This window comes from Tursiops truncatus, chromosome 4, assembly GCF_011762595.2.
Source record: "Tursiops truncatus isolate mTurTru1 chromosome 4, mTurTru1.mat.Y, whole genome shotgun sequence".
NCBI classification, from domain to species: Eukaryota; Metazoa; Chordata; class Mammalia; order Artiodactyla; family Delphinidae; genus Tursiops; species Tursiops truncatus.
In genome coordinates, this window is record NC_047037.1 from 142,787,702 (window position 1) to 143,069,768 (window position 282,067).

General features: G+C 54.4%; 3 protein-coding genes and 4 long non-coding RNA genes across 28 annotated transcripts in view; 3 read left to right on the plus strand and 4 right to left on the minus strand.

Moving 5' to 3' along the window:
* The first annotated feature begins 16,972 nt into the window (after nt 1-16,972).
* On the plus strand, nt 16,973-132,967 carry ADARB1 (adenosine deaminase RNA specific B1). Of its 17 annotated transcripts, XM_073804585.1 has the most exons (14): nt 16,975-17,161; nt 65,548-65,683; nt 66,975-67,184; nt 86,013-86,294; nt 91,823-91,897; nt 92,060-92,836; nt 95,402-96,336; nt 99,727-99,841; nt 101,819-101,987; nt 102,597-102,745; nt 103,790-103,958; nt 111,216-111,397; nt 128,368-128,546; nt 129,303-129,617. In XM_073804585.1, exons 7-14 carry the CDS (start codon nt 95,623-95,625, stop codon nt 129,480-129,482), a joined length of 1,857 nt encoding a protein of 618 aa, XP_073660686.1. In that variant the 5' UTR covers nt 16,975-17,161; nt 65,548-65,683; nt 66,975-67,184; nt 86,013-86,294; nt 91,823-91,897; nt 92,060-92,836; nt 95,402-95,622; the 3' UTR covers nt 129,483-129,617. The 17 variants fall into 17 exon arrangements, 13 of the variants coding, with proteins under 13 accessions (XP_073660681.1, XP_073660682.1, XP_033712130.1 ...); XM_073804580.1 differs by lacking the exon at nt 92,060-92,836 and having other exon boundaries at nt 16,973-17,161; XM_073804582.1 differs by lacking the exon at nt 86,013-86,294.
* LOC109547872 (uncharacterized) lies at nt 59,635-60,519 on the minus strand. The gene is made up of 2 exons (XR_002173825.3): nt 60,078-60,519; nt 59,635-59,764 (listed from the first exon to the last, which is right to left on the minus strand). It is a non-coding gene; the product is annotated as an uncharacterized lncRNA (long non-coding RNA).
* A 22,186-nt stretch (nt 132,968-155,153) lies between the features above and the next one.
* On the minus strand, nt 155,154-167,332 carry POFUT2 (protein O-fucosyltransferase 2). 2 transcript variants are annotated; one of them, XM_019923249.3, is made up of 9 exons: nt 167,070-167,332; nt 165,510-165,760; nt 163,396-163,540; nt 162,697-162,807; nt 160,094-160,293; nt 158,141-158,266; nt 157,676-157,856; nt 157,401-157,524; nt 155,154-156,397 (listed from the first exon to the last, which is right to left on the minus strand). In XM_019923249.3, the coding sequence occupies exons 1-9, from the start codon at nt 167,198-167,200 to the stop codon at nt 156,290-156,292; spliced, it is 1,377 nt and encodes a 458-aa protein (XP_019778808.1). In that variant the 5' UTR covers nt 167,201-167,332; the 3' UTR covers nt 155,154-156,289. The 2 variants fall into 2 exon arrangements, with proteins under 2 accessions (XP_019778808.1, XP_019778809.1); XM_019923250.3 differs by having other exon boundaries at nt 160,227-160,293; nt 167,070-167,326.
* Nucleotides 167,333-187,132: 19,800 nt separating this feature from the next.
* On the minus strand, nt 187,133-196,796 carry LOC117312200 (uncharacterized). 4 transcript variants are annotated; one of them, XR_004526471.2, is made up of 4 exons: nt 194,611-196,796; nt 192,438-192,771; nt 190,909-191,436; nt 187,133-187,679 (listed from the first exon to the last, which is right to left on the minus strand). It is a non-coding gene; the product is annotated as an uncharacterized lncRNA (long non-coding RNA). The 4 variants fall into 4 exon arrangements; XR_012331678.1 differs by having other exon boundaries at nt 192,438-192,563; nt 192,649-196,794; XR_012331679.1 differs by having other exon boundaries at nt 187,134-187,679; nt 190,909-191,260; nt 191,368-196,791.
* A 31,291-nt stretch (nt 196,797-228,087) lies between these two features.
* Nucleotides 228,088-234,763, minus strand: LOC141278633 (uncharacterized). The gene is made up of 3 exons (XR_012331680.1): nt 233,627-234,763; nt 229,550-233,384; nt 228,088-228,899 (listed from the first exon to the last, which is right to left on the minus strand). It is a non-coding gene; the product is annotated as an uncharacterized lncRNA (long non-coding RNA).
* Nucleotides 234,764-264,806: 30,043 nt separating this feature from the next.
* LOC117312201 (uncharacterized) lies at nt 264,807-271,259 on the plus strand. Its single transcript, XR_012331681.1, has 3 exons — nt 264,807-268,445; nt 269,309-269,958; nt 270,479-271,259. It is a non-coding gene; the product is annotated as an uncharacterized lncRNA (long non-coding RNA).
* Nucleotides 271,260-272,259: 1,000 nt separating this feature from the next.
* Nucleotides 272,260-282,067, plus strand: part of COL18A1 (collagen type XVIII alpha 1 chain) — a 98,327-nt gene continuing 88,519 nt past the window's right edge. The window contains exons 1-2 of one of the 2 annotated variants that reach the window (XM_033856244.2): nt 272,260-272,529; nt 273,016-273,110. In XM_033856244.2, the coding sequence (XP_033712135.1) occupies nt 272,285-272,529; nt 273,016-273,110 (340 nt within the window). In that variant the 5' untranslated portion in view covers nt 272,260-272,284. Of the gene's footprint in view, nt 272,530-272,760; nt 272,915-273,015; nt 273,111-282,067 lie in introns of those variants that run through there. The other variant, XM_033856249.2, reaches the window with a different exon arrangement.

The window sequence follows — 282,067 nt, forward strand, 5'->3', positions numbered from 1 at the left end:
GGTGTCAGACGGGCAAACCTTACGAGTGTGAGAACACATTCTGTGAGCACAGCTGTGGGACGCAGCCTCTCATACACTGCTGGTGGGAGTGCAACTTGCAGGCCCTTCCAGGGAAGTTTGGCGACACCGAGCTACACACACCCACTTGTGTTCAGACTCGCCTATTCCACTTCTAGGGAGCTGCCCTGAAGATGCCTCCAGCAAAACGAAAATACCTGTGCACGAGGTTGTTCTACCACAGCTCTGTTTGTAACTGCAAAACCCTGGAGAAAACCTGAATGTACACACACGGGAGAGGGTCAAAAGGACCATGGACGGTCACTGGTCTGCGTGACTCTAGGGCATGGCGATGGGACCAGAGCAAAGTGCAGAAGAGTGGTACGGTGCACTGCTCTCTGTGTGAGACGGCAGAGGGAGGGCAGGGGGCAAGGTAGCGGTGTGGGGAGCAGGGGGCACTGGGAGGGCAGAAGGGGGCAGAGGGGCAGCCAGTCCGTCGAGGCTGATTAGGGAGAGGGTGGGGGCATGGGGGGAGGAGATGGGGCTAGCCCAGACAGCTGTGTTCCAACTGCAGGGCTGTCCCCTCCCCGCCAGGTGTGTGATCAGGACACGTTACACGGGCCCCCTGGGGCTCTGTCTCACGAGCAGAACGGCTGGCCCATAGCAAGTGCTCAGCAGTGTGAGAGGCCAGGCCCTGGAGAGCAGGCGGGGTCTATATCCCTGAGCACACGCCTGGCCACGGTGGCCTGTGTCATCCGTGTGCGGGGGGTGGGTAGGTATTGGATTCATCTCTGTTGCCAGGGAAGTCCCTCATATGGTGTCCCTCGATGAATATTCCCCAAAATGAATTTCACAGCCCTAGATTCCTGCCACTGAAGAGGGAAACGCACTAGAAATTTAAAAAGGACCCCTTTACATGATGCCCAGAGCCCACCATCAAGTGGGTGAATCTCAAAGGGCTCTCAGTGCCTGACGTCGCGCAGCACCCAGCTCAGGGGCTCCGTGCTCGGTGCTCCATGCCGGGGGGCCGTGCTTGGGGTGTCCCACCAGGAGGACCCTGTTTGCAGTTTTAATGTTTTGTTGCTGCCATCTTGAATTTTGATAATTGTATTGTTGAATTTGTGTTTTGAAAATGAAGCATGTGCAGGGCTGGAGCCTGGGTTCACCTGAAGGCACCCCTCCCACCACCTGCCCGCCCCCACCCAGTGCCACTGCCACCTTTGCTCTGTTGGGGACCCGGGCGCTGGTGTGGGAAGGGGTGCAGATGGGCACATGTGCCCAGAGTACCGAGCTGTCAGGCGAGGCCCCTGGTGCCTGTGATGGTCTGTGTTTGTCCTGCAACTCTTCCCACGCCTGAGGGGGCGTGACATTCAGTAGCAAATAATGAACACCATGACCAGGAGAGCAACAGAGAGAGACAGAGACAGAGAGACAGACAGAGATAGAGAGAGACAGAGGAGAAGCAGAGAGAGGGGGAGGAGACGGAGAGCGACAGGCACAAAGAGACACAGACACAGACTTTGAAAGAAAGGAAAGCTCTCTCCCTGCTTCTTGAACAAGGGCCCCACATTCCCATTCTTCACTGGGCGCTGCAAGTTACATAGTCGGCCTGGCTATCAGGCATCAGAAAATATAAGCCGTCCTGCCAGGGTTTCCTCCTCTTGTGGTTTCCTGGGACCTGAGACGCCTGTGTCCCTCAGTAGCTCAGTTGTGGGCCCAGCGAGCGCTGCCAGCATCACGGCATCTCAGCTCTGTCCAGTGCAACAAGGCAAGAAAAAGAAATAGAGTAAATGTGTCTGCTTCTAGGCCACATTACTTAGATGTAGATGTAGAAAATCCTAAAGAACCTACTAAAAACCTTGGAATTAGTGAACACAGCAAGGCTGAAGGATACGAAGTAGCACAGCAAATCAGGTGCATTTCTATATGCTGGCAAGAGACAACAGGAAAGTTGGATTTTCTGTACCTTTTACAGAAGCAGCAAAAAACCGTAAAGAGCTTAGTAATGAATTTAACAAACAGATGTGTGGGACCTTTACCCTGAAAACTCCACAACAGTGCGCAGAGAGAGCAGCTAAATGAACAGGGTACTGAGCATGAGCACAGATGGAAGACGCAGCACTCAGGTCCACGCTCCCCGGAAGGCCCGGTCTACACCATCCTCACCAAACCCCAGCAGGCTTCTCTGTAGAAACTGACGAGCTAGTGAATCCCACCAGCGCGAGTGGAGGTGCCGAGGACCCGAGTGGCCCCACAGTCCTGATGGGGTCTGGGGGGCGGCGGATGCAGCTGCATCTGGGGCAAAGCTACAGGAATCATGGCAGCTGGTGGCGGTGACAACACTCAGATCGGCGGAATAGGACAGAGTCCAGAAACAGACCCGCTCAGGGTCAGAGAGGAAAGGACGGCTTGACTTGAAAGGGACTTTCCGGGGGACAGTTGCTCTGATGTGACTGGGGCTCCGTCGAAGGTCGTCCTGCTGTGAGGCTGACCCTTCCCGTGTGAACCGTGTCTCCGTTCGGGGCTCAGTGCTGGTGCCGGGGCAGGAGCCCTGCCAGGCATCGCTGGGAGGGGCAGAGGGGCTCGTTTTTTCTGGTAAACCCACTACAGGCTCTTTTTCGGGCGGGGTGGGGGTGGGGAGAGTGGAGTGATTGCTGTTTTAATGAATGTGTTAAGAAGTTTCTGTTACTTTCTAGAAATGTCTGATAATGACGCTGAAATCCTCCTGCCAATTAGCCGGTCGTGATGGAGGCTGACGGTGAGCGGGAGTGCGCCAAGCTGGGCACGTTCTCTTCACACCAGCACGACGGGGGCTGCGGGTTTCCTGAAGTAGCCGGTTCATAGCAAGAGCGCATCCTTGGGGCAGGGCAATGAGAGGGCAGACTGCCGCCCTCTCACTGCCCCCTTCTCCCTCCTCTTCCTCCCTTCCCTTCCCGGGGCAGGTGGGGGGCAGGCCTGGGACCCGAGGCCTGGAATCCCTGTGAAGGGGCTTCTCTGCAGTCCTCAGTTACAGAATGGTGGGCACGGCTAATGCCCTCATCCAAACCCACCTCCTGGGGTTCGTGTTAAAAACCGAAGCATAGGGCTTCCCTGGTGGCGCAGTGGTTGAGAGTCCGCCTGCCGATGCAGGGGACGCGGGTTCGTGCCCCGGTCCGGGAAGATCCCACGTGCCGCGGAGAGGCTGGGCCCGTGAGCCATGCCTGCTGAACCTGCGCGTCCGGAGCCTGTGCTCCGCAACGGGAGAGGCCACATCAGTGAGAGGCCCGCGTATCGCCAAAAAACCCCCAAAAAACAAAACCCCGAAGCATTAAAAACGGAGCTAAATAAAGTAAAGGCGGGGTGCACACAGCCGGCTCCGGCTCAGGGGATTGGGGGGCCGCCAAGCCCATCCAGACCGAAGGCACCTACTTACCAGCAACTGTGATCCGTAAGACAGTCAAGGAAAAAAAATGTGTTTTTCCACTTTGGGAAACAGTCAAAGCTTTTCTATTCCACCAAAAATAGAAGTGGAATTCTAGAAAGCAAAAATAGGTGGGCTTATCCATGTATGCGATTCTAACGAGTCTGCACAGCCGACCATGCTCTCATCTTTCTGGAATGTGTGCCTGCGTTTCCACCAGGCCGTGGACCAGCCGGAGGCGTCTGGGACCTGCTCTGGGGCTGTACCAGCTTGGCCACCCTGAACCCTCTCCAGGCCCTGGTTTCTTCGCCTCCCGTCCTCCCTGCTCTGAAGGCCTGGCCCGGGACCACGCGGGGCTGCAGGGGCCCTGCACTGCTCACAGGCCGGCGTTACCGGCTGGTCACGCCATCACAAGTGCCCGTGGTGGCGGGCGTTGGACAGGTAGCGACATTTTCCCATTAGGACTCTAGGTGATTTAAAGTGCTGAGAGCCACGTCCACCTGGTGGTGCTGGAGGGTCTCTGCATACAGCCCCCCGAAGGCAGAAACAGTGACTTACATCGAAATGTACGCGTTGCCTAATAGTTCTCATGTTCAGCTTACATTTCGTTTTTACAGACTCTGTTAGGATGTCGCCCACTTACCTTGATGATGGTTTAGAACAACCACTGAGGACAGTGCGGCCCAGAGAGGCAGACAGCCCGCTGGAGGGGCGACCTGTCCACCGGCAGGGGTGGCCCGTCCCCCACCGGCCAGGCTGCCTTCTCCCGAGGGCGTCCCCTCCTCCAGGCACAGTCCGGGGTTAGGACACAGCTACCGGGCAGGCAGGGCTTGGCAGGGCTGGCAGGAGGCCCGAGGCCCGAGCTTCCCCAGGCATCGTCCTTGAACAATGGTGCTTGCCCTGAGACTGGGGGTGAGGGGTAGGGCAGAGGGGCTCCTGGAGGGATGCTGGGGTGTCACAGGAACCCTGGAAGTGCTGGGCAAACACTCCTCAGAGGCACAGGGAGCAGGTGGCACCAGGCCTCAGGCAGCGGCTCGGGCGCCATTACCCTGGGGTGTCCTGCCATCATAAGCTGTGTCCCCGAGCTCCCCACCTGTTGTCAACGGGTCGTGGGCCGACCGGCAAACAACAGCCTCTCGGTGACACTCTACCCCCCGCCCCGCCCAACGGCTCCCACTGACTCGGGCTCCCAGGCCCGGATGCAGGGTGTGAGGGGCAGAGCAGCCCAGGTGACCGTAAGGTGGCCAGTCTGGAGGCCACACTTGGAGGCAAACTCACGCAACTCATCCAGTCACAATCAATCATCAAGCCAAAGTGTTCAGAGCTGCCCTCTTCCATCCCTGCCTGCTGGCTGTATTCCACTGCGACACGGGAACAGCAGGGAAATGAAGAGACGAGATGGGCTTAATGACTCGCAACGAAGGGGCAAGACAGAGACTCCCTGAAGAGAAAACCACAGAAGCCAAGGCGGCTGGGCAGGGGTGAGGTCTGGAGTTTAGGGGGAGCCGGGCTTCCCAGGGGAGACAGCCAAGAGGAAGGTCTGAGTAGGTTGCCCTGCGTGTGGGAATGTAACCCCTCCACCCTTCGGCACCCTCTGATTGGCTGACATACAGAGTAGTCACTTTTCAATTCTTTTCGCGTGTGAGACCAGCAGATCTTCCAAAGGCACCGTCACGCCAGGAAGGCGACCAGCTCAGCCGTCCCTCCCCCTCAGCCATCCGCTCCAGGGCAGTGGAGATTGGGTTTGGCAAGACCAGGATCTGACTCTTGTGCAAATGAGAAGAAATAGACTATCTCGATAGTCCTACGGCCAGAAAAGAAGTGGGATCCATCATTACAAACTATCTCACAAAGTAAGCTCCAGGCTTAGAAGGCTTCTGAATTCAACAGAGGTTAAGAAAGGCTTAGCATCCACCTTACATTAAACTCTTCCAGAGAAGAGCAAAAGAGGGAACACTTCTTAACGCATTTTATGAAGTCTGGTATAAACTTTGATACTAAAGCCTGGTCAGGACGTTATAAGAAAGAAAAATTATAGCCTATTTCCCTCAAAAGAATAGATACAAAAGTCCTAACCAATACATCAGAGAATCAAATCTACTAATATATAAAAGAGATAGCAAACACATTGTGACCAAATTGGGCTTATTCCAGAAATGCAAGATTGGTTTAACATTTGCGCTTCAATCAATTTAGTTCCTCATGTTAACAGAACAAATCAGAAAAATCATGCTATCATCTCAGTAGGCGCAGAAGAAAACATTTGATAAAACTCAACATGCGTTCATGAAAAGAAACCCTTAGCAAAGTAGGAATAGAAGGGAATTTCCTTAATCTGATAGAAGGCATCTATATAAACAATGTCCCTACAACGAATATCACACTCACAGGCGAAATACAGAATGTTTTCACTCTGAGGTCAGGAATAAGATAAGGATGTTCGCTACTGACACACCTAAAGTGGAGTGAGCAAGCAACAAGCAAAGAAGGAAGAAATTAAAAAGTCAGTGTTCGTGGACAAAATGATTGTGTGTGCAGAAAATCCAACAGGACCTACAGATAACTCTTAAAATTATTAAGTGAATCTGGTAAGATGGCTGGATGGAAGGTCAATATATAAAAATCAACTGTATTCTTTTAACCAGAAACCAGTGGCTACAAAATAAAAGTAAAGAACATTTAAAAATATCATCCAGGGCTTCCCTGGTGGCGCAGTGGTTGAGAATCTGCCTGCTAATGCAGGGGACACGGGTTCGAGCCCTGGTCTGGGAGGATCCCACATGCCGCGGAGCCACCAGGCCCGTGAGCCACAACTACCGAGCCTGCGCGTCTGGAGCCTGTGCTCCGCAACAAGAGAGGCCGCGATAATGAGAGGCCTGCGCACCGCGAAGAAGAGTGGCCCCCACTTGCCACAACTAGAGAAAGCCCTCGCACAGAAATGAAGACCCAACACGGCCATAAATAAATCAAATAAATTAATAAACTTCTATCCCCAACATCTTAAAAAAAAAAACAAAACATCCAAAGCACCAAATACCTAGGAATGAACCTAACAAAATATGTGTGAAATATCTACACAGAAGACTCTAAGTTAATGAGGGACATTGAAGAATCCTTAAATAGAGGGAGGGATGAACATTAATGGGCATCAATATTGTGGGAACATTCATTCTCACCAGAGTGATCTATAGCTTCACTGCAATTCTAATCATTTTGGCAGGATCTGGGGGGAAACTGAAAAGCCAATTCAAAAAGATATATGGAAGTATAAAGTAACAAGTATAGCCAGAAAATTCTGAGGAAGAACACAACTGAGAGAACACAACCAGATAACAAGACTGTGATCAACTCCAGCAATTAAGACAGTAAGTGTTGGTGTAAGGACAGGCATGTTAACCTAACGAAATATTGAGTTCCCTATAAACAGGACACATGCTCCTGTGGGTACTGGATTTATGACAAAGGCAGCACTAGAGAACAGCAGGGCAAAGGGCAATCTTCCCCATCAATAGTTCTGGGTCAACTGGATACCAAATACAAACAACAACAACAAAAATGAATCCAGACCCCTACCTCACACTGTACAGAAAAAACCAATTCCAGCTGGATTGTTGCTCTGAATTTGAAAATCAGAACAATAAACCTTAGAGCAGATAACAGGGGCATGTCTTCCTAAGCAGGGAGTAGTCACAGTTTTCTAGACAGGGCACAGAAAGCACTAACCATAGGAAAACGGTGATAAATTGGATCACATTGAAATTAAGAACAACTGTTTATTAAAGGACACCATTGAGCTTGTGGAAAGGCACGCTGCTGAGTGTGAGAAAATATCTGCAATACACACAAATGACCAAGGACTTTGTGTCCAGAACATACAAAGAATTTCTGTAAGTAAATAAGAAAACGCTTGAGTAGCTTCTTCACCAAAAGGACGTGCCCAGGGCTAACCGGCACACGCAGAGACGCTCAGCCCCACCTGCCACTGGTGAGAATCACACCCCCCCCAGAACGGCTGGAATGAAGAGGACCGCCAGCACCAAGTGTTGCTGAGGACCAGGGGTAGGTGGAGCTCTCACGGCTGCTGGTGGGAGCGGAAAGTGGTTCGACACTTTGGAAAACTGGTGTCACCTACTGAAGTGAGACATGTGCGTCCCCGATGATACGGTACACACCCAACAGAAACATGTACACGTGTGTACTGAAAGGCAGGTATGAGAATGTTCATTGGAATATTACGCATAGAGCAAAAAATAGGAAACAACCCCAAACTCCATCAACAGTTGAATGAATAAATATATCGTGGAATGGTAATACTCCAGACTGCTGTGCTCAGACCCAGCACGATGGCTCTCCCAAGTGTGGCATCCAGTGGAAGAAGCAAGACTCTTGCTGTATGGTTTCACTCATGCCAAGTAAACAACAGGCATAGCCAACCTATGGTGCTACATGTCAGGGCAGAGGTTACTTTGGGAGCTTGAAGGGGAGTCTGGGTGGTGGCCAGGTGTGTGACAGTTGGCTGGAGCCCCTAGCATTCAAGTTTAAAACTGTAAACTACAAGAACTGACTCTATGGTAGTTGAAATCCCCCGGAGAGAAGGCTTTGAATAACCACACGAGCCATCTAAGCTGTCATTAACGAAACCTTCCTCAGGCACAGGCTCCGCCTCCAGCCATCCCTAGAAGGGCCCCAGAGGAAGGGAGGAGGGAGCGTGGGTCCCTCCCACGGCCCCCTACCTCCTCACCCCCTTGCCCGGCTTCAGTTCTCAGTTGCCTTTCAGCTGAAATAATAATTAAGAGATAACTCAGCAAGAAAGCAAAAAAAGAAAATCTCCTTTTACTGGTACCAGTCCATTATTTTAGAATAGTATGTACCAGGAGTCATACTGTTTTTGCATCTGATTTCTAAACAACAACAACAACAAAAACCCCAAATAACCTACTACCATGCAAAAGAAGCGGGTGCAGGTGCTAATTTTGTTTGAATTATGTATTTGTTCCACAAAGAATTTGAGGTGTTTGGCCATACTAATCCCTAACGTTTATGGTCCCTTAGCATCTACAAAGTAGTTTGTCACATTTAGTCCTCACAATAACGTGTGGTGTTACTGCCCCGCTCTCACCATGGAGAACCACATCCTCCCACACGCCGTCCTAGGGGATTCTCACCCAACCCCAACCTTCGTGGAGAGCGCGTCACGTCTGCCACAGTTTTGATATTACAAACACTGCTGCGACATGTCTTCTGGGGAACAGGTACACGCTTCTTTAGAGAGTGTGCTTAGGAGAGGGACTGAAGATTCTTAGGGGAATTACATCTCTTTGCATGAAAATTCCAAGTTGTTTTCCAAAGTGTTTTATCACTCTGTTCTTCTTTTAAAATTTACAGTTTAAAATATTCTTAAATTTTTTTAAAAAAATTGAAGTAAAGTTGGTTTACAATGTTGTGTTAGTTTCATGCGTACAGCACAGTGATTCAGCTATATACACATATATATGTGTCTTTCTACATAGATTCTTTTTCAGACTCTTTTCCCTTATAGGTTATTACAAGATATTGAGTAGAATTCCCTGTGCTATACAGTAGGTCCTTGTCAGTTATCTATTTTATATATAATAGTGTGTATATGTTAATCCCAAATTCCTAGTTTATCCCTCCCACCCCTTCCCCTTTGGTGACCATAAATTTGTTTTCTATGTCTGTGGGTCTATTTCCATTTTGTAAATAAATTCATTTGTATCTTTTTCTTAGATTCCACACATAAGTGATATCATATATTTGCCTTTCTCCGTCTGACTTACTTCACTTAGTATGATAATCTCTAGGTTCACCCATGTTGCTGCAAATGGCATTATTTCATTCTTTTCTATGGCTAATATTCCATTGTATAAATAGACCACATCTTCTTTATCCATTCATCTGTCGATGGACATTTAGGTTGCTTCTACGTCTTAGAATATTCTTAATATGCTCTTTGATTTACCAAAAGGTTGTATGCAGCACATACATAAGTTACAAAGCATCGTATCTGACCTCTCATCCACCACGCGACCCAAGACCAAGCCTGCTTCCAGGAGCTCCCATCCACGTGCTCGTCCCCTGACCTATTCCCTGTCATCTTCCTGCTTGCTGGAGGCTCTGTGCATACCAATCCCTTGCCAGTAAATGTATCGAGTGTACACATGCACGTGTGTATGCATACACACACGTGTATGCATAAGTTATATATGTATACACACACGTTGCATGTGTTTGCATGTCTAAGTCCTCAGATGCTTAGTTTTCTCGTTTTTAGGCTCTCTAAAATGGCATGCTTTTCAGCCAGCGTTTAACTTCCACGATTCGCCCATGTTGGGTGCTGCTGTCACTGATCACTGAGCGGCTGTACGACCACTTCACCACGTGCGTTCCACATGTGGATCAACCCCGTGCGGCTCATCTTCCCCAAGAAATGGATGGCTGGCTATGGTGAACCCGGCCTGCTGCCTGTCTCCTGACCACGCGTGGAAGGATCCTTTCTGGGGCACACTTAGGAGTCAGGTCGTTGGCTAGTGGGGTACACAAATATTCAATTTTATGAGACAAGTGTTTTCCAAAATGGTTGCAAATTATCCTCCCACTAGCAATGGTCCAAAATTCTGGTGATCCACGTCCTTTCCAACACTTGATATTTGCTGTTAGCCTTTTAAATTTTTGTCAATATGGTGGCTCTAAACTTGTAGTATTTTGACTAGCACCTGCATTTCCGTGATGAGGCTGAGCATCTTTTCATGTGCTTTTTGGCCTCACATTTCCTCTTCTGTTCTTTCGTCCATTTTTAATTAGCTTGTGTGCCTTTGCCTATTGGACATTTGGTTCTTTATATGTCCTGGATACAAATCCTCCGATAGTTGCGAATATTTTCTCCCTACTTGCTGTATGTCTGTTTACTTCATTGCATCTTTTGACGAGCAGACGTTCTTTAGTACGATCAAATTGATCAATCTTACCTTTTATGGTTAGCCCTTTTCGTACCTTACAGAATTCTTCCTTCTTTGAGGTCATAAAGACATTTGCCTATATTTTGGAAGTTTAAAAGTTTTATTTTCCTTAATCTGTCTCGAACTGAGTTTTGGGTAAGGTGTAAGGTACATACCTAATTCCAATTATTACCCAAATGGACAAAAAAATGTCCAAGCGTCATTTATCCAAGTCACTGCCTTTCCCACTGATCTGCAATGCCTCTTCAGTCATATGTCAAAACACGTGTGGGTCTGTTTCTGGACTTTCTATTTTGCTTCAGTGGTCAATTCGTCCACCTGCGGGCCAACAACATGGCTTGACTTATTATAACGTATTAGTACGTCTTGATATTTGCTGGTGCAAATCCTTCGCCTTCTTCTTCAGGGTGTCTTGGCTATATTCTGGACCCTTTGCCCTCCTGTTACACACTTTAGAATCAGTCCAGGTGCATGAAGATCATGTTGGGATATTTACCAGAATTCCATTGACCCTATAGGTGATTTGGGGGAGAAGAGACATTTTTATGATACTGGGATCTCCTCATGTATTAAAATGTCTCTACATTCACTTGCTCCTCCAATCATTTTTTAAAACATTTTTTCTTCTGAAAGATCATATACTTCTTTTGTTAGATTTATTTGTAATTCATACTTTTGTTGCTATTACAAACAGGGTCATTTTTCTAAATTATAGGTTGCCCATTGCTGATGTACAGAAACTCTTTTGGGGTGTGTGGCGATTCTATATTCAATAATCTTGCTGGATTTTATTAAATATATTAATTTAGATTATTTTTACTTTTCTGCATATGCAGTCCTATTACCTGTGACTGTTTCCTTTCTTTATCCATCTCATTCCACGGCCATGTCTCGCTCTGTTGCTTATGCTCCATTGTAAGGCTGGACAGCGGTGGAAAGAACCATCATCCTCGCTTTGTCCCTGGTTTAGGGGGAATGCACCTCGCACTTCACTGCTTTGTTTCAGGGGTTTGTAGGTTCCTTTATCAGATTAAGGAAGTTCCCTTCTAGTCCTAGTTTTCAAAGAGTTTGTTTTTCTCAGCATGAGTGATGCTGGGTTTTATTAAGTGCCTTTTCTACACCTGTTGTGGGGATCATACGGGGTTCTCCTCTGTTGTCTTGATACAGTGACTTACAGTAATAGACGTTTAAGTGTTAAATCAGTTATATTCTTGGGTAAAGCCAAGCTGGTCATGATGTCGTTGCTCTTGTTTTACATATTACTGTATTTTGGTTTGCTAAGTGTCCTGTTTAGGATGCTATGGTAACTTACTTAGGCTTTGTTTATGAGTGAGGGTGGTTCATACATTTCCCCCCTCAGTCATCCTTTTCAGGTTTTGAGCTCAAGGTTAGGTGAGCCTCATACGGGAGGAGTGTTCCCTCTTTCTAGTCAGTTCTGTCCCCAACACTCCACTGAAGTTTTCAAAGTCACCAGGACCTTCCATCCTTGCTTTATTTGGTCTCATCATTTTGCCGACCTATCTTTTCTTCTCGAAGCACCGTCCCCTGTTGGGCGTCCCCTCTCTGGGTTCTCAGCCCCCCTGCTCCCCCCGTATCCCACGCTGACGGCTGAAGCTCTTCAGGTCTGGCCCAGGTTCTCTTCCCTCTCCTCTCTCCCTGGGCGACTGCTTCCACCTTCCAGGCTCCCGGCTGTGTGTTCCCAGCATAGTCCTCTTCTCTGGACCCTAATCTTTTATATCTTCTGAACACAGACATCCACCTGGACATCTTCTAGGCACTGCAAACCCAGCACAGCCAGGAGGACCTCTGGCTTTTCCCAGGCACTTCCTTCAGTCTCCCCATCTCAGCACAAACACCATCACCCAGGTGACCCACTCCGTTACACACAGGCCAGAATCCTGGGTGCGAGATGTGCTCCTTCCCTGCTCACACCCTTTACCCAACTTCCCACCAAGTCTGTTTGCGCCAAACATACCAAGTGCGTTTCCAAACGTGTCTGAACTCTTTCTGCTCCCACTGTTACCTGCTGACCTAAGCCGCCAGAATCCACCTGGGTACCTACACTGGCTTTAGAGCAGACGCCACTGGATGCCTCACGAGCCACTTCCCCTTCCTGACAGGGCCCTGATTTGGGCTCGCATCTCCTTTCTCCCCACGCGGTTTCTGTGCTCTGATGGAGCCGGTGTAGCTCCCAGACCGGGGGGAGTCCCTACTGGGCTTAATCCAGGGGTGGCACGCGTTTTCTTTAAAAAGCCAGATGGTAACTAGTTCAGGCTTTTTCGGGCCACATGTGTGTCTGTCGTCTATTCCTTTCCCCAGCGCTTTATGAACGTTCAGCCTGGCCTGGGCTGTGGACGGTACAGACACAGGCCCCGGGCCGCGTCTGCCCAGCTGGGGTTTGCAGCCTCTGCTTTGACCACTTGGCGCGTTCCATCGTGCTGGAGGTCTGGGGAGGACAGAGCGTCCACGGGGCCCGATCAGGATGACCCCCCTGACGCACGCTGAAAGAGCATCCCCCTTCGCCGGGGCACCCTCCCCGCCAAGACTTCCTCATCCTCGACAGCTCAGCCCAAAGGCCTGTCTTCACGGGAACCTTGCTGTGATTACTCCCGAGTGCGGTGAGCTGCAGGTCCTCGGACGCACACACCTCTGCACGCAGCGCCCACGCTCTTGACCCTGAGCCCTTCCACGCTGGGGCGTTGGGCGGGCCTGGGATGTGGGTGTCACGCTCTCCTTTTATGGATGAAGAAGAGGCTCCGAGCGTCCAGACGACGTCCCAGTCACACACTAACGAGGGGCAGAGCGGGTGTGAACCCCGTCCAACCCTAGCCTGTGCCCCCCACACCAGGCTGGCCCCCAGTCATCCACGCCCTGCCCCTCCCCCCCCACCGCCGGACTAGGAACAACTCCAAAGCGAGTTCATCGTCTTAACCGTGTGCTCGCCCATGCACAGGCCACACCGCCTGAGGCATTAAAAAGCCATCAGAAGGTTCTCAGTGTCCTGCCTCTGCCTGACGCGCCACCGTTCTCACTTCAGGCTGGCTTCCCTGAGACGTATACAAGGCCGGCGATGAAGACCATCCTGCCTGCCTCTGGGTTTACACACTTCAGGTCCAAGGCGCACAGAGGGGCTTCAGGCCCGGTCAGTGCCGGCCCCGGGTTCCCAGCGAAATCCCCCTGAGTCAGAACTCCCCCTCAGTCCTGGAGCTGGGCGTGGAGGTGGGTGCGTGTTCCCGGGCACAAATGGGGCTGCTCCGGGCCCATCTCCTGACTGGGGGCTTCACTGTGGGGTCTGGGAGACTCAGAGGAGGAGACTTGTCCCGAGCTGAGCAGAGCCCAAGCCAGAAGTCCGCTCCCAGGAGCAAATGACTGAAAGTTTAGTCGCATCTGGTTTCTATCACTCCGGTTTCATGTTTTTTAAAAATATGTGTCTCAGATAAATGTATCACAGTGTACTGGTTACCACTCACTAGCAGGTGTAGCTTCCTGGCTGTTTTAGAAACCAAGGAGTCAATAACCGACTTTTAGACGATAATCTAAAGGTTCCAGTCCCCTCTCAAGCGGACTGGGCGGAGTGAAAGAAAACAGAGCCCAACACATTGCTGCTTCAGACACACTTTTGGTTGTACACAGGGACTACAGTGAAAGGGACTCCAAAAGAACAAGAAAAAGGTAGTCCCTCCTCAGGATTAAATGACTGAAATCTACACTCCACGTGGTACCATCGCAGGCCTGAGTAAACCAGGACTGTGGCCTGGGAGCAGTCTCAGCAGGACCGGCCAGGACCGTGCCTGGCCGGCAGAGGAAGGGATGGGATCCCTTGGGTCGGGTCACCCCGTGTGGGCAGAAGGGGCAGCTCCCCAGGCCTGGAACGAGGGCCAGAAAGCCAGGCTGTGACGCCTGTCCCTGCTCGGGGCTGCACGGCTGCCACACTCCGCTGGGCTGTTGGATAAAAGAGTGGATCTGCACCTGCAAGCCTTGGGCACGTCCGTCCGTGTAAGGCCTTCCTGGGAGCCAGGGTGGGAATGTGCCCAGAGCAGCTCCTCAGCCGTCGGGCTGGGCACCTCACCCCTCCTTCCAGCCATTCCCGAACGGCCCGAGCTGCAGGCTGAAACCAGTTCACACCCCCGCTCCTGAGTGGGCGAGGTCTTCGTCCTCAGACCATTACAAGCCCTTCTGCACCATTCTGTCCCGGATGCAGTGCCTGTCGTGAGTCCTCCTGCCTGTGGGCTACAGTGACGTGGTCACGCCATCTGGTTCAGCTGGAGGAAGAAGGGGAGAGGTGGATCGGTGCTGTGCGGCCAGGGCTCCCGGCAGGTGGAGTTTCACGCACTCAGGTAGATTCTATCACCCCATCCCTGGGGCAGAGAGGGGACCAGCTAGATCCCTACAGCTGAGCTTTTGGGCATCATCTTCTCCTGGACACCGAAGTGCTATTTCATTTTCACAGTTTGCACGAGTGAGGTAAACAACAGAACGGGGTCTGCGGGGCGGGGCGGGGGCTCAGGCCTCGTGCTGCCCTTTGCACTGAAGACCGTGTGGTCGCAGCTGCCAGCACCTCTGTGGAGACCCGGCGCCCCTTCTGGGCGTCCACGGGTCTGACCCTGATGGTGAACAGGGGGAAGGACGGGCTTTCCTCAGCAGGCTGCAGGATCCCGCATCAGGGACCTTAAGCTCTCAGGTGCCTCCATGACCCTCCCTGTCTGGTACGTCCCATGTCTCGGCCCCGGGTGCCTGGAAATGGCTCGCACATCAGTACGAAGAGGCACGCTCTGTGAGCCGTTCCTGTGGCGCACAGGGGAATGGTCAGGGAGAAGAACGCCACGATAAACCTGTCCCTGGAGACGATGGCATCTGAGGAGGTGGAGTACAACAGCCAGGGGCAATCCCAGGCTCCTGGCCATCTCCAAAGGTGCCAAGAGGCCAGCCAGCCAGCTGGAGCAACGTGAAGGCCACGGTCACGGCGGCACCGCTCTCTCCACCGCTGCCAAGATGCACACAGCCCACTGCAACTGGAGGGCAGGCGTGTGTTTCCCTGCAGGTCACCGGGCTGGGCCAAGGCCGCTCCACCGACTCAGGGCTGGGCCCCCTGCCTTGCTTTGGCCAACAGGACATTAGTAAACACGGTTCAGAGGCTGAAAGAGCCCTGTGCGCCGAGCTTTGTGCCTTCCCTCTCGCTGCTGACCGAGCCACGGCAGCGCAAGCAGCAGCCCTGGCCACAGCCCGTGGGAGTGGCCCCTGCGAGTCCCAGCTAACATGGCCACACCCTGTTCACAGAGATGAGCCGTCCCAGCTGCTGGCCTTCTGGATCACGAGCAAAGAAACGATAACTTCAAGCCACTTAGTTCGGGGGTGGTTTGTTACACACAAATAAAGTTCTCAGGCGCTTCTTGTTTATTAACAAAAATAGGATGAATCCCTAGAAGGCATCCCAGGAGTCTTTGATTTTTCCGTGTTGTCAACAAGCCCTGCTTTGGACCCTGTACTGGCATTTAGCCCTCAGGGAGGGCACTGGGCTTGCCTGGTAGCTGGCAGGCCCCAAAGGCGGGTTTTTCCTTTCCATCAGATAGCAACCTGAAGCAGGTAACTGGCCGGCTGCAGCACTTTCCCCTGTGGTTTATTTATGCTCCAGGCCACTGGACTCTCAGGGATGCTCAATTCTGTCCGATGACTGTGGGAAGAACAGCAGTAGCTAACAATTAAGGAGTGCTGGGCTGGGGTCTTTCCCCTCTATTTGACTTTTCTTCCCCATTTTAAACTGGAGCAAACAGGCAGCGGTCCAGAGAGACGGCCTCAGGCCCCACAGCTGAGAAGGGCGGCAGCCTCACTTGACCTTGGAGAGCAGTCTTGGGGCCCCGGCGCTGAGCAGCTGGACCCCCGGGCCTGCCCGTCACCCCCATCTGCACCTGAGTCCGCCTGGTGGACCACCAGCGCCCCAAGTGCATTCAAGAACTAGTTTTCTCTACCCAACCATTTTCTGTTCTGAGTAGAACCGCAGCCTCGAGTTGCTTATTCTGGGCTTCGATGTTGCATTTCCACAGACGCTTCTCATGCTGTGTGTAGATGTTCTCGGTGCAACCGCTGAAGAGCCAGTGAACACAGACAGAGGAGTCTGCTTACTGCACGGCTCCCAGAGGCTCTGAATGCTTGCACCACCAAACCCACCGACCCACCACCACCACCGTAACCGGTCATCTGGACTCGCTTCTGCTCTCACCCAGGGCGCCCCTCGGGGCCTGGGGGCGTGACCCCACCCTCTCCTCCCAACACGCCCCGACCTGGCCCCGCACAGGCCGGACGCACCTTCGCGTCCCGCTCCCGGCGCGCCCTCCAGCGCGGGGGCTGTGCGGGCCCCAGGCGGCCGGCGGGGTCTCATGGGCGGTCCCCGCCGGGTACCCCCCCACCCCGCCCTATGGCTCTCTGCGCCCCGGCTCCCCGTCCCGGATCCACGTCCCCGCTCCCCGTCCCCAGCGGACCGCAGGAAGAGCCCGGCGCAGGGTGCGCGCGCGCGCCCGTGCTGCGTCGCGGCGCCGCTCCCCGGCGTGCGCGCGGCCGGCGGCGGGGGGCGAGGGGAGGGCGGAGCCGACACCGAGGGCGGAGGGTGGAGGCTGAGGCGGTGGCTGAGGCGGCGGCCGGTCTGGCCGCGCTCGGGGGCGCGCTCGGGGGCGCGCTCGGGGCCGCGCCAGGCCACGGGCAGCGCGCCGCAGCCCCGGGCGGCCGAGCGGAGCTCCGCGGACTCGCGGTCCGAGGCTCGGTGCGGCGCGGAGCGGAGCGGCCCGCAGCTGAGGTGAGGCGGGGCGACAGGGGCGGCGGGGGCGGCGGGGGCGGCGGGGGTGGCGGGGGTGGCGGGGGCGGCGAGGCTCTGGTACCGCGGCCCGACCACGCCGCCCAGCAGCGCGGGGCAGCGCCGGGCAGCGCCGTGGCCGCGTTTATGTAAGCGCCGCCGGGCAGGTGGTGAGGCCGCGCCGGGCGCGCGGCTCGAGCGGGACCAGTGCTGTCCGGAGGGGCTGTCCGGAGGGGCTGCGGGCCGCCTGGCGAGGGGAGGTTGCGCCCGGGACGGCCCCGCGTCTGCTCCCCGCGCATCTGCGCGGGATGCTCTGCGCCGCGGGAGAGCGAGGCTGCGCCCCGGGATGAAGCTGCGCCCCGGGGCGCGTATGGGGAGTCCGGGGATGAAGGGGAGGCTGCGCCCCGGGAGGGAACGCTGCACCTCGGGATGAGGCTGCGCCCCCGGGAAGGCAGCCTGCGCTGGGGACAGTACTGTCCTCTCCCCGGGAGTGCCGCTTCTGCTCCGGATGCGCTGCGCCCTAGGGAGGGAAGGCTGCGCCCCGGCACGAGGCAGCACCCAGGACGGCCCCCCCGCCCCCGTCCCCTTCGGGAGGGCACCGTGTCCGCGCGGGATGCCCTACTCTGCGGAGAGTGCACCCCCAGGATGAGGCTGCGCCCACTGTGAGGCTGCGCCAGGGACGGCCCCGCGTCCCTTCCCGAGGGCGCAGTGTCCGCGTGGGATGCTCTTCGCCGCGGGCGTCCCGGGGCGGGGAAGTTCCCGCGGGTGCCGGGCGTCTGGAGCGATCCGGAACAGTCTGGGGCGATTGGGGGCTCGAGGTGAATTCTGACGTGTTCAGATCTGCGGTAGGAAAATTACCGGGTAGTGAATGGGTCTGGAGGAAGGTGTCAGAGTGGGCTGTTGACGCTAAAACGGGTTGGAGTCCCAGTTGACATGCTGGGGAACCTAAAATGTGTTCTAATTCCTATTTATATGTCGGAGACCCGCGGCGCCGTGTTTGGTTCGCACTTCGTATTTTTAGCCCGCTGGTTTGCGTTGTTACTTCTGATAAGGTTACTTTCTAATAGTGGTTCGCTTTCAGCCCTCGAAGTATAAGGAAAAGTGGCTTGGTGTCAGACTTGCTTCTCTACTCTTAGTGCCCTGATCAGTTGATGATCAGTAAGTTTTGCGATTAGAAATAGTTAATTAATCCTCTTTGTTCTCTCTTAAATTTACCGTATGTTTTATTCCTTTGAAAGGTGTCACCTAGAGCCGCATTTTCCGAAACACTGGGTTGTGTTAAGAGCAGTCCTGGGCAGTGTCTGTTGATTGCCATCTTTTCTTTGAGGCTGGGATTCTTTTACCTTTTTGCTGAGGGATTCCCTGAGGGGAAAGGGAGAAGGAAAATGCAGAGGTTGGCTGGTACCCTTCCTCCTGGGTGTGGGAGTTAGCTGCCCTGCTTGCAGGGTCCCTCCAGGGACAGGGTCCCCTCCGCAGGGTCACCCACAGCAGGGCTCATAAGTATCGCTGAGACTCACTGAGCTGTCTGGCGATCCTGCCCTGCCCAGGTGACGGCAGGGACACACACTCGGGCTCTGCAAGGAAAGCATTGTCTGTGAGCAGTGCCCCGTTTGATGTCTGAAGGTTCCTGGGACTGAATATATCCAGCTACACCTTCAACAAAATTTGAAGCTGTAGTTGGAAGGGGAAAAAAAAAGAGGCCTTTCTGCAGGGGGCAGTGGTGGAAAGAAAATTGGTCCAGCTCTGAGAAATTGATGACACATGTATCTCGAGATGCAGCGTGCTCATGAGGTCAGTCCTGGGAGGTGAAGAAAGGATAATTAGCGAATAACGGCGTCCACAAAAAACTTCTTGGCTTGTAGGCTACTTGAGTCCTCTGTGAATTTACATGTCTTAAAAGCATTTCAACTGCTTTTAGATTGGAATAAGAACATTTTTTAAATTTATATTTGTCTGGTGAATGCACAAAGCAAACGAATTCATTTGGCAGAAGTACTTAATCCATGTCGTGCTGTGCTGGGCCCTCCCTGCTTTTGGCTCCTGGGATACAGTGCTGGACAAATTAGGCAGAGTTCAAAGAAGTTCAGAAGCTGGCAGTGTGTTTCATTAAACACTGTTACAGCATTACATTTTAAAAATAAAATTTAAAAACGTGTACCACTGAAATTTTTATTGATAGATTTGAAAGTATAAGCGTGCACCCTGTACACTCAAAAGGTACAAACGCATAAGAAAACCGCATGTCCCTCCATCCCTAGCTGATCAGTTCCCTGTAACTGCTGTGACCAGCTGACTGTGTATTGTCCCAGCAGTAGTCAAAATATATACACTGTTATATATATGTTTTAGTATAGTTTTAAATATTTGCTGTAAGAAACAGTGCTGCAGTGAATATTTTTTTCTACATGGGTACAAGCAAAACCCACTGATCATTTTTTATTACTCATCAGAATTCATTAGCTGTAAGCTTTATTTAAGTGCTGGGTTTTATTCTCTTGAATTCTCTGATGAGCTATGTAAGTACTTAGTACCAAGGAATTTATTTAAATAGGTGGGAGATAGTTAGAAAGTACATTTTGGAGATGAATAGGTGAAGTTATACATTTACCAGCCTATAAAAAACTTGTTTAAGAAGAATTGTCAGGGGAATTCCCTGGTGGTCCAGTGGTTGGGACTTGATGCTTTCACTACTGGGGCCCTGGGTTCGATCCCTGGTTCGGGAACTAAGATCCTATAAGCTGCGTGGTGCGCCAAAAAAAAAAAGAGTCAATCTTGGTATGAAACTGAAGAGCTTAGAGAGGTCCAGTTTTATTGGAAAACTTGATCTTTTTGTGTCAATTTTCTAAACCACAGATTTCCAAACCTACAATTTGGTGTGATAGAAATGCTGCTGTTTAAAAACAAAACAAAACAAAACAAAAATCAACTTTTAGAAAGTATGTTCATAATACGTGAGGTAGGAAAGGCAAACAGGGAGACTTTCGTTTAAAGATTGTACGTTAAAGTCATTTCGATGTCCTTGTCCCTCGAGTGCCTTTCTTTGGAGTTACGCTTCGTTTGGAGTGTGGACCGAGGTATTCACCTGGCCTTGCTGCCGTGCTTGACAACAGTTGGTCCCAGGCCATTAGGACCAAATTATCACAGTGTTTTGGTGGTCTCATTAGTACTGCCGGCTGCTCCCCTCCTGTATGTGTGTACAGCGTTCTAGGAGTGCGCCAGAAAACGACTTTGTTTTTCAGTGTGTCTTTGTGGTGGATTTAAAATGTGAAGACGGGCAGAGACTGGGGTGGGGGGAAGCAGCTCGGAGGGGCCTGGTATTTTTATGGGAAGTGCAGTGACACTGCTCGCATCTAGGGCAGACTTGTTTCGCTCATGTGGTCGCCCCACAGGTATTGGTATTTGCCATGTGCCAGGTACTGTTCTAGGTGCTGGAGGCGGGAGTGAACACAGCCAGGGTAGTTCCTGCCCTCTGGGGGTTCACATTATGGGGGAGATGAGGATCATAAACCCCAGCTAAAGTCCTAAGTGCTGGCCAGAGAAAACCATAATTTGAAAAGATACATGTACCCCAGTGTCCATCGACAGATGAATGGATAAAGCAGATGTGGTACATATGCACAATGGGATACCACTCAGCCATGAAAAGAATGAAATCATGCCATTTGCAGCAACATGGACGGACCTAGAGGTTATCACACTAAGTGAAGTCCAAGAAAGACAAATATCATATGGTATTGCTTGTATGTGGAATCTAAAAAAAAAAAAAAAAAAGATACAAATGAGCTTATTTCCAAAACAGAAATAGACCCATAGACATAGAAAACAAACTTATGGATACCGAAGGGGAAAGGTGGGGGGGGGGGAGGGATAAATTAGGACTTGGGGATTAATGTATAGACACTACTATGGATAAAATAGATAAGCAACAAGGACCTACTGTAGAGCACAGGGAACTCTCCTCAATATTCTGCAATAACCTGTATGGGAAAAGAATATAAAACAGAATAGATATGTGTATATGTATGAATGAATCTCTTTGCTGTACTCAACTATACTCCAATATAAAAAAAAAAAAAGTCCTAAGTCCCAGCAGGGGCAAATCAATCTAGCAGGCCGGGAGGTCTGAGGGAGCTGGGCGCCACCTGACTTTATTAAAAGTCACAGCCTCAGGCCCAGGGTCCAAGCTTCCTGTCCTGGGCTGATAATAGCCCAGAGCCCAGTGTGGCCTAGGGGTGGGACGGAGGGTGGCAGGGAGTGAGCCCAGAGGCTGGAGGGCTGCCGCTTTTGGGAGCAGCCTGCTGGGGTATGGAACTTAGATGGTGATCTCAGCCTTACGAGGGCTGCCTACCTGCCTGCCTGCCTTCCTGGTTGACTTTAGAGTTTTGGACAACAGAATGACATGATCTGATTCCTCTTTGAAAAGAATCACTCCAGCTGTTACGCAGCTACTGTTTGTCGGGAGCTCGTGGTGTGCCAGGCCATTTAAGTGCTCCACATACATTAATTAAAATCTCATGATTGTCTATAAGGCAGGCATGACTCTTAGTCTCCTGCCTTATATGTGGGTAAAGCTAGGTGCAGAGAGGCCACAGATAAGTGGCAGAGGGAGTACTGCCCTGAGTGTCCGCGCCGCAGGGACTCTCCCCCTCCCCTGCCCTAGGCAGAAGGGGAGCATCAGGAGCCCACGGTGGCCCGCCGAGGCCTGGCACCAGGGCAGGCGTGGGGAGATCAGATCCCGCTTCGTCTGTAAGTTGCAGCATTAGTTTTTGTACTGTTAACAGGAAAATGTTGCCAGTTTGCCTGTGACACAATGCTTTCCGCTCACTTAGGTGTCATTTATGAAAGAGCGCTTAGACTTTAAGCATATAGACTTTTAAAATCATGCCAGCCTTGTGCTTTCATGAAAAAGGAAAATGTGAGTGAAATAAAGTAATGATAAAATGTCTTCACCTTTAGAATTTGGTTCCTCCAAATCAGCCCCATGGCATGGTCCGCTATGCTGTCACCCGCCCTTGCCGAGGTGGCATTTCTCACGACTGCGCCACTGCTGTCTCTGGGACGCGTCCAAGCTGTGGATACACGATCCGCGAGTTTGGACGCTTTCTCGATCTTACCGGCAGGTGTTAAGGAGAGGTTTCCGGTCCTTAAAGGATTTGTGGACTGACCTGTTGATGGGTCACATTGCCCTGTCAGTCACGCCTCCTAGAGGGACAGCTGAGTTTGACTACTCAGAGCTCCTGCCCGATTTCAGAGTCGTGAAGATGTGGGAAAACGCGGGTCTTAGAACTGAGGCACTGCGGTGTGTTTTGCAGGCGGCCCATCGGGATTGCCAGTAGTCTCTGCAAGATGGGACAGCCCAGAGCGACCCCCAGGTCGCTGGCTGAGGAGCAGGCTGGCGAGGCTGTGAGGTGGGGAGGCGGGCCCACGGGTGGGTCTCTGTCCTGTGCGCACCAGGCGTGTGAGCTTGCGCGCTTTGATCCTCCCGGGCTTCAGTTTTCTCTCCGGTAAATTGGGAGGAGGAGCAGGACCTGGTCTTCTGGGGTCGGTGGGTCGATAGCTGAGCTAATGTAAAGGGCCTAAAATAGTACTTCTCTAATGGTGCTTAAGAGGGCTTCCTTTGGCTCAAGAAGAGGTTGGGGCCAGATATGTAAATTTGGGGGTCATCTGTGTAACTGCTGACGTGTGAGACCGTAGGCTGGGCTGTGGGTGTCCACACAGAAGAGCAGGAGGGTGCAGCCTGAGCCCGGGGGCTTTGGGCAGGCGGTCCACAAGAGGGGGAGGGCCCTGGATTTGATAAGAGGCGGGTGGCCTTGCGGTGGGGAGGGCTGGGTGGAGGGAGGGGTGGAGAGCATCGAGCGTGGAGGATCCTCTGGAGGAGGACAGGGTAACGGGACAGAAGCCGGAGGGTTGTGGACTCAAGGGAGTTTTTATTTTTGATTTTTAAATGAGAGTGATTGTCATATGTTTTGGGCTGACAGGGATGATCCCGTGGAGAAGGACAGATTTCCAGTGCGCTGGGAAGGGACAGTTGCAGGGGCACAGTCCTTGGGACGGTGAGAGGGGTGGCCGGAGGCAGGAGCGAGGCAGGACTTCCGTGCACGGGGCCTCGATGCACTTCCAAAGTATTTCCAAGAGACATGCTGCCCCTCTGAAAGGAGGGCATAAAATAAAATATAATTTTGTGCTCAGTCCAGGAAACTTGGGAATTGTGCTGTAGGACTTAGGATCTAGTTTCTTATTAGCTTCTGGTGCTAAACACACCTTGGGGCAGCCTTACAGAAAGATGCGTGTGGAAATAGCGTTTTTCTTTATCTAAAAAAACCTCACTTGTCTCTAGACGTATCATCAGCTTCACTAGGAGTTGGCACCCTTATTCACCAAATTTAGTGCTACTCAGAGGACTAAGCAGACTTGGCTCCTGGTTAGTGCTTCCTTGTCTTAAAGCTCTGGAGGGAAATGCCAGTTTTGCATCCAGGACGGCTGCCCCCACCTCCTGGGAGGCGGGCGGTGTTGCTTTGGGCCCTGCAGGCTTAAGCCCCATGGGGACCGCGGCGCTGGCTTCTGGTTGCCTGGTAAAATGGTAAAGCATCTGCCCTGCATGCCAGTTCATACTGCTTGTGGTTATTTGTTTTTTTTTTTCGGGTTTGGAGTTCCGAACCATCAGCCTTCTCTGTAATGGAGCCAGCAGGATGAAGCGCACGGGGCCCCCGACCCCTTGCGCTCCAGCCGCGCGGTGGGCTGGGGGGAGCTGGTTCCCACTGCTCTGCCTGATCACGTGCCCCTGCCCCGCGTGGATGTGGACAGGTTTGGCTGAGGGCCTTCCCTGGCCGGATGCGGGAGGCGGGAGAGGTCTCTGCCCCGGGGAGCCAGCCTTCCCTCAGGGCGGCCCGGCCAGGCGGGGCGCCCACGTACTGAGCCAACGTGGAGGCCGCTTATTGGAGTGGCCTCTGTCGGGGCATCCGTGGGGATGCCAGCTGTGCGGGCTCTCCTGGGCCCAGGAAGGGCTGGCAGCGAGGGGATGAGGGGCCCCGGAGTGAGATGGGAGGCCCTGGCGGAGGACAGAGCCTGGTCGGAGCCGTGCCGGGCGGCCGGGAGGAGAGAGCAGAGGTGTGGGCTGACGGGTGGGGTCCAGGAGATGGGGGGCCTGGAGGGTTAAGAAGGGCTCTTCGAGCTGTGGCTGCTGAGACCAGAGGGGTCTGAGGTGGGGATCCTTATCCCCCGGCGTGTGGTGTGCAGGGTGTTTATTTTGCTATATGCTTAGGTGTGGTCTGTCAGATACATCATGTGTTGTTTGTGAAGCGCGGGCACACGTGTGCTTAGCTTCTGTTGGGCGGGATTCGCTTCCGTCCGGCATTCCTCGCCGTCCTCACGGCAGACGCTGCCTTGTGCCTGCTTTTCAGATCAGGACTGACAGAAGAGGTTCAGTACCCTCCTGGGAAAGTGGGATGATATCTAGCTGACCTTGGTCAAGACCTCGCTGCGTGCCAGCCGTGGTGGGATCCGCTTGGTCTAGTTCACGATGACAACCTTAGGGCTCCGCCTCGTGCAGCCATCCTCACCCCCTTCTTACCTGGCTCACCTGAGCGGCTGCCCACAGCCTCCCCCCGCTGCCGTCTGTCCAGGCCCAGGCCTTAACTGGAGGATCGATGAGAGCCCTGCACCTGCCCTCATCTCAGAGCTGTCCTCTGCCGCCGCCCCTCTGGCCGCGCCCCCCCCCAGCCCTGGGGCCTCACCTCCGGCTTTCTGGCGGGCTGCACTCCTCCGTACCCTCCCCTCCCCCCACCGGGTGCCCTGTTGTCCGTTCTGTTCATCTGCCCTCTGTACCTACCACTCCCTCCCTTTCGTCAGCCTGCCTGGCAGAGTGGAAGCCTCAGGAAGGCAGGCATCTTGTTCTGTCTTTATCCTCAGGGCCCAGAACAACGACTGGCAGGTAGAAGGCACTTACCACTGTTTGTTGAATGAATGAATAACTCTTTCTTACTTTTAATGTAGGCAGTAGAATCTGAACTGAGGCTGCTTGCCTCTGAAAATGCGTCTTTTCTGCCTGAGCTACTGCACCCCTCCCCCCACCCCTATTGTACTTGGTGAATCAGTCATAGATTTACGCCCCATATGTCTGCGATATCTCCAGATTTCTGTGCTTTTCTCTGTAGAACAGAAACATTTACAAAACATTCAGAATTGCTCTAAAACTATAAAGTGCAGTATAGCAAATTAATCTGTTGAAAACAGAGAGTCCTCAAGTTGAAAAAAAAAGACAGCTCTGTTCTGTTAACCGCTTTTAGGTGACATGTAATTGAAACGCGTTGTCTTAAGAAATAACAGTACCTGTTGCAGAGAAGTAATATTCATAACTACGTCTTGGGGAAAGTGAGAATACTTTGAATAATTCCAGAAGGCGTCAGAAAAGCAGCCAAATACAATAAAAGGATTTAAACATTGGAAGGAACGTAGCTTCACAGCTGTTTGGTAGGGGAGCCAACAGAAGAGTTGGCTGGAAATTGGGGCACTGGGCCCTTTGTCCCAGCCCAACTCTGACCTGGTGGGCTGTCCGCTGCAGGGTCCTCGAGTGTGAAGGGGGTGGTCTAGTTGGTGATGTCCAAGGTCACTCCATTTCTAGAGGACTGTTGTACATAGGAGTCGAAAAACAAATTCTCAGTGCTTCGAGGGTCATTCAGTCAGATGTCAACAAATATTTAACCTCCGAGCAGCCCTGTGTGAAAAGCACGCGGTGCCGGTCACGGCGGCGGCTTTGGGTGCACAAGAGGCTGGCCTCGGCGCAAGGTGTCCTGTCACCTCCCTCTGGACCCGCAGCTTTCCCGGAAGAGGGGAGCAAGGTGGGCCAGCAGGCGGGGCCAGGGGGTAGAGTAATGGGCTCTGGCTTAGTGAGAAAACACCAGACCCCGGGGAGCCCGACTGATCCCTTTCTCTGGTTTCTTACTCTTAGGGGACGAGCCTGTGTTAAATGTTGAATTAAATTGGGTTTGCAGGTCTTGAGCTTGTCAGAAACGAGTAAAGGTAACGCAGTAGTAGGTACTATTTCATCAGCCCTCTCGTGTCCGGGAAGCGTTAGAAACTGAGGGCGTTAACACACACGTTGGGCAGGTGGGAGAGTACGGTTCAAAGTTGCTTTGTGTTTGAGCCTCTTCTCACGGGCCGTGCTCACAAGTCCGGTTTCTTTTCTCGTTCTGGTTGCCAGCAGCCCAAGTTCCCTGCCGCTCCAAGTCTTCCCTCGCTTAGGGTGAGTGATCTCCCTGAGGAAGGAGTTTGCTCAAGGACGTAGGGCAGCTTCTCATCACCCGCGTGGGGCCGAGAGACGGCACGGTTCGCAGTTCCCGGTGGGCCGCCGTCGCCTCCCGGTGCCCAGCTCCCTTCTCTCAGCGCCGTCCTGGCACCTGCTCAGGCTCCTTTGCTTGGGGGTGAGGTTTTGTAGGTGTCAGGTGGGCACAGCCTGCCTTGTCCGCGTGCTGTGGCAGCGCGAGGACAGGGGACTGGATTTCTGGCTTCTGCCTTAGGAAGGGCAACTCACCCAGGGACATATGCCCAAGAAGGGGCGGGTGGCGGCTGGGCCTCCACAAATGCAACCCCTGAGCGCTCCGTGAAGGAGGCTGGAAAGCATAGTTCACGCAGACACTCGCCTGCTGTAGCCTGAGCACGAACAGCTTGACGTCCGTCTATGGAGGTGTAGGTCCAGAGGCTTAGGTGCTCGGGCCACAGTTTAAATAGCAGTGGTGTGGCCTGTCATGTCTGCTCTCTTCTAGGTGTGAATGAAATTAATTACATCAAATGCACATTTATTCGTCTTGATCATTTTGAAGTTGATTCCTTTTCAGAATAGGAATCTACCCAGAATAGTAGTTAAAAGGAGTCACTGTTCTGAGTTGGTCGTCTGTGTTAGGTCACGTGCCTGTCATGATACAGTGTTCTTCTGGCGGGATACCTTAGAGGATTATCCTTTCTTTCTTAATACATTAAAACTTCATTTTCATTAAAACGCTATCTGAACGTTTACAGATCCTCGTGTAGTGATTTTTTAAATGAACAGTTCCAGGGCAGTAGCAGCATAGGCAGTAAATAGTGAAGACTCACTCGCTGCAGGTAGAAGCTGGTACGGGGGTTGAGGCTGACACCCTAATCCAGGAAGATGCGGAGTTTGTAGGAATGACCTGTAGGATGTCAGAGCTGCGAGAATTTAGGGCCACAGGGTTCAACTTAGATTTGACCATCAATGAAATCCTATGGAAAAAAACCTTTTCCATCAAGTGTCAGCCGGTTTTTAGAAGTGGTAAGATGACCTCCTCTGTGTCAGGACCGCTGGCTTGTGGTCCTGAATGAGTGGTCCGGTGTCAGCCACGTGCAGACCAGGCTTAAATCCACATCTTGTGGCGCCTACTCTGGGGTTTTTCCTCTTTGTATTTTACTGGTGTCACGTAGGAGATGGTTTTCACCCACGTGCACATGAATGAGAGACGTATTTGATCATTGCACAGCGACGCTTTCTGTTCTTTAATTTTATCCTCTAATGAAACCGAGGGTATTGATGATGTTTCCAAAGGAAGGGCAGGTATTGTGTAAACCAGCCCAGCGCCCCTTACATTCTCCCTCAGCGATCTGCCCTGGGCGTGCGCGGCACGGGTAGGAAGGAGCCGGACTTGATGAATTTCAGCGTTTCTCACCGGAAGCCTTGCTATAGGAACGGGAGGGCTTTGCCTGTAGTTAGTCAAGACTTTGAGCCACGCCGCAGCCCGGGAAAGGTGTGCTGGATTTGGACTCGTGGGGCAGAGCTCTGCTGCGAGGGAGCCGTGCTACGTGCCCGCGGCCCTGTCCACGGCAGGCGTGTGCTTTTCACAGGGAGACCCCCCCCCCCCCCCCCCCCCCCCCGCCCAGGTGCCTGCCCAGCCTCACTGGTGGTGGAGGGAGACTATACAGATAGTGCGGACGGTCAGTCCGCGGTCCGAGCGCCCTCTTCGAGTGCCCGGGAAGATGTGGGCAGGAAGTGCAGCTGGGGCGGGCACTGGGGGAAGCTTTGTTTTCTCTTGCTCAAGAAGCTACCATGAGATTCACCCTCAGTAAGTAGAGAAGTCAGCGATTTTTGTGCATTTCTAAGCTGTGCAGCTGTTACCACAGTCCAGGTTTAAACGTTTCCATCACCCCAAAATGCTCCTTGTGTGTGCTTGTGGCAAATTCCCATTCCACCTCCAGCCACTGGCAGCCGCCGATCTGCTTTCTGTTTCTCTGGAGTTGCCTTTTCTAGGCACTTCATGTAAATGGAATCGTGCAGCATGCAGCCTGTTGAGTCAGGCTTCCTTCACCTCGCATGATGTTTTTGGGGTTCGCCCGTGCTGTACGGTGGATCCGTAGGTTTGAAACCGCTAGGTGGTGTTTTTGGGGGAGGCTCCGAGGAGCTTCAGTTCTTTATGTCTCAGCGCAGAGAGAATTCAGCGAGAGGCAAAGTGATAGATAAGAAGCGATTTATTAGAAGAGGACACTTGTGAGTCTCACAGGCGGGTGGGCGTGAGGGTGCCGTGGCCCGAGAACTTAGTGGGCTACAGTTTTATAATCAAAGGAAAAGTGGGAGGGGGAAAAGACCACCTTCTTCCTCATTCTTGAGTAAACGTCACGCTTCCATCATCAGCTCCTCCTCCAGGTGGCACTGGGGAGTTTTCTTGTCTCTACATGGTCGAGCCAGGACTGTCATGGTGCGATGGAAAAATTGTTTCAGGTCTCAGTACAATGCGGGTCTGAAATGTCACCTTTCCATAAATTACTGTTTTTTATGTGTGCAGAGAGCATGTCTTAGGGGTCATTAGCTTACTGGGGCCATTAACTTGCTGAGCTTGTTGGGCAGCATGTGGGTCTCATGCCACCATTGTTTTATTGTTTTGAGGCACGGCTCACGCTTCTGTTACATGGTTTTGTGGTTGAGCAAACCTGCTTTCTTGACTGATCGTTAACTTACTGTTGTCTCCCAAAGCCCCCTAAAGTTCCCTGTCTGTCTACAATCCCCCAATGGCATTTCTGAGCGATTTGATTATCCTCTTCCATCCCTATCAGTTTGTTCCTTTCAGTTGCTGACTAGGACTCTGTTGAGTGGGGGTCACACGCCTGTTTTAGCTCTTCGCCAGGGACGGGCGTTTGGATCGTTTCTGCTTTTTGCCTCTGTGACAAGTGCTGCTCTGAGTGTGAGCGAGCACATCTCTGTGGACAGGAGCTTGGAGTGGGGCTTAGAGTGACGGCATGTGTGACACTGACAGCACAGCTGCTCGTGGGACCCCTGGGCACGCTCTCAGGTCTGTCTCCGCGACGTGCCCTGCATGTCTTGAATAGTGTGGACCTGTTACTTGCGGGATGAAATACCGTGGACCTGAGGTCCAGCACAGGCGACCAGGGTTTCTAGTGGTGACGCCCTCTGTGCTCAGTATAGGACAGAGGAACTCTTCCCCAGTATTTGGTTTTTCCTTTCACTCATCAGAGGAAGTCAACGAAGAACTATTAGGCGTGTTAAAAACCACACTCAGCCTGCAAACTCCATGTGCTCAATGCTTTGCCCCTGCCGTTCCCTGCTAGGGATTCAGCCTGAGGACACGCCTCCAACAAGATGAAAACACAGATGGAAGTGACCTAAATGTCCAGTCAGGGGCGGGTGGATCGACTCTGGGTGACCACGTCACAACGAGCCGTGTGGAGGGGTGGGTCTCTGGCGATTTCCAGAACATGCGGGAAGGGAGCAGGGCTGAGTGCCAGAGGGTGTCGAGTGAGCTCCCTTCACATGAGAAAACACGCATATCTGTGCCTCCATGCAAAAGGAAAACAGGAAGGAAGATCAAGGACGAAAGGGATTGGGCCCTGCAGGGGCGGTGGTGGGGCGCTGGAAAGGAGAGGGGGGCACAGGTGGCTGGAGAGGTGGGCGTGGGGCTTCTCTGAGTGGACGTCTCAGTACAGCCCGACTCTGGGAACCGTGGACCCCAGAACAAAATCCATGAACCTCAACCAGGACTGGGGAGACCCAGAATGGGATAGAGACAGAACCAAAGCTCAGTATGGGACAGAACAATAACAGAGCTACAGCAGGGGTGGGGTGGGCAAGAGAAGAATCAGCTGGGTGTTGGAAAACAGTACTTTTCTAGATTCTGTAAAGCCACAGACAGAAAGGGCTGCACACAGTACTGCCCAGAAACTGTCTGTTTCTCCGGGGGGTAAGGTTGCGTTGCGGACGTGTTCATAAGGATGGAACAGTGAGTGTGTGGTGGGAAGAAGTTGCAGACGAGGGGAGGGGACAGAGGAGCCCGGGCACTGGACTGGAGCCAGGTGTCAGTGTGCACCGAAGTTTTGAGTATTTGTCCGTATGCCAGACGGTGCAGAGACACAGATGTTGGTGCTTAGGCCGCACAGCTCCTTACCCAGTCCCCCGAGGACACCCAAGTGCTTTCTCTGAGCAGAGAAGAAGGGGTCCTCCAAGAAGATGCGACTGGACCCCCTCATGGTACAGGGAAGAGCTCAGAAAGGACGGGGCCACGTGGGCGGGGAGAGGGTCAGAGCTGGTGGCTCTGAGCAAGGACTTGGGGGACGATGGTGTTGGCTTGTAATCCGTAGAATAAAGTAAACGTCCATCACTCTGCTGATATACATGAATAACGATCAGTAAGCAGGGAGAAGGGGAGCCAAAGAATCCCGGTTACTCAACGCGAAGGAAGGAGGAAATAGGCGATCACCGTGAGGCCGACCCCAGGGCGATAGTTACTTAGGCGGGACCCAGGACTGGCGCTAAGTTAGTGAATGAACGTTTGAGGAGAAACAGGATATTTTTCTAGTCTCAGAGTTATCTCTTCCCCAAGTCACTTATTTATTGAAAAGGGAAAAGTAGTAACTTTAGAGTGGAGAAAGCCAGCAGACACCACCTCACCCAGGAGATCGATGTGATAAGACAGGTCGCAGTCATAGCTTCATAGCTTCATAGCTTCTCCCCGACATGGGCATGGGCACAGCGTAGGCACGAGGAAGCGGCAGGCAGACCCCGGGAGAGGGTGTCCCAAAAACACCTGGCCAGGGCTCTTCGCCCTCCACGTCCCGAGAGACGGGCTTGGAGGGGCCTAAGGAGACACGCCAGCGAAATGCAGTATGGGCTTTCGAGGGGGTCCTGGGGCAGAGAGGATGTTAGTGGGAAAACAGGTGAGATTGCGGTAGTGGAGCTCATGGTATTGTCCTGACTTTGATCATTGTTCAGTGATGCCACAGGTAGATAGCTAGTGGGAAGCAGCCGCATAGCCCAGGGATGTCAGCTGGGTGCTTTGTGACCGCCTGGAGGGGTGGGATAGGGAGGGTGGGAGGGAGGGAGGCGCAAGAGGGAGGAGATATGGGGACATATGTATATGTATAACTGATTCACTCTGTTATAAAGCAGAAACTAACACACCATTGTAAAGCAATTATACCCCAATAAAGATGTTAAAAAAAAAAAAAGATGTGACCCTTAGGAGAAGCTGGGTGGGGGCTACGTGGGAATTCTGCGCCGCTGTCCACTGTCCCCACCCCGCCGCCGCCGTCTGAGCTCTCCTGGACTCTGCCTCGGAGGGAGGGTTCAGCGTTCCAGGGAGAAGCACTCTCTTGCCTTCTCACTGGAATTCTGGCCATCTCGAGCCCCGGTGTGGAGCATTCTGGAGACAGGCGTCCTGCACCCGTGGCGCGGAGGGCACGGTTCTTCCAAAGGGCATGAGAATCTCCTGGACCCGGTGGGAAGAGGCGCTGTGACCAGAGGCGCAGGACCTCGCACATGGCTACGGGGGCTTTCCTAGGTGTCCTTGGTCTTTTGATGTTATTATTTTTTTCCAGAGAGAAATTTAAAATTTTTATATATTCAGATTTATCAGTCTTTTCCTTTACGACTTGGGTTTTGAGTCCTGTCTAAGAACACTTTCCTATGTCGGGAGTCATTCCTCCTTAATTTCTTTCAGCAGTTTTATATTCTGTTTTCCACATTTAGCCTATTAATCTGTGTGAAGTCTGTTTCTATACAGTTTGAGGCCAGGATCTAATATTTTTTCCTGTTGGCTAGACAGTTGCCTCGGTCACTGCACGGTCTGGTCTGCCCTTTGCTCAGCGACCAGAAATGCCACTTGTATCCTTGCCTAAATTCCTCCTTCAGAAGGTGTCGTTTCCTCTTGCTTGTCATTGTCGGGTACCAGCTGTGGAGTTTTGCGTGTGGACTGTGTCCCCACCTCGTCCTGGGGAGAGGATCACGTCGTGCAAGCAATGCCTCTTCCTTTCTAATTTTTGCACCTTCCCCTTGTTCACTGGCTGGAACTCGTGGTGCCAGGCCGAGTGGGGTATTGGGACAGTGGTGGCGACCAGCAGTCGCTTCTCTGGTTCCAGCTTTACTGTGGACGCCTCCCATGCTTCCTCACTGAGGATGACGTTCACTGTAGTCGCTTTGTACATGCCCTTCATGTAGTTAAGCAAGTCGCTGTCCCACTTTGCTGAGAGTTTTATTAAAAATAAACTTCATCATTTCCAGCAGTAGAATTTTATTGCTTGCTTGCTCTGCATCTGTTGAGATGGTTGTATGGTGTCCCCTCCTATCTGTTAATATAGTAAATTTCATTCATAGATTTCCTGATGTTAAATATTCTTCATTTGCAGGAAAAACCTTACTTTACCTTTGACACTGACAATTAAATTTGCTCTTTATTTTCATGTTTTCTCTTTTTCAGAACGAGTCCCTCCTCTCCCCCTCCTCGCACGTGCTTTTTTTTGAGGCATAGTTTACGTGCTGTAAGTTACTGCAGCGGGGTGCTGACAAGTGCTTAACAAATGGCTTTTTTTGGTGGGGGGCTGTAAAAAGCCCTGATTTGTAGCATTTGCCAATTTCCGTGGCATAAATGTTCTCACCATTACCTATTTCAAGCTACTGATGAGCTGTTGGCCGGTGGTCCACAGAATTCCTGAGATGTAACAGTCCTCTCCTGAGGTGGTAGGAGCTGGCCCAGCTGCTGAGAGCCTGCTGGGCAGCCTGGTGATGGCCGTGCCTGTGACCATCTCAGATGTCCTCTGTGGCTTCCCGTGCCCACCTGCATCAACACCGCACCTCCCTGGGGTCTGACCTTGGTCCTGCTGCGTCCTCACCCCGTCTTGAGACCTAGCGTTCTGTCCTGTCCATTCATAGCACATAGTCCCCCCTGAGAACGGCCTCGGCCACCTTGTTTAAAGATAGTGAAATATCGAGCTCCCAGTGAGTTTTATTGAAAACTTGAGCATCTGACTCATGATTCCTGTTGTGGCACTAACTTTATTAGAAGACAGTGTGGCTTCTGTGATAGTAACTCTCCTTACATCTGAGGGGCTGCTAGCATCATTATAATCGTGTAACTTTTCATCTTCCTTAGTCTAGATTCAGGCTTTTTTCATTCACTGATCTGTGTCGTCATTCAGCAGGCAGCTTTTGAGCGTCTACTGTGTGTCAGGCATTTGGATTCCAAAGGTATAGCAGTGGGTAGAGAACCCAGTGTCTTCCCTCGTGGAGCACAGGTTCTGATATACCTTTAAGTTGTGTGTCTTTCTAATCTTACCATCCTTGCCCGTTTTCTCCTTGCTCAGACACCTACTTGTCTTTGCCCCTGGTGTTACCTTAAATCAACCCTGAATTAATCTGATTCCTTCCACTGCTTCAGTTTTGAAACTCCCTGCTTCGATGCTAGTTGACGTTTAGCTTAACTACTTATATAATTATTTCTGCTTTTACCAAATTTTCACAATGAAAAGGCCAAGGTGATTTTGACATTAGGAAAGGTCGGTGTTTTAAAAGGGTTGCGACAGTAGACTCACTGGAGAAGTTTAGTGAGGTGACGCTCTTTATGGTGTGTGGCCTGTCGTCGGAGGAGGAGCCGGGGACGAGCTGACATCTTCCGCTGCAGTTCTGGGGCGTCCGTCCGAGGGCTGCTGCCCACCAGCATGGTCTCTTCTAGCTCCCGATGGCGTTAGGGTGTGTGGGGCTGTGCTTCTGGTAGCTGGGCGCTCCGGGGGGGGGAGCCTGGTCACCGAGTGCTCTTCCGTGTCTGCTGCATGCCTTGGAACCATGTGGGGTGGAGGGGGGGACCCTGTGCCCCTGTGGGCTGCAGTCCAGGGAGAGTGGCAGGCCTCCCTGGGGAGGAAGAGCTCGAGGACCTCGATCCGGGGTAGCTGGCGTGGAGGGCAGGCTGGGGAATCGGGATGCAGGCCGGTGGGCCCGAGAAGTTCACCTGCCTGTAGTTCTGCCACACTGATTGGGAGTTCTGCCTTTTTAATCCTTTGCAAAATTAGTTTGTTTTTAATTTAAAAGTCAGTATTTTATTTTGATAAGAAAAAATAGTTCTAGTTTATTTATTCAAGCAACTTAGAACACCTCAGAGATCAACTTCCCTCCTTGCTCTGGAGATGCTGGGGGAGCAGTCAGGGTGTGAAAGCGCAGCTTGGGCGGGTCTTGCTCCTGGCCCCGGGCAGCCGTCTGCAGGGAAGAACCTTCCAGGGAAGGACGGGTCCCTGTGCTGCTGGGGCCGTTGGCGCAGAACGTGTGGCCTGGCCCTCGGTCGAGATCCAAAGCCAGCACCCGTTCTCGTTCCTCGCCCCATCCCGCTTGACACCTTCACCCTCTGGGGCCTCCGCTGAGGATGGACAGAAACTCTGGGGTGACTTGTGACCTCTCGGGAATGCTGACCGGGCTGGCCCTCCTTTCTCTTTTGACCATCTTGCAGCTGGCTTATGAGGCCGATTTAAAAATGGATGTCAAAGAAAACATTTTTCATGGGAATACCTATTCGGGGGGGTATAGTTATACCTTGGAATTTAGTCTTTGAAAGTAACAGTTATGGGGATCAAGTCTTAATGTGAAGGTTGAATCCTCATAGATTACCTTTCTTGTTTTTCTTTTTGTTTTGTGGTACGCGGGCCTCTCACTGCTATGGCCTCTCCCGTTGCGGAGCACAGGCTCTGGACGCGCAGGCTCAGCGGCCATGGCTCACGGACCCAGCCGCTCCGCGGCATGTGGGATCTTCCCGGACCGGGGCACGAACCCGTGTGCCCTGCATCGGCAGGCGGACTCCCAACCACTGTGCCACTGGGGAAGCCCCTCATAGATTACCTTTAAATCTTAGAATCAGAATTCAGGAACCCTTGTCAAAAGTAATTTTTCGTTGTTGTGCTCCTACTGGATTTTTAAAAATGGATACGTCTTATTTATTTGTACTTAAATGTATGTCAGACTAATACTAATAGTATCACAGAATAGGAAAAACAAAACATCTTTCTATAAATATTAAAGTAATGAGCAAATTAGGGATTGTACAAGAACACAGCAGATGATGTGGAGGAAATCAGTGAAGCTCTTAATGGCTTAAATCTAACTCTTGAGTAATTATTTAAAAACTTTTAGTAAGTAAAGCCTTTCAATCCTATAAAAATAGGAGTAATTCATCCTCACACGTTTGTATTTTTAGTTCTTTGTCTTGGAGATAGATCCTGGGTCCTAAAGATATCAAAACTAGTATCACATCTGGTTTTCTGAAGCCAAGGAAATCTTTAACCTGTTTTCTGGAGCCAGCAAGGTAATCTGTTACTAGGCCATTGAACCCCTTTTGGGGAGTCTCAGGTCATCCCCCCCCCCCCCCCCCCCCCCCCCCCCCACTTACACAGTCGGTACAATGAAAACCAGGAAACCCAGGCTCTGAGATAAGCAGAGTCTTGGGAGGACGGAAGCAGCTTGGCTACTGACACACTGTGGGGTCACACCCGCCTGCACGTGACTCCGGCCAGGAGGGGCCTGGCGGGACCCCGGCTGGCAGGCACTGGGCCCCGAGGTGCGGAGTAGCTGCCGGATGCTGGCTTCCTTCGCACTTCCCGGCCGGCTCCGGAACTGGATCCGGGCCATGGGGTCCCTCTCATGCCCTGGGCACCGCTGTCCCAGCCCAGCTTACACTCCCGTTGGCCGCTTTCCAGAAGCACCCGCGGCATCCCTGGAGATCATCGGTCATCCGAAGAGGGAAGCGGGGATGCTGTGGGCGCCGCCCTGGGAGCCGCCCTGCCGCTGTCCTCTGACTCCGCGGCCCTGGAACTACCTCGTCCCCCTCGGTGAGGCTCTGCTGTGCACGACTGGGGCTGCGGTCTGTCACTGTGGGTGCACAGCTGTGTCTGAGAGGAGCCTCTCCCGGGAGGAGGCCGCGGGGCCCAGGGCCTGGGGAGGCACAGGCCGCGCTGCGGGGCTGGGGGGCTGGGGGTGCGGGCGCTGCCGGCGGGCCTCCTGGATTTCTCAGTCATAGTCCAGAACCCCCTTCCTCCGCGTCCCTCCCCCCCCCCCCGCAAAGCACCTTGGGGCTGGGCTTCGTGTCCCCGCAAATGGGAAGCTCAGAAGAGGTTCAATAAAATCTAATCGAATAACCTGCTTCAGGCGTCCGGTTTGTTTAGTTGCCGTCTCCACTTGCGAGCCCTCTGATGATTTGTGTGGCTCTAGGTGATTGTAACCTTCTTATTCAAAGCGTTTTAAGAGGTGGTTTCTTGTTTTTAATGTTATGTATAATGTCCTCTTTGAAAAGATGGGTCTCTGGTGATTCTGTGTGTGAAAAGTGAGGCTCTTTTCAGATATGGAATAAATCAAATTATTTGTTCAGAAACGTCCAGAAGTAGGTTTCACAGCTCTGTGAACAGCTGGGTTTAAAGCACAGTCTTTAGTGTGTATGTCGAGTCTCATTGAAGACCCAGAAGATCAGCTAATGGCAGGTTGCTTGCCTGTCTTTTTGTCGAGGGCAGGGCTTCCCAAGGGCTGTGAGCCCACTTTGCACCTAATGCTATCGATAGTTTGTTGTCCGAAATTACCTTTACGTTGGGAAATCTTTAAGCAGCATTTGGAAAGTCTTGGATTCGTTCCCTAGGGTGCTTTTGATGTGGATCTGGTGGAAAATGTCCTTTGGATGTTTTGGCTACACCACCACCAGGTGCCCTCACTGCTGTCTGGGCTGGAGCGGTCGCCAGTCGGGACACCACCTCCGCCGGGTGAAGCAGCCCCGCTGCTCTGGGCAAACCCAGCCCCACCCCGGGGCCCGAGCGTCTGCTGTTCCTCCCGCGGCGACAGTCGTTCCCCAGGTGTTCACGGGGCTGCCGCTGCTCCCCGTTGAGCCGTCCCCTAGTCGCTCCCTGGCCTCCCCCGTGCCGTTCTTGTCTGTGCCCCGTGTGTGAGCACTCGACATGCCCTGTCTGTCTGTTTGCACGTGTGCTGTCTGTCTCCTGCCCTGGTGTGTGAGCTTCTGGAAGCCCGAGGCGCTCTGGCCACTGGTGTAGCAGGCCGTCGGGCCCGGGCCCGGGTTTGGCTCGTGGTTGCTTTGGCAGCAGGTAGCAGACCGCCTGGCTGCCGTGGCTTCCGACTCCTGGGCCTCCCGTTGGGGCTGGGACCCTCCGTCTCGCCACTCTGCGGTCCCATCGCCATGTGTGGCTGCTTGGCCTTGAGGCGGCTGTTCTGAGGGGAAGCAGGGGGACGGGGTCTCTTTCAGGGCAGCAGTTCAGGGGCCCTGCCGCCGCCTCGCCGGCACAGACCGCGCTCCCCAGAATCAGGCTCTGCGAGGAGGGGTGAGACGGTGCCGGGGAGGCCAGGGCCTGCCTGGCAGGGGCTTTAGAGTGTGAGCTCCTGTCGTCCGCACCCATCACTTCCCGGCACAGGTTCCGGCCAGGAGAGAGCCCCACACCCCATAGATGGGCCGACTTTATGGGAAATAGAGGATGGGGCACTCATCTTTCATCTCAGGTTCGACAGACTGACCCACCTGGTGACGAGCATGGTGGGGGCAAGTGCAGGTGCCCTCGGCAGGGACGAGCCCCTTCTGCACAGCAACCCGAGGGCACAGTCCCTGGGGTGGGCCGCCCTCCCTCCAGACCATTGTTGCCCACGCCTCGCTCTTCGGGGACGAGCTGGCTTCTCCTCACAGGGTGACGGGAGCAGGAATGTGGCCCCCTTGTCCCCTGTGGACTTTGCCGTCTCCCGTGGGGGAAGCCTGGATGCGGGGCAGCCTTGGGGACGGCGGCCCCGGCCCTGTCCTCGTGCAGCCCCTGAGGCAGCCCCCCTTGTACCTCTGCGAGCCCCCCCGGGGGACCTGCTGACCCTCGCCCCCTTCTTGCTGCCTCGCTCTCGGCTTCTGAGGAGAAACCCACCCAGGGTCGATTCCAGGACAGTCAAGAGAGCCGAGGGGAGCCTCTGGGGACACTCGTCTGGCATTTGGGAGGAGTCCCCCCCGCTGTGTTTCCTGCAGGGAAGGGGCTGGAGGACTGCAGCCCCCAGAGGTGGGCAAGAGCGGGGGGACAGGCCCCTTCAGTTCTTCAGAGAGAGTGTAGTTCACCGCCAGGTGGTCCCAGTACCTTCTCTTTGTTAGTCGATGGCGAAAGAGCATAGCGTTGCTGGAAAAGTGGAGGTGGGCGTGGGAGCTTTGCTGGAAGTCTGGGGTGCAGGAGTCCGGCGGAGGGTGTGTGGGCCACCGCGGGTAGTGGTGTCTGTTCTGAGAAGTGGGTGAGCCACTGTGGCGGGGGCCTGCGCCCAGCGTTGCGGTGTGGAAGTTTCGATGGTGCAGGCTGGAGAACCAGTGTGGGTGGGGCGGGGAGGTGGCCTGCCCGGAGCGGGGTGATGGATTAGGGCAGGTGGAGAGCTCGGGCACGTTTGCGGCTGCGCAGGGTGAGAGGGGGGTGCCTCTGCCTGGACAGAGCTTGCAGGGAGCCAGCTTTGGTGGCGGGAGGGCCGGAGCAGCAGGTCTGTTCTGGACACGCAGCTCGGATGCTCAGGCGGTTTTGCTTCTCCACCTCCAGCTCCCCCCGGTGCTCTGGGCCCCCGGCCTGACAGGCAGCATTTTGCACCTCCCTCTCCAGGTTGACGTTTCACAGGCGGCCCAAACTGAACATTTGGAACCAATCACTTTATTTTCCTAAATTTTCTACCCTTTTTCCTCCCAGTGAATGTCACAACACCCTCAGTTGCTAGAAACACTTAATTTACCTTTTTCCCCAAACCTTATGTTCAGGGTTTTAAAATATGTTAAAAAACTCACCTTTAAATTGTAAAAATTATTCAACATACAGAAATAAAGCAGCAGCATTTGAAGGTTCTATGAGATTATGTATGTCTGATCTCTGGGTCACTCGTGGGGTGTGTAGGAAAGCAGAGTGCACAAGCGGACTTACTCACTGGGCCTGGATTTGGGGATGATCTGCCGTCACTGTGTTGGCCCCTGTCACTTACTGTCCCCAAGTCAAATGTAGCCACCAGCTCCTAAGAGAACTTGCAAGTTACAAGAGCTCTGTTGGTGGGAGACCTGGCCACTGCCCATCACCCACAGTACAGAGAAAGGCTTTGCACGCCACCCAGTTGTTTTTTGACTTTATAATTTAATGAACCAAAGTGAAGGTAAAGTATCTTTTGATTCCCAGGTGCGCAGATTTCCTGAGCCACATCTTCAGTTTGCTGGGATTGTCCCATCCCCTCTCAGTCTGGTCCTGGAGTGGAGGGAGGTGTGACCATGGCGTCCATGTGCTGCACACCGTGGGGTTCTGCTTTATGAGTCCGTTTCTGTCCGTGAGGTCGAGGCGTGGAGGCCGGCGAGGCGCGGGTGCTGTGTCCACGCTGGGCAGGCCCTGACGTGGTGCCCCTACCCGAGGACCAGCCGCAGAGCGAGTGGTCCCAGCGGGGCCAGCAGTGTGAGCGGGCCGGGCGCAGGGCTCGGGCCGCGGGCTTTGAGCTTGACGCCGGGCAGGGCCCGGCTCTCCGAGGTGTTGCCCTCCGGGGTCGGGGTGGTTGCACTGTCCGTGGGCTCCGTGCAGGTCTGCGCGGGCAGGAGCAGGGCCACCAGCAGTAGCAGCACTGGCGCGGGCGGCGCTGCCATGGCCGTGCTCTTTGGCGCGTCCCCGGTCTGGTCCGGTGGGGCGGTCGCGGCCGGCGCTGGGTGAGTCTGCTCGGCTGCGACTTTTTGGGGGTCCTGTCGGGCGAGGTCTAGGCCGCTTCACCTGGCGAACTCGCGCTGCCTGCTGTTAACGGCCTGCCCCGCGGCGGCCGCGCGCCCTCGCCCTTGCACTCTAGAGCCGCTGTGCGCGCGCCGCACTGTGCCCCGCGCCCGGCCCTGGGTCAGGGGCTTAGCAAGCCGCCCGCGCCAGGCCCCCTCCCACCCGCACCGCCCCCGCCCGGTTCCTCAGAAACCCCGGTTCAGATATTTTTAGGGGATACCGGAAAACCTTACGTCCTAAAGTATACAGAGTTTTAGTTTTAGAAACCTTGAGATTATACTTTTTCTTAAGTATGCCTGTGCTATAACTAAGACATTCTTTGGCTAATGCTTTGGTTTTGCTAATGTATAACATTTACTTCCTGCCCTGGAGTTTAAGGGGTAACTCATTTCTCAAGTAAATCAGGGATCCTTTCGCCCTGGGGAGTGCCAGTGAGCCCCACCATCTTTCCAGCTGTGAACCTTCTCTCCCCAAGCTCCGCGTGTTGTGAAACCTTCCGAATGCCGTGCTTTCCACAGAGACATTTGGATGTTTGGATGCTCGTCAAGTTAGCAGACCAGAGTCTCTGCCGCTGGTTCAATGGGAAAAGAGCAACTTAAAGTTGTGGAAGAGAAACCGAGCAGACACGGTGGGATGTCCGTTGCCAGACTCGGTCCACTGCAGAGCAAGCATGCTTTGTGTTTATTTTTAGTTTAAATCAGAATTGTCAGTGTTCTTCTTCTTACTTAGATTTGGTCTCCACTTGTTGACAACGCAAGGGTTTAAATTTTTTTACATTTTTAAAAATTGTGGAAATAATACACATCCTTGGAAATAATTATGCAGGCAGTTTAAAATGAAAAGTTTAGGCTTCCTCCCCCATCTCGCTCCCTGCAGGCAGCCCTTGCCACAGGACCACCCAGTCAGTGTCCAGTGGGAGAAAGCCATTCCCCCAGAACAGAGTTGGGGTGCTGTTACCAGAAGGAGGAAGATGGATTCAAGGTAGGCTCAGCTAGCTGTCTGCCACAAGTGTATTTTTTTTTTTTTTTTGCGGTACGCAGGCCTCTCACTGTTGTGGCCTCTCCCGTTGCAGAGCACATGCTCCGGACGCGCAGGCTCAGCGGCCATGGGCTCACAGGCCCAGCCGCTCTGCGGCATGTGGGATCTTCCCGGACCGGGGCATGAACCCGCGTCCCCTGCATCGGCAGGCGGACTCTCAACCACTGCGCCACCAGGGAAGCCTCACAAGGGCTCTTTTTAATGTGTAACTGCATGCTCCATAAACGAGCATATAAAAAAATAGTGAGGTTTCCTTTCTAAGACTGTGCAGGAAATACCCAACATGATCCTGGAGCCCCTGATAGTGCCAGGAAGTATGGAAGTGCAAAAAAATACCAGCCCCCATGGATGGGTGTAGCAGGGGGACAGTGGAGCCAACTGAGGGAGCTCCCAGGGGCCAGAGCTGGAGCCAGTTCAGCAACAGAACAAAGTCGTATTGGTTCATGGCCCGAAGTATAAAATAAATACCCACGGGTCCAAAGGGACGTAAATGAGTGATTGATAAGGAAACGGGGGAAGAGGGAATCTGCTCTGTGGGAGAATCCACGTGGTTCTGCAGACACTCCGTCCTCGGGGAGGGGAGGGGAGCGTCCCGCCTCCTTGGGTGCGGGGTGTGCACGGCGACCTCCTTCCAGAGGACAGTGGGGAAGGGGGGAGCAGCTGCACAGCGGAGAGACCTGACAGACACACCTGTGCCAGGTGACCAAGGTCAGCGTCCACGGTGCAGGTTACGTGACAGCACGCACCCCGGAGGGGACGTGATGAGACGGGCCCTTCCCCTCTGTGGTCTTCACTGAGGGACGTCCTGAAAAATGCCTGACTGGTCCTCAAAACTGTCAAGGTCGTTAAAGGCAAGAGGTCTGAGGGACTGTCACAGCCCAGAGGAGCTCTGAGGGGACATGACGACTACACGTCACGTGGGGACCTGGATGGGGTCCTGGGACAGCAGAAGGACACCAAGGAAAACTGAGGAAGTCTGAATAAACTACGACTTATTAGTTTCATCAATAATAGTTTATTAATATTGGTTCATTAAATGTAACAAATACAGCATACTAATGTCAGATGTTAATAATAGGGGAAAACGCGGTGGGTATGTGGGAAATCACTGTGTTGTCTTCTTAGCTTTTCTTTAAAATTGTTCTCAAAATTAAGTCTTTAAAAAGTGTTTTTTAAAAAAGCTAATAATTCTGTAGAAACTCCTTTTGTGTCCTCACCTTCTGCCCTGAGTATCAGCCCAACCTTTTTTTCTTTTTCTTTGTGGCTGTACTGGGTCTTTGGTGCGGCACGGGGGCTTCTCTCTAGTTGAGGCCTGCGAGCTTAGTCGCCCCGCGGCATGTGGGATCTTAGCTCCCCGAGCAGGGCTCGAACCCGCATCCCCTGCGTTGGAAGGCGGATTCTTTACCACTGGACCACCAGGAAAGTCCCTCAGCCCGACTTCCGTGGCAACTGTCCGCTTGGTTTTCTCGTAGATTCATTACCTTTGTTTGTTGCCCTGGACAGTGTAACTTGCGGTTTTGCCAGTGCAAACTGCGCTCAGCAGGGAAGGGTCAGGTCGCCAGCGAGGACTCCTGGGCGAGGCCAGGGTCTTAGTGCCTGTGGGTTTCCAGGGACTTCCCTTGCAGGCGTCCCTCCGGCAGTGTTTTCACTAAGTCACACAGGTTTATACATTTTTCAAAAGTGAGACTGTTAGTCAGTTAGGACTGCGGCCAGCCCCTTCCACTGGCTCCCCCCTCCCCACTCCTGTGCTGGGAGGCCTTGGATGGCCTTGGGCATCTGTTGTGAGTCCGCCCAGAGGAAGCCACGCTGGGGGTGCGTGTGGTTGGATTTAATGGGACACAGGTATGTGGGGCTGGTGGCTTCTGTGAGAAGTTAGGGGCATCCATGGGCCGTCAGCTTGGATGTTGGAGTCGTTCTGTGCAGCTCAGGGTGTGAAGGACCAGGGCCAGTGGAAGGGGCAGGTGCCCACTGCACCCAGTGACCTCAGGACCCCAGAAAGGAGAGGACAGGTGGGGGCAGTGGAGGTCCAGCTGGGGTCTGGGCAGGCACCGCTTGACTGCGGCTTGGAGAGGACGGGAGCGTGGAGGCTGGGGCAGGAGGGGGAGGTGTTGGAGGACAGGGTTCCCGGAGCTGGGAGCTGAAACCCTGTCCTGCTTGCCGGCAGTGGTCTCCAGCAAAGGCGAGGTGTCCGTTTTGCCAAGTGGGACACTGTGAGGGTCTGGAAGCACAGGAGTGTCGGAGGGACAAGGAGGCTCTGCCTCGCCGGGCGGGAAGCCCGTGGGGCGCAGATGCCACACGCGGCCCTGGCGAGCATCCTGACAGCGGCCCAGGGGCTCTGCTCGGAGCTTCACCTCCACACACGCTCCCCCGAGAGGCTTTCTGGGGTGACTGCCAGTCTCGAGGGGTCTCGGGTTTGATGACCTTAACACGCAGGCTGCATTTCCCCCAGGGGGACATCCTCCCAAATGAAGGACACGAATTCTAAGTGTAGGGTCAGCGGGCAGGGTGGAGTGGAGGAAACTCGCCTCCCAGCTCAGGGTGAAGTGCCGGCGCGGGCGATGTCCGTGAGCTCGCCGGCTCGCCTCCTGTGTGGTTTTTCTGCTGCCTCAGATGCATCATTGAGCCTTCGATTTTCAACTTTTGACTGTCGTTTGTGTTTTTCGAGGAACGTTCGGTTTCATTTTGGCCCTTTAAAGTGTGATAACCTAAGGTGGAAGGCCAGCTCTCTCATGCTGGTCACCTCGAGGCTCTCAGAGGACAGTTAAGTGAATACATTCTAAACGAGGGAAGCCCTGAGAGTTAGCCCTAAGGAGACAGGGAAGCGTTTTGAACGTTGTGCAGAATCAAGCGCCCGAACGTTGTGTGGGTCCTGTGCTCTCTGGTGCACCAGCTTTACAGGAAGCTGCGTAAATGGGCGTAGTTCAGTAACTGGCCACCTCTATGAAGACCTCCTGGGGCCTGCGGGAGGATGCGGGACCGACGACGGTGGGATTCGCCTGCCTCGGAAGTGCTGAGACCCTTGCCCTGGCCGGGCTTTCTGGACCTGTCGGGTGCGTTCTCTCTTCACAGTAGGCCCTGTCTAGAAATGTGGCTGAAATCAGCTTCGTTGCTTTTTCAGTCTGTTTTGCTAGTGATACTGGTGCTTTTGTTCTGTAGAACAGCTGCGGGGGAATGTCAACAGTCTGGTGTCCATTCTTTCCTGAGGAGAAAGCTACGTGCCATTTCACGTTTTAAGATTCTTTACTTCTCAACTTGCTGACAAAGTTGTTCTTAGATTTTCAACCGTTGTCAATAGGGTTTCAAGCTTTCAAAGCTGGTTGCTTTTTTTTTTTTTCTTTTTCACAGCAGTATTAATTCCTTTCTTTGTCTTAATTGCAATTGTATCCTGTGAAAACAGGCTTATTAAATTCCTTGGGAGGTTTTTTTTTTATAGGTCCCTTTCTCCACTTGCCTATGATGCCTGCTGAGTTTAAAGCCCTTTTCTGGGGTTTAACAAAGCTCTCTGTGTTCAGGGCGGGTTTTGGGCCTGTTTCATGTTGCAGCCTAGACTAGTATATTAAGTACACATGTAGTCTGTCAGTTAACTCATCATTCTAAGTGTTTTCACGATCATTTCTCTACAGCCATCCTGATGCGTGATCTTGCATAGACCAGACCGATGCGGTGCCTAGATTAAGCTTCCTGGGTGTGGTCTCCATGGTAACCCTCGGAGAGCACCCGGGAGGCCATGGACCTTTGGCGTGTTTGCTGACCCCTTTTCTCTTATTCTTCTAATAATGAGTGACTTGGCAATTAGAACAACAAATTAATAAAAAACGAATTTTCCCAGCAACATCAAAAAGTTCAGCCCACTTCACTTTTGCAGACTGGGTTACTGTGTCTGCGGTGGACTCGGGTGCTCCCAGTGGAAGGCGTCCCGAGCCGGGGAGCAGCAGGAGGAAGGAATCCCACGTCCCCCGAGCGTGAGAGTGACGCCGCGGCTAAGTGTGGGATTGGCGAGGTGTAGGATTACTGGAATACTGCAGTCGTGGAATGGGAGTCGGAAATGTGTTTTCTGTTTATTTCGAATTCTAATAAAAGTAACATTTAGAAATCTAAAAAAATCTCTTTTTCAGGGTCCACAAATATCATTCAGTTTGTCCCACGTGGCAGTTTTGTTTTTCTCTATGAAAAAGTCTTAGCAAAGGTTTAAATAAAAGCCAGAAAAGTAAAGAAGGTTTTATTGAAAATAAATTTTAGGTGCTCGTTGGCCCTCCCACCTCCACTTGTGCTCCCCACAGAGGAGTGGGGCTGGCGGTGGACCACAGGGAGGGCGGGAGGCAGAAGCTGCAGGAAACACGGGTGTGCAGTGTGACTACTAATCACAGTGTTCCTACCGGCCAGGCTGAGAAAAGAACAAGAGGACACAAAGGCGTGGGGTTTGGCCTAGAGGACGTAAGCCGTCCCTGTTTGCAGCTCCCCCAGCAAACCCGGGCGGTACTGTCCAGCAGGACCTTCTGCAGCGCTGGGGCGGGCTCGGTCCTCACCCCTGCACTGTTTGTGCAGAGGCCGCCACGCGGAGAGAATGGCCCAGAGGATCAGTGAGGAGAGCGAGTCACATAACAAAGGAATCTGCCCGGGTAGCAGGAACACAGAGCTACTGCGCGGACGTGAGCGGTGCCTTTCACACACACAGAGCTAACCACTTAGAAGTTATTGGGGAGGAGACAGCCCCTGTACCACAGCAGAATACAATGTTCTGCTGAATACACAGCAGCAATGTTCGAAACCTGAGTGGAGAACATTCCACAGATCCTCAAAGTCACAAAAGTAGCCTTGAGCAGACGGAAGGACGTACCTTATTCTTGCTTTGGTCGTCGCAGTGTCACTGAGGTGGCGGTGCTAAGTAAGTTTACGAATTTAATGTGATTCCAATAAAAATACAAACTCCAGAGTCCTTTTTTTTCCCTTGGGCTAGACACGTTGATTCTAAAATTGACAGAAAAAGAAGCATGCATGAATACCTGGAAAACCCAGAAGAGAAAGGGCTGAGGAAAGGACATTAACGTGTCCCGTAAAGCCTCTCTAAGTGCGGTAATGTGGTGATGGCGCAGGACAGACACAAACAGAACAGACAGACCAGTGGACCAGACGCCCAAGTACGGATGGAGACCTAGTGTGTGAGTAAGAGTGCTGGGTCGGGATGAACTTTTGAAAAAGTGATTTGGGGACAATTGGACACCATTTTGTAAAAGACAACATTAGATTTATGCCTTAGACCATGGACCAGTGGATCCGAGAGCTGAACGTGAAGAGGAAACCATTCGAGTGTTAGACACATTCGTCAGTATAACCTAAGTGTGGGAAAGGCTGTTAAAAGTATAGCTCAGAGTTCAGGGTCCACAAAAGAAACGATGGCGAAACCGATGACATTAAAGTACTAGAGCGATGAGGAGCCTATGCGTGACCAAAACCAAAACAACAGCGACACTGTCGGCAAGGTCAGGTGACAAAAGGTCATTTGTGAGAGAAATCTACACGGCGTGCCATTCATATGTTAAAATCCTGTAGGAAAATAGGCAAAAGGCGTGAACAGACAAGACACGCACACACACGCACACGCACGCACACGCACGCACACGCACACACACACACGCACACACGCACACACACGCACACACACACACACACGCACACACGCGCGCGCACGCACACGCACACACGCGCACACACGCGCACACGCACACACACACACGCACACACACGCACACACGCACACACACGCACACACACACGCACACACGCACACGCACACGCACGCACACGCACACACGCGCACACACGCGCACACACACGCACACACACGTGTAAAAATGGCCCTTCAGCTTCACTGAGGTCCCGTTTCTCACACATCAGATTAGCAGAAATTCCAAAGCCCTTTTGAAAGCTGTCACAACGTTCTTGCTTAGTGGTGGTGAAGGGGCCTCTTCGGCTCACAGAGAGCGTTGAAGTTCACGGTGGTTGATTCTGAGCTAACCCGCTGTTGGCTTTGAAATGGACTTTATGATGAAAGTGACAACTCGGCCCCTAGATTTCATCGTTACAGGGTGGGCTTTTGGGAAGCTGTGTGCACGAGCTGCTGGGCCCCCCGGGCCCCCTCACAGGCGCTGTCGGTTGCTCCAGGCCACTGTCCTCCCTCATCCCCACACTCAGGAGTCCTGAAGCTTAGGAGCTGCGCTCTGCTGCCCTTTGCCTTGGGGTGGCGCTGTGCTCGTTGTGGATCTCACACTCTGCTTGGCGGGGGGCATCCGCGATGGGTGCGTGGATTCAGCGGAAGGGCGGTGCCCTGTCTGTGCGGTGCAGCCTCCCCGCCGTCCACGAGCCGGGTCAGCCTAGGGGGCCTGCCTTCTCAGATGGCCAGTGAAGAGAGCATTGGTCTGTCTCAGGAACTTGACCTGAAGAAGTCAGACGGAGAGGAGGAGAGGCCCGTCTGCAGGTCAGAACCTCGTCTCGGGCTGGGCTGGAACCTTGCGTCCTGAACCACAGGCCCGGCCCTCCAGCCGCCGTCTCACCACAGACACCCGCTGCTGACAGTGGACTGCCTTCTCTGCTCCTGGGTTTTGGTTAAAGGCCGAATTGTTTTGATTTTAAAACTGATTTTGTGTTCCAGTTGTGGACCTGAGAACATATGGCCTTTTCACACAGGGAAGACAGTCTGGCAGGTCCAATGATGCTGAGCTGCGCTGGCGCTGCTTCCAGTCCTGTGCCCGGTGCGCGCTGGCGGTGGGGAGAGAAGGTCCCGGGCCAAGGTCCCTTCCAGGCCGGGAGCCGCGCCCCTCTCCGTACGGGGGACGTGGGGGGCGGTGTCCGTCCTGCCAGCCGCCCATGGGGCTGAGGCCTGCTTCTCACTGGGGGTCCAGCTTGGCCCTGGGCAGCTTCCAGCAGTGGGACAGCAGCCTCCCTGCCCCACGCGGTGAGGCCATACCAGGGGTCAGCAATGGGAGAGGGCGACAGGGCCCACCCCGTGGTGGCACTGCGAGGACAGCTGCTGGACGTTTGCTCCCTTCCCGCCCCCCCGGCACCGGGCAGTCTCAGCCCTCCCCTGTTGGCCAGAGCCCAGCCCGGACCCCGGACGATGCATTTGCAGGGGAGAAAGCAGTGATTTGGGTGGATGAGGGGCCTGGCAGGTGTGCACGTGCCCCCTCCGTCCCCCTCGTCCTCCCTGCTGCAGTGCGGGGCAGCCTGCCGTCCTTCACAGGCTGTGTGGCACCGCCCGTCGGAAGCTCCCATCCCTGGTGTCTTCCAGCCTCCTGCTGAAGAGCGGGGAGGTGGCCATAGTATTTGAACCCAATCGTGCGCCTTTTGCTCGTTTCCAGGTTTGCTGTTCAGACCAATGTTTTGCTGTAGCTCTTAGTGTACTTTCAGCTGTAAGGATAGAAAAGCCGACTCAATCTAAGTTTCAGCAAAAATAGTCAATTTACTCCCGAGGTTTCCTTGAGAGTCCTATAGCAGATCATTCCAGAGCTGCTCGCCAGCCACACAGTGAGGAGTTTCTCCTTCGAGCTGCGCGGTGGAAACGCAAGGCTCACGACCCAGCCCGGAGTCAGATGTGAGCGTGTATTTATATCCTCAGCCTTTCTCCAAAAAGCGTTGAAAGACGCTTTTCTTTCAAACTCTAGCTTTCTGCTCTATTAGCTAGTGCAGGGAGAAGAGAAGCTCAAATGAGTCAGTTTGCTTTGTATTTATTTTTACTTGGCCTTTTCACTTCCAGATTTTGAGAAGAAAATGTGAGATTCTTTTCTCTGCATAATTTTCTTCCTTGACGAGAAGCCACTTTCAGCAGTAGAGTCTCTGAAAGTGGTGGAATTAACCTCAGGGTGACGTGTGCATTTTCCGTTCAGGAAACAAACTTTAAAATGTTGATCTGTTTACTTTTTGAAGTAATTATTAATTCTTTTTTCAGTAAATTGGAAAACAGCACACTTGCATCCCGAGTAGCGCTTGTGTTTTCCACACAGTCCGGCAGGTTTCCAAGACAGAGGGACGTGGGGTGGCTGCCCGTGAGGACCATTTTGTCAAAGAGCCAGATGAGGCGAGAGTGCGCGGGATTTGTTTACTATTTGGCTTTTATTTATTTGTTCTTCAGGAATTGAACTACATACTTGTCACTGGCAAGAATCTATTTTGATTCAAGTCCTCGCCCGTAGCACTTTGAGGGCTCATCCTAATCTACTTAAGCACTCAGCCATCCCTTCGGAAATTCTAACAGTCAAGGAAGGAGTTGCTAGCATTTATTGCACCTTTGATATTTCTACTTACAGTTGCCGTCAGGATTCATTTTATTTTGCACAGGTGACAAATTTTGGACCATTGTTAAAAAAAGGTAATAAACAAACACGTTGAATCTCGTGGTACGTGTTATGGAAACAGATTCCTGTCCTGCTTCCCGGAAGCAATGCAGCGTCTCTCCCCATTTCTGTCCTGGAGGACACCCATGGCGCCCTGCTGGGACCTCAGTTCCTCCCCCTGCTGTCCGCACTCTCTTGTGAGATGAGGGTGCTCATGTCTCTCAGGAGCCTTTGTGCTCTTACCCTCCTTCCTCTTCCACCTCATCAGCAGTGACTTTTTAAATGGTTTGTGTTTGAACTGTTGTTGAGAAGCATCACACACGGGAACGTGCACAGACCACGGATACGCAGCTCAGGCTGTTATTACCGAGCAGAATTCCACCCAGGCCAAGACCCTGAGCGCTGGAAACGGAGCCCTGACACCCGCAGCACCCCCCGGCCCCCGTGGGTGCATCTGCCGCGGCTCTGGGCTGCAGGTCTGCTTGCTTGCTTGCTTGTTTTATACAGATGCGATCAAAGCATGCATTTTTGTGTCTCTTTCCTTCTGTTCAGCGTTACATGTGAGCCTCCCTGTGCTGTTGGAGTTTATTGCCACGTGCAACGTTCCACCGTTTGACCACCATTCTACTGACGATGGAGAGTCAGGCATTTGGGGGCAATTATGAGTAAAACTGCTGTGGCTGTTCTGAGGGCGGCGGACGTGCTGACCCGCGGCCCCGGGCGGCTCTCCTGTCCCCGCGCGCTCCCCGGGCCTGGCTTCTCTCCTGTTCCCGCCTCGTTACATTTTCCCGCTCCGCTAGGTGTGTGGCGGGGTCGGACTCCTCCGGAAGTGCCCGGGGAGGTGGTGGAGAGGGGCAGTGCTCCGACACCGCTCATGGCACACCTTCCCCTTTGCTCTAAAAAACACTTTTTTTTCCTGTGTAAGGTGTAGTAATTGGCTCATCATTTTCCAGTTCTGTCTTGGGTGTCTTTTCTGGAGTTGCCTGTTCTATTTAGTTTTTCAAAGGCATAAGCTGGTCATCACTTTACCGTAAGTGAGGCAGGTGCCCAGGAGCCACATGGAGGCTTTGGGCAGCCCGGGACCCGCCGGGCCGCCTGCGGGGAGGGGAGCCGCTCTCCCTGGTCATCGTGTGGAGCTGCGCAGCGAGACACGGCCCCCTCGTGGCCCGTGTCTCTGGGCGCGGTGGGAACGAGGGGCAGCCGGCAGGTGTCTGCAGACCCCCCTCACCTCCCGGCCGGGGACGGGGGCTTGCGTCAAGAGTGCTGACCGGGCAGTGACTGCCAGAACGGGGACACCTGCGGTCGGTAACTCCTGGAAGATGGCATGGGGACTGGGCGTCCTGGGCAGATGGGGTCAGATCCCAGAGCAAGGCCGAGGGGGTTGCCGGAGGATGAAGGGTGAGCTGGAGTCGTGGGGGCCAGAGGGGCCGTGGGAAGGTCACCGGGGCTGGAGGCCAGGGTGTCTGAGTGCCGCACGCCCTTGGACTCTGTAGTTTACATCCGTGAAGAGGGAAATCTGCTCCCCTCGCTTGAACGCTTCCCAGGGCTATTTGGGGGGACAAGACGTGCAAATAAAATTTAAAAATATTTTATGGGATGTTAATTGTTCACCTTGCCCTCAGCTCCTCTTGTTTACTTTTGATGGGCACTGAAAGGAAGTGCTTGGAGAACTTCCTCTCTTAAAACTACCAGGAAATGGCCTGGGACAGTGGAATTTATCTAACAGAGCGTCTGAAACGTGATCCGTGGGTGACACCTCAGAGGGTCCTGCCTGGAGGTGCCTCTGAACTACTGAGAGTTCTTTGATATTAGCCACTGTGGAAACAACTCCTTCCCACTGACGCAGCTATATCCCAGTCAGCCCTTCCTTGACAAGTGCAAAGGTCAGTTTAGCTTAGCCACTTTATAACTTTCTCAAAGATTTCAAGTTGGAAGTCACAATTGACTTTTACTTTTGTGAGCTTAATCTTTACTGCTAAGATTAGTCATATATACATATCACATGTATGAAGATTAATATTTAGTTAAAAATACCTTTAAACACCTGTTAAGGCACCAGAATTCTTTTATAAATTGAGGATAACCATGTGATCTAACACGGTTAGTGGCGTGAAGTTTTCTTTCAATGAATCCCAGGATTAGTAGACATCGCCTGTGTATCAGTCAGAGGTTACCACACTCAGTAAGAAATACTGAGCACGTTCTTACTAGGCAGTGGCTTGGGCCTGAGAATACCTGGAGGTTTTCTTGGTTCCTGCCCTCAAAGGCTCCGGCCTGTTAGATGACACACAGGAGGCAGGCAGGGTTCACCAGGTGCGGCAGGTGTTGGAGATGCATGTGGCATGCTTTCCCTGGAGACCACAGATCACCCCAGGATGCGTCTCAGGGGCTTGGAGCGGGGAGGCCTTCCACCCTCGTGGGGCAGAGGGGCCTCTGGGCGGCGGGAGGGCTTTGCAGTTGCCAGGTTTTCACGGAGGAGGTAGTACTTGAGCTGAACATCCTTTTTGGGTTTGATTGTACTGAATCAAATATTAAAACTACTCAACATCACTTAATTCTTGTAGATTACGAGCATATCGGGGTTGCTTAACAGGTAGTTTCTGTCCTCACCTGGGCATCCTCGTCCCCCACTCCGTCCGCAGTGCGTGAACCCTGAGGAGTCCTCTGCCTGGATTGTCGTATTCACTCCCTGTGCAGCCCCGGGAGGTGGGCGTCCAGGAGCGAAAGCCTGGAGCCTCTAGGGCTGGGCAGCTAGATTTTCCAGCAGGCACGATGCCAGCTCTGTTTCTAACCTGGCACGCGGGTCACACTGATCTGCACAGAGGCCCTGTGCTGGCTCGCTGGGGAGAGGGTCCAGCCACAGCAAAGCAGGATCTTTGGGAGGTTTGCTTCTTCCAGCTCCCGGGTCGCTTACCCAGCTGTGCAGGCTCAGGAGAAAAGTAAAGTGACCGGCCATCTGGTGACAAACAACATTTTGAACTGAGTTCTATTTCTTCATCCCAGAAATGCGAAAATACATGTTTTTGGATATTCGATCTCATGTGTTGGTGCTCAGGGGGAGGTGGTCCGCTCTCGTCCTCTGGCTGGTCACAGCGTGAGTGACAGCTGGGCCCGTTCTCGAGTGTGAAAACTGGGTAGCAGCGGTGCCGTGGCTGGAGCTCACGGTCGGGCGGTGGGCGTTGCCATGTGTGCGTTTCCTGAGTCCCGTTGTTACGAGCGTGCTGGCTTGCTGTGCCTGCGCGCCTTGGACTGCAGCACGATCCCCCTTCTCCCGAAGCCTGGGGTTTTGAGCTTCACGTGGTTAAGGGTTGAGACATCGGTTTTTATTTGTGTCAGTTAAACCCGAGGATTCCTGCAGAAGTCATCAGCTTTGGAAGGTGAGGACGATTCATTCGCTCTGAAACTCCAGTGTTGGTCTGCAGTGCTGTTGTGTAACACGTATGTCTTGGGGCTGAGCCCAGAGCCGTGGCCTTGTCCGGGGTGTCTAGTGCCTCACCTGAACTCCAGGGCAAGGGCATCCCCTGACCTAAGTATTAGGGACGCAGACTTATCCATTAAGGGAATTTATTTTGTCATTGTCTGCAAAGCCAAAAGCTGAGGAGATATGCATCTGTCAACTAAATGACTTCTCCATCGTCACCTCTTTACGCGAGGACCCGTGCTCTGCATTTTTACTGTGGAGACTCAGCCCTTTTGCGTGAGGGTGGATACTGGCGGGAGAGGTGCTGGTGAGGGTGTCCCCAGGACGAGGCTTCTCCCAGTTCAGCACAGGAACAGCTGCTTGTTTGAGCCAGTTTTGTCGTATAAACAGGATCAGACTGAGACTTGGCCTTGTCCGAGGCTGGAGGCTGGCGGGACCGGTGTCTGTGCCCTCAGGCAGCCACTGTCCCTTTGCCTCCACTGCTGTCTTTGAAGAACACTTCTTGCATTTCTGAGTTTCTTTTACGTAAGATTTTATATTTTATTCAAAAACAAAATATGCTCATTGTGGACTCTGTGTACTTTGCAGAGATGCAAAACTAGGAAGAAGGAGGCGCATTAATCCCATCGCCTAACAGCAGCTGTTGCTACTAACATTTGTCTGTGTCCTTTGAGCCGCTTTTGTGTGTGTTTTATTTTTTCCCTAAACACAGTTCATAGGCTGTCGCTCCTCTGCGTATCTCTGCGGGCCTCTTAGATCACTGGAGCAAGATGTGGTGCAAATTAACAGCAACAACTGGAGAAATGGCTTATATTTTCGTTTTCAGTGTATAACAACATTTAGTAGGGACTTTACTGAAGATGTTTTCCGTGCCTGCTCTTATGATCCCATGTGGAATGGACAGCATCACGCTTCCGGGGTTTCTTCCTCTAAGGACGGGGGCACAGCAGAGAGGACGCGGCCTCAGTGCAGCGCTGCTCCTGGCCGCGTACTTCTCCCAGGACGGTCTGCCCGCGGCCCTCTTGAGTTTCCAGGGAGCTCGTCTCCAAGCGCCGTGGTGTCTTCCCGCAACAACTGCTTACCCTCCGGGCCGGCGTGTCAGGCGTGTGAAAGTGTGTGTGGCGGGGACACGCAGGAGAAATGTGGAAGGAGGCAACTAAACAGCGCTCGTCAGCACCGACTTCTGTGCTGTGTGTGACTCTTCCATCGTAGACGTGGGGGATTTTTGTTATGTATGTGGCGTTTCCGTCGTGTGCACGGGACTTCTGTTGCACACGTGGGATTTCTGAGATCTGTGTACATACTTACCGTATACGTGTGATGCACATGTGGACGTTCTCTGTGAAATCCTGGTTTAGTCTCTGCACCATTCTGTCATATACCTTCGTCATTACACCATGGACGTGTTAGTACAGAGGTACCTTCCTCTTCTGAGGACTGACACATTTTATCTTTTTGCTTTCACGGTAAAAAATAGTTGTAAACGCATTCAATTTCATGTAACTAATATAGTGCTCATAACTGCTCTACTTGTTACGAGGAGGGCTTATTATTCTGTCCTACAGATGCACTGCAGTTGTTTAATACACCCTGGTGGATAAAGGTGTCCTTTCAGTTTAACTGTTTAAAAAGAAACCTGAAGTGATATCTGCACGTGGTATAAAAGTGTACTCAATTTATAAAAGAACTAGTGCTTTAACAGGTGTTTAAAGGTATTCTTAACTAAATGTTAACCTTCTTACATGCGGCCCTCCTTTGAGCGAGAATGCAGTTACACGTTCCCTCTTCCTCTCTGCTCTCCCCAGAGGTGAACAGGTGATGGTGTACGTCTTCTCCCTTTGCTTTCACAGCCTTCTTATCTTTACCCCGTCGCTTTGCCTCACTCCTGTTCACGTGGGGAACCAGCAAGCAGTGCCTCTCTAGTTCCTGGCTTTTGTGGGTTATATTTTTAGATTTCTATTGGCAAAACTTAAAACATTTGTAGCCTGTTTCTCATCTATCATTAGGCTTTCTGTGCTTTTTCCACAGCTTTAGTCCAGAAATGTTAACGTAAGGAAAGCAAAGTGTAAAGTATTATGATGGTATAAATATATTCTACTGCAGAGCCTAATAGCTTGAGTGGAGAAGGCAGAAAACGTAATTCTGCGTCCCAGAGCTCCTGCCCGGGAAGGAGGAGGTGCAGGCGTAGCCCCTGACTTCCTTTCGGGCTTCGGCGCTGCCTCTGGCTGCTCCAGCTGCTCTGCTTTCTCACGTCCCATGATGTTTGTTTCTTAAATTCCGTTGTAGTTCTGCTGGAGCACCTCCTTAATCCACTTTTTTTTTTTTTTTAAATAGATCTTTGTTGGAGTATAATTGCTTCACAATACTGTGTTAGTTTCTGTTGCACAACAAAGTGAATCAGCCATATGCATACACGTGTCCCCATATCCCCTCCCTCTTGAGCCTCCCTCCCACCCTCCCTACCCCACCCCTCTAGGTGGTCACAAAGCACGGAGCCGATCTCCCTGTGCTGTGCTGCTGTTTCCCACCAGCCAACTGTTTTACGTTTGGTAGTGTATGTATGTCAATGCTGCTCTCACTTCGCCCCAGCTTAATCCACTTCTTTATGGAATGCACGGCTCAGAGACTTCTTGGGTTACTGCGTGCCGTGTTCAAACATGTGGTTTATTTGTTCGCATACTTGATTGGTAATTTGGCTAGGTCTAGAATTCTCGGTTCTTACAGTTTTCCCTTGGAGCTCAGAAAGTATGCTCTGGTGTTTTCCGGAGTCTGGTGTTGCCAGTGAGAAATCAGATGGCAGCTCGATCCTCGTTCTTTTGCAGGTAGATCTCTCCTGCTCTCTCCTTGTCTCCCTGCCGTGGCCTCCAGTGCTGATTATTTGACTTACAATTACTCTTCGCCCTGATACGCTTCTCTTCCAGGTCCAAGTGACCATACTTGGACACCCCCCCCCACCCCACCCCGCCTTGGAAACCTCAGACTGTCTTTGCAGAGTATTCTCAAGTTGCGGCCGGGGAGTCATAGCCCTGCCCTTGGCTCCTGGCTCTTGGGAAGCCGCACCCCGCTGTCTTGCACACGGCTCCTTCCACTCCACGAGTCAGCCTGGGTCCGCCTGCTTTCTGCCATGACCGCCCATCCCAGCTTCCGGGGCTGCAAGCCCCCTTTGTAATTTTTCAGCACTGTTACGACTCCTTCATGGCCAGGAAGTACCTCTTCTGACCTTTCAACAGGGCCTTGGGAAGAAAGGAAGGAAGATGTGAACTTTGCCACTATTTACAATTAAAAGTCTTTAGATCACTGTTAGTGGCAAGGTTCTGTACCTTTGAACATCTTGAACGGGGGGGCGGGGGTTTCTTTCCCCTGGAAAAATTGCTCAACATTATCAAAGGATTGGGAAGAAATTAAATGAGGCAGTTCCAGTAAATTTGTCAGCAGCATATATAAATCTTTTAAGAAACGGTTTGTACTTTTACTTGTCATTTTGTATTATGTAACAGTGCCCCATAAACTGAAAAATAGCTGGGTAATTTTGTTACGCTTACCTTGATAGTGTGTTGCAAGTTAGTTAAATTTCATATACTGGGAGTCAGCACATTGCCAATAAATGAGACATCTTTACCTCATTGTACCCCTACGATTCGGAGGGGTTCTGTGCCTGTGTTTTGCAGTAAAGTCGGAGATGATTTATGATGCTGGTAAGTTTAGTTTTTGGAAAATTATCGTTCCAGAAAGCTGACAAAATTTTCATCCCTGTGTATACAAACAACCCACATTAAACTAATGAGAAATGATAAAACAAAGCTAAAGTTATAACGATAAAAATAACAATAGCAGCCATTGAAATCCATGGTAAATTAAAGGTGTCGTCGAAAATGAAGTGTTCTTCCTGAACGTGGGACGCGTGGCCGTCTGCGGGCGCCTGTGCTGGGTGTGGGGACCACACTTCTGTCTGCAAACTCGGGACACCCCAGCTGTGGGTTAGGAATTACAGATTTGCGTGCTCCTTAATAACACTTCATAGGTTACCACCAACTAGTATTGGAAAAGGAAAGGCCCTCATGTTTTGTTGGTTAAGTGCCAAAGAGAGGACTGGGTTTGGGGTCAGTCACAGCCAGTGGTTAGATCCTCGCCTGAAACAGGTTGCAGGCCAGGGGCTCTTTGGGCATCTGACTGAAGCCCTGTCCGTTTTCACTGGGAAGATGCGCCTGGACACACAGACACACCATTTTGTGTCTAATTTCACTCTTTCCACGGACTTGGGGAACCCTCCGCACCCCTGCTCTAGGAACAGTGTGGAGCAGCCCTCTGCCCGGCGCCCACCGGGAGGCCGTCCCACGTGCGGAGAACAGAGGACAGAGGCTACATGGCTGGCTGGCTGTCCCCCCTGCCTCACCCTGTGGCTCTTCTTGCTACTTCCTGACGGACACGGAGCCCTGTCGCCCTTCCTCCTCCCCAGGGAAGGAAGCGGGGGGCGGGGGCTTTTATGTGCTTGGTCTTTATTTTCATGATTGGCAGAAATGCTGTTTTTCATCCTCTCAGCTTCTGTATTTCTTCTCTCCTTGTTTTCAGTTCTCTTCCACAGTGGGGTGTGGTTTTTGAGCAGAGTACCGGGTTCATCACACCAGTGGACATTGAGGGAGATGCCAGTTGGGGTTACTGAGGAGTCCGAGTGAAAGCGTCTTGAGTAGAAATGTCACTGGCGACGTGGAGTGTTGATTTATTTTCAGACTTCAGCCAGCCACCGCTTCTTGGTGTGGACACGTCGCACTTGGTTGTGACGTGCTCTTTTCCAGACGTGCGTGGGTTTGAATTTGCTCGTACTTTGGTTACGGTTTTTGTGTCTCTGTTTGTAACAGAAGTTGGCAGTAGTTTTTAATTCCTGCAACGTCCTTGATGGGTTTCCAGCCAAGGTCACAGCGGCTGTGAGGAGAGTCAGGAAGCATGGCCCCCTTTCCCTCCTCTGAGGGCCTGTGAGGTTCACAGCCGCCTGTTCCCACCTTGCTTCTTTCCCGCTACTCTCTCTCCGCGACCCCCCCCCCCCCTTCTGAGATGGACCCTCGTGTGGCGCTGCTGGCAGAGGCCCGAGGTGCCGTTCGAGATGTCTTGGCTTTTCTCACCGTGGAAGGGGATCTGCCCCCTCCCCTCCCACTGGCGGGGGTCTTACCATCCCTCCCGGGCCCCGGCCTCCTGGTCTCTGGGGTCTAAGTTTATAATAGTTACTTTCATTTATTTACCCAGGGAGGCTGGTCTCCCCACCACGGGAGGTTCCTTCCTTCTAAGGACCTGCCCTTTTCTCCTCTCTGTTCCCTAACCAAAGGGCATTTTCTGGTTAAAAACTTATATTTAGTTCATCTTATGTAAGAGCAAGGAGACAGATTTGAGAACTTTCTATCAAAAATGATTAAAGGCTTTTTCCTATTTAGACAGCTCATCTCCTTGCAGCGGATTATAGAATATATTAATTGTCAGTATTTGATAAATAACCTTACCGAATACTTTTAAAGTTATAACATTACTTGAGAAATACAGAGCTATCACATTTGGTTGGATTTTAGTTAAGAGCTAATGAGAACGCGTTAGTTTGACATGAATCTGATCGAGTGTGGCTGGTGGATGTCCCAAGTTTATGTAACGCAGGATGTGACGGTAGAAGCTGGCGCTGTGTCACCCAGGGACACACGTCCCTAGGGAAGTGTCCACGTTATTGCTGTTTTTAGACCTTGAAGTGTATGGTCGGTCTCAGCGCTCCCCCGCCCGGGGCCGCTGCCCCTAACATCTCGCCTCACCTGCTCTGGCCTGTGCGGGTCTCGGGTCCCTGTTCTCTCGGTTACAGGAAGCCTCCTGAGTGTTCCTTTGCATTTAATTCTTCCTTTCACTCTCCTTTGTGTACTTGGCTCGTGCATTTCAGTCTGGAGGGCTTTTCGTTTTCTCCGGCTGTTCTCTTCATGATCCAGTCCAGGTTTCTGGGGGGGAGGTGGGCGGGGCCGTCGTGGTGGGCTTCCCGGCATCTGTGGGCAGCGGCTGTGGCCCTAGGGCGGGCGGGCATCCTCTGGGCCAGGCCCCCCTCGCCTGCTGCCCTGGGTCCTCCTCACGTTTCTCTTGGTCCTGTGCTTTGTCGGCTGGGATGGGGGAGTCTAGGCCGCATGCCTCTGGGCTCCCCTGCAAAGACCCCTCTTTCGCTCACCCGCTGGCCTTGCTGGTTTGTCCTGAAGGGAACAGGAGCTGAGGACAGGGAGGCCCCGAGCGCCTGTCCCTCCGCACCTGCTGCACCTGCCGTCCTGGAGACTCAGGCCGTCCCCGCTGAGCCCGGGACTGAGTCGCCCCTTTTCTGTGCTGGGTGCAGCCGGTGCTGCCTTCGTTGTGTGTCAGCATCGTCCTGGGCCTGAGTGCAGGAGAGGCAGGGGGAGGCTGTGCTCTGGGCGCTGCGGTGACAGCGCCCTGCTCGCCCGCTCTGTTCCCGCCTCTGTCTCTGTTCCTCGCTCCCCTTCTCTCTGTGACTCTCTGTCCCTCTCTCTCTCTGTGTCTCTCTGTGTTTCTCCCTCTCTCTTTGTCTGTCTCTGTCTCTGTCTCCCCCACTCCATCCCTGCTTTCTTCCTGTGGAGACGCAGGGCTCATTCCTACTGGTGGGAACATTGGGTTTCTCTAAAAAACATCATAAAACAATAAAATATAGAGAGATAGGGAGAAGTCTCCCACCTATTTAATGAATTGTTTTAATGTTTGCAACACGCGTTAATTTCCCATGAAGTATTTGATTGTTGAAAGTTTGAAAAAATAACATTTCCTTCAGGTCATAAAAATATTTCCAGTAATGTTACCAATTCACTGCAAAAAATAGGAAGAGGGGTTTTAAAATTCAGAACAAAGTAGTCTTTTAAATTTTATTTATTTATTTTAGCATCTTTATTGGAGTATAATTGCTTTACAATGGTGTGTTAGTTTCTGCTGTATAACAAAGTGAATCAGCTATACATGTACATATATCCCCATATCTCCTCCCTTTTGCGTCTCCCTCCCTCCCACCCTCCCCATCCCACCCCTCTAGGTGGTCACAAAGCACCCAGCTGATCTCCCAAAGTAGTCTCTTTTAAAAACAGCTTTTTTTGAGGTGCGGTTGACACGTGCCCAGACCCTGTACCTTGTGACGTATACAACTGGATGAGTCTCGAGACCCCGTGGGAGCGCCGCCCTGTGAAGGTCATGAACACGACCCCACTTGCCCACTTCCTGCCACAGTGAATCCTTTGCACCTTCTGGAATTGACGCGGATGGGTCAGGCAGCACGTCCCTTTTTGGTCTGGCTTGCTTCACTCGGCATGATGACTCAGAGACCCAGCCACGTTGTTGCAGTGCTTCATCCCAAAGGAATCTTGCTTATGAGGGAAAGTACGTTATGCGTGTTTGCTCAGAACCTGGAATGTATTTAACTCACTAAGTAGAGCGAATGACAAAGTCCATTTTGGTTGGTCTGTTAAGCCCCAAATGCAGCGGAAATGAAAGGTTGGTAAACTGAGGCACTGTTGGGCGGTACCAAGGTCATGTGAGAAGCGTGTTTGGTTGAGCCTTCAGGACGAGGTGGATCCAGTGTTCTCGACCTGGACCCAGTCCCCTTGACTCAGACCAAAGTGGGCCCTGCGCGGGAGCAGTGACAAGTGTGGTTCTCGGACGTCACGGAACAAAATGTGCCCAAATGGACTCTATTTATTTAGGCTGCGCCGCGCGGCTTGCGGCATCTTGGTTCCCCAACCGGGGTTTGAACCCGGGCCCTGGCAGTGAACGCACCAAGTCCTAATCACTGGCCTGCCAGGGAATTCCAAATGGAGTTTAAATCGTACAAAAAAGATGAAATCAGGGGCTTCCCTGGTGGCGCCGTGGTTAAGAATCCGCCTGCCAATGCAGGCAACGCGGGTTCGAGCCCTGGTCCGGAAAGATCCCACATGCCGCGGAGCACCTAAGCCCATGTGCCACAACTACTGAGCCTGCGAACCACAGCTACTGAAGCCCGCACGCCCAGAGCCCGTGCTCCGCAGCAAGAGAAGCCACCGCAGTGAGAAGCCCACGCACCGCAACGAAGACCCAACACAGCCAAAAATAAATAAATAAATTTTAAAAAAAAGATTAAATCAAACCAAGACCTCTGGACTAGACTACCATCTCCTTGGGCATTTCTTTCTTCATAGAAGTATCAGAGGAACTGAGGGCCAGTGCCCCCCTCCCTGCCCCGTTTATCAAGCCCTGACTGCGTGATATTGTCTAATGGCGGTCCCCCTTCCTTGGGATTTGTACTGATTAGTTGAACGTTCTTGTAGTTAAGTGTTCATTGCAGTTTTACCACGTGAAGCTTTCACTTCTCTCCATAGTAGTTCACATACTAGAATTGACTTTATTCTTATGGAATCTCAGCCAGGAAAGGTTTTGTCCTTGTTGAAGCTGAAATATCAACGAGCCCAGTTAATGTACTGCAGAGGTTTTCATAGTTCAGAACAGTTGAAAAACACCCACCTTCTAAAATTTCCTGTTTTCTTTTGATTTTCTCACACTGGTTATTGAAAAGCCTCTCTGCCCCTTTGAAGGAACCAGCATCCTTGGAGACACTCCGGCTTCGTTTCATTCCTCCCCCTGCAGGCCTCATTCCCAAGGCCTGTCCATTGCACCTCTGAGATACCTCTGACGTTTTCCGTCTCTCTAATCCCTCTGTCCCCTAACTGTCCCAGCCTCACCCTCTGGCCTTTGCCCACAGAGCTGTCAGCGTGATCTTTCTGAAAACACAGCCTGGATTCCTCTTTCTCATGCCAGCTTCTCCTGAGAGGCCTCCCCTCTCCCTCTCACCAGAAGCATCCTGATGGACTCCTCCTGCTTTCTGTGTCAGCGGAGGGGCATCAGCGCCCTCCCTGCCCTGGCTCCGTGTCTCGGGCGCCACCTGCAGCCTCTCTTCCCGGTGCCCGTCCGCTCGCCATCCTTCTTTGGTGGGTACCTGTTCATAGGACTAGTTAATAAGCACTTAACGCAGTGGCCGCTGTCAGCGATGCGGAGAGGCCGCTGCTTGTCTCGGCGTCCCTCAGGTGATCGTTCACCTGTTCACTTGCCTTGAGCACACAAGCCTTGTATCTGGAACAGTCGGTGTCTCTGAACATCGGAGAATCCGCACGCTCATGTAACAGGTTTACACACCTCCAAGGTAGAAAATGAGAGCACTTGTTTTGTGGCAGAGTTAAGCCCTAATTTCCAGTCTCATTAAATTATACCGATAAATAGCACTTTAAAAGGAAATGCAATTGCTTCGTTTAATCAATGGGATTATCAGGGCACAGCAATCCTTCAAGTGCTAAGTGAGGCATTTATCTTAACACAACTAGTTCTGGACTTGCAGTTAGTACTAGGTGCACTAAATCTTACGTGACCCCTGTTTTATCATCATTGCTGTGGCATCTGAACTCTTGTCAGCAGAGAGGTGGCTGGAACCCGCTGTAGAAACCCCTCCAGCCCAACTAATTTGGAGTCACGCCGCTGTCAGAGGAGGGTGTCCCGAGCCAGGCGCAGTCGCCAGGAGGAGGCTCCAGAGGCGGTGGTGCCTGAACGTGTCAGGGCCGGAGGCCACGGAGCCACCAGCTGGCGGGGCTCCTCTGTGTGTCCCACCCCACCTCCACCCCGTTTGGGGGTTTAAGGGTGTCCCGTGCTCTGCCCGTTTCCCATGGTGCATCCAGGCGAACGAGACGGGGCAGGGTTCTGACTCAGCCCTGCTTCACCACTGGCCTCTTCCCCCCAGAGCCTGGCTCCCCAAGCTCCCCGCCTTTCCCCACAGGGTCTTCCTTCTTGTCTTCTGCAGGAAGTAGGAAACCTCTGGCTGACTCTCCTCGCTGTCTTGCCGCCACAGCCCTCTTGCTGCTGCAGGTGCTTGGCCGGTAGCTGCCTCTCCTGACTTTCCTCACGGTCTTGCCGCCACAGCCCTCTTGCTGCTGCAGGTGCTTGGCCGGCAGCCGCCGCCACGGGCTTCATCTGGTCCGTTGTGTGGCGGCTGCAGTTGGCCCTGGAACAACGTGGGTGTGACCCGCTCGGACTTCGACCAGCCGTCGGTTCTACAGTGCTGCGCGGCCTGCGGACGCAGAGGACCCGCGGCTGCTGAGGGGCCGCGTGTGGATGTGGCAGAGCAGCCCGACTGCGGGCGGTCAGTGCCCTCGCCCGCGTGGTTGCCGGGTTGGCCGTGCGGGGCTCCGTCACGATCGACGATGCTCCTGGACGCCGTGGGCACTGCAGGCGTGGATTGCTTTCCGTGCCTGGTTGCTGTCTCAAGCATCTGTGTTGTGAGCTGTGTGGTTCCTGCAGAAAAGTGCGGGTGTAAGAGAGTAGTTCTTTTTTTATTTTTTTTTTTTGCGGTACGCGGGCCTCTCACTGTTGTGGCCTCTCCGTTGCGGAGCACAAGCTCCGGACACACAGGCTCAGCGGCCATGGCTCACGGGCCCAGCCCCTCCGCAGCATGTGGGATCTTCCCGGACCGGGGCACGAACCCGTGTCCCCTGCATCGGCAGGCGGACTCCCAACCACTGCGCCACCAGGGAAGCCCAAGAGAGTAGTTCTGATGACATGTCCGTGCAGCCGCCCCCCGGGTTAAAAACAGACGCAGTGTCTCCGTCTCCTTGACCACTGCCCCTCCCTCCCTGTCCTTATGGCCGCTGTCCTGTGTTTCAGAGTCACCCTGTCCTTGCCGTTCTTTTTAGTTTACCATGGAGCGTGCACCCCTGAGAATCCAGCTTAGCTGTGCCTGTGATTGGGCTTCACGTACGGAGTCGTGGGTATATTCTCTTATGTCCCTCTTGACTTACTAACGTGGTGGATTACATCAGCTGATTTTCATGCACGCAGTCATTTTCGTGTTCCCAGCACAAATCCAACTTGATCATGCTGTATCAGCCTTTAAAAACATTGTTGGATTGCGTTTGCTGACGTTTTGTTGAGGATTTTTACATCCGTCTTCAGGAGTGAGTTTGGCCCATACGTTTTCTTCATGTGCTTCACAGATGTGTTCCTGCTGAATGCTGGGTGGGACTTTCTGGAGAAGCCATCTAGGCGTGGAGTGTCCTTTGTACATTGAGTTTTCTTTCTTGATTCTAATTCTTTAATGTTGGTAGTTTAGTCAGATTTTCTGTTTCTTCCTGAGTCGGCGCTGATGAGTTGCGTTTTTCTTGGAATTTGCTCATTCTGCCTCAGTTTACCAGAGTTTTGGAATAAGCTCCTAGTACCCTCTTACTCTCCGTTAGTGCTGTCGGGGTTTGCAGTGATAGCTCCATTTCGGTGGTCTCTTGCTGCCTGACTTACCCACCCCAAAACCTGGGGGCTGAGAACAGCCACCGTTTGGTTGTGCTCGTGATGTCGTGGGTCGGGTGTGAGGGAACGGCCTGCCTGTGCTCCACGGTGACTGGGACCGCAGCTGGGGTCACCCAAATGGCTGGAGGGGGCCGTGGGTCTGGAGCGTGTTGTCCCAGGAGCTGGAGAGGCCGAGTCACCGCTCGCAGAGCCAGAGTGTCCGCCCAGGGCCCTGCTCCAAAGCCCGCCCTTGCGGCCCTGCAGTCCCCCTGGGAGCATGGCAGCCTCCATCTCCCCGTTCCAGCACTTTGTATTTAAAGGTTTCGGTTTACAGCCTCCTCTGTGTGTCCGAGTGCAGCTCCGCACCTCTTGTCGTGACGCTCCTGCCGTGTTCTCCTCGCTGTGTTTTAGTCTGTGGACTTTCGCTTTGTGAAGCTCCTGCAATGACACTTCACCCCTAGTGGCTCGCACTTGGTCCTTCCTCTTTCTCCTTGGAGTGCGGGGGGTCGTGTCCCGGCTGCTGCGACCCACTCCCACCTGCCGCGGAAGTGGGCACCGAGGCAGCGACCCTTTACTGTCTCCCCCCGGGCGTGGAGGTGGGCCGCCGGGTGGTGATGGGGTGGGTGACGCTGTGGGTGGGTGACGGGAGGAGCCCAGCACAGACGTCATTTGGATATCAGTTTGTTTTTCAGAAAGAAAGTAGAGACGTCCCATGTTCAGGTTCTGTAGGTGTTTTAGCGTGTTGCGGTCGTGCTGCTGGTCGGCGGGGAGATAACATGGAGATGCAGACGCAGGGCTGGCCTCAGCTCCTGAGCCTGGGTGGGAAGGGGCAGGGAGGATGCCGAACGTGCAGCTCTGGGTCTGTCTGCACTCACGCACGTGCGCAGGCCCGTGCGTGTGACGTTCCCTTTTTCGGAAGATAGGTCCATACAGGACTTTGCCTGAGACCCCCCTCCTTAGCGCGTGGGTCGGTGCTCGTTTGCGTTGGCACGTCCGCCAGCAGAGATCCGGTGGCGCCTGTCACGTGCGCGTCTGTCTGCCTATCGTCGCGGGGGTGAAGGCGTGACTGATCATCGGGTATCTGCTTTAAAAATCGTAAGCGTACAGTAAAAGTAAGTGAAACATGTTTAGGAGAGGACTCCTTTTTTTTTTTTTTTTTTGCCTGTGCTGTGTGGCCTGCAGGATCATCTCCCAAGGAGAGGACTTTTAATTAACAATATTTATTATTAGAGTTAGCTCCTGCACTGGTGAAAAAGCTTTACTACTGAGTTAAATTAATGCAAAGTAATGGAATGCTTCTGTTACAGAGGGAAGGCTTTCAGGCTGGGCACAGAGAGCTGGAGAGGGGCCTGAAGGAAGCTCGCCAACCAGACGCCGCACTTAGGTCTTCTCCGCCCCACCTGCACCGAAGGGCCGAGGAAACAGAAACACGTTGAGTGCGAGGTAAGAGCAAACACGCGTACATCTCTGCTAACATTTGACTAACAAGAGTGCCTCTGGCTTGCCGTAGATGATTAGTTAAGCCTTTGGCTTGCCATTTAATATGCGTGTGATGGGCTCGCTTCCAGCAGAGACGGTTTGTTACGGTCCCTGCGGTCTCTCGGCCGGTGCTCTGCTGCCCCCCAGCGGCCGGCGCGGTCCCTGCAGAGGGGACGCCACGCTGGACTTGCTGGGAAGCCTTTGCCGCAAATTCTTTTCCTTGAGGTGATTAAAAGAACATTTCGTTAGCACTTATTTTTGTGACTGTTACATGATTCAGCGTCTGCTTTTGAGAGGAGTTGAGACAGGTGTTAAAATCGCGGTAGTGTGACGTCAGGTTAATTTGCAGCCTGCAGAAGGTCTAGCGTTGAACTTTCACGGAGGTTTTTTCACAGGGAAGAAGTGGACGGAAGTGGCCGCCAGAGGCTGCTGAGTGCAGGAGCGCGTTCTGTGTACGTTCGCTCCCTCGCTGGGGGCTGGGAAGTGTCTGCAGCATCACAGCACCCTCTAGGCCGGGGGACGTTGGACGGGGCAGACGTGGAGCCCACGGGGTCGGGTGGGGGAGGAGAGGTGCGCCTGGAAAGGCCCCCCCTGCCATTTCTGTGTCTGTCAACGTCAAGAATGTCAGGCACCTGGTTCCCAGGGAGGCCTTTAAAAGAGGTTTTGCTTACTCTTCGACTGATGCTTTTTTTTTTCCTTGCTTTTTTTTTTTGGCACATGGCGAGGGCAAAACCAAGGTTACTTTTACCGCTGCTTGTGCCAGAGGGGTGGAGTCTTACGCTCAACCACAGCTCATCTTTCAGCTCGATTAGTGATCTTGAATCAGTTTCTCTGTAGCTGGAGTTTGTTGAGAGACGGCGAGAATCCCAGAGTGAGACGTGCTTTAGTGCTGCAAGTGAAGTGTGATTTATGGCCACCTACGTCCAAGGTGCCATAGACGTAAACTGCCTCATTAATTATACTGTTTAAGTGAAATAGAAAGTGTTTTCTATGTAATGTAAGCATGTACCGGAGAAGCGAGTTATTTATGTTCCTTTGCACAAGTGAATTGTCCTTGAGGGCATAGAAGAAATAACCAAGCACAAAAGGTGGCATCTGAAGCAGGACGGAGGGCTGGGAATGATCAGATACCACAACGTCGTGAATCACGCCTCCTGCTGATTCTGTGCTGACAGATGTTAGTTGCAGAACAGACATTTTGTATTTGTTTCATAAAATGAGAGCTAATTCTGGCAACAATAATCTGATGTATTAGTCTTTTTTTCAGAGTGATTTGAAAAAGAAAAAAAAACCCATGGAAGTGGCCAGAAAAAGTCTCCACTGGTGGAAGCGCTCCTGTCAGTAGCCTCACTTGCCATCTGACGGTGACGCTGGAGGGAGCCTGTGTTTTTAGTTTCAGGCACAGTTGCTGCCTTTGCCTCTCTTGCTCCTTAAAAAGATTGAAGTTGCTTCTTGTGTCTTACAGGTGAGAACATCTTCCGAGGTTGGGGCGTCTCGGGGGTTGCGCTGTGGAACTCTGCAGCACTTACGCAGCTGCACACATCTGAGGGAGGCCCAGGGAAGCCCTGAGTCTGCTCAGACGCCGGGGCTTTTCCTCGGTGTGTCTCACTGCCGCCAACCCCAGCATTCTGCTTGTAACAAATATTGATTAACTCCCCTTTTTATTCTGAAATGAAATCATAGAAGGTACCACTTTATATAGTTACAACCGTATTCAAATGTAATAAAAGAGAAATTAAGAACGTACCACGAAATAGTTCTCGTGTTGACATGTGAACGCCAGGCACCGCCGCTCTCAGGAGGACCCTGTGCACGCACGCCTGTAAATGCAGAGACGCAGGCGCTGCAAGGGTGGCACAGACCGAGGGTGTAGATGAGTGGGATGGCATTCAGCTCGTGGATTCATTCTTGGAGAAGCGCGACGCAGCTCTCCCTGCTTTTCGCTTGGCAGTTACGATTCTGGATGGTTGGGTGTGTTGGAAGTTGATTATATATGAAACGGGGCTTGAGTAACCATGAACCTCTTCGTCACCTGCATGGTAGTGCTTCAGGCAGGACAGTTCTTTGTTTCTGGGACAGTCCTGCTGTCCCACACACTCCCTCTCCCTGCACGGTGCCAGAGTGCCCCAGACCTGCGACGACCAGACCACGTCCACACGTGGCCATCACCGCCACCCCCAGCGGTCACTGACAGAAGGCTTGGCCGAGAGGAGAGTGTGGCAGGGAGGGGCTGTCGGGGACAGGGTGGCGTCGAGGTCCTCACAGGCCTGCAGGGTGTCCTGAAGGCTGGAGCAGCTGTGGGCCGGGGAGGAGCCCCCCGTGGCGTGAGGCGTGGGCCCCCGCGAGTGCAGGCGACTCCAGGGCTCCTAGTGCCCGAGGTGGGGAGAGGCATCACTTCAGGGACACCCAGCGCTTATGAAGGGGGCGGACTCCTTACATGGGGGCAAATACTTGACATTTTTCCCCTTTAATGTGATTTACTGGCTAACATAACCTATTTAACACAGACGACACTTCAGTTTATAAACGTTCCTGAAGGTCAGTGAAATAAAACAACATTTGGCTGAGAGCGAAGAGTGATTCTCAGTGAGTTTCTGGCATGAGTCACTGCCACTGAGAAAGTGTCCTTGTGTCATCTGGACTGACTCATCAGCGTCAGCTCCACAAAGCGCGTCCAGGAAGATGCGCCCCGGTTGTGAGGTCACGGGTCTGCTGCAGTGTTCAAGAAAGATGTGTATTGCGTCCCCCACTCTTTCATTCACCCAGCAGATAGGTGCCTTGCATCTGTGGGCAGGCACTGACCGAGGCCCTCGGGACCAGGGTGGGACGGGCCGGACATCACCCGCTGATGCTGGTGGGAACGGAGAAGAGTCATTGTCGCTCCAGGCAGCGTCGGCCGTGAGGGAGACGCTCAGGGCAGGGGTAGGGACCTCTCCCAGGGGGTGGTGTCGCAGAGAGGACCCAGGAGGGACCCTGACACGCCTTCTCTCCACACCCCCGCCTGAGGGTGGCTGCAAGCAAAATGGTGCACAGTTAACCTCAAAAGTCTGACTCTAGTGAATAAAACTTCAGTTGCCTTTGCAGTGTTGGGTGCAGAGTGGTATCTGCTGCTCTTAGTAGCTGCTTGCTGACTTTCTTGTAGCTGTTTTGTGCTCTGGTCACGACTAAATGCCAAATAATGGCTCCAGATACTTAAGACTAACGTGTAAAAAGCAACAGATACAGGAAAAATCTGGTATGCTTTCCTTGTTTGCTCGTGGAGGGACTTGTAGAAATACAGCAGTGCCCTCTTGTGGACAGATTCGTTGTGTAGTCACCCCTCTGTAAAATTCGAAATGCTGAATTTATCAGAGAACCCCTGCCCCTCCTGTGCAGATGGAGAATTCTGGAAGGCCGTCTCCTGACCGCCTTATTACCAGGATGCTGCGGGCCCTTGCTGGTCTTACGGTCTACGGATGACGTTTTGGACGTGGGCTAGGGCATTCGATGTGGTCTCTCCATCACTCCCTCAAGTTTGTGGGGCAGCAGCTGGCAGCGGCGATGAGAGCTCCGTGCGGCCCGTTCTGGAAGAAAAAAGCCCAGAGCTGCTTAGAGGAAGGGGTGGGTCTCTTGGATCATGGTGGAACTCAGGCCTCTGCAGCGCTGCCCAGGCGGGCACTGGGGCGGGGACATGGCTGGGGGGAAGGGAAGTGAGCAGGTGACGACAGTGGTGTGTCTACTGCTGCTGTGACAGAAGTAGGGGCCAGAGGCAGGTGGCTTGTTCTCCCCCCTGCGGTAGGGGCCGCAGGCTTCGTGGAGGCGGGAGGAGTCTTGAAAGGTGTGTATTTTCCAGGCAGATGGCATGGGGAGGGGGGCAGGGGGCGGGGGGAAGGGGCAGGAGAGGACCTCAGCAGCCTGGTGGGCCCAAGAGGGGCTGCGACTGTGGTGGGTGGGGGCATGCAGGGGCAGAGCCGAGGCCGGCTGGGCGGAGGCACGTGGGGGTGCGGGAGAGGAGACCAGGCCTGCTTGGGTTCTGTTTTTCAGTTTTTACCAGCGATGTCTTCCGAAGTCAGACAAGTCACGTAATTTAAAAAGGCTTTTGGTGGAAAGCAGCGGTCCGCGGTCCTCGCCCTCCCCAGAGGCAGCCCTGATTGTTCTAAAGAGTTGTAGATACCTGTGTTTCTGGATTGGCCAGTGTGAGGACTGGCTGCGGGGACAGAGGCGCCGCGTGAGGAGCTTCACCAGGAGGAAGGTGAAGCAGCAGCGCCCGTCCAGGCCCAGACCGTCTGTCCTGGTGTCCGTCTGTCCTGGTGTTCGGTCTGCTGTGTGTGAGCCACCCATAGCTGGGGCAGGTGCTGGAGGGGGTGTGATATAGGGCACCTGTGTGCTGTCTCTTGGAGAGGTTCCCAGAAGCTGCCTCGTGATGCTTCTGTTTCCATCCCGGTGGGTAGAGCTGTCGTCACGTGGCCGTGACCAATGGCAGGAGGGCTGAAAAGATCGTTCTCCGGGGCTGGCTGGGCGGGTGCTCTGCTGTTGGTGCGATGGCAGTCACTGCCGTGCTTCCTGTTTCTTAATAATACACGTGCAGCTATTTGATTTGTTAATTTTGGACAGTATCTGTTGACTTTCAGTTTAGATACGGGAGGATTTAGCTCACTTACACTTCTGCCTTCCCTTCTTTTCCCGTGTCATTTAGGAGTGCTTTTGGCTGAAAGTAACAGAAAACATGACCTGTGGTATCTTAAACAACTGGGGGTTTATTCATTTACTTATTTCATAAGTAAAGCAAAGGTAGGTTTTTGCTAGAGCTGGCTCAGAGCACGACCACGTCAGGAGTCTGGTTCGGTGTCTCTGCAGTTCTCCTAACCATTCATGTCTGCAGTGTGGCTGCTGCAGCTCCGGCCATCACATCTGTGTTCAAGGCAATAACAACTGGGAAGGAAGGAGCAAGCAGTGCAGCCCATTTCTGTCGTTTTCATCAGGGGCATTCCAGAAGCCTCTGCATCTTTTCATTTATGTCTCGTTGGCCAGAACAATGTCGTGTGGCCAGCTGTAGTCACAAAGGAGACTGAGAAAGCGAGTATTTAACTCCTGTAACATCTCTGCGAGAGGGGGCAGGAGAAAGGGGGCTTGGGGAGGAGCACTGGGTCAGCCGCCAGGTTGGCAGCCACGTTCCCTGCTGGTTGTCTTAGGAACTGCGGATTCTTAGCCAGTTTCTTGGACCTCGGACGTCTCCTGGCTCCCCACGTGTCAGGTGGACCTGGCCACTTACGCTACCCTGCCCGTCACCTCCTCCTCACTCTCCGCTGTTCAGCTTCTGTCAGGTCTGGTGTTCTGGGTTTCTTAATGTTACCAAAGTAGAAAATTTTATTTTCTGTTTCGTAACCATGGTTCACTCAGTTTCAAATCCGTACATGGCATTTATGTTATTATGATTAGCAGACGGTGTTCACTACAGAGCCAGGTAAGATGCAGGTGGTAGTCCCTCCTCCATCACACTGTGCGTGCAGAGGAAGATTTTTAAGTGATTTCTCTTTTAGGACGCTACACTAACTGCCGAAAGTCGTGCCACGTTTGAACCTGCTTTATAGTTGGGTCGTGTCTTTTTTGCTCAGTGCCATCTTCTTCCTGCATTCTTGCATTGCCTGGGGTGGTAGGGCGGGGTGGTGAGAGGTGGCTGCAGCTGAGTGTGGGGCAGTTTGCTCGCTTCCCCGCTCCGGTCTCCTCAGGAGTCAGCCGGCGGCAGCAAGAGCGGCTGTAAGCCTTCCTCTGCAGTCCTGTTGAGAGACCCGTGTGTGTTCTAGTCTTTTCCAGCTGATTCATTCTGTGTTTGGAATCCATTCATTCCTTCTTCTTGAAATCTATGTATTTTCCATCTTATTTCAAATTGAGACTATGACTTTCTCCTACTATTTGTGGGGTTTTTTCTGCGATTTTTTAAAGTTGCTTTTATTGAGGTACAGTTTACATGCAGTAAAGATCGCCCTTTGTATGTGTTCAGTTAGATGTGCTCTGACAGTGTGCTCAGTTAGCACAGCACCACCCCCGTGTCCTTCGTCCCAAAGGTTCCCTCTTGCCCACTCAGGTGTCCTGATCCATCCTGACCACAGAGTGGCCCTGTCCGGTGTTGGCGTTCTGTGTCATTGCGTACTTTGGACAGGACACCAGGACGCAGCGGTGAGGGGTGAGGGCAGGCCACGGGGCGCCCACATGTCAAGCGTGCCGCGAGCCCCGGGCGGACGGGGGTAGGTCGCGCTGTGAGGTCACGCTGAGATGGCAAGAAAAAGCCTGTCTCACATCCTGAGCACGGTTGTCCTGCGTTCCTACCCTGAGCCCAGGTAGCAACTTCCTGCAGAAAAGTTTCTGTTCACTGGCTCTGCTTTAGCCATTTTCAAGGACCCGTGAGGCAGTGGTATGGAATACTTAGAGCTGGTTTAGTTCAGTGAGTGACCTGATTTGTAAATTAAATTTTATCAAATAATTTATAAACTTAATTCTAATAAGTTGAGCTCCTGGTATGGAATTGGAAAGCACAGTTTCATACATCTGTTCCAGTCTTTAAAAAAATTATTGCTTTGCTTATTTATGTGTAATATAATTTTACAGTTTCATTATTTTAGCTTAATATTTCAAATAGGTTTTATAATTAAAATAAAATACAAAAGCAACAAAACCCCAAATAGTCTATACTCTCAAGTTCTGAATGTGTGGTGACAGATGGCTAATTTTAATAAGACTAAATTCACCCGAAGTTGTATATGTGTGTTTGATCTTTAGTGAAGAGTTGCCAGCATAAAGTGGATAAATAATGTGAATGTTTAAGGTTTAAAATTTCTCTCCCGTGAGCCCTTGTCTTGCAGCTGCTCATCCCTACGGCCATGTTGGCCCACACGCCCACTCTAGTGTCCTGTCCCTGCCGCCACTTGCTGTCCCCAGGCTGACTGTGCAGCAGTGTGTGCTGGGACAGGGTCCCGGGGCAGGGGGTGGGTCTGGCCAGGCAGCGGCCGGGATCAGTGATGGAATCCAGGGGCTGACAGCCCTGGCTCAAACTCTGCCCACAGGGTCCCAGAGAGCTAGACTTCTAGAGTGAGGGTAGACTTTGGCCAGCGGCGTTCTCTGGGGCCCGGGTAGAGTGAGGGACCTGCCCCCACACGTCCCTCTGAGCATCTGCCCAGGGTAGCACCCACCTCTCCTGGGAGCCTCCCAGCAGTTTGGGGACACAGATCTGGGGTGGGGGTGTATCCTCCAGCCCCTGTGCCCTCGGGTCTGTGGAGGTGAGGCCTGGGGGCTGCCCTGCACCGGGACTCGGGATTTTGTGGGCCCCCCACCTTCATAGTTGACCAGCTTGATGGGACCCGAGCTGGGATCGTACTCCCCTCTCAGACTGGGGGATATCCCGTCACCGCCCTCCGGCCCGGCTTCATCGCCTCAGTAACCAGTTTGCTCTGGGCTAGACTTCCTTTGAATTCTCTAGTCATGAGTTTCAGTGATATTGCTGAGAAAAATGTGAGTTTTCGTTGCTTTTCATCACCTTCTCTGTGCACACGGTGTCCGTTTGGTGGCAGATTCAGACCTTCATTTCTGGGGAGTTCTCTTCTCTCGCAGCTCTGGTGTGTTCCCTGGTCGTGGGTCTGGTCCTTAGACGCACGAGTGCTGTGCCTTTGGCTCTCCACCCTGCAGATCCAGGCTGAGATGCCTCTGATCTCTTTTTAAGTTTTTTCTCTTCCATGCAGTCTTGTTTGAGTTTTTAGTCAGATCTGACCATTTTTGTCCTTTTGTACATTGCTTCTACATCGGCACGTTTATGTTGGTTCTTTCATGTACACATACCCGGTTTAAAAAAAAAACCAACCCTAGGATCAAGTATACGTAGGTTCCTGGGTCAGAGGTTTTTCTGCTCTAGACTGAGCAAAATCACTGTCTTCTTTGAAGGCCCAGCCAGATTTACCTGATACTTCAAAAAGTATATGTTCTCATTTGTTTTTAATAATCAGTAACAGAAAACATTGTTTTTAAAGTTTGGTTCAAAAATAGTCTTTAAAGAAATACCTGTCTAAACCATGGCTATCAATTGCACACCCAGTTCAGTTTCAAATTTACGTTCAGACTTGATGACACTGTTTGTTTCAAACTTTCCTTCGGTCTGTAACTAGGAATCCGAGCTCTCTGTGCGCAGCCCAGGCCTCTCAGATTTGAGATGGCCTCTGCTGCCGGCATTGCTCCATGGGCCGCCTAGGCCATCTGGGGCTATTTTGTCATCCGTGGCTCACCCCAGCCATTCGTGGGCCACCTTAGTCATACGTGGGCCACCTGAGCCATCTGTGGGTCACCTTAAGCCTCCGTGGGCCGCCTGAGCTGTCTGCGTGGCTCTCCTTGTTTTGGGTGACCTTAGGCTACTGGAACTAATTTTAGGGCCTTCAATTCAAGTGTCTCCCCCCCGCTTTTTTTCAAATCCAACACCTGCTGTACTTACCTGATCAATGTAAATTTTTATTTCAATCCAAAGTTCCTTGGTAAAGTCACTTCAAAAGAAAATGGAAAAAGCTTACTTTAGTTCGTGATCTTAATTGAGTGGAGGAAACTTGCAGGCGCCCTGCAAACTACACTCACCCTAATCTGCTCGGAACTGTCTTGCTGTAGAAAGTAGAAATGTGCTTAGTTGAGGAAATACGTGCATGTTACTTTGACCTGATATTGTGAGAAATCTTAACAGATTAAAAAAGTAAACTTGAGTGGCCGTGCTTTTGCTGCGATGGCGGCCTTGTGGAGGGTGAAGAGCTTGGGTCCCGAGCGGGGAGTGTCCTGGGTTCGGAACAGTGCCCTGCCGCCTGCCCAGTGTGACCTTGGGCAGATCACCTAGCCTCTGCAGCTGGCTGCTTCTCTTCAGAAGGTGGAGGTCCTGATGATACGGCAGCAGCTGAAGCCAAGGCGGCCCTACTGTGGCCTGCACTCTGTCCTCACTTGGTCCCCCCAGCAAGCCTGGGGGCAACCATCGCTGTCACCTCGGAGCCGAGAGGGTGAGAACTTGCCGTGGCCCCAGGCTAGAAGGAGGTAGAGCAGGGCTCCAGCAGGGAGACCCGCTCCGGGCTTTGTGCTGCTGGCCCCTGTGCTGGAACCATGGCCATGCTGTACGGCCGTGCAGGTGTCACACTGCACAAAAACGCTTGAATGGCATCCCTGCCGGTTGTGAAACAAGTGGGGGTTGTGTCCAGGCCGCCCCTCGTGCGGTCATTGCAGAGTCTCCTTTACTAAGATTTGGTGACATTTAACTGGAGTGACCAGCGGGCGATGGTCACTCAGTACACTCGTCCTGTGCATGCCGCCTCAGTGGCTGTTCCCTCCCCCAGCTGCCCAGCTGCAGTGCCTTTCCCAGCTCTGTCTACACTCAATACTCAGGACTCACCCACTCTAACCTCTGTGCAGGTGAGTCCCACACCTGAGTCTCCAGCCCAGACCTTTCTCCTGCTCTCTAGGCTCAGACCCCGGGTCCCCCAGCATCTTCTGGGGAATCACCTCATCTCCAACTTGGGACATCAGATTGACCTCCCGGTGCCCCCCCCCCCCCGCCTATCCACAGGCCTCCAATCTCAGCAGCTCTGTCCTTCCGGGCTCTCAGGCCAAAAGCCGGGGCTGTCCTTTCCCTTCTGCCCCAGATCCGAGCTATCAGGAGAACCTGCCTACTGTGCCACTAGGGCGCATCGAGTCTGGTTATGTCTTACCTTGTCCACGGCCATCAGGCTCTGACCATTGGATCTGTTTACAGTGGTCTCCTAACCTGTCTCCCCGCGTCAGCCCTGCCCCACACCTGTCCTTCCCCAGAGGCCAGAGGCCAGGCCCCATGAAAACTCCCGGGCAGAGTGAGCCGACCCTGCAGCACTTCTGGCCTCCTGGTGGTTCCTGGGCCGTGCTGGGCTCTGCCTCGGCATCTTCGCCCTCTGTCTCCTTGGGACGCTCTTCCCCGGGGCCTCACGTCAGCCTCCTCAGCGCCTTACGCTTGGCTTCGTTACCGTCTTCCTGGAGCCGTGCGCTGTCCTCTGCCACGCCAGTCCTTTAACGGCTGCGACGCTCACTGCTGACTGGGTTTCTTTTCCTGTTGGACGTGAGCCCCACGCGAGCCTGTGAACGTCCTCTGTTCACCGACAGAGCCCTGGCCCCGAGGATGGTCCCGGCCCATAGTAGGTGCTTGCTCCCAGTTGGATGAGTGAGTGAATGTTTGCTGTGTTTCTTATTAAGAGATCTTTCGGAGGCACCATGGTATTAAATCAAGTACCATTACAGTTTCCTGTGTGTGGATTATATGTGAATAACTAATGAAGAACTGACTCATTTAGAGACTGTAGAATTCTGATGGAATAAACTCCTTGTTTCCTTCTTGAAAGAGTAGAAAAACAGTTTTCAAGAGTCTTATCCTAAATTAATAGTCCAGGAACATTAAATGTTGGAGTCTTTACTCTAGGACATAGATAAATAAAATTAATTAGGTACCAGGAATGTCAGATGCTAAATGGTGTACAACTGTTTCTGACATTCTCCTGGAATTCAGTAGTTATTAACTTGCATAGATGTGACAGCTGAAGTCCGAAATCGGTGTACCTTTAAATAAAGTTTTCTTTTAGATTACTAACTGTCAATTTAGTGGTTCTAGAAACCATATCTGATGCAGCAAATCATTGTCATTCTGCTGTGAATTTCTTGATTCCCACGAATACAGGTATTCTATTTTTATGCTCCTCTTAAGTAATCCTAAAGGTAGCAGAAAGAAATGGGAAGAAAAAAGAAGAACACGATAGATGCAGAGAGAGGATGTTATTTCACGTGTGGGAACTTCTCGTGGAATGGCTGTAAGATAAGACGCGCTGAGAAAGGCGGTGCTCCGTTAGGCCCCTCCCATCCACGGCCACAGGCGCTGCACCAGGGCGCCACTTGCCTTGTCGTCCCGGTGGGTTCTGACTCACTACGACTGTCAAGAAAGCGGAAAACACGACATTTATTAGGTGAGGAAGATTAACTGTGCATTCGGTCGTGTCATCTGATGAGAAAAAACAAATGATCCCTTTATGAAGTGAAGGCTATATGCACGTAACTGCCACGTTTACCTGAGTCTTTATACGAATGTAGAGCGGATGTGAAATTGGGCTGTACGATGCGATAGTAGGAAGCCAGCTTGTCCTTGTGTTTCATAGACTGTTCGGTGCTCTTTAGTTAAAAGGAACCTAAACAGACTCGATGTTGTCAAACCAGGCGTCTTGAGAACCGTGCGGCTGTCCCTCCTGCACCCGCGGGGTAGTCGTGAGTGCGTGCCGCAGGTGCCGCGGAGACGCCGGGCCACGTGGCCCACCCCGCAGGACACGGACACCCGTTTGGGTCACAGGAGGGAGGAGGGAGTGAGGAGGCCTTTGGGGGTTTCCATGAGAACAGCAAGGCAGGGCAGAGTAAACCACTTAGGATTGGCCAGTTTGAGTGACCCTGGCAGGCTCTGGGCTATAGCGGTGGTTTCTGGTTGCCTGGTCCCTGCCCGAGTGATCTGGGGCAGGGGCGGGGCAGCAGGGGCCTGGCGGGAGGTTAGATCTCAGTGTGGGCTGTGGCTTGCGTTGCTCCTGGCCGAGCCCTCTGTTGTCTCTGCAGATCAGCTCATCCGGGAGGGGCAGTCTCTCCTTCCCAGGGTCTGCAAGGCCCCCAAATGCCAGAGCATCAACAAAGAGAAAATATAGTTAAACTAATTTGCAGTGTGATGTATGGATGCCACATAGACAGCTACTGTACAGAACCCAGGGAAGCAGAGTTAGAACGACTGCCGCTAGGAGCTGAGCTGCACCTGCAGCTGGGGACGGGGTCGGAGGGCGTGCTCTCAGGGTTGCACTCTGGCCCCTCCCCAGGGCGAGCGGTGGGCTCTGTCCCACCAGTGCCCACTGCCTGGAGCCCTGGGGAGGGGTTGTGCGGGGCCACGTCTTCTGTGGAGCACGTCGGACGGGCACACACAAATCTAAGAGTCATAGGAGCTGCTCGATGTGACAAAACGTGGCTCAGGCGCCACGTGCAGTCGTGGTGAAGCCGGCGTTAATTCGTGTGCACCCTTGGAATAATAAGTTGGAAAAGCGATGCTGGCATTACCAGGAAAGGAACGCTTTTTATGCAAGACACGGGCAGTTGTGTGGAGAGAAAGATTTTGACGCGTCGATTAACTTTTCTTTTGCTGAAGGGCTCTGCTACTCACATCCTCCCTGCACGCTGACTCCCCCGCAAGACACCCCCGACCTCAGGGCTCTCGGATGCAGTTGCCTTTTGTTCCAAGGACAGAGACCCCAAGATGTGGGAGAGCATCTACACAGTGTGTCTGGACGAGGGGGGCTGAGGGCTGTGGGCTGTGCTGGGCCAGTCCAAGTGTGGGTCCCGCGCCCTGAGATGTGTGTGCGTGCGTGTGTCTGTGTGCGTACGTGTGTCTGTGTGTGTGCGTGCATGGGTGCGTGCACGCGTGTGTGTGTGTGTATGCGTGTGTGTGTGTGCCCTGCTCTGCACCCCCCAGCGAGCCAGGCTGGGTGGGAAGGGGAGCGTCGTGCCTGCCTGGCACCAGGAGCCCACGTGCAGGTGGGGCCAGCGGCGTCCCCAAGCCGCGGGGTCCTGGGCCTGAGCAGTGCTGCGTGGGAGCGTTACTTTGGGGGGTGTTATTTTGTGAACTGGACTCTTGGTGGTTCTACTTCATTATTTGAGGAACTGTGTATATTCTGGAGACGTTGGGTTTTTTAGGCAGGACTCTGTCTGATGGGGAGATGGTGTCACACACACACACACCCCCCGCCCCCGGAGTCATGTCCCTGCCCCTTTGAAGGACTGAGGGCCCCTCCACCTGCGCTTTGAAGAGTGAGCCTGGGACGGGGGAGGAGCCGCCCTCCCACGTGTCCACGCGGGCCATCGCGGCCGCGCGCAGCTCGATGCCTGGCTGAGCGCCCACCCCAGTGGCCGGGGGCTGGGACGGGGCCGGGCTGGCCAGGGCTGGCCCCGCTCATCGCGGGGACGGTGGCCATGGGGACTGTCCTCAGCATCCACCGGTGTGAAAGGAGGCGCAAGAGACGCTCTGAGAGGAAAGGTAACTCCTTTGTCTTTCATCCTGAAGTGCAAATACTGGGCTTCCAACGCAGTGCGGCCTGGGAACGTGTTCTGACCTGCCTGTGAGTTTATCTTGTTGATGCCGGTTACTTCTTGTTTTTTTTTTTTTACATCTTTGTTGGAGTATAATTGCTTTACAGTGGTGTGTTAGTTTCTGCTTTATAACAAAGCGAATCAGTTATACATATACATGTGTTCCCATATCTCTTCCCTCTTGCGTCTCCCTCCCTCCCGCCCTCCCTGTCCCACCCCTCCAGGCGGTCACAAAGCACCGAGCTGATCTCCCTGTGCCATGCGGCTGCTTCCCACTAGCTATCTATTTTACGTTTGGTAGTGTATATATGTCCATGCCTCTCTCTCACTTCGTCCCAGCTCACCCTTCCCCCTCCCCATATCCTCACGTCCATTCTCTAGTAGGTCTGTGTCTTTATTCCTGTCTTACCCCTAGGTTCTTCATGACATTTTTTTTTCTTAAATTCCATATATATGTGTCAGCATACGGTATTTGTCTTTCTCTTTCTGACTTACTTCACTCTGTATGACAGACTCCAGGTCCATCCCCTTCATTACAAGTAGCTCAATTTCGTTTCTTTTTATGGCTGAGTAATATTCCATTGTATACATGTGCCACATCTCCTTTATCCATTCATCCGATGATGGGCACTTAGGTTGTTTGCTTCTGCTTTCCCTCTAGAGCGCCTCTCTTTTCTTCTGTTGGCATTTCGTAGAGTTTTAGCTAGGGACTCACAGAGGTAGATTTTACAAACATGTCTCTAAACATGTCTAGAAATCACGTTAGCGTCAAGGTTTAATGTATTTTTGAGGAAGACATTTATGAAATCTTTGAAGTGTGTAGCTTTGAGTCCCAGGAGACTTTCCCTCTAGAGACAGATGCTTTGTAATTTCTCCTTTGCTGCCACTCTTCCTTACTGACTGACTTTTCTAACGTCAAAACTACTCTTCATGCTGTGGTAAGACTGTGGCTGCCGCTGTTACGGTGTTTTCCTTTTAAAGACACGGAGAGCAAATTCCTTCCGTTCAACACTCCAGATGATTTCAGTCTTTAATTCAACCTGATGTGTTAAGATCAATATTTTTTTCTTAACACCAGATTTAAAAGTTGCCTGTGACTATAGAAATCACAAACTACTGGCTTTGGGGTGAATTGTCGCTTTAGGAGGTGTTGAGAGTTTGCTGTCTCCACGTACCATGCGTTAACCAACAGAAAATGTCTGAGGTGCAGAAATGCTCCTGCTGAGGCGATAGCCGGTTGCTTTCCGGGTGCCCCCTCGTTACCCAGCCGCTGACAGGGCTGGAACGGGGTCTTTCTCCAGCACCGCATCTTTGGGGTCTGCTGCGACAGGAGACAGTCATCTCTCCAGGAAAGAAAATGAGCCACGGTTCTCTAGTGTGGCTTCCCAAGAAGAGGAAGAAGAAATTCATTCTGGAGTCAGCAATCTGTGATAAGAGCACGTTGCTCACTGTAACACAGACGCTGGTCCTAATGGAGCTCTGTGTCTAGGAGCGGCGGGGCCTTGTGATGTGTGACCTCTGTGGGCCCCATGCCCACCGTGTGTGTCCAGGACAGAGGCACTGTCCCCAGGGCACGCGGGCGTAGCCTTCTCGGCGCGTCCCCGCTGCTCCCGACCTGCACCTGGTTACAGCGTCGGTGTGTTTGCTCTCCTCAGTCAGGCATGAAAGAGCAAGGTGGCATTAAGACAAGCGGTAGGAAATGAAGACAAAGGCAAAAGCCAAAACTGCAAGAAATTTTCATCCAAATACGCTGAATTTAGACTCGCCACTGTTTTTCCTCCATGGCTTCTCATCACTACACATAAGTTCAGGAAAATTTTGAGAAGTGAACGAACGATTCTGTCATCATTCTGTCGGAACTTATCGTAATGCACATGGTGTGTATTAGTCCCACTGTATACAAATTCTAAGTGTCTTCACATATTCTAGAATCTTATTCTTCAGTAGGAAAATCATTCCCAAGTATGTTGCGGTTTCAGACCAACATCTTGAGAAATTAGCTGTTACGAGATGTAGCAGTGCAGCCCCGTGTGTTAAGTGAGCCCTGTTCACGGGACGCTCCTGTGTCTGTAGATTCACTGTGAACGCTGTAAACAGCATTAGGTATGTGTTAATACACGTTCCTATTTATAACATGCCCTATATTTGAAACTAATAATAATGCCTTTAAAAATTATGAGTATTGTTAGAACTGGCCATCCCATCTATACCAAACTGGGACAGTTTTACAAGATGTGAAATGTAGTCTCTTAGTATTGTATAATTTTAAAGTGCTCCAAATCCTGTGTAAAGACTGGTATGACGTGTGCCTTTTGGAATGGAGTTATGTGTCAGTACAGTGTAGCGGCAGGTTCCTTGGTTTCGGTAGCAGTGCGATTGCAGTGATTCGTCGCTGCTCCTGTGGAAGGGTCACTCCCTCCCGCAAGGCAGGGTATTGGCTGTTTACTCTGGGTGAGAGGCACGTGGCTTAGCTTCGTCGTCAGAAAATTACGGTTAGAAGAGAGCAATGTGCAATTTTAATACTGACCGGGACCCCCAGACAGCAGACACTGCTGTCTTGGTAGGTGCTGCCCCCTGAGGCCCAAGGTGGGTCTGGAGCCCAGGTCACACTCCCGGGGACTGTTAGACCAGCCCTCCCCGGGCCCGACCAGTGCAGACGCTGTCGCCTTCTCTCCACTCACGGCACTGCTGCGGAGTTGCGGGACAGTGGGGGGGCGGGATGGGGAACCCAGAAGGCTCCTTCACCCCCCTGCCCCCCACTTTATGAATGTCCTCCTGTATTTTGCGATTAAGGGCTTTCTCAGTGAGTACTTTGTCCTGAGTGTGACAGCACCCTTGTCTGTGCCCAGTCATATGCACACCCTGTGACGGCCACTGTCACTGTGCATGTGCTGCAGTCCAGCTGGGCTGCCCCACGTTTCCAGGATGGAGAAGTGAATGGGGTGTGGGGACCTTTTACAGAAACGGAGGCCCGGACCTGTAGAGGTGAGCCACCTCCGATAGTGCTGGAGGACGGGGCACGGACACCCTGTGCCCTCGAGGAGATGCAGACACACCTGAGGGAGCAGGCAGCTGCCATGCCAGGCCTCCACCTCGCTGGGAGACGCCTCTTGGTGAGGGGCAGAGGGCTGTGGCGGCTGGGGGCCTAGGGCGGGGCGGCATTCGTCCACCCACCTAGCCATTCACCCACCCACCCATCCATCTGTTCATCCACCTGCCTACCTACCCACCCACCCATCCATCCCCCTATCCATTCACCCACCCACCCATTCATCTGTTCATCCACCCACCCACCCATCTACCCACCCATCCACCCATCCATCCATCCATCCATCCATCCACCTAGCCATTCACCCAGCTATGCATCCATCCCCGTAGCCATTTGCCCACCCACCCATTCATCTGTTCATCCACCCACCCACCCATCTGCTCACCCATCCATCCATCCATCCCCCTAGCCATTCACCCACCCATTCATCTGTTTATCCACCCACCCACCCATCTACCCACCCATCCATCCATCCATTCATTCACCCACCCATTCACTCATTCATCTAATCCACCCACCCACCCACCCACCCACCCATCCATCCCCCTAGCCATTCGCCCACCCACCCACCCATTCATCTGTTCATCCACCCACCCACCCATCTACCCACCCATCCACCCATCCACCCACCCATCCACCCATCCATCCCCCTAGCCATTTTCCCACCCACCATTCATCTGTTCATCCACCCACCCACCCATCTACCCACCCATCCACCCATCCATTCATTCACCCACCCCTTCACTCATTCATCCAATCCACCCACCCACCCATCCATCCATTCATGCAACAAGTAGCCATTAGAGCCTTCCGTGTGCCAGCACCAGGGATTTGGGCACCCGTGGGACAGGTGTGGGTGACAGGGTGGCAGTGGCAGAGGGGTAGCTTCAGCTTTCAGGCCTGGAGCTCACTCTGGAATGGGCCACCTGCAGCGCCATTTGGTGGGTGAGGAGGGGGCTTTCTGGGATGCACTGCTGCTGTGCTGTGTATACTAGGAAGGAAGGGATCTTAACCAATCTCTGGCAAGAGTGGGAGACACTGTGTCTGCCAGGAGAGGGCGCAAGTGAGGGAAGTTGCTGACCCCTGGTGGACAGCAGTTACGGATGGAAGGCCCAGGGCTCCCAGAATCTCTTGTGACAGATGTGTGGGTACGTTTCATTGCACTTGTACAGATGGGCTTCCCAGCACAAGTGGGGGCCATGCTCCCTGGGAAGGAGCTCCTTCAGCTGGGGGTGTGTTCCAGGGATGGGCAGGGTCACCCGAGTTTGACAGTTGAGATTCTTAAGAAAATGTGTGGAGTTAGGCTTGTGGAATGTGCTTGGAATACTGTGGGGATTGGCTCAGGTCTTAACGGCGCCTGTTCGTAGCGTGATTACTAGTGTTCATATTGAAAGTACAGCTCACAGTATTCTCTTTTTTCCCTTTCATCCCAGAAAATAAAGTATAATTTTCAGATAAACGGATTTTAATTAGGCCGTGATGAACAGAGCAAGCATGGACCGTATTTCAAATGTGTTGTTTCTCTTCATTCATCTCGAAGGACAGAGTGTGGTTATAAAAATAATGGGGTTTCTGTTTATTAATCTTCACAATAATGTCCTACTGCTCTAAACGACGTCTGCGCCCCACCTATGCATCCCTCCCCTCTTCCCACCCCCTGGCGGCCACTGATCTTTTTACTGTCTCCACAGTTGTGCCTTTTCCGGAACGTCATACGGCTGGAATCATGCAGCCTGTAGCCTTTTCGATTGGCTTCTTTCACTTAGGAACATGCATTCAAGTTTCCTGCATGGCTTTTCTTGACTTGATAGCTCTTTTCTCTTTAGCTCTGAACACCGTTCCGTTGTCTGGATGGGCCACAGTCTGTGTGTTCACCTACTGAAGGACAGCGTGGTTGCTTCCAGGTTTTGTCAGCTGTGGATAAAGCTGCTATAAATACCCACAGGCAGGTTTCTGTGTGGACGTAAGTCTTCAGCTCCTTTAGGTAAATACCAAGGAAAGCGATTGCTGGATCCTATGGTAAGAGTCTGTTTAGTTTTGTAAGAAACCGCCAGACTGTCTTCCCAAGTAGCCACGCCATCTGCGTTCCCACCAGCAGTGATGAGGGTCCCTGTTGCTCTGCAGTCTTGCCAGCGTTTGCTGTTGTCTGTGTTCTAGATTTTCACCGTTCTAATAGGTATGTAGGGGCATCTGACTGTTGTTTGAAGTTTCGTTTCCCTGATGACAGCTGAGGTGAAGCACCTTATCTGCCACGTGTGTATCTTCTTTGGTGTGGTGTCCGTTCAGGTCTTTGGCCTATTTTCTAATCAAGTTGTTGTCTTCTCATTGTTGAGTTTTAAGAGTTCTTTGTATGTTTTGGATAACAGTCCTTTATCAGCTATTTCTTTTGCAAACATTTTCTCCCTGTCTCTGGCTTGTCTTCTTGTTCTCTTGACCTTGTTTTTCACAGAACAGAAGTTTTTAATTTTACTAAAGTCCAGCTCAGCAATTCTTTTTTTCGTTGATCGTGCCTATGATGTTGTATCTAAAAAGTCATTGCCAAACCCAGGGTCATCTAGGTTTTCTCCTATGGTATCTTCTAGGAGTTTTACATTTTACATTTAGGTCTGTGATCCATTTTGAGTTAATTTTTGTGTAGTTTGTAAGATCTGTGTCTAGACTCACTTTTTTGCATGTGGGTGACCAGTTGTTCCAGCACCATTTGTTGAAGAGACTGTCTTTGCCCTGTTATATTGCCTTTGCTCCTTTGTCAAGGAACAGTTGACGGTATTCACGTGGCTGTGCTTCTGGTCCCTCTGTTCTGTCCCGCTGATCTATTTAGCTCTTCTTTCGCCAGTACCACACTGTCCTGATGACCACAGCCTTATAGTAAGTCTTGAAGTCAGGTACTGTCAGTCCTCCAAATTTGTTCTTCTCCTTCAATACTGTGTCGGCTGCTCTGGGTCTTGGCCTCTTCATATAAACACTGGAATCAGTTAGTTGATTTCCACAGAATACCTTGCTGGGATTTTGATTGGGATTGCATTGAATCTGTAGGTCGAGTTGGGAAGAGCCCAAATCAGCATTATGGAGTCTTTCTATCCATGTACATGGATTTTCTCTCCATTTATTTAGTTCTTTGATTTCTTTCGTCAGAGTTTTGCACTTTTCCTCATATAGATCTTGTACCTATTTTGTTAAATTTATACCTAAGTATTTCATTTGGGGGGGTACTAATGTAAATGGTGTTGTGTTTTTTATGTCAAATTCCAGTTCATTGCTTGCATGTAGGAAAGCAATTGACTTTTGTATATTAGCCTTGTATTCTGCAACCTTTCTATAATTGCTTATTAGTTCCAAGAGTTTTTTTGTCGATTACTATGGTTATTTTAATTATTCCATGTTGCATTTCACTAGAAAAAAACATGTGTTTTAAAAGTAATGTTTGAACCTTATTTGCTGTGCACAGTCTGCTGTATCTAGTTCAGTGTGTACAAAATCTCTAAAGGATAACTGAACATCCATTATTTGGATGGTTTCCTAGGAAGGAAACTATTTCTTTGTAAAATATTATAAATTGAATGTTTTGAATATTTTAATATTAGTTTGTTTAGAAAGCAAAATATTGGAAGCAAAATACAAATCATGAATGCATTCTCTAAACACGCACGATTAAGTTGTTGAATTTCAGGTTATTTTTCTTCAGATTATGTAAGAATTTTATACTTCAGTTACCTTTGTTAAATAAATAATAAAATCATCATTGAGTTTTTTGCTATAGCTGCGAAATTAGTCTCGCCTTTAGCAAGTTGCTTGATTTATAGTAGAGAATTAACATGAAGAATCTTCATTTTAACACTTCGCTCTTTAAAAATTTGTAGTGTATGGCTATTAAAACTGAAACCCTTAACAGTCATTAAGAATATGTAAAACTTTTCTCAAAACCATCCTGTTCGGAGAGTAACATGGATAAAACCCAGTAATAATAGCCAGGAATTTTTGTCAAGTTACTGCTTGTCTTAAACATTTTTTAATCTATAAATTTTTAGTGAATTCCTAAAGATAGCGTTTTTCACCAGCACAACAGAGAATTCATGTTCTGATGCATCCTGAATATTAATAAGTTATGTCCTCTGTATTTTATTCCAGAAAACCTTTTTTTCACCAAGGGAAGGGGAGGACCGTGTGCAGGTTGACGTTTTCACAGTGAGGATGAGGGTGCTGTCGGAAGCGGATAGGATGTTGTATTTTACATGTATATCTACACCTTGGCTTACGTCATGAACATCTACAGTGTGTAAGGAATCAAACAACAGATGACCATTTACCCACCACCACTTAGAAAATAAAGCATTGCCAATCGGGCCATGTCATTGGAAGTCAGACGGGAACCCGTGGGGAACCAAAGCAGACACTGACCGAGTGGCACTGGTGGGTCCAGCTTCCTCTTCCTCCGGGGTTTACCCCTTTCCAGGCCCACGTGTTAGAAAGCGCTTTGGTCAGTGGTGTGGGAAGCTGCTCTGTCCTGAGTCTGTCTCCCTGCTCCACAGTCCATGAGCCGCGGGCATGCTTTGCATGCTGGTGCCCCATTCTTTCCAGTTTGGGAGGACCAGCCCCACCTAACTGCTCCTTAGTTCAGAGTTTCTTGACTATTCAAACCTGATGATTTTTCCACATAAGATCAGCTTTTCTAGTTCTATTTTAAAAAAGAAAAGTTGAAATTATAACTGGAATCAAGTTAAACTTAAGTCCCAGGTCTTTCGATGCCAGGTTTAATGGTCTTTTCACGCCTCCCTGCCCCCCCAGTTCTGCTTACTTCTTAATGCTTACGGGACCCTGAAAAATGAAGACGGCATTCGAATACTGCTGTCAAGTAAAGCTTTCCTTTACCTGGCCGTTCCTGGAATTTTGTTCCATATGGGATTTTGGATGGGGTTTTCATTCTTATGTGTTTGTAGTCCAGGCCATATGAGGTACGTTTCAGAATGAAAGAAAAATGGTTACGTAAAATGCTCTGAAGTGCTTGCATTTGCTCTTTTGCTGTGTTTTATAACCTTCAGTACGAGAGTTGGCATTTGTAGGAGCTGAAAATACTGGCTTCTGCTCTGCAAGAGATTCCTGCCTTCCACTTTTCTTCTTTTTTTTTTTTAACATCTTTATTGGAGTATGATTGCTTTACAATGGTGTGTTATTTTCTGCTTTATAACAAAGTGAATCAGTTATACATATACATATGTTCCCATATCTCTTCCCTCTTGCGTCTCCCTCCCTCCCACCCTCCCTATCTCACCCCTCTAGGCGGTCACAAAGCAGCGAGCTGATCTCCCTGTGCTAAGCGGCTGCTTCCCACTAGCTATCTATTTTACGTTTGGTAGTGTATATATATGTCCGTGCCACTCTCTCTCGCTTTGTCACAGCTCACCCTTCCCCCTCCCCATATCCTCAAGTCCATTCTCTAGTAGGTCTGTGTCTTTATTCCTGTCTTACCCCTAGATTCTTCATGACATTTTTTTTCTTAAATTCCATATATATGTGTTAGCATACGGTATTTGTCTTTCTCTTTCTGACTTACCTCACTCTGTATGACAGACTCTAGGTCCATCCACCTCATTACAAATAGCTCAGTTTCGTTTCTTTTTATGGCTGAGTAATATTCCATTGTATATCTGTGTCTGGCTTCCACTTTTAATGTACACGAACCCACCCACACTGTGCACAGCCTGATTATTTTCTACCGTGAGACATTTTCCCTGTCCTTTTTTAGAACTTAAATATGAAAGAGCAGGAAAACGAGGCATGTCCTACAAACCAGGTGAGCTCTGGTGGCGCAGGGTTCTCCTGTGCCCAGACTCCTTGTCACTGTCACGGCAAGCATGGCCTGCTCGTCCCAGACCTTCAGGGAAGCCAGCCTCTCAGCGCACCAGCCACTATATTGTGTGCCTTCTGCCTGCTTTTAAATTGACCTTTTTATTTTGAGAGAACGTACATTCACGTGTAGCTGTAAGAAGCAACACGGGGAGAGCGGTGTTCCCTTTACACAGCTCACTGTCACAGCCGGGGTGCCTCCCCACCCGCAGCCGCTACTCTGCTCTCCATTTCTACAGTTTTCTCGTTTCAAGAATGTTACACAGTTGACCCTTGAACAGCAGGGGGGTTGGAGTGCCGACGCGAGGAGCAGTCGGAAACCCGTGTAACTGGTAGTCGGCCCACTGTATCCTCATCCTTGGACTCCGCCAACCTCAGGCCATGCAGTGGGGTAGGTCGTGCTGAGTGAAAAAAAATCTGTGTCTCAGTGACCCACGCAGTTCAAACCCGTTGCTCAAGGATCACCTTTGTATACATGGGCTGTAACGTATGTAACCTTTGGGCTTGGCTTTTTCACTCAGCCCGATTCTCTGGAGATCCATCCAGGTTACTGCGTGTGTCAATAGTTTGTTGCTTCTCATTGTCGCGTGGTGCTCCATGGTGTGGACGGTCCACAGTGTGTCACCTGCTGAAGGGCACTGGGTTGTCTCTGGTTTGGGGCTGTTGTGAATAAAGTTGCTATCAACGTTCCTGTATACGTTTTCTATGTGAACGTAAGTCTTCATTTCTCTGGAATAAATGCCCATGTTTAGTTTTAAGAAACCACCAGACTGGTTCCCAGAGTGGCTGCACCATTTTACGTCCCCACCAGCGGCGTGTGAGTGATCCAGTTTCTCCCCATCCTCGCTGGCCCTTGGGTTGTCATTATTTTAGCCATTCTCGTAGGTGTGTGGTGGAATCTCACGTGGCTTTAAGTCCCATTTCCCTAGTGGCTAATGAGGATGACCATCCTTTCCCGCGGGAACACCCATCTGTGTGCGTTCTTTGGTGAAATGTCTCTCTCTAACGGGAGCGTGTGTTTTATGGTTGAGTTTCTTGTATGTTTTGTTTGTGATGTGGTTTTCAGATATTTGCTCACAGTCCATAGCTTGTCTTCTCATCTTCGTAACAGGGTCTTCAGCAGAGCAAGAGGTTTCTAATTCCGATGGGCTCCAGTTCATCATTTTTCCCTTCTGTGGACTGTGCTTTTAGTGGCTAGTCCGCACACTCTTTGCCGAGTGCTGGTCCCACGGGTGTCCTCCTACGATCCTTGTAAACGCCTTGTAGTTTCATGCTTTACGTTAATAAGCCCATGGTCCATTCCAGGTGAATGTGTGTGTGGGGTGTGAGCTCTAGGTGCCCGGCTGCCCAGCACTGTCTGTTGACAAGGCTGTCCTTCCTTCATTGCGTTGCTTGTGCACCCTTGTCAGCAATGAGCGGGTGTTCTGTGGGGGCCTGTCTCTGGGTCCTCTGTTTCGTTCTGCGTGGTCTGCCTGTCTGTCTTGATGACTCGGACTTCATAGGCAGTGTTGAGATAAGTCACTGACTCCTCCCACTTCGTTTTTATGATGGCTGCTTTAAAATTTTCTCAGGTGATGCTGATGTCTCTGGGTCGGCGTCAGTTGTCTTTTTCCATTCGGTTTGAGATCTTCCTGGCTCTCAGTGTGATGAGTGATTTTTGATTGAAACCTGGACATATTATGTTACAAGAACCTGAGTCTTACTTGGACCTCTACTTCAGCTGGCTTTCTCTTACAGCCCTCTGTTGGGGAGGGGAGACGCTGCCTCATCGCTGCCGGACGGGGGTGCATGTCCAGGTTCCCTGGCCTCCACTGGCACTGCTGGGTGGTGGCCTCCTGTGACACCCGCAGTGGGGAGGGGGCAGGCGCCTGGGTACCGCCAGGTGGGGTGGAAGTCCAGGCTCTCCGCCTGTTCTCCCTGACTCTGCATTGCTGGGGGCGGGGAGGGGGTCGTCACAGCCCAGAGGGAATGAGACGCGAGGCTCCCCCACCCCCTGTCCTTGCTGGATGGGAGGCTGGGGTCTGGCTGAATAGGGCAGTTTGGTCTGTCAGGTTCCTGTCCTGCTGGGAGGTCCTCTCCTGGTCCCTTGGCCAGAGAGACAGTTCTCGTTGGGTGTTTTGGTCTGCCCATTGGTGTTTCCAGGCTGCCGGCTTCTTCAACTCCAAGCCTGGGATAATGATGCAAAAAGAAGGCGTAAGGGACTCACCGCCACACCGTCCCCGGGTCCCCTGCTGTTCTGCCGCCTCCCCTCCGCCCTCCCGAGCCTCCTCGTGCTTGCGTGTCTGTGCCACCCGGGGTTTTCAGTTGGGCTAAACGGGGGACGTTCCCTCTGTCTTCCCACCACACGAGCCCCTTCGCCTGCTCTGAAGCCAGCTCTCAGCCAGCAAGAACAGAGTGCTCTGGACAGCTTGAGTGGTTGCTTCCAGAACTGATAACTGAGCTTCTCAGAAGCGCCTTCCGAGTGCCTTTCTCACACAGCCTCTGTGCTTCCCGCGTGCTGTACCTGTGCATGGTCTTCACGGTGTGTCCCACCCCCTCTCCTCCAGGACCAGCTTAACCATCACACGCCCTGACCGTGACCGAGAGGACCCTTGGAGCACCTGCATCTCACTGAGGGCATGGGGCGGCCTGGCACTCGTGCCCATTCCAGACCTCAAGGAAATTACTTTCATTGAAACTATTCCCTAGTGGACATATTAAAACACACACCGATACAGAACAGTGTGGTGAGCCTGAGTGCCCATCAGGCAGCGCCAGGCTCACCAGCCGTGGCCCCTCAGTTTCATCCGTATCTACTTCTACCCACCACGTGGGATCATCTTATAATAATAAATCCCGGGTATCATTTCGTCTGTGAATATTTCAGTATACATCACTAAAAGTTAAGCACTGTTTCCACACCTAAAATGACTGAAAGCTATTCCTCAATACAATCAGCTATCCAGACAATATTTTAATTGAAATTTCTCAATTGCAGAGTCAGTCTGATTCATTTTAGGTTCTTGTAATATCCAGTACTGTGCTTTTCATATAATAAACTTTCAGAAATTTATGTTGAAGTAATTCATCAATATAAAATGTTAATGCTGTAAAAACTGTCTGGAACACTTTCTTAAATAAACGAGTCTAAATAAAAACTCATTTAACTTTTAACTCATTTAACTGTATGTTCACCAGATATACAGTGAGAGTTAATGTCATTAACAAATGATTGTCACGGAAACTATTTTGCATACATGTTATATGAGAGAGATGTGTAAGGTATAAGTACGAGTTAGCACATGTTAGTCACCATTTGCTTAAAAGCAATACATTGGCCTCTTAACTGATTTATAATATAAATTTAATTTCTATAAAAAAAGTGTGACTACAAAACTTGCAGATCTTTTTCCTCAGTGGCAGTTTGACAGGATCCTTTATTACAGATCATATGTTAGTACAGTCCTGCAAAGTACAGCCAAGGTATTTAGGAAGAGGAAACTCTTAAATTTGTTAATAATTATATAATTGCAATAATTGTTCTTTGAGGATTTCTTGTGGTTTCTCCTGACAACAGAATAATAAGTTATACGTGGCTAAGAAATTAGATCCGATTTGAACAATTATGTGCTTTTTAGTTTCGTCCATGTGACGCTGCTCAGGAAGGGGAGGAGTAGGGCGAAGGCTGTGGCGTGTTCTTCCACAGCTTTATTTTAGAACCCAAACCGAAGTCTCCCCAGAACAGAGATCAGGTGGCAGACGGGGGTTCTGTTTGGGGTCTGTCTTGACGAGAGATGGCTTTCTGAGATTAAGTGTGTCACCCTTCCCTTGGTTCGGAGCTCTCCATGGTCCTGACCCCTGGAATCCAGGCCGTCCTCCCGCAGCGTGGCCCGAAATCTTCCCTGCCATGGTACCCGCCGCCCGCCCCCCCCCCAACAGCAGAGTCCTGGCCGGGATCCTCGGGGGGACGCTGGGGGTCCTGTACCATGCTGAAGAGGTGGGAGAATGTTCTGTCCAGAGGGCAGACCTAACCGTCCTTGTTCTGCGATTTTTTCCACAGAGGCGACGTCCCTCGTATGACTGGTACACTCAGTGTCATTTTCTTGCTCTTTCAGACAGGAACAGTCTCCGCCGGTCAAGAAACCCTCACAAGTATTTTGCCATGGATGTAGAAGATGAAGAGAACATGAGTAAGACCTGGGCCTATCACGTAGTATCAAGCGGCTGATTTTCTATTAAAAGCTTAGTGCTGTAAATTTGTTGAATGGGACCCGCTTGGGGAGGGTGATTCTTTTCCTTCGATACAGACTGTTAACGGTGGCATGTGTTTAATTCTCATGTAATCTCTACAGTAGGTATCGGTGTCTGCTGTGGGCGTTTGTCCGGATTTTCATTCCTTGCTGTCGTCCTGGGGTCCTGATGCACATGCCCGGAAGGGGGGGCTTGCCTCCAGGCGCACGTGTCATAAGGCCGCATGGCTTCGTGCTCTGTCACCGCATGGTTCTCATGATCATGGTCCGATTTCCATCGTGTAAATCTGAGACAACCTTTGAGATTGGTCATCTGGGGTGACGGTGCATAAAATCTTCCCTTCAGATATGGTGGGTTGTCCGTGCGTTTTGAAGGAAGGGGACTCGCATGAGTCTGTTGATCTTGTTTCCAAAGACTTTGACGGGCCGTCGGGCCGGCGTGGCCTGAAACCCCTTTCCACACTGCCCTCTGGGATGGAGGGGCCGGAGGGGCAGAGAGCCTCAGCTTTCCCCCTCTCGACATTGTTCATAGATGTTCGTAGATGAAGAGTTCAGTGAATATACTTCTCTATTCTGTTTTGTCTTTAATCCCGGATAGCAGAGCATTTGCATAAGGTTAAATGCTCCCACAGAAGTTGGGAGCTTTCGGTAGGGAAATCACAACAGAGACATCAGTGTTCTGGTATGTGTGTAACGTGCATTGTTACTTGTCCGTGTTGAGAGGCCCCGGGAGGAACCCACAGGCGTGAGTGACGAACGGTCACCGAGGATGAGGATACAGTCCACCACTTTCCCTCGGCCTCACCCAGAACCCACACCCGAGGCCTCGGAGTTGGCTTGTCTGCACGCAGGAGCCAGGGGTTCTGCTCCACGAGTGTGGTGGGTGCCGTGGAGTTGCTGGGTCTTTGCTGGGTGACCCCGCAGTCGTGTGCCGTCAGGCTGGAGGCCATTCCTGGGACGCAAGTGTGAGAAGACGTGACCAGGCGTGGTTTCAGTCCATGTGGCAGCACCTCCTCCCGGGGCCTCTGGCTGCCCGTGGTGCCGCCCCCAGCACAGCTGCTCTTGGGGTCTTCGGAACCCAGCCTGTGTTCTCAGGGGTCAGCCCACTCCCCACTCCCGTTGTCACCCACGGCGCTGGTCATCAGGTATGGGAGGAAATGTCACAGTGTGTGTAGGGGTATAACTATCCCCAGACTGATCCGGTAGTCTCTTGCCGAGATAAAGAATCCTTCTGAATACATTTTCTGGAAAGATAAAGGTTGGTTCTAGTGCTGAAACTTTGAAATGCCAGTCCTGTATTTTCTATCATTTTGAAAGCGATGAAAAATTTTCATCATGGTTAATATTCACATTTATGAGATAAAGTAGCATGATATGGAAAGCGAAAGCATCTATTGAAGAAGAGTTATGGTAGTGGGAGGTCTTTCTCCAATTTTAGTGTTTTATTTTCCTTTACATAGTAGCATTTTTAGTAAAGTAGAACATGAACCGTATTTCCATGCTTCTGGAGCAAATAAGAACTTAGAGTCTATGTGAACTGTCTGATAGAAAGTGTATTTTTCTATAATCAATACGGATCATTTTTATTTTTTAAAAGAAAGCATTTGTTTGTTCCAGAGATTATAAACATTTGATTAAATGCATGTCAGGATATATTTATCATGATCTGACTTCTGTTCAGCGGTAACGTCAGAACTAAGCAGTCATGGAGCGTGTGATGTTCTTGCTTTGTTAATCTCAATTCTGTCCTGCCCCACCCTTTCTAACCTTTTGTTTCCCTTGAGCACCGAAAGGAGTAACCTATTGAGCTTTTGCTGGAGGATGTTATAAATGAAAATTTAGTGTCCATTCCGTCAGCTTTGTCAACTGGGAGAAGTGGTGTGTGTCAGGAGTACGTAGGAGGCATGAAGTCTGTAGGGAAAGTGTGGCCATCTCCCAACCTCTGCCACGGTGTGGTGGCAGTCTTCCCGTGGCCCGTGTTTAAACCAGGGCTGTTCTCACGTCTCAGCTGAGTGGTGACAGCCCTGGGAATCTGAGAGCTTGAACTGTGGGGACTGGCAGCCGGTGACCCAGACTTGCTGCCACGTTAAGCCCCTCCCATGGGTAGGACCGATGAGCGCTTTCACTGTTTTTCTCAGTTTCCTTAGCATAGTCAGAATCTACTTTCATCTTATGTAGTAGAAACGGACCGAGGGCCACCGTATTGGGGTACTTGTAAACTGGCTTACAATTGTGAAAAATATTTCCGTTGCTTAAAAGACTTACGTGGATCCTCAAAAATTAGTGGTAGGTCTTCAAGTACATTCATGTCAACAGTATTGTGAAGTCCTGTGATAGTTACCCCTGAGCTTCCTGCGGCCAACAGCGTGTGCAAACTAACCAGGAAAACAAGGAGTTACTTCTTTTTCTGTTTTTAAAAAAGCTTTATCTGATCAACTTAAAGGGGAGAATGAATGCGTTTTTATTCCCCTTTTTACAATTAAAATCATATTTACTTTGCCATGAACTTTTAGAGTTCTAAAATTATCTTTATTAATTGTAAAAATAAACTACCTTTAAATGGTAGGATTGCTAAATTATTCTGTAAATCCATCAAATATTTGTTTTTCTAAAAAAGACAAAGATGCCACCTTCAGTTGGGAAGTTAAGAGAGCGGTGGCCGTCTGCAGTGTCAGTCTTCCTGTCTTGCCTTGTATATTTTTTTTCTATCATGGGAGGTATTAAGGATTCAGAGGCAGATCAGTCCCCATACATAATGAGAAAATGTTAAATGAAACTAGAAGTGAAGCTGTATCCTTCAAAAGAATTTCTAAAAGGCCAGAATACTTCACACAGCAGTTTTCTAAGATCCACGAACCAGAACCAAATAACTGCACGTATTAATTGCATACTTTAAACCAGAAGAACTAAGTAACTTGTGGATGCGTGTTTTAAATAATGTCTTCTTTTCTGGGAAAGGCTGCAATTGAAAGCCCAACATGAGTCTAGTATGAGAGTAGATGGCATTGAAAAGGAAGAAAATGCCAAAATAAAGTGTCCATTGGTCGATACTGATATTAGATTTATTAATGTAAGGTCTTTCTGGGTTAGTTTATCATCCCACATTTTGATAAACTTGAATAAAATTCCTCTAGATGCTTCGGAATATTCTCGTAGAAAAAGATGACTTAAAAATTCACCTTTTAATGCAAAAGCAGTCCGTGATACTAAATAGAAACAAGATTAGTTATTATTTCTCAGAACGTCAAATTACTCCAGTTATGCCAGTTTAGGTGGGTAGCTCTGTGGCTAAACGCACAGCTCCACACGTATGCAGCCAGGAACAGACTGTATAAGCACACATCACTTAACCAGTTACAAAGGGCGATAAAGGAATCTATAAATTTTGCATTTACAAGATCCTGCAACGAAGGCGTTGTAAGTTACTCTTTCTGGGCACCGCAGGTTCGAGCAGCACAGATGTTAAGGAAAACTGCAGTCTGGACGGCGCGCCCCCCAAGGACGGCAGCGCCCCGGGGCCTGGCGAGGGCGCCCCGCTCTCCAACGGGGGTGGCGGGGGCGCCGGCAGGAAGCGGGCCCTGGACGAGAGCAGCAATGGCCACTCCAAGTTCCGCCTGAAGAAGCGGAGGAGGGCGCCGGGGCCCGCGCTGCCCAAGAACGCGCTGATGCAGCTCAACGAGATCAAGCCTGGCCTGCAGTACACGCTGCTGTCGCAGACGGGACCCGTGCACGCCCCCCTCTTCGTCATGTCTGTCGAGGTCAACGGGCAGGTCTTCGAGGGCTCCGGCCCCACGAAGAAGAAGGCCAAGCTGCACGCGGCCGAGAAGGCCTTGCGCTCCTTCGTCCAGTTTCCCAACGCCTCTGAGGCCCACCTGGCCATGGGCCGGAGCCTGTCCGCCAATGCAGACTTCACGTCCGACCAGGCCGACTTCCCCGACGCGCTCTTCAACGGCTTCGAGACCCCGGACAGGCCGGATGTGCCCTTCTACCTGGGCGCCAATGGCGACGACTCCTTCAGCTCGAGTGGGGACCTCAGCCTGGCTGCGTCTCCCGTGCCTGCCGGCCTGGCCCAGCCACCCCTCCCCGTGCCCCCGCCGTTCCCACCCCCGAGCGGGAAGAACCCCGTGATGATCTTGAACGAGCTGCGCCCGGGACTGAAGTACGACTTCCTCTCGGAGAGCGGGGAGAGCCACGCCAAAAACTTCGTCCTGTCTGTGGTCGTGGACGGGCAGTTCTTCGAGGGCTCGGGGAGGAGCAAAAAGCTCGCCAAGGCCCGGGCCGCGCAGTCCGCCCTGGCTACTGTCTTTAACTTGCGCCTGGACCAGACCCCGTCTCGCCAGCCTGTCCCCAGCGAGGGCCTCCAGCTGCACTCGCCACAGGTGAGGAAAGCCGCCCGAGCGCGGCTGCGTGTTGCTCACACTTTTAGACGGGGTGCGGTTGCCGTGGTCACTGGTGTCTTCTCGTCGCTCTGTCCTCAGCACGGGGAGGTCCTGGTAAGTCCGGCTGCCGGGCGGCCTTCCCGTGCCTGTGCCGGCTGTGTGGCCGCTGTGAAGCCCAGCCAGGGCCGTCAGGTGAAGCCCAGCCAGGGCCGTCAGGTGCGGTGTGGTCAGTGCCGCCCACGGCGGGTGGGCCGAGGTGCCCTCCCTTGCCGCCTGCCCCTGTGGCGACCACAGCCCACGGCGGCCTGTCGCGGAGGAGACGGGAGGGGAGGGGAGGGCCGGAGCCCTGGCATCTTGCCCCAGCTCAGTGGGGTCCCCCCTCCGTGTCTCACCTGGGACCCAGGTACAGGACAGGTGAGGCTGGCGGGTCAGCAGCTGAAACCCAAGTCTGGGTCAAGTACCAGCGCCTCGCGGATCCTGTCCAGGCAGAGGCCGAGCTGCAGCGGTGGCGAGCACACGTCAGAAGGGCCGGGGCGTCGGGGCCTCTGCAAGCGCTCCAGAGCCCGCCGGGTGCCTGGGGGTCTCGGCACCTGGAGTTCCCCAAGGGGTCCCTGTGGCTCCCCTGCTCAGCCGGAGGTGGGCACCCCTCCTAGTCTGGTCTTGGACAGGGCGAGAAGGGGGAATATCAGGGTGAAATTTCAGGGTGGGCTCTGAGGAGAAGGAAGGAGGAAATGATGTTTAGTTGTCATCTCAACACCCTAGAACTCTTCGGTTATTTATTGCTTCTTTTCCTGGAAATCCAAAATTATTCCGGTCTATTGTAAAAATGTTTCTTTCAGGGAGAAAGCCTGACCCTCTTCTCTATTTCTTTCTGTCAAAATATTATTCACTTTGAAGATAAACACTGATCTGAGGAGAAAAAATGAAGGACTCCGAATTGACAGGACAGCCCACATTCCCTCAGGAAGCTCGGCTTCCGTCTTGCCTTTCTGTGACCTTGTGCAGTTGTCACCCGAGAGGACCAGTAGTTCTCGGTTTTATAAAAAGGAAATTTCTTTCGCTTAAAGCAACCGAATACAGCATCAGTATAAAGTAACATATTCAAAGGATTTCGCTGATTTTTTCTACTCTTTGAGCCAAGTAACCGCTTCCCGTGTATTAACTTCTTGTTAATATTATTCATAAGAACCATTAGTCCATTTACCGTTTTACACATCGGTGGCACTAGTTCCCAAGGGATTTTTATTTTCAGGTTTACTGTTTGTTAGAGTATTTCAGCCCGAGCCACGGTGGCCCTGTCTTCCCTTACCATTGGCAGTCATGTGAAGAGACTGGACTCGTCAAATGCCGTGACCCCCGCTGCTTGGTTCTGCGTGGGTGACACCCCGGGGGGGGCGGGGAGGCGGGCGGAGGTCTGCGTGTGCGTGTGCGTGGGTGTGTGCGCGTGCGCTGGCAGCCTGCCTCTACCCGGGCTGTTATGTCAGTGGGGAGCAGTGACCAGAGCCCTGGCTGGTGGAGCCTTGCCCGGGAGGGGCCGTCTCCGCCCTGCCCAGGTGGCCTCTGTGGCCCAGGCCAGCCAGGTCTGGGAAGGTGGAGCCGTCTCTCCCCCCGCCCGAGCCCGCCCCGCTCACAGGGCCCCCAGGTGGCTGCCAGCCCCCGAGCGGTACCTCAGGAAGTAGTCGTGTCCTCGTCGCAGGACCTGTGCCGGCCTCCAGAGGGTCAGTCCTTACTCTTTCCCCTGGGAATTTCCAGACGTATGGTCTAGAGGGGGTGAAACGTCCTGCTGTCTTGCGGGTGGAATCCTTGAAGGGCGTGGGTTGGCCATCCCTGGTCTCAGGACTTTTTGCCTCCATGGCGTTCACGGCGGCATCAGAGGGTTTAAAATCAGACAGCGTTGCCCGCATGGTGTGTGCAGGGCGGTCTGTCAGTGAACTTGGTGGACGTGGCTGGGCCGAGCTGTCCCGCGGGGCCCAGCCTTGAGCTGACTTTGAGCGCATGTGCCTTGTTATCATATCTGCCCCGAATCTAGAGGGAGATGTCGGTGCAAGTGCCCGACTCCACGCTTTCCTGCTTTGCTCTGAGTTCGGAGCCCCGCCTCACCCTGCATGGAGCGGCCTCTGTTCCCTCTGCCTTCCCTTCCCCTCCTGCTGCTCTCTTCCCACCGGAGGGCATCGTCCCATCGTGTGATTGCACGTCCTGACTTTCTGTCCGTGGCCTCGCTGCCTCTCCTGCCTGCACACCTCCGCCCTCTGTGCCTCTGTCTAGGGTGCAGAGTGGGGCCCCATCCCTGCTCTTCTGGCCACACTCTGTGCCCTTGGCCTTGAGCACCGCCTCCGGGGGCTTGTTGCTGGTGCAGTGGCAGGTGAAAGCATCCTGATGACGCTTCTTCCCAGAGAGGCCACCGTTTAGGACAGGTGGCTTATCTGTTCATTTGGGAGTATTTAATTGAGGGCCCAGCTGGGGACTCCAGACCAGCGTGAGCTGGTGGGATGTGGGTCCCGCGTGGCTCCTGGCACACACCTCCCATCAGGCATCGTTTCCCAGAACACCGAGGGTCCGTTCTATCCAAGATGAATCATAAGCTGTGAAGTAGGACCGTGTCCAAAATCTCACCGATGTGCTCGCTTCTGAGAAGCACTCCCTTCGGTCCAGCGGCTCCCTGGCCTGGAAATGCACACGAGAAGTCTTCTAAAATCACATTACACTTGCCCTGTACGAGTGTAGCCTCGGTGCATTCTGGTGTCACTTGATCTAAGTGACAAATGCCCTTACGGGCTCTAAGCGGTGCTGGTTTCTGAGTGACTGGGCCACGGTAATTATTTTTAGATGTTGAAATCACTGAGACACACATGGACTGGGCGCCTTTGGGAGGGAGGTGCTGTGAGCTTAGTGATCCTGCAATGTGACCGCCCTTCAGACCTCCCCTTTCTCTTCCCACGTGTCCCCCATGGGGCCTCGCCAGCCCTGAGCTGACTGGGCCGCACCTCCTGTGATCTCACTTCTTCCCGAAGCCCTGCCCCTCGGGGGCTGTGGCCGCGGGACTCGGAGCCGCAGAGGGTGGGAGGGGGGTGACCAGGCGGGCGCTCTCGCCTTTGGGCCTGGGTCCCATCCCCGGGGCAGGACTGTTGTGAGGAGGCCTCAGCTGCTCAGGTGCTGGCTCCCATGCGGTCGGGCTCCAGACTGTCCTTCTGCAGAGACCCTCGCACGCCCCTTGGGCGTCTGTTTCCAAGGAATGTCTGGGAGGAAAAATTGTGTGCGCGTGCATACACACACACGCGCGTGCGCGCACACACACACACACTCGTTTGCCAGACTTACCTTTGTGGTTCCAGAGGAGAGGCCCCGGAACGTGGCCCCAAGGGGAGCACTAAACCCCTGCTTGGTCCGCAGGTCTTAGCCGATGCCGTGGCGCGCCTGGTTCTGGAGAAGTTTGGGGACCTGACGGACAACTTCGCCGCCCCCCACGCACGCAGGAAAGTTCTTGCTGGAATCGTCATGACAACAGGTAACCATGTTGGCGGTGTGTCCACCTGCCTGTTTTCATGCTTAATAAAGGTGAAATGCTTTCAGTCTAGAAAAATCTCTGTGACACCAGCAGGAGGTCACTTTTTCATTCTCCTTCAGAATGTTTACCATGTGCAAATAGAGGAACTGTGCTTATATTCTTCCCCTACAGGTTCATCTTTTTAACCTAAGGTTTTCATCTGGAGAAAGAGTCCTGTATTAATATTTAATCCCTGTAATCTTATGTGAATGGCCTTGATCGACCCTGGAAACCTGCAGGAGAGCTGTTAGTTCTTACTTCACTTGGAAGTAGGACTTAGTCCGATTTATCCGTTAATGTTAATGCTGCCAGATAAGTGTCTGTGCGACTTTTACGGGGGAGAGAGGAAGCCCTGGCAAGAATAGAAGATCTGTGGGGGTAAAGCACGCTTTGGGGTAGCAGAAGAAGCCCTATTAAATTTGTGTCTAAGTCCCCAGCAGCGAAAGGAACCCTCCCTGAGTTCTCTTGCCACATCCCAGGAGTGAGCCCGCCGGGCAGCGTCTCCGTGGATCCCTCCTGGGAACGGGAAAGCACGGCCTCGGCCAGTGCCTGCATCTTTGGGTGGCCGGAGGACCCTCTGCTCCTTGGGGCTGAGTCTGGGGCTGTCCCTTTCTTCTCGGGGCATCTGCTCAGCCCAGCTGGCCAAGCCTGGCCTGCCGTGTGTAGGAAGCCAGCCAGAGGCCAGAGAGGGGGGCGGCGGGGGGTAGTTATCTGTCTACACCCGGCGGGCAGGGGCAACCCCAGCTCCCATGGGGCGACTGCCCGTCCCTGTCTCCTGAGACGTGGTTCACCTCTGATCGTGGACAGGACCCGATTCTGTGACCCTCAGCGCTGACCACGCTCTGTGCCCTAGAGGACAGGATCTCATTTTCTTGCTGTGTCTTTACCTTGGCACGGCTGAGAGCTGTCTGACGGGTAGGATGAATGCTCTGAGCAGTAACTTGGGTTTCAGTGTTTGTTCCGATGTGAGCTGCCTGTATTTTGTCCCTCTGCTCCCTCCATCTCCTTGCTGTCATCCTGTACACACGTAGAGGTGAATGCGTGTGCCGCTGGATGACGTAGCTTCCTAAGCAAGGCGCTGCCCTTCCCGGTGACGGGAGCGAGCGAGCCTGTGGTTTTTCATCCAGGTGTTTTAACCGCCTCGGAAGGGGCACGTTACCTCGTGGGGGCATTTTGCCCCATAGTGTGTGTTGCACTTGGGACCCTCCGCTCGAAGCCACGGTTTACACCTGAAGGCAGCACCACACTGCGCGTGGCATGTGGTCCTGACGTCAGGGGACCTGGTTCAAATCCCCAGGCCGACTTTGATGGCCCTGTGCCTCAGTCCCCACACCTGCAAATGGAGACAATGGTGGGATGGGCCTCGGAGGACATGGGAGGGAAGTGAGGTACCTTCCCCGACAGGCCACGCGCAGGACCTGCACCCGTCGTACGTGGTCTGTCTGTCGACACCTGCACATCAGAGTGGTGGCTCCCGAGGTTCCCCAGTGCTGACGGCTGCACTCACTTCCCATGCAGTTAAACGGGGCCAGACCGCCAGACAGCCCCCTGCATGACTCCTGGGCCCCCGGGGTGAGTGTCAGGCAGTCCTCCCAGGCTCTGCAGTGCTTTGATGTTACTCCCAGGATTCATTACCAGGCCAGTCTGTCTACCTCTACACAGTGCTCCCCCGTGTCCACTGGGGAGTGTTGAAGAAGAGACTAGTGTGTTCCAGGTGAAGTGACTTTCCAAGTAGAATCTTTACACGCAAGAGTGGGGAGGGTTACCCTCCCAGAATGTGCAAAGCAAGGCTCGGGGGGCCCGTTAGCAGCGCCCAGGTGAGGGTCAGTGGCAGGGTGTGAAAACGAGCTGACGTCTCCCGGGTCAGTCCCTGGGAATGCGGGTCCAGCCCGGGCGTGGCAAGGAATAGCGAGGAACGATTTCTCTTCTGTTTTTCAGGCACAGATGTGAAGGATGCCAAGGTGATCAGTGTTTCCACAGGAACAAAGTGTATTAACGGCGAGTACATGAGTGATCGTGGCCTTGCGCTGAACGACTGCCACGCAGAAATCATATCTCGAAGATCCTTGCTTAGATTTCTTTACACACAACTTGAGCTTTACTTAAAGTAAGTTTAGCAAGTAAATAAGTAAAGGAAGCTGTTTTTTTTTTTTAATTGTCCTCTCATCAGAATATTTTGCAACACTTTCCACTGCTTCTGTAAGCACTGAAAAATTCTCAACCTAGTAACTTTCTGGGTAACAGTGAGGTTGGATCCCATTTCCCCGTGAAGCTGAATTATAACACACACGCTTGCATGTACATACACGCCTCACGTGTGGTCAGAGGGGCCATGTCTGTGTTTCAGACCCCGAGCTTTCATTTTATGCAGAAGTAAGTGCTGGGGAGGTGGGCAGTGCTGCCCCAGTCACTGTGCCCGGAACGGCTGACCGTGGACCTGACTGCTTCTCGCCACAGGTCGCATCGGACACGCTTCCTTTCTGTTCTGAGGTCATGAATGAGGAGGAGAGGTTACTTGCGTATTGATGGCCTGTCCCATTGGTGAGCAGACAGGAACTGTGCTAATTATCATTAACATATAAAATAAATACCCCAGTCCAAGCTTATCATACCCCGTTGAAAACACTGGCCTTTGCAAATCATCGTAAGCTATGACAGACTAAATTTTGATTGTATTCAGCTTTCAAGTTTATCTTTGCAACTTGTTTCCTTTCAGTAGCAAAGATGATCAGAAAAGATCCATCTTTGAGAAGTCCGAGCGGGGAGGATTTAAGCTGAAGGAGAAGGTCCGGTTCCATCTGTACATCAGCACCTCCCCCTGTGGAGATGCCAGGATCTTCTCGCCACACGAGCCCGTCCTGGAAGGTACGGCACCAGGCTCGTCCACGGCCACAGTGTCTCGAGAAAATTCATGACTGTGTAGAACAGAGAAAAGGATAAACCTACATTAATATCCTTTCTTCTTTAAAAACTTCAACCTTGGATGTGGACCTGGTAGGAACATATAGAAACACGAGGTTTTTCTTCTCAGTAAGTTGAAATTTTAATGAAGGAAAATGTGGATTCTAATGAGAAATTAGAATAGAGTGAGGATATTAGATCAAAATTGTTATCAGTTTTTAAATGTGGGTAATACCCGTCTCTGAATTGGAAGTGTACGTCATCAGCCATGTTTCTGGGGAGTCGTAGTGTAATGAGTGTGTAATCGAATTAGAAAAGCAGGTGCAGGCTGGTGGCCACCACGTGCCCCCATCCTCCCTCGTTCTCACGTTTGTTAGGGCTCTTGTTTCACAGGAGTTTGTACCCACATCCCTTCACAAGCGTAAGCATTATTTATTCCAAATAGAACATTTGATTATAAAAGCAACATATACCCACTGTAGAAAGTTGCTAAATATTTTTAAAACATAAAAAAGAAAATTTAAATCACTCCATATTCATATAACCTGGAGATAATCACTCTGGATGTGTGTGAATGCTTCCTATGAATGTATTTCTGCATCATTATAGATTCATTTTTGAAAATTTAAATACACAGCAAAGAAATACAGCAAATACCCAAATATCCATCACCTAGAATTAGCAAATGTTAGCATCCTGTCCTGTCTGCTCCAGCTCGTTTCTAATGATAGAAATAAATCATTTTGATTGAAATGGAAGCCCTCTTTTCTCCCAGCCACTAAGGAGACCACCTTCTTGAACTTGGTTTGTAGTATACCCTCCTGTCAGATTTTATGTACTTACATGGTACACACATATCTTATGTGTATGTAGCGTAAACATACGCACACATAAGTGTAAAGTGTGTTTTGAATCGATAGGGTGTTGTTAGACGTGCTTTTCAGTGAGTTAAGTATATGGTCAACTACCGGTGGACCCTCTCAGGAGGCTCTTATGTTTCTGTCCTAGAACCAGCAGACAGACATCCGAATCGTAAAGCCCGAGGACAGCTGCGGACGAAAATAGAGTCTGGTGAGGGGACGATCCCAGTCCGCTCGAATGCCAGCATCCAGACGTGGGACGGGGTGCTGCAAGGGGAGCGGCTGCTCACCATGTCCTGCAGTGACAAGATGGCGCGGTAAGCACCCCCCACCCCGCCGAGTACCTGGGGTGCGTGCTGCCGTTTCCAGAAACACCGGTGCTTCGCCCCCATTTCCCACCTCATGTGTTCCACAGATTCTCTGAAGGACTAAGGTTCCAAACAGGTGCTTCGGGGGTCACCTTGAGGGGGTAAAGGTGGGGTCTCTGTGGGCAGAGGCTCTTGAGCCCTGGGAGGCATCACTACAAAGGCACTGTGGATTAAAATCATGGGCAATTGGTATTTGAACTCAACCTCCAGCCCCCTCCCCTCCCAGGAGATCAGGGGGCAGGACTGAAAGTTCCCACCTTCTGTAATCACATAGTTGGCTCCACAGACAACCAGCCCCCATCCTTAGGTGGGTGACAGAATTCACCTCGTTAACATAAGACACCTTTATGGCTCTAATCACTTAGGAAATTCCAAGGGTTTGGGAGCTATGAGCCAGGAACCCCAGAAGAAGACCAAATACATATAAGAAAAAAATATTTTTGGTCATCTGAATGACCGAGTATACTCTTCTGATGAATCACAATATCACAATTACTGTAGCTTCATAGTAAGTCTTGAGGTCAGATAGTCTCAGTTCTCCAACTTTGTTCTCCAGTGTTGTATTGGCTGTTCTGGGTCTTTTGCTCCTTCATATAAACTTTAGAATCAGTTTGTCAACATCCACAAAATCCTGTGCTGGGATTTTGATTGGGTTTGTGTTGAATCTATAGATCAGGTTGGGAAGAACTGACATCTTGACAATATTGAGTCTTCCTATCCATGAACATGGAATATCTCTCCATTTACTTAGTTCTTTGATTCTTTTGTCAGTTTTATAGTTTTCCTCATATAGGTCTTGAATACGTTTTGTTAGATTTGTACCTAAATATTTGATTTTGGGAGGTGTTAATGTAAATGGTATTATGTTTTTAATTTCAAGTTCTACATGTTCATTGTCGGTCACAAATGATTTTTGACCAAGGTTCAAAGCCAATTCAGTAGAGAAAGAACAGTCTTTTTAACAAATGGTGCTGGGACAATTGGACATCCCTATGGAGAAACAAAAGAAATGAACCTGGTATTTTGCACCATATACAAACATTAACTGAAGATGTGTCACAGACCTAAATGTGTAAAAGTTCTAGAAGAAAACAGGAGAAAATCCTGGCAACTGGGATAGGCAGTTTCCTAGACCCGATACCAGAAGCACTGTCCATGAAAGGAAAAAGGGACAAGTTGGACCTCATCAAATTAAAAATTACTTCTTTGAAAGACACTGTTAAAAGAATGAGAAATAAAGTCACCGACTGGAAGAAAATATTTACAAATCATATATCTGATAAAGGGCCTGTATCCACAATATATAAAGACCCTCTAAACCCAACAAGGGGGAAAAACAATTTTTAAAATGGGCAAAATATTTTAATGGACACTTCACCAAAAAAGATGTCAAATTAGCACACGAGAAGACGCTCCACACCGTTAATCACGGGGCGTGCAGGAGGGCTGTGAAGGCACGTGTTGGCTCTAAGGCTAGACCCCTGCCCGGCGCGGCGGGGACCCCAGCAGCTGGAGCGCCATCCTCCCAGGCTGGGGACCGATGCTGCAGCCACTCTGAGGACAGCGTGGCAGCCGTGTTTCCCGAGGGAAAGGGAAGCAGTGTCCCCAGAGACTCACATAGGAGTGCTCACAGCAGCTTCCCTGTACAAGTCAAAAGCTGGAAGCAGCCCGAACTGCTGTCAGTCTATAAACAGGGGTAAGCAGGGGGTGTGTCTGTGCCACGGGGCACAGCTCAGGCAAGGGACAGAATAAACAGTGACGTACAGTCAGTGCAACATGGGCACATCACGAAATAGCTATGCAGAGTACGGGAAACCAGAGGAGTGCTTACTGTGTGATTCCCTGTCTGCCCCTCAGCAGCTCACAGAAGTTAGGAAATGGTTGTAAGTAAGTGACAGAAAGCCCCACAGCTACTGAGTCAGAAAGAGAACAGTAGAGCAAATCCAAATAAGTTGAAAAAGAAAACGATAAAGACCGGAAATTATTATTAGACGCAACAGAGATGAGCAGCGAGGAGCACCGAGACCAAGTGCTGCTTCTTTGAAAAAGGTAATGAAATCGGCAGAACTTGGGCAAGTCTGACCAAGATAGAAGGCCCAGCCAGGCCAGATGAGGGGAGGAAAAGCGGGTGGTCAGGGATTCAGAGGAACGGAAACGTGCTCAGGTAGTTACAGTGAGAATTACGGACACTGCGTTACCAATATCTTTTTAGACTGAGATGAAATAAAAACTTTTTAGAAAAGTGTACATTTGTGAAATTGACCCAAGCGTAGGTGGAAAATTTGAGTGGAATTCTAGCCATTAATTAAACCAGTCACCCCCCACTCCCAAGAAACAGATAAATTGAAGCAAGTCAAAGAGGTGGCTGTGGAGAAAGAGGACGCAGGTCTCCCAGGAGGCTTTTCTGTGAGAGGCTCTGCATTTGGGGGCCGGGGGGGCAGCAATTCCTGTTTATATAATCATTTCTACAGAATAGGAAAGTAGGGAAGGAACCGCAGCTCATTTTGTGGGCTGCCTGCCACCTTATCCCAAACCAGACCAGGAAGGAAAACAAAGTGACAAGCCATCCTCAATTATAAAAACGTTCACATTTACACTGAATCCAATCGTACTTTTTTTTTTGCTGTACGCGGGCCTCTCACTGTTGTGGCCTCTCCCGTTGCGGAGCACAGGCTCCAGACACGCAGGCTCAGCGGCCACGGCTCACGGGCCCAGCCACTACGCGGCATGTGGGATCTTCCTGGACCGGGGCACAAACCCGTGTCCCCTGCATTGGCAGGCGGACTCTCAACCACTGCGCCACCAGGGAAGCTCCAATCGTACTTTTAATAGCTTGATCGGTTTTTTCCAAATCTATAACTTCAATCAAAATCTCGTTTTTCATAGCACTTGACACTCAAGTGGAAAAGTAACCGCGTCAAGCTGAGTGGTAAAGGCAGCAGGGAGGTGTCATAGAGCACAGACCTGGAGAGGGACATCCGGGTACATGGTGCACCAGTTGTGAGCAGGTTCACCTACACTGAGGAGGAAACGTAACTGGATAGAAGTTTATTGATCTCTCATGGAAATCAAGTTTGGGAACAGGTCACCCGGAGCTGCTGTGGTCGGCTGGTCACCCTGAGGCCAGGTTCCATCCTCCTGCACTGCCACTGTGTCGCCTGTCCTCAGGGTCTCCCCAGTGCCCAGAGCTGGCCAAATCCCCAGCAGCAGGAGGGCCAGATGGGCAGGCCTCCAGCGGCTCGGGCTGGCAGGGCAGCTGCGTTTCACCACCGGGGACCTGGTGTGCGGCCGCATCTCGTTGCGGAGGAGCCTGGGTTAGCTGCCGTCTGGAGGGGGATGGAGGCCCTGTTGCTCAGAAGGGAAGGGACGCAGGGCTGCAGCTGCAGTCTGTGCCACGTGGGGGCCTCATGGACGAGGTGACCCTGCTGGCGTCCATCCTGAGCCAGGGCCATGTGCGCAGAGGCACCTGCCGACAGATGGAGACCCGGGGCTGCACCGAGGTGCCCGGCACTGCTGGCGGGCCTCCACCTCAGCAGGCTTCTTCAGCAGGGCACAGAAAGCCCAAATGAGAAAGAGAACCATGAATCAGTTTGACCATATTGAAAATTTAAAACTTATTTACCAAAACCCCCATAGATCTATTGGAAAGAAAAGCCACACGCTGGGAAAAGAGATCTGACTCACATAACCAGCAAAAGGTTTATAAAGATAATTCCCACAGCTCAGCAAGTCAGAGGCATGGACTGGAAGGGCCTTTGCTGGGGCGCTGGGAACACTCCATCTTCCTGAAGTGGGGCTCCACCCATGCACAGAAAAGTCAAAGCTCAGGGACGCAAACCCTTAAGATCTGTGCCTTTCACCGTGTACAATGGTCGTCATCTCAAATAAGCAGACGCAAGGCAGGAGGAAGGGGACAGCGTGGGGACAAGTGCCCTGGCCTGCCCCCTTCCCAGCCCTGTGGCTCCACCACCCAGGGCTAGCGCTCGGCCCGTGAAGCTGCCCCCACTCAGACACGGGGGCTGGGATTGGGGGTCAGGTTCCCACGCACCCCTGACTTGACTGCAAATCGAGGGTCCCAGGTCGACCATCCGTGGGTTCAGTAGGTCGCTAGGAAGGCTCACCGGTCGGCCAGATGGAAGGGGTACGTGGGAGGAGGGGCCCACCCCTCAGCCTGGGGCTCTTCCAGCCCTGTCCTCAGGGGTCTCTGTGCAGACGGATTGAATCCTTGGTCCTCCCAGAACCACCCTCTAATCTTGTGGTTGGTTCCCCTGGCCACCAGCCCCTTCCTCCCGAGTCACCTGGTCAGCATGAATCCGGCATGGTTGAAAGCGGCTAGTCGCTCCGTATCATACCAGCAAATGGCCGGATGGTGCCACGAGGCGACCAGCTCCTCACAAGCCCCTCCCGTCCCTGCCGTGGGGGAGTGAAGGTCCCCTGGGCCGTCCCGTCCCTACGGAAGGCCCACAGCAGGTACGGGGAGGGCTGACCTGGGTCTTAGAGAGAGGCAGGGCCACCTCCCACAGGTGGTTCCAGATGGGGACAAGGGCAGTGGGCCGGCTTTGGAGTGAGGCCACGGTGGGCTGGGGTGGGGGAGGTGAGCCCTGCTGCCGGGGTCCATCTGGAGGGCAGTCCCAGGAGCGGCGTGGGGCGCGGGGTGGGAGGGGCCCGCGGGGGGCTCCCCGCCTCTGGGTGAGTTCTGTTGGCTGGGCCGGGCGTGGGAGGGAGGGAGGGAGGGAGTTCTCGGCACTGCTGAGCCCGGAGGTGAGGGGAGCAGAGACCACCTGCCGGAGGGCAGCAGCTTGACTGTTCAGAGCGCTGGGGGGCCGCCACCTTCACTGTGTGGGCGCAGACTCAGAGGTGGGCCAGGAGGGCGAAGGGGGGTTTTGGCTGTGCCCCCTGGGATCGGGGGGAAGGCTGTAGGTCGGCACAGGGGAGCTGGGCTGGGGACGTGCGTGACAGCACGGCCACGCTCTGAAGCCCATCCTCTGAGAAGTGACAGAGCAGGAGGGACGCCTGTGTGCAGATGCCTGTGTGCTGGGGCGCCAGCACTGCAGCCCCTGTGAGGCGGGGTCGTGGGGTGGGGCCAGTTTCCAGTCTTCACAGAGGGCTGCCCTGGGGCGGCGGGCTGCAGCGCACACCCTAAGTGTGCACATCCTCGCTGTTCCCCGGAAGGCTCACTGGCGGGAGATGCAGCGGAGTGGCTGGTGTGCCAGACCATTGCCCACCAGGGCCTCCGCAGAGCAGTTGTGCCTAGAGTTCGCGAAGCATGTGTTCAGAGCTAACGGCTTGTAACGAGTATAGGTTTCTGCAGGATCGCTGTTTTCAAGTTTGCCCCAGGGGTCTGAATGCAGCTTAGTACGGCCTAAACCCACAAAGTAGCTTCTGATTTACATTAGAAAGGGTGCCCTGTGGTTTTCGTAAGCACCGAATGTTTCTTGCTTTTCCTCCCTAGATGGGAAAACGTGTGTTTTAATTTCCTCTTTAGAGCGGGGGAGGGATGGGATGTAGCAATTTGAGGATTTGTCCATTCAGCTCCTATCGATCTGTGTATGCCAGGCGTGTAGGTTAAGTGCTGGGGTATTTCCAGTGAACTAAACAGTCCAGTCCCCCTCCACGTGGCGTGTATGTACGGGAGGGCGGGTGGTGGCGCAGGGTAAGTGCTGCAGGAGGTGGGGGGGGGGGCGGGCGGGGGGCCCAGGCGGCTGAGGGAGGTCCGCCGCGAGAGGGGCTGTCTGCAGAGACCGAGGTGGGGGCACTAAGGCCGCGCAGCCCAGCACGGGGTGGGGTGGGGGCGGAGGTACCAGGCCAGACAGGCTGGCGGGCACCGGAAGGGTGGTGCTTCCTGGGGAAAAGATGGGGTGGGTGGGAGGGCTTGCGCTGAGGAGTGGCCTGGCCTGGGTTTCCACAGGGTCACGCGCGACTGTCCGGGAGGGGCCCCGGGGGTGGGGGCGTGTTTGCTGGGCTCCCCGTGGGAGGGGGCGGCGAGGGGGGCAGGGAGGTGACCTGACCCGGGTCCAGCAGAGGCCGTGGCGGCGGCCCCTGATCTATTCCGAGAGGAGGTCGCACAGGTTTGCTGGCCGCGGGCCGTTGACAGGGGTTTGGCCTGAGCCACGGAGCACGGGCTGGGCAGCTGAGGAGTTTGGGCCGCCCGCCCTGCTTACTGGCGCCGCGGTGCAGCTGGTGAGAGTGGAGCCGGGCAGGGCCGGGCCGGGGCTCTGAGGGCGGAGCCTGGGCCTTGCCTTCACGTCCCCAGTCCTCTCAGGGTCTGCCGGCCCCCAGGCCCCAGCCCTGTCCCCACGTGCTGTGCGGGGGCAGCTCCCCTGCGGCCTCCTACCCGCGCTCTGGGGTGCGGACCCGGTGGGTCCTGTGCTGGGCTCCCCGCCTGAGCTGGAAGAGCCCCCGCTGCCCCTCCCCCAGGACCGGCCGGCCTCCCCACCGCTTGCTCCCTGCCTGCCTGGCCGCGTCCCCTCCGGGACCCTCCCTGAGGTCGGCACCACCTTCTTCCTCGGGGACTCTGCCTTCCCTCAGGTTGATTTCCCTGAGTTTTTAATTCTTGGTTCACATGTTTGCCTTGTTGCCGCTTGCGCCCGTAGGACGGCCCGCTGGCTCCAGGGGCGCGTGGGCTGTGCCCCTCCGCTGCCCAGACTCAGCACCCGGCGGCGCGGGTGCCCGGAGAGCGGCCCCCCTGCTGTGTGTAGGGATCGGGCAGCGGCGCGTCTGGTGGTGTGGAGAGCGAAGCCCTGGAGGGTCGGTGGTGTGACGGGGTGGGGGACCCTCACACACGCCAGCCAAACGCAGGGTCAGGGCGGTCGGCCCCGCTGCCGGGGAGCAGGAAGGAATCCGTTCCCGGTCTCCGGGGGCTCGTCTACAGCTACCTCCGTATTTATTAGAAGTAATAAAATAAAGATTTATTTTTCCTTTTGATTTTTCTCACCAGAAACGTGGCTCGTTGATACCTTTTCCGAGCTAAATAATCTTCAGTAAATGTGTCATCGTGGGAAACATAAAGGCAAAGATCGTGCCTGCAGAAGATAATTTTTAAGCAGATTTTTTAAAGTTTCAAACTGCGAAGTGGGTTCTTTTTAACCGCTGCCCCCTTGCAGTTGGCTGACACTTGCACAGGGTGAGCGGTGCCGCATAAGCACACCGCTGTGGAGGGCGCGGGCCGGGGGGGCCGCACTGAGGAGCCTGTCCCTCTGCCTTCAGGTGGAACGTGGTGGGCATCCAGGGGTCCCTGCTCAGCGTCTTTGTGGAGCCGATCTACTTCTCCAGCATCATCCTGGGCAGCCTGTACCACGGGGACCACCTCTCCAGGGCCATGTACCAGCGCATCTCCAACATAGAGGACCTGCCTGCCCTGTACACCCTCAACAAGCCTCTGCTCAGCGGCAAGTATTTCGGGGGCGGCCTCCTTCCTCTGTCCCAGCACCTGAGTTTGCAGCCTGAGTCTTAGGAGGGAAGCACCAGAGGGAGGCTGCCCTGAGGCTATGGGGGAGCCCGGGCCAGAGCGGAAGGGATGGGTCATTTGAGTGAGTCCCTCAAGCTTACTCTCTCTAGCTGATTGAAATTGCCATTTATGGGGAAACTAGAGCCCAGGCTCGGCACCTGTGTGCTTTTCTTTCACCCGTACTGGTGTGTGCAAGTCCTGTGTCAGTAGCAGAGGCTCACAGATGTTGTGAAGATCCCGCAGGCAGCGGCCGCCCGCGATGCAGCTGGGCCGGGCCCGGCGGGTGACGTCAGCACAGTGATGAGCCCTGCAGGCGGCCGGCGCCACACTCCCAGGCCTGCTCGCAGAGATTGGCGATGGGGTGTGTGTGCCCATGACGAGCAGTGGTGTCTCTCAGTGGGGACTTGCCCCTACCCAGCGTGCCCTGTGCTACCAGTTGTTTGTTGTTTCTCTTTTAGAATGTCAGTGGCTAACAGTAAAGTGAACAAGAGCTTTTGAATTCAAGGGTCCTAACTGCTCAGGTCACCTTTATTTAAAAGGACACAGTTAAGGTATTTTTATGCGTTTGGAAATATCGCTTTACCTACTCTTTTAAGCTAGAACTAAAACCGTAACCCTGAAGTAGAATGCCTCTTGGTGTGCGAGTGTTTTGCCGTGGTCTGTGGTCTTGCTACTAGCCCATCTCTAACTAAGCAAAGCAACGTGGAACTTTATTTGAAAGCTTATCTCTTAGAGCACATGAATTACACAGGAACGAGAAAAACAAAAGTTGTTTTGGATCAAATTTTACAGCTCTCTAACTTTAACCGTTGTCTTTTAAGAAAAAAAAAAAACTGATAAAATTTGGTGGTTGAAATTGTAGCATCCACACCCATTGAACTTCCACTGGTACATACGACGTAAGTGTACTTTGGTGTGTGTTGGTGTGTAAATTTCTCACGAGTCAGAAAATAATTTTCCCTGCTTAGTCCGTGTTCTACATTTGAGGAGAGAGTGCTTTGTTTCATCACAGCCGTCGCTTGTCTCTTACGTTCATAGCCACCGAAAACATCGTGTGTGAAACACGCGGCATGCAGGAGGCGCTCAGCAGTCGTTGCTGACTAGTGCCCTGTTGCGTGGTGCTTACTAAGCGGGGTTGCTCCACCACTGCGACCTAAGAAGACAGGACCATTTCGCTAAAGGACTATTCCAAGGTGTTGAAAGGGTAGCTCACCTGTGAAAGTCAGATGTGTTTCACCACATCATAGGTATATGAAGTGCATCTGTATCTGTGAAAACGTGGAAAAATAGTGTTTCAGTTGGCGCTGCACCACATATGTTTGTTAAAAACGTGAAATTATAAATAAGGAAAGAATCTGCTCTTCCTTCTTCCTCCCCGGTATCATCTCTGACCCCAAAGCCTGGGGCCCACAGGTACCGCTGCGGGTGTCGTCACAGACGAAAGGATTCGAACAGCAGAAGTCTGGAGGTGGGGGGGTGTCAGTGTCTTAAGGTCTTGGGAGGTCACACTCCTTTGAAATGGGTCCCACAGCAAAGCCCTCAGAACTTTCTCACAGTGGGTCCCACAGTTAGTAAGTGCCCGGGACAGGGGAGCACCCAGCACATGTGAGTTGCCCCGTTCTCGTCCTCTGGCCGTGCACACGTGGTGCGCATCTGTGTGTTTAACAGTTCGCGTCGTGTTTGTCGTTCCTTTTTCACTTCACGGTTTATCACAGATCATTCCCACGTTGAAAAGAGAATGAAATGTGACAGCAGCGAGAGAACCATAGTGTTGGAAGGGAGCAAGGAAAACGGACCTGAACGCCGTGCAGAGAGAGGCTGACGTAACTAAACAAGGTTTCCTGGAAACCAGAGCAACTCTCGGTGGACTTAGCAGTGAGCTGTTTTTGAAGATGCTGTCGAGGTTAAAATGAGAATTTTATTTTAATTTCAGCATAAACAGCATGCGTTTACTTTCGGAAAGAATTTCCTGGTGGTGAGCCTTTGCCTTGGACGCTCACGTGATGCTCTTCCCCGGCCTCCTGAGCTCTCTCGTTTATCCTTTTCAGATTAGTTTCAAATCCAGCACCTGCACGTTTCAGGACAGCTCTGGCTTCTCCACTGGACCCCTGAGTCTGAGCTTCTCGACTGGCCCAGTTTGCTGTCCATGTGCACTGGGAGAACTCAAGAAGAAAGACCAAGGTGCTGGACTGGCCCAGTGCCCCAGCTCCAGGGGCCGTGGTCACAGCCAGGCTGCCTGGGGTCACGGGATGAGACTCCCCCCAGTGCTGGTTTTACTGCCAGCGATGCCACAAAACAGGAGCACGCAGAGGAAGAGGCCAAGATGGGGAAGCAAGGGTGTGAGCTCACCTCCCCGTGAGCTCCACAAAGATACCTCCACACGGAGCACTCCTCACTGAACACTAGCTGCAAACTGGCAGGAGGATGGCTGTACAACCAAGGCTGCAAGAACGAGACACACGTAATTGGGTGGGACGGGAAGCAGAGCGGCGGGTCACGACCTGTGCCCCCGGGAGGAGACTTAGAGGAAAAGGGAGATCGCAGGGCCGACACCAGCCCTGGGGAGTGAGTCGTGAGAGCCACAGACAGGGCATCCTAGTCCTGGGGTCCTACATGTAGGAGACAAGCCTCTTGTTCCTCGGAGAGCCGCTGGGACAGATGGAAGGGCTAGAGAAGCCTGGACTCCCCGCTGTTGAGGAGCATGGGTGCTGGCTGACCCCACGTAGGGAGGGGAGAGGTCTGCCTTAGTGATGCTTCTGTTCTGCTCTCCCCAGCCTGAGCGAAGTGACCACCCTGGCCCTGCCCACCCCACACCACACCTCGGCACTGGACCTAGGGCAGCCAGGACCTGGGAAAAGACTTGATCTGAGGATGCAGAGGTGACCCAGAGGCCTGGGGTGTGGTCTGGGTGGGGTGATGTCAGCCACTGTTGGTGCTTACTCAGGTGGCCACCTGAATTCCCATAACTGCCTCAGCACATGTCCCAGCCCAAGCTGAGTGAACACCCCAGCCCTGCCTACTCCACTCCACAGCACAGCACTAGACAGGGGAAAAGATGTGACCATGGGCTGCATCTGAGCAGAGCTGCAGACGCCTACACAGGCAGCATCAGACCTCTGTAAGCACACAAGCCCCTTTGGCTTCAGCACTCCCCTCCCTTGGGGCAAAGTACTCAGTGCAGGAGACGGAAAAACACACACTTCAAGGGCACAGAGCCAACTCGAGCCCAACCCTCAGGGCTTCCGCTCCAGCAGCTTGTTTGCTGACCTCACCCCTGACAGGGTGGCGATGGCCACTGAGCAGAGAGGAAGTCCCACCTCATACCCTGCCCCGCACAGGCTCTAGCCCCTCCATCTCCAGCCACATCCCCTCCCAAGGTGACAGTGGCCAGCATACCCTGAGGAAGGATGTGACTGGTGTCCACGTCAAATCCAGCCCTCACAGCAAAGACACTGGGCAAACAGTCTGCATAGTGATGCCCCCACATGGGATCATCCCTTGAGGACCCCATAGGTAACTGCTTCAGGCAAATGCACAGAGACAGGGAAAGTTAAATGAAATGAAAGGCAGAGGAACTACTCTCCATTGGAAAAAAGAGAAAACCCCAGAAAAAATAATGTAACAGAAATAAGCAATTTACCAAAGAATTCAAAACATTGGTAACAAAAATCCTAACTGAGTTAGGGAAGAGGATTGCTCTAAACACAGATCTTCTTAATAAGGAACTAGAAAATATAACAAAGACCCAGTCAAAAATAGATAATTCAATATCTGAGATTAAAAAGCATTCTAGAAGCCACGAGTAATAGGCTAAATGCCACAGAAGAACACGTAAGTGATCTGGAAGATAGAAGAATGGAAATCACCCAATCAGAACAGTAGACAGAAAGACAAATGAAAACAAAACCAAAAAATGAGGAACATACGAGATCTCTGGGATAACATCAAACATGCCAACACTCGCATTTTAGGGGTTCTAGAAGGAGGAGAGAGAGAGAAGGGTATCGAAATTATGGCTGAAACTTCCTAAACCTAAGGAAGGAAACAGATATCCAGGTACAGGAAGTACAGAGGGTCCCAAACAAAATGAACCCAATCAGACCCACACCAAGATATATAATTAAAATGGCAAAAGTTCAAGGTAATGAATTCTAAAGGCAGCAAGAGAAAAACAAGGAGTCAGTTACATGGGAACCCTGATAGGTCTGTCAGCTGATTTCTCTGCAGAAACTTTGCAGGCCAGAAGCGAGGGGCATGATATATTCAAAGTGCTGAAACCTGGGATACTCTAACCAAAAAGGTTATCATTTAGAATAGAAGAAGAGATAAAGGATTTCTTAGACAAGCCAAAACTAAAAGAATTTGACAATACTAAACTTACCCTAAAAGAAATGTTGAAGGGTCTTCTCTAAATGGAAAAGAAGTAAGAATATGTAGGAAAGAGAAGATCCCAATAGGAAAGGCAAATGTATAGTAAGGATCGAAGATCACTTAAATAATCCAGTATGTAATTAAAAGTCAAACGTAAAAGCAGCTGTGACTACAATATACAGTAAAGGGATAAATGTGAAGGTGTAAAATATATCAAAAATACAAAATGTGGGCGAGGACAGTAAAAAATGTAGCTCTTTTAGAATGCATTTGAACTTAAATGACTCAGTTTAAATGAAGTAGTTATGATCATGGGTCAACATATAGGAACCCCAAGGTAACCACAAATCTAAAACCTACAACAGGTACACAAAAACCAAAAAGAAAGGAACCCAAGCATACTACTAAAGAAAATCATCAAACCACACAAGGGAAATGAAAAGAAGAAATGAACAGAGAAGAACTACAAAAACAACTGGAAAACAATAAGATGGCAATAAGTACATACCTATCAATATTTATAGTTTAAATGTCAGTGGACTGAATGCTCTGATCAAAGGACATAGGGTGGCTGATTGGATACTAAACAAGACCCTTCAGTATGCTGCCAAGAAGAGACTCACTTCAGGGTAAAAGACACACACAGACTGGAAGTGAGGAGATGGAAAAAGATATTCCATGCAAACAGAAACGACAAGAAAGAGGAGATAGCAATACTCATATCAGACAAAATAGACTAGAACGAAGGCTATAACAAAGACAAAGAAGGGCATTATATAGTGATAAAGGGAATCAATACAAGAAAAGGATATACTGTTCCTTAACATATACACACCCAATACAGGAGCACCTAAATGGATAAAGGAAATACTAACAGACATAAAGGGACAAATTGACAGTAATACAATAACAGTAGGGGGCTTTAACACTCCCCTCACATCAATGGACAGATCAGACAGAAATCAGTAAGGCAGCAGTAGTCTTAAATGACACAATAGACCAGACTTGGTCTTGGACTTGATTGATATCTATAGGACACTACATCCAAAACCAGCAGACTACACATTCTTCTCAAGTGCACATAGAATGTTCTCCAGGATAGATTAATACTAGGTCACAAGAAAAGCCTTAGCAAATTTAAGAGGATAGAAATTATACCAAGAGTTGTTTCTGACCACAATGTTGTTTCTGAAATCAACTGTTGAAAGAAAAACAGGAAAAGAAGAAACACGTGGAGACTAAACAACATGCGACTAAAAAATAGTGGGTCAATGAGGAAATCAGAAAATACTTCAAGACAGATGAACATGGAAACACAACTTCCCAAAACCTATGGAATGCAGCAGAAGTGATTCGCGAGGGAAGTTCATGGCAATACAGGCCTTCCTCAGGTAACAAGAAAAATTTCAAGTAAACAACCTAGGCTACCATCTAAAAAAATTACAAAAAGAAGAACAAACAAAACCCAAAGTCAGCAGAAGAAAGGAAATAATAAAGATCAGAGAAGAAATAAATAAAAAAGAGATTTAAAAAAAAATTGAAAAGATAAATGAAACCAAGAGCTGGTTTATTTGTACAGATAAACAAAATTGATAAACTTTTAGCCAAGCTTATCAAGAATAAAAAAAGAGGATCCAAATAAACAAATTAAGAAATGAAAGAGGAGAAATACCAACCGATACCACAGAAATACAAAAAAAAATCATAAGAGAGTACTATGAATAGTTATATGCCAAAAAATTGGACAATCTAATGAGAGATGGTATGCCAACAAATTGGACAATCTAGTGAGAAATGGACAGATTTCTAGAAACATACAGCCTGGCAAGACGGAGTCAAGAAGAAACAGATAATTTGAGCAGAGCAATCACTAGAAGTGAAATTGAATTTGTAATTAAAAAAAAAAAAAAAGGGCTTCCTTGGTGGCGCAGTGGTTGAGAGTCCGCCTGCCGATGCAGGGGACGGGTTTGTGCCCCAGTCCAGGAAGATCCCACATGCCGCGGAGCGGCTGGGCCCGTGAGCCATGGCCGCTGAGCCTGCGTGTCCGGAGCCTGTGCTCCGCAATGGGAGAGGCCACAACAGTGAGAGGCCTGTGTACCACACACACAAAAAAAAAAAAAAAAAAAAAAAAAAAAAAAACCTCCCAGAAAACAAAAGTCTAAGACTGGACAGCTTCACAGGGGAATTCTACCAAACATACAAAGAACATACACTTATCCTTCTTAAACTATTCCTAAGAGTGGAAGAGGACAGAATGTTCCCAAATTCATTCTACGAGGCCACCATTACCTGATACCAAAACCAGACAAGACACCACAAGAAAAGAAAATTATGGGCCAATATCTTTGATGAATATAGATGCAAGTATCCCCAACAAAATATTAGCAAACCAAATCCAACGATGCATAAAAAGGATCATGTACCATGATCAAGTTGGATTTATTCCAGGGTCACAAGGATGGTTTAAAGGTCACAAGTCAATCAGTGTGATACACCACACACCACATCAACAAAATGAAGGATAAAAATCACATGATCATCTCAGTAGATGCAGGAAAAAGCATTTGACAAAATTCACCATCCATCATGACAAAAACTCTCATTAAAGTAGGTATAGAGGGAATATACCTCAACATAATAAACGCCATTTATGACAAGCCCACAGACAACATAATACTCAGTGGTGAAAAGCTAAAAACCTTCCTGCTAAATGCAGAAACAAGACAATGATGCCCACTCTTGCCATTTCTATTTAATATAGTATTGGAAGTCCTAGCCACAGCAATCAGACAAGAAAAAGGAATAAAAGGTATCCAGATTGGAAGGGAAGAGGTAAAACTGTCAGCATTTGCAGATGATGTGATAATTTTTATAGAGAACCCTAAAGTCTCCACCCAAATCCTATTAGAACTAATAAGTGAATTCAGTAAGGTTGCAGGATACAAGATTACTATACCGAAATCATTTGTGTTTCTGTACACTAATAATGAAATATCAGAAAGAGAACATTTTAAAAAATAATACCATTTAAAAATCATCTCAAAAAGAATAAAATACCTAGGAATATACTTAACCAAGGAGGTGAAAGACCTGAAAACTATAAAATATTGATGAAGGAAATTGAAGGTGATACAAAGAAATGGAACGATATCCCATGCTTTTGGATTGGAAGAATTAATATTGTTAAAATGGCCATTCTACCCAAAGAAATCTACAGATATAATGCAATCTCTATCAAAATACCCATGACATTTTTTCACAGAACTAGATCAAATAGTCCTAAAATTCTTATGGAACCACAAAAGACCCTGAATTGCCAAAGCAATCCTGAGAAAAAAGAACAAAGCTGGAGGAATCATCCTCCCTGACTTCAGACTATATTTCAAAGCTACAGCAATCAAAACAGTGTGGTATTGGTGCAAAAAACAGGTACATAGATCAGTGGAACAGAATAGAGAGCCCAGAAATTAACCCACACACCTACAGTTAATTAATCTTCAACAAAGGAGGCAAGAGTATACAATGGAGAAAAGACAGTCTCTACAGCAAGTGGTGTTGGAAAAGCTGGGCAGCCGCATGTAAATCAATGAAGTTAGAACACACCCTCACACCATACACAAGAATAAACTCAAAATGGTTTAAGGACCTAAATGTAAGGCCTGAAACCAAAAAACTCCTGGAAGAGAACATAGGTGGAACACTCTTTTTTTTTTTTAATAAATTTATTTATTTTATTTATTAGTGGCTGTGTTGGGTGTTCGTTGCTGTGCGTGGGCTTTCTCTAGTTGCGGCAAGCAGGGGCTACTCTTCGTTGCAGTGCGTGGGCTTCTCATGGCGGTGGCTTCTTTTGCTGTGGAGCACAGGCTCTAGGCGCGCAGGCTTCAGTAGTTGCAGCACATGGACTCAGTAGTTGTGGCTCGTGGGCTCTAGAGTGCAGGCTCAGTAGTTGTGGTGCACAGGCTTAGTTGCTCCGTGGCATGTGGGATCTTCCTGGGCCAGGGCTCGAACCTGTGTCCCCTGCATTGGCAGGCAGATTCTTAACCACCACGCCACCAGGGAAGCCCGGTGGAACACTCTTTGACATAAATTATATGGTATTTTCTTGGATCAGTCTCCTAAGGCAAAAGAAATAAATGCAAAAATACATAATGTTACCTAATTAAACTTAAAAGCTTTTGTATAGCAAAGGAAACCATCAACAAAGTGAAAAGACAACCTATGGACTGGGAGAAAGTATTTGCAAATGATATGACTGACAGGGGGCTAATAGCCAAAATATATAAACAGCTCATACAACTCAATATCAAAAAAACAAACAACCCAGTCAAAAAATGGCCAGAAGACCTGAATAGACATTTTCCCAAAGAAGACATACAGATGGCTAACAGGAAAAAATGCTCAGCATCACTAGGTTTTAGAGAAATGCAAATCAAAACCATAATGAGGTATCACGTCACACCTGTCAGAATGGCTGTTATCAAAGTCTACACATACCGAATGTTGGCAAGGATGTGGAGAAAAGGGAACCCTCCTACACTGCTGGTGGGAATGTAAATTGGTGCAGCCACTATGGAGAGCAGTATGGAGGTTCCTCAAAAAACTAAAAAAAATAGAACTACCATACGATTCAGCAATTCCACTCCTGGGTATATATTAAAAAAACCCAAAACACCAATTCAAAAAGATATATACACCCCAGTGTTCATAGCGGTACTATTTACAGTAGCCAAGACATGGAAGCAACCTAAATGTCCATTGACAGATGAATGAATAAACAAGATGTGCTGTATATACACATATATGTCTATACACACACACACACAATGGAATATTACTCAGCCATGAAAAAGAATGAAATAATGCCTTTTACAGCAACATGGATGGACCTGGAGATTATCACACTAAGTGAAGTAAGTCAAAGACAAATATTATATGATATCACTTATATGTGAACTCTAAAAAATAATACAAATGAATCTGTACACAAACAGAAATAGAGTCACAGACATAGCTAACAAACTTATGGTTACCAAAGGGGAAAGGGATGGGAGATAAATTAAGAGTATGGGATTAACAGATGCATACTACTACGTATTAAATAGATGAACAACAAGGATTTACTGCACAGCACAGGGAGTTATACCCAATATCTTGCAGTAACCTGTAATAGAGTATAATCTGCAAAAATACCAAATCACTATGCTGTACACCTGAAACTAACATAATATTGTAAATAAACTATGCTTCAATTTAATAAATAAAAGTAATCTATAAAAAACTTTTTAGAGTTAAAAATAAGAGCCGACATCTTTCTTAAATAAACCAAATACATATTTTTAAAAAAACAGTAACAAACAAGGCAGCGTCTGGGAGCGAATCCTGACGGATCTGGTCTGAGTTCCGAGGGTCTCTGGGGAGATGGTATGGGAGTCGGGTTGCGGGGCGTGGTGCTGTCAGACCAGGACAGAAAGCTGTACCGCCTGCCAGGGGAAAGCACATGACTGTTGATAATTGGTGAAAAGAGCTGCTTTTGTGTCAAGACAGTGAAGCCTTAAATGAGAGAGAGAATATAAATGTGAATAAGAATGAGTGTGTATGTGTTTTCCAGGCAGGAATAGGTGTGGGTGTTTTTCTCCTTGCCCCGGTGTCTAGAATAGGGGTCTCCATGCTCTGTACGCATCCTTCTAGGACAGAATGACCCCCGAGGAAGCAGGAGGGACCAGGTTTGGACCCAGGGTGTGAATTCTTCATTCTTCCTTTTGTCTCTTATACTTTCTGGCCATTATACCTTCTCACTATTATTTTCTTCCTCTTACTTTTGCTGAGTTGATTAAATTGTCTTTTTCTCTTTTTTTGTGCTTTGGAAGTTTTAAATCTTATTTTGTTTTCCCCAGTGATAACTCTTAAATTTTTATCTTTTTAAATTTTATTTTTTTATTTTTGGCTGCATTGGGTCTTTGTTGCTGCACGCGGGCTTTCTCTAGTTGCGGTGAGCGGGGGGCTACTCTTTGGTGCGGTGCTTCTCATTGCGGTGGCTTCTCCTGTTGCAGAGCATTGGCTCTAGGTGCGTGGGCTCAGTAGTTGTGGTGCACGGACTTAGTTGCTCTGCGGCATGTGGGATCTTCCCGGACCAGGGCTAGCTAGAGCCCGTGTCCCCTGCATTGGCAGGCGGATTCTTAACCACTGCGCCACCAGGGAAGCCCACCCTTAAATTTTTAAAAGTGGTTTAAATATATTTGATTAAAATTTAGCATGAAAAATTAATCAGTATTTGTAAAGGTCACAGCTGGAGAAGAACTACAACCTCAGTGTTGTTTTCAGTCCACATTCTTCTCACCCTCATCCTTCTAGATTCTGATGTCATCTTGAATTTTAGGAACTTTCAAAAAGCCCTTCCTAATAAGCCTTCCAGACCTATTATCAACAGTTGTTTGGACAGCAGGAGAAGCGGCACACGTCCTCCTCTAATCACTGTTTCCTGTACCCGTGGACTCCCCTCTCTTCAATTCCACACTCAGGTTTATTTTTCATTTTGCTGAAATATGTCCTTAATTTAGTGGACAGAGTAGAGTTGTTTGTTGATTGCTTCCTGTTTGATTTTTGGGAAAATGCCTGCGCGTGCGGTGCTCCGCATCGGAACGTGCCTTCAATCGCTTGTCTGAGGACCGCAGACACCTCGAGCCTGGCCCTGCCCTGAGAACCCCAGCCGTCCTCCTGTCTCCTGTGCCGCTGAGCCACCTCGATTTTCTTTCCGTCCTGGGACCCCCTTTTGTTTTACCCTTGGAGCATTAAATTTATCGCTTTCCCCTAAAATTCACAGGTTTCAACAGATAAAGCCTAGGTGTGCGGCCGGTTTTCCTTTTTCCTGCTGACGACTGTGAACACTTTGATCTGGGTAATGGAGTCTTCAGGTCAGAGAGATTTTCTTCCGTTTTATCCTTTGCCTTTTTCTCCATCCTCTCCTGGGGCAGAGCTCACAGGTCTCGTCCCGAGCCTCCTGCTTCACTGTGTCCTTTGGTCTGCCCTGCTAGAGACGCCCCGATTTGCTCGCTCACGGCCGTGCCAGGGGCCTCGCGCTCTGAGGGACCAGCCTTTGATGGGGGGAGCTGTCGAGACCGTGTGGAGGCCGGTGCCCCGGGACCCACCGGGCGTTGTCACAGCTGTTCACTCACAGTCGCCTTCTCCTGGCTCTGATCCCCATTCTGAGAGAAGGCGCCGCGTCTCCAATTAGGTTTTCAGTTGGTGGCCAAAGAGAGAAACCTTCTGGTAACTGAACTGTCTAGGGACGCTTCCTGAGAAGGACGAGGTGTCCCAGGTGGAGTGGATGGCCACTGCCTGTTGTGGATGCACGTGACCTCAAAGTGTGTTCTAAACACTTGAGCGCCTATGGGATGTGATTGGCCTGTTGCTTTTTAAAATTCTCTCTGTGGGTGTCTTTACCTATTTCACTGATGACACTTTTGAGGATTTTTCAAAAATAATTGCTAAGCTTCACTGAGCACCGTCTTCAAATCGTATCTCAGGGCAGGCACGTGCTCCTTCCTGTCATGGAACCCGACCCCTCACACCTGCCCTTGGATCCTCCCCACCCTGTGCGGTGTGTTCCCCGTCACCGCTGCCCACCCCCTTCCAGGTGCTGCTGCAACAGGGCCCCCGGAAGGTCACGCGCCGCTCAGAACATGAACCTGGCCCAAAGTGCCGCCCGCAGGGCGCAAGCGCCGCGTGTCCCTCCAGGCGTCTGCCGCCCCCATGCCGCCCAGGTGTCCCCCTTTCCCTGCGTCTGCGCCAGCAGGTGGAGTCCCCGTCTGGCCCCCCAGGCGCGTTGGTGGGGAAGGGACTTTCCCTTTCGCGCACCAGCCCTGTGCGGTGCCCCGGCTTGACCCCCTGTCCGTGCGATGGGCCCGCCTTCCGGCCGGCTCGCCAGCAGCACACACGTCACCTTCTGGACCAGAGCGCCTGGGCTCCTTCCCGGAGTGGGTGTTTTAGCCACCCCACCCTGGGCTCGTGTAAGAAGGGAGTCTGATTCGGCCCGAGGTCCTCTGCGCAGAGCCGTGGCCCCATCTGGGACTGGGGAGGACAGCAGGACAGGTGTGTGTGGCCACCTCGCCCTCACAGGCTCGTGCTGCCCGCTGGTTCCACCCCCGCTCCGTCAGCTCAGGGGGCCTTTTTGAACGAAAATCAGAATGGAAGTCTCGAAGGTGCTCTGCTCCAGGGGCTGCAGGCTTGGGGCTCACGGCCCCGGCTCCACGGCCCGTGTCACCATCACTGTCGGGTGCTGTGTACTCGGTTTCCTTCCGCTTCAGCTCGACTCAGGTCTTTGTGTATGTGCAGAGCAAAGACCACTTTCAGTCCAGACTGTAACTGCACATTTTCCTGACCGTGTAGCAGTTCCTGTAACGGGAACCCATAGTCGCCCTGGATGTCTGTTACTCTTCGTTCTGTGTGTAATGCATTTGATTACATGTTACTGTGTGAGGAATGTAGGAAGTATCTTTACAAGGGAAGTAAGAAAAAATATGAGTGCCCGCTGAGTTTCCTAAGTGTTTACTTGTATCAGTTATTAGGCCAATTCACAGTTTCTCTGTACTTCTGCTCGAAAAGTTCTGATTCAGCACACTTAATTTACAGCAACAGAGGGGCTCTCATTACCAAAGTTGTTCTTCTTTTAGTGTTTTCTGCACCATGGTCTGTGATTAACTTACTACCCTGGTTCTTGCTTTGCAGCCCCGGAAAGATAAGCTCTTCTTGGTGTCCGTACTACAGCAGTGTTGGCCCCGGAGGCTCATAGAGATAAGCTCTTGGGCCCATTTGGGGCTCTCTGCTCCAGGAAAAGTGTATGGTTAGTGTTGGAACCTTGGGCTAGCTGTTTTCTCTTTGCCTTATTTTCTCCATTCTTGTTAAAGATGGTAGTTTACTCAGCTTAAAATAAATTTTAAAAACTTGAACAATTAATTGACCATTTCTAGTTTTAATGCAAAATGTTGTAATTCCAAGGTCTAAGTATCATTCAACAGTAACCCTTGATTTTGACCCTGTTGTAGAAAAGTAATGGAATTGCAAAGGAAAATAATGTAATATGAGCATTATCCATTTATTCATGAAGATTCCCCCACCAGTTGTACCTAAACAGATTCCCCCCCTTCCCCCCACACCCCTCCCTGACTCCGTACTTGAAAGGCTGTGGCCTTGAATAAGCTCAGCGGCAGCTTGGTGACCTGCAGGAACCGACTGCACACCAGGCAGGTGGGCTAGTGACAGCCACCCACGACCCAGACACCTGACAGAACTGCCGGGGGGGAAAACCCCAGAGCTCAGAGCAGGCGTATCCTGGCAGCAGAGTGAAACGAGGAGATGCTGAAACCAGGACTGCATTGAACTCCTAACAGGCTGGCTGTCCCATGCCCTGGGGACATCTAGGAGGAGGCCGGAGCTTCCTCCACTGGAGTCCGGCCCGTGGTGAGGCCCCCAGGCAAGGGCCAGGCTGGGCTCTGGGCTCTCGGTCCAGAAGGGACTTGGGTCCTGGCTTTTCCTCCAGGCTCTCCCTGGAATTGGAGGCCCATCCCAGAAGGAGGCACAAGAGGCCATGCCGACTGCCTCTGTTCAGCCCCCAAGCTGTTTACTCACAAAACACGAATGAACAGCCGCTGTCAAGCTTTTGAGGAAAGTAAACACAAAGGAGGTGATCTATGTAAGAAAATAGAACAACTAAGAGGAAGTGATTCCGAAAACAGAAGAGGATAGAAAGAATAAACCTCACTAACTTGGGGAGAGTACTTAGCAAGTATAGAAATCAAATATTAATTTGAGGGTCTGAGAAATACTCATTTAATGAATATCGAGGGAGGCAGCACCGGTCAGTGCTGTGGGGGCGGGGGGGCGGCATGGTGGCTGCCACGGGGGAGGGGCAGTGACAAGGAGAGGGCGCGGGGGGCCCCTCTGGGGCCGGAGGCTCAGTTTACTGAGCAGATGCTGACTGCGGGTTGCTCGCTCTGTGAAAAGTTGCGCACTTTGTTATACTTCAGTTAAAACATTCACGGAAGGTGAAATCACTCAGCGCTCACGTCTTGGAATGAAAAAATGATTCAGCAGTTTAATGGAGAAGGCAGAAACCTGGAAGGAACCCTGAAGCTTTTCTCAGAACTGGGTCTGTCTCCCTAGGGGTAGTTTCTAAAGTCCCTGCGCTGAGCCCCGAGGCTGGCTGCTGGGGAAGGGGCAGGCCTGGGGCACGGATAGAGGGGCTGCCCCGGGTGCCGGCTTTGCTCTGAGGAGGATTCCCGTGGGCGGGCGTCGTGTACATCTGAGAGGGCAGGCGGATGGCCGGGCCTGGAGTCGGGAGCAGAGGTCAGCCAGAGGTCGGCACTGGCGGGGGGGACCTGCACTCCCTGCTCTGTCCACGGGGTGTGCTTTCCACCCAGCCTCACTGGGGGGCCTCCGACCCCTTCCACCTTCAGACTCTTCTCTGTCTTTCGGGGGATGGTGTGAAGCCAGTCGGTAGCTGGCTGCCAGCTGGACCGCCTCCGTGGGGCTCGGAAGAAGACCTCAGAGGAGGCCACTGTGGCCAGGAGGACTTAGGTGTCCGAACAAAAGATTATAGGGGCTAGGCAGTTCTGTGGTTGAACGAGTAGAAGGCAGGGCACCTCTTTTTCTTTTTTATACATTTAGTTTATTTTTATTTATTATTTTTGGCTGCGTTGGGTCTTCGTCGCTGCGCGCTTTCTCTAGTTGCGGCGAGCAGGGTGTCCTCTTCGTTGTGGTGCACGGGCTTCTTGTTGCAGTGGCTTCTCTTGTTGCGAGCATGGGCTCTAGAGCGTGTGGGCTTCAGTAGATGCAACGCGCAGGCTCAGTAGTTGTGGTGCACGGGCTTAGTTGCTCCATGGCACGTGGGATCTTCCTGGACCAGGGCTCGAACCCGTGTCCCCTGCATTGGCAGGTGGATTCTTAACCACCGCGACACCAGGGAAGAATGCATCTCTTAATCTGCACTCCTCCTGTGGACAAATCATCTTTTTTTTTTTTTTTTTTTTTTTTTTTTTTGCGGTACACGGGCCTCTCACTGTTGTGGCCTCTCCCGTTGCGGAGCACAGGCTCCGGACGCACAGGCTCAGCGGCCATGGCTCACGGGCCCAGCCGCTCCGCGGCATGTGGGATCCTCCCGGACCGGGGCACGAACCCGTGTCCCCTGCATTGGCAGGCGGACTCTCAACCACTGCGCCACCAGGGAAGCCCTAAATCATCATTTTTAAAGTGTCCATTTAGTGGCCCGAAGTCACCCTGTGATTCCCTTCAGGAGCTGTGTTAGAGCAGGTCATCCAGCGTGTGGTCCACCCGGCCCGAGCGAGCTCCGCTCGGTGCCTGAGGCTTGTCCCCTGCGTGGGGGCCCCCCCACCTCCGCCTGCCCCTGGAAGAAGCCCTGGGCGACCCTCCGCAGGTGCCCCCGTGGGGCAGCAGCTCCCCGCCGTGTCCGTGGGGGTGGGGTCTGTGTTGAATGTCAGGACCCTTTAAGAAGCCCCGGCCAGTGCTGCTAACAAGAAGCTTCTCCGTCATGTCCGGATGTTAGTTCAGAACCAACCACCCCCTCCTCCTGCGACCAGCCAGTGACGGGGTAAAGGGGAGGCCGGACAGAGCGGGTGCCCACTCCCTCCCCCGCACGCCCTAGGGGAGGGGAGCATGGACATCCCGTTAAGCGTGCGTCGTCCCTTTAAATGAATCTCCCCGAGGCTGGTGGCTGTAAACATGAATTTTCTTTATTGTCTCTTCCTGCCGCTTTCAGAGGAGCTGCTGTTCTGCCCTGAGGAAGTGAGGCTTCTGAGCGAGGCCTGGGCGCCAACTGGGGGCTGCCTGGACCTGCTGTCCTGGCTGTAACGTTCTGTGCGAGGGAGGAGTAGATGGCCACCAAGAGCGAAGGCCGGGCTGAAGCCCCCTGGAGGGTCCAGGTGCAGGCCAGCTGCTGTCGTAGGCGCTGTGGCCTTGTGTCTGCCGTCTGCGGGGTTGAATGACCGGGCTCTACACGCAGGGGGGGCGGGGAGTGTGCATTCAGTCCCCGGCGGCGACCTGAGCGTGTCCCACTTTCAGCCCCAGGACGTGAGCCTCGGTTGGTCAAGACAGGAGGGTTGAACCCTGCTGAGGAGGCACCGTCTCGCTCGTACACGCCCCTCGAGAGCCGGGTTTCCTGGATCGCTTGTGTCTTGCGTGTGAGGCGGGGGCTGAACTCGCCTGGCCCCGGCGGGCAGCATCTGAGCGCCAGGCGCGCTAACAACAGGAGCACAGCCGTGTGGGCCCCTGAGTCACTCCTGGAAGTGGGGCCCCCTCCACCCAGGTGTCTAGAGGTTTGGCCCCGAGTGAGCTCGGGAGCGCATGGAGTCTCGGGGTTGGGGGTTTCTACGGGCCCACCCGCCTCCCTGCACAGACAGGTGTGTTTCTGGGCGGCAGGGACTGGGGCGGGCTGCTGGGAGGGCAGGCGCGCCTGGCCAACCGCTGTCGGGCCGCGTCCCCGCAGCACGCACGCCGGGCCCCGCGTCACCCGCCCCCATCTCGTTCTAGGCATCAGCAACGCGGAGGCGCGGCAGCCGGGGAAGGCCCCCAACTTCAGTGTCAACTGGACGGTGGGCGACTCGGCCATCGAGGTCATCAACGCCACCACAGGGAAGGACGAGCTGGGCCGCGCCTCTCGCCTGTGTAAGCACGCGTTGTACTGTCGCTGGATGCGTGTGCACGGCAAGGTACTGAGGCGCCCTTCCCCACCAGCCTGCCCGGGCGGCCGCCCCACGCCTGGTCTCTTCTGGGTGCTCTTGGCTGACAGTCTGGCCCTGGCTCCTCAGATTCAAAGCAGGCTCAGCCCCCCCACCCCAGACTCCCACCCCAGCCCGCTGGAGCCTGGGGCTCGGCACTCCCGCGGAGTCCTCCTCGGGGCCCGCAGCTCGGGGCGCCCTGGGTCCCACCCGTGTGTTTGGAGGGCTTTGGTTGGGGGTTGGGGCTTTGCAGCAGCACGGCCCTTCTTCCCCACACAAACTCCCCTCTAGTGAGTCAGTACGTTACCAGCTTCCATTTACTTGTAAGTCGGGTCAGCAGCTTTTATTTGTGATGGGCAGAGGTTGCTGCGTCCCCGTGGCGGGACCCTCACCCGCGCAGGGGGCCTTGGGTAGCTGCCCTGCTGATTCTAAGATCTGCACAAAAAATTTGGAGGAGGTGGGGGGGGGGGGGCTCGAGTTCTCCCTGTGACCAAACGGCAGAGGTGTTGTTTGTTAAAGACATGCAGGTGTGCAACGCGACCTTGGGGTCACTTGGGGCTGAGGACGCAGACCCTCGGGGTGTCCAGCGTGGCTCGTGTGACACGGTCCCTGGGGATGGCACTGTCCCTTGGCTCCCCCAGAAGCAGCACTGTTTGAAACGCCGTTTTTTGAACATCATACTGAGTTTCAGTTTCTACCGTTATTGCTTAAACAGTTGCACTTGTTTTTTTTTAAATCTTTCTACAGGTTCCCTCCAACTTACTGCGGTCCAAGATCACTAAACCCAACGTGTACCACGAGTCCAAGCTGGTGGCCAAGGAGTACCAGGCCGCCAAGGCCTGTCTGTTCAGAGCCTTCATCAAGGCCGGGCTGGGCGCCTGGGTGGAGAAGCCCACGGAACAGGACCAGTTCTCACTCACACCCTGACGGGTGTGCAGCGCGGCCCCAAACCTCGCAGCTGAACCGGGGCAGGTGTGGGATGTGTGGGAGCTGGGCGCGCGGCACCGTCCCCGGGGCAGGCGCGCGGGGCGCGGGGTCTGGCGTCTGGGTCCCGTGTCATCACCTGGCATCTCTCTACAGCAGTGTTCCCCCTTTTGAATCATCCAGTGACTGCTTTCAACCTCAGTTTACATTTAGAAGTTGAGTTCTACTGAGTAGGGCTTCCTGAAGTTTAGGAAAAATAGGAATTACTTTGTGTGAAATTCTTGAATAATTAATTTATTCAGAACTAGGAATATGGTTTATAAATAAGAAGTAACTATGTCAGGTCACTCTTACGCCACATTACTTTGATTGCAAAGAAGCATTTATATACGGAGGGAGTGAGGAAATAGATAGGAGGCAGTAACCTAAAGAAACTGTACCCCTGTCCACATGTAGGTCCCTGTTCCCCGTAGGCGCCTCCCTGGGAGAGGACTCCCCGCACGGAGCCCACGTCCACAGCGCAGCGACCCGTGGTGGGGCGCATGGTGTCGCAGCCAGATCCCTGCAGCCTCCAGTGTCCTCTAGAAGTTTCTGTGCTCCTCGTAGGACCATATCATGGAAAATCGTCTCCCGGTTGACTTCTAAATAATCAGAGGTCAAACATGGTCAGTAGGCCTGGCCATTCATTTGGGTTTTTTAAGCAGTATTTAACTTTTAGGGACTAGAAGGGATCCACAGGGGCTACTGCACAGTAAATCACCTAGAATTCCCTCTGGTCCTTCCTCTGAACCTCCTGGATGTGAATGACTGTCCCAAGATCTTCACAGGATGGAAATAGAGCTAAGGAAGTAGGTATTCATTCTTGGAAAATGCCACTTAAGGCATATTTTCTAATCTTTCCAGCTTTATCAAGGACATGTTTGAAGTACAAGTGTTCAGGCTGAGAGCTGGCAAGACAAAGTGTTGCTGGTGGGGTCTCGACCAGGTTGGGATGTTGGTGTCACGGCAGGGAAGGGGGGTGGTCTGGAGTTGGGGGTGCCCGGGACACTGCTCGGCACCCCACAGCACACAGGCCAGTCCCAGGCGGGCCGAGCGAGCCGGGGGTCAGGGCAGGCGGGCAGGTGGGGACCCCGGGAGGCCGCCCCGCCCTGACGCAAAGGTCACAGCACGCTCCTCCCGCTTCCATGGAGGGTCGGAGAGGAGCTTGTGCCCTTTGCTGAGTCAGCACCAGTTCCTGGTTCTGGGGGGTCTTGGGGGTACCATAGGCAGAGAGGGCCCTCCAGCCAAGTCCAGGCGCCAAGCTGTGTGCCTGGGTGTCCCGTGTCCTTTATGGGCTCAGAAAACTCAGAGCAGGAACAGGACGGCCACTGGCACTTTGGCCCAGAGCCCGGGCGCTCAGAGTGGGAGACGTGGTCCCAGAAGGTCACGTCTCCAGGTGTCTCCGCGTCTGCATGGAGACTTGAGGTGCTGCGCCCCGTGGGCGCGTGCAGGGCAGGGGGGGAGGGGGCCACACTGCCGGGGCCTGGCCGGGTCAGAGGACGAGGGTTGCCCGTGCCGCCATCTCTGCAGGGCGTTTTCTTGTCCCGACCCCGTCGGCACAGGGCTCGGGCCCGCGTGGCCCGCGGGGCCTGCTGTGGTTTCACCCGAGAAAAGAAAGGTGTCTGGCGGCGCCCCCCGACCACAGCAGTCTCCTGCACACTCAGAAAAGACATCTGTGAGTCCCTGCATTTTTATTCTTCTCTCTATAAATGGTATTTTTTCTAATGGGGATTGGGAGATGGACTTAGTTTTTAAAAAATATGTGGATTTTGGTTACAAAGTCCAGAGGAATGATACTGCACGTGCACACAAGCAGGCCAGGACGCCCGGCTCCCCCTCTGTCAGCCGACTGTGGACCTGAGCACGATGCCCCCACCATGCCCCAGCCCAGGTAAACGAATGCCTTACTGTGTGGGTCCGTGCCGCGTGGCTGTGCCCCGCTGCCTCTCCCGGTTCACATCTGTGCGACCGTCCAGGACAGACCTGACGCGGGGCTCCTGCCCCGAGGGCACCCAGGCCCGGGGAGGAAGGTAGCCAAGGATTGCGGGCGAGGGGGTCGGGGACCGCTGGGCGGCAGGGCCAGGCGGGGCTGCGGGGAGTCGGGCTGGGGCAGGAGGCCTGCACAGCTCCTGGGACAGGGCAGCTGGCACACTCCTCTGTAAGCAGGAAAAAGGAGGAAATGCACACCCCCCAAAAGACAAATCAGGGCGCGCAGCCCGCCGTGCATCACCACGTAGGCATTTCCTTGAGGTGTCGTTTTGCATCCAGGGTCCTTAATCTGGGTTTTAGAAACTTTGGAAATCTGACACAACCAAGCCCTTGATCTTTTGAGAAAAATCTTAAACTTTGAGGACATTTTGGCCGGTGGGGTTTGGGAGGGTTTCTGTTCTGTCTCGGCGGCCAAGCCTGTAGTATGTATTCTGCAAAGACACTGGCCCTGCTGCGGTGCCTGGGGCCACTGGGCAGCTGTCCTGCTGGCGGGAAGGTCCGCCATAGAGAAGTCTCATTTTGTGACCCGAGCCAGGGCTTGTGGAGAGGGTGGCCGAGGTGGGGGCCGTGATCGCTGGTTCCTCAGCCCTCACCCCTGCTCGGGGTCGGGAGGCCTCGCCTCCTCCCTGCAGTTTGACTCTGAGTCTTAATGGGGCTTTTCGTCATCTTTTTCTATTTGGAGATTTTTATTATAATCAAAAACAGTTATTTTATTTTAAAATGTACAAGCCCACATTTCACAAGGTATTAACTTCTCTGGAATTTATTTTTTTTGAATAATTTTGTTGCTTTCCAGACTCTAGAATCCCTGCTTTCCTTGTAATTTCACGTGGCCGAGCCTCCCAGTCTCCTGGGGTAGCCAGGTCCCAGAATGGAATTGGTGGGTGCTGGGAGGGGGAGCACGCCCTGCCCCTTTTCTCCAGGAACAAATAAAGACAGATGGGATTTTTCCATTTCCAAAATATTTTACACCAAAATGTAAGGTCTGCCCCGACTATAAATTTGATCCAGCATGAGAAGTAAAATCCCATCTCTAAATTCTGTGAAATTAGTGAATCTCTCAGAAGGTTTTCTTTTTATCAAAACTATATGAATGGAAAGAGCAGAGTGTGAGTCCAGCTTCGCGTGTCCTTTTCCTCGGCGTGTCCTGTGACTGTCTCTCCCTGGCCAGAGGCCGGCCCAGGGCACTGGGGTTCTGTGTCCACATGGCTGGGAGGGGGAGGCTCTGGCGATCTGGACTCTGAGCTCCTGTTTCCGGCAGCGCGTGTGCGCTTCCTCGTTCAGTGTCTGGAGGTGCACGCCCCCAGCCCCGAGGACTCTCATCTTGGCCACGGCTTGGGCTGCTGTTGCATTGCGGACCCAGTCGTGAACAGTTAAAGGCGGTCTGTGGAATGTTCGTGGAATGAGCCCCGAAAGCTGTTTGCTTCTCCAACTTTGGGTTATATGCTGTTAATTTTATTCTAGAATTCGGACACTTCATATGAATGTAATCCCGCCGAGAGCGCTGTCACCCAGGCGCACTCCTCGGTGCCCCCTGTGTGTCCACTGATGTGCAGGCCACACGTGACCCCCTGCATGAGCTTCCTCCTGCACTGAGACCAGCCAGCACCGAGCATGAGACCCTGTGACTCAGACAGAGGACTTGAGACGTTCTCAATAAAACCATGTTTCACTACCACAGCCTCGCTGAGATTCTCTCTCCTCCCTGGTTATTTCCCTCCTTGGTCCAGAGTAGTGTTTGGGAAGGTGTGGGTGGGCGCCAGCCGAGGGCACTGGGCCGACGCTCCACTCCTGTCATCTGTGCGTGGCTCTGAGCGCCTCCCCTGGGGCTTGGGCCCTCTGATTTCCCCCCCACCCCCCGCACGTGGGTTCCTGGCACACGCCGGCCACTCCCCCCCCACGTGGGTTCCTGACACACGCCGGCCACTCCCCCCCCCACGTGGGTTCCTGGCACACGCCGGCCACTCCCCCCCCCACGTGGGTTCCTGGCACACGCCGGCCACTCCCCCCCCCACGTGGGTTCCTGGCACACGCCGGCCACTCCCACACGTTAGGCGGAGGAGTGGAACTTGCGTAGCTGGCCCTGCTCCTGCCCGGCTATAGAGAGGGAGAATGACGTGAGCCCACGTGGCGTGAGGCGTGTGGAGCACCGTGGACGGGACAGCAGAGGGGGAGCCCACACCAGCTCGTCGCTGGCCGGACTGTCTGGGTGTCGGCCACAGTGAGGCAGCTACCTGGTTACGGGGTAGAGCGGCAGTGTTCAGGGCTGGCGTTTTGGAGGGCCGTTCACGGTAAAGTGGAAACCTGGCTGCAAGGCAGTATTGAAGTTCGCGGTTGTAGAGAAGTTCGGATGCTTTATGTGAGAAGGGTACAAGCACACACGGAACAATCTGGAAGAGGCCGAGTCTGGTCACCGTGTGTGAATGATGGGATTGGGAGTCATTTTAATTTTAGTTTCCTTTTTAAAAATTTTATCTCTTTGTCCAACATTTCTATATCAACATGAAAAGCAAACAGGACAACCTTTAGAAAAGTCAAAAGTCCCATACAAACAAAAAGCAGCACAGTTATAGACAAGTAATTTACTGTCCTTTGCATCCATTTTGATTCCGTTTTCATTTTTTTCCCCACAATAAAAGCAACATTCAGATGAAAACATGTGTCATCAAAAAGGGCAGCTTAAGCTTCAGAGAAAAGGTTGGGGACAGTCTCCTCTTTACGAGTTCAGTCTGTAGAAGGGCTTTTCCTCGTGGGGTCTTCCTGTGGCTCCATGGAGGGGGCGGGCAAGACCCCGTGTTCTGCGACGGGGCTGACGTGACACGGAGCTCTTGTTCTCCTGCAGCAGAGACTACAGATCCATTCCTGGGATGGGAGGGGTGTTGGGGTGGGTGTCCTGGTGGAGAGAGGAGGAGGGAAGGGGGCAGGCGGGCTGCAGCCGGGGGGCGCAGGGAAGCAGCTACTTCGTAAATTGCCGTCATTCAGTTGTTAATATTAATTAACATTTAGTTAGTCATATTATTAATAATTTCTTTAGTAAAGGCAGAGGGACCGGCCGAGGGAACCTGGCGAGTCGGGGCACTGGCCCAGCCGTGAAGGTGCGGGAATTTGGGGAGAGGTCGAACCCAGCCGTTAGTTAAAATCACACCGTATGAGCTCACGGTCATCGAGATCAAGGTACTGGATCCCCAGAGCCCCTCACTCGCCGTGTGCGTTGTTCTGGGCCCGGGCGTCGGCCTGCGGGGGAGTTGTGCACGCTGGACGCCCCCGCTCCGGCCCCCTCTGCTGCCCTGCTGTCCCCAGGCCCGAGAAAGGGGCGCAGGCTGTGCGGATGGTACCTGAAACGCGCCTGCCAGGTTGTGAGGGCGCCGGAAGTTGAGAACGTGTTGGTGCAGCCTCTGAGAACTGTCACGCCCATGACGAGAGGCATCGCCATTGCTTCCCGCGCCAGACACATGGGCGATGGCGACCCCGCTCTGGACGGGCTGTGGGTGCGAGGGCGCAGCGATGGACCCACCGGGCGTCTGCAGGGGCAGTGGGCCCTGGGACTTGCCGGAGTATCATGTGTTTTATTGTTATCTATTGTATGCAGCGTGGGCTGCAGTCCTCACAGCCACAAAATTGACCGTCAGCTCATGGACACACATGCACACAGGACGGGGAGGGGGCGCGTGGCTAAGCATCGACCGGCACCACTGGCCTGGGTCTGTAGGGCAGCTCCGGGCGGGCAAAGGCCCTGTTCTCGGAGCGTCTGCCCACAGCCCAGAGCAGCAGGGCTGCAGGGGCCGGGGCTCCCCGCCTCTCCCCGCCCCTCAGCTCCCTGGGACTGAGGCCTCTGAGGCCAGCTGACCAAGTAGCGAACACCCCGCAGAAAATGACCTCCTGAGGAGAAAGAAGACGTCTGAAGAGTACAGCTATTTGACAGTTAGAATCTTGAATTAGAGATTCCGTCAGAATATATGCTAACATTTTAGAACAGAGAGCCCAAGAATTTAAAATTAGCTTAATGAACATTCTCAAAGAGACAAAATGAAACCAAGAGAGCCAAGCAGAATTTGAAACAGTGAACACAATAGACAAGCTAAACAACAGAATGAATTTACAATCAGAAAACCAGATGGAAAGAGGAAGAGACAAAGAAAAAGAAAACCTAAAATGCCTGGACGCTAGCAGTAAAGTGTCCCATCTGGCGAATGGGGCGTCTGTGCCACTTGTTACCTTGCAAGGGCGTCGTTAGGAGGCACCGTGAAGCCCTTGCAGATGAAATGGGAAGTCTGGGGCTTCCTTAAAAGAAAAAACGAAAACAGAAAAAGAGGGCTGTCAATGGAGAAAAGGTCTAGTTGGAACAGTATTGGCCGAGTGTAGGAGACTGTTGGCGCCAGCACGTAGGAATGCAGGATACTCTTCTCTCTACTTTTATGTCTTTAAAATTTTTCATAAGGAATTTTAAAAGTTCAAACATAGACTTTTAAAACTACCATTTGATGGTACTCTAAGTGCTCTGGGATTTTTTACACAAAAGCAGGTAACGCCTACACAAAAAACTTTACCACCGTAAAATGTGAACTTTCCAAGTTTTAAAAATGGAGGCGGGGCATAGAACAGTTTTTAAATCGCCATCATTTACTTCCTTGGAGAGCCGTTTTAAGGGTATCTTCATGGAAATAAGGACTTCCTGCATCTGCTGAATCTTCTGTCACCGCTCACCCTGCCTGATTTTCCTTCCTGACACATACTGCTCTGATGTAACTTGGGTTTGTTTATCTGTCCCCAGCGAAACGTTGACACTGTAGGTCAGAGGCATCAGTTCACGGCTGTTCCCCGTCACTTAGGACAGCCCTGCCCTGCTGCAGACGATAAATACCCACTGAATTAACAAAAGCAAATGATTAATTGTTAAAAATGGTGCCTCAGAGCTTTGACACAGAAAAATCGGCACTGAAAGCAGTTTTGATGAAGTGCTTAAATAGAGAAACAACATTTGAGAAATCTCGCAAGAGGCCTACAACGTAAAAATCATCAGTACGGTGGTAAGTCTATGGTGGTTGTTAAAGCTAAGCTGAAAGTAAGAGAACACATAGCCCTGAAAACCCAGAGTTTAAGGTCTGGTTTGTGCCAACGTGGCGAAGCCTGGAGTGATGGGAAGGGTAGAGGGTGTGAGAATACATTTAGGTCTTTGTCTTACTGGGCTGGAATACGAGAGTCCATTATCTTTATATGAACACATGTCAAAGACTTTAGTTAACTCTAGTTAGTGACAAGACTAATAAGACGTTAAACCCGATTCCACTGGGAGTTTGAGTTACGCTGCTGGATGCAATGTGTTTGGCCTTTTATCTGCTTGCCTTGGGCAGGAAATGCTGGGGCTGAACTGGAAGCCAGCTATGGGTGGGTAATGTCTGGCCTCTTGAAGACGAGTGTCTTATGAATACCGGTACCTCCCCACGTCTGGCTGACCTGTAAACGGTTTCACGAGTCAAATAGACCACTTGCTTCTCTACTCATTTCTTGTTTTATATGGAGGAATTGAATATTCTTAAATAATACTGCAAACACACATTGCAAAGTGTCAGCTATGAGACTGCTTTCGTTTTTTGCCTTTCTTTTCATTAAGCCTTCATACCTTTCCGACCTTTCTTTTTCATTAAACACAAAGGAGGCTTTGATCATGATGCTTGCCAGAATTAGTGAGGAAGAGCTTTTTCAAATGATTTTTATACTTAATTCTTTTTTTTTTTTTTTTTTTTTTTTTTTGCGGTACGCGGGCCTCTCACTGTTGTGGCCTCTCCCGTTGCGGAGCACAGGCTCCGGACGCGCAGGCTCAGTGGCCACGGCTTACAGGCCCAGCCACTCTGCGGCATGTGGGATCCTCCCGGACCGGGGCACGAACCCGCGTCCCCTGCATAGGCAGGCGGACTCTCAACCACTGCGCCACCAGGGAAGCCCCATACTTAATTCTTATTTAATCTTAGCTCCTGGGAATAGTGATCATCGCATGCATACGCACACGCTTTTTTATCATCATTCTCCGCACTCAGTATATAACCTGAACATTTGCCTACATACTTCATTAAACTGTTACAAATTAAGTTAGAAAAGCAGTGTATAGATGCATTTACTTTTACCGGCATATTATACAGTGGGTCAGTTAATTAAATCTATATGTTTTCAATCTTGACTTCAGCCATTTATCTTATAAGGTGTGTCCTATAATTTTATTTCTCACGATTTTCTTTCTGAAAATCCCTGGAAAATCATGTTAACACTTTTATTTCAATGGAAAAGTGGATCAGACCTTGTCTGACAGAAAATAAGTCTCATTTCTTCACTGGTTTGAGAAGGAGGGTCAGGTTGCGTGAAGGACACACTGGCCATAAGTGGAATGAACTGGACCTGCAGCTCCAAGCTTTGATGAAAATATATTTTAAAACACAGTATGACAAAAGCATTTTACTGAAAAAGACTGAAGGGGCTAAAAAGCAATGGAATGAACATTTCAACTTTCCCAACCCTCTCAGAATATATCAGGTTCAACAAGGTACCGCTAGGTGACGGAGAAGCGGGGGTAAATCATAGTCCCTTGATAAGTCGATGTGAGGCCTCTCCAGTAATGTCCCAGAAATTGCGAGTGACAGGATAACACGTCCTCCTCTAAGTACGTAGTTTCTAATCCTTTGCTTTCAGAAAAATTTGAATGAAAGTGTAATATTGTTGACAGTTGATAAAACATTTTAAAATTTTTATAATTTTTATTACAGATCACCTTCTGATTAAAGGGTATTATGTAGGAGTTCAATAAACAATTGAGGGACATTGCTACAATATACCTCCTTACCTATGTATTCTGCAAACAGTGTGTCCTGGATGTACCTCTATTTTAAAAAGACTAGAAACATAACTAAGATGAAGCTGGTCTCGTTGCAGCAGACTCTCCCTGATCCTTGCATGTGGGAACCATCTGGTTGCAAGAACAGGCTTCCTCATCTCCTTAGGAGAAGCATTTTCACTAAAATGTTGCTTTTGTGTGTAATAGTTACCTATCAATGTTGTTATATATTTATGTTGTTTGAATAATTGTGAACGGAGAGTATTTGAAAAAAATAACAATCCAGGAGATATTATTAACAAGTAAAGTCTGTTGGTCACAGAGGGAATGAAAAGGAAGGATAAGTGAAGGAGAATGAAAGATGCTGGATGGTGGAAAGTAGAAGGTGGCGGGTGGACGGTGGGTGGTGGATAGTTGGGGTGGAGGAGGGTGGATGGTGGAAGGTGGAAATGGATAATGGATGGTGACGGTGGCTGGTGAATGGTGGGAAGTAGATGGTGGATGGAATGTAAGAGGTACATGGTGGATGGTGGATGGTGTGTGGTAGGAAGTGGATGGTGGACGGTTGGGCTGGATGATGTAAGATAAATGGTGTTTGGTGGAAGGTGGCAGGAGGCAGGTGGAGGGTAGAACGTGGCGGGTGGATGGCGGGTTGTGGATAGTCGAGGAGGATGGGGGAAGGTGGATAATGAGTGATCACAGGTGGTTAGTGGAAGGTGGATTCTGATGCTTGAAAGGAAGGTGGTGTGTGGATGGTGAATGGTGACTGTTGTGTGATTGATGGTGAAAGATGGGTTTGAGAAGGTGGAACGTGAGCCATGGAAGGTGAAAAGTGGAAGGTGGCAGGTGGATGGTACCAGGTGGACAGAAGATGGGGAATGGTGTACACTGAGTGTCGGATGGTGACTGGGGGATGGGGCACAGTGGGCAGTGAGTTGTAAAATGTGGGTGGTGGGAGATGGAAGGTGGTTGGAGGATGGAGGACAGTGGACGGTAAAAAATGAATGGTGGGGCTTCCCTGGTGGCGCAGTGGTTGAGAGTCCGTCTGCCGATGCAGGGGACACGGGTTCGTGCCCCGGTCTGGGAAGATCCCATATGCCGTGGAGCGGCAGGGCCCGTGAGCCATAGCCACTGAGCCTGCGCGTCCGGAGCCTGTGCTCCACAACGGGAGGGGCCACAACAGTGAGAGGCCCACGTACTACCACCCCCTGCCAAAAAAAATGCAAAAAAAAAGAATGTGGATCATCTCAACCGAAAAAGTACTGTCCTCACGTTGGTTAAATTGGCAACGGTGAGGTGTGTCTTCCACTGTCCGAGGCTGCACTTACGATTCAATACCTCGTGTTTTCATTCTTGTTAGGAGCGTATATATATTTTTAATGCTGCATTTTCTCTGGGAATTGTGAACACAGGTGGCCCATTAATTTTGTGACCATATATTGCCCTAACTTGAACAATTTTTTGAGTGAAAAGGGACCATGAGTAACAGGCTCACACCAGGCACCACCAGAGTGTCCTGGGCCCACAGGGGCGATGCTAACTCTTGCTGTTGCTGACCCAGAGCCAGGACACCGTGGCCGAGGGCAGGGGCCAACTGACCTTCACCCCAAGCGTGCCCAGGCCCAGGTTTCCTTCTTGCCTTGGTTAGGTCGTGGGACACAGCGTCCTCTCTGGCTGCCAGGAGGAGATGGATGGGAGGAAGCCTGGTGAAGTGGGGTCAGTAGGAGGGTCGGTCACAGGGGGACAGGGACCCAGAGGACGGAGGGGATGGTCTGACCTGGAGGCTGGTGGCTGAGATGAGAGAAAATGGGGAGTTGGAAGGATAATCTATGGACTGGGTGATGGGTCAGATGGAGGGGGAGGGACAAGGACAGGTCAGGAGGGGTCCTGGGGGACTGGGCTGAGCGAGCCAGTGAACCTGGTCCATCTGCCGACCACGGGGATCCGGAGGGAAGTGGGCATCCATGGCCGGCTTCCCCAGGGATGACCAGGGGTCTGAGGTTCATTGAGCTGCTCTGAGACAGGCCGTGTCCTCAGGACCATGTTGGCCCAGGGTAGAGGGGAGCTCCTGGGAGGATGACTGGAGGGGCTGACCTGCACATGTTGTACACCTGGTCTGCCAGGCTACTGCTGCCTCGAGCCTGTGCCCGGGCCGCCCTTGGACAGAAATGTCCCAGCCCCTCCACTTCCCCCTTCTGGCCCGTCATCCCCTAAGATCCTTGTCATTCCTGCCTGGCACCAGCCTGGGTGTCAGCAGGGAGCAGTGCAGGGTCAGGCCCAGCCCAGAACCTGTGAATCAGGAGCTGCTTGGTAGCAGGTTCTCCAGGCGATCCCTGTGCCCCTAAGGGGTGAAAAGCACTGCAGAGAACTCCTGCTTCTCCTTCAGTGCTCAGCTCAGGGCTGCCTCCCCCAGGGAGCCCTTCCTGACCTCCTGCCTGGCCCAGCCTGCTGCAGGGACAGGTGGAGAGATGGGTAGGCCCAGCAGTGAGGGTACAGGCCCCGCTCGTGGGCACCTGTGGTCCCTGAGTCTGTCTCTCCCGTGGCTGTGCACGTGCTGGAGGACACCTGGCCCATCTTGTGTCCCCACGAGGAGCGTCACCCGCTACACTCGGGGGGCAAGGGCATCACCGCGGGGGTCCTCACCCTGCACTCCAGCCCCTCCTTCCTGCCCTGGGAGGCCCCTGTGGTGGAAGCTCCTGGGAGGGGAGACCCTTATGCTAGGGATGCAGGGCGGGAGGGACCACGTGGAGTCCAGACGGATGCGTCCTGCCCCACGCCTGCCCCGGGGAAGCGGCTCTCGCGGGGTCACACTCCTCCCTGGGCTTCCCCAGGCTCTCCTGCAGAGATGTCACCACAGGTTAGGGCCCGATGACGACAGGGTCATTGAGAGCTCTGAGTCATTTCCCCTCTTCTCTGACCCCACAGCCGCCCCAAACAGCCCACCCTTCCTCTTCCTCCATCCAGACAACCACCCCAGGGTTGCCCCAGAGCCCCCCGAAGACCCCTGAGCGGCCCCTCCCCCACACATTCCACTCTGCCCACAGCCAGGGGGACCTGCAAAGAACACCCATCACCCCGCCTCCCCCCACCCCCCTCCCTCCGGGTCTGCACCCTCCATGGTGTCGGTCACCGCAATAGAGGGACATCTGTGCAGAGGCCCTGCCCCGTCCCCTCCCTCCGGGTCATCTTTGCCCCATTTCCGCCCCTGACACTGGATCCCAGGAATTCCTACTGCCTGTGCTCTCTTGCCCGGCATACTGTGCCCCGACTTTCCAGGCAAACTCCTCCGACCTCAGCAGCACAAATGTCCCTCCTGGTGTGAGCCTGTCACCCCAGCCGTCACCCTGCTGGAATTGTCTGCAGAGCAGATATGACCGTCTTTAAGGCTTGTAAAGGTCCTATGACCTGACCTTGACCTTCACTGGGGCATGACCTCTGTGTCCCCAGGACTCTTCAGCTTAGATGACGCTTCCATCTCTGGATCCAAACATGCAGCCAGAGCAGTGCTGAGGACATCGTAGGGACCCATGGATGTCAACTAAACGAACGGAAACAAAGGCAAGAAACCGCACAGGCACGCGCGCACACACACTCACACACACACTCACACACACACTCACACACTTTGGATCCAAGAGAGTCAAGGGTGCTGGTCATTCCCCGCATCATGTAGGGGTCCTTTTCGGGCCAGCTCCGTCCCCAAGGCTCCCTCTGCCGGCAGTACCCCGACCTCAGGGGCTGCCCGCTGCTCCTGCGTCAATGCGGGGACAGCACCCAGGGTGGGGCACCTGCCCTGCTCCTGAGAAGTCCCTCTGTGGCTCAGAGGACACCTCTTCCCCTCCTCCCTCCAGGCCCAGGGAAGGGGGCAGCCGCCCTGTTGCTGGCAGCTGGGGCCCCGTCCTTGGTCCTTCCCTTCTTCCTGACACTGCTCGGGACAGGGCCTTCAGTTCAGTGTCTCCAACTGCACCATTTGGGGGGAAGTGTCTCCATTTGGTATCAGGTCACAGGGAACCCTCCCCCTCTACATATCAGAGAGGAGACGTATCTCTATAAAATTACATGCACACAATTGTTTCTTCCCATACACATATTTATTTTAAAATTTCTTTGAAACTTGCGACGCGTATTTTCCATTTTTCAGGTACACGAAACAACTTAAAGGGTCTCATATCTGCCGGTGGGTGTGTGTGTGTGTGTGTGTGTGTGTGTGTGTGTGTGTGTGTGTGTGTGTGTGTGTGTCATCAAAAGAAAACTTTATTTTTTTATTTTTTCTGTGGTACGCGGGCCTCTCACTGTCGTGGCCTCTCCCGTTGCGGAGCACAGGCTCCGGACGCGCAGGCTCAGCGGCCATGCCTCACGGGCCCAGCCGCTCCGCGGCATGTGGGATCTTCCCGGACCGGGGCACGAACTCTTGTCCCCTGCATCGGCAGACGGACTCTCAACCACTGCGCCACCAGGGAAGCCCAGAAAACTTTAATTTTGACTGCATATCTTCAGAAAAACAACAAAAACAGTATCTTAAACAACAAAAGTTAACAAAAAATTACAAACCATGAAATAGTGGTTGCAAAACCCTCACTTTCTCTAGTCTATAAATCTAGGACTAAACTATGAACTAAGGCTACACTAATGCAAATATTAAGTCGTTTCCATGGGGTTTGTTTTCCTTAAGTTTGGCTTTTTGTTTTTTGCTTTGGTTTTTAAACCCACCAAAATTTATTCAGGTCAATTTTAGTACCAGCCACAGTGCGCAGAAGAGTTCTCATCGTCTGAAACCCCTCTCTCTATTCAGGCCAAACTTAGAGAACTCTTAACTCATAGTGGACATCTCATTGAAACCAGAAAACAAGACTCTAGACTACATCTCTAAAGGCTTCAGTGGGAAGCTATGTCATCACGAGAACTCTACGAACGAATCCATACCTCAGTCCCACGACCCTCGAGTTATCACGCTACACGAGCCGGAGTCACTGAGGCGTCGACTCAGTCCCAGGAGCTCCGCAGAGAGCGCGATGCACATTTCCGTCACAGACCCACACGCGGGTGTTGTGTGTGGTGTGGGGGGTTGGGCCCGGCTGCTGGGAGCTGTGTCACCCCTGCAGGTCACCCGGGACCCCCGAGCCTCCTCCTTCCCGGCGGGGCCCGAGGAGCGGGGGGGGGGGGGGGGAGCTGTGGGCGGAGCGGCGGGGGCTCCGGGGTGGGGAGGGGCACAGCGCCGGGAGGGGGCCGGGTCACCGGCCAGCACCTGCCTGCGGACAGCGTTTTCTCTCCTGAGCTCCTGGAGCTTCCTTTCCATCAGCACGGCTGCCATCCAGCTCTCCCGGACCCTTGTCTCCTGGAAGAGGGTCTCCTTCCGACGGAAGGAGGCGTTGGCCTCCATCTCCTGGCCCAGCTGCTTCCAGGTGCTTGGCCATCTCCCGGTAGAGGCTGCGGGTGTGCTGCGCGGAGGCCGGGTCCCCGCATGCGGCGGGCAGCCTCCTCTCCAGCTCTAAGCAGTGCCTCTCCTCCTGCAGCATCTCCTGCGGCCGCGCCAAGTGACGCCCGTGCAGCCTCAGCAGCACCTGCAGCTTCTGCTTCAGCAGCCGGGAGGCCACGCCCTGCACAGCCGCCTCTTCCCTCTGCAGACGGGCTGTTGTCCCACACGATCCTTTGCTTCTCTTCCCGTGGTTGTCTGGCTGTTCCCTGAGGCTCCAGCTCGGGGCCCGGGAGGGACACGTTGAAGTCCGCGTCACCCCTCACCCCCTTCAGGTCACCTTCTGGCCCGTGGACAGGCGGATGGCAGGACAGATCGACGTCCCCGTCACCCCCACGGCCCCCAGGGAGGCCTGGGACCGGGCAAAACCTCAGCAGGTGCTCAGCCAGGGACTCCACATGGCCGACCTCGGCTTCCAGGTCCTGCTCCCTCGGGCGTTCGCCTCCCCCCACCTTGCTTTCTTCTCCTCCTTCTGCTTCCATCTCGCAATCTCCTGGGCCAGCAGCTCTGGACTTTCTGGAACAAGAGTGTTTCCATTCAAATCAGCCCCTGCTCTCTGCTGAGGCTGCTCCCCGCTGTTCTCTGATGCTTTGGGGATGGGTCTCTCATCGGTCACGTGGGGCAGTGGAGGGGGCCGGCTCTCCTGTGCCTTTTCCAGAAAGTCCACACTGTCTTGACACGATGAGCTTTCAGTGCCGACAGGCACAAGGTTTGGCGCGCTGGCAGACTGGCCTCCCTGCCGGGCGGCCCCAGACCTCCGGTGGCCTGTGTCGCTGGGGGCCAGTCATCTCACTACGTTTTCCACAGACCTCATCACGGGCAGGACACCTCTTGCCGGGCACCTTCCTACTCTGGACACTGTGCCCTCTGCTTACTACCAAAAGCAGCACCGCAGCACAAATGAGGACCCCCATTCGGGTCAAGCTTTCCGAGACCACAGCAGAGCGCCCCACAACCGTTCCAGGATCAGCTGGAACGTGGGCCCGGGGCAGGTGGCAGGCCCTCCGTGGCTGTGAGGGTGCCACACCTCTGCCTCCGAGCGCCAGTGTCCCGTGGCCATGACTGACTGCTCAGAACCCTGGGGAGTGTTCCCTCTCCAAGGTAAACAGGTGCCTGACGACCAGGGCTGGTCAGTTAGGGTGGGGGAGGGGAGGCCAGCCAGGTTCTAGGAAACAGTTCTGAACTTTGGTGTAGAAAGTGATCTCACATATACAGGCCCTGGGGGAGGTGGAAAGAGCTGATGGCAGCATGGACCTCGGCCACTCTGGGACCCTCCTGGGCTCACAGCAAACCCAAGGGGTCAGGGTGTAACAGCGGCAGGGCGACGGTGTGGCCATTAGCTAGTGGGCATTATAGGTCCCGCTCAGCCAGCCGTCAGTGTCAGTGGTCCTGGTGGCAGCAGTCTCCCTGGGTCCCACAAGCAGGGCCTGGGCAGCCACACCTGGACTGGGCACCTGGGCAGGGAGGGTGCTGGACCCAGGGGAACGCCTGAGGCCCCCACCCCAGGTGCCCAGGGCAGAGGGGGCAGCTTGTGTCCTGAGGACTCCTGCCCAAGTGTGTACGTGTGTGTGTGTGCATGTGTGTGTGTGTGTGTGTGCATGTGTGTGTGTGTGTGTGTGTGCATGTGCGTACGTGTGTGTGTGCATGTGCGTATGTGTGGCATTGGGGGGCATGAAAAGGGCTTCCCGGATTATCGCCCGGGACCATTTGCAGGACTAAGTGCCGAGTCCCGAGGTGCAGAGCCCACCTGCTCAGGTAGAGGGGGCTGGCCTCCCCTCCCCACTCCTAGCTGGGCTGGGAGGGGCTCCACCCACCTGTGGGGGCTGGGCTGACCCCCACACAGGTCATGTTTGGGGTCAGGTGTGACGGATGCTTGTGGGGCATCTAGAAGGTAACACTCTCACCCGCTGGAGGTGGAAATGGGACATGAGACGTTGTCCATCTCGTCACTGTGGTGGGGGCCCTGCGGAGACTGGGGTCACCAGTAGACAGCAGAAGGGGGAGCAGGAATGGACCAGAGCCCAGCGAGGCTGTTCAGGCCCCTGGATCCAGCTGTGCCTGAGGGCAGTCACCCCTGGCCTTTTGAGTGGTGGGCGTTTTACGTACTTTTAATACTTCTTATGTATTAAGAAGTCTGGCTGGGTTTCTGTTCTCCTGATTGATGCCCGGCCTTGAGAAGAGAATCCCATCTGGAGAGGGCCCAGCCACAGCTGTCTGCTACCCTCCCCTGGGACGTCTTCAGGGCCAAGAGACACACTCCTTCAGCAGAGATCTGTTCCCTCCGGGACAAGCTCAGCCCCTGGTTCTTTCTCCCAAATATGTCACCCAGGGTGGGATGCCTGGATGGGAGTTCCCTGTCTCCAGCTCTCGGTCCACACAGAGGGGCTCCTACTCTCCCCAAATCCACACCAGCACATCACCAGTGTTGACCTCCAGGACATCCACGGCCAGAAGGACGTACACGAGCTGAGACGGAAGATTTTCTGGAAGTCAGTCTTTTTTCTTTTCTTTAATTTATTATTATTTTTTATTTTTTTATACAGCAGTTATTAGTTATCTATCTTATTAGTTATCTATTTTATACATATTAATGTATACATGTCAATCCCAATCTCCCAATTCATCCCACCACCACACCACACCCCTGCCATTTCCCCCCCTTAGCGTCCATACGTTTGTTCTCTACATCTGTGTCTCTATTTCTGCCCTGCAAACCGGTTCATCTGCACCATTTTTCTAGGCTCCACATATATGTGTTAATATACGATATTTGTTTTTCTCCTTCTGACTTACTTCACTCTGTATGACAGTCTCTAGGTCCACCCACCTCTCTGCAAATAACTCAATTCCGTTTGTTTTTATGGCTGAGTAATATTCCATTGTATATATGGACCACATCTTCTTTATCCATTCTTCTGTCGATGGGCATTTAGGTTGCTTCCTGGCTATTGTAAATAGTGCTGCAATGAACATTGGGGTGCATGTGTCTTTTTGAATTATGGTTTTCTCTGGGTATAAGCCCAGTAGTGGGATCGCTGGGTCATATGGTAATTCTAGTTTTAGTTTTTTAAGGAACCTCCATACTGTTCTCCATAGTGGCTGTATCAATTTACATTCCCACCAACAGTGCAACAGGGTTCCCTTTTCTCCACACCGTCTCCAGCATTTGTTTTTTGTAGATTTTCTGATGATGCCCATTTTGACTGGTGTGAGGTGATACCATGTTGTAGTTTTGATTTGCATTTCTCTAATGATTAGTGATGTTGAGCAGCTTTTCATGTGCTTCTTGGCCATCTGTGTATCTTCTGTGGAGAAATGTCTATTTAGGTCTTCTGCCCATTTTTGGATTGGGTTGTTTGTTTTTTTAATATTGAGCTACATGAGCTGTTTATATATTTTGGAGATTAATCCTTTGTCTGTTGATTCGTTTGCAAATATTTTCTCCCAATCTGAGAGTTGTCTTTTCATCTTGTTTGTAGTTTCCTTTGCTGTGCAAAAGCTTTTAAGTTTCATTAGGTCCCATTTGTTTATTTTTGATTTTATTTCCATTACTCTAGGAGGTGTATCAAAAAAGATCTTGCTGTGATTTATGTCAAAGAGTGTTCTTCCTATGTTTTCCTCTAAGAGTTTTATAGTGTCCGGTCTTACATCTAGGTCTCTAATCCATTTTGAGTTTATTTTTGTGTAGGGTGTTAGGGAGTGTTCTAATTTCATTCTTTTACATGTAGCTGTCTAGTTTTCCCAGCACCACTTATTGAAGAGACTGTCTTTTCTCCATTGTATATCCTTGCCTCCTTTGTCATAGATTAGTTGACCATAGGTGCGTAGGTTTATCTCTGGGCTTTCTATCCTGTTCCATTGATCTATATTTCCGTTTTTGTGCTAGTACCGTATTGTCTTGATTACTGTAGCTTTGTAGTATAGTCTGAAGTCAGGGCGTCTGATTCCTCCAGCTCTGTTTTTTTCCCTCAAGACTGCTTTGGCTATTCGGGGTCTTTTGTGTCTCCATACAAATTTTAAGATTTTTGTTCTAGTTCCGTAAAAAAATGCCACTGGTAATTTGATAGGGATTGCATTGAATCTGTAGATTGCTTTGGGTAGTATAGTCATTTTCACAAGACTGACTTTTCCAATCCAAGAACATGACATATCTTCCCATCTGTTTGTATCATCTTTAATTTCTTTCATCAGTGTCTTATAGTTTTCAGCATACAGGTCTTTTGTCTCCCTAGGTAGGTTTATTCCTAGGTATTTTATTCTTTTTGTTGCAATGGTAAATGGGAGTGTTTCCTTAATTTCTCTTTCAGATTTTTCATCATTAGTCTATAGGAATGCAAGAGATTTCTGTGCATTAATTTTGTATCCTGCAACTTTACCAAATTCAGTGATTAGCTCTAGTTGCTTTCTGGTGGCATCTTTAGGATTTTCTATGTATAGTATCATGTCATCTGCAAACAGTGATAGTTTTACTTCTTCTTTTCCAATTTGTATTCCTTTTATTTCTTTTTCTTCTCTGATTGCTGTGGCTAGGGTTTCCAAAACTATGTTGAATAATAGTGGTGAGAGTGGACATCCTTGTCTTGTTCCTGATCTTAGAGGAAATGCTTTCAGCTTTTCACCATTGAGAATGATGTTTGCTGTGGGTTTGTCGTATACAGCCTTTATTGTGTTGAGGTAGGTTCCCTCTATGCCCACTTTCTGGAGAGTTTTTATCATAAATGGGTGTTGAATTTTTTCAAATACTTTTCCTGCATCTATTGAGATGATCATCTGGTTTTTCTGTCTCAATTTGTTAATATGGTGTATCACATTGACTGATTTGCATATATTGAAGAATCCTTGCATCCCTGGGATAAATCCCACTTGATCATGGTGTATCATCCTTTTAATGTGTTGTTAGATTCTGTTTGCTAGTATTTTGTCGAGGATTTTTGCATCTATATTCATCAGTGATATTGGTCTGTAATTTTCTTTTCTTGCAGTATCTTTGTCTGGTTTTGGTATCAGGGTGATGGTGGCCTCATAGAATGAGTTTGGGAGTGTTCCGATTTTTTGGAAGAGTTTGAGAATGATGCGTGTTAGCTCTTCTCTAAATGTTTGATAGAATTCACCTGTGAAACCATCTGGTCCTGGGCTTTTGTTTGTTGGAAGATTTTTAGTCACAGTTTCAATTTCATTTCTTGTGATTGGTCTGTTCATATTTTCTATTTCATCCTGGTTCAGTCTTGGGAGAATTTGTCCATTTCTTCCAGGTTGTCCATTTTATTGGCATAGAGTTGCTTGTAGTAGTCTCTTAGGATGTTTTGTATTTCTGCAGTGTCTGTTGTAACTTCTCCTTTTTCATTTCTAATTTTATTGATTTGAGTCCTCTCCTTCTTCTTCTTGATGAGTCTGGCTAATGGTTTATCAATTTTGTTTATCTTCTCAAAGAACCAGATTTTAGTTTTATCAATCTTTGCTATTGTTTTCTTTGTTTCTATTTCATTTATTTCTGCTCTGATCTTTATGATTTCTTTTCTTCTATTAACTTCAGGTTTTGTTTCTTCTTCTTTCTCTAGTTGCTTTAGGTGTAAGGTTAGATTGTTTGTTTGAGATGTTTGTTGTTTCTTGAGGTAGGATTGTATTGCTATAAACTTCCCTCTTAGAACTGCTTTTGCTGCATCCCATAGGTTGTGGATTGTCGTGTTTTCATTGTCATTTGTTTCTAGGTATTTTTTGATTTCCTCTTTGGTTTCTTCAGTGATCGTTTTGTTATTTGGTAACTTATTGTTTAGCCTCCATGTGTTTGTGTTTTTTTCCCTGTAACTGATTTCTAATCTCATAGTGTTGTGGTCAGAAAAGATGCTTGATATGATTTCAATTTTCTTAAATTTACTGAGGCTTGATTTGTGACCCAAGATGCTATCTATCCTGGAGAATGTTCCATGCGCACTTGAGAAAAAAGTGTAATCTGCTGTTTTGGGATGGAATGTCCTATAAATATCAATTAAATCTATCTGGTCTGTTGTGTCACTTAAAGCTTGTGTTTCCTTATTAATTTTCTGTTTGGATGATCTGTCCATTGGTGTTAGTGGGGTGTTAAAGTCCCCCATTATTATTGTGTTACTGTCGATTTCCTCTTTTAGAGATGTTAACAGTTGCCTTATGTATTGAGGTGCTCCTATGTTGGGTGCATATATATTTATAATTGTTATATCTTCTTCTTGGATTGATCCCTTGATCATTATGTAGTGTCCTTCCTTGTCTCTTGTAACGTTCTTTATTTTAAAGTCTATTTTATCTGATATGAGAATTGCTACTCCAGCTTTCTTTTGATTTCCATTTGCATGGAATATCTTTTTCCATCCCCTCACTTTCGGTCTGTATATATCCCTTGGTCTGAAGTGGGTCTCTTGTAGACAGCATATATATCAGTCTTGTTTTTTTATCCAATCAGCCAGTCTGTGTCTTTTGGTTGGAGCATTTAATCCATTCAGGTTTAAGGTAATTATCGATATGTATGTTCCTATTACCATTTCCTTAATTCTTTTGGGTTTGTTTTTGTAGGTCTTTTTCTTCTCTTGTGTTTTCCACTTAGAGAAGTTCCTTTAGCATTTGTTGTAGAGCTGGTTTAGTGGTGCTCAATTCTCTTAGCTTTTAGCTTGTCTGTAAAGCTTTTGATTTCTCCATCGAATCTGAATGAGATCCTTGCCGGGTATAGTAATCTTGGTTGTAGGTTCTTCCCTTTCATCACCTTAAATATGTCATGCCACTCCCTTCTGGCTTGTAGAGTTTCTGCCGAGAAATCAGCTGTTAACCTTATGGGAGTTCCGTTGTATGTTATTTGTTGTCTTTCCCTTGCTGTTTTCAATAATTTTTTTTTTTGTCTTTAATTTTGGCCAATTTGATTACTTTGTGTCTCAGCGTGTTTCTCCTTGGGTTTATCCTGTATGGGACTCTCTGCGCTTCATGGACTTGGGTGGCTGTTTCCTTTCCCATGTTAGGGAAGTTTTCAACTATAATATCTTCGAATATTTTCTCGGGTCCTTTCTCTCTCTTCTGGGACCCATATAATGTGAATGTTGTTGTGTTTAATGTTGTCCCAGAGGCCTCTTAGGCTGTCTTCATTTCTTTTCATCTTTTTTCTTTATTCTGTTCCGCAGCAGTGAATTCCACCATTCTGTCTTCCAGGTCACTTATCCGTTCTTCTGCCTCAATTCTTCTGCTATTGATTCCTTCTAGTGTAGTTTTCATTTCAGTTATTGTATTGTTCATCTCTGTTTGTTTGTTCTTTAATTCTTCTAGGTCTTTGTTAAACACTTCTTGCATCTTCTCGATCTTTGCCTGCATTCTTTTTCCGAGGTCCTGGATCATCTTCACTATCATTATTCTGAATCCTTTTTCTGGAAGGCTGCCTGTCTCCACTTCATTTAGTTGTTCTTCTGGGGTTTTATCTTGTTCCTTCATCTGGTACGTAGCCTTCTGCCTTTTCATCTTGTCTATCTTCCTGTGAACGTGGTTTTAGTTCCACAGGCTGCAGGATTGTAGTTCTTCTTGCTTCTGCTGTCTGCCCTCTGGTGGATGAGGCTATGTAAGAGGCTTGTGCCAGTTTCCTGATGGGAGGGACTGGTGGTGGGTAGAGCTGGCTGTTGCTCTGGTGGGCAGAGCTCAGTAAAACTTTAATCCGCTTGTCTGCTGATGGGTGGGACTGGGTTCCCTTCCTGTTGGTTGTTTGGCCTGAGGTGACCCAACACCAGAGCCTACCTGGGCTCTTTGGTGGGGCTAATGGACTCTGGGAGGGCTCACGCCAAGGAGTACTTCCCAGAACTTCTGCTGCCAGTGTCCTTGTCCTCATGGTGAGACACAGCCACCCCTGCCTCTGCAGGAGACCTTCCGACACTAGCAAGTAGGTCTGGTTCAGTCTCCTATGGGGTTACTCCTCCTTCCCCTGGGTCCCGATGCGCACACTACTTTGTGTGTGCCCTCCAAGAGTGGAGTCTCTGTTTCCCCCAGTCCTGTCGAAGTCCTGTAATCCAATCCCGCTAGCCTTCAACGTCTGATTCTCTGGGAATTCTTCCTCTCATTGCCGGACCCCCAGCTTGGGAAGCCTGACATGGGACTCAGAACCTTCCCTCCAGTGGGTGGACTTCTGTGGTGTAAGTGTTCTCCAGTTTGTGAGTCACCCACCCAGCAGCTATGGGATTTGATTTTGCTGTGATTGCGCCCCTCCTACTATCTCATTGTGGCTTCTCCTTGGTCTTTGGAGGTGGGGTCTCTTTTTTGGTGAGTTCCAGTGTCTTCCTGTGGGTGACTGTTCAGCAGTTGTGATTCTGGTGCTCTCGCAAGGGGGAGTGAGTGCACGTCCTTCTACTCCGCCATCTTGAGCCAATCTGCTCTGGAAGTCAGTCTTTAAATAAATAACATCTTTGAATTTTCCAGTCCCCTACCTTCCTTGCTTGGTTGGGAAGGACCAAGTGACTGTCCTGGGTTTCTCTGAGCACTGGTGACGGTGCTGCAAGAGTTCATTGGCTGTGTCATCGCCTCACTGAACAAGGACCTGGCTTAGTCACAGAGATGACAGGCAGGCGGGGAGGGACGTGAATATTTGTCTGGGGCCGGGCCTTGCTGCTTGGTTGAGCTGCCGCCTGCCTTCGAGGTCAGGGGAGCAATTTTAGAGCGTCAGCCGCTGTCTCCTGCCCACGCGCCTGCCTCCCTGACCTTCTCTGCAGATGAGGAGACGAGTCCCTGAAAGTTCAAACGTCCGGGTTCGACACTTCCCCTTTGTTTATAAAAGGTTAACGATGAGTTATGAGTGGGTTTGTCAGAGGTCAGCTGGAACAGGCCTGAGGGGTCCAGAGGAGAGCTGGGAGGGGTTTTGCTGAGGCCCCTCCCCACCGTGTGACAGCCCGCAAGTCCCGCCAGGAGAGGCGGCCGTGGGCTGGAGCAGCGCAGGGCAGCCGTCAGCCCTGGTCATCTCCCAGCTGCTCCTCCCCACGTTCTGACCAGGCACCTCTGGCATCTGGGTCTCCCTCGCCCTCCACCTGCGAAGGTCTGTCTTGGGGCACCCAGCCTGGCCCGGCCCGTGCGGGGGGTCCTTCCTGCCCCCACCCACACACAGCCGTCCGAGCCCACTCCACAGCAGGAATCTTTGCTGATGGCCTCGGGGCTCTGAGACCTTGGGAGCGGGCTGGGACCTGCCCCTGCTTCTCCAACAAGCTAGGCGGGTGCCCCTCCAAACTCCAGGCCTAGCACTGCCGCCCTCCTCCAAGGCTCTCCCACCAGGCCGGGCACTGGCTGGCCCTGTGCGCTGGACGCGCTCCCTGACCATCACCTAAGGCCCTGGTCTGCCCTCGAGCAGAGGCCTCCCCAGCGCCCACTCTCCCGACTCCATCAGGACACCCAGCCCTGGGGCGGGGGGTTGGGGGGTACTCAGTGCCCACGGGGTGAATGAGGGGTCCGCCTGCAGCCCAGAGGGCACCTCGGGATCACGTGGGTGGTCTTACATCAGTGACCCCTCTGTGAAGTAGAAAAGCAGGATGACAGCACCACCACCACCCAGAGAATCAGTCCCCAGGTGAAGCTGGCAATTTCTGTGACCGCTTTCCTAACCTAGACTGCATCGTGATGGCGCCCCCACCTGGACGGGTGAAGGGCCTCGTGCTGGAAGGCCAGGCCCCCAGGCTGCAGGCTGCCCGCGTCCACCCCACCCTCCGTCCTGGGAGGGCCCGGCCGAGACGCAGGGCCTGCGTGGGCCTTCTGACTCGAGGTCAGCCAGGCTTGCCTTTCCCCATCCATGTTCCCGTCCCTGTCCAGGCTGTCCTGCGAGCGGAGAACCACCGCCCTGACCCCCTGACTGCTGGACTTACAACAGACCCACCCGACGAGAGCCTGCTGCCCACAGGAAGCAAAAGACAATTTTAAGAATCATCGTTTCACAGAGGGATGATTTCCGTTCTCCTTCAGCTCACAGGGAGGGTTATCTGCTGAAATGGGGTCTCTGGAGGCCCCTGGGCTTTGAAAGCAGCAGACTGATCATCATAAGAAAACAATCTCCCACGACACACTCCTCGCCCAGGGATGGGGACAAAGGTGCCACCTCGCAGTGATTCCCCTCGGAGCCCGGAGCCTGGCCCGTGGTGCAGGGTAACCGGCCCCGCACAGCTGGGGTCCCCAGGGAGCCGCAATGGCAAGGCTCCCCCACTCTCTGCAGGACCTGATGCCCTGATCTAGCAGGACTGCCCAGCCCAGTAATGCAGGGACGCCCGCTGTGACCAGGCGGTTTACGTATAAGCCCTGGTGCAGCGCTGACCCTGTGACCTCAGAGTCAGGCACTAAATCAGGGTGCAGGGTGGGGGCGGCCCCAGATGTAGGGAGGTGGTCCCACGTCCGGGCCCCCCGGCCTGCAGAGGACGGCTGCTGTTCCTGGGGGCTGCCTCCGGAGCCCTCGGGGGACACTTATCACGCGTGCCCCCACTGAGGCGGACAGAGACCCCACCCCACACCCCCCGGCTCACCTTCCTTCACCCTCGATGTGTTTCTGAAATTCCAACGATGGCACGACACGCTCCAGACAGGCTCTGACGATGGCCCTCCTGTGGCCTGCCCGGCGCCCCGTCAGACACGGCAGAGCCGGGAGCGCGGGGAGGCCTGGGGCCAGGGAGGCCCACGAGGCCGCGGCTCCTCCCGTGTCTCCCCGTCAGGACAGGGGTGCGATGCCCGGCGATGCCCAGATGCCTCCTCCTCCTCCGGCCCTGCCCGCCGTCACGGTCCCCACCTGCGGCCCCTCCCCCTCAGCCCTTTCACGCGGCCAAGACCACAGGCCCCGGGCCACGTCCGTCCAGCAGCTGAGACACCACCTCCCGACCACCCGCCCCACGTCCGGCGGCCCTGACAGCGTCACCTGGAGCCCAGCTTCCAGGCTGTCCCCCGCTTCTCCGCAGACCCCCAGCGGCCCCTACCCTCACTGCCCCTTCAGGCTCACCGCGCCCCCTCCGCGGCGTGGCCCGCACCCCCTCCCGGAGCTCCCTGCCTTCCCGCCGCGCGCCCTGCCCTCTAGGGTGGGGTTTCGCTGGCTGGTCTTTCCCAGCAGGATGCAGCCCCCAGGGAGGCTCTACTGCTGCCCCCTCGGCACCCAGACGACAGCAGTTCTCAAACCTGCAGAACCGCGGGCTCTTTCCAACCAAGCCTGGCGGCCAACGTGCAAGGAACGAAGAGCCGGCGGGGCAGGCGGTGGCCGGCCGGTGCCTCCACGATGCTCACACCCGTACACACAGACGACGACAACGCAACTTTTCTTAAAGAGGAAGGTAACGGCCGAGTCCAGATGCTTGGACCAGCGCTCGGCCGAAAGAGAACGCAGGGTGGGAAAAAGCACCGTTTCTAGAAAATGTATTTTATTAATACTTGATGTACAAACAGACAAAGAATAAATATCTCGCGGTTTCACCCGGCACGGCGGTGACACCGCAGGACCCCGCCGTATGATCAGGGCCTCTCTAGAGCTCAGGAAGGAGACACGGGGCGGCTGCAGCCCAGACTCATGGGTTCTGCAGGGTCGCCAGTCACCCCAGGTGTCGTGGGAAGTTGGGCGCCTAGTTGGAGGGGACGGGGCAGGGCCCCAGCAGTGCCATCACAGCAGCTCCCTCGTGGCGGCCGTGAAGTCCCCACACAGGGCTCTGCAGCCCGGCCTCTGCCCCGCAGCAGCTGGTCCCCAAGGTGCCTTCCGAGGCTGGAGTGACCCCGCTCCTCTCAGCTGCACCCTGCTCTCGCGCGGGGACCACAGGGGCTCCGAGGACGAGCATCTGGCCACCCCTCGTACTGCTGTGGCCGTCACAGACCAGACAGCCTGGACAGCTGGACGGACCCTGCAGACCACCGGCGGGGGCCCCCTGTCCCCGTGAGCACACAAAGCACCGGGACTCGCCAAGGAACGTTCTGATGCTCTGACCCAGGCAGTGCGGGGCGGACGGGGCGAGGGCATCACAGGCCCCCAAAGGCCTCAGACCGGCCCTGTGATGTGGTGGTTCGCCCGCCGTCCAGCTGGCACGGGGTCCCACGTGGGGAGAAGGGCAGGACCAAGGGCCCTGCTCTGTGGCACAGGGAGCGTCAACACTGTGTCTGCCGCCCGGGACAGGAGCAGCCCAGGCGCCAGGCCTGCCCGGCGCTGTGGGAGACCCTCCAGACCAAGGTCAACAAGGACAAGCCGGCACCTCCGAGGCAGCACGGGGGCCTCGCTGGCCGCGGACACACGGTTCCGGATCTGGAGCCAACAGCCCGCACCCGGGGAAGCGGCGGCGCTGGGTCACGGCAGACAGGTGGGCCTGGGGAAGGCAGGACAGACGCAGCGCGGCTCCGCAGGGCTCCCGGGCCTGAGACCGGAGAGGGGACAGCCTGCTGCCCAGCCAGCTGCTGCTGTCCTGAGGGCGGCTGCGAGCCCGCGTCTGGGGCGCCCGTGGGCCGGCTCAGTACGCAATTCTCCAGTGCGTGGGCTGCTCGCACGCCTTCTCCTCATCCCCACAGAACCGGTTGTATGTCGTCTTGGGGTCCAACCCCAGGATCTCTCTCTCCTCGTGAATTCGAAAAGAGAACGTCGAGACCGAGGTGCCGATAAAAAACCTGCTGAGACACGTGAGGTCACCAGGGCTGCAGAGCAAACCCGCCAGCCACGCCCACCCGCGACCCCGGGCGCCCGCCTGGCCCCCCAGCCCAGTCTCCTCGGCCGGGGCTCCCCGTGGCCCACCGCCACCAAGCGGCCTGGGCTGCAGGAGCCCAGGGGCCAGGCTGTGGCCGCCGCAGGGGCTCGGGTGACAGGTCCCGCACCGGGGGCAGGCTCGGGCCACTGCTAGACCTCAGCTGCTCGGGGCAGGGGCTCAGGGCCAAGCTTAACCTGCCGCGCAGGCCTTCCCGCTGAGGGCGGAGCCGCAGCCGGAGGAGGAGGAAACTCCCCTCCAGGGATAGCATCTCGGAACACACGTGCCGGAGGTCTGCTTCCCATCACCACCGGGCCTGAGCCCAAGGCGGGCGGGGAAGAGCGAAGCCCCGAAACCCGTACCCCCGCCCCCCACCAGCAGAACCTCGGGGTCGAGGGGCAGGGCCCAGAGCACAGGGCGGGGCTGGGGCTGCTCCCTGCAGCCCTGGTGGGGCTGAGTCCGCCCTCAGCCCTCTGCTCAGCCTGGAGGAGGTGTCCCCTGGAACGGGACAGGGCACACCTCTACCTGGTAAACCACACACACCCCTGCACCCAGCACGTCTGAGGATTCTGGAAGGAGAGGGAAAATCACCTACTCTGCTCTGATTGTCCACTTTCCTCCAAGTGCCCGACTCAGCCCAGCCTTGCTCTCCCAGCGCCGGCGGGCAGATGAACCCAAGGAGCCCCGAGGCCCGGGCCCAGGTCCCTGTGGGCAGCTCGCCTCCCATGACAAGGACGGGACACTGGGCAGGGTGCCCCGCGGGCGCCCGAGAGGTACCTGGGGACCAGGACTCAGGGGTGGGCGGAGCGGGGACGGCCCTGCCCCCGAGACAAGACGCAGCAGAGGAGAGGCCCCGGGTGAGGCAAGGAGGGCCGAGCCGGTGGTCTGCACGTGAGGACTCAGCCTCGGACACGCGCTAGGCTGCTCACCGGGCGTGTGCGCAGACCCACTGGTCCACGATGGCGACACCCCCGTCCTTGTAGAGCTCCAGCTCCTCCCATGTGGGTTCGAACCGCACCATCTCGGGCAGCAGCCTCCGGAGCCCATCCAGCTCTGCAGGTGCATCACGGGAGGTGACGGGGCCGCAGGAGACATGCGTGTGCATGCGCTCACACGGCAGGACCGTGGGGGGAGGGGCGAGGAGGACAGGAGCGCAACCCCCTCCCATTAGCTGTGGGAGGGACAGGCGGCTGGAGCCATGTACCCTTCCTGGCGGCGTCCGTGGCCACGAACACCCTGTCCAGCTGGTGGGTCTTCATGAGGCTGCGGATCCTCCTCGCGGCCCCCTCCAGGCTGGGCACGTCCTCCCTGTGCCCCCAGGTGAAGTCCTTCCTCCTCAGGTGGACGCCCAGGTATGGGCCCCCCAGCGAAGAGCCCAGCTGGACCTGGTGGAGGAGGACCAGACAGGCTGGTGCCGATCGGGCGGGACGCGGGGGGCCTGATCGGGTCCATCTAGGGACCGATTACTGGCCAACGTCCCTACTTCTGCACCAGGACGGGGGCTCCCTGCTGACGAGCGGCATCTCTGGCACCTGGGGCAGTGCGGCCCAGGAGCCCTGCGACAGACAGGGTGTTCCCGTCCTGCCCTTTCCTAAAGGAGGGGATTAGTTGAGAGGCATCTAGAGACAAAATGCATCCCCCCGCCAAGGATTACAGAGGCGGAGTCCACCTTCATCTTGGTCCAGTCCTCCTCGAAGGGGATCCTGTCGGCCGCGTCCGTGGAATTGAGGTACCTGCTCCGGAACTCGTCCCCCACGGCCCGCAGGTGCTTGGCGAACACCATGCTGCGCCGGGTCTGCAGGTGCAACAGACCGTGAGCCCCTGCCCCGGGGTCCCCACCCGTCACCCCTCCCCTCTGCCCCGGGGTCCCCACCCGTCACCCCTCCCCCCTGCCCCGGGGTCCCCACCTGTCACCCCTCCCCCCCTGCCCCGGGGTCCCCGCCCATCACCCCATCCCCCCTGCCCCAGGGTCCCCGCCCATCACCCCTCGCCCCCCACCCCGGGGTCCCCGCCCGTCACCCCTCGCCCCCACCCAGAGTCCCCACCTGTCACCCCTCCCCCCACACCGGGGTCCCCACCCGTCACCCCTCCCCCCCGCCCCGGGGTCCCCGCCCATCACCCCTCACTCCCTGCCCCGGGGTCCCCGCCCATCACCCCTCGCCCCCCACCCCGGGGTCCCCACCCATCACCCCTCCCCCCCGCAGGTGCCGAGGGGGGTCACCACCCTTCAAGGCTGGTGGGGACCACAGTGCTATCATGAGGCACAGAACCACCGTGTCCACGTTTTGACGCTTCTGCAACAACCCGCATCACGGGGGCCTCGCTGGCCGCGGAGGGTGCCTAGGAGGCACCCAGGTCGCGAGTCCAGGGAGCAGGGTCCCACCTGGGGGCCTCTGCCTGCCCAGCCCGCCCACAGGAGGCATCCATGACCCCCAGACAGGGCAGACCCTGAGAGCTGGGGGTCAGGGGCTGCAGAGGGGGCATGACACCCATTTCCCCAGGTGGAGGAAGGACCAGACAGGCTGAGGCTGGTGACGACTGGGCGGGACTTGGGGGGCCTGACTGGGTCCATCTGGGGACTGATTACTGACCAACGCCCTGCAGGGACAGGACAGGACGCGGTCCAGGGATGGACCTCGCCACATGCGGGGCTGCCCTTCATCGTGAATTAGGTGCAGAGATTACAGAATACCAACTGCATTTTTCTGACAGCAAATACCACGTTCCATAAATAATAAACCTGCGCCTCAGTCAACAGGCCTGGGAGCCCCTGCGGCAGAAAACACCACGCCCACCATGCGGAAACGGGGTGGGGCATGGCCACGGGGCTCCGTCCACACGGTCGCAGAGCCAAGGTGCAGAGATCCAGGGAAACCGGCTCCCGCACAGGGGCCTCGGGAGAAGCGACACATCCACCGGGAGCCCCAGGTGAGACGGGCACAGATCCCCACGGGGAGGGGGAGAAACCAGGCTGCAAAGTATCTGCCTTGAGGGAGCTCAGTGCTCATTTTTAACTTAAGAAAGCTGTAATCTGCCTAAACGCTTCTACCTCGCTCCAACAACGCACAAATGGCCCTTCTAAGACCAGTTTCTGCACAGGTCCCAGGGCCCGGGGGAGCAGGCCCCGTGTCCCCTGCAGCCCACCCACCCTGATGCCCCTGGAGGCTCCTTCGCCGGCAGAGCCCCCGACAGGCCAGGCCGACGTCACCTGGGTCCCCACCTTGCAGCCAAAGGCTCTTCTCAGGGAACGTCTGACGCTTTTGCCAGACTGCTGCACCGGGCCCCCGTCGGCAGAACTGCGCCTCTTTTCCAAACCAGACGCCTGACGATTAAGCCGTCCCCACCCCCAGGACGACGGGAGAAGCCTCTCGCCCACCTGCCTCCCTGTCACTGTCTGTGCACCCAGAGCCAGCGCTTCCCCCTCAGGGCAGAGCCCGACTCCGCTATTAAGGACTCGGGGCACAGAACGCCCCACCTTTCAACGCTGGGGACACACGGCCGGAGCTCTAATTCCAGGTTCTGAACGCGTCAGCAGGAAAGGACAGCCGATGCGGTGCAGCAGGGGCCCGGGACGCCCCAGCCCGCTCCCTGGAGCACTCCTTGGGCAGGGGGCAATGCTCACCGGCGGACCCTCCCCCACGCCTGCTAAGAGCCTCATCAGGCCAGTCAGCAAGGTGGAAAACAAGAGCTGCTGAGGGTCTTGGGCTTTCCAAGACTAAACACATGTACAGAGGTGCTTGCCATGCGACACTCACGTCCCAGTACTCCTTCCCTCCATAGTGGTCGTGAAGGAGGTTTTCGGCTCGGTCTAACATCACGGACCTATTTTTAAACAACAAGAAAAGAAGGTCTTTATGTTCACACGCTCCAGAGAGCACTGTCATGTGGGAGGCCCTGGGCCAGGGAACAATCAGGGACGAACTCCGAGAGGGTGAAACCTTGCTGGGTCGCCTGGGTGCGTCTGGGCAAATCTCTGCTGAGCCTCTCACAGGCAGCTGCCTGCAGAAGCTTTCGATCCCTAAGTGGCTCTAAACATCGACGGACGCTCTCCTGTCCCAGCCGCTGAACTGGCTGAGCTACCAAGCTCGACTGACTCTCAACGCAAAAAACCCCACAAGTAAACAAAACGTGAAATCAGCAAACAGAACCCAGCAATACATTAAAAGGATGACACACGTGACAAATGGAGCTCACACCAGGGATGCAAAAACGTTCAGCAGTAGAACATCTATGGCTTAACTCATGTTACTGGATAAAGGGCAAAGCCATGTAACGACGGCTACCCCAAAGGAACACAACTCAGTATTTACTCTTATTTTTAAAAATCACCTTAATGAAACAGACTCCTTATCATGTTTGTATTTCTCCAGCCAAAGCCAGCCCCTTCTTAAAGGAAGGCTCAACTCCCTCCTCACAAAGTGAGGGGCAGGAAAGGTGGTCTGCCTGAGCTAATCAAGCAACCTGAAGAATCAGCACAGGTGGAGAGGACCCTCCAGAAACAGGCCACGTCTGGGAGGCGGCGGCCTGCGTCTCCCCTGGGGTCTAAGAGCAGCGTGTTCCTCGGCGGTACACCTGACAGCGTCTTCTGCTGAACTTGCTACAAGGCCGCCTGCCCTTTACTCACTAATCTTTACTTAGCAGCTCTGCCTGTATCTGACCCAGCCCTGTACTGACTGACATGCTACAAGCACCTCCCTCTCTGGTTTGTCTTTCCATTTTGTTAACGCTTTCTATCGATGGACAAGACTTTTTAATTGTAACGTAACTAAATGTATCAACCTTCTCTCTCTGGTTAGTGCTGTTCACATCTTGAGTTTTCTGCATGGTGGGGTTCCCCCCACCCCCGTCCAGCTTCGTGGGTCTCAGCGCCGCCATCTCCCCGCTGTCAAGCCCCCTGCGTCTCTCTTAAACAGTGGGGCCTCCGGGCACAAGTCTGTCCTGGGCTCAGCTCCCCTTACCCACAAATGCAACTCAGAAGAAACGGTCCCACAGCCCAAAGCTTCGGCCAGATCTGCTTTTGAAATGCGAACAGCTGTGAGATGAGTAACGCGGGGCCCCAGCAGGCAGTACCCTCATCTCTTATGAGGAGCTCGGACCCCCCGAGCAGAGAAGGCGGCTGCTGCCTCCGTGGACCTGCCTGCGTTTTGTTGACACAGGCCCCGGGGGAGCTGGCCTGGCGTTCTGGCACACTGGGGCCGTGCTGGGACAGTCTGCACCCTCCCGGGCCCCGGAGAGCACAGGAGGCCTGCCCTGTGCGTGCGCAGGCTCAGGGACACTGAAGGTGGCTAACAGGAGGGGCCCTCGCAGGGTCCCCATGTCCCCAGCAACTCACACCTGCAGCGAACTCCTAGGACACCTGCCTAGAAACCAAGCACGAGCCCCTCCTGAGGAGCTCGCCTGGCGCAGCAGACCCTGCCACTCGCCCGGAACCCCAGCCCTCCCTGCTGACCCTCTGGTGGCAGGGCGGGCGGGCGGGGCCTGTGCGGCTGGTTTTCTGCTTCCAGGCGGAACCGGCCATGCAGACACACTCCCAGCACGCGAGGCCAGGAGCAGCCGCCAGGGCGGTGTGTCCAGGAGAGGCCTGAGCTGGTCCTCTGACCACTCACAGCTCAGGCTTCGAGGAGGCCGGCGAGAGAGCTTGATTTCAGGGGTGGCCCCGAGGGGAAGCACGCCTCGCCCATGCGGAACCTCCAAGGCCAGCTCCGGGCTGCCGCCCCAGCCCCGGTCACTCAGTGGTCACTTCAAAACCCTCCTGGCCCCGCTGGTCCCGCTCTTATCCCGGCCCTCCCCCTGCTGCAGCCTCACGACCCCACGGCCCTCATCCCCACCCCTCTCTTACTGCCCGCCCCCTGCCCCTATGCCCATCCTCACGCCCTGCTGCGTCCAGCAGGCCCTGGCTCGCCCCCCCCCACCTCGACAGGACCCCAGGGCAGGATCCGGGTATAAATCCGACCCCACCGCCCACCAGGGGTGGGACCAGAGACCCCCGTCGTGAGGCTCAGAAGCACAGCCGCTCCAAGCAGCACCGGGAGGAGAACAGCCACGGCCGCCCCGCCTGGGGGCTCCTGCCGGCCCCCCGGCTCGAGAGGCAGCGGTGGGGGGCGGCTGAGGTCTGACCCTCCAACGACGCCCGCGGGCCAGCCGGCAGGACGGAGCACAGGCACACACGGACACGCTCACACACGTGCCCTCGCACCAGCCATCACCCAGAGACCACACACTCACCGTGCGGACGTGTTTCTCAGGAGCACAGGGGCGATGATGGAAGCCGACCCCTGAACAGACAGACAGGACACGTTTAAACCCCGCGTCTCTTCATAACCCCAAAACCATCCTCTGGAAAACAAGACCCACAGCACCCGGTTAGTGCGGCTCTTTTTCCGCGGCAGTAAGCGAAGTCGGGATGCACGGCCCGATCTGGATAAACTCAGCTAGTTCTCTTAGTTCACCAGTAAGTTTTCACAAGTTATTGGTCGTGATCACAGGTAGTGACCTTGTGGAAATCTTTAAAGAAACCACAAATTTCATCTGATCTGATGAGACCACGGAAGCTGTCTTCAGGAACCTGGACGGTACGATGACAGGAAAGCAGGGACGGCCTGGAAGCAGCCCGGCGGAACGAACGCTTACGGGCCAGGGCCAGTTTTGACAGTAACTGTCCTTAAAGCAGCTGTGCTCTCAGGAGCTCCGGAGCTGCTCCAGGTCTAGAACCGGATTACTCTGGTCCCCCGTGTGGGGGGCGCTTTGGGCGGGGCTGGGGAGGACACAGCAGCACTTCCACAGGCAGCTCTTCTGACGGCAGCTCAGCCTGGGGTGACAACACCGCCACGACCACGTTCAAGCGCGTTAAACAACGCGGGAAAAGGTAAGTGCGTCTCAGCCAGGTACTTCTAAACCAGCCCGAGTCCCCGAACGCGGTGGTACCTGTAATACTCGTGCTTGTCCTGCGAGTAAAGGGGCGGCTCGATGCAGGGCCGGCTGTCGATCTTCTCCTCCCAGGCCCCCTCCTTCCAGCCCTCTGCATAACCTTGCAGGACATAGACCTGGTCGATGAAGGGCCCGCCGGACTCTGCAGGAGACAAGGACCGACAGTAACGGTGACCACAGCACACACTGCGGCGATACGGAGAAGTACCACTGTATTTAATGCCACCCTCTTCCCAAACAGGACTGGAAGAAGCTCATAAAAGTAGAGATGATGGAACAAGTGACCTCGGGACATGGGGGTCCCTCAGGGGACGGGAGGGCTGCCTGGGGGGCGTGTCCAGGAGCCAGCATCTCCTCTGGGCCGCTCAGCGCCCCAACCTCTTACAGCATCCGGCCTTGCCTGGGCCCCCTTCTCTTTCCAGCCACACCCACACGTCGCCGTAGGCGGGGCCAGTTCCCACGACGGCCGCAGGCTGCCCTCGCTCTGCCCCTCTCCTCTCCTGCAGCTGCCCCCCCGTGATGCCTGGAGCCCATGGGGGTGTGCTCCTTCCCCGGGACCCCTGAATAGCTGACCCGCCTGGACCGTCCCCTCCGGGGCTCGTTCTTGACCTGTGAGGCCACTCAAACTGCATCTCCCCAAAAAGGATGCCTTCCCAGTCCACGGCCACCGCCCAGCACTCCGCACCCCTTCCTGCTTTCTCGTCCTGAGGCTCTGGTCACTGCCGCGAGCGCTGCGTGTCCCCGCCACTTACTTATGCTCCGCCCCCGCCCCCAACAGGACGCCCCGCAGAGCCGCGGCCTGTGTCCGTCTCACCCACTGCTCCTCCCACACCTGGAGCCTCCCAGCCACGACTCGGCGACACGTGAAGATGTGCTCACAGGTGCAACGACAGAGCGCACTGACGAGAGAGCCACGGCGAGTGAGCCAGCGTCTCGTCCACACTCTCTCTGGCTTGAGCACGAGGCCCGGGCTCTGGGCCTCCTATGGCGGGGCGGGGGGATGCAACACCAGGGCTGAGACGCCGGCCTGGAGGCCTTCCGGGTGTGACGCCCCATGCCTGTCCCCTCTGCAGTGGTAAACCTGGGCTGGTCAAGGCGGGTCTGTCACCTCCACACTGTCACCCGGGGGCTCGGTCCCCAACCCCACTGCCCGGCCCGAGGGACATGGCCTGCAGAGCGGCAGGGATGACGGCCGTCTGCAGTCACTAAGCACCCCTCGTGGCCGAGGCGCCACCGCGCTGGCAGGTCAGGGGCCGGTCCCCTGGGCGCCAGGGCCCGTGCAGACAAGGCCGAGCCTGCTTCCCGGGCTGAGTCGGGTCAGGAAGGTTGCTCCCCAGCCGCAGGGTTTGCCTCCCCAGCAGGAGTGCGGACGGCAGCAGGTCGTCCGGTGGCCCTGCAGCCACAGCGGAGCCCCACGCGGAGAACGTCCCCACGGGACAGGGTCTGCGGTGTGGTGAGAACAGAACCTGACAAGGAGGACGTGTGGGCCTGGCCTCGGGGGCAGCAGCGCCGCTCAGGCCGCCAGGCCCTCACACGGCAGAAGCGCGAAGACCACCACTCGGGAACTGTGACTCGCTCTCCCGGGCTGCTCCAGGGATCTGGGCAGAGGTGTCCCTGACTGTTTATGTCTTCTGAATAAAGCAACAGTGCTCTAAGTACCTTCATTCTAGGAAATCTTCAACCCTTTCCTCTTAAAAACATTAAAATGAGAAGGTTGTCCAGAACCACATGAGACAGGATGTGTGGTCACGTCTCCTCCAGCACCCAGCCAGCACCACGCACGCAGCGTGTTTTCCTTCAGGTAAGACCAGCCTGGCCTGCACAGGGGGAGGCCTGTGGTCCTGCCCCCCAACCACAGCTCCAGCTCACCAGGTGGCCGGGGTTTTCGGAGGCAAGGGGACACATGGCTCACATGCTTCAGATCTATTTCCCTAGAAAAACTATGGAAAGGTCAAAATCGCCGGTAGTGGGGGAAACGGAAGCAGGGCCCCTAGGCAGAGCAAAGGCCCAAGAGGAGACGGCCCCGCTGGCCGAGGGCTCGGCCGGGCCTGACGTTCACGCCCAGACCAATGCCCGCGCGGCCCCAGTTACAGGACCGCCGCCCGCCTCACCTGCAATGAACTGTTCGTACTCCATGACGGGGATGTTCCTACTGAGACTTGGAAGATCGAAAAAGTCGGACCAGGGAATCCGGACCTGGCGAATGTCGGGGCTCTTCCAGTGGTAGAGGCGGCCCCAGGGGGGCAGTACCAGCACCCACTCCTCAGTCTTCAGCAGAGTCTTCAGGAGGGAGGCGACCCGGATGTACACGTCCCTGCGGAGGTTGAAGCCCTCCGGGGGGTTGACGTCGTACAGAAGATACCTGGCAGGGAGGGCAGGGGAGTGCTTCTTCAGGGCCGGGGCTCCGCACAGAAAACCCAACACCCCACGTCCACGGCCTAGCGCGGTCAGTAGCTTCTGGTCTGTAGTGTGGAGGCAGCTGCCCACCCGCTTCCACAGGACCAGTCACTTAAAGAGCCCGCAAGTAGGAGCAGAAGACATCTCAGCATCCGTTTAGCCACCAGCAATAATTCACAGCTAAGACCAGCGGAGTCTCGCAGGCAGAATCTGGGCGCTCACCCTCCAGGGCTTCTCAAACCTCTTGGTCTACAGACCCCTGCACACTCTTAACAGTGACCGAGGACCCCAAAGGCTACTGTTAATGTGGGTTAAATCTACCGATGACTCCTGATTTAGAATTTAAAGCAAGAACTTTAGAAAAGTATTTATGAATTCCCTTAAAAATAACAAAAATAAACGTATCACCTTTATCATTAGTATTTCCAAATTTCCAAATGAAAAATAAGTATATTTTTCAAGACAAAAATCCTGAAGGACAAGAGCGGCACTGTTTAATTTCTGCAAATCTCCTTTTGGTCTGGTGATTGCTGGGTTCTCCCGTCTGCTCCTCATTCCCTGTGTTACGGCAGCACAGGCCAGGTGGTCCCTGGCAAATCTCCACAGTAAACTCGCGAGAGAGTGTGGGCAAAAGGCCTTTCTACGAAAATGGCCTGGCACGTCAGGGATCCCTGGACGCACTCTGAGAACGGCTGCCCTATGTAAAGCAAGACTTCTCTACACAAGCCGCAGGCAGGAGACCTCAGCTTCTGCTACGTCCTCACCGGCCCCTTCTCTGCATCTCCGTTACTGCAAACGAGGCCACGCTGTGACCCCCGGCTTGAGCCTCCAATCCCCCAAGCCTGCCAGGAAGAGGCCCATCTACCATCTTGACACCCCGCACCCAGCAGTCTGTTTTCGGTCAAGCCCTCAGTAACTGCTGAACGGCGCTGACGCTTGTCTCTTACCCCTGAGACTTATCTATGAAACAACCCACACCTGGATGGGCGGATATTCTCCTGCAGGGAAACAAAGCTGGGCTTTCTTAAGAACCGCCCCATTCGAACATCTGATTCGGGGGCTCCTCGAACTCCAGGCAAGGCCCGCATCGGGTAACAGGCGCCCCCGGCCTGCGCGGACCTGCAGCCTGCCCTTCCGGGGGGCTCGCGGCCCCAGGCCAGGGGTCCCGAGAGGCGAGGGGACAGCGAGGCTCCACCGCTCCGCCTCCCGGCCCTCCGAGCCCCGCCTCCCGGTTCGCCGGGTCCCTGCCCACCGGCCCAGCCGAGAACGTTTACCGTCTGCGGGACGCCGCCCCCGACAAGATGTCGGCTGCCGACTGGCCTGGCCAGAACTCCTCGCCCGAGGCCGAGGTCGGCGGCCAGGATACCGCCCCGAGGAGCAAGCAGAAGACGCCGAGCGCCGCCATGGCCCCGGGCGGTCACGTACTTCCGTTGGCCGTGCCCCGCCCCGGAAGTGCAGCCCGCCCTGGTGGAGAGCGTCGTCTGTACCAAGGCAACGCCACGGGGCCCACCTAGGGCATGAGTCCTGCTTGATCCCGAGTCGGGGCGTTGCTGCGGCAGAACGGGCGGAGCCGCTGGGGGCTGAGGCGGGGCCCGGCCGAGGGGCGGGGGCGGGACTGATGGGCTGGTGGACTGGGCCGGGATGTGGGCGGGGCCGAGACGGGGGCGGGGCTGCGCGGACGTCTCCTCCTGCGGGCCGCGCCGGGTACAGGCCGGGGCGGGGCTGGCGCCGAGGGCGGGGCCACGCGACGTGGGGCGCAGACAGCTTCACCTGCGGGCCGCGCGGGCCTCCGCCTGGGCTCCGCTGCTTCCCCTCGCGGCGGACGCGCACAGGGTCAGCGTGCGGGCTGCGGAAGGGCAAGCCAGAGGACTGACCCAGGCCCGCACGGCTGGCCAGGTGGGTTACTTGAGCCGCAGATCCGGCAGGCCCGCCCGACGGATGGATCCCAGTGACTCCAGCCTGTGCAGCCACCTTGCCTGTCAGGGCTTCACTCTCTGATGGGGGCACTGGGGGGCCGTATGCAGGACGAAACCAGCTTCCACTCCTGCTTGCTCGCCACAGACCAGACCAGACCAAGGCCCCTACAGCCCCCTGGCCCGGGAAAGATCACCACGGGGGCTCTGGGAAGTCCAGAAGCCTCCAGTGTGCAACCCCCCAGCACCCTGAGTTCCCCTCTCCAGGGACACAAACAAAACCCACATTCCATCCTTGGACAAGACTGAAGATACCCCCTTACAGACCTACATGTTCTCTCCAGGATGGGTGGCCTGTATGCAACCCCCCGGGAAAGGGAGGGCCTTTCCCTCACCCCTGAGAGCACAGAGGCCTGCAAGGTGGGAGTCCCTGCCCGGCCCTCCTCGCCGGGTGCCCACAGCGCTGCAGCCACACAGGGCCACAAGTGGCCAAAGGCAGCTGGCCCCTCTCCTCCATCGCTGCCCAGGAGTGCACTGCCCACACTGCTGGGCATTTGGGCCATGTCGGAAGAGCAACAGGTATTTTTGTGGGCAAATATTTGCTCTTTTGAAAAGATTTGAATGCAAAGGGATGAAGGATACACTTTTTCTGTTGCTCTGGACCCAAACTGAAGCCAAAGCAGGTTTTAGAGAGAGAGTCACAAAACACCCGGCAACCAAAGATCACGCTCCCCAGCAAGGGCCGCAAGACCAGGGCGGCCCCCGCCCCTCCCACTGGACGTTGGGAGCTGGAGCTCCAGCTGGGACGGAGCTGCCGGAAGACCTGTGTCCTCCAGTGCAGGTCCTGGCCCTGCTGCAGAACCCTGGGGCCAGCATGGTGACTGCCCCGCTGTTTATTCGCAGAGGTCTAGGGGTCCTCTTTGGCCCCGCCACCATTGTTTCTTCTGGAAACACCCTCTGGTGAAAGAGTCCTAGGGACAGGAGAGCCCCACGGGGCGCCTTGGGGCTCCGGGTGCCAGGCATCCGCTGCCCAGTTCGTTATCTGAGGGAGGGGCGCCTCCTCTCCATGGGCCCCCCTCCCTTCCCCTCCCCTCCCCTCCCCTCTCCTTCTCTCCCCTCCTCTCTCCTCCTGTATCTCCTGGTTGATCCCTGGATTATGGTCTTTACCAGGAATGACCCAGGAGAGGTTTTATGAGTCTTTAAGAGAAAAAAAAAGATCTTTATACAAATAATTGAAAGTAGGTTCCTTCTTCCGCCTGCACCATACTCTTTCGATTGGTTAAGGTTTGTTAACTGGGTGTCAAGTTTCCGAACCCGTCACCTCTGAGAAAGTGCTTCCTCTCACTCCATCCCCAGGTGCGTCCACCTTCCACCGGCAGCCTGAACACCCACAGCGTCTTGGCCACAAGAGGGCAAGAGAGTCCTTCCCCAAGGCCGTTGGAGGGCGTGGAGGCAGTTAGAGGAAGGGCCCCGCCCTGAGGCTCCTGGGAGCCTCCAGACACAGGAAGGAGCCGGTTTGGAGCTGGGCCCAGCAGGGGAGCCAGGTGAGTCCATCTGGCCCAAGTCTTCCCTGCTCAGAGAACCCAAGAGCTACTCCAGGCCCCATGGCCCAGTCAGCGGACCGCAAAGAGGAGGCCAGGATCCACACCTGAGGTGGGAGAAGGAAGGCCCTTGGTGTGGGGTCCAGGCAAGTGTGTCCTGTGAGTTCCGGGGCCACACCTGTTCAAGCCGGTGCTTCGACCCCTGCTGGGCCCCAGGGCCTCGTCTCCCCAGGTCTCAGAAGGGTCAGCCCTGGGCACCCTGGGTCCCGGCACTGGTGGGGAAGACACAAGAGCAACTCCAAGCTAGGAATCTCCAAAGGGGGTTGGAGAGATTCTTCTGGAAGCCAGATTCCAGGGCAAGTCCCTGCCCAGAGCTGGGGACCCTACTCCGAGCAGACGGCCGTGGTGGGGGGAGGTCCCTTTTCAGAGAAGGGAGCAGATGGTGCTTTGGGGGGAGCCCAGTGCCCTGCACCCCCCCCCCAGCTTTGTCTAGTCGTGTCCGCAGTTTGACCACGTTCACAAACACCCCCAGCCCACCTGGAGGCAGCCCAGGGGTGGGGGCAGAAGGTGACAGGGGAAGGGCAGCCTCAGGGCTGCCTGGCCCTGCACGGGGTAGGGGCGCCGAGGGTCAGTGGGAACAAGGCAGGGCCGGGCGCCAGGAGCAGGATGGGCAGCCAGTGATGAGAACACGCCAAGGTTGCAATCCCCCTGGACGCGGGACACGGGCAGCTTCCTCCCGCGGAGGACACTGGGTGTTTGGGCCCCGCCCCCGAGAAGCCTGAGGCTTGGTGGAGGGTCCCGGGATCCCGAGGAGCAGCTCTCCTGGGGTCGCAGACACCCCGATACACACATTTCTCACCGATGCTTTCCAGGGCACAGAGTGAGTTACCAGATCCACGTGTTACGAGCTTCGGGACTTAGTGTGGAATCCTGCCCCCCTCGCTCATCACGATTCCTGGAAACAGTCCTGGCGTTTGTCCCTGGACGGGCACAGGGCAGCTGACTGCTGTCGGAGTCAGTTCTGGGCAGGCAGCTTCTGGGTTGGGCTCTGTGGCCATAGGCCACGTGCCAGAAGCATTTCTTAACAGGAGCACCTGGGGGTCGCCTGCCAGGACCTCCCTAGTGGGACAGCCGAGGTGCCCAGGTGACCAAGTTGTGAGGCTGCCGGGGGTTTCCTGGGGGCGTGTGGGTTCCTGTGGTCAGCACGTGGGCCCAGCATCCCTGGGTGGCCTGCCCACAGAGGGACCTGCCCTCCAGGGTGGCGGCTCACGGCACGGGCAGGAAGGGTGCCCCGGGGCTTCCCGGGGGTCCACAGTGAGAGCGTGACGAGGTGCTGTCCCGCTGGCCGCTCTGCAGGGATGCTGCAGCCTCAGAAGCCCCCGGCGGGGGGCTAGAAAGAACCAGGTGCTGTGGAATAGCTGGTGTTATTGGCCAGTTGATCAGGAAATATCTTTTCCTGACATCAGCTCACATCTGCCCTGTTTGGCTCGTGCTCTCGGTCCGGCCTGGATTGCGTATTCTTCCAGCTGAGCTCCCCACCTGGCCTTTCCGTGGGATGGAAGGGCCTCTCCTTCCTGGGGTGCAGTCGGGGGAAGCTAGACCCAGCGTGAAAGTCAGCCTGTCACGTCCCCCCAAAACAGAGGCTGCGCCACGTCAGTTCATGGAGACAGAAATTGGGCACCCCCAGCACAGGTGACTCAGAAAGTTATTTAGTCACGTTCTGGGTCCCCAGCTCTGGCTCTGGATCCCTGTTCATGCCTCAGGAGTGGGTTTTCTGCTGGGGGGCAGGACCCCGAAAACATCTGTGTCTGCATGGGAGCCTCCCTTCCGGCCCAGCTGGGAGGTGGGCTGCAGCGGTGGGAAACCGTGTCTCCCCCAAGCAGAGGGCTACCAGGTGGTGGGGGACAGGGGACTGTGAGAATTTGTCCTACAGCCTTTCTGGGATAAAAACACCGGCAAATGTCAAAAAGTGCGTAATTTGTTTTATCTAACAGCCTGCTTATTTACGTTGGGAGGGCGGGGTCCTCTCAGATGATTGTGTCAACGGAAGCACAGGCAGAGCCAGGAGGGAGGTCTGGGGCTCCTCCTTGGAATGAGGCAGAGCGGGGATCTTCGAGGAGGCCTACCGCAGAGCACGGGGTGACAGCTCCACGTGACCCCTGCCCTGTGTGGCTTGGGCTCTGGGTCTGGCCTGGATTGCATATTCTTCCAGCTGAGTTCCAGAAACTCAGAGGGTGGACTTTGGGGGGCGGCTTTTAGACCAGCCCTTGAGAACTTGGACAGGGGGTGGAGGGGCCTTTGTCCCGAGACCCCCTGGCCTAATCATTGCAGCTGAGACACAATCCCCCCCAGACCCCCCAGGTGACCCCCACTATGGTCCCCATTCCTTCCCTCTGTTCCCTCCTCACCCCAGATGGAGTGGCTGTCACTGTCTGGTGTCGTGGTAACCCGCCATCGCATCCCCGTGTCCCCCCATCAACCTCCCTTCTCCATCAGGTCGTGTCCCCACCCCCGCTCAGCCTTGTCTCTATAGGTGCTGGAGGTCCAGGCTCACCTTAGGTTCCAAGCTTGGGCGAGAAGTAGAGAAGCTGCCGGGGGCTGTGAGGAAGGGCGCCTTCGGCATGGGCCCTGTGTGCTGCTGGGGTTTATAATTTTCTTTTTTCAGACGCACTGACAATTGTCACATCGTCATTCACTGAAAAAGGTATCCTTTCTTCACCGACGTGAACCGCTACCTTCGTCATGAGCTAACTTCCCACAAACGTGGTTCAATCTCTGGTCTTTCAGTGCTGACCAATGTGTCCATTTCTGCACAACGACAGTGCGTGAATTACGATGGTTTTTACAGCAAGTTCCTTCTCATGTCGTTTTAAAAATATGTCTCGATGGACCTTGCACATTTTCTCTTCCACGTGAAGTTTAGAATTAGCTGTTTCAAACCAACCCTGTTGGCAGTTCTATTGGGATCACGCTGAGTGTGGGGGCACAATTTAGAAAACTGACATTGGTGTGACAGGGAGCCCTGCTTAGGAAGGGGTCTGGCTGGCCACTGGTTTAGAACTTCAGCAACGTTTCTAGTTTTCTTTTAAGTCAGAATCGCTCATTTCTTGGTTTATTCTTGGGTTTTGTTGCTATTACAAATGGGACCCTTTTTCTCATGAAAGGTTATAATTATATACTGCCGTTTTAAAAAATGCTATTGTTCTTGTAAGTTGACCTTAAAATTGGCCACTTTTGATTCTGATGGTTTGCCAGTTGATTGTTTTGCATTTTCTAGACAAATAGTCGTATCATTATGCAAATAATTATATTTGTGTCTCTGCCTTTCTAGTATTTGTACTCCACACATATATTCTGGTATTATTATATTCACTGGGACTCTAACATGAAATCCAGTATCTTTCTTTTGTTTCTGACTGTAACGTGAATGGCTCTAATGTAAACTATGGCCAAAAGGCCAAATCCAGCCCACGGTTGGTAGTTTCTCTTTCTAAATAAAGTTTTATTGGCACAGAGCCACGTGCACTCATTTGCATATTGTCTAATGCTTTGTGCTGTAACAGTGATGTCACATAGTTGGGACAGTGACCATGTGGCCCCCTAAACCTAAAATGTTTGCTATCTGACCCTTTATAGAAGTTTTCTGGCCCCTGTTCTAACGTGTTAAGCACAATGTTTGTTAGAGGTCGAGGGATCTTCCTCCCATTCTTGGCTTCCTGAAGATCTTGCAGTTGTGTATGCTTGAAATTCAGTAAAGAATGGTAACTGGTGCCAAATGCTTTTGGGGGGACTGACTCTCTTTTGAGGTGATGGAGGATTTTCTTCTTTTTCATCTCTTAGTGTAGCAAATTGAACTAACAGATTTTATAATGTCGACTCATCCTTGCAATCCTGAGATAAGCTTTACTTGCTCCTGTATTGGATTCTGTCGATGCTTTTATTTAGAGTAATTCCGTCCCTTTATAAATCTTGTGTCCCCATTGACATGTGTGTGTCTGTGTGTGTGTGATCCCCACCATTGTTTTTGCAGGGTTTTGACTGGCTATATAGAATAAACTGTGACGCTTTTGGCTTTTCTGTGCCTGGGAATAACGTTAACTCTTCATAACAATTCATCTGCATAGCGCTCCTACTCTGCAATAGGGGCATTTGTATGTATTTTACATGAGTTAATAACCTTCAGGTCAACACTATGAATTAGGCACTATTTTCACGTCCAGTTGACAGATGGGGAAACTGAGGGACAGAGCGTTCCAGTGGCCATCCCAAGGTCACCTTGCTGGTAGGAGGTGGAGATGGTATTAGAACTCGGCAGCTGGTCTCCAGGGCTTACATTCCTAAATTCTGTCCCTCCTTTGCAGAGAGATTATACCTTAAAGGTTTTGGAAACACATAAAACTGCCTGTGCCTGGTGCCTTTTTAAGGACAAAATTGTGGCTACTTTTTTTTCTGTGCGCCCCCACCATTGGAATGACCAGATCTCCTATTTCTGCTTGAGTCAATTTTGTGCTTTATATTTTCCAAGAAAATTATTCACTTAGTCTAGATTTTAAAATTTATCACTACAAACTGGAACATGATAGTTTCATAGTTTTTAAATGCCCCATTCTCTTTTCTCCTTTCTCCCTTCATTCTGGGGATAGTTTGTGGGTCCCAGGTGTGGCCCCCCGAGGTCTCCTGAGTGAGATTTGGTAACAGGGACAGTGGTTGATTGTGAACTGCAGCCAGTGGGCTCTGCGGGTGCTCTCACATTAATGCCTGTTCCGCCCAGCAGAACTTGAAAGGAAAATTGCTATAATTACCGAGTCGCTTTGGTTTTCAGCACTTATCCAAGTTACTTTATTCCAGAGTTTAGCTTATACATCCAGCAGAGAATGTGTCTGATGGCACAGAGGAAAAAAATTGTCAACGTGAGGTTACTGAACATTTTAAAAAGATGACACAGATGTTCTTAATAATAACCTGTCTAAAATTACTTGAAAAGTTCCCTTCTCTGAATTTTGTTAATTGATGGAAATGTGCTGAGAATGGTGCTTTTAAGAAGGATATAATAGGTTATGTCTACCAAAACCAGTTCAAAATCTGGGCAGCATCTCGGTAACTGAGTGATGTTAACACCCTGCAAAACCATGATACAAACAAGGTCTCAGAAGATGAAACAGATAGCAGTGTGAGCGCGCAGTTAGCTGTGGTCAGTGCCTGGGGTGAGGCAGGTCTGCAGACCACGTGGCCTGAGCTGTTTCCTTTGGGGAAGATAGCGTGCTTCTGGCAGGAGCCGCTGGAGCAGAGCCAGAGCTGGAGAAAGCAGGCCAGGCTCTTATCACAGTCCTTGTCTGTGGGAACCTTCTGGACCAGAGAGTCACATCTGAGCCAATATCTCCAAAGGGGCTTAGAGCCAGAGCCCCAGACAGGCCCAGGGGACACGGGGTGCTGGGGCGACTTCACAATCAAATAGAATTTGTATCAAATATTAGAATACAGTAATTAAAGCCAACACGCGCTAAACGCTTGTCAAATGCCTGGCGGGGCTGGTGTTCAAGGCAATGGCTCTTTGAGCCTCCACGTATTAGTGAGGCCTCTTGGCTGCAAAGACAGACCTGAACTCCCAGGAACTCGAGGTTAAGGAAGAATGTCCTGCCTAATCAAACTTAAAAGCTTTTGCACAGCAAAGGAAACCCTCAACAAAACAAAAAGACAACCTAGAGAATGGGAGAAAATATTTGCAAACGATGTGACTGACAGGGGGTTAATTTCCAAAATATACAAACAACTCCTACAACGCAATATCAATTAGAAGATCTAAATAGACATTTCTCCAAAGAAGACATACAAATGGCCAAGAGGAACATGGAAAGATGCTCAACATTGCTAATCGTTAGAGAAATGCAAACCGGAATCGCAATGAGGTACAACCTCACACATGTCACAATGGCCATCATTAAAAAGTCTACAAATGATAAGTGCTGGAGAAAAGGGGACCCTCCTACAGTGTTGGTGGGAGTGTTAACTTGGCAAGCCACTGTGGAGAAACAGTACGGAGCTTCCTTAAAAAACTAAAAATAGAGCTACCGTTTGGTCCAGCAATCCCACTCCTGGCTATATATCCAGACAAAACTATAATTCAGAAATATATATGTACCCCTATGTTCATAGCAGCATTATTCACAGTAGCCAAGACATGGAAACAACCTAAATGTCCATCGACAGATGAATGGATAAAGAAGATGTGGTACAGATATACAATGGAACACTACTCAGCCATAAAAAAGAACGAACTAATGCCATTTGCAGCAACATGGATGGACCTAGAAATTATCAATATCATACTAAGTGAAGTAAGTCAGAAAGAATAAGACAAATACAAATGATACAAATGAATCTATATACAAAACAGAAAGAGACTCACAGAAAACAAATTTATGGTTACCAAAGCGTGGGGGGAGGGATAAATTAGGAACTTGGGGTTAACAGATACACACTACTATATATAACAACAAGGATTTACTATATAACGCAGGGAACAATATTCAATATCATATAATAACCTATAATGGAAAATAATCTGGAAAATTATATTTATATACATAACTGAATCACTTTGCTGTACACCTGAAACTAACACAATATTGTAAATCAACTCTACTTCAATTTTAAAAAGAGAAGAATGTCCTGGGGTCTAGAGCAAACAGGCAGAGTGGGAGAGAGGAGCGAAGTCTGGGGGCCCCTCTGACACCCCCAGTCCCCTGTGTGTCTGTCTCCCCGTCTCCCTCCCCTTGCCCCGTTCCCCTGTCTTCTCCCCCAGCCCCGCCTCACTTTCTCTCTCTCTCTCCATCTCGCCATGTCTCTCTCCTCTCCCCGTGGGGGCACTCATGGCTCAGCCACATAAGCTGCAGAACACACTTCTAGAAGGATGGGGTGAGCACTGAGTAGAGAGGCCCCATGGAACCCCCGGGAGCCAGACGTGCAGGAGGCGGAGATGCCAGCATCCAGTGGCCTTTAGACGCCGCCTGGCTTTACAGATACAGAAAAGTGCAAAGTAAGCACCAGGGTCCTGAACGTAGGAAGTTTCTGGAGACGGAGGCCTGGGCCTGGACTCCCGGGAGGTGTGGTTCCAGCATTTGCACTCACACCGCCACCACCCCACTGAGCTTCCTGGGACCCCCAAACCCCCCAGAACGATGAGGGTCTGGGTCTGGGAGAATTCCCCAGAGCTAGCTGGTCCATCTGGGCCCCTGGAGGCTTTTGAGAATTATCCCATCGGAGACCACAGGGGTGGAATTTCCATTGTCTAACCAGATGACTTACAGCAAACCACAACTTTCTGTCTTCCTCTCATGAACCTGGGAAAGCCTAGATCGTGAGAAGCTCAGGAAAGTTCCTTTGAAAGCTAGCAGGAGCTGTGCCTGCCGCTGAGTGGGGTCAGCGCCCTGGGACTCCTCTCTGCCCGGATTCACCTCCAGGCATCTAGCTTGCCCCTGTCCCCCCAGCACAGACCCCCCGAGGCCCTATCCATCCCTCCGTCAGCCCCTCCTGCAGGGCCCTCCCTCTCTGTCTGGTGCCTTACTTCCCCCCAGGGAGGCCCACCAGCAGGTTCCAGCGTGGGGCTGGGGCTGGGGCCCGATGCCTGCAGTGGGTGAGAGGACGCCCAGGTCCCCGTCTGCCCGAGGCCGGGGACAGGCTCCGTCTACCCTCCTCTGGGCCCGGCTGGCCCTGAGCAGCCTTTAGCTCAGCCGGGACCTGCTGCGGTGCGAGTCAGTGTCAGCCCAGAGCCCAGGGGCTGTGACCTCCTCAGCTGGGACACCTACAGGAGAAGCCACAGCCACGCAGTGCTGGCACCGTGAGCCCAGTGGGTGCCTGGCGCTTCCTGTCCTGCCTTGTGGACGTAACCAAGGCCCATCCGAGGCATTGGTGTCGCCAAGGGGAAGGGGCGGATGTGTCTTGGGGGGTTGGGGGGAAGGGGAATGGAAGGCTCTGGTGGCGGGGGAGGGGTGGGAGTTTGGGGTTTCGACGTGAATTCTAATAATCCTGGCGGTGCCGCCTGCGCTTAGCAGTTAAGATATTTGCTTGGAGATGCTGATGTCTTAAAGTTCAGCCTCGCGAGACCTTCAAGATGGCAGAGGAGTGAGACGCGGAGATCGCCTTCCTACCCACAGATACACCAGAAATACATCTACACGTGGAACAACTCCTACAGAACACCCACTGAACGCTGGCAGAAGACCTCAGACCTCCCAAAAGGCAAGAAACTCCCCGTGTACCGGGGTAGGGCAAAAGAAAAAAGAATAAACAGAGACAAAGAATAGGGACGGCACCTGCACCAGCGGGAGGGAGCCGTGAAGGAGGAAAGGTTTCCACACACTAGGAAGCCCCTTCACGGGCAGAGACTGCGGGTGGCGGAGGGGAGAAGCTTTGGAGCCGCGGAAGAGAGCACAGCAACAGGGGTGCGGAGGACAAAGCGGGGAGATTCCCGCACAGAGGATCGGTGCCGACCGGCACTCACCAGTCCGAGAGGCTTGTCTGCTCAGCTGCCGGGGTGGGCAGGGCTGGGAGCTGAGGCTCGGGCTTCGGTCGGAGCGCCGGGAGAGGACAGGGGGTGGCGGCGTGAACACAGCCTGCAGGGGGTTCGTGCGCCACGGCTAGCCGGAAGGGAGTCCGGGGAAAAGTTGGAGCTGCCGAAGAGGCAAGAGACTTTTTCTTCCCTCTTTGTTTCCCGCTGCGCGAGGAGAGGGGATTCAGAGCGCTGCTTAAAGGAGCTCCAGAGACGGGCGCGAGCCGCAGCTAACAGCGCGGACCCGAGACGGGCATGAGACGCTAAGGCTGCTGCTGCCGCCACCAAGAAGCCTGTGTGCGAGCACAGGTCACTATCCACACCCCCCTTCCGGGAGCCTGTGCAGCCCGCCACTGCCAGGGTCCCGGGATCCAGGGACAACTTCCCTGGGAGAACGCACGGCGGGCCACAGGCTGGTGCAACGTCACACCGGCCTCTGCCGCCGCAGGCCCATCCCGCACTCCGTGCCCCTCCGTCTCCCCGGCCTGAGTGAGCCAGAGCTCCCGAATCAGCGGCTCCTTTAACCCCGTCCTGTCTGAGCAAAGAACAGACGCCCTCCGGCGACCTACACGCAGAGACGGGGCCAAATCCAAAGCTGAGCACCTGTGAGCTGTGCGAACAAAGAAGAGAAAGGGAAATCCCTCCCAGCAGCCTCAGGGGCAGCAGATTAAAGCTCCACAATCAACGTGATGTACCTGCGTCTGTGGAATACATGAACAGACAACGAATCAGCCCAAAATTCAGGCAGTGGGCTTTGGGAGCAACTGTAGACTTGGGATTTGCTTTCTGCATCTAGTTTTTTTCTGGTTTTATGTTTATCTTAGTTTAGTATTTAGTTTTATTATCACTGGTAGATTTGTTTATTGATTTGGTTGCTCTCTTCCTCCTTTTTTAAAAAATTATATATACATATATATATTTTTTCTTTTTCTTTTTTTGTGAGTGTGTATGTGTACGCTTCTTTGTGTGATTTTTGTCTGTATAGCTTTGCTTTTACCATTTGTCCTAGGGTTCTGTCTGTCCATATTTTTGTTGTTTGTTTTAGTATAGCTTTTAGCGCTTGTGATCATTGGTGGATTTGTTTTTTCATTTGGTTGCTCTCATCTTTCTTTTTTTTTAATTACTTAAAATTCTTTTAATAATTATTTTTTATTTTAATAACTTCTTTTTTTTCTTTTCTTTCTTTCTTTCTTTTTCTTTCCTTCTTTCTTTATCTTCCTTCCTTCCCTCCTTTCTTTTTTTATCCCTTTTCTTCTGAGCTGTGTGTCTGACAGGGTCTTGGTGCTCCGGCTGGGTGTCAGGTCTGTGCCTCTGAAGTTGGAGAGCCGAGTTTAGGACATTGGTCCACCAGAGACCTCCTGGCTCCACGTAATATCAAACAGCAAAAGCTCTCCCAGAGATCTCCATCTCAACACTAAGACCCAGCTCCACTCAATGACCAGCAAGCTACAGTGCTGGACACCCTATGCCAAACAACTAGCAAGACAGGAACACAACCCCACCCATTAGCAGAGAGGCTGCCTAAAATCATAATAAGGTCACAGACACCCCAAAACACACCACCAGACATCGTCCTGCCCACCAGAAAGACAAGATCCAGCCTCATCCACCAGAACACAGGCACCAGTCCCCTCCACCAGGAGGCCTACACAACACACTGAACCAACTGTAGCCACTGGGGGCAGACACCAAAAACAACGGGAACTGCAAACCTGCAGCCTGCAAAAAGGAGACCCCAAACACAGTAAGTTAAGCAAAATGAGAAGACAGAAAAACACACAGCGGATGAAGGAGCAAGATAAAAACCCACCAGACCTAACAAATGAAGAGGAAATAGGAAGTCTACTTGAAAAAGAATTCAGAGTAATGATAGTAAAGATATCCAAAATCTTGGAAATAGAATGGAGAAAATACAAGAAACATTTAACAAGGACCTAGAAGAACTAAACAAACAATGACGAACAACACAATAAATGAAATTAAAAATTCTCCAGAAGGAATCAATAGCAGAATAACTGAGACAGAAGAAATGATAAGTGATCTGGAAGACAAAATAGTGGAAATAACTACTGCAGAACAGAATAAAGAAAAAAGAATGAAAAGAATTGAGGACAGTCTTAGAGACCTCTGGAACAACATTAAATGCACCAACATTTGAATTATAGGGGTCCCAGAAGAAGAAGAGAAAAAGAAAGGGACTGAGAAAATATTTGAAGAGATTATAGTTGAAAACTTCCCTAATATAAGGAAGGAAATAGTCAAGTCCAGGAAATGCAGAGAGTCCCATACAGGATAAATCCGAGGAGAAACACACCAAGACACATATTAATCAAACTATCAAAAATTAAATACAAAGAAAAAATATTAAAAGCAACAAGGGAAAAACAACAAGTAACATACAAGGGAATCCCCAAAGGTTAACAGCTGATATTTCAGCAGAGACTGCAAGCCAGAAGGGAGTGGAAGGACATATTTAAAGTGATGAAAGGGAAAAACCTACAACCAAAATTACTCTAATCTACTCAGCAAGGATCTCATTCAGATTTGATGGAGAAATTAAAACCTTTACAGACAACAAAAGCTAAGAGAATTCAGCACCACCAAACCAGCTTTACAACAAATGCTAAAGGAACTTCTCTAGGCAAGAAACACAAGAGAAGGAAAAGACCTCCAATAACAAGCCCCAAACAATTAAGAAAATAGTAATAGGAACATACATATCGATAATTACCTTAAATGTAAATGGATTAAGTGCTCCAACCAAAAGACATAGACTGGCTGAATGGATACAAAAACAAGACCTGTATATAGGCTGTCTACAAGAGATCCACTTCAGACCTAGGTACACATACAGACTGAAAGTGAGGGGATGGAAAAAGATATTCCATGCAAATGGAAATCAAAAGAAAGCTGGAATAGCAATCCTCATATCAGACAAAATAGACTTTAAAGCAAAGACTATTACAAGAGACAAAGAAGGACACAACATAACGATCAAGGGATCAATCCAAGAAGAAGATATAACAACTGTAATATTTATTCACACAACATAGGAGCACCTCAATACATAAGGCAAATACTAACAGCCATAAAAGGGGAAATTGACAGTAACACAATCATAGTAGGGGACTTAACAACCCATTTTCACCAATGGACAGATCATCCAAAATGAAAATAAATAATGAAACACAAGCTTTAAATGATACATTAAACAAGATGGACTTAATTGATATTTATAGGATATTCCATCCAAAAATAACAGAATACACTTTCTTCTCAAGTGCTCATGGAACATTATCCAGGATAGATCATATCTTGGGTCACAAATCAAGACTTGGTAAATTTAAGAAAATTGAAATTGTATCAAGTATCTTTTCCGACCACAATGCTCTGAGACTAGATATCAATTACAGGAAAAAATCTGTAAAAAATACAAACACATGGAGGCTAAACAATACACTACTTCATAACAAAGAGATCACTGAAGAAATCAAAGAGGAAATCAAAAAATACCTAGAAAAAAATGACAATGAAAACATGATGACCCAAAACCTATGGGATGCAGCAAAAACAGTTCTAAGAGGGAAGTTTATAGCAATACAATCCTACCTCAAGAAACAAGAAACATCTCAAACAAACAACCTAACCTTACACCTTAAGCAATTAGAGAAAGAATAACAAAAAAACCCCAAAGTTAGCAGAAGGAAAGAAATCATAAAGATCAGATCAGAAATAAATGGAAAAGAAATGAAGGAAACAATAGCAAAGATCAATAAAACTAAAAGCTGGTTCTTTGAGAAGATAAACAAAATTGATAAACCATTAGCCAGACTCATCAAGAAAAAAAGGGAGAAGACTCAAATCAATAGAATTAGAAATGAAAAAGGAGAAGTAACAAATGACACTGCAGAAATACAAAGGATCATGAGAGATTACTACAAGCAACTATATGCCAATAAAATGGACAACCTGGAAGAAATGGACAAACTCTTAGAAAAACACCTTTCGAGACTGAACCAGGAAGAAATAGAAAATATAAACAGACGAATCACAAGCACGGAAATTGAGACTGTGATTAAAAATCTTCCAACAAACAAAAACCCAAGACCAGATGGCTTCACAGGTGAAATCTATCAAACATTTAGAGAAGAGCTAACATCTATCCTTCTCAAACTCTTCCAAAATACAGCAGAGGGAGGAACACTCCCAAACTCATTCTACGAGGCCACCATCACCCTGATACCAAAAGCAGACAAAGATGGCACGAAGAAAGAAAACTACAGACCAATATCACTGATGAACATAGATGCAAAAATCCTCAACAAAACACTAACCAACAGAATCCAACAGCACATTAAAAGGATCATACACCATGATCAAGTGGGGTTTATTCCAGCAATGCAAGGATTCTTCAGTATATGCAAATCAATCAATGTGATACACCATATTAACAAATTGAAGGAGAATAACCATATGATCATCTCAATAGATGCAGAAAAAGCTTTTGAAAAAATTCAACACCAATTTATGATAAAAACCCTGCAGAAAGTAGGCATAGAGGGAACTTTCCTCAACATAATAAAGGCCACATAGGACAAACCCACAGCCAACATCGTTTTCAATGGTGAAAAACTGAAACCATTTCCACTAAGATCAGGAAGAAGACAAGGTTGTTCCACTCTCACCACTATTATTCAACATAGTTTTGGAAATCCTAGCCACAGCAATCAGAGAAGAAAAAGAAATAAAAGGAATCCAAATCTGAAAAGAAGAAGTAAAGATGTCACCGTTTGCAGATGACGAGATACTATACATAGAGAATCCTAAAGATGCTACCAGAAAACTACTAGAGCTAATCAATGAATTTGGTAAAGTAGCAGGATACAAAATTAATGCACAGAAATCTCTTGCATTCCTATACACTAATGATGAAAAATCTAAAAGAGAAATTAAGGAAACACTCCCATTTACCACTGCAACAAAAAGAAAAAATACCTAGGAATAAACCTACCTAGGGAGACAAAAGACTTATATGCAGAAAACTATAAAACACTGATGAAAGAAATTAAAGATGATACAAGCAGATGGAGAGATGTACCATGTTCTTGGATTGGAAGAATCAGCATTGTGAAAATGACTTTACTACCCAAAGCAATCTACAGATTCAATGCAATCCTTATCAAACTACCAATGACATTTTTCATAGAACAAAACATTTCACAATTTGTATGGAAACACAAAAGACCCCAAATAGACAAAGCAATCTTGATAAAGAAAAATGGAGCTGGAGGAATCAGGCTCCCTGACTTCAGACTATACTACAAATGTACAGTAATCAAGACAGTATGGTACTGGCACGAAAACAGAAATATAGATCAATGGAACAGGATAGAAAGCCTAGAGAGAAACCCACGCACCTATGGTCAGTTTATTTTTGATAAAAGAGGTAAGAATATACAATGGAGAAAAGACAGCCTCTTCAATAAGTGGTGCTGGGAAAACTGGACAGGTACATGTAAAAGTATGAAATTAGAACACTCCCTAACACCGTACACAAAAATAAATTCAAAATGGATTAAAGACCTAAATGTAAGGCCAGAAACTATCAAACTCTTAGAGGAAAACATAGGCAGAATGCTCTGTGACATAAATCACAGCAAGATCCTTTTTGACTCACCTCCTAGAGAAATGGAAATAAAAACAAAAATAAGCAAATGAGACCTAATGAAACTTAAAAGCTTTTGCACAGCAAAGGAAACCATAAACGAGCTGAAAAGACAGTCCTCAGAATGGGAGAAAATATTTGCAAATGAAGCAACAGACAAAGGATTAATCTCCAAAATTTACAAACAGCTCATGCAGCTCAATATAAAAAAAAACCAAACAACCCAATCCAAAAATGGGCAGAAGACCTAAATAGACATTTCTCCAAAGAAGATATACAGACTGCCAACAAACACACGAAAGAATGCTCAATGTCATTAATCATTAGAGAAATGCAAATCAAAACTACAATGAGATATCATCTCACACCCGTCAGAATGGCCATCATCAAAAAATCTACAAACAATAAATGCTGGAGAGGATATGGAGAAAAGGAAACCCTCTTGCACTGTTGGTGGGAATGTAAATTGATACAGCCACTGTGGAGAACAGTATGGAGGTTCCTTAAAAAACTAAACATAGAACTACCATATGACCCAGCCATCCCACTACTGGGCATATACCCTGAGAAAACCATAATTCAAAAAGAGTCATGTACCAAAATGTTCATTGCAGCTCTACTAACAATAGCCAGGACATGGAAGCAACCTAAGTGTCCTTTGACAGATGAATGGATAAAGAAGATGTGGCACATATATACAATGGAATATTACTCAGCCATAAAAAGAAATGAAACTGAGTTATTTGTAGTGAGGTGGATGGACCTAGAGTCTGTCATACAGAGCGAAGTAAGTCAGAAAGAGAAAAACAAATACTGCATGCTAACACATATATATGGAATCTTAAAAAAAAAAATGGTTGTGAAGAACCTAGGGGCAGGACAGGATTAAAGACACAGACGTAAAGAATGGACTTGAGGACACGGGGAGTGGAAAGGGTAAGCTGGGACGAAGTGAGAGAGAGGCATGGACATATATACACTACCAAACGTAAAATAGATAGCTAGTGGGAAGCAGCCGCATAGCACAGGGAGGTCAGCTCGGTGCTTTGTGACTGCCTGGAGGGGTGGGATAGGGAGGGTGGGAGGGAGGGAGACGCAAGAGGGAGGAGATATGGGAACATATGTATAGGTATAGCTGATTCACTTTGTTATAAAGCAGAAACTACCACACCATTGTAAAGCAATTATACTCCGATAAATTTCGGCCTCACAACAGCCAGACGCAGGGGCAGGGGGAGGGGCTGGGAAGCAGTCTTGGGTACTCTTATCCCCAGAGTAGGAGGCAGAGCAGCCGCCCTCCCACTCAGAGGAAGCGCCTCTGCCCTTGGCCAGGGAAGTGTCCCCCAGCCTCGCCCGGGGCTGTGATGTGGCCCCGGGGACTGGCCTCACACCCTGGAGCGTGGACAGGCCCTCCGCCATCCCGAGGGAAACAGTTATCTCGCTAATCAGAGGCGGGTGGCCAGATGCTTCCCTGGGGTCCCGAGGAGCATGGAGAATCCATCAGTGTCCGCGGCGGAGAGTCTGCAGGCTGCATGGATTTCCCTTCTGTTCCCGTGAGCTTGGCGTGTCTCCCGAGCGTGCTCACATGCAGCGGCAGCCGGCTGCTCTTCTCGGACCGTCCGTGTAGTCTGCGGAAGGAAGCGGGGGAGGCTCCAGCCGGGCCGCCCCCACTGGACTGCAGCTCGCATCCCCGACCCCAGCCCCCTTGCTGGACCGAGCGCCTTTCACTCTCTCTCCCAGACGTGGGGTGCCGAGTCGCCCCGTGCACTCCTGGACCCAAACCCTGTCCGCGCCATCTGCAGGGTCTGCTGTGCCCAGAGGTGTGCAGGGTCGGAGGGCCGCGCAACGTGTCTCAGACGACAGGTCGTCCTGCCCCGGGCTCGCGGTGGCTGGGCCGGGGCAAGGACAGTCGTGCCTCCCAGCCAGGGCAGCAGCCAGGGAGTCATGGTTTCTGTATTGTCCTCTGAGCCCAGTCCCCACAGGCTGACCTGACGTGGGCCAGGCGACACCATACGTGTGTCTGTTGCAGGAGAGGAGCCGGGATCAGGGACCCGACTCTGCCGGGGGTAGTGCGCAGGCTGCCCTGCCCTGTGACAGCCGTGAAAAGGTCGCCTGGAATGAAGGGCATCACGGTCGCCCCCCGGGCTCTGCGGAGCCGGGGCTGGGTGCGCTCCCCACAGGCCGGCGCCAGCCCCAGCGCGGGGCTTCCTACGGTGGACTTGCGGCTGCCACAGTTGGCAGACCTGTGTGCCCCGTCCCGCCTCCATGGTCCGTCCCAGGCGCCTGCGCACCAGCTCCTCCTGTGGGTTTCCACCTCCGTCCCAAACAACCCAGAACAAAAGCGGAGGCAGCCCGGCGCTGCGCTCCGCGCGCAGAATCAAGTCCAAACTCGGTCCCGCGACCTTTCTAGCTGTGTGTGCCCCCGTGCCCTCTGACCCCGTGTGCCAGCCAGACCCCACGCCTTCCTGCCCGTCTGCAGCGTCCTGTCCCAGGCCAGCTCCGCAGTCCTCCATTCAGGTCGGGAAACACTGTTGTGAAAAATCATGGACGTGATCAGATTTACGCACTTAAAACCTCAGATGTGTGAGTGTACGTGTGTAGGTACACGTTTTATATGTGTAGTTGAAAACTTGTTCTTTGTGCCCTCACTTCCCCGACCTCCAGCTCAAACCCCAGCTGGTGTCTAGCTGATGGCGTGTCAGCCCCGCTGCAGCGCGGGGCCTTCACTCCACTCACCGTGCAGGTGCGTGGTGTCACCTCCGTCCCACCTGGCCCTTGGCTTTGGGAGCCGTGGCTCCCATGTCCTTCACCTGGAGTGGCCCTGTCTGGCTGGCCCTGCAGGACGCGTGTTGGGACCTGGCCTTGGGGGTGAAATGGGACGCGGCCCAGGAAGGCGAGGAAGGAGGGTCAGGACGGCCGGTAGCCTGGCCTGGAGTCAGCCTCCCAGAGACTGAAAATCCCGCACAGGAGGTTTCAAGTCCAAGACTGTCTGAGGCACAGCACCAGGGCGTTCCGAGGTTGTGTTTTAAATAAACGTCTGCAAAGCACACTGAGAGTGCCCTGTTACCTGATCTTTCACCTTCTTTCTATTTCTAAAGAATAGTATTTAGATATTCTCACCACAAGATATCGTGTGTTCACTTTAGAAAATGCCAACAAGCAAACCATAGAAAATCAAAACCGCATACAGTTCCACACCCTGGAGATGGGACTGCATTTTGGACGTCTCTCCAGGGCATCATGCCAGCCTTACCTGCAAGGGAAATGCGTGTGTGTTTGTGCATGTGTATGCCTGTGAGTTCGTGGGTATGTTTATGTGTGTGTGTGAGAGCAGGACCCCAGGTGGGTGGGTGTCCACGGCGGGCTTTCGTGGCGGTGGGACAGGAGCACAGGAGGCCCGGGGCTAGGGCATGCGCTCAGTGCCCCCTGCGCTCCATCTGGGCTGCGGGGTGGCAGTGGGCACTGGAGTTGGCTCCCCACCGGGCCACCCCCTGGGCTCCGAGTCCCCTGCTGCGTCCCTGCCGCCAGAGCTGCTCCGTCTCCCCCCTCCCTCCTCCGGCAGAGGCCCGGGGAGGGGGCCCCAGCCCTGCCGCCCTCTGGACCCTGTGGGCCTGCTTCCCGAGGGCCGGGCGGGTGCAGGCACGATCAGACAGTTCCAGGCCCTGGAACCTGGACGCCAGAGCAACTGCCTTTTCTTCAGATTTTTATTTTTATTTCGAAGCAATGTCAAACATATTGAAAAGTTGCAAGAATAGTACCAAATTCTCCTTCACCCAGAGACCCATTTCTGTTTTGCTAATTGTCCCGGTAGCGTCGTTTACAGCCTGACAACCCACCCTGGGTTCACGTGCGCCCGGTGACCGTGTCTCTGTCCTCCCTCAGTCAGGAACGTCCCCAGTCCTCCCTGGGCTCCCATGACTGTGACATTGCTGAAGAGTGAAAAGTCCCCAATTTGGGTTTTCTGACACTTCCCAGACTAGACCCGGGCTAACCCTGGGGTAGCAGCTCATCTGGGTGTATCCTGTCCTGTCCACGGGCTGTGGCTGTGTCCCCATGTCACTCCTGGGGCGGCAGCCCTGGCCACCTGGGGACCATGGCCCTGGAAAGGTGGCTTCTCTCTGTAATTCGTGCAGGCTTTGCGGGAACGCGTGGGGTGGGTTCAGTTCACTTCCATGGTGGTCAGCATCTTCCAACGTTCTCACAGCCTGAACTCATCACTATAAATGCGATAGAAACCAAACAGTGAATTTCTAGGCCCATCGTTCGTCGGCTGGAATTCCACTGTAGGGAGGAATTTTCTCTCTTCCCCATTTATTAATAATTAAATCTGTTTATGCCACTACATTCTCCATTCTCATTCCATGTAATGGGCTCTCATCTGTTACTGTTTTTTATTTGTTTTTTCTGATGCTCGAATTTGTCCCAGTGGGAGTTCCTTCAGGCTGGTCTCTCTGTCTTTTCAATACGTGCCCGTGTCTGTAGCATTTTCTTCCCAGGTTCGAACCCACAGCTTGCCCAGACCCCCTCCTTTGCACTGGACTCTTCCCTTTACCAGAGAGAAGCCAGGTCCCAGAAGCCTCCACACGTGTGCTCTTTGCTCAACCTGTGTGTAGCCAGGCTCCTGACTTTGCCCTGTCTGTGTGGCCCCCTCCCCTGCAGGTTCCTCCCTGCCCTGTCCCTCCCCGCCCGATGTGGGCCTGAGCCCCACTGGACTCCCTCCCTGCCGGCTTCTCAGCAGCGAGGAGACACCTGGGGACCCGAGGGCAGATGTCCTCGTGTGGAAGAGGGGACGCTAGCTCTACACCACCCCTGGGGGCGAGGGGCTCTGATGGTCCCAGGGCAGCCCACGGTCAGGCTGGCAATTGAGGAGGGGAGACTCTGGGGGCCGCAGGGGGACGGCAGGTGTAGGGCAGGGGCAAGGCCACGTCCTCGCTGTGCCCCGATCTCCGTGAGGCCGTTGGGGAGAACAGATCCAGGCTGGTCTGCAGACCCTGGGACTTGGCCTCAGCCGAAGCTAATTTAAAGCATCCGCTTCTAATCATTCTGGCCGCTCTGAGCAATGACCGGAAATGATCATATCTGTGACCATCTTGGCCTGGAAACGCTCCCCTGCGGAGGGAGTGGCCCGTGCCCGCAGCCAGTGTCACGGCTCCCGAGTGGGCCCAGGGGCAGGGCCTGGCATGACGGGGGCCCTCAGACTCTGAGGTGACAAGTAGGAGAGCCGGGTGGCCAGACAGCCGGTCCACTCGGCTCCTGGTGTGGCCACAGCTGCCCCAAGCGCACAGAGGCGCCTTGTTGCTTCCCGTCATGGCTCCCGGGCCCCACTCCATCCTCGCTCTCAGCACAGGATCAGGTGTGGGAACCATTTCCCTTGGGGCTGTGTTTGACGTTTGATGTTCATTCTGGACAAAGGGGCCCTGGGCAGTCTCCCCAGCACTGGCTTCCTGCAGGGCTTCCTGACACCCAGCTAACCCCAGCCACCTCCCCGTCGTCACCTTCCCCTCAGGGCACCAGAGGAAGATGGAGCTGCGCACACCTGCACACACACAGCAGGAACACACGGGCACTCACCTGCACACACACACCAAGAACACGCACATGCACAAATACACAAAAAGATGGACGTCTGTGCACACTGGCAGGTGCGGAATCCATTCCTCAAGGACATCGGTGCGTAGGCACGTGCACACACACGTGCACACTCACGCGCACGCACGGCCCCACAAGCCCCAGCAGAGCTTCAGTCACTGTGAAATCAGGCTTGCCGTGCCCCGTCCCCGCCTGCTGCCCGCTGCACGGCCCTGCCCTGGGCTGGGGCTTGGAGGCGCCAGGCTCTACCCCTGCTCTCAGGAGCGGGACCCGAGTGCGACCCGAGATGCTGCCAGGCCGGCAGGACGGAACGTCCCCCAGCCACCAGGGCTCGGCGGGAGGGGCGGCAGGGCCGGAAGGGGGGTCCTGCGCGCTGCCACGCTGCCCTCCATGCGGATCCAACGCCTTCCCGGAGAGGCGGATAACCACGGGGCTGGGAGCGCATTGTTGGAACCGGCCACCAAACCGCAATTCCGCAGCGGAGAGCCGGGCCTGTGTGTTTACAGCAGGCTGGGGCAACGGGAAGAGGCTCTTGTAAACATCGCAGGAAAATTGCAAAATCGAGCTTTCCAGCATCCCAATGTCCATGGGGAGCGAGGGCCCTGGGGGCCGCGCTCTCAGAGGGCAGCGTCTCTGCAGGCCGGCGGTGGGCGCCCTCAGGACCTGGGCCGGGCTGAGGTCATCTGAGGATAAACCCGCCTGCCTCGTGCGGCTGGGCTGGTGAAAAGGGATGAAGCTCAGCGGGCAGGGGTCTGGCCCTTGAGGGAGGGCTGAGCAGCCCCAGCGCCCCTCTAGCCGAGCCCCCTCCTCCAGGCAGCCTCACCCCTCCCTCTGCAAAGGGGCCTGCGGTCTGCAGGCAGCAAGGTGCTTAGGAGAAAGCTTTCTGGTCCTCAGCCTGTGGTGGGCTGAAAACTGCCCCCCGCCCCCCAGTATCCACCTTCAATCCCTGGAACCCGTGACCGTGACCTTATAGAGTCCTGGCTAAGCAAAGGCCCTCGAGATGCGTTCGTCTGGGATTATCCAGGGGGCGCTAAACGCTGTCACCAGGGTCCTCGGGAGAAAGGAGGACGCCCCCGCCCAGGACCCAGGAGCTGCAGAGGCCTCGCCCCACGCAGGCAGAGGGCTGCCAGGGACCCACGTCCGTGGTTTGAGCCGCGGTTTGTAGTCTTCGTTGGGGTGACTGTGGGTCACTGAGCACCTCTCCCCTCTGGACTGGAGACACACGTTTTGCTCGAATTCTTCTAAACTAAAGGTGACAGCATGAGGGGACGGTCAGGCTGCTCAGAGAAAGGCCCACCTGACTCTTATGTGAGAAAAGTAACTGCTGACCTGTTTTGGTCAGGCCAGCGCCAGAGGAGAGACGGGTGGCGCCAGGACCGACCTCGCGACAACCCCTGACCCCCGTGGACCAGCTTCCTCCCTGACCCGGGGGGCTGGGCTCAGGACACCCGCCTGGCTGTAAACTCAAGTGCACATCTGGGTCCCCGATCGCAGCTGGCATCACATCCTGCACCTGCTTGTCCCCAGGTGGGGAGCACAGGGTCCTGAAAGGGGAGAGCAACCTGGCTGAGGCCAAAGGGCTGCTCAAGGGGAACCAGCCTCTTCCAGGAAGGTCCGGGCCTCCAGCATTGCCTTGGCTGGAGATGCTGAGCTCTGTCCTGGTGATGGAGCCGCTGCAGGACCACGCATGAGCACGCGAACACACACACACACATATACACACCTGCATGCACCTGCACAGATGCTCACACGCAATCACACACGTTCTCACGCTGACACACAATCACACAAGCCTGCACAGATGTGAACGTGTGCACGCACTTGCACACACCTGCACACATCTGCACACGCACACACCTTCAGCGTGTCCGCAGGAGGAGGTGGCTGAGGGGACGTTCCAGGCTGAGTGACAGAACACAGGTGTGCAGGGCGCAGCCGGGCAGGCGGGGCAGCCCGTGCTCCATCTGCTTCAGATGCTGAAAGTGGCCAGACCATCGGCTTCCGGGGTGTGTCGGCGCAGGTGGAGCTGGCTGAGTGCCCTGGGGAGAGAGACGGGGTCCTGCGCAGGATGAGGACCCCCCACACCGGGGAGCCCCCTTCCTGTCTGCTCCTGACCCCCGCTTTGTGGCCCAGCACCCTGGCCTTTCCCAGAGCCAGCAGGACAAGACTAAACAACCTCGTCCACTTCTCATTTCCTGAAAAATCCTTTCTGCCAAAATAAATAGATGTCTGTCAGCTGCTCAGTCGGCCACAGAAGCCCTGGTCCACCCCAGAGACAGAGGCAAACAACGAAACGATGGAAGAGCAGGGTGACACCTCGTGGGCCGCGGCTCCTCTGAGACTTGCTTCCGACCGTGGAGCAGGTAGGAGTCGGCTCCCCAAGCCCTGGAGGCAAGAAGCATCAGATCAAGCAGAGGGGTTCCTTCCGGGGCTGCAAGGTGCCCCAGGAGGCTTAGAGTCTCCAGGAAACTTGGCGGGAAGGCTTTGCACCAGCCCATCTGAACGAGCCCAGCCTCAGGCTGCAGACCCTATCAGAGGCCCTGCGCACCCACTCCTCCAACCCCCGGTGGGACCGGGAACAGAGCAAGCGTCCTGCCCCCAAGGATACTGGTGCTCCTAACTGATCTGCAGCTCTAGGTCCCGTCCAGATTGGGGGCTTCCCCCCTCAGCTCAGAGCACTGGCCCCAGTACTCCCCCCAAAGACCACTCTGCAAGGTCCCCTTGTTCCCGTCAGGGAGGGTGGCGGTCAGGACCGCAGAGGACTTTGCTCCACAGCCCAGGACTCCAACTACAGAGATATCGCTGTCCCAATACTGATTCATACATTAAAAGCAATAATTCCCCCACACCTTAGCCAAATTCCCCCCAATTTTTGATGGAACCCGACAATTAGAAACACTAAGTGTATATATAAGAAGAACGAAGACAGTTCTGAAAAGTAACGAGGAAGGCAACTCAATACTGAAGGGGAAGAGCGAAGTTGGAGGAGTGACAGTATCTGACTTCAAGACCTACTCCAAAGCTACGGTAATCAAGACAGTGTGGCATTGGGGGAGAGACGGACGAATAGAGCAGTGGAGCAGAGCAGAGAGCCCTGCACGGATAGAGTCACCTGACCCTTGACAAAGGAGCAAAGGCAAAACCAAGAAGCAAAGGCAGACTTTTCAACCAATGGCGCTGGGACCACCAGAAGTCACTATATCTAGACTCACACCTTACGCCCTTCACAGAAATCAACTCACAGCGGATCACAGACCTAAATGTAAAATGCAAAACTATGAATCTCCTAGAAGATAACATGGGAGAAACTCTTGATGACCTTGGATTTGGCAATGACTTTGTAGATACAGCACCATAGGGATAATTGATGAGTTACCACTACACACCTCTTAGGACGTCCAGAACACAGACAACATCAAATGCTGGCGAGGCTGTGGAGCAACAGGAACCCTCATCCCTGCTGGTGGGAACGCAGATGGTGCAGCCGCTTTGGAAGACAGTTTGGTGGTTTCCTATAAACCTAAACACACTCAGTACAGAATTCGGCAATCGTGCCCCATGGTATTTATCCCAAAGAGTCGAAAACTATGTTCATACACAAGGATATTTACAGCAGCTTCATTCACAATTCTCAAAGCTAGGAGCCAACCAAGACGTCTCTCAGTAGGTAAATGGGTAAATAAACTGTGGTCCATCGCGACAATGAAATATTCTTCAGTGCTAAAAAGAAATGAGTTATCAGGCCGTGAAAAGACGTGGAGAAAACTTGAATGTATGTTATTAAGTGAAACAAGCCAATCTGAAAAGGCTACACACTATATGATTTCATTCTATGACTTTCTGGAAAAGGCGTATCTATGAGACAGTGAAAAGACCAGTGGCTGCCACAGGGCTGGGGGGAGGGAGGGATGAACAGGTGGGGTGCAGGGTATTTTTAGGGCAGTGAAACTGTCCTGTGGGATCCCATAAGGGTAGATACGTGTCATTGTACACTGGTCAAAACCCACAGAATGTCAACACCCTGCACTGCTGGTGGGAATGTGAATTGCTACAGCCACTATGGAGAACAGTATGGAGGTTCCTTAAAAAACTAAAAATAGAACTACCATACGACCCAGCAATCCCACTACTGGGCATATACCCTGAGAAAACCATAATTCAAAAAGAGTCATGTACCACAATGTTCATTGCAGCTCTATTTACAATAGCCAGGACATGGAAGCAACCTAAGTGTCCATCGACAGATGAATGGATAAAGAAGATGTGGCACATGTATACAATGGAATATTACTCAGCCACAAAAAGAAACGAAATTGAGCTATTTGTAGTGAGGTGGATGGACCTAGAGTCTGTCATACAGAGCGAAGTAAGTCAGAAAGAGAAAAACAAATACCATATGCTAACACATATATATGGAATCTAAGGGAAAAAAATGGTACTGATGAACCTAGTGGCAGGACAGGAATAAAGACATAGACATAGAGAAGGGACTTGAGGACACGGGGGTGGGGAAGGGGAAGCTGGCGTGAAGTGAGAGTAGCATGGACATACATACACTACTGAATGTAAAAGAGATAGCTAGTGGGAAGCAGCTGCATAGCACAGGGAGATCGGCTCGGTGCTTTGTGACCACCAGAGGGGTGGGATGGGGAGGGTGGGAGGGAGACCCAAGAGGGAGGAGATATGGGGATATATGTATGCATAGAGCTGATTCACTTTGTTATAAAGCAGAAACTAACACAGCATTGTGAAGCAATTATACCCCAATAAAGGTGTATAACATAAAATAAAATAAAAAGTCATTGCCATAAAAAAGAAGAGTGAACCTGATGTAAACTAAGGACTCTGAGTGGTCACGATGTGTCGATATAAGTTCATTGACTGTAAACACTGCACTCTGGTGGGGGACATTGATAATTGGGTAAACTATGTGGGTGTGGGAGAATCTCCAGACCTCCTGCACAATTTTGCAGTGAACCTAAAACTTCCCTGAAAGCCTATTAAAAAAAACAACCCCAAAACAACAACAACAGACCAACTAAGAAGAAGAAGTTGTCTTAATAGACATCTGGACACACAAGAAAACCAGAGTAAATAAACAGGGAATTTTGGTTACAGGAATAAAGAAATAACTCAATGGGACAGAATCGAGGACGCAGAAAAAGTTTCCTGCATCTGTGGGAATTGTGTACACGGGGGGAGGGGCATCTCAAATAAGGAGAGAGGATGGAAGAATGGAATAATTATATGTGGAGTCAGACCATCCTCACATCACTCAAAAACTATGTAAAACCAATGACGTGAGCGGCAGAAGGGAACTGGGAAGAGCCGGGTTTTGACCCTGGAGTAGGAACAGCTCCCCAAGCCGGGACACACCCACACAGGCCAGGAAGGAGCAGATGGGTGAACCGGAGGACAGCAGAGGTTGCATTTTTATGAAAAAAGACCCCATAAACAAAGCAAAAGGTAGGTGACAGACGGGATGACTGTCAACACTAAGGACGCCTCAACCTCATGGAAACGAGGGGAAATGTCAGCAAAGAGGAAAAGTGTGACCACCTGAAGCTGTGGCAGGAGCGGGTGCTGGCGGCCGGGTGGCCCCGTGGTTTCCAGCCGTGACTGCGGCCTCGGGGCCTCCTCTCTCTCGGTATCCGGAGCCACGGGGGCAGTAAAGACGTCCATCTTTGTGCCCACATTCTCCATGCAGCCCCTCTGCCCTGCCCTGTCCTTTGATTCTCAGTGTAAAGCCAGCTGTTCTTGGATCCAGACACAGAAGTGGAGCGCCTGTATCCACGCCCTCGGGCCGCGCTGAGAGGCCGCCGCACCCCTGGGTGCAGCTAGAAATGCAACATGGGGAGCAGGCGGGGCTGGCACTCCCGCTGGGATGCGCCCTCAGGTCTGCCAAGCTCGGAGAAGGCGGGCTGGGGAAAGAGCCGGCATGGGCGTGCGTGGGCGTCCCTGCGCCGAGGCGGCAGTGCCGCTGGACGCTTCCTGGGTGTCCATCCGTGGGCGCGCGGGCCCCAGCTCTCTGTCAAGAGCAGAGTCTGGCTCGGCAGATCGGGGCGGGACCCCAGGTGCTGCGTTTCTACCCAGCCCCAGGAGGGCCCAGGCTCCCTCGAGGGCACCGCCCCCCCGTTGCTGATGCCTTATATACCCACCACCAGAGGGACGCGCGGAAGACGAAGCGTCGGGGGCGGGTGCGCGTGCTCACCGGGAGAAGCCCTCTTCTCTTACTTGGCACCTGAGAACCTAGTTTGGGAAAGCATCCCGGGGGGAGGGGGGAAGGACGGGCCCCCTGCCCGCGGGTCACGGCCATGAAAAAGCATTTCCTGTCCCACTCCTGTGGATGGGCTTCAATTCAAGGGGACCTGCTTTAGCCCGGACGCTGCCACCCTGAGCCTTTGATAGCGCTATCCGCCTCCGGATGGGACCTGGGGTGGCCGCTGTGTCCCCACCCCCATCTCTCGGGTCCCCCAGCTGTGGAGGAAATGGACGCATTGAGACGGAGGCCAAGCCCGGCCCTTCAGATCAGGCTGAGGGCGCCCAGGGTGGGGCTGGGGTCATGGTCACCAGACCCTTGTTTCAGGCGGCCCGGAGAGAAACCCACCAGAGGGGGCATGTCCTGGTGGGGGCCAGGGGGCTCCCCTCAGCCTCCGAGGCAGCCCACTGCCTGTGGGTGCTGCCAGGGGCCGGTTCTGGAGGCTCGCCGCCCAGGACGGGGCCCCTGCGGACAGTCCCCTGGGGGCCACAGTGCCCCTTCCCGCTTCAGAAGCTCCCAGGTCCTTGCGAGAAGCGGAACATTTCCCAGGTTTGGGTGGCGGCCGCTGCTGCCCTCACCCCCGGGCTTGGGGCCGCCCGCTCCCCCCTGCCCATAACCTCCCATCACCCACACCCCGAGCCCCTTCCCAAGTCCAGGCTGCCCGCCTCTCTCTGGAGCAAGCTTTCTGCCCCCTGCAGCGGCCTCTGGCCTGGGCTGGCGTCATCCGGGTCGCCCCGGGCTCTCGGGGACGCGGGACGGCATCTCCGAGCGGCCGGCACCAGCCTGCGACCAGCTCTTACCCAGCTCCCAGGACGCTGGACCCCCACGTGGCCCAGCCCCTCACCCGGATCCCTGCCCACAGTGGCGGCCCGGCGACTGGTGCCCCCCAGAGCCTGGAGACGTTGGTCCCCAGGTGCCCCCACCCAAGGCACATCCCACAGAGGGGCCCGGGCCACCCTCTGGCCTGCTGGGGCATCACCTGGTGGGCGCCTCCATCCCCCCACCCCGGACCCCAACCATCCTCCCTGACTCACAGCTGGCCCAGGCCCCCTACAGAAGAGTGGGGGGCCGGGCGCAGAGGGGGACCAAGCTGGGGGCAGGCACAGGGCTGCGCAGCTGCCGCCCCTCCCTGGTGACCACTGCTATCTAATGCGGGGACCCCTTCCACCACACACCTGCCCAGAAACACTGCGTGCCCTTGGGTCTCGTTCAGTGATGCCAGAGCCCTGGGGCCCAGGGAGCCTCTCAGCCCCTCCTTCGGTCACTGTGGCCTCCAAGTGGCCACCAGCTGCTGACCTCCACCAATGGCGTGCAGGGCCTGAGCTCTCCAAGGGAGCCCCGCCCCAGGGCAGATGTGAGCACAGGGATCTGGATGGCTTGGACGGGAGGAGAGGCCCCTTCTGGGCTCTGGGTTGAGGCCTGGGTCTGCCTTGGGGGTTTCAGAGGAGGGGAGGAGGGTCCCCTCCAGCCCCACCGCAGCCCCTCCTGCCCTCACCCCTGTGCCCCTCAAGCCTCACCTTTGCCCACCCCCCCGGCTCCTGCCCAGTATAACCTGTGCTCTGGGACCCCCTCGGGGTCTGTGTGCGCCCTGACACTTCTCCAAGGCTGGGCTCCGGGATTTGGGGTCCCTCCTATCCTGAGGTGGAGTCACTGCCCCCCTGTCCCGAATGGCCAGTGGCCAGCTGGACAGGACGTGGCCCAACGTCCTGCAGATCCCGGGCACTGGGCGGCCTTCTTTGGGTGGGAGGGCAAGCGGGGCTGTCGATGACTCGTTTCTGAGTCAGGCCAGGGTCAGAGGGCACCAGACGGCTGGCCTTTCATGGGCACAGAAGACAGGGAGGGGCACCAGGCCTTGAGTGGGAGGGGTGGCGTCAGGGCAGAGGGAGGGTGTGAGTGTGTGTGAGCGAACGCCAGTGTGTTCAAGCCTGTGTTGGTGCAAATGTGAGTGTGAGCATGTGTGCAGGTGGAAACAGGTAGACAGACAGGACGTGGGTTTGAGTCTTTTATGTGACAAAGCCCTCTGAGGTGTCAGATCTGAAAACTCGAGACCCCAGCCCGCCGGGGGTCCCTCACCAGGGTTCCTGGGTGGGACCCGGGGTTTGTGACACTGGACGCGCGAACGTGGCGGTGGCTTCTGGACGCAGCTGGACACTGCTATCTAGTGCCCCGGTGGGGAAGCACACACCGCGAGATGTGCCGAGGCTGTGTGTCAACACGACTGCTTTATAATCCTTTGTGTTTGGTTTTATGCATTTTAAAACAGTGTTCTGAGAGCAAACACGCTTCTCCAGACGGCCAGAGGGACCATGGCTCGGAAGAGGCTCAGAGGCCCTGGTCTGGCCCCGTCTGCACCGAGCAGTGCCCGGTGGGCAGCGACCGGCCCAGGCGGGGCCGGGACAATAGCCCACGTCTGCATCTGCGGGCCTGCGGCGCCTGCCCCTCTCTCCCCTCCCTCCCCTCCCTCCCCGCGGCCCCCAGGAGGAAAAGCCAGTCTGCGCTGGACCAGCCTCTGGTCTGGCCTCCCCAGCACCCTCCTTGGGACCCTGGCGTCAGCCCGTCCAAAGGCCAAGCCAGGAGGCTATTCTGGGAGCTGTGAGGAGGCCCCGGGAGCTCCTTATAAGGCAGCCTGGTGCTGTCTGAGCCCGAGGCCTGCTCTGCATCCCGCCTGCGTCCGGGCCTGACGGCTGCAAAGTCCTCCCTGCCCTTACCCACTTGACCCGGGCGTCCAAATTCCCTCCTGTCTCCAGTGACGCTCTCCTGAGGTTTAAATGAAATTTAACCAACATCTGCCCCTCGGGGGCCCTCAGGAGAGAAGTGGGGAGCAGAGCCCCCAGCTGGCCAGGCTGGTCCTCCACATCCTCATGTGAAGCGCCTGGCCCTAGCTGAGTCACCGGCATTTGCAGACTCAGCCGTAGAAGCCGCTGGTTCCGGCTTATTTTTAGAATCTCTTTACCGGAACACCTGGGTTGGGCCCACATAATACATGTATCTCAGCGGTTCAAAAACATAACTTGATGGCCATTCACCGGGGAGACAATGCCCAGTGAGTGAGCCTGGCGAGGTGCTTCCTGAGATGTGTGCGTTCCCCTCGCCCGCTGTGCAGGGCCGGGGCCCAGCTTGTCTGGATGTGTCCCCAGGAGGACATGCCGGAACCGGGTCACCCCATCATTTCTGCTCTCCTTTTCAAAGGGGGCCGGGAAAAACATGGCGCTAGAAACGTGAGACCAGGACCAGGCTGTAAGGTCTTCCCAGAGAGGGTTTATGGCTGGAGCCTTGAGCCTGGTGCCCGTGGCGCTCTGCTGGCGCTGGGTGTCCAATGTGCAAACAACACGAGGAATGCGCGCGTGAGCGGCGGGTTGTCGTCGGGGCCCCGCATGGCGGGCAGAGGAGGCTCTCACACCAGCCGTGCCCAGGCGGCCGTGCAGCCATGCCCAGCATGGTCCTGTGGTGGCAGCTGCCCAGGCGTGTGGCAGGCCCGGGACCCGGGGTGAGGCAAGCACGCGAGGTGCTTCCCAAGTGTGTCCACAGGGTGAACGAGGCTGGCCTTGCTAGGAAGTCCCCAGGAGCAGTAGGTGACAGGGACTGGTTGGCCCCTCCCCTCGTCCCCAGTTTGAGGCTGAGCCCTCTGGACCTCGCCAGGCGGCCCCTGGCATCACCAGGAGCCCCTTAGAGACGCGGCTCAGCCCTGGCAGCACCTGCTCTCTGGGCTCTGCCAGCTGACTGGCTCGGCGGGGCAGGGTCTCCCGGAGGCCAGGCTCTGAGACGGCCCCCTCGCGGGGACTCAGGCCACGGCCGCTGTCGGGTGTGGGCTCGGCCCAGGCTGCAGGGCCGACGCACCCACGCGAGGCCACTCCACGTGATTCCTCTTCTCCCAGCACGTGGCTGGGCCTCAGAGCTGGTGTCCTAGGAGACCCAGGTGGACGCCCACGACTCCACACGGTGTGAGCTTGGGAGCCCCCAGCCCCCTGCACACACCCCGTCCCGCTCAGCTGTACCCTCTCCATCAGGCCATCCCACCCCCCTCGGTCCCCGCACGTTCAGACCCGGGTCCCCAGTCCGCCTTCTCTGCAGCACACACCACCTGTAATACAGGACGCGCTACCTGTGTCAGGCCTAGGGCTCGTGGGAGGCTGGAGATCTGTGTCTGCTTCGCTGGCGGCTGCGTCCCGGGTGCCAGAGCCTCCCCCGCCCATGGACTGGCCCAAGGCCGCGTGCGCAGACGTTACACCCAGAGTACGGGGTGTACTCGGGGCTACTGCTTCGGTGCGATTGCAAACGCTCAACTCACCTGGCTGACCACTGACCGGCTGGGCGCTGACCGCCTGGGCCAGGCTCTGGGGACTCAGGGGTCCTGCTGTCCTCCCTCCCCCTCCCCCGAGCCACAGACCATTCTCCAGGCCTTTCACAATCCAGGTGCTCGGGACACTGTGCCCCCTGCAGACCTGACCTGTGTGGGCTCAGCACTGGCTAGGGGGTGTCCACCCTGCCCCTCCCTCACCAGCCAGCAGCTAAGGGAGGCGCCTGGGCTTTCATGGTGTCAAAATCCCCAGCTTGACGATTATGGTCTAGAAGGTGCTGCGCCTATGAGACGCCCTTGTGACCTTTGCACGCCACGGCCGTGTTGTCCTTATGGTGCGAACCGCCCTGCCGCAGCCCGCGGACTGCTGAGGCGCTTGAGGCGCTAAGTAGGTGATCAGCAAGGATTTCAGCCAAACAGGGGCAGCCCTGGGGGGAAGCTGGCCTTGCTGTTCCTCTCCTTCTGGGGGAACCTCGGGATGAGAAGTCCCTGAGTGTCTGGCAGACGCCGGCCCACCTGCAGGGAGGTTGCCCGCCGGCGCCGAGGTCCTGGGTTACCGTCCTGCAGGACCCTCACTCCCAGCCCAGCCACCCAAAGCGGTCCTGGCAGGGCCATGTGGGCTGGGCCCTGGGCCTCTCAGGGGGGCTGGGATCACCCCTCCTGGCTGGATCGCAGGCTGGGGTCACCAGGGTCACCAGCCGCTTCTCACCTGCTCTGTGGGAACACTGCGCACCTTCTTTCCCGTGACAGGTTGGGTGCTGCCGGGCCGGGCCTGAAGGTCTCCGGCCCCCGGCTGGTCAGCCTCCAGGGCACCACCCACCCCTGGGCGGCCGCCTAGCAGGGCTCATCCTTCCGCCTTCCAAACCTGCTGTCCCCTGGCCTGTTCGTTCCTTCAGCCGACACCGCAGGCCGCCCTGCCCCGGGGGCAGCAGGGTTGTGGGGGAGGGCAGTGAACGGGGAGCCTGTGCTCGGGGAGGGGTGGCCGGGAGCCAGACCGTCCGGGGAAGCAAAGCAGTCCAGTGAGGGCTCAAGCAGGGAGACGGCAGAGCCCGCGCTGGGGGGACACGGCTCAGACGCCGACGAGTGAGGGACCGTCCTGGCAGACATCGGGACACTTGGCTCGGGAATGGGGACGGGAAAGGCACAGACCCCAAGGCCCGGCCCTCAGAGCGTGGGCCGTGTCAGAGGCACCGGGGCTGGCAGCCGACCCCGAGGGCTTTGCGGTTTCCTCTGAAGAAAGGGCCCCTGCAGAGGGCTTGAGAGGAGCTGAGACCTCACCTGCTTAAACACCTGGCTGCCTTTGCGAGGAGAAGGTGGGGGGATGCGGGGGGAGGCAGGGAGACTGGGAGGGGGAGAAAGGTGCTGGGGACCAGGTGCGGGGCAGCCAGGTTCTGGAAGGGTTAGGGGGGTGCAGCATGGGGGCTTGCCGATGGATGGGTAGGGGCAGGCAGGAGACAGAGCCTCCCTGCACAGACTCAGGGATGAGTCCCCGGAGGAGGGGGGGGGCACTGAGGCCTGGGGCAGGATCGGCTCGCGGCGTGGTGTGGGTGAGGTCAGTGGACCCGGGAGCAGGGCATGCGCTGTCTTCTCCCAGCTCTGCCCCGAGATCCGCTCTGGCTGGCACCTGGCTCCCCCAGGCCCCCTCACTCCCGCCGTCCTCCTGCCTTCCCGCCTGAAGCCGCAGTCCCGCCCCCCAGGCCCCCTCCCCCGATGCCCCTCCCCCTAACCGCAGCGCCCCAGCCTGGCCTGTCCCCCACCTGCCGCAGCCCCATCGAGCCAGCCCCTAAGCTGTGACCGAGCTCCATCGCGGAGGACCCGGGCGGGTGGCGGGGGGATGAAGAAGTTAATAACACACATTTCCAAGTTGTGTGAGACCTGGGGCTGGGAAGGGCCAGAGCAGGGCGGGGCTCCGGGCAGCCGGGCCACAGGGAAGGTCCTCCCGTGGGTGGAGGGACAGGCCCCGGGGGCAGTTAGAGAAGGTCGTGTGTCCGAAGAGGCAGGGCTGCAGGCCGGGCAGGGCCAGCGCCTTCTCTCCCTCAGACTAAACGCCCCGTTTCCTGAGAACCCCGTCCCGGCCACACCACTGTCACATCCGACCTTGTCCCTAGGATCAGGCCACAGCCCTCCGCCTGCGGGGGGCGTCCAGCTTCACGTCCACGGGGAGGCTGGTGCCGCATGGCCGACGCCTGGGCCGTCGGGGCTGCGCAGGATGGGGCTGGGGGTGGCTGCCATGCAGAGCCTTCACACAGGCCCTTCCAACCTGCACAAGGGCACGTCCTGGGCAAGACGCCTGTTTCCCCACCGCTCGTTCAGACATCTGTGTTCCTGACCTAACTCAGCGAGGACCCTCCTGTGCAGCACCGGGGGGCCGTGGCGCTGGCCCTGTACTTGCAGCTGCTGACCTCTTCCCAGGCTCGAGGTAGACAGTGCCCCTGGGTTTCCGTCCTGCCTGTACCTGGCTGTGTGATGCCACCTCTCCCCTGTGGCTGTGGTCCTCTGGGCTGTGTTCCCCCCATGGGCTGTTGTCCTCCGTGGGGGGCTCTGGTCCCCTAGAGGCCGTGGTCCCTCGTGCCCTCCGAGGGGCTTGGTCTGACCGCCATGTCCCGTGGTTCTGCAGCCCTGGCCCCGGCCCCCGCAGAGCAGGCCCTGCTGGAGACACCTCTCATCTAGCTGACGAAGCCATCGCCCTCTGGGGTCTCTGAGCAGCCTGGCCCATCGGAGGGCCTGCTCTGATCTTGACTGGAGGCAGAGCCGATTGGACGGAGCTGAGCCCATTCCCAGGAATGCCCCCTGGCCATGGCCCGTCGTGTGGCTATTTCTGACTCAGCTGCGTCACACATGCCGCTTGTCCCGGGAGCCAGAGGGCTGAGCCGGCCCTGGGCACCGAGGGGTCAGGGCTGGTGTTGAAAGGGGCTCTGTCCTCCCCGGGGCCTCGGCCCCAAGCAGCACACAGGGGCTTTGTTCTCCAGCCAAGCCCCGGAGGACCCCTCCCTCAGCCGGGCCCGCAGGGACGTCTGGCAGGACGCGACGTGTCTCTCCAAGCCAGAGCCCAGGCCAACAGGCCCTTCCCACAGTCACTGCCTGGGAGTCCACCTGCCTCGCCCCTTCCCTGGAGCCCAGCCGTGGGCCCTGCCTGTCTGACACACTGCAGTGAGACCCACCGCCCCGGGCAGGGCGAGGCGCACCAGGACGGGGCACCGCACAGAGCCCACGCTCGGACACCCCGGGGCCCTGTGGAAGAATGGGCGGGGAGGCTGCCTGGGACACCCTGTGGGGAGAATGGGGCCCCCAGTCTCTCTCTTGCGCTTCTCTTACTTCAGCTGTCAGTATTTTCTAATTTTTCTTCAAGATGCACACCGTGCCTTGTTCATCGGGTCCAACTCCCAGGTTACCCAGCATCTGCTGCCCCTGCCCCACCCCCGGTTCTGTCTGTTCTGCTCAGTAATGCTACAGCTGCGGCTTTCATGGCCGCTGGACCCCTGGGACCCACACCACCCCCCCGGCCCCTGGTCTTCCCCCCACGCTGTGCTGCATTATTCAGAACCCATTCCCTCCAGACTTGGGTCATGTCCTCTCTTAGTCACCTCTGATGACTCCCACTGCAGTCCCACGCTATGTGCTGGGCACCGAGGTCTTTCCTCTCTTGTCTTCCCCCCTCCCCTGCCCTGCCCCCTGGCTATAGTGACCGCAGCTACATTCCACAAGCATCACTGCTGCTGACTCTGTCCACAGGCTGCTTCCTTACCCTTTGTTCCCTGGCAGTAAGTTCAGCCTTCAAAAAGCCCAGTTCACAGGTCACCATGTCACCTCTTCCAGGAAGCCCTCCCTCCACGACTGTCTGGGAGAAATTAATCCTCCCCATCTAGAGGTAATGAAGAGCTCAGATCTGTGAGTCAAGCAGCCAGGTTTAAGGCCTGCGGTACCATTGTCACCCGACATTCCATGAGGATTTGTGAAGCACCCGCTGAGTGGCTCGTTCTCTCCTAGGCGCTGAGGAAGGCTAGAGTCCAGGCCAGGGGCGGGGCACATGGAGCTGCCCTCTGCAGAACACGCTGTAGAGGGCAGATGCCACCCAAGGGCGGGACCCAGAGTTACTTAATGAGAACGATGCAGGGTGCTACCTGGGAGCAGTGCAGGGGGGAAGGGGTGATGGGTCAGCATGAGAACATCTAGGTGAGGCCCAGGGCAGAGTGGGAGGAATGAAGGCGGAAAGAGCACGTGCAAATGTCCTGTGGCAGGAAGGAGGGTCTGTGGGAGGAAAGAGGTCTGTGAAGCAGAAACAGGGAGCAGCACAGGGACCCTGGTGGAGAGGCCAGGGGCCCAGAGACCCCGGGAAGTGTCCTCAGGACGGGGAGCCAGTTGAAGGTCTCGTGTACTGGGCTGCTGGTGGACATCACATGGCGTGGGGGGTGGGAAGGTGCGAGGGTCCAGGTGGAGCGGTGGCCAACGCCCAGGTGAGCGGGTCTTGGACCAGGTGGTTTTGCAGACCGCACGGTGGACGGACTGTTGGAGGCTGAGCTCACTGGACGGAGCTGGACAAGGGAGGGGGAGGGGCATCTGGCATACTTGGCGGCTCCGGTTTCGGCCATGTGGAAGCTCAGGACCCTCGGGGACGAGGATCTGGGGAAAGAGGGGGGCGTTCATTCTGTGCACGTCCATCGTGGTGTCTGGGCCGAGATGCCCTCCTTTCCTGGGGCTCTGAGGGGTCTGGGCTGGGGAGAGAGCCAGGGGAAGCCCTCGACCCCCAGGAGAGGGACAGGCAGCACCCACTCCCAGGTGCACAGAAGCCCACGGCTCAGAACCTCAGGTTCTTCATCTGTGAAATGAGGTAATAATTCTGGACTTGCTGACCTTGTCTAGGGATGGGGCGGCCACAGCTTCTGAAAGCCCCGCGGCCTGTGGCTCATAACACGAGCTCAGCCCACGTTAGCGCCTCCCGACCTCGCCCACAGGCCACCGCAGGTCCCGTCTGCGTGGCCTGGAGCCCAGGAGTCCCTCGAGGCTGCTCCCGCCCGTGCATCTCTGGGACCCCAGCCCCAGCAAGGCTCCCTGCGTGGGGGGCACTCGGTTGACCGCTGGCTGCTCAGATGGGGCCGGGAGTGCAGACGGCCGGGGGTGGCCAGGGTCGAGGGGGGTCATATCTGGGGAGATGGGGCATCTTCAGGAGAGAGGAAATCAAGAAAACCAGGTCTTGCCAAAACACAGAGCCCCCTTTGGCGTGAAGAATCTGGCTAACATGTGGGCTCAGGGAGGCGCTTTGCTCCTAGAAGGACATTCCTGGTTTTAGAGAAAAATCGCTCAGGCTCCCAGGGCCTTTTCTGGGGAAGAATAATCATCTCATTGTTACGAAATGCCAGGGAGTAGGAAATGTTTTCAGATACAATTGCCCAAATTACGGCTTGCGCCCTTTGCAACACGAACTCCTCTTGGATTTGGTCTAAATTGTCCCAGACCACAGATGAGACGTGGGATTCGCTTCAAAATTAGCAGTAAGCTAACTCACTACAAAAAGAGATTGTTTCCCTAAACACCTGTTGTCTGAAAGATTTTTAGGAACTTTTTATTCTGAGGTGACTTTAGCCCTCCAGGGGCGCTCCAGGGGCCTCTGCAACCTCCCTGCCGGGGGTGGGGAGGGACTTGCGCAGGACCACAGCCCACAGGTAGACGCGAGGAAGTACCACCAGCCATCACTGTGAATAAGCCACAGGCTCCATTATAGAGTTTCAGCGGCTCCGTCTCCTGCCCCTTCCTGTCCAGGCCCCCAGCACACCTGCTGTAGGGCCCCCGCTGGAAGCACCTCCCCCCTGAGCACAGCTCCTGAGCTCTCCTTGTGTTCCAGCACCTGGACGCTGGCCCGGGGCTTGTGGACCACCCCTCACTTCAGCCTTGTCTGATGGCTTTCTCGCCACTGGACCAGAGTCAGGGGTGTTTGGCAAGCGCCCCGCAGAGGTGGGGTGCCCTTCTCGTCACGTCTCATCGGGGGCTCCTGGCATCATCCTATCACAGGGGCTGTTGACCCCAATCACTCATTAATGTGGCGTCTGCTGGCCGCGTTTAACTTTTTCTCTACGGTAAAGTTACTCTTTTTCCCTTTCCCCACTTTACTCACTGGAAGCCGGTCACTGACCCAGACCACACTCACGGGAGGGATGCTAGGCTGCACCTTGGGAAAGGACGAGCATCAGAGAACCTATGGACACAGATTAAAACCGCAGAGTCATTAATAAATATCTTGGGAGATACTTTAAGTCTTTGCAATGACCTTCTGTTCCTAAAAGTTCCCTCTGCTAATTTCTGAGCCCACCGACGGTGGAGAGGTTTTGGTGCTCATTTCCTATTTCCCCACTCCTTCTGCATTTGTACTTGGAGTGTTTCTACAGGAAGGAGAATTTGTTCTCTCTCCCGTTTGTTTATTTAACCGTTACTATCAGCGTGTACTGAAGAACGTTTATTTTATTCTTTGTTACCACCCAATACTTGCTGGTTTGTTTGCACTTATACGCAGCTTTACCGTTTTTCATATGGGTACAGTTCTATGAATTTAACGCATGTATAGATTTGTATAATCACAACCACAATCAGGGTACAGAGCAGCTTTGTCACCCCAAAACACTCCCCGCGGTACCCCTTCATATAACCTCCTCCCCTGACTCATAACCCCTGGGGACCACTGGTCCATCTTCCTCACTGCAAATGTGTCTTTCAACGGTGACTGTAATTGGAATCACATGGTGTGCAGTTCCGTCTTCTTCGTTGAGCGTGATGCCCTGGAGAGCCGTCCAGGTGGCTGTGTGTCAATAGCGTGTTCTTTTCTGTCACTGAGTAATATTCCGGGGCGTGGATGGACCACGGTTTACCCACTCACTGTTGAAGAACATCTGGGCTGTTCCCGGTTATCACAAAGAAAGCTGCTATGGACGTTCCCACGCAGGTTAGTGTGCAGACGTATTTCGCGGGAACGGCCTCCATCTCTCTGGGACGCGCGCCAGGAGCGCAGCTGTGAGGTCGTGCGGTAGTGGCGCGTTTAGTTTTACAAGAAATGCAAAAGCATTTCCCAGAGTGGCTGCACCGTGTCACATCCCCACCAGGGTGCGGAGGGCAGCCAGGCTTGGGGGCACACAAACCTCACACCTGTGGTGGAACACGCCCCGCGTCTCCCTCCATATGTGTGTTGGTCCGCCCTTAGCGTTGGGGTCTTGCTTCCTGAGAGAGAGTCTGTGTCTCACAGCCACGCCAGCTGGGGGCAGGAAGGAGCAGGCTCTGAGGCTCTGAGCCCACCTCAGCCCTGGGCACGGGAAACCTGGTCTCAGGTGTGGCCCTGATGGAGGCTTTCATCCCTGCCAGGTGTCCTTGCCCCCTGCTTCCCTCCCCTGCCCCAGCAGGCTCTAAGGGGGCCGTGGGGAGGTGGGCTGGGAGACCCGCGCCGCCAGCACACGGGGAAAGCTCTCGAGGGTTCTTCCCATCTTCTCCCCAGATCTGCACACCTCCCCGGGACGGCTCTGCTGACCGCCTTATGTGGCATCCACAGCGCCTGCTCTGAGAGGCAGCGGCTCCGGTCCACCTGCGGGGAGCCTGGCTCTGACCAGGTTTCAGGGTCCCTGACGGGCTCGAGAGGTTGTTAGTGCGCAGTCCGTCCAGCTTTGCTCTTGCTGTACAGGTGGGAGTGGAGCTCCCGCAGCTGGACCTGGGAGTCTGGAGATCAGACTTCAGTGAGCTTGATGCCGTATTCCCACTGGAGTCACGCATTCATCTGGTCCCCAAACCAAATGTGACCTGGAACCTAAGAGGCACGTTGTCTGGACCAAGGTCCCCTGAGGAGACGCGTTTGCCTTCTGGTGGGGACGGTTCCCTTCACCCCTCACCCCCCCCAACGAGGATGAGCCTCGCAGGCTGCCCTGCCCGGGTGTCTTCAGCTGACACTTCAAATGCCTCCACTGGGCCCCGGGTAGTCAGCTCTCGACAAGTCAGGGTGGGTTTGGCCAAGTGATCTGAGCCCTCAGGGACCGCGCACTGGTCAGGGCTGAGCCTGGTGCCTTCACGTGCACGTAACTGGAGGAGGAGCCTTGGGGGAGGAGGAGCCTTGGGGGAGGAGGAGCCTTGGGGGAGGAGGAGCCTTGGGGGAGGAGGAGCCTTGGGGGAGGAGGAGCCTTGGGGGAGGGGCCTGCGGGGTGTAGGGCGGACCCACAACAGCACACCTTCGTGGTCAAAGGCTCAGTTTCCGGAACCAGAAGCTAAGCGTGCTGGAGAGGCCGGATGGTGGGCCCACTGGCCTTCATCAGTAACTCAGCCAACGCTGGGGCCCTCACTCACTCTGCCTGTCCTCTGCTCTCTGGCCAGGGCTGCCACGGGCTGACCTGACAGGCCAGAGGGTGCAGGACCTCAGGGCAGGGGGGCCCAGGGGCTCGCACACGGCTGGTGGGCTTTTCATCACATTTTCCTTCTTTTCGTCCAACAGCAACGAAAAGGTCCACGAGGAAGTGGGCTCCTAGCCCAGTGGCTGCTGTCCCCCTGTGTCCCCGCCTTCCTAGCCACAGTGGGCAAGGACCCTCCCAGAGCGGGGACTATGGGCTCAGCTGACACGAAGGGCAGCCACAGGGGCACTGCTTCCTGAAGAAGTTGGAAGGTGCTGGTGGGGGACTGGGAAGGCTTCCTTCGGGGGTGCAGGGTCTCCAATCGTCAGGGGAGGCCCTCCCGCTGAAGCGGTAGCAGGGCTTCGGGAGGTGGAGCCCACACCAGGCAGTAGAGGGGAGGCCCCGGCCTCCAGGTAAAGCAAAGCCTTCAATGGGTGCCAGGCTTCCGTCCACAGACACGGCGGCAGCCACCCGGGCCTCTTTTCAGAGCCCTGGCCCAGGTCTCCTGCCCCAGTGCAGGCGGGGCCCCCTTTGGGTGGTCAGAGATGCTGGTCTAATGTCCAAATGGCTGGGCTCCGGAGGACACAGCTCCACCTTCTACCCAGCATCGTCCTGGGCGAAGGACCCTGGCAGCACCCGCGGTTCTCAGGAAGGGCTCTCGCCTCAAGGGGTCTGGCCTGGAAGCGGGACAGAGGCCTGGGCCTCTTTGGAGGCTCAGCGTCCAGTAAGGCTGCGGGCGTCACAACCCAGAAGGGAAGAGCAGCGAGGGAGGGGGCTGGGGGCGCAGGAGGAGGTGGACACGCCCTGGGGGTGTCCTGTGTGGTCGCCACTGTGGCATCTCTGGAGCCGTGGCCACCGCTGCCCACAGGGGATGTTGCTCTGGACGCACTGACTGAGGACCTGGCTCCCCTTCTCTTCCCTGGACGCCCAGGAGACAAAGACCAGGAGCAGAGAGGAGGGGGCGACCGACAACGAGACGTGGCCTCAGACTGGAAAAAGCAATTGTCTTTCAGAAAGAAGAATGTCTTTCTTCTTCTCTTTTTTTTTTTTTTTTTCCGGTACGCGGGCCTCTCACTGCTGTGGCCTCTCCCGTTGCGGAGCACAGGCTCCGGACGCGCAGGCTCAGCGGCCATGGCTCACGGGCCCAGCCGCTCCGCGGCATGTGGGATCTTCCCGGACCGGGGCACGAACCCGCGTCCCCTGCATCGGCAGGCGGACTCTCAACCGCTGCGCCACCAGGGAAGCCCCTCTTTCCTGTTTATCATGGAATTTTTTGCATTAATTGGATGCAAATTTTGATGACTGAGTTCCTTGGTATCCTCTCCCTGAAAGTTGCCCCTAGCAGGTGTGGGGCAGGCGTGTAGGCAAGTGTGCACACGTGTGTGCCTCTGTGTGTGTGTGTGTGTGTGTGTGTGTGTGTGCCCACCCCCTTCCCTGCTGGGAGGTGGGGCGCGGCCGGGGGCCGTGAGCCTGGAGCTGGAGCTGGGGCCTCTCACCTGCTGCAGGTGAGCAGGGGCCAGGGCCGGTCATGGCGTCTGCGGGCCTCAGCCGTCTGCCTCTCTGTGGACAATGCAGTGGGGTGACCCAGGGGCCCCACAGCTCAAGGCCTGGGGCAGGAAAGGTGGGCTTCATCCACATTCAGGCCCCGACGGGACGGACAGGCTGCCCTACTGCGTGCTACCCGCTGTGCAGTGGGCCATCGGCTTTGGGACCCGCCCTCTCCCTCCCCAGCTCCTGGCAATGGCACCCATAGACGTGCTGCCGTCCACGGTGAGGCCTGAGGTGTGGACGCAGCCCTGGGGGCCAGGCCAGTTCTGGACGAAGTGGGTGCGAACACCTCCAGCCCAAGCCCTGAGACGGGTGGTGGTAGGTGGCCCCGGGCAGGCAGCTCTGGGCTGGGATTGGGCGTCGTGGGCCCTGACCCTGAGTCTGCGCTTTCCGGCCACTGTGGACTGGGTGGGCCCTTGGCCACTGGGCCTCGGTGTCCCCGTGGGCGTGGCAGGGGCAGCATGTGGAGCGCTCCCTGCCCAGCTGTCAGGTCCTTCCTCGCACGGCACAGCTTTCTGGCCAGCTTCTGCTGGGCAAACTGAGATCAACCCCGCAGGCCCAGGTAGGAAGTGAGCTGCCACGGGTCCCAGGAGACACCTCCAGCCTGGACTGCACAGGGCCGAGTGTGTCGTCAGCCAGACCAGAGCCGGCACGTGGAAGGATGTTTTCTTCATCGTCCTGGAGGGGAAGGAACCCGGAGGGCCGAGCCCAAGCTCTCTGGCCTGAACGGTCCCTGGGCGGGGGCTGGGCCTCGGCCTCCGTCAGGCCAGCGCTCGGGGCCCGCAGCGGAGCCAGCCCCCAGCTCTTATATCCCTCTCCCCCGCCTGGGCTGACCCTGCACCTGGCGTGGCCTGGGAGCCCCGACGCTGACTGCACCTTTCTTGGAGGGCAAGATGCAGGACTGGAGCAGGGCAGAGACCACCACCCGGGGCTCCGGCTTTCCTGGGTGACACCTGTGTGAGGTGGAATTTACCCAGACTGCACCATGGAGAGAGAAGGTGATTTCTTTATTTTGTCTAAAACTGGGCCGATTTCTCTTATGAGCCTCTCCCCACTGGGGCGCAGAGAAACCGAAACTAAGTGAACAACATCGAATCCTCGACTGCTTGGGTCTAACTCAGCAACGTTGGGGTAACTGCTCCAGCCTTCACACTTGTCCTCTCTCCCCCTCGAAGGCGAGGCCGGGTCCTCTGCTCACCCACCCACGTGACCCCACAGAACAGATCTAAGTACATTGAGTCTGAAGCTGGGTGTGAGGCAGAGAACGTTCGAGCGCAAGCAGAAGTGGTGGAGGGGCCGCCGTCGGACCTGTTGCTCTGACCGCTCGGAGCTGCCATCTTTGCCTTCTCGGGTCAGCCGACCTCGGCACCGATCACTGGGCACGACGGGCTCCAGGGCCCTGGGTGCGTTTCTCATTGTCCCTGGCCCAGCGTCCACTGCGAAGGACAGATCTGCTGGAATCTCAGATATTGTGGAGACCGAAGCCACCTCCGGGCCCTGGAGAAACCCCGTCTTCTGCCACCTGAGCTGCGCAGGCGGCTTCTGTCCTGGCTGCACTGGGTCGGCCGTGCCTCAGAGCCGTGGGCACCCCTCCCTGTGGGAGCTGCCCACCTGTCCTCCTGTTCACGGGGACTCCAGGGGCCCTGCGGACGCAGCAGGTGATGGGCCACAGGAAAGGAGGACGCGGTTTTAAAGCTGTGGGTCTGCTTACCGAGGCCCCGTCCTGCTTCCTGTGCCTGGACCCTACTCTCCCCTCACTAGGGCTTCCCTCCCTCTGCCCGGCGGTTCATTTTGCTACTCTTCCCCCACGTCCTTAAATTTCGTGTCTGGCTTATTTAATTTCTATCTTCCGTGATTTCTAGTGAGACACGCTGAGGCCCCTGGTGCTGACTGAGTCCTACAGAAAGCACTGGGAGCAGTGCCACACCCTCCATTCTGCTCACACGTGCACTTCAACGCACACATCTATCCCCGTGTCCCCATCGCGTCCAGAGCCCAGGTCCTCCCCAGTGAGACCCAGCCAGGCCCTGTTCCAGTGGACAGCGGCGGTTGGTGATACACCGCTGCCGTGCAGACTCAGCTGTCAGCCCCGCCGTCTGCATGGGTTCTGCCAGCAGGTCACCACCCGGCCGCAGGAGCGCAGGGTGGGCTTGTGTGAAAGGCCGCGGCTTTGCATCGCCCAGCACTGGGTCTGCCTGGACGTGGGATTCCAGGCCCGGATCACCTCCCCTCAGGTCCTCTTTCTTACCGAGGGGAATCGAAAGAACCAGGTGGGAAGAGCTCCCTTGGGGCCCCTCTCCCATGTTTTGCGGGACTGCAGACCAGCCCGAGGTCAGCTGCGGGCTCTGATCTTGGGTGAATGATTCTGAAGGGGCTGAAGGAGCCGGCCTGCGCCTCTGAGCCCCCTGCCCTCCCCTGCTCGGCCACGGGGCACAGTGTCAGGACCTCAGAGAAGGGAGGGGGGTGAGGGATCCAGGATCCGAAGGGGCCATGAGAGCAGTGGGACGGCAGGTGCCAGCACTGTGTCCCCACCCCCCCAAGGTGGGGGAGCGCCAGCTGTGTCCCTCCCGCCCTCCACGGCCCAGAGGGGAGCAGTGATTCAGGGGCAGTGACGGCGGGCACCGGGACCCCTGCCCTCCCTGCCCGAGGTGGACGTCAGGCCCGATAGCCGAGAGGACCCCCAGCAGCCGGTGGACGGGGCCGAGGAAACAACAGGTGGGCATGCAGGCGTCCCTCAGCGGGCGGGACTGAGAGCCGTGCTGGGGTCACTAATCAAAAGCCCCACGGAACCTCGGTCGCGCCCAGGTATTGTGCGGCTCCAGCCCCAGAACCCATCCGCAGCCCCAGGGCAGCCCCCGCTGGGGGCCACGTGGGTAGTTGATCACAGACGCGCCCTTTGCCCAGTTTTCCTCCAGACCCTCCCCAGACCTCCTAGTGCGGCGTCTCCATGCCTGTCCCCGGGCACGTGGGGTCCTGGCCACTCCCTCCACTCAGACCCTGGGTGGCAGCACCCCGTACGCCCATGCTGTGGTCCCGATTCTGCCACCCCCGCTTTTCTCTCCTCCCTCGGCCCAGGCCGCGTGCTGTGACCCCAGGATTTCAGAAATGCAGCTACGGGACGCCTGCTCCCACGGGGTTTCCAGTTGTGATCTGGTCGGACACATTCTGGCCCTCGGCTCTCCTGGGCAGGGGCCCTCCCCCCGTGGCCCCCAGCTCGCCGAACGGAAGCCAGTCCACCGGGAGGCCGGCAGGTCAGCCTGTGCAGCGTGGACACCAAAGGAGCTACTCTCCAGGGACGGGAGTTCCCGCGATCCCAGGAACGGAAGCTCCTTTTGCATCGGGACTGTTCCCAGAACCAGCAGATCTGGGACAAATAAGCAGCAGGTTGCCTGTGGCAGCCCCCAGCCTCCGTCAAACCCAGCCTTCTCCTTCCCAGGCCCGCGAGGCATCTCATCCTCCGGGAAGCCAGGTGTGGCCACACGACAAGTTGGCCAGTGGACGTGGTGTGCATGGACCCAAGGCGTCCCTGGGGGCCCCTCTAGCTGGTTGGATAAAGACATGACAGAAACCTGGAAACCAGTGGCCCCTGGAGGGCTGCCTGGAGGCGGAGCCCCTGCCGGCCTGTTCCCCACCCAGGGCGAGCATCAGTGACCATCTCACCACGTCACATCCTGCCCGTTTGTTACCACGACATCCAGCACCCTCCGGAGTTCTGGTCTTTTGGGAGAACAGATTCTGAACCTTCCATCTGCCTGAGTCCCTGCTCTGCCCCTCCACCCCCAGCGCACAGGAAATGAAGTCACTCAGGAAGCCTGGCCCATCGCGCGGTGGGATGTGGGGCGGGCTCTGAGGGAGGTCGAGGCCTGGTGGTCCGAGGGTGTGTGGGGACCCTGGGGAGGGGGTTGCAGAAAGGAGAGTGGCCCCGGGGGTGTGGGGGGCTGGGCCCTGAGGAGGCCTGGGCAGGGCGCCGTCCACGGCAGGTGAAGCCTGTTTGCAGGGGACAGAGAGATGCAGCCGCAGAGGGGTCAGCAGGGCCGGCGTGTGTCAGGAGGGGCTGAGGGGCTGTACCCGTCCTACCCTTGAATCTCCGCAGACCCCAGGGCCCAGGACAAGCAGGGCAGGATGCTCAGGGCAAAGCGGGCTCTTCCCTGAGGTCACTCGCCAAGATGGGTCTGGGGGCCACACGGCAGGCAGGGCTGCGGGACCGACCTCCCTGGGGGCTGATGACACACGTCGTGTGTCCTTGAAAACGCTGTGGCTTCCCCACCCCAATCCATTGGGCTCAGAAGGTCACCAGGATGGGGCAGCTTCTGGGAAGGCCTTGGGTTTGGAGTCAGAGCTGGTGCCTTCCTTACACCTGACGCCACAGGAGCTCAGCCGGCGGCTCAGAGGGGCTCAGAGGGGCTCAGGTGTGCTGGCGACAGGCAAGAAAGACGAGTCTGTAAAGCAGCCTCGTAAACCGCAAGCTGAGGTCTGTGCTTGTCTGGCTGCACGTTTATTCAGGGCCGGGGTGCTGGGCGGGGAGGGGGCTCTGCTGATGGTGATGAGACCTGGCCCCTCTGCTCCTGCGCCGTCCCCGAGGTGTCAGCCCCGAGAGGGGAGGTGACGGCTTAGTTCCTGATCCTTTCTGCCTGCCCCACGTGGGCTCCTTTTCCCCATTTCTGTGGCACATCTGAAAGAGAGTGGTTGAAAGTGAGAGCCTTTGGAGACACCCCCCCCGGGGGGGCCACCTGCAACCCCGGCCCAGCACTCCAGTGGCAAAGACTCTCCAGCCACGGGGCCTGCGGTCCCACCGGCCTCCTGCTGCCTGTGCAGCTGGGCCTCTGCCCCCTCTCTGGGCCAGTGTTTCCCCAGAGATGGGCCCGGGCCTTGGAGATCCAGGACTGCGAGACTGCTGGGTAACCCAGGTGGGGAGGGGACACAGACACGCGTGAGGAGTGCCAGACCCGGCCGCCCCAGTGGGCGAGGCCCAGGAAGGTCCCCAGCACCCCACGCCTTCGGTTCCGGTGAGATGAGTCTCCACCTGTCTCCACCCTCTGTCGCACGGGAAGCCTCCCTCAGAGTCATGGGGGGGGATTCCCAGGCCCTGGGGGCCCCCTGGGACGGCTCCATGGGTACACTGTCCACTAGACAAGCCCACTCTACGTTTTTCTGTTCGCGGGACTTGAGTGTCTAGTAGAATCGCGGAAACGTACACATTTTTAGAAAGGGAGGCACCATACGTGGTTACGATGGGGGCAGAGGAAGTGTGTGGATTCCTTCCTCACTTTGCTTTAATGAAAGTCCTTACTTTTATTGCTCCCACTTTTCTGATTAATCAGCTTTTTCCTTCGCGGTCCCATATCACTGCTTTCTCATTAATGGTCGTACGACACCTTACACATATAGGGTCACAGCGAACAGTGTGTGTAGATGACACTGGTAAAGTGATTGGGGCCTCAGGTTAAACTGTAACTCACGACACACACGGCCCCGCACACACTGGTCTCACTGCCTCCTAGTTCTGCTTCAGAAGGAGCCGTGAGGCTGCCACCCCGACCCTGAGAGCCCCTCGCCTTCATTTTGTCCTGATGTCGCGGGATCGGAGTCACAGCGGCTGTGGCTGGTCATCCCTGCGGGCGTTTTAAATCAATACCGTTCGGAGGAGAGAGAAAAAGACGCCTTTACCTTCCGAAAGGCCTGGATGGACCCCCAGTGCGGCCACAGAACGTGGAGGGGTCAACGAAAGGGCCAGACACACGTGGGCCTGGGAGATTTGTCTGGAATTTCTGATTTTTAAAAAATAACCCACAGTTTGGGTTTGAATTCTAATTTTTAAAAGGAACTCAGGTGTTTATTCCCTAATGTTGTATTTGTGCAAAGTGCAGAGGCCGTTGAGAATGTCAGAAACTGTGATGAAGTCAGATCAAAAAGCGATGGTTCACGCCAATGTCCCTGGTTATGTTCATCTTCAAGCTCCACCCCGAACGTCTGTGCTGCGGTCAGAGGCTCGGTGTCACCCACATCCACGTGCTGGCATCCAGACCCTGTGTGATGGTGTTAGGAGGTGGTCTGGGTGTGAAGGGGGAGCCTCGGGGTGGGATTAGCGCCCGCTCCTTCCCCACGTGGGTGCCCAGGGAGCCATCTGGGGCCCCTCCCCCGACCCTCCCCCGACCCCGCCAGCACCTGGCCTCAGCCTCCACAGCCCTGACCATCAGAATGTGAGAAATACGTTTCCATCGTTTACAAGCGCCCAGGCTGCAGTAGTTTGTTACAGGCGAAGACAATTCAGGTAGAGCTGTTCTTAGGTCTTTATAATATTATAATATCATAATATCATCTGTGTGCCGAAATCGTAATATCATCTACGTTCCTATTTATAAACTAAAGAAGAGGGAGCAGCCTTGTATGTTACAGTCATTTACAAAATGTTTAATTAGCAGCATTGGGTGGGAAAATGACCAAACAGGGAATTGCTAAAATGCCAGGCTTCCTACACCATGTGTTTCCAAAAGTTGACATGAAAGACTCCAAATTTGACATTTAAAATGATTAATATTCTTATTACAGAAAATATATAGGGTTTATTAGAGAAGTGGACTGCGGTTTGGCTCCTTTAAAGTTTTTTAAATGAGTAAGGGTTATTTTTGGAGGAGCTTTAGGTCTGCAGATAAAGCTGGTAGAAAGAGCAGAGTTCCCACGGGTCCCAGCCTTGCACGCCCGCAGGCTCCCCTTCTGCTCAGTGACGCGCATGTGCTGCGTTGGTTACGACCAACGGAGAGTGATATCGACACATTATTGTAAGCTGAAATCCATAGTGTGCTTTGGGGCTCACTCTTTGTGACAGACATTCTTTGGGTTTTGAAGAATGTATAATGACCTGTTCACTAGTTTGGGTCCTTTTTATGAGGTTAAAAATTAAATCAGGCCTAACAGATTTAAACGTCACAGTAATAAATCTTGCCATGTTTTTCCTTCTGAAAACATTAGCCTTGGAAGGAAATGTTTTCACAAGCAGCCACTGTTCTGCATCTTGGGCACACGTCCAGAAGCGTGTTATCGTATCTCTCGTGGTGTGCGCCAATTTACAGACGAGTAGCTCAGAAGCTGCTGTCTCTTCTGAGTGTAAGCTTATACTCAAAGCGGGACCTTCCATTCAAAACACAGTTTTGTTTCATAAGAGCGTTTTAGTTTTACTGGTTGGAATTCACATGGAAACAGATGAAACTTAGTCTCTTCCTGTGTAAGCATTTGTCCACCCATTTCTTCATTTTCTCACTCGTTTCCTTGTGCGAGTGTCCAGGAGTCCAGGAGTCCATCATCTTTCAAACTGAGGTTTTAACACCGTTTCTTCCTCTTAGAAAGCGCAACCTCTGTCGAAACAAAGGAAAGCTGAGCTCTGGTCCAGGCTGGAGCCAGTCGGCGGCCTCCGCTCACCTCCCGTGGGAAGTTCCAGGACAGGGGACGGGAGAGGAGGAGGGAGGACGGGAAGGAAGGACTTGGCAAGTGGGGGATTTCCCCGCACTGGAGAGAATTGCCCAGGTATCCCTGGACATTCAGCTCTTAAAACCTGACACTTTATACCAGTGTGAACATCACAGCTGTAAACCATGCGTGCGAACTTGTCTAAATGAAAATTCCTGCGTTGCCATCGATGTGATTTTCCCCTGAAAAGCACAAGCTTTGTGATACAATGTGCTCCTTACTCCAGCAGAAATTTTCTTAAACAGAGTGTCTTTCACCCCCCAACGTACCTGAGGTTGGTGCAGAAAAAATAGTTGAGGCAGAGAGAACTTTTATCTCAGCTGTTGAAGGCACCTGGGGGTCGTGAAGCAGCCCGTCTGCTGAGGACCACGGGGAACGAGGCTGGAAGGCCCTCTGGTTCCTCCACATGGACGAACCCCATCGGCACTGCCCCGGCCATCAGATGCTGAGGCTGCTCAGGCCCCGCACCTGCCGGCAGCACAGGTGAGGGGCCAGGCTTGGCCACACTCATCCCACCTCTGCCTCAGTCTCCTGCGACCTGGCAGGTTTAATCTTCTTTGGGGAGGGAGGGGGTGTATCCAGAGACACCTTTGCAGGAGACGCCCTTGGGAGCTCGTACTGGAAGCCCCCCAACCTCCTGACGTTGTTCATGCCTGACTGATTCTCAGTCCATACCTAAGATTAGAAGTGCGCACGTGCGTGCGCGCGCGCGCGCACACACACACACACACACACACACACACACACACACACACACACACGAGTGTGCGCCGTGCCGCCCACTTTGCTCTGGCTGCCTTGTTCACATCAGCGCATATGCAAACTCAGGCTCTTTTTTTTTTTTTTTTTTTTTTGCGGTACGCGGGCCTCTCACCGCTGTGGCCTCTCCCGTTGCTCCGGACGCGCAGGCTCAGCGGCCGTGGCTCACTGGCCCAGCCGCTCCGCGGCATGTGGGATCCTCCCGGACCGGGGCACGAACCCGCGTCCCCTGCATCGGCAGGTGGACTCTCAACCACTGCGCCACCAGGGAAGCCCTCAGACTCTTCCTAAGCACAGCTTGTTTCCATCACTAGCAGATGCGTGTTTTTCCCAAACCTTTACTTCTACAGGTGCTTGCAGGCGTCACGACCACAAGCACAGCAGTCTGACTGTGTACATAGAAAACCCGAGAGAATCTATAGATAAATGCTTTGATTAAAAGTGAATTTAGCAAAGGGATGAGGTTTCTTTGAGGAGAGGGTAATAAAACGATTCTAAAACGATTGCAATGTTGATTGCATAATTCTGTGAATATGCTAAGAATTTACACTTGAAATGGCTGGGTTATGTGGCGTGTGAATTATATCTCAATAAAGCTGTATTTTTCAAGTGAATTTAGGAAGGACACTGGATACAATATACAAAAGTCAGTTGTATTTATATAGACCTCCAACAGACAATTAGAAAATGAGAATTCCTGAACAAAACCATTTCAGTAGCATTCAAAAACATCAAATATCTAGTAATAAGCCTAACAAAATATTCTGAAAACTAAAACAGTTATTAAGGTATTAAGGAAGACCTAAATAAATGAAGGTTTAGGACATATTCATAGATTAAAAGACAAATTAAAAGACAAATAAAAATGTACTTATCGATTTCATTATAATCCCAATTAAAATCCCAGCAGGGGTGTGTGTGTGCATGTGTGGGCGGGGCTACTGAAAAGCTGATTCTGAAGTTTACGTAGAAATGCAAAGAGACCGGAATAGCCAAGACAATCTTGCAGAAAAACCAAACTTAGGGGCTCCGCCATCAGACACCAAGACTCAATACAGAGCTCCAGAAGTTAAGATGGAAAATAGGCGAGAAACAGATCAACGAGATGAAATGAAGTGTCCACGTAAAGACACACACGTATGTCGGACACTTGATTTATAATAAACTGGGATTACAGCGCAAGAGACAAAGAAGACCTTTTTAATAAATAGTTCCAGGTTAATCAAATACCCACATGGAAAAATGAAATCAATCCCCAGGTGGGCTGTGGGTGTGAACACGAGAGCTAAAACAATGCTGCTTCCAGGCGTCTGCAGTGGTGGGGACATCTCCAGGGCTGGACCCTGAGGTCCGTCAGTAAACAGGACAAAGTCTCCATCCTTCACAGGTGGGAAGGACACGGAACCAGCCCCAACCAAGCCGATGACGGAACAGGAGTGTGGAAGCTTATGGTGGGGATGGATGTAGGCGGGAGCAAGGACTTTAATTACAGCGTCAGTAGCAGAGCAAAGAGTGGCAACAACCCCAACGTTAATCGATGAACATTGCTGTAGCCCGATAACGGAATAAAAACCGGTCTACATCTCCTGGACTGTGGAAGGAACCCACGTCTGGACAGTGTTGGGTGCATCGGGTGGGGCTGAGAGGGCCCGGTGCCCTCCGAGGAGGTGAAGGAGGCAGGGGCCTTCGTGCTCAGCGGGCGCACCCCTGGGTCGGCACGGCCATCCTCTGAACCCGCTCCGGGCTCAGCGCTCCACGGCAGAGCTGTTCTAATTCAGTCGCAAGGATGAGAGCGGGAGCTGCAGTGAGGCGCAAGAGCCCGCCGTGACGATGCTGGTGGCCTGGCGGCCTTTGCTCCTGAGCACTTAACCATCTGCCCCATCTACCCACACCCAGTTTCCGCCGATGGCAGAAGCTCTGGGAGGTTTTTCTGGTGTCTACAAAGTGGCCTGTGGAACGTCCAGCTCCTCGGTGGCCAGCTGGAAGGAGTTTGGATTTAGGGGCAGATGAGGAAAGTTGGGCTCATAGCAGAGCAAACTCAGGCTCCTTGTGGCCAGCCATTGGCTCAGCTGGTCCAACCTCTGGCCGTGCCCGTGCCCTGCACCACGCTGGTGGCCGGGAGAGGCGGGGGGATGGGGACCAGAGCTCCCCTTTTGGACTCCACCTGCTCTCTGGGGTTATCATACAGGCTCTGTATCTCACTTGACTCTGGGCTTCCGTGACCCCTCACAGGCCCAGCATAGCAGTCACCGTGTGCTTGTTAAATAGAATAACACAGGGACCCAAGTCCCAGCAGAGGCACCGAACGTCCACGATGACAGTTAGAGGCTGAGGTGACCGTCCAGCCATCCCCAGAGCAGGGACCTCTCAGATGTCCTACATGGGTTCACGAGGCCATGGTCCCTGCTGGCCAAACTGGCCTTCTGGCCAGAAAGCCAGGTTAGACTGAGTAAGCCTTTGTTGCCAGTTTTGCCTTGCGACTCATATAAATATATAATTCAGTTATAAAAGTAAACAAAAATGGAAAACAAAGCAATCCCTAAAAATCCAAAACAAATTTTATATCACATTGGTGGCTTAATCACACAGAGAATAGTTTCACCTGAATTTTAAATACAAGGAAGTGGAGTATACACCCCTAATGGCACAAGTCATAAGGACAAAAGGAGTCATGCGGAAATATTAAACTGCGCTCATAATCCAATCTTTGGCAATAATACTGCTTTTATTAACTTTAAACTACAAAAATACAGTTTCAAATAAAGCATGTAAGGATGAAAACAAAAGATATTATGTTAATGCCATTAGGAATCAAGATTTCAGGATCAGAGAAAAATAGACACAAATATAACATCAAAGAGGTTGAGAAAACTCTTGCATTCGAATCGGAGGTGTCAGTATAAACTCTTGGACTCACACTGTATTTTTCTCTTATAAGAATAAGTCTTGGGACTTCCCTGGTGGCCCAGTGGTAGAGAATCTGCCTTACAATTCAGGGAACCCATGTTCGATCCCTGACCTGGGAACTGGGATCCCACGTGCCGAGGAACAGCTGAGCCCACGCGCCACAACTACTGAGCTCGCGCGCCTCAGCTAGAGGGCCTGCGTGCTGCAAACTACGGAGCCACACGCCCTGGAGCCCGCGCGCCACAACGGGAGAGACACCGGCACGCCACAGGAGCCTGCCTGCCGCAACGACGGATCCGCATGCCTCAGCAATGAGCCCACGTGCTGCAACTAAGACCTGACGCAACCAAAAAGAAATAAAATAAATAAAGAATAAATAAATCTTTAAAAAGAAAGAAAAGAATAGGTCTTTTCCTTTCTGCCCCCGGATGGTGGTAAGCGAGGACAGTTCGGGGCTGAGGCCCCCAGCACCCAGATTGTGCTCTCCACGCACCTCTCCCTGCTGTAGGGACCAGGGCTTTCTGGAGACGTGACCAAGTGCGGGGCTGGGCGGGACAGGAAGCGCCCTGAACGCTCTTCACGTGCAAGCAGGGCGTTCTCAGCACCCGGGGTCTCGCTAGGTGGATACGGTGCCAGCCTGCAAGGCCCCCACCCTGGCCCAAACTGGGGCATCTGGCATCAAATAGACCAATGGCAGCGATGGGCTACAAAATATCAAATGTTTTTAAAACTTTAAAGTCTCCCGTGGCCCTCGCAAGCTGCCAGGGCGCGGAGATTCTGCAGACGGCAAACAAAGGAAAGACGAGGAAAGAACAAACCAGCAGTGTGCCCTGGTCTCCTGCAGGAGCGGCGTGGCTCCAGGACAAAGCTGCTTAGAGGATTTCTAGCTGATCATTTCAGAAGGAATGGAGGGAAGAGAAACTCACCCTTTGCTCGCGCCGTGGAGTATGGGGGAGGCCAGTGCGCCATGAGCGGCGCCGAAAGCTCCGGGTTGGGGGGCTGCCGTGTGGATCAGGCTGACCCCACCCGCATCGGGGCCCCCGAGAGATGCAGCAGGAGGGGGTCCCCACTGCCTGTTGACCCCAATCTGATCGGGACTCTAGACCCAGCCCCAGTTTTCGGGAAGTGCGGGGACAGAGGAAGTTTTGAAACCACACGAGGTGGCCACAGTGACCGAATCCAGAACGGGGCTCCCATGGGGCACAGGCCCAGTCGTTCACGGAACAGTCGCTCCCGGGACACATGGTAGTCACGGCTGCAAGTGACGTGGCGTCCCCAATTTGACTGAAAATGTGCCACAGGGGGACACACGTGGGGTTCATTTTCCTAATAAAAGCATTAAGAATTAGGAAAGAGTGGATAAAAGAAGGACATTAAGCAAAAGAAGTGGAAGGAAATAGGACTTACTGATCAAACTCGGTGGCGGTCTGCCGTCAGTCCAGGTTATAAATCTCGTTTCCCCACCATGCGTGGGTCAAGAGCCGTAGTGGGTGTGGTAGGCCCAGACCCCGGGCCCCTGGGTGGCTGCAAACTCCCTTCTGGATGGGTCGCCTGTCGAGGGCCGGGGTGTCCAGGGGCCTCTGCAGGAGCGCCAGCATCTTCAGACCCGAGACACCACCGCGTCAGCCTCCTGGGAGGCTTGGAGCGGGAGTAACGCAGAGCGGCGGTGACGGCCCCGCGTGCAGGGCCAGAGGGTTGCGCTCCAAACCGCTCACTTCCCCTCCTCTGTGTGACCTTGGGCAAGATCGCGACCTTGCTGGGCCTCAAAGTCCTCGTCTGTAAAATGGGACCCTCCTACAGCAGGGGGGTTTGAGGAGTGAATGGGGGTTTTGCCCTGCACGCAGCACCTGGTCTGTGGTCGCTTGAGCCCAATTCCATGGACTCTGCCGTGCGAACCTGGGGTCCAGCAGCCAGGGCCACGTGTCTCAGACAGACAGACTGCCCGGGTCACCAGCAAGCCCTGGAGTCAGCCCTGCCCGCCCCACACCCAGGTTTCCACGCCATGTACTGCGAACATGGGGGAGATGGGTACCTCGAACGGCCCTGGGATAATCCCCATGTCTGCTCTGACTGGGGCTGGGAGGGGTCTGGGGTCCCGCATCCCCGAGTGTCAGGGGCCACCGATCAGCGACACTGACCAGGTCTTAGCAGCAGCAGCAGGGCCGACTCACAACCCTCGGAGGTTCTCAGGCCAGAAGGCCCCTCCCGCCCTCCGGGAGCAGGGCAGGCTGTGGTTCCCTCATGCATCCCCCATCCCATCGCACATCCCGCTCTGCAGAGGAAGTGCCTTTCTGCACCTCCTGGGGGCTTACGGGGCAGTGTTCTGTGCGGCTGTTAGCAGTGAGATCCGTGACATATGTGTGCACGTGTGTGTGGTGTGTACTTGTGTGCACGTGCTGGTGTGTGCACATCATTCTGGAACCCTCCAAGTTGCCGGGACTCAGCATCTCCTCTAAAAAGCCCGGGGCACGTGCAGCCCTAGAGAAGGGAGGACAGGGGGGCTTTCCTGTCTCTCTGGGCCAGTGAGGGAGACACGACCTGCTTGAGGAAAACTCTAGAGGTTCTGTCTATGCTCATTTCCACATCACTGAAGTGAGTGGCCCTGAATTTTAAATGTACATGGGGGCTTCCCTGGTGGCGCAGTGGTTGAGAGTCCACCTGCCAATGCAGGGGACATGGGTTCGTGCCCCGGTCCGGGAAGATCCCACATGCCGCGGAGCGGCTGGGCCCGTGAGCCATGGCCACTGAGCCTGCGCGTCCGGAGCCTGTGCTCCGCAACGGGAGAGACCACAGCAGTGAGAGGCCCGCGTACCACAAAAAAGAAAAAAAAAAAAAAAAGTACATGAACACATGCTCATACTATACACATGTACATGTGCACATACGTGCACACCTGCACACCTGCACACGCTGTACACGCGTACGTGTGCACTCACAGACACAGCCCGGGGCCCGACGTCGGCCTGCCCACCTGCACTGGGCTGGAAGCGACCTCGGGAGCCGGAGCCCTCGCCCTTCCCGTGTGCTCCCCGGGCTCAGGACAGCCAGGCAGGTTTCTGCCACATCGGGTCCAGTGGGGCCACTGCCACTCCCTCCTGGTCCTGACCTGTGTCCCTCCAGGGAGGGCCCTGCCTTGCGCCGGGCACGGGGCTGCCCTCCAGGTGGAAGTGGCGCCTCCCTCAGTCCCCGGTGGCTTCCCCCGGGCGGTCCTGCTATAGGGCAGAAGCTCTGCTGTGTTTGGGGAGCAACAAAGCTGGGACTGTGGGTGTGAGGCTAGGGAAGGGGGGCCAGAGGGCAGAGGGGAAATTCAGGGGAGCAGCCGGGGCCTGGCTCTGGCCACTCTGCACCCCCTCCAGTCAAAAGAAAAGTTGGTCCCAAGGATTTCCAGGTCACAATCCCGAACCTCGACACCCACAGCAGAACACCGTACCACACCCCCATCCCCAGATGCCATCATCGACTGGTGCCCACTTCCCGGGTCTGGGGACACTCGGATCCTCCAGGCAGGACCTCTAAAATCAGGCCAAGGTGCACCTTGTGGGGTGGTGACTCACCCTGAGACAACTCAGTGGAGCTGTGCTGAGTGCCTGCTGTATGCAGATGGATGTTACGGGAGACCTCAGGCTGGAGGTCCCCAGCCCCTCACCCTGTGGGGATAGACACACAGCAGGGTCCCGGCGGGGAAAATGTTGCCATCCTCCCTCCCCTCTCACACCTCCCAGGACACTGATCAAAGCACCAGCTGGAGAGAACCTCGCCTGGGTACCAATAAACAGGGAACTTTGCTAGAAAACTCACGGGTTTGAAGAGCAGGGTTTTATCAGACAAGAGGCGACTGGAAGTCAGAAGCCGGAGTAGGGACCTCAGGTGCAGAGCCCAGTGTCGTAAGGGGCTGGTGGCTGGGTAGACACAAGGGGTGAGCTGGCACAGAGGAAGGGCACACAGACAGACCCCAGGGGGAGGACTGCCTGGAGGCGGTGAGCCTGGATGGACGATTGTCCCGGAGGGGCCATCCTCCCCCGGGCATCTGTGGCTCTTCTCTGGCTGCACGAACTCTGGGCCCCAGTGAACAAGAACCTGCCAGGACGAACTGGGGAGCCGAGAGGTCCCTGGAGAGGTGAGAAAGGGGCTTCCAGACTCTGGGAGTTGTGGGGACCAGGGCTGGGCGGCAGCAGGTGGGGGTCCAGACAAGGTCTCCCTCCACCCCAGGAAGGCAGCTGCTGAGAAATAAGAGAAACCCAGCAAACTTCTCTGAGTGACGGTGAAAGACCCCCAGCCTGGCATGTGGGGTCCTGAAGCTCGTGCTGGGCCAGCGATCAGCTCACACTTGGGGCCTCCTGAGCAGTTTGGACCAGCAGAGACCTGGCCTCCCCGTCTGCCACCTGCCTGCCTGAGGTTCTGGGGGCATGGGAGGGGATCCTAACTCCCTTCCCTGGCCCAGGAGGCTGAGTGGGGAGCCCTGCCTTGGGGGTGCATTGGGTCTGTGTGCCAGCCAGCTCACCTCTGCGCCCACCCTGACAGGTGCCCTGGGGTTAACCTGGGCCCATGGTTTCTGGGGAAAGGAGGGTCCAGATGGAGTGTACGTGGCCCACCCTTCCTGCGGGGGCAGGAGGGCTCATCTGCCCCTCCCAGGACCACTTCCTTCCTCCCACAAGGTGACCCCGGGGGCACAGCCCTGGAACGCTGGCCCAGCTGACCGCAGCCAACCTCCTCTTTCCATACATCGGGAGGCTCACACCCAGCCCACTCAGCAACATCTGGGACCCATTTCCTCCTGGTGTGGCCTGGGCCGTGGCCAGCTGGCTGGCCTGGGGCAGCCCCCAGCCATCAGTCAGCCCCGCGCCCTCTGCACGGACACCACCTGAGGCCAGGCCCTGCCTTCTCTCCAAAGTGGCCATATGCACGCTGGGGGTCTGTGGGCCTTGAGGAGGATACGCCAGAAATAAAAATGTCAGAAACCGAGGGAGAGGAGGCCAGACCCCAGAGCAGGACCAGCCGTCCCGACCCAACACCCTGGCCCTGCCGTCCTGCCCTCGGTCCCCTCAGGCTCTGCCCTCGGCTGGGCTCTCCCACCAGCCCCTCTCACAGGCTTCCTCTGGCCCTCAGCTTCACAGCTCTGTCCTGGTGCCCAGAAGTCACCTCTGCAGCAACACCACACTCCTGCCCATGGGGCCCATCCCCAGCTGCGGTGGGTGACCCACTGCCTGTCTAGGTGCCCACAGCCAGGGTGGCAGGGACCCATCACCTGACCTCAGCAGTCTGTGGGAAAGTCACCTCTAGGACGGGTGGGGGTCAGGCAGCGGCAGCTGAGGCCTCAGGGTGGGGTGGGGGCACCATAAGGGGAAGGCCACTTGCCCAGCCTCCTGGGTTTCGCCAGCAGGTCCCATCACTGCACTGGACCCAGTTTCTTCACCTATGTCCTGTATACACAGAGTCATGTGGTTTCCCCACATAGACATACAAACATGTATACATGTACACACATATACATGCTGTCATGGGCTGAATTGTGTCCCCCACCAGTTTACATATTAAATTCCTGGCCCCCAACATCTCAGAATGTGGCCTTATTTGGAGATAGCGGCTTTATAGGGTGTCTTAGCTTGGGCAGCTGCAACAAACACCACAAATGGGGGCTTAAACAACACACATTTATTCTCTCACAGTCCTGGAGACTTACGTCTGAGATCTAGGTGTCATGCGGCAGGTTTCTGCTGAGACCTCCCTCCTGGGTGTGTAGACAGCCGTCTCCTCCCTGTGTTCTCACATGGTTGTCTTTCTGTGTCTGTCTGTGTCCTCATCTCCTCTTCTCATAAGGATGCCATTCATATGGGATCAGGACCCACCCCCAGTGAAATTATTTTACCTTAATTACCTCCTTAAAGACGCTGTCTCCAAATAAGGTCACATTCTGAGGTGCTAGAGGGTCAGGACTTCCACATATGAATTGGGGGTGGACAAAATTCAGCCCATAACACAGATAATCAGTTTAAGATGAGATCACGAGGGTTGACCCTAAACCAATACGACTGTGTCCTTATAAAAAGGGGAAATTTGGACAGAGACATGCAACTGGGAGAATGCCATGTGGAGACGAAGGCAGAGACCAAGGCGATGTTTCCACAAGCCAAGGAAACCCAAGGATTTTCTAGAAGCTACAAGAGAGGCCTGGAACAGATTCTCCCTCGGAGACCCCAGAGGGAAGCAACCCTACTGACACCTTGATCTTAGACTTCTGACCTCCAGAACTGTGGCAGAATAAATTTCTGTCATTAAAGCTGTCATTTGTAGTACTTGGTTACAGCAGCTCTAGCAAACTGATACACAAACGTAAGCACATACATGCAGGTGTACATATAATCATCAATAAATGCAGAAAAGTCATTCAACAAAAATTTAACACTTGGCTTCCCTGGTGGCACAGTGGTTAAGAATCCACCTGCCAATGCAGGGAACACAGGTTTGAGCCCTGGTCCGGGAAGATCCCACATGCCACAGAGCAACTAAGCCCGTGCGCCACAACTACTGAGCCCGTGAGCCACAACTACTGAAGCCCGCATGCCTAGAGCCTGTGAACTGCAACAAGAGAAGCCACTGCAATGAGAAGCCCACGCACCGCAACGAAGAGTAGCCCCCCCTTGCCTCAACTAGAGAGAAAGCCTGTGCACAGCAGTGAAGACCCAACACAGCCAAAAATAAATTAATAAAATAAATAAATTAAAACATTTAACACCTATTTATGATAAAAGCTCTCTATAGACTAAGAATAAAGTGGAACCTTCTCACCTGATATGGCCCCTCCATGAAATACCTACAGCTAAAATCCCATTTCCTCGTGAAGTACACAATATTGACCCCAGAGTCTGGGAACAGGCAAGGCTGAGTGCTCTGACCACGCTATTCAACATTGTACTGGAAATTACAGCCAATGCAATAAGGGAGGCTGAGAAATCAGAGGCACACAATTTGGAAAGTGTGTCTGTTACTGGGGGACCATCTTCCACCCAACCCCCCCGCCTCTGCTCTCACCTTGGGGTTGCCAGGCTGAGACTCTGCAAACAACAATTCCCCTTTGCCCACCGGCTCTCACCTTACATTCAGCCAACAGCCGATGCCAGAGAGAGGCAGGAAGGGCCCAGCCCTGGAGGAGAGGTGACAACCAAGCTTAGTGTGAGCTCCCGGACATTACCCCCGATGGGAAGGAACACTGTTGGAACTTTGGCAAAAGCTGAACAGGGACTGTTGGTCATGTGATTGTGTTATATTATCCGACAGTTGCACTGAGGATCTGTAGGGGAAAGTCCATGCTCCCAGGAGACGCACACCGAGGTAGTCACGGGCGAAGGGACATGGGGTCTCCCTCTTACTCTCCGTTGGTTCTAAAAGCACTTCAGAGAGAGTGTGAGTGTTGACGGAAATGGGATAAAATGTAAGAAATCAGTAAGTCAGAGTTAAGCTACACAGAGAGTCCCTTCTTTATTCTTGCAACTTTTCTTGAATTTTCTTTGTTTGAAATTATTTCAAAATAAACGCTAAAAAAAGAACCGAAGAAGGGCCGTTAAATCCGGGACAAAATCCGTCTCTCTCAGGAGGCGGCCATATGCTCACAAGCACAGCAAGCCGGGCCCCGGCTCCGAGCTCACAAGCACAGCAAGCCAGGCCCCGGCTCCGAGCTCACAAGCACAGCAAGCCGGGCCCCGGCTCCGAGCTCACAAGCACAGCAAGCCGGGCCCCGGCTCCGAGCTCACAAGCACAGCAAGCCAGGCCCCGGCTCCGAGCTCACAAGCACAGCAAGCCGGGCCCCGGCTCCGAGCTCACAAGCACAGCAAGCCGGGCCCCGGCTCCGAGCTCACAAGCACAGCAAGCCGGGCCCCGGCTCCGAGCTCACAAGCACAGCAAGCCGGGCCCTGGCTCCGAGCTCACAAGCACAGCAAGCCGGGCCCCGGCTCCGAGCTCGCGAGGCTGCTCTGCTGTCGAGCGAGCTGAAGCCGCGTGTTTCACGGCTGACCTTAGGTCCCTGGAGCTGCATATTTTCCGATCAGATGTTCTTTCACAGAGAAAGAATGTCCAGTTCCTGCGTTTGGTCTCCTGTTAATGATGCTTTCCGGGTGCACACGCTTCTCTAGGGAGAGTTCAGATCTCTCGCCCACCGGACGCAGGTACCGGGCACTTGCCGGGCACAGACTGTGTCATGGGAGACGTGGGTGAGCTCCCCATCCTTGTGGCAGCTATGGGCGGTGGGTAGAGAGTCCCAGCTTATCTCCTGTCAAATATGGAAAGAATAGTCAAATCGCCTGGTATCTTGCAGTTTTCAAAAATTTCAATCCATCGTGTAAACAACAGCATGGGTGTGAATGAAACCCATATGTAACAGTCACGAACGCAGACCGTCCCGGCTGCGTGGGGAAGCTGGCCTGAGCTCCTCGAGGTTCTGCGGCCGCTCTCCTGAGCCCTGTCCCCAGGCGGGAGGGCCCCCGTGGCAGCCAAGGACCGGCCCAGGGCCCCAGGAGGGGTTCCGCCAACAAATGTCACCCGACGGGTGAGGCCTCAGAGCGGGGAGACGGCCTTCCCTGAGGGTCAGTACGCAGACCCGCAAGGCCTGCCTCTCGTCCAGCCCGTCTCCCTGCTGTGAGTGTCGTGGGTAGCAGTAGGCCCCTCCTGCCAGCAGATCTGACCAGGGGTGACCAAAACTGTCCCGGGGCCACTTCCACACCCCTCCTGAGCGAGGCAACGACCTGATCCACATCCATTTCCAGGACTGAGATGGGCGCTCGGATCAGAGCCAGAATCCCCGGGTCCCGCCCTTTCTCCATTCACCAGACTCCTCAGCACAAGACAGGGCTGGACCTGCCGTGGGCGCAGAACCGGGCGAGAGCTTCATGGCGGGGGAGGGAGGGTCAGCTCACCACTAACCTGCGTCTAATTCCAGTAGGTGCAGGTTATACTGCTAACGCAGTGCTCACAGCGACCCCGTCACAGGCGCCACCGTCATCCCCGTCAGGTGGGGAGGAAACCGAGGCACGCGGAGGCCACTCGGCTGGGAAGCTCAGAGCCTGGATTTGAAGCCCTGATTCACCAGGCGTCCAGCTGCCCAAAGGACCAGTCTAGGAGAGTGTGTCAGGGGTCCTGGCCAAGGGGACCTGGGGCAGCGCAGGGACGAGGATCTGCAGGGCTGGGGGGTCCTGCAGCAGGGTCTGTGTGTGCAGAGGCCCTGAGGGGACGGGGCCAGCTCTGCAGACCCTGGGAAGGCGTGCGGTCTGGGTGCAGATGGCAGGGGCTGTGCTGGGAGGTGGGCTGGCAGCCGGGGCCGAACCCGCAGGCAGTGCACGCCCCAGGGGAGGGCCCTCCTCAGCTGCGGGCAAGCCTGGTCGCCCCCCGCCGCGCCCGCTCTGCCCCGAGTCCTGCAGAGGTCGCACCCCACCTGCCTTCACACCAGCCAGAAAAGGTACGGGAACAAACAGACCCTCCTCACCAGGCCATTAGGAACAGGCAATTCACAGAGTGTGGGGGCCGATAAAAGGGGACTTTTAAACTGTACCACGAGCTTTACAAGATTCCAGCCGTGGAGCCCTTGTCCACTCGGGGGTGGGCGATGCTGGAAAGTTCACCGGCTTCAGCCACGTTTACGGAGCCCCTCGGGGGGTGGGGGCGGCCCGCGGAGACCTGGGACACGGGTCGGCCCTGCCCGGCTTCCTGGGCCCCCACGGCTACGTCCTCGTGAGCGACAAGGAAACAAGAACGGAGCGATGGCCCTGCTTGGGATAGAAGGTGAACGGGGGCCACTTTGGATGGGGTCAGAGGCCCCTCTGGGGAGGGGACATTCCCAGAAGACCCAGGGGGACAGCCGCCCTGGGGCCTCCGATGGTCCAGCACTGACCAGCCCTGCGGAGGGGATGGTGGAAACCAAGGGGTCCACACAGGCCTGCCTCTGCCCGAGCCCTCCCAACCTTGGCCTTGCTGACTCCCGGCCCAGCAGGCTGGGTCACAGGTCCCGGGCCACCTCCTCCCTGAAGCCACCCTGCCTGCTCGCCCGCTGCCCCTGGTACTGGCATTTACCCCACCGTCACCTTTGAACCTTGACTCATCCAGCGCTGTGTACCCCCACGCCGACCCCACGGGGGCCGGAGAGCAGGGTGGGTCTGCCGCCCCTTGGGAGCAGGGGGAGGGGTTGGGCGGCACCGGAGCCCCTTCTGGGGGAAGCCACCTGACCACCGGCCCAGCTGAGGGGCCCGCCCGCTGCTCCTGGAGCAGGGGGCCCCTCCCACCCTGCAGGACCCTGAAGATGTAGCCCAGGCTCTTGGTCATTTGAACGGAGTGGCAGACGGGGGCAGCGAGAGGGGAAACTGTGTCGCTGGGTCGACGTGTGGGGTCTTAGTTTCCGCAGAGCAGCTCAGAGATGTGCGTCAGGTTGCTGCGTGTGTCCCTTGAGGAGGCGCTAGGACTCGCTTGATCGCTGCCTATGGTTGAAGCCGTCATTGCTGCCCTGGGTTGACTGCTTCTCCTTTGCTTCTGGTTCCCTTACTTCTCTAATTAGTAACCGCTTGCGTCTGCTCTCTGGACCTCAGGGAAGGCCTAGGAGACTAAAGCTTTTTTACAAACAAGAAATGGGGGACACGGAGGGGCTTTTGTACCCAGGGGGGTCCTGCTGGGCTTTCGCAGCCGCCCTGGGACCCCCCGTCCTGTGCTCCTGACAGGCCCCCACCGGGCAGGCTTCAGGAGGCGCGAGGCAACCGCCAGGCGTCCCTACCTGCCCAGGACGGGTGCAGCCCAGTGGGCGTGAGGGTGGTGGGTTGGCTCTAGGGTCCTGCTCGGAGCGGGCCCCCCAGGAATCCTCACGCATTTCGGGGGGCGGAGCTGCAGAAACACCCTGGGCCGGGCTCTCTGAGAGGCAGAGTCGGGGGAGGGAGAGCTGGGGTGACCGCGCCCAGGACCAGAGGTCACAGGAATAGCTTCCGGCACCGCCAGGGCCAGAGCACAAGGCCCTGGGCAGCTGGAGGGCGACGACCACGGAGAGAACAAGTCTTGCTAAACCACAGAGCTGCCTGTGGGTAAGTCTGTGGAGTTTTCCTCTTAACGTTCCCTTGAACTTATTTTCCTTAAAAACTCTGATCTGATTTTGGACTGAAGGAAATCAGAACATGCCACCCCAAACTGTGCCACTCTGGCATGAAGATTATTTTGAGCTGAAGGTGGTTAAGAAACAACAAGCACATGGGGGGTCTCTGCCCTCGTCCTTTCTTCCCTTTTATAAAGATGGTTTCTTCGTGCAAAGGTGTCTTCAGGAGATCACTCTTGGGCTTGAGTCTGTATAACAGACCTCACTAAGCAACCCATGTTTCCACAGTTTCCTAGTCACCTTTCCACAACGTACCCCCACAGCCCCCCGCCCCCCGCCCCCCCGGCCCCGTCTCTTCTCCAGGAGGGCTGCCCTTTGCTAAAATGACTGTATAACCACCACCCTCCACCCTGCCTCTTTGCAGTTTTCTTTTCTGTGATGCAGCCCCACCCCCATGTACATGGGAAATGAACCTTTTCCTCTGTTAATCTGGCTTTTCTCAGTTTAATTCACAGACCTCCGGGAAGGAACTTAAGAGGGTAGAAGAAAGGCTCTCCTACAGTACGGTTAGGCACACGCAGAGTTACTGTTTTTAAACTTTGAGAAACCTTCACAAATCTTTTCTTTTGAAAATTGTAACAGCCCCCCAGGCCAGATGGCAGGGTGTCCCATCAGCGGATGGGGTAACGAGAAAGTCCGATGTTGGCCCACTGTCCCCACAGATGTTCTGCAAGGTTGCCCTGACCCACAGAACCCGCTTCTCGAGTATTAGAGGCGCCTTCATTATCCCAAAGTACATCCTGTCCCGTGTCTGGGAGTTCACTTCTAACTCCTACAGGAAAAGATACAACACAACTGGCCATGTAGTGTGTGGGTGGACGCTCCTTCCCCACATCCTGCAGCCGACTGTGCAGGCCTCCATCCCAGCTCTGCGCCTGAGTCACGGCCTGCTGGGCCTCCACACCCAGGCCTGGGATCTGGGGAAGCAGTTTTGTTGGATGTTGGTCTGTTACAAGGAACGCGCCTTAATCTTTTTCCTGCGATAGAATGTGGGCTGGGACGAGCAGCTGGACAGTAGCCCCAGATGGGTCCCCACCGACCTCTCACAAAGTCCGGCAGCCACGCGGCTTAATGCTCTCAGGACTGGGGTCCCTGCTGCAGCCAGCTGCGCCCCACGTCCTGAGCAGAGTCTGGGCCCTTCCCCCTGCTCCTGGCGCAGACCTTCCCATCCGCCCACACCCTCGCCTGTTGAGGGGGGCCGTCCGAAGGCTGGCCAGGGGGAGCTACCAGGGCAGATGCGAACTCCTCCCTGCTGAAAATGAGAGCTGAGACTCCTCCTCCCCTCCCTTTCCAGAATGTCTTTCTCTGTCTTTTCCAAATGTTTGTAAATCTTTTTAATGGGCTATCTCACCACTCAGGAATGTCTCCTCAAGGCCTGAGAGCCAGCTATGTGAACTGTGATCCTCAAGGAAGGTGACTCCCCGACACCCGTTTCCTGGGGGGCGGGGGGTGGGGGGAACGGGCTGAACGAGTCACTGGGCTCTAACTGCAAAGCCTCCTGATTGAAAAGAGTCTGGTTTCTTTCTGTCTTTGCGGTGGCTTCAGCAGTGGCTGTGCTGTGCGTCACATTGTGGTTTAACGCAGCTCATCATACACTTGTGTCCTTCTCTTCTACCCTTATGGAGAGGTTTCCTGGGTTGGAAAGAGACTTGGTTTTAATTCTGTCCCCCACGGAGCCCTGGCCGTGGGAGGAGAGAGGGGTCGAGGCGTCCCCCTCCCTAGTCACTCCCTCGCCTGCAGGCCCAGGCAGAGCCGCTCCCATTGCAAACCCTGGCTACTGCACCAGTCCCTGTAAACAGCCTTTGCCAAACTCTCCTCCCCCCGGGGCGTGCTTCCCTCTGCCGGGCACCCACGTCCCACCACCTGGGGCCCACCTTTGCCGAGGTGGCCGTCGTGTCGGCGGCGTTTGGTCCTGGGGGTCAGGAACGTCCCGGCAGATGGAAGGCCACACAGAGCGTCAGGGGTTCCAAGGCCCGGAGGGCAGCTGCACTTCTTCCTGCTCCCCCACCCACTCCCCTACACCCGCACGTGCTCCGCGAGGCTGGGCCTGAAATGGGCCACATCCCCTGCCTGCCCAGCTCCCACGCCTGCGCCCCCGGGGCCGGGACTCTGCCCATGCCTTTCCAGCATTAAGGGTGTCAACCTTTCCTCAAGTACCCTTTCACAGCCGTGGCGGGTCAGCAATTTAGACCCGGCTGTCCCTGCCGTGGACGGTCCCAGGTGAACGTCGCCATCCCGCCCACCCAGCCGGAGCCCCACACGATGCCGGCCGGTGGCATCTCAGCCTCCTCAAGCCCTGCACTCAGCCTGGCCACCCTCCCGCCGCAGGGACTCCCAGGAACGCTCTCCTGGGCCCCCCTTACTTCCTTGGGTCTCTGGTCGTGGAGCAGAAGGCGGAGACGAGGACCCGAGGCAGAAGGGCCCCCACAGACCCCCTTGGGAGGTGCAGCCGGCCTCACACCAAGCACTCGTGCACATGCACACGCACGCACACACATGCATGTACACGCGTGCCCGCGCGCTCACACACGTGCACGCCCACGCCCGTGGACCTGGAAGGAGTGCTGGGCAGTGTGCCCGCCTGGGAGCTGGAGCAAAAGCCTGGGAGGAGCCCAGCCATGGGAGGAGGGCCCCACCACTGCACTCGGCCGGAAGTGACAGTGAGAAGAGAAGCCCCTGGTGGGCCCGGCATCCCCACAGACCTGCACTACAGGCAGGGTCTCCAAGGCTGGGACGGCGCGGGCCTCTGGGCCACAGCCCCGCCATCCAGGGCAGGAAGGGCCCAAGCGCGCCCTCCCCCGCCAGGCCGGCCCAGCCCCCAGGGCCGCTCTGGTTCCCAGGCCCCCTGACCTGCCCAGCCCAGCTGCTCTGAGCCTGGAGGCCTGCCAAGCGCTCCGACCTTCCTCCCCCAGCCCAGCCCCGTGGCCGGCACCTTGTGCTCTCCCTACCCCTTGGGCTCTCCCCGGCCCACCGTCACAAAGGACCCGAATCCCCTGCGGAGAGAGGCTGCCTTTCCCTCCTCCCTTCTGTCTGTGTGTGGCTAACACATCGGAGGCCATGGGCCTGAGGGAGTCGCCGGAATCGGCAGGAAGGAGGTTGGGCAGCGCGGCCGGCCCCTCCCACCCTTACCTCTCCACCTCCCCAAGGGCCAGCGGGAGCCTCTTCCCCCAAAGCGGCCGGTCCAGGCCCCCAGCCGTGTGCCCCTGGCTGCGGGTCTCGAATCTCAAACGGGACAAACTGGGAGGCTGGCCAGCCGGCCTTTCCCCATCGCTGAGTCCACGGGGAACTTCTGGGCAGCAGACGTGAACCAGACACAGGACCCAGAGCCACACGATGCTTGGCCCGCTGGTCCCCAGTCACCCGCACCTTGAGTTTTTCTTATTTACTGAAGTCAGAGACAAAAGAAAGCTGAAAGGCAAACCCACGGGCACAGAACTTTCACTTTTCACGTGGAGGATAAAACTCCCAAACGTCATGAAAGGTACAAGTGAACGGAACGCAGGAGTGGCTCTTACCTGACAGAGGAGGGCTTTCTTCCAGGTCTCCTGGGGCTCTGAACGCTGGGGATCCCATGAGAACCCCCCAAACCACTCAAGCTTAAAGGAACTGAAAAGACAACCCCTCTTCCGGTCCCTAATTTGTCTGTCACAGACCCTGAGCCTCAAGGCACGAACGGAAGCTGATTAAACGGCAGCAGACAGTGGAGACTTTCTCACCTTCTCTCTTGTCCCCCGAGCCAACGAGCTCACGGTCAAAGGCGCTTCGTGGGCCCGGACATCAGGTTGGTTCCCCGAGGCGGCTCTGACAGCTCCGTGCGGGGTCACATGTGCATCAGGGGGTCTTTATTTTCTATTTCTGCCCTCAGCTCCCTCACAGGCCCTCTCAGGGCAGCCTCAGGGTTAATGCTTGGTCTCTCTTGGGTTCGCACACCCTCCCGGGTGATTCTGGGTTTCTCCCCTCTCAGGGTCTCCACTCCAGGGTGGGCAGGTGGGATTGGGGGGAGGGTGTCCTGCGGCCCTAGTGTCCCCCTCCCGGGGGTTGGTGTGACACTGTGAGCTCCTCCAGGACTCAGAACCCGGAAGTCCTTCCTCCTTCCACAGACGTCCCAGCCTGGGCTTCTCAGAGTTGTGGAAGGCTGGCATCTCCCCCTCCTCAAGGCGGGGCTCAACCCAACTCCAAGACTGGGGGGCCTCAGCTCCCATGGAAGGAGGGGCTGCAGACAGCAAGAACAGGGAGGAATGGAACACATACTGGGGAATACTTTGGAATATCGTGGGCTGCTCTCCTGTGAACCCAGAGGGTACGAGGACAGAGTGACCGGCTGTGACAACCGAGTGGGTGGCGGTGGCTTGCGGCAGCTCTGCCTGTCCCCTCCCATCGTTGGCTGGACTGAGCTCGTGGAGGGGCTGCCTGGGTCCCACAGGAGGAGAGCAAGGCCGGCTGTTAGCAGACAGCTGCCCCACGTCCTGTCCGTCGTGTCCATCAGTGCCGCAGTCAACGTGGCCCCATGTGGCCAGCCTCGGGCACGCCCTTGGGAGCACAGTTCAGCTGCAGAGCGAATCCCAACGTCGCCGTGACCCCCAAAGAACGTTGTGGGGGTCGGATCCTCGCTCTTGTCTCCAACGCCCTTGTGCTGGCCTCGGCAGTCCCGGTGCAAATGCCAAGCTGTCCCAACCAGGACTTTGTGCCTCCCCAGGCCCCAGCCCCCTGTCGCTGGGCCGTGGGCCACCCCCGCCCCCACAGCTGTCCCCCTGCAGAAGGTCAGGCCTGGCTCTCCTCCCCGGGAATGGATTGCCCAGGACACACCTAATTGATTGCCCGTGAAAATGCTGATGGGGTGATTTTGTCAGCCTGAGACGCTCCAGGGACACTGTCACGGGCTCCCCATGTAATGAGGAAAAAGCTAGAATCGGGCCATGCAGACTTTGGCCAGCCTCCACCCCGCTGTTCACGCTTCAGCTCCCAGCTTCCTCTGCTTCTAAATGAGCAGAAGTCGTTGGAGCCTGTTTACCCCATCTGCACCCAGACGGGCCGCGTGAGTCGCATTCCAGCCACTTCCTTCTGGCTGCATCTACCAAACATGCGCTGCTTCAGTCCCAGAGGCCAAGAAACTTCCATCTGCTCGGAACATACCATCTAAAGCACATCCAAGCCCAGAGGAAGCTGTGATTCAGCAGAATCCCCAGGAGTTACTCACCAGCACTGAGTACATCTGGCCGTGACACTTCTGGCTCGACATTCCTCTCTTAATTCACTTGTGAGATCCTCGCCAAGCAGCTGCGACGTGCCAGACACCGTGTGGAGTGGCTCAGAGAGTCCCCATTCCCAGGAGCTGGCGGTCTAGCGAGGGAAGAAGCCGGCTGGCATCACCTGAGTCCAGCTGCAGTTGTCTCTTTCAATCCTGTGCAGAATTCCATCAGATGGACATACTGCCACCAGTCCACCGTGGACGTTTGAGTTGTCCCCAACGGAGGGGATCCTGGGTCGTGCTGCTATAAATAATCTTCGGGTGAACTTGAGTGGGTGCTTCAGTAGGGCACATACCAGGGAGTGGAATTGCCGACCACACCTTAGAGGAGGGAGACCACCGGTTTCCTGGAGTGGCTGTAGCAATCTGCCTGTCCACCAGCACGGTGTGAGGACTCTGGTTTCCCATGTCCTTGTCAACACTTGGGTTTGTCCGTCTTTCCCTTTTAACCATTCTGGTAGGACGGTGTCTCACGGTCTGACTCGCGCTTCCGTGATGCGTCATGAGGCGGAACACCGCTCCACATGCTTACGGGTCTCCCCCACTGTGAAGGGACTGAGCCCATGCCCGTGTGTCTACTGGGCGGTGCACATGATTCCTCTTGATTTGCAAGGGCACTTTACGGGTTCTCTACACAAATCCTCTGTTAGTTCAACGACAGGATATGTACAGTAACTCCTCTCGCTCAGAAGGTCACATTTTCCACGTGTCTTTATAACGCACACTTTTTCTGGTCTGTTCAGGATACCATGATTAGACATTTCCTTATGTCATATCCCCAGATCTTTGTCGTTTACGTTTCACCTTTAGAGCAGCAATCCATCTGTAATTGACGTGTCCGTGTGATGTGAGACAAAGTCCCGGACAGACATCAGTCAGCTCAGCACCGTTTGCTGACAAGACCTCCCTCCTTACTGTGTTGCAGGGTCATTTTGGTGACACAGCTCTGCTATTTCTGTAAGTGCACCAGTTTTCTTTCAATTAGCGATTGAATGGTATATTTTTACATCTCTTTACTTTCATCCTTTCTGTGTTTTTTAAGATGTATTCCCTATAAGCAGGATATAATTAGATTTTGTTGCTTTTTTAATCTAGTCTGACAATCTTTGACAGTATTTTGTTCAGCTGCCATTAATGTAATTTGTAAGATATTTGGGGTCACAACCAGTGTCTTACAGTTCATTTCCTCTTATTCCCATCTGTTCTGTGTCCTGTCTCTTCTGCTTAAATTCCTTAATTATCCTGTTTTTAATTTTATCAACTATCTTTTATGTATGTAGAAGAAATAAGGGAAATAGAAAATCATCATTATGATACTACAGTAATGATTGCTGTAGCCAAGATGCACTGATAAATGCTAAAATCAGTGGGCAGAACTTTAAAGGAAAGCAGGACGTTTGCATAGCTCAAAATACTAAGCTCTGCAATGGCTTGGCACGAATCGCTAACCAGTTTATCCTCCCTCCAGGAGACAGAGATGAGCTCCCCTCTCCTGGAGTGTGAGCTGGACTCTGTGACCGGCTTCCGACGGACAGACACAAAAGGGAAATAAGTAACTTTGTGTTGGAGACTCCAGGCAGACGCCCCGAAGACTAGCGACCAAGTTTAATCACCAGTAACAAGGCATCCTGATGGCCTTGTCCCCTGATACGACGTGCTGTGGGGTGGTCTTTCCAAAACCCATGAGAAAACATCAGACAAACACCAACTGAGGGTCATTCTATGAAATGCCTAACCAGTACTTTTCAAGAGTGTCAAGGTCGTGGAAGGCAGGAAAGGCTGGGACACTGTCTAGATTGGAGGACACTAAGGAGATGTGATAATAAAGAGGGGATGGGATCCCAGAACAGAAAGAGGACATTAGTGAAAAACTGGTGAAATCCTCTGAGACTCTGCTGTTTAGTTCACAGCATTGCATCAATGATCACATCTTAGCTTTGACCACTGAGCCAAGGTCATGGAACATGTTAACATTAGGGGGTGCTCAGTGAAGGATCTATGAGGACCCTTGGTACTATTTTTGTAACTCTGCTAAAGACTAGAATCTAAAGTTATCTCAAAATAAAAATTAAATAAATTAATTAAAACCTCAAAAAATTCTTGGGTGGAACTGATTTTCTTCAAAGATCTCTTCCATCGTCTTCTGATTTCCATTGTTTCCTTAGGAACGTTAGCTATGATCTTGGTTTCCTTTGACAGAACTTGCCTTTTTTCTTGCTTTTAAGATTTTCTCTTTGTCTTAGTTTTCGGTAGTCTGGCTCTGAGATGTGCGTGGGTGTGTTTTCCCTCAAATTTACCTGATCTTGCCTGGGTTTGCTCTGCTCACACGCAAGGGCTGGCTGGCTGAGGACTCAGCACTGCTGCAAGGCTCCCCCTCCTCCATCGGACCGGCATGGGCGTGGTCTAACGGTGGTGGCAGAGACACCAGATGAACACGCCCAGCTGCACGCATGCCCCTAAAACCTCCACTTGCATCACCTTTGCTGACATCTCAGTGGCCAGAGAGTCCCGTGGCTGGGCCAGTGTCAGAGCATGAGGGACCTCGAGTCACACAGCAAAGGTGGGAACCAGGGTGGGGAGTGTGGCCCATCACTCCAACCTACCCACTTCTTCCTCAGAGCAGCCCTTAGGGCAGGTGTTATCAAGCACTCCTGTGTGTCAGGTGGCTGCCCACAGCACACAGCAGCCTGCAGCAGGGCCGGGACCCCACAGTCTGGCCCCAGAGCTGCTCCCTTGGCCACCACATTCAGCCAGGCTCTTAGCAGATGGCTCTCCCCACCCAGTGGTCCTCTGTGAGGGTCACACCCAAGCTGGCCAATTGAGAAGGGCCACCCCAGCTTCATCCAAGTCCAGGGGTGACACCCACAGTCCCCCCACTTCCGTCATCCTTTTTCAAATCCAGACACTGCGGTAACGTGCAGAAGCTCTGGGTTGTCTCCCCTACTCAGCTGGCCATGAGTCCACGGGCCTGCAGCACTTTTGGCCTGAGATCAGGTCAGCAGGTGTAAGAAAGGACGAGGCTCTCGACCCCCCACCAAGGTCTGTGGTCACTGCGCCCCACCCGGCCTGGGCCAACAGAAGCCTCAGAGCTGGGTTTAGCTGTGGACGCCTCCCACAGGAGGAACTTGGGAAGGGGCCTGGAAGGCCATGTGGGGAGACAGTGGCCAGAGCCCTGGGACCTGAAGCCCCAGAAGCACCAGAAGCCCCAGAAGTTGTGGGATGCAGACCGCAGTCCACAGCAGATGTCCCAGAGCCTCCCAAGGACCAGGGCGTCTGTCAGCCCTGGATCACCCTGTCCTCTGGCCCTGCCTGCTCCAGGCTCCTGGCCCTCATGAGAGGGTCCAGTTCCTTGGTCACCAGATCAAGTCAGGGTCAGGCAGCAAAGCGGGTGGGATTGGGATTCGGGAAATCTGAGGAATCCAGGAGGGTGTCACTTCCTCAGGACTGGACCCCAGCCTGGGATGGGGCCCAGAGAACACACACGGGGCCACCATGAGGCTCCTAGCACTGCCTGGAGCAGAAGGAACCCCTGGAGGTGGGCACTGTCCAGAGACACACAGGAGCGCTGCAGGAGGGAGCGGGAGACAGAACGGCGACCCAGGCCCCGAGTGCCCGTCCTCCGGGTGATGTCACCCCTCTCACTGCCACGTGGAGCCCAGAGAGCTGCTCAGCTCCTTCCGGGTTCCAGGGCCCAAGACCCCAGAGCCCAGGGGATGGGGGGTCACACCATGGAGCTTAACATCACAGTGGGACAACTCTTTCCCACACTTTAACCCTCCTCAAGTTACAGAAGAGAAAAGGGAGGAGGTGACTCAGCAGACTCCCAACACCCGACCCTGGAAGAGGATGAGGGCGTCCTGCGGGGTCTCAGACTCTGACGGTGCAGGGATGACTCCACGGGGCCCGCTCGCCGTCGGGAGGCCTGTGGTTTCCGCCCACCCCAAGTGCGAACTTCAGCTCCTGGGAAAGGAACTCAAGCTTCGAGTCACTGACCACAGGCCCCGGGAAAGGCTGGGCGGCCAGCAGTGCCCCTGGGGACGGGCTGACGGGACAGGTGTTCCTGTTGCGCTCCTTCCAAGGAGGGAGAGCTGGCCGCCCCCCACTGCTGTGTGTCCACATCAGACCCTGCACCTGGGGGATAGCCCTGTGTCCCTTTGTTCAGTGGTGGTGGTGTCACCCTGGAGCTTGGAATGTCTCTGTCTCTTGTTATCTTGGCTCGGGGTGGGGGGGGGGAGGAGGGGAGGGGAGGAAGGGATGGGGGAGGGGAGGGGAGGGGCCATCTCCTGGAATTGTTCGAGGCCACCTAAAAGGGGGATGTGCTCACAGGTTTGGGGGCTGCAGCGTCCTCACCCGACCTTACTGTGCCGGGAGCTGGGAAAGCCGGGAACGCCAGTCAAGGCAAGTGGCCAGGCTGCTGGTGTTTGCATGCGCATGTGTGGGTGGGTGTGAGGCTGTGCGTGTGTGCATGCATACCTGTGTGTGTACACGTGTGAATGGGTGTGATTAGACCAGACGCCCACGCTTCCTCCCACACCATCCTTCACTGTTGTTCAGGCCTGGTTTTCCTTGAGGAAACCTCCAGATGGTGACCCAGCGCAGCAGACACACAGGCTGTTTGGGGGCAGCCCCCCAGGCTGAGGTCAAGGCCCCTCTGACAACCTAGGAGGTCTTCGTGGGAGGGCTGCCACTCAGCGGGGTCCCTGATGCGTCTGAAGGCCCGTCCCGCCTGTTCTGATGGGGGTGACTTGGAAAGGCCTCCTGCCCCCAGCAGCCTGGAGGCCGGGAATTAACTCGCGTGTGCTTTTTTTGCGTCTTATGCTGTTTTAGACACAGATGTGACGTCAGGCACTGGCTGCCTGCAGGGCCCTCCCTGGAGCTTGGGCTTCAGGACGGGGTCCCCCAGGCCGGGAGAAAGCTCTCACTTGAAAGAACGGAAACTGGCCCAGGTTCTGAAGGGCTCGTGGAGGAGACTTTCCCTGGAAAACCCACCTGGGGACCGACCTGGGGGAGGGGTAGAGGGGGGGAGGGGTAGAGGGGGAGGAGGGGTAGAGGGGGGAGGGGCAGAGGGGGAGGGTCATTCTTCTCCCTCCATTAACCATGAACACTTGGGTTTATTGTGGTATTTTCTCTGACATTTGCTGGAGCCAATGTTTATTTGTTAAAGGAAAACAAACATTAAAACCTTTGCTTTGTTACAAAATAAAAGCCGCATTCCAGGAAGCGCGCAGAGGCCGTTACCCGCCAAGAGGACCTGAAAGTGACCCCGCGCACAGAGGCCGTTGCCCGCCAAGAGGACCTGAAAGTGAGCCCGCGCGCACAGAGGCCGTTACCCGCCAAGAGGACCTGAAAGTGAGCCCCGCGCACAGAGGCCGTTACCCGCCAAGGGGACCGCGAAAGTGAGCCCCGCACACAGAGGCCGTTGCCCGCCAAGGGGACCGCGAAAGTGAGCCCCGCACACAGAGGCCGTTGCCCGCCAAGAGGACCGCGCAAGTGAGCCCGCGCGCACAGAGGCCGTTGCCCGCCAAGGGGACCGCGAAAGTGAGCGCCGCGCACAGAGGCCGTTACCCACCAAGAGGACCGCGAAAGTGAGCCCGCGCGCACAGAGGCCGTTGCCCGCCAAGAGGACCGCGAAAGTGAGCCCCGCGCACAGAGGCCGTTGCCCGCCAAGGGGACCGCGAAAGTGGCCCCGCGCACAGAGGCCGTTGCCCGCCAAGAGGACCTGAAAGTGAGCCCCGCGCGCACAGAGGCCGTTGCCCGCCAAGAGGACCGCGAAAGTGAGCCCCGCGCACAGAGGCCGTTACCCACCAAGAGGACCGCGGAAGTGAGCCCCGCGCGCACAGAGGCCGTTGCCCGCCAAGAGGACCGCGAAAGTGAGCCCGCGCGCACAGAGGCCGTTACCCACCAAGAGGACCGCGAAAGTGAGCCCCGCGCGCACAGAGGCCGTTGCCCGCCAAGAGGACCGCGAAAGTGAGCCTGCGCGCACAGAGGCCGTTGCCCGCCAAGAGGACCGCGAAAGTGAGCCCCGCGCACAGAGGCCGTTGCCCGCCAAGAGGGCCGCGAAAGTGAGCCCGCGCGCACAGAGGCCGTTGCCCGCCAAGAGGGCCGCGAAAGTGAGCCCGCGCGCACAGAGGCCGTTACCCGCCAAGAGGACCGCGAAAGTGACCCCGCGCACAGAGGCCGTTGCCCGCCAAGAGGAGCGCGAAAGTGAGCCCGCGCACAGAGGCCGTTACCCGCCAAGAGGACCTGAAAGTGAGCCCGCGCACAGAGGCCGTTGCCCGCCAAGAGGACCGCGAAAGTGAGCCCCGCGCACAGAGGCCGTTGCCCGCCAAGAGGACCGCAAAAGTGACCCCGCGCACAGAGGCCGTTGCCCGCCAAGAGGACCGCGAAAGTGAGCCCGCGCACAGAGGCCGTTGCCCGCCAAGAGGACCGCGAAAGTGAGCCCCGCGCACAGAGGCCGTTGCCCGCCAAGAGGACCGCGAAAGTGAGCCCCGCGCACAGAGGCCGTTACCCGCCAAGAGGACCTGAAAGTGAGCCCGCGCACAGAGGCCGTTGCCCGCCAAGAGGACCGCGAAAGTGAGCCCGCGCACAGAGGCCGTTGCCCGCCAAGAGGACCGCGAAAGTGGCCCCGCGCACAGAGGCCGTTGCCCGCCAAGAGGACCTGAAAGTGACCCCGCGCGCACAGAGGCCGTTGCCCGCCAAGAGGACCGCGAAAGTGACCCCGCGCGCACAGAGGCCGTTGCCCGCCAAGAGGGCCGCGAAAGTGAGCCCGCGCGCACAGAGGCCGTTACCCGCCAAGAGGACCGCGAAAGTGACCCCGCGCACAGAGGCCGTTGCCCGCCAAGAGGACCGCGAAAGTGAGCCCGCGCGCACAGAGGCCGTTACCCACCAAGAGGACCGCGAAAGTGAGCCCGCGCGCACAGAGGCCGTTGCCCGCCAAGAGGGCCGCGAAAGTGAGCCCGCGCGCACAGAGGCCGTTGCCCACCAAGAGGACCGCGAAAGTGACCCCCGCGCACAGAGGCCGTTGCCCGCCAAGAGGACCGCGAAAGTGACCCCGCGCGCAGAGGCCGTTGCCCGCCAAGAGGACCTGAAAGTGAGCCCGCGCGCACAGAGGCCGTTACCCACCAAGAGGACCGCGAAAGTGAGCCCGCGCGCACAGAGGCCGTTGCCCGCCAAGAGGACCGCGAAAGTGACCCCCGCGCACAGAGGCCGTTGCCCGCCAAGAGGACCGCGAAAGTGACCCCGCGCGCAGAGGCCGTTGCCCGCCAAGAGGACCTGAAAGTGAGCCCGCGCGCACAGAGGCCGTTGCCCGCCAAGAGGGCCGCAAAAGTGACCCCCGCGCTGCGAGCACAGCCCCCAGGACTGGACAGAGAAAGAGGCTCCAGCCAGCCCCACACTCTCCTTTTTTCTCCCTTAAAGACCCGGAGGAGAAAACAGTCTTCATTAACAAACACGCCCCTTGAGCTGGACTCTTACTGAAAATTTAAACCAGCCCCACAGAGGACCCCGAGTCAATCAAGTGCACAAGCCCTTGGGCCAGTCCCGGACACATGGGGCTGCAGGGGGGGAGTTCCCTGCTGTTTTCACCCCAGTACCCGCCATGGACAACAGGAAAGGGGCTGCCTGGGCCCTCCAGGCTCCAACTGCGCACGACAAAGTGCTGTGATCTGAGACCTCGCCGGGCTCACAGATCAGCTCCCAGAGAGGGTCCAAGACCGCCTTCCCCAGATTCCCCAAATCCTCTCCCAGCCCACCCAGCCCCACCCTCCCCGGGGTCCAGGGGAGGGAGCCCTCTGCACTCAGGTCACCATGAGACCCCCCACCCGCTCCCCAGACCCCCACGAACGTCCCATCCTGGGTCCCCCATGGCGGAGCCCACGCTGACCTCCTCATCGTGAGGGCCGTGACCTGCCGTCTCCCCACCGAGGGCTCCTGTTGGCCCCTTGGCCTTGACCCCACCTCTACGCCCCTCTGAGCCCCTCTGTCCAGCCGCTGTCTCGACTTCCTCGCCCACACCTCCCCAAGCCCCTCAGACCCAACAGACCCCAACACACCCTCCCCTCTGCCCCGAGCCGGGCCTCTGCCCACCCGACGGCCACCCAAGGGCACAGCTGTGGATGCGGCTCCCGCCAGCGGCCCCACCGGGGTGGCGAGGCTGCCGAGGACCCCACCCGGGGACGCGGAGTGGGATGGGGGGCAGTCTGGCTTGCCCCAGACCCCAGATCTCACCGCCTCCCAGGGAAAGTGCACGTTCACTTCCCGTCTGTCTTCCCCGATTTCTCCTTTTAGCCAGTAACCTCCGTGTCTGATCCGGGCCACCTGGGAGCACATCTGACATTCCCCACCTCCCTGTGCAGCCCACCCCTTTTCTCCCACAGTACGTGGCCCCATGTGGCCTGGTCCAAGCCTCGAGCTTCACCCTGGTCTCCAGATGCATCGCTCATGGTCTTGATGCCGGGGAGACTCGACTCACGACAGAGCCCGCAGCCCCCAGGACAGGACGCGCCCGGTGTTCCACGGGGCCCTGGCAGGGAAGGCCCCTGTCCTTGCTCCGTATGCCGGTCACCCACACAGCACGCCTCGTCACACAGACAGCTGCTGCTAGAGGGTGAGTCGCAAACTGAAGACAGAATGGGGGGCAGGGGCACAGGGGCACGGAGGGGAGTGCAGAGGAGGGGGCAGCTCAGCCAGGCATGAGACCCGCTACAGTGACGAGGAACCAGAGTCCTCGCTGGAGACACAGACCCCGGCGCCGGGTTCGAGGAAACCTGGGTGACGCTAAAGTTTCAGCAGACGCGCGCTTGGCTCCTAGAGAGAAGCCCAGAGCCTGGGGAAGTGCACGGCGGCCACAGCTGGGATCTCAGCCCCCAATCACCCTCCGAGAGAGCCTCCTTCCCCGGGGTGCCATGGGCCCCACAGAGAGGCGCTGGCGGGAGCCAGCCTCTGTGCGAACTGTGAGCTCCCTGAAGGAAGGTCCCGGGGAAGCACCATCTGCCCTGGCGGAGGACCGTCCTCTGTCCCGACGAGAGTGCCCGGGCTCCTGTTCAACTGCCAGGAGCTGCTCAGTGAAAAGGGCTCCAAGGACGCCACGTCCTAACCCCTGGACACGAGCGGACCTTATTCGGAAAGGGGCTCTTTGCAGTGGGATTAAGTGAAGGGTCTTGAGAGGGGAGACCACCCTGGCCTATCCAGGTGGGCCCTGGAGACCAGACAAGTGACTGCGGGGGGGGGGGGGGCGCAGAGGGAGATGTGACAGATGGAAGGGGCGGGGCTGCGGTTCCGCGGAGGGGCGACAGGTGAGGACCCGCCTGTGCAGGCCGGAACCGCTGGGGGCTGGAGACGCAGGAAGGACCCTCCCTGGAGCCTCAGGGGGAGCGCAGCCCTGTGACACCTTGATTCTGGACTTGGGGCCTCCAAACAGTGAGGCGATAAATTTCTGTCCTTCCGAGTCACCTGGTTCGTAGTAACTTGCTGCGGCCCCAGGACGCTCGCAGGACAGAGAGGCCGAAAGAGGGGGGTCTTGGTAGAGCCTTTGGGGGCGGAGCGGGTGCTGGGGGGCAGAGAAGGGAGCTGGGAGGAGGGGCTGCAGCGTCTGTGAGCATGAGGGGACTTACCCTGCCTCCCGCCCCGTGGATGGGAGGCCTGTCTGAGGAGCCTCAGCCCATCTCTCCACCCTCCTGTTTCCCACCTCAGGCCCCGACCCCCAGGAGGGATCCATGGACCACAGGCTTGCGTGCTGCTCCCAGCTGGTCGAGCCCTGTCCCTGCTGGGCCAGGCCTGGCTTGACCTGCTCTTTGCAGGAATCAAGGTGCAGAGGTGCGCTGGCCTCTGTCCCTCTGTCCCTCTGTCCGTCCCTCGGGACCCACTCCTCCGACCATGTCCAGCAGGCCCTTGCGGTAGGCTCGGCTGAAATGCTGGCTGGTCGCTGGTCTCTCCATGGAGATGAACACAGGCTGCTCCCTGTGTTGGCACCGAGGCCGGGCATCCACGCCCTCAAGCTTGACCCTTAGGTCATCCAGTTGGCCACTGAGACAGAGGCCATGAGCCCCACGTGGGGACCGCGTTAACCGAGGATGACAGCAGGGTGAAGCACGAGGGAGTCCTTCCCCATCTCCAGCTGGCCTCCAGCGAGTGGTGACGACACCGTCTCCGTGAGAGGCCCTTACCTTGCCCTGTGTCACCCTGAGGTCACACGCCCTTGGGTCCAGGGTCCTCAGCCCAGGCTGCACAGCACCTTCGCCAGGCTCTTGTGAAACCACTAAGGACCCTCCACCCAAGACTCCACTCCTGTGGGTGGCCCGATTCCGGTGGGCTTTCCGCTCCCAGGTGACTGCCCGCTGTGCCACGGGGCCTGAGCACCAGGCCAAGCCGGCCCGCAGCTTCAGTGGAGAGGACCTGGCACAGGAGGGAGGCACCGCAGGGGACGGAGCAAAGGCCCAGCACCCGGAGGCCCCACCGCCTGGACGGTGGTCTCAGCCCTCCCTCCCCACGCCCTCCCTCTGCCTCCTCCTCTGAGAAGGCAGAAAATCTCTCTCAGGGTTCCCGAGAGGGTCGGCAAGGGCGTGTGACGGAGGTTCCAAGAACCAGAGAGGCTTTTTTCCTGCCTAAGAGGTAAATTCTTAGATGAAATAAAACAACAAAACCAGATAGGGATCGGCAATCTCTATCGCTGAAATGGAGGTGTCTGATTTCTCTGACTCAGTTAAAAACGGTGCCAATAGGAACACGGTAATGATGCAAACAGGAGAAGGTCTGGAGGCGGCGAATGACGGGGCAGTGTGCTGGGGGCCCAGCTGACCTTGGCAGTGGTGGCCTGGGGGTGCTGGTCACCTCGGGTAACTGGCAGACGCAGGTGTGTGCACGGCTCGTGAGGAGCATTCAGGGAGGTGGGGCCGTCTTGCTGCCCCAGGACCTGCTTGTGTGCTTTTCTGTTTATCTGCCCTCAGCTCTTGGCGGAACAAGTCCTCTGGTTTCATTTTTCAGAAAAGCACAAAACGTGCTTTCTCAGCAAAGACAAAAGCAAACTTATGTTCTGATGCACAGACGCCTCCAAGAAGGAGGAGAAGAACGTGACCTTTATTTTCCAGGCGCTGCTTCAGCTGGGCCTGAGGGCTGACGCACTGGGGTCAGATCAAAATTGCCGGGGCTGGCACACATGCCATCCCAGCCGTCGGTGTTTCCAACTCCTACAGGAAACTCTGGCTCCTCACTCCTTCCTTCCTCACCAAAGGCTTTCACCACCCACCTGCCAATTCCCTCGCCCCCTACTCTCTACCACCAGAGCCAAGGATGTGGCCACGGGGGTGACTGTGGCCAAGTCCCAGCCCAGGGTTAGCATCAGAGACCATTTCCAGGGTCTGCCAACCCCAAAGCATTGTGACCACATCTGAGACCACTTATTGCTCGATTAAGATAGATGGAAAGAACTAAAGATAGAGCTAGAACTAGGGATAGAGATGGAGATGGAGATGAAGCCAGAGATGAGATGCAGAAGGATGTTGAGATGGAGAGAGATGGGGATGGAGATGGGAATGGGGATGGAGGTGGGGATGGGGGTGCGGATGGAGATGGGGATGGGGTTAGAGAGAGACAAAGGTGGAGGTAGGGATAGGGATAGGTGTCGGGGCGGAGAAGAGGATAGAGGTGGAGAGAGAGAGGGTTTGCTGTAGGGTGGAGATGGGAGAAGATCCAGTCTGCCCCTGAAGATGTGGGTGTCCCAGTGGGGAAGGCTGGGAGGAGTGGGGGTGAGATCCTGCCTCTGTCCTGCCCAAGGCAGACCCCCTCCACTGTGAGTGAGGGATGCTTTCAGGCGGGCGTCTCTAGGCAGGAGCCACCAAGTTCGGAAGGGAGCAGGCTTTGTCCTCCCACTTCAGTAGCTGCTTTAAGGCTCAGTGAGGGTGTGGGCCGATCAGACCGTGCTCTTGAGGGACCCCAGTCAGATGTGTCACACGGAGTGGGGTATCTCTACGGAAGCCGTACACTTCTCAGGAGACGCTGTGGACGCACCACAGTGCCTTGCCGAGGGTGGTGGATGCGCCAGCGGTTCCCTGGGGCGTCAGAGGCTGGTCTGGCCCGCACACCCCTGCTGACTCCGGCGCAGACAGATGTGTCTCCGCATGCACTATGCTTTCTCTTTGCATGCAATGGGACAATTTTATTTTAAAAGAATGGAAACAAAAGCTGAGAGACCATTTCCTACACAGATTTTATCAATTTCTGCATCTCAGAGGCTGTGGTCCATGACTGCTGAGCCTGATGTGGGGAGGGGCCCGAGGTCCGGGGAGCAGAAGCACGTTTCAGTTGCACAGATGTGTTCTCCAAGGAGCCATCAGTCCCAGGAGACGGATTCCAAGCGCCGCCCCGGCTCTGGGCTCCCACCCTCCTGGGGATCCTAAGCTATGTGAGGAATCCGATTCGGTGCAGTATCCCCGGCATGCACCAGCGAGGTTGTCCCTGGGAATGGGCGCTGTGGGGTCAGGCCCATCCTTCCAGAAGGAATTCCCAGCCAGCAGGTCGGGGCTTCCAGGCAGGTGGGCAGGCGGCCTGGGGCGGCCACCCGAGCTGGCCGTCACCTGCTGGGCTCACAGCTGCGGCTGCGGCTGCGGCAGGTCTGTGGTGCCAGGTGGGGGGACACATCTGGGCTGTCCTTTTACTGGAAGTGCTTTTGCAGGAAGCCCTTAACCTTCAAGCTTTCAATCCTGTTTCCCCGCAGCAGCCCCGCAAAGTGCTCTGCAGATAAAAGATGTTCTGAAAGCAAATCTAAACACCAGCGCAGCCCCCAGTTCTCCTCCATGTGCTCGTGTATCTCAGACCTCACTTTGCCCTAAAATAGACCTGGAGAATCACCGTGACCTTGACAAAGTCCCGACTATTTTTACATTAGCGTCTCGGGGGACTGCAGCAATGACTCACCCATGACAAATCTTTCCTTTATGTTCCTCTGAAACCCACCCCACCCCTTCCAGAGATACACAGCTGATGCGGAGCCTGATGGTGTTTGAACGCAGCCCCACACGCTGGCTTTCACACAGGGGGAAACCCGCTTCATAAGTCGCACAAGAAGGGTGTCCCTGCCAGGCCCATCCCCGTCTGCCTGCACGGCTGTGTCCAGGCCCCCACTGACTCCTGCTGGTGGACGGAGCCCCAGAGCCTGTTTCCTGGAGAACCTCCCCAAAGCCTTTGTTTAGTTAGAGCTCTTAGAATTCGGCGCCTCTCGGCCACTGAAGCCCTTGGGGTGGGGCCCGCTGCCCGCCAGGCCCACCAGGCCTGGGTTTTTCCGATGGGTGTACGTTCAGGGGAACACGCCTTCCCGTAGGCTGCTGCCTCATTACTTCTAATCTCTAAGTTTTCCTTCAAAGGAAATTATTTCAGTTCCATGGCTCACAGGTTCTGTTCCTGTAAATTCGCCTCTCCCTGAGATTTACTGGGGCCACAGATCAGTGCTGTGTGCTTCCGTGGTCACTGGCCACGGTCGTTGCAGGGAGCAACTCGAGGGAGCTCGAGTTGCAGGGAGCAACTCGTCAGCACGAGGCCCAGCGCCCGTTCCCAGCCGACGTGGAGCGGCCAGCTCTGCCTTCCCGGTTCAGCTCCGACTGTGGGTGTCCTCTTCCAGATCTAGGTGGTGGCCGCCTTCTGCATTCGCCGGTGGTTTCATTTTAAACAATCCGCCCCCCTCCCGAGCTGGGGCAGGGCTGAAGCGCGGCCTGGACTCTGGGCGCAAGGGTGCACCTCAAGGGGAAAACCCATGTTAGAACAGGCTTCCCGCAGCCGGAGTTCATGTTGCCGCACGAACAGTACGTTAACGGGGAGGCTTTCCATAGCGACAGACAGGAAGTAGGTCATCTGTTGGCTGGTTGATAAAAACGTGACTGTTTCCCCCAGAGCTAAGGTTCAGTGACAGCTGATTCACGTTTGAGGCCACTTTCTAGAACACAACCCTACCAACTCTGGATCGACCCCACCGAGGACTCCTGAAACCTCACAGCTTTCAGTCTTCCATAGATGTGACTACTTTCTGTTCTGTTTCACCTTTAACCCCAAGGTGTGTGAAGCCACAGGGCTGACCGGGGCCAGGCTTCTGGGCACAGGGTGCAGGTCCTACGGAGGCAGCTCCTCCAGGGCCCTCGGGGGACAGGGCTGCCGTGTGCGTGAGGGTGCACGAGTGTGTGCGGACGTGTGGGTGAGTGCGTGTGGGCCAGGGCTCACCGTGGCACAGACAGCCCCCGGTGGGCACCTCCGGGCACACGCGGACTCCCCGTCTGTGCCGGAAGCTTCTGGAGTAAAGGTCTGCTGTGCTCGCCAAATCCCACTGAGCTCAAAGGGAAATCAGAGATGAGTACTTTCCCCCTCTTTCTGGGCGAGAAAGAAGAGCCTACACATCAAATCATGGCTCTGGGGACCCAGAATGTTTCCTGGAAACCTCAGGCCCCTGAGTTGACGTGACGCCTGAGGATGCTGACGGGGTCCCGGCTATGAGCAGCGCCAGGGCTGGCGACCGCTTCTGCCCACTTCTGGCCTCACCGTGTCTTCCGGACACTGTCCCTGGTCCCTGGGGAAGGGGGAGTTGGGGCCATGTGCAGACTCCCAGCTTCCCGCTCCTGGACCAGCAGGGCCGGCCCTGTCCCCATCAGAGCACCCCCCGCTCCAAGAATGGCCCAGCTGGTCCCACGGCACCACTGTCCTTAAAAGGAGCTTCTCTCGGGGACCCTTATGTTGGGAATCCCAAGCTGGAGTTGGAGGCAGGAATCCAGGCCCTGGGCGCATCCGTCCTGTCCCCAGAGATCTTCTCTGCTGAGATCACGGCTTTTTCCAGCTCTGAGGCATTCTGGATCCTTCCCAGGGCAGAGGCTGACAGGCAGGATTGTTCCAGGACAGGAAGAGGCCGTGGTCTTGTAATCCTGCCTATAGCAGTGGGGAACGGAGGGGGGCCCTAGCCTGGGAACCCCTCAGGAAGTGAGAACAATGGGGAAGCCACCCCTGCCCGCCCCCTCCAGGCTGCAGTGCAGAGCTGGTTCGTGGGGGTCCTTGAGCCCAGACTCTCCCCTCACTGGTCCTCGCGTGGCAGCGGCTGGTGGGTGTGCGTTAATTTGTCTTACGCTTCAGAAGAAGGTTCCGAGGTAGCAGGGTTTGCCCTTTGTTATCGGGGTGACTGTGACCCTGGCTCCTGGGCAGCCTCTGTGCACCCGCGACCCCACCCACATTCAGAAGTGCGTGTTGTCACCTCTTCTCCGTTACAGCCTCTGTCAGCTTTCTCCAGGGTGTCTTTACTAGCGGCTCTTCCCGTAACCCAGTGCGGCCAGCCAACCGCTCCCTCCCAGGTGTGCGGGTTACTTCTGGCTCCTGCTGTCCTTTGCAGCCCCTCACACCCGAGGTGAGGCGTGACGGTGGCCTGCACCCTGGCAGCTGCACTTTGGCTTCTGGTGGGCTCCTCCCTGGGGGACGCCAGCAGGAGTCAAGACTGGGGAGCTGGGTGAGGCCAGGGACGGACTCCACAGGTGCCCCCACCGCTCACTGAGGGTCAGTGAGTCCCTCCACCTTCAGGACCCGCTCCCCACAACTCCCTCTGGCTTCCTGAAAAGTCCCTCCCTTTCCCTGGTGTTACCGCCCAGCGTGCCCTGCATCCTATATTGGGTTCCTTACACGCTGCCCACATCCTTGTCAATGATCTCTTCCTAAAATTCTCCACACATGCTTTGTTCTGAGTGTGCCCTGTTTCTTGCCAGGACACTGACTGGTACAGTAGCCACACCTGTGCACCATGCTTGTGAAATCTTTTCCAACCTCAATGTCTAAAAGAAAGTCATGCATGTTTTCCACTTAGAATTTACTGTTTTGTCTTTAACATTTATGTCCTTAACCCATGCGGAGTTAGTTATATCTTTTTTGATGTGAGTAGCCCCTTTTTTCTCGCTCCATTGGCAGAGGGTGTCTCCTTCCCCCTCCCCACCTTGCTCTCTCTTCTACTCACATGTATGTCTGCTTCTGGGGTCTCTATCCAATCCCGGTGGCCAGTTGTCTACCCACACAATAACCTTGAATCACCTCAATTACTGTAATTTCATGGTGATCCTGACATGTGGTAGGGAAATCCCCACTCCCCTTTCAGAAATGCCCTGTATATTCCTGGTCCTTTATCCTTCTGTGTACATTTTAGCCTGATCCCAGCATGTCCCATGAAATACCCTGTTGGAATTTTGATTGGAAATGCATTGAATTTATGCATCAATTTGGGGAGAATTGTCATCTTTATAACATGTGCCCCTATCCATGAATATGGTATGCCATTCCATGTATGTCTTTGAAATTTTTATCTTGATGAAATTTTATAATTTCTACTGCAGAAGACTTAAACTTTGTTAGATTTATCCTTAAACACTTGGGATTCTGTGATTCTGTTGTAAATATGTTTTCTATTTATTCCTTTTCTGGGGAATGGTTTGCTACTCATGTACAGAAATCCAGCTGACTTTTGTACATTAACCTTCTATAGAGTGACTTCACTAAGCTCTCCTACGTATAATAATTTGTTTGTAGACTCAGGTTTTAATGTAAACAACCATAGCTCCTGAAAACAGCAGCTTTACCTCCTCCCTTTCAATCCTTGGTGGTGTCACACTGAATGTTAGATGAGGTAGAAGTTACAGGGTGGCAGATTGAAAATTCATACAAGAAGGAACTTGCTAGCAATAAAGCAGCATAAAACAGGGGGGCCTGCTGACGTCAGTTGTTTTCTTTGTGAAGGGAGCACAGGTGAGTTTGGAGCAACCCATTCCTCGGAAAGCAGGAAGGAGTCTGGTGCAAAGGTAAGGCAGGTGTAGGTGGTGCTTAAGTGCCTTCCAACCCCGACCCCGCGCTTTTTGAGGTCCTGGTTCACTTCCTTCCCCGAGGGGCGCTGGGGGTGGCAGCAGTTCTCAAGTCCAGAAACCAGAAGTGCTTGGGGCAGCGGCCTACTGTCTGGTTCACAAGTTCCCTGTCTGCCCGAAGAGCAGAGGCTGCAGGAGGCTCTGAAGCCCCGCCACACCCTGAGCCCAGTGGCCCATCTGGAGGCACACTCCCCCCGGGCTGTGGCATTCACGCCTCCCTGCCACCCTGCGCCCTCGGCATGGAGGCCAGGCACTCAGGGCACTCTTCTGCTGGAACCCTGCCCAGCAGCAGTTCCCCAGGCTGGCCCTTCATCAGAACCCCTCAGGGCCCCATGGGACACCCAGCCAAGCCTCTCTCTGCAGATTCTCATGTTACAGGGTCTTGGGCAGAGCCTTAGAATCTGTATTTGTAGAAGCAACACTCGGGTGATTCTGACAACCAGGACGCAGCCCCTGGTAGGGACCACCCCGTGGCCAACCTGTGGGACCACCCACGGTGAACTGATGGGCTCCACTGGACCTCCCACCCACAGACTGCACCTAATGAAATGTTCTTATCTCAGTGTGGCCCACCCTTGCCTATGAGGAGGTTTCTGGAGACCTGGGAGAGGGTCCCAGGCAGGCAGGAGGAGGGACTTGGGGCAGGGATCAGTCCATGGGGTGGAGAGGGGAGAGAAGAGTGATAGCGTCCCCAGCAGAGGTCCTGAGCCCTGGGGTGCATGTCTCGTCTAGTGATGGAGGGCTCGGCTGAAGGGAAGGGAAGGGAAGTCGGGGCTGAAGAGGTGAAAACAGCCGATGCCAATCAGGCCAATGTTGGAAGCACTTCAGCGGGTCCCTGTCAGGATAAAACCCCAGCTTCTCAGCAGAGCCATGAAATCCCGAAGAACCAGGCTCTGCTTGGTCTGCAGCCTGGCTCTACCTACTGCCTCACCCCAGGCCAGCCGGGCCCTTGGCCGGTACCCAGTGCATGTGCTGTTTCAAGGACATCGGAACCTGTTCTGATCCCACGTGCAGACATGCAGACCCAGAAATGACGTCATGAAGGAAGAAGTTTATACCCACAGACCCCAAGAATCAGGAGACACGTCACACCAGTCAGGGCCACATGCGGAAGCACCAGGGTCGGTCCGGAGGCAGAGGGAGTGAGAGGAAAACGTGGGCAAGTGTTAGCTGGTGGTTTCCACAGGAAGGATGGGTGAGCAGGGTCAGCAGGCTTGGGATTGGCTGGTCTGAGTCATTCCAGCAGGTGCTGGGCGTAGGGGCTGTCCCCAGGTATCTGGCACCTGCCCTGGGTGATTAGGGCAGGTGGACAGCGGCCCAGAGTGAGAGGGCCCTGCGGGGTGGGGGGGTTGGGGTGTGGGCTCTGATTGGTGCCTTTGCATTTGAAAGAAATGTTTTCTGTCTCTAGGATTAGCTGACCTGGGAGGGGCAGGCCTTCCAGGGGCAGCAGAGCCCCGATTTCAAAGCATCAGACAGAAAATAAAAGGCGTGCTTGGCACACGCGCACACCGGGACATCATGCCTCTTCACGGATGTTCCCCTCTGGGAGGCTGTTCTCTGGACCGATCAGGGACTTTAACATCAGCTCTGGCCTGAGCTCCATGGAGCTGAATATCCCGTCCTGGTGTCCCTGCTTCTGTGCTTCACAGAAGCCCCCTTCTTCATCGGGAAGGTCCTCTCCCCCTCCCTCACCCCGTCCACCTGGCGTCCACCTGTGTGCCCTCCAAGCCCAGGTCAAGCGTGACCTCTTGGGTCGACCCTTCCCGGGCCTCCATCAGGTGAGATGCTGCCCGTCGGTGTGGATTTCCAGGGACAGGTCGTGCTCATTTTTCTGGTGTAGCTTTCAATAGTGACCCCTTCACTCTCCCAGCTGTCTCGGTTTAGACAGTGACTTCCATAGTCACCCTACATGATTACGACTTTGTCACGACACTTGTCCTTTTTGAAACTGCATATGAGTCTCTCCTGACCGACTGTAAGTTTCTGGAGACGGGGTGTCATTTTCCATTGATTTACTCTGGACCATAAATATTTATAGTTCTCAGGTGTACCTCCACTCCGCCTCGTGAGAGAAGGTGGGGGAGGGGAGCACGGAGGGGAGCTTGGGGGTATCCCCCCTGCCTCACACCCGCAGTGCGTGTGTGGTTGTCTCTGCCCTCCGCTAGTTTTTCTGTGTCCAAATGTCGCTATAGTACTAGACATACTGTGGACTCACTTTTTTGTTCTTTTTTATTTAATAGTAAGGTGTGATCCACATATTTTATAGACTTTATTGCAGTAATTTTCAACCTTGCATCACGTTCCGTTGTCGACACGCCCTAACTCACCCAAGTCATTTCCAATCGTTGGTCGTTCCCGTTGCATTTTGTTGGGGTACGTAACGTCCCGCTGAACCTCTCTCTGAATGTGTCTTGGGAGTCACCTGAATCACTTCCTCGCGATTCAGCCCAGGAATAACACGGCATTAGAGAATCTGAACATTTGTATGACTCTTATTCTATGTTGACAAAACGTGCTCTCCACATAAAGAAAGAAGGAAGGAAGGAAGGGAGGGAGGGAGGGAGGGAGGGGGGAGGAGGGATGGAAAAGAAACCAGGTTACACGGCTGTTGGGTTTCTGGGCGTGAGAAGAAAGACTTCATGCCTTAAAAAGGGTGGTAGAACTCGGAGTTACTATAAGAAAACCAGAAAACACTCACGTACCCACACACGCACACACATGCACACGTGTACACGCATGCCCATTTGATTACCAGGCGTGGTCCCTCGCAGCCCTCAGAACCCAGGCAAGCACCACAGCCATGTCCCCTGTCCCCACGGGGCCCTGGGCAGTGCTAGCCACAGATATCCCCTGAGCTCGGGGTTGGGCATGCTCGTTTGCAGGTGAACTGAGGTTGGTTACCCTGGAGAGGATGGGTGAGTGGGAGGGTTGAGGCCCAGCTGTCCCTGAGGGAAGGAGTCCACCGTGTGTTTGGGGATCCCAGGCACCTATCCCTCCACCACCAGTGCCGCCTGGGTGGTCAGAGGGCGTTCTCCCTGGCCTGTCCCCACTGGGCACCCTGGAAACCTTCACCATCACTGGCTTTCCTCTCCAGGCCTCCTCAAGGGACGCAGCACCTCTGCCACCAGCACAAGGGGTGGGGCCCACACAGCCAGGAAGGAGCTCACACCTGCCCAGGGGCCCAGGCGGCTCCCCGTCACGGTATTTCTGTAGCTCGCAGCCTGTGACTCAGGGCTGGCTGGCTTCCCGGCCTGCTTTCCTTTTCCTTTCACCATAAATAAATCAAGACCGGCCGAGGGCGTCTCTACAGGGTCTTTGCACAGGCTTGTCAGGGTGCAGACAAGGGCCCTGCAGTGAGCGAGCGGAATGGGACCCTCCAGAGCCTCCTTCCCGCACAGGCGGAGCCCAAAGCCAAGCTGGTCAGAGGGAAGGGCCGAGCCTGGCGTCCTTCAGGCCTTGGAAAGAGGGCACGGCTGGCCGTCGGCGTCCTCTCTGCCCGCCAGGCCCTGCACCCGCCCTTTCCTCCTCCTTCATCCACAGAAAGCCCAGAGGGAGGCTGAGGCAGAGAGAAGGGCCCGACAGAAAACAGGAAAAGGGGAAGCAGATGGGGAAGTGGGTGTGAGCTCAGAGGAAGGGGGACAATGGAGGAGGAGGAGACAGAGGGGGCTGGGCAGGGCAGGGGGCAGGCAGGGGCATCTGGGTCCACCCCCTCCTGGGCTCCGTGCTGGGCCAGCACCCCCAGGTCTCCCTGCGTGATTCAGGGGGGCTCACGTGTCCCGTCACGGGTCTGGTGGCACAGGACGGGAACTGGTTGGGATGTCCCTCTTCAACGAAGAACTTTCCTGGAGAGTCCACATTGTATCACAAAAATTCATCCCCATTTGTAGTTCTGGTCTTACACATTCTAAGTTACTTTTCTTGTTGTAAAAGACATCATACACCCAGAAGTATGTTTATAATACATACACGGATTTTAAAGAACAGCAACTTAAAAATTGCACCCCAATACACCACTGTCTCTTCCAGTGGCTCCAGCAGCCACTCTGAGATGAGGATTCCAGCCAAGGAGGTGACCCCAGGAGACACAGACAGGTGGGCAGTGGGGCCGGAGGATGGGAGGGAAGCCAGCCTGGGCCCTGGAGACACCTGTGGACCCCGAGGCTCAGGGACGCCCCCCACGATGGCGAGGGAGCCGGCATCCTGACTTATTGTGTGGGTCTGTGAAAGCCCTCCAGCAGGTGAAGAACAGACGCTGCTCTTGAATTCCTGACGGGCTGCCCTGAACTGGCAAGGCTCCGGGACTTGGGGGGGCCCAAAGGTGTCTGCTGCCCTGCCACCTTGAGAAGAGGGCCAGTCCCGTCCCCCAGAGCCTCTCCCATCACTCTTTATAGTGAACACCATGCGCACTGGTTTCACTTTCCGAGCTTTATAAAGAATCGTACTGCATGTCCTCTGCTCACTTTCCCCACTCGGTTATTGACAGAATTTAATGAGGGGAGCTGGACACGAAGGGGAGAGGGCCGAAACCTCAAGTGGGCAACTTCGGGCTGCCAGAGATGAACAAGGGGAGACGCTGTCACCAGAGCGGGAGGCAGCGGGGCAGGGTCCTGACCAAGGAGGGGCTGCAGTTGCCCACCTACAGGCCCCCTGAGGCCAGAAAGATGGAAGAAGCCCTGGCTTTCCCCTCCTCCCACCCTCCCGTCTCAGCCTGCACCTCCATGGGCTGAAGCTCGACTACAGCCCTTGCTAAGGGAGCCGGGAAGTGTGGTTCTCAGGTACAGAGCAGAGGGGAGGGCGGGGGTGTGTCTCAGCAAGATCAGCCACTTGTCTGAGTTCACACGCACGTCTGCAGAGTACTCCCTGCTGGGGGACTTTGGGTCGGTTCCAGTGTTTCCTCCTATAATCCTTCTTGTGCGTGTCACCCGATACACACATACCAGATGAAAGTGTTTCTCTAGACAGTGTATTCCAAACTTTCTGACCACAATATTTTCATGGTGACACAGGGCACACCCACATGACTGAAACCAGTGGTTATGAAGGAATAGTTACCCTAGACTGTGCAATGTTTGCTGACATTTACTACCCTATTTTCTATTATTGTTGTTGTTCTTACCATCATCACCAGCATCATCACCATCATCACCACCAGCACCACCATCACCATCACAACCATCACCATGACCACCACCACCACCACCATCACCACCACCATCACCATCACAACCATCACCATGACCACCACCACCACCACCATCACCACCACCATCACCATCACAACCATCACCATGACCACCACCACCACCACCATCACCACCACCATCACCATCACAACCATCACCATGACCACCACCACCACCACCATCACCACCACCATCACCATCATCACCACCATCATCATCATCATCACCATCACCATCATCACCACCACCATCACCATCATCACCATGACCACCACCACCATCATCACCATCACAACCATAACCATGACCACCATCACCACCACCACCATCATCATCATCACTGCTTTCATCATCTTATGAAATTGATCTCATCACTCACTAATGGGTGTAGTTTGAAGAACACTGGTCCAGACGATGTGTCTAAGAATGGCATTGCAGCATGGTGTGGCAAGTGTATCTTTAATTCTACTGGGAAATGTCAAATAGTCTTCAAAGCAGCACCACCCCACATGCCCATCGGCAGTGTAGGAGAGTTCCAATCGCTCCCCATCCTTACCGACGTGGGGTGAGTACCCAGGGGAATCTCTTAGTAGGTTTAATTTGCATTGTTTACTAATGGGGAAGAGCAAGTTTTCATTTCTTTATGAGCCATTCCTACATCTTTTCTGTGACATTTGTTTTTGTGTTTCTTTTATGTCATTTGATTTTCTCCTTTTAAAATGTGTAGATGTTCTTTATGTATTCAGGATACTAACCTTTTGTGGCAAGTGTCTTATCTCAGTTTTCAGCTTGTCTTTTCACGTTCATACTTGCGTCTTTCTATGAACAGTTCTTTAGTGTAGTCGTATGTATCAATCTTGTTATTTATGGATGAATGTTTTGTGTTTTAAGAAACCCTTCCTCCCCTTGTGATCATTAAATATTCTTCTATATATTCAGTTTAAAATACTTTTCCATTTGCATTCCTTTAATGTATTTGGAATTGATTACTATTTTTGAATCACATTCTGAGAGCAGGATTCAGTTTCCTTCTTAACTACGTACGTACTAACATTCCTGCACCCTTTGTAAGGCCGTTCCTTTCCCGCTGAGCTGTAAGTGCGTTAACTGCATTTGTTTCCATATCTGTGAGGGTGGGCTTTGGGGCCTTCTACCCTGTTTGGTTAATCTCTTTGTCTATCCCTCTGCTGATACTACACTGCCTTAATTACTGTATCTTTTAATACATCTTGATACCTAGCAGGGCAAATTCCCCACCTGGATCTTAGAGAACTTAACAATTCATGGACATTGGTTCTTTCATACAAATCTTGATTCAATTTGTGAAGTTCTAAAAACTCTGGTCCTTTATTTGAATTGCATCGAGCCTGAACACCTTTAGAGACACTGGACATCTTTATGAAGATTTGGTCTTCCTATTCATGAACAGGGAATTTCTCTCCATTTATGAATATCTTCTTTAATGAATTTCCAGGGCAAAGGGAGCTGCTGTATTTATTAAACAGCTTGCAGGGTGGGCATGAGAGTGTGCTAATTGCTCAGCACTTCCAGAAGAAGCCTCAGGCCAAGAGACACAGGTGCTCACATTGAATTTTAGTGGCCTGTGCTGAGCCTCCAGGGGAAACAGGGGCATCACAGCATCTGCTACCTGCGAGGAACAGGATTTTAAAAAAGGAATTCCTGTAACTGCAAGAAAAATCCCCTTGTTCCAAGCCCACTCATTTGCTACGAGCTTTTTATTTGTTCACATATGGATGCAAATCAAACGTTTCATTTGTCATCTTCTCGACGTGACCTTCTAGAAAACAGTAGTCCTATTTGCCTCGCCGGCGCTTGGGGTATTGAGATGAATAGTGTCCCCACAAAATTCATATCCTTCCAGAATCTCAGTACGTGGCCTGACTGTGAAATAGGGTCTTTGCTGGTATAATTGGTTAAGATGAGGTCGCACTGGAGTGGTGGGGGCACTAATCCAATATGACAGGTGTCCGTGTACGAAGAGAGAAAGAGACATTGAGAGACACACAGGGAGGAGACACCTCGTAAAGACAGAGGTGGGGATGGGAGCGATGGCTCTAAGGCCAACGGACTCCAAGGATCCCGGAAGGGAGGACTGGAAGGACGCTCCCTCACAGCCTCAGAGGGAACCAGCCCTGCCGGGGCCACCCCCAGGCCATGGCCCTGCCAGCAGTGTCCCGGTGTGGGTCACGATGGCTCTGGAAGGCCAGAAATTCTGGGGTGGGGGTGAGGCGGCGGCCAGCATCCCAGCTCCTCCCGGGGGCCACAGGGAGAGCCATGGGGCGGGAGCTGCCCCCCACCCGGCCCCTCTGACGGTGCCCACATCAGTGACTGGCACTCGGCTCTCTTGTGTGCCGCCAAGACCTATGCTGGCCACTCGATGGTCGTCACCCGACATGGAGTCAACTCCAGGACACTGGACCCCTCGGGACATGTCCCTTTGCGGTGACAGTGGCTGTGCTTACAGAGGTGTGGGCGCCCAGGGACCCCATCCTGGCAACTGGATTCTGGGGGACACCAGTCGGGGAGAGTGAGCCCCTGGAGGGCATCTGAGTGCATCATGCTGGGCCGGCGGCTCCCCTGCACTGGCTGCACTGACCTCCTGCCCGTGGCGGAGATGGGCCAGTGTGGCGTGAGGACCCCAGCCACGGGCCGGCGGGGGGCTGCTGGACCCCCCGGCATGCTCCTCGGCTTCTCCTGCCACGACGCCTGGAACCCGCTGGAGGCCAGCTGTGGCACCTCGTGCTCAGTGTCGGGAAGGAAGGACCCAGGAGCTGCTGGCTTCCCTCCTGGTGCCGCTTCAGAACCAGTGTCTTCAGCCCGGTCACTTTCAGGTCGGGCCTCCCACAGGTTCCCTGGGCCTGCTGCCCCCGAGCCCATACATCCCCTTACCAGGTGGTACCACGTGCCCAGCCCCTCAGCAACATGTGCGCACCCCTGCTGCCCTGGGGTCTATACGCCCCAGGGTCCCTCGCGCTCCCCACCTGCCTTCCTGCTCCCTAGTCTCCATCCCAGTGCAGCCCCGGGTTGCTCAGCTGCTAGACTCACCCTAACCACACGCTGGCCGGCCCTACTGACAGCCCAACCTCCCAGCCACCCCCAGCCTCTCCAAGCTCCTCCCCTTCCAGCCCGCAATACCCGCAGTGTCCGGCCCACGCCCCAGGCTCCCCAAGCTAAGCCCCCCTTTGCCAAAGTACAGCCCACCCGTCCTTCCTGCGGCCCCAGCTCAGGGGAGCACCCCACCTCCCCACACAGTCTCCTACCAGCCCCCCCGGTCACCCACCACCTCATAATACTCCTCCCCCCACTCCCAGTCTTCTCGCCTACCAGCCCAGCCATCAGCCGATGACAGTGAGGGGGGCTCGAGGGTGGGCAGACACGGTGGCCGCTGGCCGGGGCAAGGGTGACCTCCACGGCCCTCCCACCCCTGGCAAGGCATTGAAGGAAAACCATTCCTCTATGCACAGCAGTTCTGACACCAAACATGTGGGCTCCCCCACCAGGCAATGCTGACACTACCACCCAGAGTTAGTGCAGACCCCACGGGTTAAGGGCTCAGTCCCGCGAGACTGTCCCCCCAGACCCCACGGGTTAAGGGCTCAGTCCCGCGAGACTGTCCCCCCCAGACACCAGTTGCCAGGATGGGGTCCCTGGATGCCCACACCTCTGTCCGGCTTGGTGACGAAGCAGAGGTTCCCACGAACCCCGCTTCGGATTCAGTAACTTGCTAGAACGGCTCACAGAACCCAGGAAAGCCCTTTGTTTACTATAACTGATTTATTCTAATGGGTGTAAGTGAACAGCAGATGAAGGGGTCACAGGGCGAGGTCCAGGATCTCGAGCACACGAGCTCTGTCCCCGAGGCGTGGGGTGCGTCACAGCCTGGGCAGGTGGGTGTGTTCACCAACCAGAAGCTCTCTGAGCTCGGAACTCTTCCGCGTAGGGCTTTTATGGAAGTTCCAGTGCGCAGGCACGACGGATTAAAGTATTAGCCATTGCTGACGAATACAGTCTCCAGCCCCTCTCCCTTCCCCGGGCTGAAAGGGCCGACCTCTGATCCTGCGGCTGGTTCCTCTGACAGCCCCATCCTCCCAGGGTCACCTCATCAGCATAAGCTCAGGTGTGGATGAAAGGGCTTGCTATGAAGAGCGGAAGACCCCTCTCTCCCCCCCACTCAGGGAATTCCACGGGTTCTGCAAGCTCTGTGCCGGGCCCAGCCGTGTGTCACAAAGCCCTTTGCGACCAAGTTCCCCGTGAAGTCCTGAGTCCATTTCCGATGGGCTTTCTGTTGTGGTCCCACGTGTGTGTGGGCGGCTCCCTCCTACCCCACCCCGGTGTCCCCTCCTGGCCTGCGGCTTGATGGGTGCGGGGGGGCGACTTGAAGTCCTTAGGGTGATTCCCCTCAGGATCCTTCCACCCAAGCCTCAGTAGGAGCAAAGCTGAGGTTGCCTTTTCCCTGTTGCTTTACTTTTTGAAGCTTAAATAAAGTTTACTAATTTTGACCACCACCACCAACGACAGGGTGGCGTTTGGTTATAATCTCAGCTAACGGCTATTTACCGTGTGCTCCCAGCCAGGGTGCAACTGTCTCTAGTGAAGTTTGTAATAGCTTTATTGACATGTAATCGACATACGAGAAGCTGGAGATGCAGTGTGCATTGGATGTGGGTGGCCTCTGTGTACACCTGGGAACCCGTCAGCCCATCCACGTGGTGGACAAATACATCAGTGTGTGATCCGCAGGGTGTCCTGGCCATCTGGCATCTGTGCCCAGCCCAGCCCAGGCACTGGTGCCCCTCTGGTGCTCCCAGGACCTCACAAGGACGGAGCCATCGTTTGTACATTCTGTCTGGCTTCTTTCACTTGGCACGAGATTTTGACGTTTACTGCTTTTAGTGCAGATCAGTAACTAATTCCATTCTATTGCTGAACGGCGCTCCTCTGCAGAGAAGTTCCACAGCCTGTTTATCGTCTCACCTCCTCGTGGACACTTGCTTGTTTCCACGTTGGGGCTATTGTGCACTTTTGGGTAGGGTTTCTGTGCGGACAGAAACCAAGGAGTGCGTGGTTGGATCGTAGGTAGGTGTATGTTTAACTTTGTAGGAATCGGCCAAACTGGTTTCCAAAGTGTTTGTTCCACTTTATACCCAAGATTAGTGGCAAGAGTTCTGGTGCCTCCACACCCTTGGTGACACATGGCCCCGTTGTCTTTAAATCCTGGCCCTTCCAATAGGGGTGTGGGCATCTCCCTGGGCCTCAGCGCGAATCTCCCCAACGGACGATGTGGAGCGTCTCCCGTGCTCCCCCGGCTCCGTAGCCGTCTCTCTCTGTCGGCCCTCGCTCCCCTTGCCTATATGCTTCTTCTCAAAAAGTATTGTTGGGTGGAGGGTTCAATAAATATCAGTGAAGTCTAGAGAGTTGACAGCATTGTTCATGTCTGCTGCGCCGTTAGTGATTTTTCTGTCTACTTGTTCTAACAATCAGTGAGAGTAGAGTGTTGACATAACTACAGTTGGGACTTTATTCCTCCCTCCCGTTCTATCCGGTTTTGCTTCACATATTTGAACCCTGTTGTTTAGGTACACACTCGTCTGTGACTGTGATGTCCTCTTAGAGAACTGACTCCTTCACCGTTACTTAATGTCCTGCTTTATCTGTGATAATATTCCTTCTTCTAAAGTCTGTTGATGTCAAGGTAGCTACTCTGACTTTATTTTGGCTAGTGATTGGCGTATTTTTTTCATCCTTATACCTGAAACTTACGTGTCTTTGTATTTAACATGGATTTCTTGTAGACCTGGCATACTTTTCTTTTTAATCCCATCTGACCATCTCTGCCTTTTACCTGGTATGTTTAGACCGTTCACTTTTAATGTGATCACTGATGATTGGATTAAAATTGTAATTTTGCTAGCTGTCTTCTACTTGTTTAATTGCTTTTTTGTTTCTCTTTTACTCTTTTTCTGCCTTCTTTTGGTTAACTGAACATTTTTTTTTATCATTCTGTTTTATGTCCTCTTGACTTACTACTTTTACCTCTTTAAAAAAAACTTTAGCGGTTGTCCTAGGGTTTACAATATAAATCTTAAATTAATCAGAGTTTACCTTCAAATGGCATTAGACGTTTCACATACATTTCAAATACAATATTTTCCTAATTCCTCCCTCCCACCCTTCCTGATGTTACTATCATACATTTTACTTTCACGTACGCTATCAGTGCAATACAATGCTACTGTTTTTCCTCTGGATGGCAGCTATAATTTATAGCAATTAAAAATAAGGGGAAAAAAGTTTATCTTATCTTCATTTCTTGCATTTTTGGTACTCTTCATTTTTTGGTGAAGATCCAGTTGGCAGACTGATACCATATTCTTTCTGATTGAGGGACGTCATTTATCTTGTCTTGTAGAGCAGGAATGTCAGCAGTAAATTCCCATAGTTCTTGTTTACCTGAGATGGTCTCTTTTTTTTTTTAATCCTTAATTTTTAAAAGATTTTCACTGGTACAGAATTCTGACCTAACACTTTTTTTCCTTTCAGGGTTATAAAGATATCCCTTCACTGTCATCTAGCTTGCATGGTTTCTGAAGAGAATTCTGCTATAACTCTTATCTTTATTTCTCTGAATGCAATGTATCTATCTTTTTCTCTGGTTTCTGTAGAGATTTTTCTCCATGGCTTTTTTTTCTCAGCAGCTTGAATATGTTATGCATATGGTTTTTTTTGTTTTTTGTTTGTTTGCCTTTGGGGGGGGCATTTATCCTGACGCATCTGCTCTGGGCTTCTTTGATCTGTGGTTTGGGGTCTGTCATTACCCTTGGAAAACATTCAGCATTTTCGTCCAGATATTTCCTCTATTCCTCCCACTGTCTCCTTTCTCCATAAAATTTGATTCCAATTTTATGGACGTTAGACTGACATTGCCCCAGAGCCTTGGGTGCACTGCTCTGTTCTTTTTCATTCTGTTTTCTCTTTCTTCTTCAGTCTGGATAACTTCTGTAGAGCTACTTTCAGATTCACGGGTTGTTTCCTTGGCTAAGTGGAGGTTACCGAGCAGCCTGTCAAAACCATTCTCCATCTGTTTACTGCGCTTTCCGTTTTCGGCGTTACTCGTTTCATTCTGTCTCGCTGTTTGTATCTCTTTTCAAGGAAGTACATTATTTTAAGCAAATGATTGAAAACAACTTAAATCTCGTTAAGGTGGGATCACTCAGTATGCTATTTCCATGGGATATGTGTGCAGTCATTTAAATAAACTTGTATATGGGGACTTCGCTGGTGGTCCAGTAGTTAAGACTCTGCACTCCCAGTGCAGGGGGCCCGGGTTCAGTCCCGTTCAGGTCACTAGATCCCGCATGTTGCAACTAAGACCCGGCACAGCCAAATAAATAAATAAATAGATATTTAAAAAATAAATAAACAAATAAATTTGGATATACTGATTGTCAAGAGCTATTGTGTTAATGAAGCTAGGTTTATTTATTTTTTAATTAATTGATTTATTTTTGGCTGTGTTGGGTCTTCGTTGCTGCGCGCGGGCTTTCTCTAGTTGTGGTGAGCAGGGGCTGCTCTTCGTTGCGGTGCACGGGCTTCTCATTGCGGTGGCTTCTCTTGCTGCGGGGCACGGGCTATGGGTGCACGGGCTTCAGTAGTTGTGGCTCTTGGGTTCTAGAGCACAGGCTCAGTAGTTGTGGCTCACGGGCTTAGCTGCTCCGTGGCACGTGGGATCTTCCTGGACCAGAGCTTGAATCCGTGTCCCCGGCATTGGCAGGCGGATTCTTAACCACTGCGCCACCAGGGAAGTCCCCAAAGCAAGGTTTAGAACCACGAGCATTATCCCATGTATGTTTTTAAATTTTTACAAAACAACTTTCTACATTTCTAAAGTAGCAAATATGTGTAAAATGTATGTTTAAAAGCCAGCAGAAGGATAGTGACAAGGACTAACTCGGCAGGAGGCTGAGGTGCGGAGGCGGGTCGGGGGGACCTTAGCTTTATTTGTAACATTTGGGGTTTTTAGTGAGCTATAATCGAGTCGATTCAATGGGCTCTCACTCTGACTGGGGGTGAGGGCAGGTGGAGGAGGGGTGCCCCAGCAGGTGGCGCCGGGGAAGGAAGTTGGAGGCTGTGTTAGGTACAAACCGGTCCCACCCTGGAGGTTCCATCCTGGGGCTCTCGTGTCACTCGTGAGAAGGAGAACTTGGAATTGCCCTTCTCAGCTGAAATATACCTGTGCTGCTTCCTCGCTTCCTCCCTTCCTTCCTTCCTTCTGGTCTGTGGCGCAAAAAGCAAAGACACCACCCCTTGTGGGGGGCAGGGGTGAGGCTGAATGCTACTGGAGGGAAGTGGGAAAACCACAAGCAAATAAACGGACAAGTGAACAAATAAAGGAACAAGAATGTTAGTGATAAGCGCTCTGCAGGAAAGTCAGCCAGCCCGACGTACTGGTGGCTGGGACGGCTCTGAGGACCAGGCGGCCAGGCTGAGATCCGCGGACACTGAGGGTGGGGCGGGGCAGGGAGGACAGAGGGAATCCCTGGCAGAGTCAGGGCTGGAGATGTTCTAATGCTGATCTTGAATGTGAGCAGACGCAGGTTGTGTGTGTGTGGTGTTTAGTTGGGGGTTGGTTTGTACTGAGCCGTCACCCTAGCTCACGTGCAGTGGGGAAAGCGACCCTCTGATTAACTCGTCTGAACGAGGTGGCTTTGTCGTGGTCGCGCCCCAGGGAAGGGAAGGGAAGGGAAGGGGCCGGGGGTTCTGTTTGTGCTGGAAGGCTGCCATGTGGGCAGGAAATGGGGGGCGGGAGAGTGGCCCAGACACCTTCCTTCCATCTGAGGGAGTTGGCAACGTGCGTTTCCTCCGCATTGATGAGCCGCAGTGGGGACGAGGCAGTTCTCAAGAAATAGACCATCCTGGGCTATTAGACGATGCCCTTGGGAATTCGGGGACCCCTCCCCTTCCCCCATGACTCAACAGGAGCTGAGGCATTTCCGTGCAGCACTGAAGTGAGGAAGTGGCATGGTCCAAAATTAATAGAAATGTGTGTTATGAACCTTTGACAGTCACTTCTCACAGCTGGCTCGTCACCTCCTCACATGCGTGTTTCCCATTGCAGCACCACGTGGCATCCACATAAACGTTTCTCATTTAATTCTATTTTTCATGGGGATGTCGTAGTCTATTTCATGTACGTCTCATCGTTCACTTGCTGTTTCCAAATTCTGCTCTGACAAATCCCCCCATGAACACCGGCTTCGTCAGCTGCCCTGCCTGTTGCCCAGGGTTCCGCTCGTCAGAGACTGACGTCTGGGTGAAGCCGAGGGGAAGGGCTGAGATCCACGGGCTGCAAAGGCAGTGGCAATTCCCGTCTTTCACTTGGCAGGTAATTATCCAGCATCCACCAGAGGCAGGTGTCCCCCCAGGAGCTGCAGGTGCAAACACAAAAGGTGTGATGTCTGGGCACAAGGTAGGGGGCTGGCCTTGAGGGCAGCAAGCATGGAAACCAATAAATACACACCTTTGCTCACATAGTGGCCAGTGAGGCGGAGAGAAGAAACTGGGCAATGGAGGAAGTGGGGGGGGCAGAGTCCAACAGAGGTCAGAGCCCAGGGCCAGGGTCAGCCGGTCCATCCACTGTCAGGCCACAACTGCGTCTCAGATCCAGCGGACCGGCCATTAGGGCCTGAGAACTGACGTGCGACTAGATACCCTTTTGGACACACTTTGTGCTTTTCACAGTGGGCTCTGCCGACCGTGTAACTTCTCTTCCTCGCCTGATGAAAAGTTACTTTTGTAGCACAGCAAGCCCCACGGTGTCTCGTTGGACACGAGGAGAAGGGACAGCCTGGGCAGAGGTCAGAGGTCCTGCCCTTTCCTCGTCCCTGGCCTTGCTCTGTGCCCCTGGCCCCGCGGCCCCTTCCCTGTACAGCCCCTCTCTCCCTGCACAAACCCACAGTCCCCAGCAGGATGCGCCCACGGAGAAAGCGGATGCCCGCTGCACAGGCCCCAGACTTCAGCAGGTCCACTGTGGTTCTGGAAAACCCTGTGTCGATCTAAATCACAAACCAACCCACAGCCTTCTGTGGGTGGGCGACGTCAGTCAAGCATCCTGGGCTTGCGGGTCCCTGCTGGACGGGTGTCTGGGAGCCCCCAACCCTGCGTGTCACCAGGATGAGCTGGAAAGAGCACAGCACTTCTGTGTCACCTGTCGCTTACTTCTGTGTCATTTGTCATTTCTCCCTGCAGAAGGAGCCGCGAGACCCACTGCAGTGGAGAGGGATGGGAAACAGCACGAGGCACAGAGGAGAGAGAGGCCTGCACCTGCATTCAGGCGGGTCAGCACTGCTCTCTAAGCTCCAGCCACCTCACCAGACGCACCACGTGTCCCAGAACTGTACTGCGCTTGGGCTGGCCCTCCCCCGGCCCCACTCTGCCCCCAGGCCTTTGCTCCTGGACGTCGCCACACCCCCGCAAGCCCCCTGTGGGGCACCCACAGGCCTGGGCCACTCCTGCTGCCCAGATTGTGCCCCGAGGACCTTGCCCAGCACTGGGCACGGCTGGGGTCCTTCTCTGGGGCGAGTTGGTTTGGGTGTGTCCCCCCTGGAGGGTGGGGTCTTTGTGGGGGAGGGCGGGAAGACACACAGCCCAGCGATGCTTAGTGGTATTCGGGGTCTTCTTTTCTTTGTGTGTGTATACAGTTTGTATTTTTCCACAGTGATCACATATTACTTGTGGATATAAAAGAAAAAATAAAACTCTAATAAGAAAAAGATGAGAAAGCCGTGGGAACTGTGGAGACACATAGCAGTGAGTCTGCAATAAGACATTCAGTGAAAAAAATGAGTATAAGATACGTACTTTCACAGATACAAGTTCAGCAATCATAGTGTTTCAAGGTAAAAAGTCTTACTTTTGTATTTTTTTTCGTTGTAGCACTTTTCATGACATAGAATGCCCCTTGAAGCTGGCCCTCCCTCCCCGCAAAGCCCAGAAAGGTGGGCTCGCCCCTGCTGTCGGGCTCCCAACCTGAGAGAGGAGAGAGAGGGTAAATCCCAGGCCCCGGTGTGGGCAGGGACACAGCACTGCCCGCCCGGTCCAGCCTCTCCTTCCCAAGCCCACAGTCAGGCCCATTGGGCTGGTTTGGGAGGGCAGGGGAGAGGGAAGAGGTTGAAAAGCGCCCCCCCCCCTTCAGCTTCCTGACCGTGGAGCAGGGCCGCAGCCCATGGACAGATGGACAGACGGGCCACAAGGCACAGGAAGGAACACTGTCAGGACCCAGGACATGCCTACCACACACAGGAGCACACCACACACACAGGGGCATGACACACTGAAACCGAGCAGGACCCTGCAGGGCCCCCCTGGGTACAAAAGCCCCTCCGTGTCCCCCATTTCTTGTTTGTAAAAAAGCTTTAGTCTCCTAGGCCTTCCCGGAGTTCCAGAGAGCAGACGCAAGCGGTTACTAATTAGAGAAGTAAGGGAACCAGAAGCAAAGGAGAAGCAGTCAACCCAGGGCAGCAATGACGGCTTCAACCATAGGCAGCGATCAAGCGAGTCCTAGCGCCTCCTCAAGGGATATACGCAGCAACCGGATGCACATCTCTGAGCTGCTCTGCGGAAACTAAGACGCTCACCCAGGAGGAGGATGGGGACCACATGCTGACCACAGCATGCAGACCCCAGACCGGTTGGAACCAGATGGTTGATGATACTGACTCCTGATGACCTCCCTACCAGCCAATCAGAAGAAAGTCCATGAGCTGCAGCCCTCACCCCTAACGCTGCCTTCCCTGAAAGCCATCAGGGAGTTTGGGTCTTTTGAACATGAGCCGACGGGTCCCCTTGCCTGGTGCCTGCAGTAATAAATGCCGTACTGTCCTTCACCACAACCCAGTGTCGGTAAGTTGGCTTTGCTGCAACTGGGCCAGCAGACCCAAGTTTGGTTCGGTAACAGACACACACACACACCCCACACAGCCACAGGAACAGCTCCATCACAGACTCATGCATCCCCTTCACACAGACCCGTCGGCAGACACACAGAGCACGTGGACCCCACCCCACCCCTCCATCCACATATACAAAAAGGTTTGCATTTCTATGCAAGGCTGTTCTCCTTCACTTTTTAAAAATGAGGTCACAATCCTCTAAGTTGCTTTCTCTCCTCGCCATGGGCCATGAGCACACTTTTCACTGAACCTGGAAGTTCGAAGTCAGGTGAGGAAGGAGAAGCGAGCAGGTGGACGGGCACTGCAAGATGGGGCAGGCAGGGCCTGGGGTGCAGGGCAGCCTCCATCCGCCTTTGAAGACTAAAGCAGACAGGGGAGGGAGGGTGACGCGATGGGATTGGAATCCCAGCAGGCCCTCTGCTTAGGCTGGAGAGCCAGCAGGGGCAGAGGGAGGGGCTGCGAGCCGCCGTCAGGAGGGTCCTGGAGAAGCCCGCTGGCCGAGGCCCAGGGAGGTGGTGGTGGAGGATGGGTAGATACGAGAGGTGCCTGCAGGGCGCGTGGCTTGGACCAGGCCAGGGGCTTGGTCTCTAGGCCAGGAGAGGGTGAGGTCGGTGGTGCCAGTGCCGCAGGGAGTACCCAGCAGGATGCCTTGGGGGGGGGGTGGTAGGAGAGGGGTGTGGAGAGGCCCAGAGTCTAGGCTGCAGACACTGCTCAGGGGTCAGGCAGGAGATGAACCCGGATCGGGAGGTGACAGTGGGGAAGGAGGGAGGTGCATCTAGAGGGTTTAGCAGAGACACTGAGCAAGGGCGATGGCACTGGGACCCTTGGTTTTGACGGCACTGGGGCTTCTTTTCCTGCAAACCGTGAGGGGACCAGATCCAGGGAAATGCGAGTTTCCTTTAAGAGTCGATGTGAGGGGCTCTGGCTGCCTGGAGAGGCCGTGGGTGGTCTGAGGAGTGGACCCCTTTCACAGCTGCCTGGAGGAAGGAGCTGGGACCTGAGGTCAGGCGGTCAGCTGGGGGGTGGGGAGCAGTGGCCTGCGGAAATGGAAAGGGCCGGACAGAACAGAACTCCCAGAGCTGCGGGGTGGCGGGGTGGGGGGGGGGGCGCAGCTGGACCTCCAGCAGGGGGAGGGGCCTCCTGGGCCAGGTCTCGGAGGCAGGGGCGCAGGGCCCATCCCCTGGGGGGTTTCAGGAGTGCGCACAACGTAGGGAGTGGGCCGTGGGGAACGCGACCCTCCTGGGCCCCAAGCCCGTGGAAGCAGCGAGACCTGATGGGCCGCCACGATGCGGCCACGGCGCCCACGAGGCTGGGCAGGGGAAGGCCGGCTCCCCTTTCCTCCATCCGTCGCCCCCGGCGAGGAACTTCTTTGTTTAAATCGCCCACCTTCCTGCTGCCCCATCGGACTCGGGGCCTGAGGACGAATCCCCTGGTTACGGTCACCTTCCCAAAGAGACGCCGGGCTGGACACACTGCGTGTCCCTGGACCTTGCCCCGGTTTGCAGCCCGAGACCTCAGGTGACGCCTTGGGCAGCGGCTGGGGCAGCTTTTCCTGAGGCGGGGGCTTGGGCCGGCCACGCTGCCTGGGTACTGGGGGTCGGGGGAGAAACATTGCGGCTGCAACGCAGGGGTGCTAGGACCCGGGGAGCGGCCCATGGTCGGGTTCCGGGTCCGCACCCGGCTCCGCGCAGGGTTTACTCCGCGCCAGGCCCTGCCCCCTGCCCGGCCCCCTTCCCGCCCACTGCCCTGGCCCGTCCTGCCCCCTGACCAGCTCCGCCCCGCCCGCCCGCCCTCCGCCTGGTCCCGGCGGCGGTCAGAGCGCGGCCGGCCGAGCCGGGGCACCGCGACGGAGGCGCAGCATCCCGCGGCACAGACGGTCCGGCCCGCCTAGCATGGCGCCGAGGTGCGGGCCGCGCAGTGCCGAGGACGGGCGGGGGCAGCGGGGGCTCACGGGCGGGGGACGGGGGCGCGCGCGCTACCCTAACGTGTGGCCTGTGCCCACAGGTGGCCCTGGCTGCGACCGCGGCGGCGGCGCCTCCTGGACTTGCTCGCCCCCGTGGTCCTGCTGCTTGGGGTCAGCGCGGCGTCCGCAGAGCCAGGTAAGACCGGCGGGGACGCGAGAGTGCTCGCACCTGGCCCGCCCGCCTCCGGCCGCACTTTGTGCGGGTCTCTGGCAGGTCCCAGGCGGCGACGTCCTCACCCCAGTACGTCTCGGCTTCGGTCCCGGGAGGCGGCCCCGGCTGCTACCCACGCGCGCAGGTGGCCCGCGGGCGGCGGTCGGTGGGTGGACGGAGTCGGGCCGGGGCCGTGTGCCCGAGCGTCCCGCGACGGCCATTCATTCCTCGACTGCGGGGTTTCGCGCCACCTGGGCGCTCCCGGGACTCGGGGAGCGGGCCGGGCTGGGGATGGTGCGGGCCAGCTGCGTCCTGAGAACCTCGTGTCGTGACCAAACTTCGGCGACTCTGCGGGGAAGTTGGTGCGCTCGACGGACAGCGCTGCGGGCCGAGGGCCAGTGAGGTCCCGGAGCCGAGGTCGTGGTGACGGCCGTTAGACGCGCGGTGGCTCGGAGACGCCCGGGCATCCGAAGCCTGACCGCGGGCCTGTGTCGCCGTCACCGGCTTGGTGCCTCCCAGCGCCTCTGGGCCCCAGCGTAACCGCGCGCGGAGTCCAGCAGGTCTCGGGGAGGACAGTGCGGTGCGGGGCGCAGCCGTGTTGTTTCTAACCTGTTGAGGCAAAACTGCCCAGGTTTCCCCAGGGCCAGCCTTTGTGCGCCGCCCCGGCCGCCAGGCCTCTGCCCCCGCGTCCGCCGCGGTGTCGGGTTGCGCGCGGTCCCTTTGATGCGGCCGAGCGCCGAGCAGCCGCCGGGAGAACAATGCGCAGGGGTCCGTTGTTTGGCGGCGCCCGGCCGCCGCTGCTCCCGCGTGGACCGCAAACTGTGGTCGGGAAGGCCGTTCTGACCGCGCTGAAACTTCCTCTGCCCCCAGCTCCTGGGACCCCATTCCCAACCACGTGGCGGCCCAGGTCCTCTTCCCAACCGGTCCAGCAAAGGCCCGGGAGGAGCCGGTGGAGGTGCCAGGCCCGAGGGGAGCCCCCGCCCCCGCCCCCAAAGCGTAGGTGCTTTATCACAGGTGGAAATAGACAGCCTGCCCTGACATCCGTCCCGGGCAGCCGGCTCCCCGCGGCCACAGTGCTCGCTGTGGTCAACACAGCGGTCACCTGCTGCCACAGCTGGGGGGGGCGGGGGTGTCGCTGGAGGGAAGTGTCCTGGGGGGAGAGCCATAGTGATTTGTTTCATTGTTTCCAGTCGGCTTGGTCATCAGGTTAAAGGGCAGCACAGACCTTTTAAAAAGGAATCACTTTGTAAACAGATGTGCAGAAAGCACCTGTCTGTAGTGTAGCAGATAACTCCTCAGGATTCGGGTTAACTCTGGGGGCGGGGGTGGGCGGCGTTTAGGGAGTGTGTGTCCTTATAGGGTTCTGTGGTCCCCGGGGTTCCTGGGGTTCTTATGACTGCCCGGGACCACATCGTGGCTTCAGGGGCCATCCCCTCAGACATGTGCAGGAATGTGTAAGCCTGAAGGCTCTTTTATGATTATGTCTAGTCGGGAAAGGGAAGGACACTGAGGCATCCACAGTCCAGCTTGTGAAACTTTGTAATCAGGGAGAGGAAGTCAAGGGTGTTGACTTTGAGCCTCAGAGAAGAAAAAATAAAATGCTGTGTTCGGGAGCTTGGGTGAGATGAGATCTCTAGGTGTTCAAGTTAATGCAGGCTCTGGGGGCAGTGGGTGGCAGAGTGACGGTTCAAGAAATGGTGGGGTTTTTTTTTCAATTTATTTATTTTATGTATTTATTTTTGACTGCATTGGATCTTTGTTGCTGCGCGCGGGCTTTCTCTAGTTGCGGTGAGCGGGGGCTACTCTTCCTTGCAGCGCACGGGCTTCTCATTGCGGTGGCTTCTCTTGTTGCGGAGCAGGGGCTGTAGGCGGACGGGCTTCAGTAGTTGTCGCATGCGGGCTCAGTAGCTGTGGCTCGCGGACTCTAGAGCGCAGGCTCAGTAGTTGTGGCGCACGGGCTTAGTCGCTCCGCGGCATGTGGGATCTTCCCGGACCAGGGCTCGAACCCGTGTCCCCTGCATCGGCAGGCGGACTCTCAACCACTGCGCCACCAGGGAAGCCCCGAGAAATGGTGTGCTTTATCTTGTGTCCCGCCGTGTGGCTGCAGTGGGTTTGCCGTGGTCTCAGGTCGCCGGAGGAAGGGAGCCCCTTGTGAGGTGCCTAACAGAACGTGCTCTTGTTCCCTGGAGCATAAAAGCAGGAACCAGCCTCAGCGGGGCTTGTGTGCCGCCCACCCCTCCCCCGTGCTGGGAGAACACAGGCTCCTTTCCCTGCTGGGACCAAGTCCCCTTGGAATGGGATCATAATTGCCCCTCTAGATGTTGGAGAAGAGCAAAGGTATGTGAACGCCCGACTTAGCAGGGGCTCAATTTGTTCTAGAAACGCTTCAGAATTACCCTTGGGAGTCAAAAACTTAAGCCCCGTTTGCCGATTTGAACATTTTTTCTGACCCCAAATGATGCATTTTCCCGTCTGTCTCTGTGCTGTACTTGACCAAAAAAAATAAATAAATGACGACTTTTGCTGTTTTGTTTAAGCTTTTGGTCGCTGTCATTCTGATGCTCTTGAATGGCATCGTGTGTTTCCCCCCAGAGCCAGAGACCTGGTGGGACCTTGGCTGGGCGGGCTCACGAGCCTGGGGGCTCCGCGCTACCTGCGGTCCCCGCTTCCGGAGGAAGTACCGGAGTCACACGTGCCAAGGTGGCGTCTGCCCGTGGGTCATCCTTCAGGGCCGAGGAAGGAGGACCTCGCCCTGTGGACACTTGCAGGCTGCCTGTGGCCACGCCAGAGCCCTGGGCTTTGAGTCGCCTTGTCTCCGGCCCCTCCCACAGGGGACTTCGCGCTCAGGCTCTGTCAGCTCCCCGCACACCCCCACCCCCAGAGCCGCGTGTCCCACCCTTTCTCACCACTAGGGTCCATCAGTGGGTCCAGGTCTCCGCCGATGGCCGTGGCCCTCCCTCCCCCCAGCTCCCTGGGTGGGCCTGCAGGGTTTAGACTTGACAGGACACGGCCAAGACCCTGTGGGTCCCCGAGTCCGGGGGTGTCTGTCATCCTGGGGTTCACAGGCACCCGGGTAAGGGATCTAAGCGGAGGGAAGGCACTTTTGTCCAAGGCAGGCTCGTTTGGAGGGGCAGCACAGGTGGGGAGTCTTCAGGGTTCAGGAATAAGACCTCTGAGGTAGTCTTGAATTTCAGCAGAACTTGTTTTTCAAGGCGCTCTTGTTTTCCTTTAGAAGAAGGAGGAGGGGAAGGTCCCTGCAAAGAAACCTAGAAGGAGGGAAACTGACTCCTGAGCTGTCCAGAGCTCGAGGGGCCTAGAGAGCCGGCCCCACCCGCCCTGCTTCACGCTGAAAATGCAGCTGCGCGTGCGCTCAGTGAATGCACACACACACACACACACGTGCACACACAGATGTACACACGTGCACAGCCATGCACACGCTCGCTCTCCCCACCAGAGTGCCTGGTCTGTCTTCAGCTGGGTTGTTGAAAACATCCTGGCGCTCCGTGGGTGACGGAATGGGACAAGACCCGTCTTCTGACACGACGGCCAGCGGACTTCCTTCTCTCGTGGCCTGAGCACTGCGGGGAAGGGCCGGTCAGTGGAGGGGTGGGTGAGGGGCAAGCGGTCTTGCTGCAGCCGTGGCTGGTCAGCCCCCAGGCCCGGCTGTCTGCGGTGGCTGGTCTATGCCCCACGGCACAGGCCCGTCTGCAGTCCTGGGCGAGGCGTGCCCCCCCCACCCCGTGCCGGCGAGGGTCGGACCACAGATGGTACACTCTAGTCTCTGCTCGGAGGCTTGGAGGCTCTGGGTTAGTTGTCATCTGACAGAGAACCCCGAAACGGCGGCCCTTCTCCCCAGAGCACAGCTGGCCAGGCACCAACTGACAGACGTCTGGGTAGAAGGTGGACGTTGCAGGATGTGACGTGTGAAACTACCCGAAACCTCATGCTGGAGGTGGGTAGAAGGTGGACGTTGCAGGATGTGACGTGTGAAACTACCCGAAACCTCATGCTGGAGGTGGGTAGAAGGTGGACGTTGCAGGATGTGACGTGTGAAACTACCCGAAACCTCATGCTGTTGGCGGGAGGGAGGGATAAATTATTGGGAAAATGAAAATAGATGTTTGGCAGCTCATAAGATGATTGCATTTGATACATTTTGACGGCAGGGGCCCAGGACAGTGAGAGCGTTGTGGGAGGTGCCTGCAGTGCGCCCTGGGTCCCCACAGCTCTGCTCCCTCGCCAGGTCACGTGGCTTCTCTGGCCCCCACGCCTCCCATCCCTGATGGCTTAGGGTCTGCGATGAGCTCTCTGCCAGCCCCGGCTCCTTCCCAGGAAGGCCTGGGCCTCTGAGCCCCTCCCTGCCCCCCGCCAGTCCTGGGACGAGCACTGGGGCGGTGGGCGCTGCCTTGGTGTCCTGCTCTAACCCGGGGCGGGGACAGCCCCTCCCCCCTTCTGGGTGCCCCTAGCGGCAGGTGGTTGCGTTGTGAAGCCCCTCACAGCACCCGTGTGTGACGTGCCTGGTGTTCGATGCTGCTCGTGGAATCTCAACACACGTCCGGGACCTCGCACCGTCCACTGCATCCCTCGGCGATGCTTGGTGGAGACGGGGAGCTTTCTCTGTCCCGCTCCCCAGCACTGCCCGGTGCCGGCAGGGTGTGGCTGGGTGACTTGGGCTGGCCCCTGGGGTCATGTTTTCGATTGGCGGGTCTGGGCCGTGCAGAACGGCTGTCAGAAGGAGCTTTAGATCACGGATGCGCTGAGTCAGACGAAATTTGGGGGCCGCAGGGCAGTGTCTGTGCTCCGCCTGCCAACCTGCAAGGGCGTGTCCTACCCCCACCCCAGCTTCTCTGGCAGAGGAGACAAGTCCCGGCACGGCCTCCTGGCTGTCTTCAGCGAGTGCCCAGGAAGGAGGACTTGTTCACAGGCCGGTACACCTTTCTGGAATTCCATGCTGGCAGACGGGGACATTCCCGGGCTGGCGCACCGTGACGAGGCCGGTGGCACAGGGCAGGGGCACCCAGCGCTGAGCTGGGGTGATGGGTGGGGCTCTTGGCCACCCTTGGTTTCTGGAAGACCAAGAGACTCTGTGGTGGGTCCAGCTGGCCCAGGCACTGGCCACGGGTCACGGTTGACCTTGACAGGGTGTTTCCCCACAAAGGACATGAGACCAGAGCCAGAGGCTCAGGGAGGAGGCCGCAGGGCGAGGGGATGGAGCCTGTGTGACCAGAGCTTGGTGGTGGGTTACAGTGGCAGGGCCTGAATGGAAACTGCAGAGACCACGTACGTGCTTTTGACGGATTGGTGGTGGTGGTGGTTTCCGTGGAGCCCGGACGGAACATCTGCAGATACTGCGTGTTACTGATTTATGTATTTATTCATTCAGTCATCCATGTAATTTTGGTCCGAAGTCCTCGTTTCTACTTTTTGCACTGTTCCTTGAGTAGATTCAGAATTAGGCTCGGTCAGGCCTCCTTGTTTTGCATCCAAGCTCAGAAATCTTGGAGACGGTACCAGGCTCCGGCAGCTGGGTCTCCTGTTTGCACAGAACCTGCTGGCACAGGCTGTTCTTAGCACGAGAGGCGCCCTTCTGCTTTGGGGAGACTTGAGCCGATGTGAAAGCGGTGCCTGGAGGGCACGTCCCAGCAGCGGTTGAACCGCATCTTGGTGCCCACCGTGCGAAAAAGTAAGCTTCTCTCGTCCTGGGAACGGGGAGGGCGCGGGGAAGAGCACCGACCCAGCTGCTGGGAGCTGGAGGCCGAATGCATCTCTGCTGGGGCCCGAGTCCAGAGCCCCCACGGCCTGTAGGGCGAAGGGACACCTTTCTTCCCTGTTTCCATTTAGGCAACCAGGGGACGTCATCGTGGAAGGGAAACGGTGATCTGTGTGGATGAGGCTGCTTTGACAGTGTGACGCGGGAAGATTCTCCCCCTCCCCTTGCAGTCGGGAGGGCGGGGCCATGGGAAGAGGGGGTGATGTTCTAATGCAGGGTGGGCCTGAGCCCCTGAGGTGGCCCTGCCTGCCCCTGAGCTCCCCTGGACCAGCCCGTTGGCCCGTGGAGCCAGGGTCTCTTCCAAGCTGGGGCTTCTGCATCTGGGGCCGGGGGTCGGGGTTCGCGTTAGAGGAGAACTTGGGAAGGCCCTCCTCTCGCCCCGGCTGGTCCGGGGCTGGGAGGCGGTGGGTGGTGAACCCAGCCACCTGGCCCCTTGGCCCGTTAACTTCCTCTTTCCTGGGTCATTTTTGAGCACCTCTGTTTGCGCCCTGCCTGCCCCAAACAGGAAGGGGCACAGCAGTGCCCCTGGGTGACCGTTGTCTCCCCAGCAGGCCGAGAGCATCCACTCTGGGGTCTGGGCTCTTATCTGGGGAGGCCCCAGGGCAGTGCTGGGGCTGAGTGCGGAGGGGGCTGTGTGTGGGACCTTCGGGAGGTGGTGGACATCCCTCCGGATGGACATTAGCTCCGTGCAGCTTTTCAGCCCAAACCGCCAGGGCTGGGCACTGTCACTTTGAAAATCCTGCTAATCTGATAGATGGAGAAATACCACTCTGTGCTCTATTCTGTGAGTTTCCGTCCAGCGAGGGCGCAGGTTCTGGAGTGTTCCTTGGCCTTCGCTCTCTCCTTCTGCTCTGACATCCATCCTCTGTCTGTGCTGTCGTCCTCCTTGTCATGCCTGCCTGTGGTGTCACCTCCTGGGGGGCACATTTGGCATATTTTCTAGTGTGTGGGCAGGCTTTAATTGGGAACGTGAAATTTCTGAAAGCAGGGTGTTGTTTTTTTCCCTGATTTTTATGGCCTTTTCCTGTAGAGGTAGGACACGCGTGACGATCACGGCTCAGGGACAGCGGCCTGGGCTTATCTGCGTTGCAGGGGTGATGCGGGGGTCGTGAGAATTCAGAGAGGGAAACTGCGCGCGCCAGCAGGCGGAGTGCTGGGGGGCCACGTGCTGCATGTGGCTCTTAGTTTCTTTACTCGGTCTGGTGGGCGTGGAGTTAGAGCTAGTGCTTGCAGAAAACAAGTATGGAGTCACTGAATCGTGGTCTATTGCCGCTGGCCGGCAGCCTGGCTGGCCACTTTGTGTTTGTGGATGGGACGCCATCTGCCATGTGGGTTGAGAGCCCAGGCTCCAGGTTTTGGCTCCAGTTTTGCTTCTGAGCGCTGTGTGACCTTTGGCAGATCCCTCACCGTCTCTGGGCCTCTGGTCTGTAAAGTGGGGAGGGCAGTGGGGCTCTGTGGGACTGAATAGGGCATTCCTGCAGGGAGCTTCCTGGGATGTGTCCTGACAACTCCTCCTTGGGCTCTGGGGACACCGTCGGGGATGGCCTAAGCCACCCGTCAGGGCGGGGCCTGGAAGGAGGGCCTGGTGAGCGCCAAGAGCAGGAAGTGGGTCCTCGTGACCGGAACAGTTTTTGTGCTTCTTACTTGGCCGTGGGCTGCGCCTGCTAAGACCATCGTGTGTTTTAGACAAAGCGGCCCACTCACGCCCTCCGCTCCGAAGTCCTGCAAGTGTTCTGGGCCTGGGCGCCCGCGTGGTCTCGCCCACCCACGTGTCCCGTGGGGGTGATCCCGGGATGGCAGACCTGCCTCTGCCTGTTGGATCTTGTCCCGAGGCTGCTGTAGTTCGAAAATCTCTCCCACTGAGCTTCCACGGAGCCTCTTGCTCTGTGCAGCCAGGCCGCTTCCTGGGCTTCCCGCATTGAGGCCCCGTCTGTGCTGGGAATCTGAGCTCAGCCTGATGGGGCGTCTGTCGTCCGGGCAGTGCTTGCTCAGAGGACAACAGACGGGGCGGCGTCCTTTCTGTCCTCTGTAACCCCAGCCTTCCAACCAGAACGAAGCGAAGCCACCCTTGATCCCGGGCACGCTCACCTTCGGGGTCTCCCCACCTGGGCTAGACCTGCTCCCTCGCCAGCGGCTCTACCCCAGGCCGCCAGGCACCGCCCACAGGCCCAGCTCAGACCCTCCTTCCCCTCCACACACGGCCGAGGGCTTTGAAAGGCAGGCCCCCCGGGAGAGGGCGCAGCCAGCCATGGGGACAGGCTTTTTCTACCATAAATGATCATTTCAACGAGACAGCTTTCCCTCTGCCGCCCTGGGCGTGTCCACACCTGGCCCTGAGCCACCTCTGCTCCCGTCCTCTTGGCCCTGGAGGAGAGGACGGCCCTTTCTGAGCCCAGATGCCCCTGCAGGGCCCGGCCCTCCTGCCCCACTTCAAGCTTCCGGCTGTCACTTTCTGGCTCGCTTCTCCTCACTTCCCCAAGGCTGACCCAGGGTTGCGGGCTTGCCATGCTTCCGCACCGGCGGGTAGTGTTGGCAGCGACCTCTGCTTGTCTTGGGTCCTCCCATCTTGGCCTTGTCCCCCGTGGCACCGGGGGACCCATCTTGTTCCAGGTCACCGGTGTCCTTGGGGCAGCCAGGACCTTCCTGTTTTCTGGCTAACGTGGGCCTCCATCCCCAGGGGACTCGGGCCCGGCTGGCGCTGACTCAGAATCTGCGATGCTCTGCTGTTCCTTCTTTCGTGACCTTATATTGTGGCAATAGTCAAGAATGCCGTGGAGGCTCAGAAACCAGAAGGAAAAAACACCCGTTCCAGCGCAGCCTTTACTGTCAATGTGGGGGCAATGGGACGTCTTAAATGGACCCGGGCTGCCCTCCCTGCTGACTCCACTCCCGGCCTGTGTGGACGGCCCCTCTGGGTGCGAAGCCTCAGGGCCCCCCGGAGAGCCAGCCGCAAGCGGGTCTGCTTCCCAGATGGGAACACATCCCCACCCCACCGCCCGCTCCTGGGCGGCGCGCTGGCCTCCCAGGCGCCTGACTGCCCCCCATTTAAGACCCTGGACAGCCCCACCTCCCAGCGTTGAAACTTTTTCTTCCCGTGGCATATGGTCTGCTGAATGTCAGCCCCAAAGGCCTCGCCGTCCTGATCCCCAGGGCCGTGAACGCTGCTTTA

Excerpts from the sequence above, each read along its gene's own strand:
- ADARB1 (XM_073804580.1), top strand. The coding sequence starts at position 91,870 with ATGGATGTAGAAGATGAAGAGAACATGA. Across the intron at positions 91,898-95,401 it reads AGAAGATGAAGAGAACATGA|GTTCGAGCAGCACAGATGTT; the intron begins GTAAGACCTGGG and ends TGGGCACCGCAG. Across the intron at positions 103,959-111,215 it reads TGCAGTGACAAGATGGCGCG|GTGGAACGTGGTGGGCATCC; the intron begins GTAAGCACCCCC and ends CTCTGCCTTCAG.
- POFUT2 (XM_019923249.3), bottom strand. The coding sequence starts at position 167,200 with ATGGCGGCGCTCGGCGTCTTCTGCTTGCTCCTCGGGGCGGTATCCTGG. Across the intron at positions 163,541-165,509 it reads GTACGAACAGTTCATTGCAG|AGTCCGGCGGGCCCTTCATC; the intron begins GTGAGGCGGGCG and ends TGTCTCCTGCAG. Across the intron at positions 156,398-157,400 it reads TGGGTCTGCGCACACGCCCG|GTTTTTTATCGGCACCTCGG; the intron begins GTGAGCAGCCTA and ends GTGTCTCAGCAG.